The 258,337-nt window shown below is 41.1% G+C and overlaps 3 protein-coding genes across 6 annotated transcripts; 2 read left to right on the plus strand and 1 right to left on the minus strand.

Moving 5' to 3' along the window:
- The first annotated feature begins 5,703 nt into the window (after window positions 1-5,703).
- Window positions 5,704-215,433, plus strand: slc12a5a (solute carrier family 12 member 5a). 2 transcript variants are annotated; one of them, XM_015959254.3, is made up of 26 exons: window positions 5,704-5,979; window positions 152,681-152,781; window positions 153,280-153,417; window positions 175,232-175,378; window positions 189,249-189,303; window positions 190,667-190,797; window positions 195,047-195,294; window positions 198,738-198,949; window positions 202,238-202,405; window positions 203,160-203,258; window positions 204,577-204,634; window positions 204,724-204,898; window positions 204,989-205,107; window positions 205,346-205,444; window positions 205,527-205,646; window positions 206,999-207,103; window positions 207,377-207,545; window positions 210,327-210,522; window positions 210,905-211,074; window positions 211,239-211,370; window positions 211,825-211,932; window positions 212,267-212,392; window positions 213,829-214,004; window positions 214,119-214,133; window positions 214,304-214,437; window positions 215,333-215,433. In XM_015959254.3, exons 1-26 carry the CDS (start codon window positions 5,832-5,834, stop codon window positions 215,422-215,424), a joined length of 3,441 nt encoding a protein of 1,146 aa, XP_015814740.1. In that variant the 5' UTR covers window positions 5,704-5,831; the 3' UTR covers window positions 215,425-215,433. The 2 variants fall into 2 exon arrangements, with proteins under 2 accessions (XP_015814740.1, XP_070405462.1); XM_070549361.1 differs by lacking the exon at window positions 5,704-5,979 and adding an exon at window positions 91,189-91,408.
- Window positions 215,434-222,483: 7,050 nt separating this feature from the next.
- ncoa5 (nuclear receptor coactivator 5) lies at window positions 222,484-236,515 on the minus strand. Of its 3 annotated transcripts, XM_015959252.3 has the most exons (12): window positions 236,403-236,515; window positions 235,765-235,822; window positions 231,740-232,001; window positions 231,404-231,511; window positions 228,244-228,307; window positions 225,745-225,948; window positions 225,545-225,663; window positions 225,211-225,343; window positions 224,157-224,359; window positions 223,863-224,067; window positions 223,519-223,610; window positions 222,484-223,369 (listed from the first exon to the last, which is right to left on the minus strand). In XM_015959252.3, the coding sequence occupies exons 3-12, from the start codon at window positions 231,906-231,908 to the stop codon at window positions 222,807-222,809; spliced, it is 1,860 nt and encodes a 619-aa protein (XP_015814738.1). In that variant the 5' UTR covers window positions 231,909-232,001; window positions 235,765-235,822; window positions 236,403-236,515; the 3' UTR covers window positions 222,484-222,806. The 3 variants fall into 3 exon arrangements, with proteins under 3 accessions (XP_015814738.1, XP_054607756.1, XP_015814739.1); XM_054751781.2 differs by lacking the exon at window positions 231,740-232,001; XM_015959253.3 differs by lacking the exons at window positions 231,404-231,511; window positions 231,740-232,001.
- Window positions 236,516-237,466: 951 nt separating this feature from the next.
- nat8l2 (N-acetyltransferase 8-like 2) lies at window positions 237,467-240,980 on the plus strand. Its single transcript, XM_015959251.3, has 2 exons — window positions 237,467-237,554; window positions 239,493-240,980. The coding sequence occupies exon 2, from the start codon at window positions 239,504-239,506 to the stop codon at window positions 240,173-240,175; it is 672 nt and encodes a 223-aa protein (XP_015814737.3). The 5' UTR covers window positions 237,467-237,554; window positions 239,493-239,503; the 3' UTR covers window positions 240,176-240,980.
- The last annotated feature ends 17,357 nt before the right edge of the window (window positions 240,981-258,337 follow it).

The raw sequence follows: 258,337 nt of genomic DNA on the forward strand, positions 1-258,337 counted from the left end.
CAGAACGTTACCCTAGGACATTCATCCCATTGGCATTGAGTGTATGACTCCTCAGTTTAACTGGTACTGGCATTACCCTGGTACACAATAAAATCAATGCAACACTCGGTATGTATTCAACACTTGGGCAATTCCAGATTTACATGGTATGTCTGTGTCCCTGACAGTATGCTGCATAGTGCTAACCCAAGGCTTTTGTTATTTAACAAAACTGTTTATTTACATATATTGAACTGACTTAACTGTCGTTCACTTGGCTCTGTGAAGACAGAAAGATGTGTTCTCTCCTTCATCTGCAGATGGAAGCTAAACTAAGATTCTCATTAAAAGTCTGCAGGTGTGAAAGAGACAGATTCACTGGCTCATGTCAGACAGTCCGATGGACCAGATGAAACACAGATGTTCATCAGATGATGACGTCACTGTTTCAGATTTCAGGCTGTTCATCAGACAGATTCACTGACTTTATTTCAACTGACTTGAACTTTTCTCTCATCACAAGTTGCTGATTCTGGACTCTCTGAGACTGTGAAGTGGTGTCCTCAGCTCTGAAACCCAACCCGTCTCATCTGACAGAACTGGACTTGAGTGGCAACTATCCGTATGATTCTGGAGTGGTTCAGAGTTCTGGACTGGAGATCTTAGATCTTAGACTGAAAATGAAATCTTGATATTTTATTGTTTATATGTTTTAGATTTTGTGTTTGATTGTTTATATGATACATATGTTTTATAGTCTTAGTTTTTCTTTTTTTTTGGGGGGGGGGGGGGGGGGGGACAAGGAGTGACCAGCCTTTCTGGAGGGGTGGCCAGTGCCACTAGATATCTTTGGCCGTCTTCTTATCATTTGAGGGGGCAATGGAGGTGCTGATGACTAATTTAAAGGAAGCTGTGTCCTGGCCAATCACAAGCTTGCGTCTCTGTCACATTTAACGCACGTTTAGAAAAGTGGGCTCAACTCCGTCCATCCTTGCATGCCTGGATAGCCCTCACAACAACGGATAATGGTGTTGCATGTTTCCATACTGACGCAGATGGAAAAGCATAAATTAGGCTTAAGGCATTCCCAGGCCAGACAACAAACAAAGTTTCTCCAGCATGTCCTGGGTCAGTCTCCCGAGTCCCCGTCTCAAGTGTTCCAGTCTCCCGAGTCCCCGTCTCAAGTGTTCCAGTCTCCCGAGTCCCCGTCTCAAGTGTTCCAGTCTCCCGAGTCCCCATCTCAAGTGTTCCAGTCTCCCGAGGCCCCAGTGTACCAGTCTCCCGAGGCCCCAGTGTTCCAGTCTCCCGAGTCCCAAGTGTTCCAGTCTCAAGTGTCTCCCGAGTCCCCAGTGTTCCAGTCTCAAGTGTCTCCCGAGTCCCCAGTGTTCCAGTCTCAAGTGTCTCCCGAGTCCTTGTCTCCAGAGACCCTTCCTCGACCTCTGAAGTCTCTTCCTCCTCCTCCTCCTCCTCCTCCAAAGCCCCTGATCCCAAGATTTTCCTGTTCCCTCCTCCTGGTTTCCCGTTGCCGGCCCCCAAGATTTCCCTGGTCCCGCCTCCTGGTTTCCCATTGCCGGTCCCCAAGACCTCCCTGGTCCCGCCTCCTGTTCTCCGTCGCCAGCCCCTCAGAGTCTCCTGTCCCCTCCTCGCCGACCCTTGTGGGTTGTTTTTTGTTGTGGTCCCTCCTCTCCCGTCCTGTGGTTTCTCGTGTCTTATTTTAGTCTTATCTTTTGCTTGTGGTCTGGTTTGTCTGTCTGGTGAGCGTCTGGTATCCGCCCTTGGGGTGGGGGGTGGGGGTGGGGGGGTGTACTGTCATGTGTCACGTCTGCGTCTTCCCTCATGTGTTCTCCTTCCTCTAGGTTCCCATTTTGGGTCTCATAAGCGCCCTCATGTGTCCTTTGTCTGCATCTCATTTATGTGTCTTCTCTTGTAGCTCCAGCCTTTTTGTCCCCAGCTCGGTGTGTGTGTGTGTGTGCGTGTCCTTCCCCAGCTCGGTGTGTGTGTGTGTGTTTGTGTCCTTCCCAGTCAGGTCTGGTGTCCTGCTCTGCTCCTCTCCTCATTAGTGCTTTCACCTGTGCCAGTTCCCCACACACCTGCTCCTCGTCTCCTATCACTCCAGCCCCAGTGTATAAAGTCTCTCCTTGTCTCATTGTTCTTGTCGGCCCATTGTTGCTGTAAGTGTGACTTATTCTGTCAGTCCTGCTCGTTCCTTTAGTATTTTTGGATCTCCTGATCATCCCCTGTATTTTTGGACTTTGGCTACCTGCCCTTTTGGTTTTTATGTTCGTTTTGAGTTCTTCCTAAAATAAAAGGATTTTTCTTTTTCTACTCCTGCCTCGTGTCATCCTGGGTATCTGCATTTTGGGTCCGAACCGCCCTCCATAACGTGACAGACGTCACTTTCAGAAGTGAAAATAAAAGCTTTTTTTTTAAAGCAAGCAGCTTCTTTCTCTTATTGGAGCCACTATAGGATAACTCCATTTCATGCTACATGTTTTGATTATCGCTTTGAGTTTGTTATGAACGCTCCCGACTCTCTTCTTATTCTTATTGGTGGTCTTATGGCACTTGGCAATCAACAATTTGCTGCATTACCGCCACCAACAGGATTGGAGTGGAATGACTGTTTGTGCATCGCCGTCTAAATAACCCTCTTATGACCATAATTATAACAGGGCCACCTGGTGTTTTTTCTCATGGCTGTAAAATAGTAACAAAAAGTGTAAAGTGTGTGCAGCTTTTCTCTGTTTTTCAGGACAACCTCAGCTTTCAGTGTATGGTTTGTATTTAGAATTTATTTCTATTAAAGCCTTTAAAAAATCAGCTTAAAAGTGAAAAAAGCAAAAAAAAAAAAGGATTTTGAATTTTTTACATTTTATTACTGAACAGGAACTTCAAAATGACTTGGACAAACAATTTGGAATGAACAATTTAAACTTTGAATTGTAATGCATCTTTTCTAATAAAAAAAAGTGTGAACCTTGGTATCTTTTTTAGCAGTTTTAAGACCATTTATTTTTGTAAACTTTCAGATGTTATTATTTGATGTGGTAGACCTTGAAGCAGTTTCTTTCCAGCTGCAGGCAGAGCACACCTCACACCGCCATGGGGTGCTTCTCTTGTACACTGTGCACTGCTATACCAAAGTCTTGTTTTAGAAAAAAATAATTATTTATAGTAAAAAGATAAATAATGCTGGAATGAAGCTGAATCTTACAATTAACAAATAGTTGAGGGTTTTTCAAATAAAAAAATAAAAAAATAAAAAATAAACACTGAATAAACACTGATTGGAGATCTGTCCTTCGTGGTCACTGTCTTCAGATATAAGCCTTCTGGGACACCTAATAGATCGTGTTGATTTTCTTTGAGGCATTTCCATAATTTCATGCCACCTTTTTATGCTAATTATCTTCCCCCTTCCGTTGTCGGTACAGGATCTGCTCGGGTGCAGGATCGGCTCAGGGTCCTTCGACTGCCGATGACGTCAATGTAGTTGATTGACTGAACATGAAGCTTACGGAAGTTACGTTATCACGTTATGATTTTGATTGGTCAGAAAAAATTTGCAGTCGTAGTCTTAGCGGTTGTAGTCCTGTAGTCCAAAAATCAACCCTTTTTGGAGAAAATGTTAGAATTTCTAAAGGAAATGTAAAACATAAGCAAATGATAGACGGTGACCCTCAAAAGCTCTTGATGTTGATGAAATGGGGCAAAATAAAATATAAAAACTTTATTGAAAGACACCAAGCAATATTTTGAGTCAAAAAATGTATTTAGATAACAACTAAGGAAATATACAGACGAACTCGACATTAATACAAACAGATATGGCTTCACATTTAAGAACTGTTTTATTTTTTGTCAGTCCAATGTTGGTTTTATGCAGTTTCACATTCTTTACAAAACAAAGATAATATGGTGTTTTATTAACAAATTACAATTATAAAGAAGAAGAAGAAGAAGAAGAAGAAGAAGAAGAAGAAGAAGAAGAAGAAGAAGAAGAAAATATAATTTCTATAGCGCCTCTCAAGATAAAAATCACGAGGCGCTTCACAAAAACAAAAAAATGTTAAAATATAGAAAAGCATTTAGAAAATGTTTAAAAATATATTTAAAATGAGCAAAAATGGGCAATTGGGATTTAAAAGAAAAAATGTTAAGAAAGAGAGAGAGAGTGACTAGGAAAGAGGGAAATCAGTGGATCCTGAGGAAGGTGGAATAGGTGGGTAGAGAGGAATAAGGAGAGAGTGGTGAAGAAGGTCATACAAAAGCCAGCTTGAACAGGTGAGTCTTCAGCTGCTTTTTAAAGGAGCCCACTGAGTCCACTGATCTCAGGCTCAGGGGGAGAGAGTTCCAGAGTCTGGGGGCCACAAATGATCTGTCACCTTTGGTCTTTAGCCTGGTGCGCTGCACAACCAGTAGGCTTTGATCACTGGACCTCAGAGATCTGCTGGGGGTGTAGGGACTAAGAAGATCACCAATGTAAGATGATGCTTGTCCATGTAAGGCCCTATAGACCAGAACCAGGATCTTGAAATGAACCCTGAAGTTGACTGGCAGCCAGTGAAGCTGGAGGAGAAGCGGGGTGATGTGGGTGTGTTTGGAGGACTTGGTCAGAAGCCGAGCACAGGCGTTCTGAACCACCTGTAGACGGTTCAGGGAGGTTCTGCTCCGACACGTGAAAAGAGAGTTACAGTAGTCTAAGCGTGAGGAGATGAAGGTGTGGATAACAGTCACAAGTTCAGAGCGGGCCAGAATGGGACTCAGCTTAGCAATGTTCCTGAGATGGAAGAAGGAATAGCGAACAAGAGAACTGACATGAGAATCCAGGGTGAGAGCTGGGTCAAAGGTCACGCCAAGATTCCTGACAGAAGGTTTGGTGTGGGAAGCAAGCTGACCAAGATAGTCTCTGACTTTGGGAACCAACTTGGTTCTCAGTCTTATCTTCATTCAGCTGTAGAAAGCTCCCAGCCATCCAGGTTTTGATAGAGTCTAAGCAGGTGTGTAACAGCTGCAGCTTAGACATCTCATGAGGCTTAAAGGAGATGCACAGTTGGATGTCATCTGCATAAAGATGGTAGGAGATTCCTAAAGAAAACATTTAGGTGTTAACAAACAAGAATTTATTAACAAAACTGCTGATGTCTTTCCAAAACGTATGATACGTAATTTACTCTTATATCTTTTTGTATCTGTGCTCAGCTTCGCTGGTTCTTTGTTTTAATAAGCTTCTGTATGGGTATTTATTTTCTTGCAGGCATTTTGCAGTCATTTTGTCAACCATGGTTTATTCTTATTATCTTTTTATTTTACATCATATTGTGAAAATCTACAGCAGCTTCAGAGTAAAGGATGCTGCTGCTGGATGACTGACAGATGATCTTTAGCTTATCCCGCCGTTTCCAAGCAACCCTGACTCCTGAAACAAATCGGACTGCGATGCTCGAGTGTTTTCAAAAACAGTAATATTGTCACAAAGCCGGAAGTAGGCTCACCGCCTTCTTCGGCTTAAATATATACAATCATCACAAAATATAGAAAAGATATGTGTTTATAGCAGCACATCTTTAGGACGTAGGGTCGGCGTTAGGACCCAGGTGCGCAACAGCCTGCAGACACCGGTTGATGAGATGCTGCTCTCGGTATTACACATCCAATAAACCGACATATCAGCGGCTATTTGTCCGGGACAGCGTGGTCAGTGAACAACTTAGTCGGCTGTGCCAGCGGAGCTCTGCATGAACTGAGGAGAGGCCGGTTTTCTTTTCTTTTTGAATATTTTTTTTCAGCTGTTTGTCCGTCTGCGCCGTGAAAAGAAGACCCGCCGCTGATCCCCACCGGAGACGGCCACCATGAGCCAGAGGTTCACGGTCTCCAAAAGCGACGGCGAGCGGCGCCCCTCGGACATCCAGGGGGAAGTGAACCAGCTGTTCGAGGGTGACGAGGACCCCCCGAGCTGCAGCAGCGACGCCGCAGCCGGTTCCGAGGCGGTGCTGAAAGGTAGGGAGGGTTTCAGAGACACTCACGCGCTGGCTTCATTCATCCCATTGTTAGGCTCAGCATCCGTTATTGTACGATTGTCTCCCCTTTGCAGTGACACACCGTAGTCAGTGTGTGACTTGAATTACTAATCACCTCCGAGGGCACCGTCTGGTCAACAACACAGACACTAATGCAGCCTTTCTGTTATATCTGCATTGCCCTAAATGCTTAAAGAGGCATTTATAATTTTGACAAAAACATGGGTTTAGATACATTTGCACGAGACACATGTTGCCGTCACTCCTTAACCATGCAAGAATGTAAGTGTTATCTTTATTCCTGCAGAAGATCAACCACTTACATTTATTTCCTCAGTTGCTAATGCAAGAATATATGTGCACATTTCTATAGCAATAATTTACACACATGTATGAACAATAGTCCATGCTTGCAGTTTTAAAGGGACCATATCATGGAAAATCCACTTTTTGGAGCTTTTAGCATGTAATATTGTTGTTTCCTCATGGAAAATATGCCCAAATCCGTTTTTGGCTGCATGCACATTTTCCTGTTTCAGCTGCAGATTTTGAAATTAATTTAGAAATTCCTGACAAGGCCTAATGTATAAATTGGTCACTGCGTCTTCCTGCTCCCAACATCAGGCCCTGCTATTCCGCCAGAAGCTATTCTCTTGTCTGAAACCTGTCTCCCCTGGCCAGCCCAGGATATGTGGCTTATGTGTTGTAACAGACGGTACTCTAGTGGTAAATGTGTTGGGCTAGCATGCAGGTTTGCACAGGTTCACATCCCAGTCTGAGCAGTAACCTTTTTCTTCTTTTTTAGCTGTACTTGCCAGTATGATGTTTTAAATCCTTTATTGGTGAACTGTTTAAAATAAAATGACTTACCTATTATATTTTTTAAAATAAATGTTTTTTTTTGTGTTTATTTAGGCAGCGTAAGTCCATGTGAAGTGAGCAGAGTAAATGAACTAAAATGCTGCATGGAAATGGCCAAATTCAAAGATGTTATGAGACAAAATATTTTGCAGAAAATGATTAAAAAAATTTAACTCAAATATAAAAACATGAAATCTGCTTCAGCTGGCTAAAATAAATACTACAGACACTACCGGGATTCAAACCCACGTCTGCACATGGCTGATGCTTTTACCACTAGACCACCAAAGCCATTCCAATGACCGTTTGGCCCAAGACTATTGTAGGCATGTTTCGTTGGAGCGGGCATGTGCAGAGTTTCAATGAAGCTAAGCATTTTATTTCCAGGAATAAATTCATGCTGACAAATTGTTTTAAAAATTTAATATAAATGACATCTCAATAGCGCCAACGGTATTATTTTATCCTGTACTGTGCCCACCTTTGTTCTCAAAGGTTTAAAATAGCACAATATGGAACCTTTAGAGGTGATGTTGGTATTTCAGAGCTGTGGCTTGTCTTAGGTATATCCCAATATACATTCTTAACTTGTCTTGTAAATCATCATCCTTCCATGTATTATATGGCTCTGTCGTTCCCTTAGTTAGTAATTATTTATTTGATATAGCACAAAACAATCCCTAGATTCATTGCAAGGAGGAAATTTGATCAATGATGAATAAAAGACATCCAATTAAACCCTTGTATACTCATCTGCACAGCTTAGTTAAAGCAATTTCCTCCAGAGCCCCTCCGAGTAGTTCAAGCCTGGTCTGCTGGGAACCAGTGGCACAATCCTATCACCAACTCACCTTATTGAACTAATCAAGGTCCTGTCAGTCATTGTGTGAATCAAAAGCAGGCGGCGCGGAACAAATGGCCGCAGTAATTCCCTCTTGGTCCAGGAACGGAAGCCTTTACCATTAACTATGATTAGCATTTGAAAAAGTGCAGTTCTTCAGCTCCAGTTGAGTGCAAATAAAAATTTGAATCCGTCATATGAATGAATACATTTCATTAAACGGCTGACCTTCAAAGGCTGCTACATTAATGACATTTTTTTATTAATGAGTACAGCCCCATGAGGGTCCTGCTGCTTTGAATGGATATTTAAATTCACTGACAAGTTTGAAACGTTGCAGCTGTATAGTCTTTCAGTCGGACTCACAAGAATTAGTCAAAAGCTTTTAGCAGAGTTACTGAATCACTATAATATACGGTATTTAATAAAAATAACAGGGATGCTGGATTCTCAGAAGACAACGGCATAATATTTAATTCTTCTACAATAAAATGTACATATTTTAACATCGAGTTGAAATCAGCTGGAAATAAATATTCAAAGAGGTCGGAGGTGGTTTTTTAGGGGAAAACATTTGTATAGTACACAAAAACACATTTTCTGTATCACTTTTGTAGGCTTTTATTTTGTTAATGCGCTTTTTTAGTGTCTGCATGAATCAAAGGATTTTTATTAATTTTCAAGAAAGCTCCAAAGATCCACATGTTTCATAATCAGCCTCTATGGAGAGCCATTGTTAGTTTTTATTTTGTATTCAATGAAGTTAATTGTATTGTAGTGTAAAAGCATCGTTGTCATAGCAACATTACATTTCACAAGCTGGGAAAGAGATGTTGACATGTGTCAGGGATCTTCACTTCGAGGTTTTGTAGTTGTTTATCTCCTGAATGTTATGTCAGTATTTAATTTTTAATTCTTTGCATAATCGGTGAAACATTCAGAGAAAAAATGGGTTTATAAGCACTTCACTGTGTTTTTCCCAGTGCTATAGCTCTATTTTCATGTTCTTTATGAAAAAGAAGGGCAGCAATTTTAAAAAGGCGATTTGTAAACATGTTGTAATATCAGACGGTGTCCTGTTTCTTTCCTTAGGGCCCTTTTTTGTTGTTTTTGCAGAAGATTTTAATACTGCTTCTGAAAAATCCCATAAGCATTTTGCAGATTGATACTGTGACTGTGGAATTACAGAAATGGAATGTGTAGCCCGTTCTTTGCAATATTTTAAAAGAGGAGAGATATGCTGCAGAGGTAAACACATTTCAGATGGCTGCAGCTCAGAGCAGAAATGAACCTACCTGCGACATGTTTCCTGCTGCAGGGAGGAAGGCAAAGACACCCTGGCAGAAATTGCTTTGCATTCCAGTGCTTGCAGCAAAACAGCTGCCTTATTTCTTCTGGTCTCCACCTCACCTTGTGGTATTAAAGATTGACTGACTTTTGTTTTTAGTTATTTGACTGCCTATTTCTTTCCTCAGTGTCCTGCATACATCAAGAGCCTGTAGGTCACTTGCAACTAGTCTTAGAAAATAGCTGAAAAACAATTTTTCATAAAAAAGAATCAGGTATGTCATTTTTAAACTGAATCTGATTAAATAACTTAATCTCTATCATCTATCTATCTATCTATCTATCTATCTATCTATCTATCTATCTATCTATCTATCTATCTATCTATCTATCTATCTATCTATCTATCTATCTATCTATCTATCTATCTATCTATCTATCTATCTATCTATCTATCTATCTATCTATCTATCTATCTATCTATCTATCCATCCATCCATCCATCCATCCATCCATCCATCCATCCATCCATCCATCCATCCATCCATCCATCTATCTATCTATCTATCTATCTATCTATCTATCTATCTATCTATCTATCTATCTATCTATCTATCTATCTATCTATCTATCTATCATCTATCTATCTATCTATCTATCTATCTATCTATCTATCTATCTATCTATCTATCTATCTATCTATCTATCTATCTATCTATCTATCTATCTATCTATCTATCTATCTATCTATCTATCTATCTATCTATCTATCTATCTATCATCTATCTATCTATCATCTATCTATCTATCTGTCTCTGTCTGTCTGTCTGTCTGTCTGTCTGTCTGTCTGTCTGTCTGGCTAGATCTCACGCTGAAGAACTAACCCAAGTTCAAAAGTTGGCAGTCTTGCGATCTTTATTAAGAATTATTAGATTGGTGATCAGGAATGTTGGGGGTTCAGCACCACACCTAAGAATATGTAAGGGAAACACTGCTGGAGGAGTTTTGCTGTGTGGTGGAGTCAGTCCCATCCAGCTGAGACATTCTCTGCTGTTTCCTGGACACTAAACCAACAACAGCCTTCCCCGTCACAAGTCAAGATGGGTGAGTCCACGAGTGTTAAGTGACAGTGTGATGTAGATCTGTCAGGGTTTTCAAATCCTAGAGTTTCATCATCTATTTTCTATCAGAAGTTATTGCAAGAAACTATTTTCATGCTCAGCCTGCATGAAAAGTTCAGCGTGACCAATTAAAATCAGAAATATTCATAAAAAAGTGGTTTTTCAGTGTTCCACCCCTTTAATCCTATCTGTAACCAAGGCAAGGCGTCTTCATTTGTATAGCACATTCATACACAGAAGCAATTCAACGTGCTTTCCAGGACATAGAACAGCAAGAATAAAACATTTTAAAATCAAAGTGCCAACATAAAGCACCAGATTTTAAAATCAAATTTAAAATAAGCTAATAAAATTCGATATAAGAATAAGATTAAACAGCCACCACACATATTTCAGAAGCAACCTTTTCCAGCACTGCTTTCCATCAACTGTATTCACATTTTTCTGCATCTGAAGGTCAGGAAGCGAAGGTCTAATTGCAGCAGACACTGGGCTAGCACACACACATTACACACACCATCATCTACAGCCAGTTCTGTCATCGCTGTGTCTTTAAACTGTTCGACATAACAAATCCTCTAGACTTCATGCAATTCAAACTGCCTGTCCTTTTCTATTATGCTCCAAGTTTCAGAAGTGTAGACATTTTTTTTAACAGAATAGCTGCCCTCGGGGGTGGGATGGGGAGAGGGGTGGGGGTGGGGGTGGGGGGGGGGGGGGGTGAATGAAGGCTTCAAATTGAATATGTCTCTTCCAAGTGATCAGAAAATATGAAAATGTCAGTGTTTTGAAAACCGGCTTTCAATGGGGTTCTGCATTTGTCCAGTCAAATGTGTCTGTATTAGTCAGTCCTGTGGACCAGAAAACATGGCTGCGCTGGTCAATAAGAGCAAATTAGAACATCAACTTTCATTTGCTCTTAATGTCAGAGAGCTCTTTCTTGATGAATCTCCCTCAGAGATGCAGTGCTTTGTGGAGAACAGTGGCTTTGCAACGCTTTTAGTTGTTACCATGGTGATAAGTGCATTTTGACTACACTTGTCACACAAATGGACTTGCAGTGAGGTGAAAATACTTAAGACTGAGCAAGCATAATAAAACCAGTCCCTTCCATTATTTTTTATTTCTCAAAGAAGGATGAACAATAAACACACTATCAGCTAATTTAGCTCAACGTGTTCCTGTAATATACTGTAAAAGACTTTATCTTTATAAAGGATTATATAACAAAAATAAAAGAAAATATATAATGTAGCTACACAATTACAAACTGTGGCTTTTGTTGAAAATATTAATTTTCAAAAAATTGTTTTTGATTATTTAGAAAACCTGTCTGATGATGGATTTAATGTTTTTACTGCTATGTTTCAGATATTCTGTAGTTTTCTTGGTAATTTTAGCCAAAACTAATGGTTAACATTATTGAGTTTTATACATGATAAATCTCTCTGCACAGGTTTGAATCGATCCTTTCATTCAAACCGTTCATTTTGCTTAAAAGTGTCGTCATCACTTACCAGACATCGTTTGGTCTTGTCTCAGCAGTTGAACAATGTCAATACTCTTCTACTTTGGCCTGGACCAGTGATCCTGATTTTATCTATCCGTAGGGAGGCTTGAGCTCTGTAGGCTGATGTTTAGTTTCATCAGAAAGAAGTTTTTTTTTTTCTGGTTGTCCTTTTTGTCCTTGATCTTGTAGCTTTGTAAAGAATGCTTTCACGGTTAACCTTCTTCAATTGAAAGTAATTTTTATAACAAATGACATACTGTACTTGTCATTTTCAGTTGATTTTTAAGGACATCTTATAGTAGGGCTTTCAAATCTGGGTCGGCACGGTCTAGTCCTGGTAGGTTAATTGTGTTCACATCTGGGTAATCTGTGCGCTTTCCGTGCTCAGCTGACCATTTTTTTGAGACCTGTTTTCTGGATGTCTGCTTCATGCAGAGCTGACCCAACACAGCCACCACTGACTGATTGGCCAATGAAGTTCACGCCCATGTAGAGGGAGCCTCTGATTGGCAGGTAGCAACAGCCAGCAGCCACATGCTTGATTCATTATCAGTCTGGATACAGTGGCGTAATCATTTTCTCTGACTGCTGATCCGGCCTTCCACTCCAGCTTGTCATGTTTGGGTTAAGTTTCTTGACCCATGACATGCAGAATCACTCAGAGACAAAAGGTAAGTAAAAGTTATTTATTAAGATTTGGTGAGGATGGAGAAGAGGGTCGGAGATCGGGCGGGTCCAGTAGTGTTCTGTGGCAGAGATAATGGTGAGTAACTGTACAACAGGCAGTGAATGAACGAGGTGAGTGGAGGCTTACGGTTTCCAGTATGACAGGGGAGCTTAGAGAGGGAGGCAAGTCAGGTCTGGCTGAGCGAGATGATCCACAGGTGGAAGCGAGAGCTGGGAGCTGAGCACCAGGAGTCCAAGAGTTGAGTGGGCAGGTGAGCGTTGGAGAGCAGGCGGTCAGGGGAAGCGGCGTGGCTGGCAGACAGAGAGATCCAGAGGTTCCTTATTTTTTTGTGGTGAGCAGTCAGAGAGAGATCCAGAAGTTCCTTATGGTGAGCAGTCAGACGAACGAGGGTACCCAGTAAGAGCAATCATCCGGCGCTGTTGAATTGTCATGCCGCTCCTTAAATCCCCTGACCACTGATGAGGAGATCCGCAGCAGCTGCTCTCCGGGACACGTCCACCTGCAAACAGAAAAACTCAGGAGATGGAGGTTAGCTCAGCACAGACCATGACACAGCTGTTGCTGTCCGTGATGACAGACAGCTGTGAGGAGCACACAGCGGTCTCAGTGAGACTTCTCTGTGCGTCTCTACCCATTATAGTTCGACAGGCTCCATCATTGGTGGTTTTTAAATCTCGTTTAAAGACCCACTTTTACGACGTGACTTTTAGACCAGGACTTGTTTTCGTGTTTTATTGTGTTATTGTTTTATTATGTTCTTAGTATTCCTCATTTTTTTATTAGCTTTTATTGATTGGTATTTTTATCTTCTGTTTTTGTTGCTTTGTTTGGTCGTGTTTTGGTCCAGCCTGTGCAGCACTTTGGGCAGCTCCCATGCTGCGTTTTAAATGTGCTATATAAGTAAACTATGGTATGATATGGTCTTTTTCCCCGTTCATGACTTCGGAGACATCTGCTTCTCTGAGAAGGCTGTGTGAATAACACCTGGCTGTGCAAGGGTGGGGCAACGCTACCAAGACCAGACCAGACCAGACCAGACCGGACTAGATGTAAAAATGGTATAATGTGCTACTAGGGCTGGGCGATGTGGTCTAAAATCATTGTCACGGTATATTGAAGAGTTAATCTCAATAACAATAAATGGGCTACATGTTAGTGCAAAAACATAAGTGGTCCAGTAGGTGGGGCTGTGGCAGCATAGCTGCACCACAGCCAGTTTTATTGATAGTATTATTTCCCCAGATCTGTTCATTTGAGTTATTTTTTATTTCTACTTCAAAACTTGTAGAACTTTTAGTTGTTAAGATTGATTGAAAAAACAAGCACATCTGCACAAGTAGAAAAGTAAAATAACAAAAAAATTGTGCAAATGCAAAGTATTTAAGATACAATCTCATATATTGTAAATCTGTATAATGCAAATAGCTGCATCATGTGAGTACACTGGAGTCGTCAGGAAGTCAGGATGTGTTACCTTGACCGGGTGCTACAATCTTTGGGCACAGTTTACTTTTGTTTCATCACAAAACCCTTGCAGAATCCATAATGTTACCAAATGATTGATAAAGCATTTTTTGGAACAAGCTTCTACTGAACCAAATCTACTGTCATGGCTGCTCCCGCTTGTAGCCCGCTGATCACCGCTCACGACTGCTCTCCATTTACTTAGGAACAGCGCAGCCTGGGCAGCAAGCAGCACGGAGCAGAGAGCTACTACAGATGGGAAGCAGCTAACAGCCACTGCCTGCGAGTAGCAAGTGACTCAGAGCAACAAGCTACAAGAAGCTAGCCTGGGAAGCGATGCTAAACTGTATATGTGACATGCAGAGCAAAAGCAAGTTATACTCTAGATTTCTAAGCTAACAATAAGCCTGCGGTTGTTTCTCAATGTCAGGGTGTCTGACACATTTATACAGGAAATTTGCCCCGGAAGTAGCTGCTGCCGGCTCCTGATCTGCCATTCTTTTGAAAATACCACGCTGTATTCTGGGAAATGTTTGACTGACAACAAGGCGCATTCCGTGTATTCTTGGTCAGTTAGCTAAACAGCAGACTAATGGAGGACAGACGCCTCTGTAACATTGAAACATGTTCAGTTCAATTCAAGTTTATTTATATAGCGCCAAATCACGACAAGAGTCGTCTCAAGGCACTTCATATAACAAACATTCCAATTCAGGTCAATTCATTAAGCCAATCAGAAAAAAGTTTCCTATATAAGGAACCCAACAAATTGCATCAAGTCACTGACTAGTGTCAGTGACTTTACAGCAATCCTCATACTAAGCAAGCATGCAGCGACAGTGGAGAGGAAAACTCCCTTTTAACAGGAAGAAACCTCCAGAGGATCCTGGCTCAGTATAAGCAGCCATCCTCCACGACTCACTGGGGATCGAGAAGACAGAGCAGACACACACACACACACACACACACACACACACACACACACACACACACACACACACACACACACACACACACACACACACACACACACACACACACACACACACACACACACACACACACACAAAGTAATGTTTATGGTTACATTGTGATTTCTTAGTAAACATTCTTTTTGGCGAGAGATAAACTTTATTGTATTTATCCTAGTTAATATATAATTAAATGGGTAAACTTGTAGTAGCACATTCAATGTTAAAGAGAGTAAAGTGTTATCATCAGGAGAGGGATAATGTTTAAGTGGTTAGCAGCAGTGTGCTAGACGATGGCCCCCTCCATGAGGCCACCACAGCTCAGCAGAACGTCATTGTAGCTTCTTCTGGGGAGAAAAACATTTAGAGAAAAAAATAAAGTTAACAGCTGAAATAGCAGGAAATAATACAGTTAAAGAGCAGATTGTAGAAGAAAGCAGTAGAGTGTGAAAAGTGGTCAGTATGTCCTCCAGCAGTCTAAGCCTAGAGCAGCATAACTACAGAGATAACTCTGGATAACGTAGCCTTTTTTAGATGGAGGCATGTTGGAGGCAGGGCAAGGGTGAGTCGTCTTTACCGACTGTACACTCCACCTCCCTCTACTCCCCCATGTGTTGTTCAATTCCCTACAACGCATCTCGTCAACCGGAGTGGGACCAAGACATCCAGGCGAGGTTTTGTGACATTGAAAAACACCCCACTGCTTCCATTATTGAATCAACTTCCATTTCCTGGTTTTCTTAAAGGGACAGAAACTTCAGTAACTTACTCATGTCTTTTCATTTTTTAACAATGAATTAAATTCAAGCACAACTAGCTGTAAAGCTACAAGTAGCTCGATCTGGCCATCATAGCCTCTAACAACAGAGGACCAAGAAACAGAAGGATCTGATGGACTGAGATATAAACACTAGATATACTAGACTTGAGTGCTGAGTAGCAACAGCTGAGGTGACTATCTTTGCAACAAAATTGAGAAGATGAGCAACTAAAGGAAACTGAAGAAAAACAATAGTCAGAAAACAGGGAGATGGAAAACGAACAGTGAATGCACTGAATGCGCTACAGATCATCACCTGGAATACTCTCTGGAGAATAAAGCCAATCAAGCCCATTTGTGATTCTGCAAAGATACAGCATGTATTGGGATCAGATACATATTTAATACTCACAGCATATATGACGATTTTTCTCATGCTGCTCATGCTCATTCTGAATATCCTAGTCATTTCTTGTTGCTCCTGACATCTGCAGGATTACAATACAATCGGCCTGTCTGCACCTCTTCCACTAGGTGTTAAACAGGCTTTGTGTAGATGCCAATAGCTCCACGTGAAACACCTCTCAGCAGATTATTCTGTAATACAGAGATCTGAAGATACTGCTACTACTGTTGGATGCCGGGCCCTACTCTGTTAGAATAACCGTGCTACAGTAAATCTCCAGGTATGCATGTGTCGTCCCTTCAAATGTAAAAATGAGATTAAATTAACAACATTTTATAGTCAGGCAGGGATAGAGATGGCTGCATGTGGAGGCAATTCAACCACCCTCCTTTGGCTTTAATGCTATTTGAAGAAACCATACATTTCCTCCTCAGAGGAGCAATTGATTAATAATTTAGTTTGTCATTAAATGCCTAAGCTTCTGCAATATCACTTGCCCTGGTATTTCATTTCCTGTCTGTAGACTAATCAGCAATGCACTACAGATCAATAAACTCATACGCTATTATTACCGAGGATTCCTCAGAGGTCAGACTCTGAGGGGTCGTTCGGAGAAACGTGGTGCTATTTCCCAGACAGCAGAGGACAGCCAATTTACCACTTTAAAGTCTAGAGCTAGAACTGCTGCTGAATGATTTTGAGCTGCTTTTGCTAAACTGCTAAACACTTGACCACCTTAGGGGGTGGGGGATAGTTATTGAATTTTTTTTGTTCATTTGCATGCTCAAAATTGACCAAACAGTTGACCAAACATCTGTGCTCAAACTTGTGCACATGCATTTCCAGCAGGGGGCAGTCGTGGTGTTTTATTCAGAGCTTTTCTGCTCAGAGTCATGTGGAAGAAAAACATGATGTGAGTGAGGGCTCAGGAACACTGAATTACACAACCATCCTATGTTGTGTGTATGACGAAAGATGATCGTATGGGATGGGAGGGTGTTCTTGTTAGTTTGAGAGTGACAGGTGAGGAAGCGAATTGCAGAGAGAGACGATAAACCATGCTTAGCCCAAAAATCGTTGTGCTCTTATGTAACTGCATGGAGGGGGGGGGGGGGGTATAATTGATAGTAAGTGACAAAATCCTCCTCTCATGTAGGTAGGCTGCAGGCAGACCTCAGTAACATTAAGAAAGAACAAGGAGATGGATAGAAAACGGCAGCAGGAAGAGGTAGAGCATCACTTCACTCTGAAGATGCAACATCCATCACAGGCCCACGGATCCACTAGCTTTTTTCCCCTCAGAACTTTATCTACACTGCAATCTTACACGATTTGTGCCTTTTCTCACAGTCCCCTTATAAATCTTCCCTGCAGCAGGATTTTGTTCCATTTTTTTATATTAGTTAAGTTCATCTCAATGCATTTCCTGCTTTGTCACATGTAATGTTTATTAATCAACCAATTAAATCAATCAAAGATACTTTATTAATCCCAGAGGGAAATTAGAGTTTCAGTACACACAATTCAGAGATCAGACATACATGGGCAAGACACGTGACAAGAATTGGTGACTGTGGTCTTTTGCAACCCTGAGTCGCGCTACCTTAATAGAGATAAGAGGGTTACATGAGGATTGGTTCAGGTAAATTATATGTCTTTTTACATGTTACCCCAGTGATGCTTAGAAAAATCACAGAAAATGCAGTTTAACGATGTCCTGACACATTTGGTGGATTTAGTCTTTATTTTCTCCACCTCTCAGTAACTTTTCTGTTTTGTATATTTAAATTTTTACACAGACTCTGTCACTGTCAGCAAATCTGGATGTTGCAGCTGGTTTCATCACTTTGAATGAATTTGTTTTTACTTCTGTGGTGTTGGCCTTTGCTCAGCTTAGCTCCATCAGGATTCGAGAGCAGCCAAGTCTCTGATTAGTACTTAAGCAGCTGATTCCAGGCAGGGTGGGTCACACGTTATCGTGATGCAAACTTTGTTATTTCCAGAAAAATATGCATTTATGTCATCTACATTTGTATTTAAATGCTACATAACCTAGAGATGATGAATTTCCCATAGGTCAGTGTAAGAATATTTCTGACTGGTTGTTTGAAAAGCAGTCATATGATAGCCACTCCTACAGGAGCTACTCCATCCACTGTAGAAGGGGTGAGAGGAGGCCTTGAGATGCAGGTCATGGATCCCCATGGGGCTGAACTGGTATTCAGGAATTATACCAGACCTTCTGCTCCCCAACGATCGCTCCACACTGTGTGCTCTCGGAGTCTGCCTCTCTCAGCTGGGAAAAACTTTTAGACTGAAGTTGGACGAGATATTCTACTTTCAGGGTTTGAAAAGACTAACTGTAAAGGAAACGGTTGAGGATTTGTGAAGTAAACAAAATAATTTTTTTCATATTAAAACTTTTGCACTAGAAAATTAGATGCATTGCTTTTGAGAGCCAACAAGAAAACACCTTGCTCGCTTGACCCCTCCCAGTCAGAGCTAGCAGCTGTTATGCCCACATTTGTCTAGAAAACATCAATTTCAACCGTTTCACAATTCATGTGTAGGTGCTCGTTAGGTTTTTAAAGCTTCTAAGTGAACTTTCTATCCATGTTGCTTAGTAAAATATGAAGTCATTATTTTTTGTGAACAATTCAAAACAATTACTGTACGTGTTTTAATGATTACCTATTAATAACTCAATGATACTTGGGCTGTTAGGTTTTGGTTTCTGCCATTATTAGGTAAAATTCAGAGATAATTATTTTATTACATAAGCAAGACATTATTCCACAGTGTATGATGGCCTTTTATATATTCATATATTCAGCTCATTTGGTTTATTTTGCTTCAGGGACTTAAAACAAGCTAAAAAAAATAAAAGAAAAATTCCATTGTACTTTTAAAACTCAGTGTGCATGTTTGTCATATTTACATGCAGATGCTTCTATAAGGATGCACACAAGCTAAGTTTGATAAAACACGGGTAAATGGTGCAATATAACTTAGTGAAAAAATATATACTTTAGTTGAGTTCAAATGTATTTCACTAAACTGCAGTTATTCTGTGTTTCATCTTATAAAATTTAATTTTCTTGTAAAACTTTTCAGTGTAATTTCAGACAGATGTACCTTAAAATATGTTCAAGCAAAATAGTAATAGAAAATATAAAAAATGTTTTTATTGCATTCTTTATTTGTAAAATATTCTTATTCAAAATACAATCCCATTTAAAATTACTTTTAAGGCGTATTTCCAAAATATATTTTACTTTTACACTCAAATGGCATGAAATCATCTGATGTTGTTAAAATAATGACGATGGGAATGAAAACATACAAAAACTTTGAAACGATTGCTCAGATATTTGAAAATAGCTTTTTGAACAATCAATATCTTACCTGTTGTAGATGAGTCATTGATAAGATGAATGATTGTTTTGACCAAACTGATGAGCAGTGCCACTTCCAAAATTCATAACTGGGAAAAAATGCTCAAATCTCAAAAAGGTCAGATGATTCAGCAAGATATTATATTCTTCCATGATTTTTTTAGCAGAAATAAGTAAATCTGCAGCACTTCATATTTCTGCCAGAATAATCTTGTTATTTCTTATTGGTTGCAGATTTTAAATTTGACATATTTTATGTTTATGTTTATTCACTTAGCAGACGCTTTTATCCAAAGCGACTTACAAATAAATTTTTTATAAAAAGAAGAGAGAAAATGCACAAAGGTAGAAAAGGAAAAGAAAGTGATAAAATAATAGGTTTTGTTAAATGTTCTTCAGATAATGAATTAATTGACAAAGTTTTTGCAGGGTGTGACAAAAAATGTTTAAGGTCAAGTTCCTGAGGCTAAGCCCCCCCTCTCTCAATCCTAGTGACGTCCATGTAAACGAATTTGGTCTGCAGTAACTAGAATGTTGATTCTTATCAAAACCACTTCAGACACAATCATGTGTGTCTACCTCACCCTTTCTTTGGAGACCCTCTTCAGGGATCCGGAGGTCAGGGAGGTCAGATGACCTCTGGGCACAGAGGTTCAGTAGACTAACCGCAGCACCGACGCTCCAGTCCAGAGATGTCGCCAGGCACACAGGTTGGAACTAGTTTGCATCTAGAGCAGCTGTTTCTGAATAGCTGAAGGAACCGTTTTGCTGCCTCAGCTCATAGCTTGTCGAAAGCTTGTCAAGAGATGCGGTGTGAGCAGAGTTTCCCTCCGATGGCCAGTCAGAGTTAGCTCAACCAACAGAATGCTGAATCTTACAGAATGCTGGAATGCTGGGATGCAGGAATGCTGAATGACCCCGTAAGTGATTCTGTTTTAATATTCTCATATTATGATTTACTAGGCCAATCGGGACGTGCCATGCTAAGAGGTGTGAACAAGCACTCCTCTGAACATCACACATTCTTTCAGATACAGGATGCTCTGATTTGTGGGTAAGAAAATATCTATGCAGAAATTACTTTAGCTTTATCTTATGAACATTGTGTATGAGTGTAGATACTAGCCACGTTTACATGCGCATATTTAATCGGATTGAATGCCCATTCAGATTGAAAATTCTGCATGTAAACATGTCAATCAGAATATTCTGATCCGATTCGGCCCGATCGGATTGAAATTTCAATCCGATTGAGAGAGGTGGTTTATTCCGTTCTTCATTCCGATTGACGTGCATGTGCACAGCCATTCGGATTGTTGGGGTAAAACAATGCCCACTGCGCATGTGTGCAACAGCCAGCGGGCCTCTCCGCTGTCATTTGGACTGCCTGACTTCAAAAATGACAGCGTAATTAACGAGCAGCGGCTTTTAAATCCGACAACAAGCCGTCCCGTTTCAGTAATATTTAATTCAGAACTTGCATTTTGTGGAAGTAAAATAAAAATCTGATTATTGCACAAATCATTCGACAAAGATGTTCAAATCTTTACTGGAAATACGCAGGTTTATCGTGGGGGTTGCAGCGCACGGATCCCCGTTTCTGTCAGCTTTGAACACAGCAGCTTCTGCAGCAGGTGATGGAGACGCGCTTGTAAAGAAGACAGCATAATCTGGGTTTTACAGACCTGATTGGAGGCTGATGTTGGGTAGGAAAACGTCCTCGGTTAAACACTCTGGACGACAGTAAAGTCCGTGTTAGAAGCACGTAAACGCAGATGACCTGAGATGCGGTTCGTTAATGATGAACACAGGCTTCTAAACTTTCTGAACATCTTCTGTTATTTTGTTTGAACAGATTTTTCTCAACAGTTTCAGCTGATCGTCACATGTTATTAATAATAAGCCACAACAGAGCTCAGTAATAAAACATGAGGCTAACCCCCCCCCCCCACCCCCCCCACCCCCGCTCTGTGCCGCAGCGCAGCGCAACAGCTGTCAATTCAGACCCGCGGACCAGCTGATCAAGAGGCAGACATAACCCTCCCTTATTTTAATCAACAATAAAATGCAGCAAAGCATATATCTGCAGTTATTCACTGAAGAAAACGTAACTTCTATGAGCTAAATAAAAATATTAAATTGAATAAATGGATCAGGAAAGCAGGAAGAATAGTTATTTCTGTTTTTACATTTTTCTTTTCGTTTCATGGCGTTTGTTTACAATTTTTCTTTCGTGAAAGGCAACTCTGCGCATGCTCAACCTATTTAATCGGATTAAATGCTTGGTGCGTATGTACGCACGGCATGATCGGATCATTTCAGTTCGTGTCCATGTGAACAGAGATTCGGAAATTCCGATCAACCAAGATTTCAATCGGATTGAGGAAATTAGGCACATGAAAACGCAGCTAGTGATTCACTTGTTAAACTAAACATTACTGATCCTAACATCAAAATGTTTCATTGTAGTATCAAAATTCATTTCAACCTCATTAACTTAGGCACAAATTAATGAAAACATTTCCTTAGTATTCATATGACATTTAATATTCAACCATATTATTATTTAATGATTATTTAACTTATGAGTTGTAAGAGTTCCTTTTTCATGAGAGTGAGCAATCCTGCGGTGTTATCAAAAGAAGGCCTTGTTTGGGAACACAGGCTATCTTGTTCCTCCTGAAATGTCAACAAGGTTTGCAGAACCTTGTGGCTTGTTGGAAGGTAGAATGTGAAATCCACCTTAGAGGGTGGAATTAGGTCTGTAGATGACCGGTGGCATGTAGGTCAATCTGTAGGTGAAAACTGACCATTCCTGGACGTTACAGCTCCGTTGGGAGGTGAAGGCTAGGACAATAACTGCATAATTGAATTGTATAGCTAACTTATAGACAACTTATATAATAGAGTGAGACTGTTGGAAAAGACACAGTCATTGGTTTCTGCTGCAGCTGAAGCATAACCCCATTTAGTTTGCTGTATGCTTTTATTTGGCATATTGCCATAGCTAATTACCTCTGCACGGATTAGTTTTCTTTCCATTACCGATGTCTTTGTTGATCAGTGTTTTCATGCACTCCCCCCCATCAAAAACGACACTCCTCCAGGAGGGATCCTCGGGGACAGCCTCCAAGCAGGATTCCCATTTCCAAAAACAGCTTAGCGGAGCCGCAGTGAGTTCTCCAGGCAAACATTAACTCTCCTCAGGGGCTGAGCTGAGAAAATAAGATTCTGTGTTTTGGCTCATTAACAGCCCCAACATGTGATAAATTTAGAGTGATGCATTTTGAGTGACACTGAGAAAAGCTTGTTGTCACATTTATGAAGCTGTTACAGTCCATCGTCCAACAAATTTATTCTTTTTAGTAAAAATCGAAACAAAACAATTGCCTTCTCAGAGTAATTACAAAATAATTTAAATCATTATCATTTGTATTGATCATCTATCAGTATCAATATAATGTGACCTTTAAGTTGAATCCATTTGTTTAGACACCCCCTTTCCTTTATGAACTCCAAAATTGCGTGGAGAGTCGATTAAGTGGTGACAGCTTACTAATCCTCCCCTTTTCTTTCTTGTTTTCACCTCCCTTTTTCTTTTCTCTCTGACCTTCGACTCATTTGCCTGTCTAAGCTAAGTGCCTCTGGAGTTGCAGTAATGGCGAGTCTCAGACGGAGGCACTACATGATCCCCCTCCTTTTTCCTCCGCAGTTATTTGTTTTCTCATCATATGTCTTTTTTCACCAACCAGGTAATCTGCGGGCGTTACAACTCTACATGATCTGCTTTCATCGCCCGGCGGGTGACTAACGTCTATTTTCACATCTTTTTTTTTCTTTTGCAAAGAACTTGGGGCTACTGGGGTTACCTTTACTTGTTTGTCATTCAAAGTGATTCAAGCTACTAATTTGTCCTTTATTATTGTAGCTGATTGCATTGTGTGTTTAATTTGTGTGTCAGGCAGGTTAGGTCCCCCTCCTACAGTTAATGACGAAGAGAATGAAAAAAAAAGCTCCTTATATTTAGAATTTCTGCCACACATCTTTTTTCCCCCTTCGTTTTTACTCACACACATCTTCTACACCTGCTTGCCATTTTCTTTCCATTTTCCAGTCCTCCCTGTTGTCCTCTGCCCCACTTCTTGGATAAGTTCTTCAGTCGTTGCCCTTTCCTTGTATTTTTTTGACTCCTTCCTTTTCCTCTCTTCTATCTTTCTGTCTCTACTCACCCCCTCACGATCTCTCCCCTTGGTTTTGGTGCATTGCAGTGGCTCCTCCACCACATTGGAGATACAACAGCCTTGGCAAACGACGTTTCCCTTTCTCCCTCTCCCTCACATTTTTGTAGACACACACACACACACACACACACACACACACACACACACACACACACACACACACACACACACACACACACACACACACACACACACACACACACACACACACACACAATCTTTTTCTCTTAATTTAGCCCAATTTTCCGTCTCGTTCACTTCCTCATACTCTCTCAAGGTTTACTGAAAGTGAGAGACGGAGCTTTTAGTGTCGAGCAGCTACCTCAACCATTTCCATTTTAATGAGCTGCATTTCATTTTAAACAAAAGACTCAAATTCCTTGGCCCTCTTTCCAGCTAGAATCCCTTGCACATATACTGTACAAGCATACATGCATGCACCTGTGCGTGTGTGCACATGCACACAAACCCTTTCTCCAGCATTCAGAAGCATTCAGCCCTCAACTGCCTTTTTTGTTTTCATGATGGATTGCTCTTTGATTTCTGGGCAATGACGACACATCTTAGGGCTGCAAATAGAATTTTTTAAGACTTGCTACTCATGTCATGAAAGGGGCCTGGATGAAATGCCAGAAGGCTTTTGGAGGTAACTGGCGTGGTGTTTATCATCTGTCACAGTCATATGCATTTTCAAGCCAACATTTTTATTGTCACATATGCGACATAATATTCTCTTTAGTTTTATTAAAAACTTATGAAAATATCTATCTTTCTTTGCTTACGTGCAAAACTAGATAATGCATAATTTCAGGGAAAATGACAGTTTGCCATCTCATGTATTTTCACTAGTAATTAAATGTAACGTTAGCATATAGGTAATTATCCCCCATGCTGCCTTGATCTGTTTAGATTCGAGCCAAAAAATGCCTTCTCATGCTTTTCAGATCGGAGTGACATTTGCGTCCTTCTCCTTAATGCTTGCATCATCTTCTTACAGTCATCCAGGCTTGATGTGACACTGACGTTTCATTAATTTTTCCAAGAGAAACAAAAATTAGCTTTTGAATTTTTGTTGATTTTGTTGAAATATTTAATACATTTTAAGGGTACAGAAATAAGTGTAAAGCTTTTATTAGTTTTTGGCAGACATTAAGGGTGAGTCTGTCTTCAGGAAATGAGAAATTTTTACCCTTTTTATAATATTTAAAGGTGCTTTATGTTACAACAATCCTACTTGTTTAATTTGGCCTAATGTAGTCATTTTCTTATCATGTAAATTATATATACTGTGTAATTTTTATTATTTAAAACTTATTTGTCAAAGTTAACATGCACAATACAACCATTATGTTGGTTTTCATAGTAAAGTTCTTGCAAATTATGAATTTAAATATTTGTGGAATGATTTAATATTGTGCGTTATTCTGCACTGCAATGTTTTGTGCTAATGTTTCACATAAACCATTTTCTCAAAGAGGAACGTTTTTCCTCAGCTGGTGTAGTTGACAGGCTTGTTTGTTTCCACGTTTGCTCTTTCCTGTGGTTTACTTCTGTTATTTATATGCATTTCAGTTTCCTTCTTTGAAAGGTATTTCTCTGTTCTTTCAGTGCTTTTCACTTTGAATAGTAAAAATGCAGGATTCCTTTGACTTTCCACCCAATGCATCAGACCATAGGGCCTTACATGGACAAGCACCATCATACATCACATTTCTTTGAGTATTATCTGGTCGGTAACAAGATGGTGCCTGCGTTTGGCTTAGCCGCAGTCACCGGCCACTTTTTCAAACTTTTCTCCACTAACCTCCTCTTTTCCACCTTGCTCCTGTCTGCGATCCTCTTCGGTAGTGTCCCTGCTACCATCTCCTACGATCGCCAGACTCTTTTGTCCTTCCGTTCATTCACAATCGCCCAAAATGCACCGAGGACGTACCTCCCTCTTTGTTTGCCTGAGTGGCGCGCTGGTCCGGAGCCAAACAACGATTCCAACCAGGGCGCCTCCAGCGATGTTTATCCAGTCCAGGGAAAACATTGGAGGAAACGAGGTAAACGAGCAGGAATCCATGTGAGAATAAGACTTCTCTTAAAGCGTGGTTTGTCTAGTAAACATCGGCGTGATCTTCTACCTTCTTGTCCTTTGCTTGGCGACCTGAGCGCCACTTCCGCATTCCTGCCAGGCCGCGTTGCAGCGCGGTTTCTCCGTCCAAGTTTTTTAAGGTCGGTTTATCCTCATTTCTCAGTGGTTTCCCCTCCTGTTCCCTCCATAACTGGTTTTTATAAACACCGTGGATCTAACCCTGCTAATTTACGTCCAACTCCAGCTGTTTCTGTAGTTTCTCATTCCTCCACCTCACTCAGCATGACTCTATTAAATACCCGCTCTGTTAACAATAAGTCCTTCCTGCTCAATTATCTAATTCTCTCTAAAAACCTGGATTTTCTGTTTCTGACTGAAGTTTGGCAGCAAACATCTGATTATTCTGGTCTGATTGAACTCTGCCCGAGTGGTTATTCTTTTCTTAGCCAGCCCTGGGGTTCTGGCCGTGGTGGAGGCCTAGCTGTTGTTTTCAGAGACCATCTTCCATGTAGCTCTACAACCTTTGGTCACTTTGCTTCCTTTGAACTGCAGCTGATTAAAGTCGGGCGTAAGGACCCGTTCTACTGTGCTGTGGTCTATCGTCCACCTGGTCCAAACAGTTCTTTCCTTCAGGAGTTTAGTGACTTTCTATCCTCCACTGTGAAGCTGTCCAGACTGGTGATTGTTGGTGACTTTAACATCCACGTTGATGATCCCTCAGACCACTTTGCCATGAATTTTTCCAGCCTTATGAACACCTTTTGCTTTACCCAGCATGTTTCTGGCCCCACACACACCAGGGGGCACATTCTAGACCTTGTTTTTACCCTGGGTCTAAATGCTGACAGTGTTTGTCCTGAGGATGTTTATATTTCAGATCACCATTGCATTTTCTTTAAATTGTCAGTTTCTGCGTCCCCACCTCCTGCTCGCTGTCTGGTTAGTTCTCCTTTTCTTAATGAGAGCACAGCTAGCAATTTTTCCGCTGCTTTTGATCCTCCCTGTTCTTCTGATAACGACCCAGATTCCTTAACTTCTCAGTTTAACGATCACTGCCTCTCCATTCTGGACAATATCTGTCCTGTCAGAACCAGATCAGTTCCTGCAGTGAACCCTACTCCCTGGTTTAATGACAGCCTTTGCAGCCTGAAGCGCCAATGCAGAAAAATTGAGCACTTGTGGAAGAAAACCCTTCTCCACGTCCATCTGCTGCACCTAAAGGATCTTCTGACATCCTTTAACTCCGCAGTCAGAGACGCGAGGGTTGCCTATTTCTCCAGCCTGGTGTCCCAGAGCAAAGGGAACCCCAAGGTGCTGTTTAACACCATCAGCAGTATCGTCTCTCCTGCCTCTCCTACAGCCTCCATCCACTCTGTTGCAGACTGTGAGAACTTTCTGTCTTTCTTTGTGGACAAAGTCAATAAGGTTAGATCTAGCATCTCTCCTTCAGCCTTACGCCGGGGACACACCGGCCGCGAAGCGCCGAGAAGCGAATCGCTCACGAAATTCGGCCGCTGCTCGCCGCTCCTCAGTTCAGATCAGACGTGCCCCAGTCGAGGTGTGCCTCGGCTCAGCTGTAGTTTTTCTTTTAAACTCTTGGTGTCCTCCATTTCCTCTCTGCCTTTTCTCAGCTCTTTTCCTCTATGTTTGAGTGTTTGTACGTGTGTGTGTGTGTGTGTGTGTGAATCTATGGTATGAACCAGTTGTTTCTGCCAGCTGAATCTCTTGGAACCCGCTCCAATTCTGCAGCTGTATCCTAACAGTTTCTTCCAAAATGGGTACGTAAATAACCATGTTTTTCGGGGGTCGTACAGCTCCTTGTGTTTCTCAACTTCCATAATTCATCTAAAGTCATCCATCTTAACTGCTTGCCTCAGACTTTCTGCCTCTCTGTCCTGTTTGCTCCGGGAAAAAGACACCCAAAACCACACCCCCTTCACGTGGTCACACACGCACACAAGTTCGATGTGTGTGTGTGTGTGTGTGTGTGTGTGTTTGTGGTTTTTCTGCAGTGTCTGATTACGAACACATTTGACTATTGCGGAATTTTATTTTGAAATGCTTTATTTTGTTAAATTTACCGGCCTGCCTCTTATGTCTAGGTTTGACTTCCTGCCACAATTGACGCCATTTACCCGTGGCTCGCGAAAAAATAGAGCAGACGCCGAAATGATCGCTGCACGGCGTGGGCTGGAGCGCCGGCGCGAGGCGATTCGCAGTGCTTCGGCGGCCCATATGGTCTATAGAATAGCTTAACAAGGGCGCCGAATGAAGGCAGTCCCATTTTCGCGGCGCTTCGCGGTGCTTCCGCGGCCGGTGTGTCCTCTGCATTATTTCTGCCTTTCCCGGCTCCAACCCGATCTGTCATCCTAGATAGCTTAGCTTCTGTTTCTTTGCCTGAGTTAACCAAACTAGTTAACTCTATGAAGACCTCTGCATGCCCCCTCGACATCTTACCCTCATCTTTGTTTAAAAGTGCTTTTCAGTCCATCGGTCCCAGCTTGCTCTCTATAATTAATTGTTCTCTGGTCTCTGGTCAGGTCCCTGCTTACTGGTCCTGCTGGACCTGACTGCAGCCTTTGATACTGTTGATCATCACCTGCTACTGGAGAGGCTGAGAGACTGGGTAGACCTATCAGGAACTGCTCTGGAGTGGTTCTCCTCTTATCTTTCTGAGCGTTCCTTTTCTGTGACCGTCTCCAAGTTTAGGTCCTCCACCACCTCTCTTACCCATGGTGTCCCACAAGGTTCTGTGCTGGGGCCTCTGCTCTTCCTCATCTATCTGCTTCCTCTTCAGCACATCCTGAGCTCCTTCAAAGGAATCTCCTACCATCTTTACGCAGATGGTATCCAACTGTACATCTCCTTTAAGCCCCATGAGATGTCTAAGCTGCAGCTGTTACACACCTGCTTAGACTCTTATCAAAACCTGGATGGCTGGGAGCTTTCTTCAGCTGAATGAAGATAAGACTGAGATCCTCATCTGTGCCCCTGACAAGCTGGTTCCCAAAGTCAGAGACTCTCTTATAATAATAATAATAATAATAATAATAATAATAATAATAATAATAATAATAATAATAATGCATTACAATTATGAAGCACTTTTCAAGACCCCCAAAGATGCTTTCACACACTCTCACATTCACACACTGCTAGTGATGGTAAGCTACTTGTAGCCACAGCTGCTCTGGGGAGGTCTGACAGAGGCGAGGCTGCCATTTGGCGCCGTCGGCCCCTCTGACCACCACTAACACAGGCAAGTTGGGTGAAGTGTCTTGCCCAAGGACACAACAGCAGGATACCCCTGGCAGGAGCTGGAATCGAACCCATGAACCTCCGATCATGAGGCAACCCGCTCTACCACCTGAGCTACCTGGTCAGCTTGCTTCTCACCCCAAACCTTCCGTCAGGAATCTTGGCGTGACCTTTGACCCAGCTCTCACCCTGGATTCTCATGTCAGTCATCTTGTTCGCTCTTCCTTCTTCCATCTCAGGAACATTGCTAAGCTGAGTCCCATTCTGTCCCACTCTGAACTTGAGACAGTTATCCACAGCTTCATCTCCTCACGCTTATACTACTGTAACTCTCTTTTCACGTGTCTGATCAGAACCTCCCTTAACCGTCTACAGGTGGTTCAGAATGCCTGTGCTCGGCTTCTGACCAAGTCCTCCAAACACACCCACATCACCCCGCTTCTCCTCCAGCTTCATTTGCTGCCAGTCAACTTCAGGGTTCATTTCAAGATCCTGGTTCCGGTCTATAGGGCCATGCATGGACAAGCACCATCTTACATTGGTGATCTTCTAAGTCCCTACACCTCCAGCAGGTTCCTGAGGTCCAGTGATCAAAGCCTACTGGTTGTGCAGCGCACCAGGCTAAAGACCAAAGGTGACAGATCATTTGCTGCTGTGGCCCCCAGACTCTGGAACTCTCTCCCCCTGAGCCTGAGATCAGTGGACTCAGTGGTCTCCTTTAAAAAACACCTGAAAACTCATTTGTTCAGGCTGGCTTTTGTATGACCTTCATCACCCTCTCCTTGTTCTGCTCTCCCCACCTATTCCACCTTCCTCAGGATCCACTGCTTTCCCTCTTTCCTATTCACTCTCTCTCTTTCTTTACATTTGTAATCACAATTGCCTATTTTTTGCTCATTTTAAGTACATTTTTAATCATTTTCTGAATTCTTTTTATTTTTACATTTTTTGTTTTTGTGAAGTGCCTCGTGATTTTTATCTTGAGAGGCGCTATAGAAAAGATCTTTTCTTCTTCTTCTTCTTCTTCTTCTTCTTCTTCTTCTTCTTCTTCTTCTTCTTACGTTGGTGATCTTCTTGAGCCAATATGTGCAAAACTGATCCTGTACAGGGTTAATGAAATGTCACTCAGACCCCACTGCCCTGTGTGGCCAGAATGCCGCAATTGAAACTTCAGAGTTGTCGGCTGCCCTTGCTGGTGGAGGGAGTGGAGCTTACATGGTGGAGCTGGAATCTGGTTTCAGCACGTTTCCTGCATGAACACAGCTGATTTGTTCAATTTAGTGATGAATCACTCCTGTAGAAACTAATGAAAGCTGAGGAGACATTTCAGCGTTTGGATTAAGTTGTTAAAAAGATGAACACACAGTGAGGAGATAAGTTAAAATTTTGCTTTGATCATGGAGAACTAATAACAGACACTAGGGGGGTAAAAGCAGATGTAAACATCCAATTCTACCAATACACAAACAATAAATCCATCTTTAAGTTTTTTTAAAACACAGACAGGTTTTATTTACCTGCAACGTTTTGTTTTGCAGCCGCAAACGAAACTTTGCAGGTAAATAAAACCTTTCTGTGTTTTAAAAATAACTAAAAGATGGAATTAGAATTTCAACACAGCAAGAGCACACAAAAGATGTTTAAACAAACAATAAATAAATGTTAAACCTAAGTTTGACTTCCATCAGGCCACTGATTAGCTACAAGCGATAAAAGGATTTTATCTGTGACAGGTTTACATTTCCTCTAACAGAAGTCTGATCCTAATTATCTGACAGGACAACAGAAAGGGTTTTTCTGCTTGTTTCTTATTTTCTCTGGACAGTTGGCAGCACATTAGATTAGCCCACCCCAGCTTCAAAGGCACACAGGACTGGAAAAGGCAACCCCAGTGTGAAGCAGTCCTTGTTTTAATCTGAGCTATTTCAAGCTAATGCTCCCACTTGTGAAAACCCACCACCGACCCTGCGATTTAGAATTCCATGCATGTGTTACATAATGCTTTTGTCTTTCATGCTTGAACTCCTCTCCCGGCACAGGCATAGTTTATTAATGAGAGGGATTGCATGATTGGGGGTTGTGTGTGTGTGTGTGTGTGTGTGTGTGTGTGTGAGATGTATGAATCTGCCTCCTTAAGTATGTGTACAAGTAAGGGAAGGATTGTGAGATTTGTTTGTACTTGACATCAGATCTATACACCATAAGTCATTCACAGCAGCTGAAGGTCAGGGTTCGTCCTTCCTGAGCCTCGTCTGATGGCGTGCCACAGTTAGCACAGATTACAGCCTTGTACTCGATGACATATGTGACATCTTGTGGGTGATGAGTGACAGATTCACAATCTGCTCTGATGTCCATAAGAAGTTCTGATCACCATGTGGACAAAAATAACTCTTGGGATTTATTTGAACACTGTGAATATTTAATAAGTAATATATTTATAGATTCATAATAATAAATAAAGGATATTACAGTTTTTATAGGGGAGGGGTTGGATTGGGGGTAAACAACCTAACAGTTCCCAAGCGCAGCCACTGCTGCAGCTCACCGCTCCACACGCGGATGGGTCAAATGTGGAGAAATAATTTCACCAGTGTGTGATGATGACTAATGGCACTTAAACTTTTCATGGGCATCTATTCAAGGTTCCAGAGCAAAGAGTGATTTACTTGATCAAACAAATATTGTTGCATTCAGGCATTTTAAAGGGACACTAAGCAACTTTTTCAAAATTTTAAATAATTTCCTTAAACCAGGATGTGCTAAAGTGACCTTTTACAGGATTAAGGAAAGTTCATCCAGCCCCTATTGCCCCCTGTGCCCAGAATATTCCACTTGCAACTTCAGAGTGCCAGTTCGGTCTGTTGGATATACCTGGTGCTGCAGCAGGGGTCACCAACTCCGGTCATCAATGGCTACCAACCTGCACATGTTAGCTGTTTCTTTTCTCCTACACATCTGATTGAAATGAATGAGTAATTAACAGGTCTGTGCAGAGTTAAGGTGAAGTTTAAATTACTCCATTCAGGTGTGGTAGAGCAGGAAACACAGAAAACTAGCAGGGTGGTAGCCCTCGAGGACTGAAGTTGGTGACACCTGCACTGCAGTCTGCTTCCAGCATGTTCCCTGCATATTTAGCATTAGTGGTACTCACTCCTGGTCCTGAAGAGCCAGTATCCAGCATGTGTTAGTTTTGAATTGGCTTCAGCACACCTGATTTCAATCCGCAGGTGATTAACAAGCTTTATCAGGGCTTGATGAGCTGCTGAGCAGGTGAATAACTGAATTTGGTGTCTTGGATACAGGCTTTCCAGGACCAGGAGTGAGTTCCATTGTTTTAGATCATGAACACAGCTGATTTTTTTTTTATTTAGTGATGAACTGCACCTGTAGTCACTAATGAAGGCTGGGGAGACATTTCAGCTGTTAGATTAAAGTGATAGTTTTTACCGTTAATCTCTGGAAATATCCTGCATATGTTCAAAATGAATGGAATGGTGCCCAATTGTTGAAAAATATTGGTGACTTTGTAAAATATAACCATGAAAATCAGGTCTAGAATACATGGAAGTGGGTCTAAGTCTCTGGGGGACACCATATTAGATGCAATGTTTCCTTCTACATGAGCCTGTGAGGACAAAATTCACTTACTGGTTTGTAAAAAGCAGTTACAAAACTTATACCATTCATAAACTTTGTTGTTGTTTTACACATTTACCTCTTCACCCATTTCCAGTGATGAAAGGAAGACTGATGTTCTTGTCATTTCGCTGGGGTTCTAACAAAGCGCTCGTTTAAAAATTGCGCTTCCAGGGATTTTTGACCGTAATGGCTAGCCATTGTTAAGGTCTTACTTGAACACAAAAATACCTCTTGCTTCCAACGATTTAGATATGTGCTGCCCTCTATCGCCAGGGAAAATACACACTGTCACTTTCAGGTGTTAAAAAGACAAATGCACAGCAAAGCCAGTTTTGCTTTGGGTTCTACTAAACAGACACTAGGGGGAGCTGAAAGCAAGCCTAGTATCGCTTTAAGACAGTCTTTCATCATTTCTGTTACATTTCCAGCATTTTGTGCAAAGGTGGAGAGTGATAGCATGGCCGATCGTCTTTCTAATGTGAAAAAGGCTTGAAATAAAAACAATAATTTCAAACATTACGTATCTACAGGGCTGGGCCTGGCAACATGGAGGGGCCAAGCAGAAATGTATTGTTTCTTCTGGCTGGGCTGACTGCAAATGCCTCACGTTTTTTTTTTCTTCATAAACTTGATTGGTTGACGCTCCCCTGGCCACTTGATGCGTGATGAGTGATGTGCGGGGCGCCAACGTTGCGTCTCACCATCGTGTGGTGTCCCATAATTGAAATGTCAATTCCTTGATTGATTTAAAATCACCTAATCTCTTGGCATTCTGGTTCATTCTAGCATTTGCTTTCTGAAAAATACTAAATGGTAACACAAAACTACTTATGCACTGATGAAGACTGATTAGGATTAATTTAAATCTGTTCACCTGATGAGTTTGCAGTACAAATAATTGCAGTTGTCTTTAATGTTCATCATGGTCTGTTTAATACGGTGGCCCTGAAGTGCAAACCACAAAAACAAATCACTTAACGCAACAACAAATTGAAACACGCAACAACAAATCACTTAATGCAAAAACAAATCACAAAACGCACAACAAATTGAAAAGCGCAAAAACAAATTCATTAAATGCAACAAAAAATCACTAAGCGCAAAAACAAAACACTAAACGCACAACAAATTGAAAAGCACCACAGCAAATTCACTAAACACAAAAACAAATCACAAAACGCACAACAAATTGAAAAGCACAACAAAAACAAACCGGAAGAGGTAGGTACCAATGCTGCAACAACAGGCATCACTGATTGGATGATGGATCTGTTAGCCTTTTGAACCGGAAGTTGTTCTGCGTAACGCATTTTTACAAACATGAACATTACCAGTGATCCACACGTTGCGAATCCACGGGAAGGATGCTTGTAAGAATGCATTTTGAGGTCGATGATGTCACAGCGCAGCGACGAGTACTGTCCGAATTCCAAGAATACTCATTCTCGCGTCCTCAAACACGTCCTCACTCCAGCTGTGGATTTTCAACAGGAAGAGAAAATGGGGAGAGCAACGAAGTTTTAAACGTAAGTTTGTTAAAAACGAGCCGTAGAAACCTAAAAAGCTTAAAGCGGTTCAGTTTATAGACATTTTTCGTTTGTATATTTGTTTTTAAAATTACATTTTAGGCAGAAATCAGCCAGAACGAGTTTGTTTCGCAGGTCCCAGTTATTCCTGTGTGTGTGTGTGTGTGTGTGTGTGGGTGGGTGTATGTGTGTGTGTGTGTGTGTGTGTGTGTGGCGAATTAAACGTGTCATTTGTTTTAAGGACAACGGAGCAAAGAGGCGTTTTTATTAAGCTTAGAGGTGAAGAGTGAAGCTGTTTACACACACAACCACAGAAGTTCTTCTGTGAAAAGTTGCATTCAAGGATTTACACAGCTGACACGTTTTAATGAAGTAAAACGTGTTTGTGTGAAGAATAAAAGTTTTATCTTCTCTTGTGGATAAATGTAAAAATGTGTTTATTGCCTTTTTGTCACCTGTGATCTCTGATTTTCTCTGTTTAGGACTGCAGGTGTCCAGGGTCAGGAGAGGCTTTACCTGGTGGTCCTCCTGGTAGAGAGGCCTTCTACTGTCATCATGTTAATGTTATTTAGCTGTTTGATATTTGAACACGTTTATTAAAACAAATACTAATAACTCTTTCTGGTAATTGATTTTATCACCAGTTTTAATAGATGTTTTTGAACATGTTACATGAACAGAAAATGAAAAGATGGTAAGGAGACAAGATTATTTATAATACGTTACTTATTTACAGATCAAAACCAGTATGGACCAGTTAAGTACGGTTAAAGCAGGATTAACCTGAGTGACTCTTCCTGGATCATTTATTTAAACTGAGTGAGCAGTAAGTCTTTAACAGTGCAGCTGGATCTGCTGCAGGAGGATCCAGGCGTGGATGGAGGGCTGGAGCAGACCGTGGCTGGGCGTTTCTGGCCAGAGGAACATCATACAGGACGGTCTGCAGAGAGAGCTTTGGGATGCTTCCTCTCGCTGTCCACTCCATCGTCCATCTACAGGGACTGCTGGGCTGGCTCAGACGACGGCTGTTACGTCTCTGTGAATGACTTGCCTGTTAACAATAGTAGTGGTCTGCTGGTGCCTCCTTCAGGACAGAGCACCACTGACCTCCTCCACACACATCTTCCTCAGGCTCATCCTCCAGACCCATAACTTCACCAGCACAGAGGCAGATGTGCAGCACAGTGCATACTGACTTGTAATAGATTAAAAAAGAGTTTTTTTATTGAAAAATGTAAAACAAAACATATAACCTGCAGTACACTGGTTCTGTTCAGTTTAAAGAAAAGCAGCAGGGAAAACTACAGAGAATTTACATTTTTAAAATAAGTTCTAAGGTCCAGTTTACATTAGAAAACATCCTACTGCATTCAACATTTATAATGCATTTGGTTTATATTAATTACCTACATGTTAATACTCTGTAGAAATGTGTTGTGTATGTTTAACAAGTTCATTCTGTAGCTTAAAACATACATGAAACCATCTAAAGTTAACATGTAAGTCCTGAAAGCTTCTAGAATAAACAAAATTACTGTACCTGAAAACGTTTGTGAATAAACGCTGCTGATGGACATGAAGCTGCTGTAGCTCCTTAATATTCCTGCTCGATTTTCACTAGCTTTAGCATTTTTCCTTTGCGTGTAGCTGCCGCCGCGGCTGTGACGGGACCTACGGGCCACCGTAGAGGTGAAGGATAGACTGTCCGAATTCAGAGCCGCTGGACCCGGCCTTGCTAGACCGACGAGGACCCGTACTCATAAGCATCCTGCCTGTGGATTCGGACACACCCGCTGACTGCTCTTTCACATAACCACGTTCGGCAGAACAACTTCCGGTTCAAAAGGCCAACGGATCCATCATCCAATCAGTGATGCCTGTTTTTGCAGCATTGGTACCTACCTCTTCCGGTTTGTTTTCGCGCTTTTCAATTTGTGGTGCGTTTTGTGATTTGTTTTTGCATTAAGTGATTTGTTGTTGCGTGTTTCAATTTGTTATTGCGTTAAGTGATTTGTTTTTGTGGTTTGCACTTCAGGACCACTGTAGTTTAATTTGGAATTGTTGTTTTAATCCTAACTGAGAATAACATTTTTTATGGTCTTTTTTTGTACCATAAAAAAAGTTTTTTTTGCAAACTTTACACCAAACACACAATTATCTTCTCTGTGGTGCTTTGCAGAAGTTAGATGTAATGCACCCTGGAAGGTGTGCAGGTTTATTGGTTCCTTGACAACAGATAATTTCCAATTGTCAATAGAAATGTATGATTCTGTTAAAGGTGCAAACGCTTGATTATGTTGTCACCGTACTGATCCAGAGTTATTCATGTCCAGGTTGAGATGCATGAAAGAGCTGATGAGTTGCTACACCTCTATCCCACATCATCCACAGAAAGCAAACCATGTTGAGATTGTTACATTTTTTTATTCCACTAATGGATTATTTTCTTAAAAATAACACCAACAACAGCAATTCAAAACAGAATTGAAGTCACCCACAGGAAGATGGATTAGGTTAACACTGATCAATGCCGTGCTGGAGCTGAGCAGGTCCAAAAGCCATTTACTCTAACTTGTTGGTCAAAATAATACATGCCCCGTGTGCTTGTCGGTACTTTATGTCGAAGCCGTCATTCTCCATCTCTCTGTGTCTCTTAAGGTAGCCAGTCATGGTCAGAGTTGATTTAAATGAAATTGATTTTGTTTCCAGCAAAGTAGCTTTTATAATAAATTGACAATGTTCTGCAGCTGCCCGCACATCTCTTGTAAAATCCTGATGGGCTTTTTAAGCACAGATGTACACAGACACACACAAAAAAAACAAAAACAATCTGTGTTTAGCCTTGTTTTTTTAATGGAAGGACATCCTCACTTGCAATGCAAATATCTATTTGAAGCCTTTATAATAAATTTAACACTTCTACCATTAGGCCCAGATTGTCCAAGACCAATTGTGCAGCCAGTCTGTGTACACCTCTAATTAAATCGAGTCAGAGTAGGCTTACTCCCAGTCTGCTTTCTATTGATTCACACATGGAGCAAAGTGAATTTATTACTTTTTTCAGCCTTCAGAAAAGAGAACAACTTGCTCCTTCTTGTGGCCTTCATTACAGCGCACTAGGGGCAAGTTGACGCCACCGATATCAATACCTTGGGTTCTGCCACTGCAGATGTGTTGCTATTGATGGTTTCCCCTCTGATGCCTCAGCAACTTCAAGTAAAAAAAACAAACAAACAAAAAACAACAACCAAACTTGCTCTTTCTACTTGGCTATTTTGCTATGGGTTGGATGGAAAATCCCATAGCAGTGGTCAAACATGCTTTCTCACTCTTTGTTGGATTGAAGGCGAACATTCGTGTGTAGAAAGGCTCACACTTTTCTCCTCTCTGCTTTTCTTCACTGTTACTGAGGGAAGGAATCCAGCACCAACGTCACTCTGTGCTATTACTGGATGTGCCTAGGATACCGTGTAGTCAAGGAAACCACTTAAAATGGAGGTGTGCTTTTTTACTGTGCTTTATGGGAACTTATTGTTTATGTTTATGTTTATTCATTTTGCTGACCTGGGAACTTATTGATTTGTGTAAGGAATATAAATCTTATTATCTTTGATTTGTTTGGGCAAAATTGAGCTGGAAATTTAAATTTGAGCTTGATTATTCAACAGGAAAGAGAAAAGTTCCCAATCTCATGCCATCTACCAGTGCGATTTCTGGCTTTTCCTTGGCAGCAAATACGATGTGGGAGAAACTCAGAGTGATTCATCTCACTATCACGCTCGGTGATACAGCAGCAGTGCACAGAGTAGCTTCCACTCATCCCGTGTAGGATTCCAGCTTCAGCGTCACACCGAGAGGTACGCCTTCTAAATTTAATGCTTCACACCTTCCACCGACTTCTCCTTTGGCTCTCATTTCTCAACAAAAGAACTTTAATGAAATAATAATGTGCCCGGCTAATTAGTGAGTGTAAAAGCCTCTAAAAGTGCATCAGGACTCAGATCGTCATACCTCAGAATAATTTAGTATGTGCCTTTTCCCTTGTGGGTTCGTAAGAGGCTTACACGTCCACCAAACATTGATTTGATATTCTCAGCTGACACGTGCGTGCTGTGATGGTCATGCTTGTAATCCTGTTGGCTAAATATGCTTAGCTGTGAAAGCAGATTAAGACATGGCTGTGGTTTCTTGGCCAGATATTCCCAGTGGCCTGGGTGATCTAAGCAGGAGCTTTCAAACATCTGTCTGGTGGGGTTGGGTTTAAGTGTGACCTAAGGCTGCTGTTCAACAAACACCGTGCAGCTCACATGACACAAATTCATCATAAAAATAATAATAAATATTCTGTGCATCACTGGGTGTCTTAGTAATTTACAGTGCCTGCAAATGACATCAAACGTGAGTATAATTGTTCACATGTATCGTTTAGTGGAAATTAGCAGCAGCAGCTTGCGTCTTGGGATCTAATATGATTTAATGCAGCGGTGAAGCAAAAAAAATTGATTAAATTTGTCGAAAACCACTTTTTACATGTGTCACTTTCTGTTAATCAGACAGCGGCTGAAAGTGTCAGGTTTTATCTGGCCCTTGATCCTATTTCCTGTAATGTTTTGTAGCAGTAATCTGGTAAAAATGCATCACAGTACATTAAAAGTGGAAACTGCAGTTGTCATATTAACATACAAGCCGTAGCAATGGTTTTGTTTTCGCTCTCGAGGATTTGACCATTAACAAGTGGATGTTGGTGTGTGAGCAAAATGAACGAGGGTAAATTTATGCTCAAGTGTTTTAAAGCAGCTAATGCTTTTTCATGTGTCTGATTGGAGGCTTTATTTTTTTCCTTCCACTGGCTTTTAATTTAACACAACAGGAAGCTCCCATATCCTCTATGTAAACAACCCGGACCTTTGTTTGTCTTTCCCAGTTGTTGATTCATCATTCAGTTGTTGGCTCATGTAGTTCTTTCCTGTCTGCCTCATGTTTAGCAGTAATCATTTATTTAAACAGATTATTCTGAATCTGGGTATTAAAGGATCCACTTTTGATTGCCCTATATTTATGTCATATGATGGTATCTGCAAAATACGGTGAATTGCAGTTTTTAAAAAGTGTTGCAGCACAGAGGAAATGAATTCTTAGAATTGTAACAGATGAATGAAAAATCAATCATAAACACATTAAAAAGTGAAATATGCTTTCATCGACATCGCTGTTTGTCAGAGGAGAAAATGCACCATAACCACAACATGCTTGGTTTGGTAATCAGAATCATCAGTATAGGAAATGGTTTGCCATCTTTGTTTTTCAGTAACATCTGGGCCACTAGCAGAGGGCTGTGATTGGTCCACCAAACCAATAGAGTGCTATAATTGGACCGCTACGAGGCCTCACCATCTTATTAGCATCTCGCCCACCTGGCTGATATATGTTTCATCGTCCCATAAATTGGTCCACCCTAACCCTAACTCTACTGATGTCAGTCAACAGGGCAGTCCGCCATTGCATCAAGGAAGAACTACTTACAGCATTAAATAAACATAAAATAATACATTATTTTGTACATAAATGCGCTGTGATTGGCAAGCCAAAATTCTGGCTGGAGCTGCCAAGTTCCAATGAAGCATCTCTAGACTGTTAATAAATAATAAAGCCACTACTTCGTAGCCTAGAATCTAGACCATTATTTGCCAAAGCTAAATTAACACATTGGTGAAGGTTTTCCTCAATAATAATCTGCCCAAACCTAAACGATTAGCACGTGTTGTTGAGCATTTTGACTTTCATAGACGTGTGTGTGTGTGCGTGTGTGTGTGTGAGAACCCTTAGCTTTAACAGCCTGATAATGTCATTAATGCTACAAAAGCCATCTCTGAGCTTGTATTAATAGTTGGTAATGAATTCCATCACTGTTTTGTTTGGTCCACAGTTTGATGCACTCTTTGGCGTCGTGCCACAGCCGAAGCAGGGAAACCAGCCACCTGAAATGAATTAATGGAAATTATTCCACAGCCTTTGTCTCTGGAGTAAACACTGGAAAATGGAGGGACAGAAACCCAACACTTACTGAGGAAGCGTGTAGAAACAGATGTTGGTGTAACAAACGGAAATACGTTGTTTTCTCTGAGATGTTGTGAAGTAGCCGAGATACTGTTGAACCCATTTTAGAGCTATGCCCACAAAATATGAAGCTACAGCAAATGAATGAGGCAGTATAATACTTTAAATGACCCTAAAATAAGGTGTTTGTAATAGTAATAGAGGGAATTACATTATGTGTTTTCTAAACCCACAATTTGCCCATATTTCCTCTTCAAATCGCCTAATCTCTGAAACGTAGTTTGTCTTTTCGTGGTTTTGTCTCGGCTCTGATGTAAGGATTAATTCTTGCCGAGCGTGTTCTTGTCACGATGATGTATGACAACTGAGAGAACAATTAAATAAAAGTGCTTGAGCCAGCTCAACTTCTTGTAGTGCAGACTTGCAGTGTGATGTTGCCATAGAAACTTTGAGTTATGCATGTTGAGACATCCATCAGTGTTAATTCTTGAAAAGTTTCAAATGAATTTATCAGTTTTCAGTCTTTTTTTCCAGTAGACCACTGACTAAATCATCAGTATTTCATTATTGTTCACATGGATTTGATCAGTGTTGAATAATGACTTTTAGACGTGTAGAATGTGGAGAAGCTTTAATAGTTGTTGTTATGAATCTGAAGGAAAACATGCACTGAAACAAGATAATCGTCTAAATCATAATGAAACATGTCAATTTTCACCAGGTAGAGGAACGCTCGCCTCTGTCAGTGTGCCCCAGGGCAGCTGTGGCTACATCGTAGCTCATCACCATCAGTGTGTGAATGTGTTTGAATGGATGAATGTTACACTGTAGTGTAAAGTGCTTTGGAGTCCTTACTCTGAGAGGCGCTATACAAGTGTGGGCCATTTATCATTTAACGCTGCAGATAAGATATGACAAACAGCTTCCCCTGTCATCTTGTCACTCCTTGTATCACACAATTCCTTTGGCCGGCACTATAATCCACCAATGTACACAGCCAGGGGCCCGACTCACACAGACAAGGTGAGAGAGCAGCGAGCCTTGGGAAGGCAGCAGACGGCAGATGAGGAGCAGTGGACTGGAAGAGGGCAAAGCTCTGGCAGTGGGCACCGCAGCCTGGCACATGGATGGCCAGGCAGCCAAGTGGAAAAGGGGCAGCCTGCTGAATTTGGGGCCGAGCAGTGAAGTATAATTAATTGAATTGTACACCAGCAAAAAACGGGTTGGAAGCATTTGGTAAATTACATTAAGGATGGATTGGTTCCAGCGCCTGTGGAGCATGAATGTGACTGATGCAAATACATAAACATCACTTATGGCCACAATTGCTTGTACATACATAGTGAAGCTGATGCTTCTTTGGTCAATGATCCTCATACAAAATTCTGATTTATCAGAAACAATTTTGCAGAAGAGCAGCTGAACTCGGATTGCTCCCAAGACAAAAATAGGCTCACGGGCAGCTTTAGAGTTGTCAATAAAAATCCGATTACTCGCAAAGCTAACCCTGCAATTTTGGATTGAAAGTCAAATGTTTCATCATCCCATAAAATATGATCAGAGCCAGAAAAGAAATCACTATCTGGTAGAGGGAAAATAAAAACCCTCTGCTCGTGTTTACATTAAAGGGTTGCCGCCTAAACGTCCCACCAGTCAAAGCGCAGATGCAAAGTGTTGTTATTTACACATGTGACATGCACATTAAACTGTGAGTGAGACGAGAAGAGAGAGACTAGCAAACCCCACTACTTACCATATTGGGAAGGAGTGATGCTGCCATGGCAACCGGCATCCCTGGATCGGTATTTGGAGCAGCGAGTGGAATTACTGCAGAGGGTTTGATGTTCGGTACACGTCTGGGGTCAGTTAATATAGCAGAATCAAGCATTCTAGACGTTGCACTTGCAATCCCATGTTTAGGATACAGTGGCTGGCACTGGGGCCTCCAGAGATAAGAGATCTCATAGAGGGTCAGATTAACCCACAGTTTTGTTCATCATGACAGATGCTTGTGCTTCAGCAGACACTGCCGGATTGGCAGCGGAAACAGACCGTGTGCTTCAAATAATACCTTTTATTGGCTCTTTCTAAATCTGTGGTTTTTATTTTTAATCCAGCTACAGTTCTACTTTTGTAAAGTTGTAAAGTTCAAGTAATCTGTTGTGTTCTTTTTTCTTCTTGAGGAGAGATTATTCACTTTATATCAGATTCTTATCAATTTACATCTTATCGCGCAGACAGACATCAACCAGGAAATGACAAAATCCATGCCTTCCAACCTGATCAAAGGGTGTTTCTCAATGCCAAGGAACCTTGCCTTGATGTCTTGGCTCCGCCCCGGTTTCCTAGGAAATACGTCATCAGGAGCCACCAAGACGTGTTCCAATCGGTTCCAATGTTCATGTTCTACCGAGGCATGTGTTCTCCGTTAGCCGTTTAGCCAGCTGAGCAAGGTCCCATGGGGGGTGTCTTGTAGCCTAGCCTTGGTCAAAAATGACCCACAATACACCGCGGTATTTTCAAAAGGACAGCGGGTCAGAAGCCGGCAGCTACTTTGGGGACAAATTTCAAGTTTAAAAGTAAGTCAACTAATTAAAAATGTTTTTTTTTTTAGATCCAAAGAAGTTATCTATAGTTGGTTAGTTGCTTAGTAGTTGCAGCTTCGGTGGCTAGCAGGTAGTAACTCACTTATATTTTTTATTTAATAAACATATACACAATTTAAAAAGTAAAATACTTGTTATATATTTATATTGAAAATACTACGTATAAAATATAACGTTGTCTCCCGTGTCACGTGACGTTAAGTGCCCACCGTGGAAGCCGCGGTCACGTGATGCAAGTCTGTTCCATTTAACCCTTTTCTTTGACCAAGGAAGGACAGTGTCCCCATAAGTAAGGCGCCTGGCGTCGCAAGATATCGCCTCGCAAGGCCAGGCGCCTAGACATTGAGAAACACCCAAAGTTTGGTCTTTACCAAGTGCACCAAGTGCTCAAGAAAAAATACTTGATGGTGGTTTGATCATTGAAGGTGCAGTGTGTAAGAATATAGTGAGAAAAAAGCTCCAAAGTTGTTTAAAGTGGATGGAGTAACCAGATTTTACCACAGGATGTCATTTTTTACTTTATGTGTGCATGGTGCATCTTTAAAACAAACATGAAACTACAAAATAAATATATTAAGCTGTATTTTTAAGTGGTGCAGCGTGTATTCTGTAACTTTTGATTTTCTTCATACATGCAGCTTCAGTACTATTACCCACTCACTACCACCTACTACCCCATTGAGTCAGTGTCCTGCCCACAGCCAAAATCACACGGATTACATATCAGGCTTAATAAAGCAAATCATGGAAATCTAATAAATATTAGAACTAATTCAACTGAGCAGAAAATTAGAAAAATTAAATGTGGGTTATTGAACATTAGGTCTATTTATTTTCCAAGACTTAGTTAATGACTTGATTTGTGATAATCAGATTTCTTTGCTCTCTCTCACAGAATCCTGGCTGCAGCAACAGGACTAGGTTAGTTTAAACGAGTCGACTCCTTCTAATTATTTAAATCATCATATTGCTCGAAGTACAGGGCAAGGAGGAGGCATGTCAACCATTTTCCATTCAGACCTATTAATCAATCCCTTACCAATTAATAGTTACAGTTCTTTTGAACATCTTATTCTTAGTTTTCCTAATTCAGATTGCAAAACTGTAAAACCACTCTTGTTTGTAGTTTTATATCGTCCACCAGGCCCTTACTCTTGAGATTTTGGATCAGGTCTCAGATTTTTTTTTTGATTTGGTGCTAAATACTCATAAGGTCATTGTAGTGGGGGATTTTAACATTCTTGTGGACATTGAAAATGATAGCCTCAATGTAGCCTTTAGTAATATCTTGGACTCCATTGGTTTTACCCAAAGAATACATAGCTCCACCCACTCCTGCCATCATACATTAGACCTTGTGCTGACTTATGGCAGAGTGTGAGGAAATAACAATATTTCCACATAATCCAGTCCTCTTGGACCACTTTTTTTATAACCTTTGACTTTTTTATAACTCAGTTCTTGAGACATGAAAGTAAATTTCATTATAGTCGGTCTCTATCTGACAATGCAGTTGCATCTTTTAAATCAACTGTTCCATCTTTACTATCTTCAGCATCTCAGAGGAACATAGCAGAGGGCAATATTTTCATTTCTAGCCCTTCACAAATTGATGCTTTAGTTCATAATGTTACTTCTTCTTTACGTGTGGCATTAGATGATGTTGCCCCTTTAAAAAAGAAGGCAATTAGGCACATGAAGTTGGCTCCCTGGTTTAATTCTCATTTACGAACTTTAAAACAAAACTCTAGAAAATTGGAGAGAACATGGCGCTCTACACACCAGGAGGAGTCCTGTTTATCCTGGAAAAATAGTCTTGTGTTTTATAAAATAAGCTTCTATAAGCTAGAACTGCATAATTTTCATTGCTAATTGAGGAGAATAAGAATAATCCAAAATTTCTTTTCAGTACAGTTGCCAAACTTACCCAGAATCATAGCTCTGAACCATAGCCCTAAAAAGAAACGACTTTATGGGATTTTTCATGAGTAAAATTAATTCTATTAGAAACAAAATAATTAGCATCCTCCCAAATGCAATTTCTTCTTCCTCAGTAAGTGAGGCAGCATCAGAGGTAACTGTAGAACCTTGTCTGTGTTTGAACCCTTTTCAGAGTTATCAAAAATATTAGCTTCATCTAAATCTTCAACTTTCATTTTAGATCCAATCCCAACCAAATTATTTAAAGATGCATTTCCTTTGGTTACTGCCCCCATTCTAGTTATAATCAATCTATCCTTAGTAAATGGATATGTACCACAAGATTTTAAGGTTGCTGTAATCAAACCTTTACTGAAGAAGCCTTCTCTGGATCCAGATGACCCAATGAATTATAGACCAATATCTAACCTTCCATTTTTATCCAAAGTCCTTGAGAAAAAAGTGGCCATCCAAGTATGTGAGCATTTAAACACTAATGACCTGTTTGAGGAATTTCAGTCTGGTTTTAGAGAGTATCACAGCACTGAAACTGCGTTAGTGAGAGTTACAAATGATATTCTCATGGCCTCAGATAAGAATCTTGTGTCTGTTCTGTCTTGTTAGATCTCAGTGCTACCTTTGACACAGTTGATCACAATGTTTTTTTTTAGAAAGACTTGAACATGTTGTAGGGATCAAAAGAACAGCGTTAGGCTGGTTTAAATCCTACCTGTCTGACAGATTTCATTTTGTAAATGTACATGACAAATCTTCTTCATACTCCAGGGTTACTTGTGGAGTACCACAGGGTTCAGTGCTTGGACCAATTCTTTTTACTATATATATGCTTCCAATTGGTAAAATCATTAGACAGCATGGGATACATTTCCACTGTTATGCTGACGATACTCAGTTATATCTATCCATTAACCCTGATTAACCTAATCAGTTAGTTAGATTACAGGATTGTCTTGAAGACATAAAAAATTGGATGACTCAAAACTGAGACTGAAGTTCTCATCTTTGAACCTGAAATTCAGAAAAGGAAATTGCTTAGTCAATAACCTGACCTGAATGGCATTAAATTAATCTCTGAGAACAAAGTAAGGAACCTTGGTGTTATCTTTGACCAGGACATGTCATTCAAATCCCACGTTAAACAGGTTTGTAGGATTTCCTTTTCCACCTTCGAAATACTGCAAAGATTAGAAGAAGCCTTTCCAGAAGTGATGCTGAAAAACTAGTTAATGCATTTATTACATCAAGACTGGATTACTGTAATTTATTACTCGCAGGAAGTCCATAGAATGTAGTTAAAAGTCTTCAGCTTGTCCAGAATGCTGCAGCTAGAGTTCTGATGAGAATTAAAAAGAGAGATCATATCTCTCCTGTCTTAGCTTCCCTACATTGGCTGCCTGTTAAATTCAGAATAGATTTTAAGATCCTTCTTCTCACATATAAAGCTCTTAATAATCAAGCTCCATCATACATCAGTGACCTGATTGTTCTATATGTTCCTAACTGAGTACTTTATATTTTAAGATAATAAATAAAATAGTTCAATGGCATCCTGGTGCTGTCTTTGACATGATTAATACAGGTTTCACCTTGCAGAAGAATGCAATCACTTTAAGCACCTTGTTTATTTTTAGCTTCTGATTATAGTCCTGCACCACATTTTGGCTCAGATTTTAATCCCAGTTTGTATCCAAATGTTTATGTTGTGTACAAAGGGACTCTCACTGTCTTTTGATTTTTGTTTTGCAGACAATTTCCCAGAGGAAATAAAAGAGGATGACAAATTTAATGTTTTAACAACACACCTACTTGTGTTAAAGGGGCCATATCATGGAAAATAAACCTTTTAAATTATTTTGACCATGTGATATTCTTATTTCCTCCAGAGAAAAGTCCCCTAAATCTCACATTTTTTTCTTCTCTTTTAGCTTTTTCTTTTTACTTTCTTTGTTTATTTAGCCAGAGTGAGTCCATGTGAGGTGAGCAGAGTAAATCAACTAAAATGCTGCTTGGAAAAGATAAAATTCAGAGATTTTTTAGAGACAAAACATTTAGAAGAAAATAATCACTAAAACTAAATTATATTATGAAATCTGCTTCAGCTGGCTAAATAAATTGCTACACACACCGGGAGTCGAACTGGTGTCACACATGGCAACGAGATGAAAGTCAGATGTTTTAACCATAGATTACCAATCTCAGCACAGCAGTTGGCTTGCCTAAGAGGCTGTTACATGCATGTTTTATCTGAGCGGGACTGTTTCATTCCCAGGTATAAACTCAGGCTTGCAAAAATAACTCAAAATCAATAATAAATGGTATCTCAATAGTACCAACAAGAACATTTTATCATATATTGTCCCTGCCTTTGCTCTCAAAGGTTTAAAATAGCAATGCATGGTACTTTTAAAGTGCCACATTAAAGTCAAACATTTGGAGATGATTTCATCCAAATCATCCCTCCTACAGACCACTGCACTTTCATTAACATGCACGACTTTGCCAAAGTCTCTCCATCTCCACAGGGTTGAAAGGACAAACAGTGATGCGTTTTTTCAACCTAAGCAATTGTCAGTCAAACCACAGGCAACACAACTTGTTTACCTTTTCTGAGGGAGAAATTCGTCATTGCTTGCTTGTGTTATCACGAGACAGGGTGATTAGTTTAGAGCTGAGTGGCTTCAACATCTCCCCCATCATTTTTTGTAAACTGAACAGGGTAAACAAACTCATTCAGCAACATAATGCTTGTGGCAATCAATTTTCCTCAAGTAAAGCTCAAACAATGCATCAGTGCTGCTGCTGGCATTCAATAAGGAGCTTTCTATGAAACACACTCATTGTTATAGTTGACATGGCTTATGTTCGACAATTTAAATGTTTCTTTACATTTCTCATTAGTTGTAAGCAACAGGTTGAAAACTGTTGTTTAAAACATGTGGCTTGTGTGTTTGTTTGCTCCCATCAGGTTTAGCAAACTTAAAGTAAAACCTCTGATTGCTTACTTTCTGATTTTAGATGATCAGATGTATCTGAACACATCAGAGCTATGCAATTCTGGTCCTAGAGGGCCACTGTGTTTTAGCTGTTTCCCTGCTCCAACACACTGGTTGCAGTGATCAAATCACCTCACTGGCATGTCCTCAAGTTCTTCAGAAGCCTGCTAATCACCTGCTAAATCACACCAGGTGTGCAGGAAAACACATGCATGCAGATAGTGGCTCTCACCCCTTATTTCCACCCGACTTAAAAGTATCGCGAAACGGCCATGAAATGTACTACGCAGCAATTAGCTGCGGTTATGGTAGATGAGTTTCTTTCCTTTGGTAGCAAAGCGTAACGTTCTGGATGCACCCCAGAAGCAAAGAGATGCTATCATTATGGTTCAAGACTATTTTTTATGCGCTATGCATCCAAAACTCTGCAGTTTAGAGCTGGCCAGACAGGAAGACAAACACTAAATCAATGTAAAACATCTGGAAACTCAAAATAAAAGTCGGGTGAAATATGAAATGTCCTGTGAAACTTCTGTAACTGGTGTAAACAAAACCACAAAAAATAAAACACAGCCCTTTTTGGACACATGCTGTCTTTCTCCTTGATTATTATTGTGTGGACTTCTGAAATCACACGTGGTGTTGCAAATCTCCCGTGATTTTGTGACCTTACGGGATCAGCTGTGTGGAACGTTTTCACTCCCCAGTTGTGGACAATTTCCTCCAAGTTGGGAATGAAGCCGCAGGTAGAATGTCGCTATTGCAGGAGTGGGGAACCCTGGTCCATCGAAGGCCGCTATCCAGCATATTTTTGTTTCAACCCTGAATCATCACACCTGATTTCAATCAGCAGGTGATCAATGGGCTTCTGTAGAGCCTGATGAGCTGCTGAACAGGTGGGTCAACCACTGAATCAGCAAAGACGTGCAGGATACCGGTCCTCGAAGACCAGGCTTCCCCACTCCTGCACTATTGCGTTACACTGCTTTCACGGCCGGCGGAACGGGGGCCTCAAGGACCAGGACTGAATAGCCCTGGTTTGTGTCTGAGACATATCCTGAGAGATCCAAAGCAGTTTCCCCTCATGATGATTATTTGTTGTTGATACAGAGCTCACCGCATATCCCTGTCTCTCTGTGGGCATAGAAACCACACATTTCTACTCGTGCTTCTCTAAAACCCAAATGGTTTTGTAATGCACCCGTTCTGCGCTCTTACACAAACAAGGCACGTTCTGAATCTAAAAGCCTTAAGTATGGACTTTTAAAAAAATGCAAACAAAGATAAGAAAAGACAACATAATTTGTCATTGTGGGTACTAGATGGGTAATTAGGAAGCTAAATAATTGTAATTAATTATATTTTGATCTGAGCAAACTAGTGTTCCCCTCCCATCTATCTTCCAACCCCCTTTTCCTCCTCTGTGTATTATTCATCATAGAGAAGTCCTGCCCTGCTTCCCTGGGCTATTTTTACCCAGCATGGCCGTCACATTAACTGAGAGCCGCAATCCCCTGCTGCTCCCAACAACAAGCCTCCCTCCATCTGGATCATAAGTTAAATTAGTCTTTTTCCAGCGTCGCTCCCACTCCTGTTACCTTAGAGTAACGCTTGCTGGTGCAACAGCATGACTGACCTACCCGGCTGCACGTGTCCATCTCTGTCTGAGCAACGCGTTTCCTTCACTTACACTAAAACGCTTTGCAATATGGAGAAAAGTCCCATCTCACTATACATTTTCATGTAAGGTCATAATGATATACATCACAATGTCAATCGTTCATGCTCTCTGGTTCTTTTAAGGGACATTTGAAAAATTCAGAAGGTTATTTTTATTTAAAAAAATGAAGAAATATTGTCAAGAAAATGAACACTAGCGTGCATTGTGAAAAACTGGCGTGAAAATGTGGCAAAAATGCAGCACTGAGTTTATGGATCTCAGTCACAGGAAGACAAGACGTTTGTATTTGTAATTTAGTCTGCAAAATAATTCTCTTTTAATTGTGATGGTTTTGCAAACTTGAATCCATCATATTTATCACAGCACTCAGGTAGGTGTTTGACTCTTTGTTGCCAAGAGGCTATGTTTCCAGAATTTGGTAACGACTCATGAGGTGACTTGCTGGTTTGCATAACACCATCACGAGTATCAAGTTTCTTTTGATAGTTCGATTCTGGATTGCATTTGGATTTGAGTCAAATGTGCGGTGGTGAAAAAGAGGCAAAGATGTCAGCTTTTCTCTGAGACTGTCTGCACCATCCCTCACGCATCTACCTGTGATCTTAACAATGAGTGCAGCACACAAGAAAAACACACTGATCTCCATAATCTGTTCCATTCATTCTACTGAGAATCTAATAAATAATCAAACCTTGCACATCTTATCCAAAGTCAATGAGAATTGATCAGTGATTTATTGTACAAAGTGTTGAAGACCCACATCTTACATGAATTATTAGTTTCAGAAGTTTGATCTAATTTGTTTTCCACCATCTGAGAAGGGTGTAATAGATACATTTTGCGGGCTTGATGTAACAAAAGAGTCCTGATTATTTAATGAACGCACATCAACCCATAAATAACATCTTAAAGATACGGTGGCGCCAGCGAGGAGCTGCAGGCCATCACTTCACAAAAGCAGTGATGAGGTGCTTACTGTTTTCTTTTGAGGTTATGACCTGTCTTTTCTTTTCCAGCAGGACTTGAAGTTCAGTTTTTTAGTTTTAATGACTCTCCTTGCTTTGAAGAGAGTCATTAAAACTTTGTTTTTGCAAAGAGGAAATGCGGCGATAAACAACTTTTATGCAAACAAAATCCTGCAAACTCGGCTCATTTGTGCCACTGAAGCTACAGAAACAACGGAAAGCCGAACTAAGCTCTGCAGAAGAAAAAAATAGCAACTCACTCAAAGTGTAATTAGGAATGCTTGTTGTGTCTAGAAGACAGCAGACAGAGTGTTATAGACTGGAAATCATATTAAATGTGCAATTTAAAATAATTATATCGTGAAGCTATCACAAAACAGTTTGATGTATAAATGATGTTGGAAGGAAGTGTCATGTTGGGGTGTAGGTTTTTGACCCACGACATGTCGAATCACCATGGAGGCAAAGTAAAAAAGGATTTATTTTTGTTTGGCTGAAGTGCAGGTGAAAGTCTGCGGTCGGGAGGGTCCAATAGTGTTCTGAAGCAGAGACAAGACTGAGTAGTTGCAGTAAAATGAGAATAAAGCGAGGAGAGGAGGCTTACGGTTTCCTGAGCATTTGGGGAGCTTGAGAGGAGGGCGAGTCAGGTCTGGCTGAGTGAGATGGTTGTGAGGGGCAGAGATGATGGCTGGGAGCTGAGCACAGGAGTCCAAAGTATCCGAGCGGGGCAGGTGAGCGTTGGAGAGCAGGCGGTCAGGGTGAGCGGCGTGGCTGGCAGTCAGGGTGATCCCGGAAGTTTCTTTCTTGAAGAGGACTGCAGTCAAATGAACGAGAGGTACCTGGGGGGAGTCGGAGGAACAGGCCAGGTAAGTACGAGCCTAGCAGGGAACACAGAAGACAACAAACTAGAGACAGGCAGAGTACAGGCGAGATACTACCCAATACTGAGTAATCATCTGGCACTGGTGAGTTGTCACGCCACTCCTTAAATCCCCTGACCTCTGATGAGGAGATCCGCAGCATCTGCTCTCCGGAAAACGCCCACTTGCAAACAGAAAGACTCGGACCCAGACAGAGGTTAGCTCAGTACCGCCCATGACATGAAACAGATGTCCTTCTCAGCTGGCTGGGAGGGTGTCAGCTTTTCTCCTTTAAAATAAAAAAAAAACAAACAAAGAAGAAAGTGGGACGTAGTTCCTGTTTACACTCTGTAAGGTTGCTGAATATGCAGCAAGTTCACACAGCAGCACGGGCGGCAAAAAACTCCAGAGTTGTTTAAAGAAACAAAGCCGGTAAACAGGAGCGACCCAGAAGTTATTTATTGTACCCCTAAGAAGCCACGGTATCTTTTTGTTTTCCTCTAATCAGGTGACGAAGGTTAGAGACTAATGCTGAGCTGACACTGCTAACGGTGAATTAAAAGCAAGTAGTCGGCCCTGAAAATATCTCAAGTAAATTTTTCAATGACCAAAAACTGAATATTACAGTGAAATGTACGTGTGAAGTGAATAATGTTCAGAACTATGGTAAGTGGCCTGTATTTACGTAGTACCTTCTCATAGTTCTACAACCGCCAAAGGCGCTTCACAATAGAATCAGTCCTTTACTCATTCACACACAAACTCACATGCTGGCTGGGATGAATGAAGCCACAGCTTCTCTGGGGAGCACTGACAGAGGTGAGGCCTGCTGAAAACTGACGCCACAGGTGCTGGGGCTTTCTATCGGCGCTGGTGTAACTGCGAGCCGCCATCTTGAATGGGCCACCGTCGTCCCCCAGTGCATTCATTGGGCTACAAAAGTCAACAATAATCCCACATAATCTGTTGTCGATAGTATGCTGATTGTTGGAACTAGACTGCACAAAAACAGACATAGTTGCTCATTCAGCGATGCTTCTGATTAGGTTTTGGAGAGTGAGGGACCCATCCAATATGGTGGCAAAGTGTTTACACTCCAGCGCTCAATGTCGCCTCTACGTATTTCATTTTTGTTTCATCTCGTTCCCACTTCTTGTGGCGACTAGCTGTTTGTTTCATAAAAATAGCACATTCGTACTGATTTCAAAAGTAAACTTTTTTCTTCTAAAGTAGACTCACTTTTTATTCTGATCGCTGTTTGAATGTGAGACTAGGTTAGGGTTAGGGAAAGTAGTAAAGCGGCTCTCTTGCGATCGTTTTAGACCAGTGCCGCACTCTCATTTAGTAAACAGGAACCCAATATAGTGGTGTACTCGGAGTAAGAAAATAGCAGTGTTTATGATTTCATTACCTTAGAAACTCATAAATTAGAGAACAAAATTGTGTTCATGTAAACGTGTTTGATGTAATATGTAAGGGGAAAAGTTTCTTTCTGAACATATTTAGATTAAAAAAAGGCTCTTTCCAGTTAGCGTTTCCAAGCCTGTGTGCATTTTGAAGTTCCCACACTTCAAAATTTCTTCTTCCACCATTTAAATTAATTATGCCTATTTTGCCTGTTCCCATCAACTCTTGCTGCTGGCTCAAAACTGTATGGCTGTGCACCTTCAGTAATTAACAATACTGTATATTTATATTCAAAATCTGGAGCTTAGTGCTGCTACTGCAAATCCATTTTTGTCTGAGCAGTCAGAAACATTTTCCCTCAGCAACGTCACTTCTGGTTTCCAGCATGGATGAGCTATAAGAGCCTAGTTGGAAAGGTAAAAGCACCTTTTTTCAAATATCTTCCCTTTTTTTTAAATGAAAATATATCATTTAGACCTGTCACAATATAAGGGCTTCAAAATGTGTTCAACATGGAAGATGCCCTTAAAGGAAGATAAAGTTTGAGCTCCTGTTAAACAAAAATTATGAAAATTGCCAAAAACCAGAACTATAATGAGAGAGCTGACAAGTGATACTTCTTTTGCATCATCACGAATCACATTGTGTGTTTGCTGCCTAACTGGGGCAAGGACACATTATGTGAAGGCTAACCAGTAGAGGAGTGTGATGTTCAGTGTTCTGCTGGGAAACCTTGAGTACTGCTATTTATTAAATGTACTTTAATAAGGGCATTTACTGCTGGGAGAGTCATCAGCCTGTCCTCACAGTCAGTGGGTGAGATGTGGGACTCACCTTGACCTCGTGAGTCCATCATAGGGCCATTGTCCTATTGATGGACAACCGCATGTGCACACACACACATGCTCAGATGGACACACACACACACACACACACACACGCACTTAAATCTCAATCAATTTATAACCTTAGAACTAGATGCCGCTCATACCTTCAGCGCTTTTCTGAGCCGAACTGGCCATAGAGGTGATCATTAACTAATAGCTATATCATGCACATTTATGTGCTTTGTTTCCAACAAATTTAACATTTTTAACGTTGAATATTGATAAATCAGTAGACATGTTCTTAAAGGTTTTCTTCTGATTGCTTCTTTGTGATTCATAGGTTATTTTCTGCCTCTTTAGCAGGCTTTCTCCAAGCTTTCTGTATTGATGACATGAGTCATCATCATTAAATGCCGTTCAGAGAAACATGGTTAAATGACCTGGGCTATCTGAAACGCAAGATGCAAAGAGGATGATCATTCAGACCAGTCACAAATGTTCTCATGGGCTCTAAAAGCTGAGCTTCAGACGGCAGGTTATAGGGTCTTAGTTTCCTGAAATTTGGACATCGATAACAGCAAAGCGACTCTACCGCTGACTTGCAATGTTGATGTTTTATCTCCACAAATAACACAAGCTTGGAGGAGCTTCTGCCATGTGGTGAAGTTGCTAATGCTAACGTTTGGCTTAAACTACCCAAGAAGTTCTCTGTTGTTTCCCAGATAAAACAACAACAGTTTTCCTCATCGTGAGTCAAGATCGGTGAGTCCATGAAAGGTAATATTTTTCAACATTTGAAATTGGGAGAGCTCACTCGTCCGTCCATCCGTCCATCCATTTATCTGGGGTCAGGTCGTGGGGGCAGCAGCCTAAGCAGAGGGCCCAAACTTCCCCCTATCCAGCACTTGAGCCAGCTCCTCCACGGGAATCCTGAGGCATTCCCAGGTCAGCCGAAGTCCTTCCAGCGTGTCCTGGGTCTTCCTTTAGGTCTTCTCCTCGTTGGACATGCCTGGAAACGTCATCCTAACCAGATGCCAGAGTCATCTCAACTGGCTCCTCTTGATGTGGAGGAGCAGCGGGTCTACTTCGAGAGCCCAGACACCTTGTGGAGAAAACTATTTAGGGCTCACTTGTATCCAGGATCTCATTTTTTGTTTACCGCCCAAAGCTTGCGCCAGTAGTTGAGGGCCTAAACGTACATTGCCAGTCACCATCGGAAAGCCAATAATACTACAGATTATTAGTTTATACTGATCTTCCTGTTATGTTGCAACCACCAAAGTATTGGTGTGGATGCTGCAATTTTCCCTAAACCTAAAACAGACCTTAAATCCCCAACATCTTCTCTCATGAATGTAGGACAGCAGCTAAAGAGGGAAGTAGAAGGTTTAGCCCATTTTTCCTCTTGACTATCAACAAAAATGTGAATCCTCTGGATAATAAAAAGAAGGAACTCTAGGTCCTAATAAGGACAAAATGGTAAAAACAGGTTTTACCGAGATATCCCTGAAGGAGATTGAGCATTTCTCTACTTGACGTTTGGAGCAAACAGCCTGCAGACAGAGTGACAGGAGAGCAGCAGGAGGATGCAGACAGCTCAAAACACTGTTGTGGTTATATTTAAACATCAACATCACCACATCTTCCATCACATTTTGTTCACCTTTTCTCTGTTTAGTAAGTGGTAAACCTTCTGCTCATGTATAGATATGGCTTGCTGAAATTCAGGTCCTTAAAGATGCTTTCACATAAAAAACAATCCTGGGGCATGAAGTCATTCAATTTTCAGTGAGTTTCTTATTCCTCATCAAATAAACAGGACTTGTTCATGGCTGGTGGTTATGTTTCCATCTTACAAAACACTTAGGGAGACAATGAGGTGGTGCTTCTGTGCTGTGTCTCCAGCTTCTCCAACAGCTCTGTTTATTTCTCTATTTGAGTGCATTGCCCCTTAAGGCAGCCAAGTTAATATTTTATAAGATGTGACATCATCTCTGCATCCGTGAAAGCTCAGAACAATCTGTTGTAGATACATTTGTACCATTTCTGAGCCCCAAAAGACCATAAGGTGGTGTCGGCTCATTTTCAGACGGCCTCTCTGTGCAGTCCAGCTTTTAAGACTAATCAAAGTCTATTGTACACACAGACCTGATCAAAAGCTGTAATTACCAAATGGACTGTTTCAGCAGTCCTTCTGTCTTTTTTGATTAGGCGGTTTTTCCATAAAAAGCTTATTACGAGATCACAACTACTTCAGTTTTAATTGATTATGAATTGTAAATTATTTTGAATATATGCATGTTTACATAAAGGAGTAAGCGTGAGAACAAGCATTTAACATTCCCTTTGCTTGAACATATTTACAGTTATTTGTCACAAATGAATCTCCATCATGCATAAAATCAAATTTTTGTACAGATATTTCAACTCGACATTTATTTCTTTTATCCGTCTTGCCTTCCTGTGCATGCATTTGCTGCATCTGAAGAAAATAAATGTAGATGTATGTTGGAAAAAGAGAATGTTCAACAGAAATTCAACACAAATCAGAATCCAAATCACCTTTATTGTCATTGTTTTGCAACAAGATTTGAGCAGATACTTCTTTGACCGGTTCATCCGTTAAGGAAACACTTGATTGCTGAGGAAAGTCATACAGTAGCGTACAGAATCACAGATATTGGTTTTTCTATTGCCGATACCAATATTAAGAGGTCATGGTCTGTCGATAGCCGATTAGCGCTGCCGGTTTTTGGGGCAGATCATCATGGCTGATTAGGTGTTCCCACCTTACTTTCATGCTTAAAGGTAACTAAAAAGCTCAGTTGATGCACAACATTTGTGAAGCTGAATCAGTTTCTGAACACTGAATTTAACCAACTGTTAAATCTTAACGTTATGCACAGCTCAGTGTTAAAATCAGTCATCTAACTAAATATTCAAATCTGGTATTACAAAACATTTTTAGTTGAAATTGATTCTAGATCATTTGTTTTGCAAATGTTATTCAGGAATGTAAATATACATTTAAATTAAGTTCAGCTGCACCGGGATGCCCAGGGATGTGCCTGTCTTTAAATCGGCTTTACTAAGAAGGTATATTGCCGAAGTATAAAAATGATAAATATAAGACCAGTGTGTCCACACCTAGTGTCAATATCTATATAGTAATGTAATAATAGAGATTCTGAACAGTGCAAACAAGCAGGAATGAAAGTAGAAATCACAATATTACACAATATTGCATGGGTTGTTCATTATGAGATTAGCATTTACCAGTTTTATAGTCAAGGCAGAAAACGCACAGTATATCGGTCCCTATTCAGTAAAATCAGAAATGCAAAAGGGCAGTAATGAAAACGGAAGGAAAAATGATACAAACAGCTTATTTCACAATAGTTGAGTGGATTTTTCATTCTAAGGTTCAGCATTCAGTATATAAAAATATATAAATGCAGAGGTTATCATGTAATTTAATTTCAACCCAAACAACCCTTATTTTGTTTCAAATCATGCCAGTGAAAGACGAAATTACAGAAATTGAGTGTTTATAATTTTAGGCTTAATTGGTTTTCAAAATGGACTTTTTTTTGATGCAAAGAGAAATCAATGTTCCCTTGCCAAAAATAGAACATAACACAGAAAACAACAAAAGAAGCACAAACATTAAATTAACACTTTAATTTCTGAATGTTGTGTGAAAATGTTATTGGTAAAAAACATCATATAAGAACTAAGATTTTGAGTCTTCCCATTAATATTCATGATATGCAAATGAAAAACCTCAGATTGGCTAACAGCAACGCAACTCTTCTGCCTTTGTTCACTCTTCTTTCTTGGTTAAGAAAAGTCATCCATCCATCCTTTTTTCATCTGCTTATCTGGGGTCAGCACGCGGGGACAGCAGCCCTGACAGAGGGGCCCAGACTTCCCTCACCACTTGGGGCAGCTCCTCCAGGGGAATCCCAAAGCGTTACCTGGCCAGCTGGGAAACCTAGTCCCTCCAGTGTGTCTTGGGGCTTCATTCAGGTCTCCTCCCAGTTGGATATGCCGCTATCCAGGAGGCATCCTAACCAGATGCCTGAGCCACCTCAACTGGCTCCCCTCGATGTGGAGGAGCAGCGGTTCTACTCCGAGCCTCTCCTGGATGACTGAGCTTCTCACCGTATCTCTCAGGAAAAGCCCAGACACCCTGCAGAGAAAACACATTGTATACGTGATCTCCTTTCGGTCACTAAAGTTTGTGACCATAGGTGAGGGTTGAAATGTAGATTGACTGGTAAATCGAGCGCTTAGCCCTCCGGCTCAGCTCTCGCTTCATCACTACAAGACCCCGAGATACTTAAACTCCTTCACCTGAGACAGAAACTCGTTCCTGACCTGGAGAAGGCATTTTACCCTTTTCCAATTCAAGGTTAAGAAAATGCAACTGTGATTTGTTTTATCTATAAATAACACATCTGAACATGTTCTGTCATGTTGTGGTAATGCTAATGCTAATGATTAGTTTCTATTAGCTGAGATGTTGATGCAGGCTAATGCAGGCATTGGAGGTTGAAGACTATTCTAATGTTTAGCTTCTTTGTGAAACTCAGACTAACTGATCGTATTTCAAAAAGAACAAACATGTTTTTCAGGATAAGTACAGTTGTTATTGAAAAGGATCATCAGTCTGATGGGATGGAAAGGAAAAGTGTCAGCAAGTTTTTAATTACATCACAGTTTCTTATTTTCACAAATCACCCCCCAGTATCTGTTAGATGTTAACACAACAAGGTAAAGGCTCCCGGGGCTGACGTGTTTTTCCTTTTAACTCTTACTTCCTTACATCATATTTTTTATTTTACTGCTTCTTTCCTGCTAAAGTTATGGGACATTATCAATTCTTCAGCATCCTGTGTCCCCTCCCCTTTCCTCCTGTCTCACACTTCCTGTCTCCCTGATGTCCTTTCTACCTCCCTTAACACTTCACATCAGCTTAGCATCTTTTAAGTTGGCTCCACCACTTGTTCTGTCACATCAGCCTGTTGCCTCAAACCTCAAACCAAACTCCCCATGTCCACTGACTCAGCAGCTGGTTCTCGAGGTTGTACCAGTTTGTGTGTCAGGTGGGAACAGGTGATGCCGCGGGGCACAGGCCGACCTCACTGTGTCAGTTTCGCTACAGTTCATGCCACGTTTGTTTGAGATGCTGTCGCTCTCCTCGAGGCTCCTTTAAAGCTTGGGTGAACTGCATAGACTAACAGAGGGAACTTGCTGGAGGCAGAAAATTCCTTCACTGGGGTTTGGGCGATTTCTGAGACATGTTGTTTTTATATGTTCAGTTTTCCAGTCATTTATGTGACATGCTATTAAAGTTTTGTATACATAGCATATAGTATTGACTTACTTTCAAATGAACTGGTAAATGTGAATAAAAATACCAAACTGTATACATCAATAATACAATGAAAACCTGACACATACAGTACAAGTTTGGTTTGTGAAATTTCACAATGTTTAGTGCTACAAATTTCTCCTACAATGAACACTTAAAAACACTTAACTCTGGTTAAAGTGGCCAAGGATACCAATTGAACAGGATTAATGCTTTGTCTGCATTCACTCAATAGAAATATAGAACAGCCTAGCTAGAACTGCTGGTACCGTTTTTTTTAAACAAATCTGTGATTGATCTGACACCATGTTACTTGTGTGTTTATATCTAATTACCAAAGAGCTACCTATGCAAACCAAAGTAAATAAAAGTGTCATAGTGATAGCACAAGTAGCATCTTTAAATACATATGGTGTAAATCTAGCCTGGCAAGCCGTCTCGCATATGTGAATATACTCTGGTCACGACTCAGAGAGCTCAGTCGTGGGACAGAATCTACATTGTCTTTCAAACTGCACCATGTGCCTCTCTGACCACAATCAACATGGGCAAGTTGGGGCAAGTGTCTTGCCCAAGGACACAACAGCAGAATTCCCTTGCAATTCCCGGGCAACCTGCTCTACCTCCTGAGTTACTTCTGTCCCAGTAATGGAGGGGTGTCCAACACATCGCTCGCGAGCTACCAGTAGCTTCTGAACCACATGAAATTCACTCGCCTGGAAGCATAGTAATAGCCAGCGAGCCATCCCGTCTGACTTAAAAATGACCGCCTAATTAACAAGGGATGACTTTTATAATTAATGGCAAGCCGTCCCTGTTTTCTGTAATATCCAATAAAGTTTACTTTTTGTGGAAGTAAAATGCAATTTTTATTATTACACAAATCTTTTGGCGACATGTTCAGGTCTGCACTATTGTAAATACACAGATTCATTGCAGAGGCTACCCCAGCACAGATACTTGTTTCTGTCAACTCTGAGTGCAGCAGCTGGAGTTGTGTTGAATATGCGCTTCTATAGAAGACGGGGTGTCGTCGGTTATACCGACTTGGTTTTGGTTTAAGGAGTCTGATGATGAGTAGAAAAACATCCAAAATAATCTGGGCGACTGTAAAATCCTATCTGCATTAATAGCTTCTTAATGCAAATTAAATAGTGTTTGTTTATATTTAACACATGACAAACACAGGCTTCCAAACTAGTTTTCACAAATTTCCTTCAACTGCTTCAGCTGATTGTCCCATTTAGTAATAAAACACAATGTGACATATCTCTCTCTGTGTGTGTGTGTGTGTGTGTGTGTGTGTATTGCACAGTCATCTGACTTTATTTTAATATTGTCAATCAAAAATGCAGCAAAGCATCCCTTTACCTGCAATTATTCACTTGTGAAGCAAAACTTAACTTTCATGAGCAACACCTATAAAATGATTAAAAGAATCAGGGAAGCAGGAAAAGACATACCGATAGTCCTCTAATAATGGCCTGTATTCAATTAATGGCCGGGTATCACATTTTGGCCGGTGTCGGAGTCGGCGGAGGTGAATAATGGCCTTTTTTTTATTGTGGCCGGGTGGAATATGGTAACAAGCAAGTACCACGGGCGGGGGGGGGGGGGGGGGGGGGGGCTGTTGTGTCATCCGTCTCACTTTTGATTTGCCAGTGATAGACCGCGAGGGTAACTTTAACCATGGCAGGTGCTGAGACGAAGAGGAGGCAAAAATTTGATATCAAGTTCAAAGAGAATGTGCTGATTATGCTGCAGAACACTCTGGGGAACAGTAGGGGTTGTATGAACTAGTCACTAGTCGACTTCACCGCTCTATAGTGACTTTTTATGCCCGTCATCGACTAGTCGCTGTCACGTGATAATGACCGGCAAGATGCAGTCCACGGAAAAGATAGCAGCCTGCTGTCAGCAGGTGACAAGCTCCTGCGCGTCGGGAGGCAACGCGCTGTGCCAGAGCGTCAGTACTGACACCCGCCGTAAAACGGACATTTAACCAAATTGTGACGTTTACCTTCTTGCAATTTAACCTTCCCCTCACCCCCATCCTAACCTTAACCAGCTTGCGCATGCAAAGCTCTGATTGTTGACGCGCTCCAGACATCTGTGTCCTGAGCACGGCCACAGTAACATTATCAAATCAGGTGTTGCCACCTCAAAAACTAATTTAACACGCGATCGTTCATGTCGGCTCATTTCCTTTTATGTTTTCTGTCCTTTATTTGTGCCTGATGCGTTTCGCTGCTGTGGAGCGGGGCGCATCACCTTGTCCTCCGGTGACGCACCTCACCAGTGCGGCCGGTGCGCAGCGAGCACCCCGCTGTTTTTGTGGTCGGTAGATCTTTTAGAACTGCAGTTCAAAGGTAACTCATAAGGTGAATATATATGAACCCAGGTAGCAGTTTTTCTTTAGGATTGAGAGGAGATGCAGGAAGATAATAAACAGACAGGACAGAAAAATTGTCAAATAAAAACAAGTTAGTTTTTGTACCTGCTGGTTGCAACAAACAGACACCAGTGAAGGTAATCAGAAGTGAGGAACAGAAAATGAAATAATTATTTTAATGTTTAGAGCAGCAGGAACTCTGAGAGGTTGCAGGCATATCAGTGAGTTTGCGGCCGCTGCGCAGGAGGAGGGGGGAGAGGGCTGAAGCAGAAACTACCGTTGTTAAAAGAAATGTGTTTAACTTTGAAAATGTGGGCGCAATTTTAATTGTCAAAAACTCCAGCAAAAACTTTAAACTGGACAAAGATTGAATTGAATTTGAGGGTTTTATTTTATTTTTTACTACAACCCAAGCGAGACGAAGCGATTCAACTTTGAAGCGGTAAGGTGGCTGTTGCCTTTTCTAATACCGGTATTTAATAACGTTTAAAATGCAGTACAGGTATGTTTGCTATTGTTTTGTTACAATACAATATTTCCCTACTGTAATTTAGCCTTAATTTACCCTAGAGTGTGTAACTTCTAAAATAGTCTGGATGGAAACAAGGTTCCTCTGAATTTCTTCTGATTGAATGTGCGTGGATATGTCTTTATTTATCTCTGCTTTAGGCCAACCATCAGCAGTCGTCTGAAGATACTTTCTCCTCCAGCTGACTTCTACTTCGTGAAATAGGCGCATCTGAGAAACTAACAGAACAAAAACAATACACTGACGCATGTTGAGTTGTTTGCTTGACTACTGTAAATGCAGCCAGATATGTGTGATCTGCCACCTTACCCTCCTTTGTGCAGATAACAGGGGTGTTTTGATGTCAGTGACAGTGCTTTGTGATCAACAGTAGGATAAACCGAAGCAGTTTAGAACATCTTTATATCTTGAAACCCTGCTTGGCTACAGAAGACAGCTCATTAGTTGGCTCACCACAGGGGAGATTTAAGGAATCAACAGTGCAGTGCCAGTGAAATCCTTGGATTTATCTGCTGTGTTTGTTTTTTCCATGCTGTAGTGAATAGTGCTGCAGAAAAAAAAATGTTGGTTTACCTTTAGACCTTTAGAGGATCAATCTTTTGGACATCAGCTTTACAGTAAATTTGTGTTCACCTGTCTGTAGTGAACATACATTATTTGTCTCCAGCCTTTTCTTCTTATCAGTTGCGATTATAAGGCTTTCACGTCTGGGTTGGCACGGTCTGGCCCTGGTAGGTTAATTGTGTTGGAGAGTGTTTTCCATGCTCAACTGACAGCTTATTTTTTTACCTGCTCTCCAGCAGTCCACTTCATGCGAAGTGGACCAAACACACCCACCCATCAACTGATTGGCCGGCTGAAGTGATGAATTGGCCAGGTCTTGTATAAAAACAAATTTTTACTTTAACCTGTCACAAAGCACATACAGGTACATGTATGTGCTTTGCGACAGCACATACATGAACCTGTATGTGCTTTGTGACAGGTTAAAGTACATACAGGTACATGTAGTCTGTGGTGTGTTCTTGCTGTGTTTAGCTTCAAATTCCATCTTTCAGTTCTTTTTAAAACACAGAAAAGGTTTAATTACCTGCAACGTTTCGTTTGCAGCTGCAAACGAAATGTTGCAGGTAATTAAACCTTTTCTGTGTTTTAAACAGAACTGAAAGATGGAAGGTACATGTAATAGTCATGCTCTGTTGTTGCAACACCTTTCTGCATCTTAAGTGCTTTTTTTAACAGGTAATTCCTTCCTAAAATACAACTCTTTAACTTTTGGGATTTTTTAAATCTTTAAATCTTCACTCTAAATGACAAAGTCAGAAGAGTGGAACCAGAGAAAAATTACTCCTCTGTTCTGGATGTCCAATAACTCTCACAGGAATGGTTAAGACATACCAGAAACTAGAATGTGTGTGTGTGTGTGTGTGTGTGTGTGTGTGTGTGAGTTACACTGGAGCCGACAGAGAATTTAGAGCCTTTGGGCTTCGTGCACCAGTGGGCAGATAAGATTATAGCATTTAGATTCAGGAGCAGACGTTCTCTCACTTTATACTGCTGGATCTACAGCTGGGCTGTAAGAACTTGAGCGTCGCCATATCAACGACATGCTGCAGCTTCTTTTACCTTAATTTGTGGATGCACTTACTCAGACCCGCTGCACGACATATAATCCCTCACCGCCCATGAATCCAGCTGGGTTTTACACACACTGCTGCTTACTGTGTTGGAGCGAGAGCTGTATCGATTGTTCTTCAAATATGTTTGTGGTCTCAGAAAATGTAAGGGCAGTATGTGTACAGCTTTAGGCTGAAAATATTTGACTGATGATGGATGAGGGAACAAATTTTTATTCTGGATTAAATAAAAACCCTTGGATCTGAGCTACATCCATTTTCAGAAATCAGTTTAACATTTAAGCAGCTCACTTGTTCTAACAGTATAAACTTAGTAAAAACTTATTTTTCTCTTGTTGCAAACAGCTCAATCATTGTAGTTGCATTCGATGTTTTCTTTATTCTTTTTGATATTATTTTTATTTTGCATCCTATAATTTAAATGCATTGCAGAAATGTGAACCCCAACTGTGATTAATTATGCAGACTGTTATTAATCAAGGCACACACACACAGTGCCTTAATTTTTAATATAATGGTTTCAATCTGAAATCATCCACTGCCTTCATATAGTCATAATTCCATCAGGAACTAGCTGAGCTGTAATCTTATTATCTGTAGTTAACAGAGTTGGTGTTGGAGGGGCTTCAGAACTGATGGGGATCTTCACAGGGCAGATTACCTCTGCATTATCCACTCAGAACAAGACATTATCACCTATCACAGGATAGAGGCGTCAATTCATCCAATCAGATGACTCTTACACCGATGCGGACCACTCCCTTTGTCAGTAAATTACAGAGACGCTGAGACGAAGACGAGGTCTGTTGGCTTTGTATTATGCAGCAGCAGTGCTATGTGATTCCCATAAAACTCATAGCTAAATCAGCTCTTTGTTTTTTTAACACTAGACAAGTCAAATAAAACATTAAATAGGCCTTTGCAGCTTATCTCTTATGCTTTATTCAGTTACCAGTTTTATAGCTGCATGCAGTTATCCATAAACCTGTCTCATTGGGTTTCCAGCCATTTCTCTGGCTCATAATGAAGAGCTTACATTAGCTGATTGCTAATCATTTCATTGTGCATAATGCTCCTTAGGTGTCTGTGTGTGTAGTGGTTTGTAATAGTTATTATTATTATTATTATTATTATTATTATTATTATTATTATGGACTATGTCTCTCACCTGGCCAGGGAACACCTTAGGATTCCCCTAGAAGAGCTGGCCCAAGTGGCTGAGGAGAGGGAAGTCTGGGCCTCTCGACTTAGGCTGCTGCCCCTGCAACCCGACTCTAGATAGTGGAAGAAAATGGCTGGATGGATGGATGGAAATTATTAATACTATGATTGAGAACATATTTCTTGCTTTCATTCATTGTACATGGTTTTGGCTGCCTGCTGTTGCTTGTCTTTGCTTTCTTTAGCTTGTTCAAGAGGACTCACGTGAAAACGAGATGGCACATTTCATGAGGTTATTCCTCTTTAAATAATTGTTAAAATAAATAAATAGAATTGAAAAAAAAACTAACAAGTAATAAACTGTTTCTCAGTGAACTCGGGTTTAATTATTGTGAACTGATATATTTGTTTAAACGTCTGGCCGTGATCACTTTTCAAGCTAAATATAGTATTTAGCTTGCTTCCTACTTGAAACTGAAATAGCTCTGCATAGTTCTGAACTATTGCACTTTCTAGCTCATTTAACATTCAGTACACTGCAAAAAAGTCAAAAGATTTCATCTTGTTTTTAAGAGGCATGTGCGGTAGATTTTGTGGCTTTTAGCAACTAAATTAAACTTGGTTGCAGTTATGGTTGCAGACCCCACAGAACATTTCAGAAAATGGCTGAAACGAGTCAAGTTGTGGTTTTAAAGCTGGGACATGATGTACTTTCATAACAGCTTATTTTCCGCCTGTTTGTTGCCTTGACTGCACTAGAGTATTTTTGGAAGAAATGTCATCTTAGAGCAGACAAGACGATAGGTGCACTGTAAAACGGACAGAAATAGAAACAACGGTCAACGTGGCATGACATTTATATCTACTTGCCTAATGGTAATGAGTTGGCCTTTCATAGGGAACATACGGTCTGGTGAGGTATTAGACACTTAAGATATATGACATACAATAAAGCCGTAATATTTTCAACTCTAACCCAAACTCGTCAGAAAACCCCCTCAAACACTCTGTGAGGAGTTTGCAGCCCACTTCAGAAGGTAGGTAGACACCATCAGATGTAACATTTTATCCTTTCAACATAACATGGTTTTAGACACATCTGAGGAAATACTGGACAGTTTTGTTCTGGATGAAGCTGAGAGTCTTGATAAAGTTTTCTCCTCAGTGAGACCCACCACATGTGTCCTGGACCCTATTCCCACTAGATTTTTAAAACAATTTTATGATTCTTTTAGAGATGAGGTTTTAACTATGATAAATTGCTCCCTTCTTTCCTGCCGCTTTTAAACAGGCGGTGGTGAGGCTCCTGCTGAAGAAGAGCAATTTAGATTTTAATGACTTAAACAATTATCGACCGGTATCCAACTTACCATTTTTAAGCAAAATTTTAGAAAAGCTTGTTTGAATTCAACTTAAGGATTTTATCAACACCCATAATGTCTTAGAAAAATATCTGTCTGGTTTTAGGGTGAACCACAGCACCGAGATGGCCCTTCTGAAGTATTTAAATTATTTTAGAGTAAATTATGATAAACGGAAGGTGACTGTGTTGGTTCTACTGGATCTAAGTGCTGTCTTTGACACAGTAGACCACACTATTCTTTTAACTCGTTTGAAACAGCCGTTTGAGAGGGTTAAGCTGGCCTCTCTGGTGCTGTTCACCGATGCTTCACTTCCTACCTCACAGACAGGACTTTTATGGTGAGTCTGGATACCTGTTCCTCTAGGGGTTCGTGGGATTACATGTGGTGTGCCCCAGGGTTCAATTTTAGGCCCACTGCATTTTAACCTTTATATGCTCCCTCTTGGTAGTGTCATCAGGGGACACGGGGTGCATTTCCACAGCTACGCTGATGATACACAGTTGTACATCTCTGTGTCTCCTGATGACTCTCGGTCAATGGATGCACTTTTTAACTGCATTTTAGACATAAAATCCTGGATGGCAGGAAACTTTCTCCAGCTCAGTCAGGACAAAACTGAAGTTTTAGTTATCAGTCCTGAGGCCAAGAGAGAGAAACTTTTACCAAAATTACAATCACTGTCTCTTAATCCACCTTCACAAGTGAAGAACCTGGGTGTCATCTTTGACTCTGAGCTGACTTTTATCCATCATATTAAAAATATCACTAAAAATGTTTTTATCATCTAAAGAACATCGCCAGAGACCGCCCCATTCTCTCTCGGGCCAATACGGAGACGCTGATGCATGCTTTTATCACCAGTAGGATAGACTACTGCAATGCCCTGCTTGCTGGTCTTCCTAAAAAGAGAATTTCAGGTCTACAACTATTACAAAACTCAGCAGCATGTGCAGACCAGTAGGCTTGAGCACATCACTCCAGTTTTAGAATCACTGCATTGGCTCCCCGTATGTTCCAGGATCGACTTTAAAATACTTTTAACGGTTTTTAAGTGTCTTAATGGTCTTGGGCCTTCTTATCTTTCAGAACTGCTTTTACTGTATAAACCCACATGGTCTCTGCACTCCTCTGGCAGCCATCTCCTTGTCATCCCTAAAGTCAGGACACATATTCACGGCGAAGCGTCCTTCCAGTACCACGGTCCTTGCCTCTGGAACGATGGGGCATGTGCATGTGTGTGTGCGCGCCAGTGGATGAGTGAAGGGGTTTTTATTGTCAGACTGCTTTTAAATTCTGGGGATGGGAGGGAATGTGTGTATGCGGGGCCTTTTTAATTTGTTAAGCACTTTGAGTTACATTCATTGTATGATTAAGTGCTATATAAATAAAGTTTGATTTGATGACAGAAGTAAACTCAAGGTGTAGAGATTACAACTTTAAAACATGTTCAATAAAGAATTGTTTATCTCTAAAGAGAGAACAGATAAATTGTAACACCTATAGTGTCATGTTCGCTCACTTTATTATGGGGAATGAAATCTCACTAGGTCTGGTTTTCATGTCTTGTGGCCTCTCAAGAGAAATAGTGCGTTGCAACAGTCGGATATCACACCTAGCCACCAGATTTGTAACATTGCATTTACAAAATGAGATTTTATGAGTTTTGATTTAATTTTCCTCACAAGATTTATATATTTTTTAATTTCTGTTGCACCTGTCTGTTTGGTAATAAGTAGCAGATTTAAACATGTAACATACCAATAACCAAAATCATATTCTATTGTTCCAGCATACAGAGAAGCAGTGTTTTCGTCAACAATGACTAAATGATTTTGTTCACACTATTTTTCTCATAATGAAACCGAGACGCTGATGAGCTTAAAATAGCTCTTTGGCCACTCAATTTTGACAAGATGTGTGGGAGTATTTGTTGCCGAGACGAGACTGGACTGGACGAAAATTATGCACAAAATTTAAATAGCTGCTTGCCTTACAAAAGCTAAAAAGAAACAGTGCTGAGGCTGGCATCGCAGGTCTCCAGTTGTGGCTGAAGTGTCTCAGGGAAGATACCCGAGGGGACAAAATCTCCTTTATCCCTAAAGTAACTGATGTTGGTATGAAACTCCCTCCAGTAGGTCAGAATACACATGTGATCTATACATTAGACTAATACTCTATTTAAAATGACGGTGTGTGTTTTTCCTGTTGATAGAGGGCAGTAGATACCTAAATCGTTGCAAGAAAGCTGTATTTTTGTGTTGAAGAAAGACCTTACCAACGGATGCCCATTGGGGTCAAAGAGCTCCGGGGAGTGCAAACTTCAGCAAAATGACAAGCACATCAGACTCCTTTTCATCACTGACAGAGAGTGAAGAGGTAAATGTGTAAAACAACAACATTTGCTCAAGGGCTCCCGTAGAAGGAAACATAGCGTCTAATATGGCATCGCCCAGAGACTTAGACCCGCTCCCATGTAAATTAGACCTGCTTTTTATGGTAAAATGTTACGAAGCCGCTAATATTTTTCAACAACTGGGCATCATTTAATACATTTTCAACAACATTCTGAATGATGTTTACAGAAAACTACACATTGTCACTTTAATCTTTTGTAAAATAAAAAACCTAAATCTTTGTCGTCTAAAACTAAAATGCATTTTCATCACTTAAGTCCTCTGTCACCGTCTCCAGCTTGCTAAATAAACAAGCTGGAGATGGTGACACTAGCCTGGCCTGCCAGACTCCTCCTCTGTTTAAATCTGCACAGAGAAAGGGTCTGGGAGCTCTCCTATTCAAATAACCCCACCCCCTGAGAATTCTAGCCGAGCCAATCAGCGCTGAGTAGCTTATGTCACACACAACACAACGCTGAGTTTGTCATAAACATGGCGACTGAATCAGAGTTTGCTGCGACTCATTCCTCTGCTCTAAATGGCTTGGACATGTCTTTAAAACCACAACAAGTAGAAGTGCTAAAAGCCTTTCTTCTAAAGAAAGATGTTTGCGCCGTAGCTAGATGCCATTTTTGACTACAGCTAAAAAACTAGAGCGTTGCGTGGTACAGTCGGCATTTTCATCTTTTTTCTGATTGGTTATTTTTGAGCTGCCGAGTCCCACCCCTCATGTGCCTCTCTGCCTGTGAGTTACCAGACTCTTTCTCTGTGCAGAATTAAACAGAGGACGATTCTGGCAGGCCAGGCTATGGCCACACACCCTGATCCCTGTTCAGGCTGATATTAGTTGAGAAGCTTCGAAATCTGGGAGGGGCCCAGAGTAAAGCTGCTGCTCCTCAAGCAAACTGGTTTTTAACTTGATAGATGTTCTATTCTAATTTCTCTGCCTGTGACACCAAAAAAGGGACTTTTTTAAACAGCTTGTTTCAAAAACACAATTCCTAAAACCAAACACTGATGGGAAAGAGATGGACGAATTAATTTCCCGTTTAGAGAGCTTATAGAGGCAGTACAGACCCAGTGAGTTTTGCATAATATGTCCCACTTTAATTACTGCAGCACACTAAAAAACAAAACATAATCAGTGGGAGTTTATTGATAACATCGGCTGACTCGTAGTTATTTTTTTTCCTGTGTCGGTTATTGGTTTTAGTGTTTCCTAATGTGGAATAACTGTTTTATGTAATCTTGTGTGATACACGTTCTTGAAAATGGGCAAAATGCATATAATATGTGTCACCAAAATGGTGACTGTAGGGGAGAGTGGAGATCTACTGATCCGATTTGTCCGGTTTTCAACAACTCTGGCCTAGGACAAAAAGCAGAGCAGTATTAACAAAGTCTTAATTCTTAAAGCCTACTGACCAGGGGTGTATCAACATGAGAATGACATTTTATTGCATGTGTTTATGGATTTTTGCAACCACATGTAAAATTAGAAGCAACCACCTTTAAAGGCTATGAAGCCCACACATCCATAAGCCTACAATGACCCTTTAAAACCTTTCTATTTTGGTACTGCAGGCTGAGCGTTGTTACGTAACAGATCTAAATTCCCACATAACTCATGTTGTACATATATATATATATATATATATATATATATATATATATATATATATATATACACAGTTCATCAAAACATGTTTCCAGATGATTTAATTTTCTTTATTTTTTATGCTTTGCAAACGTGAAGCCAATCAGCAGCTAAAGCCTTACCACATTTCATTTGGACCAATTTACCAAACACAGTTTCCAGCTCCTGGCTGAACACGATCCTCATCATGTTTCTGTGAAGACTAAACTAAACATTGATTTGTGTTGCGCTGGATAAAACGCCCCCTTATCTTCTCAGTCTCAGTCTCCTCTCTGACTTAAACAGATGTTCTTTGCTCTAAAGCAGCTTACTGTACAAAAGCAGCTCCGTGCAAAAAGAGAATCTTGTCAAAGAGAGAGAAGCTTTGGTGTTTTTGACATGATGCACCACCATCTTGATATGAGATTTTTTTTAATCAAAATACTGTCGTGATTATGTAAAACTAAATGATCACATAAACAGGTATTAAATGTTTAAAAATGAGTCAAATATCATTCAAAATTTTTTATTTGACCTCATATTTTTGGCTAATTTGCCAGTTTTGCATACTTTATCAATTGATTGTCTCGGATTGTATTCCATTTTGGACCACCTCGATATTTTTAGGAAGGATGCATGGAAATGAGCTTCTCTTTTTTCTGTTCTCATTCAGGCCAGTGTTCCCCACTCTTCCTCTTCATCTGCTCTCACTTTGTTTTTGTTTCTCTCTTTTGGTTCATCTCTTTTCTTTGGAGAAAATAAAACTAGGTCATATCTTCCATCCTCCCGCTGCTCCTCCTCCTCCGTGGCATAAGTGGAGTAGATCATGAAAAAGAGGGTGCTGGTGAATGTATAGGAATATGGCAATGAAGCTAAAGTGCTCCACATACACATGCAGCACTTGTAAAAATTTCAACACTTAGACTAAAAGCTCTTACAATGTGTTCCTGTGCTCTCAGAGCTTCCTTTTCTCTGAGGGTGCATCTTGCTGCTGCATTTCATCTTGTTGTGTCTTTATCTGACACTTCATAGGTTCTGTAGCAAAGACTTTCCCCACCAAACCTCAGTAGATGTCACACTCTCTCCTGCCTCTCTCACACGCACACCAAGGGCTAACGTTGGGCACAATATCTTCCATATAATGGTGTATTCTGGTAGTTCCAAGAAATTTAAATGAATGTCTGAATGAATTAATGAATGACTACCGAATTCATTTTTGGCCCCAGTGAAAGAAACATACTACACTACAATTAGCCACTGCTATTGTGGGCGAGTTCCCTTCCACGGCAACAAAGTGTAACGTTTTGGAGGCATTCCAGAAGCGAAGAGATGCTATCGTTACATTTCCAGTCTCTTAATTTTTTTTTGCGCCACGGTTCCAAAACACGTCAAACTCTGCAATTTAGATGGAGCAACACAGGAAGTCAAGCACGAAAGCAGTGTAAAACATCCAGAAACTTTTAAAATAAAAGTCACGTTCAGGTAAATGTGCTTAGTTTCCTGTTAAAGCCTCTGTAGCTGAGGTAAACTGAACAAAAAATAAGCTACAGACCTTTTTGGATACATGCATCCATCTTTCTTCTTGCTTGTAACTTACTTAATCTTAACCCTCTGGAGGCAGGTGTTGCAGATTTGCAACGTTAAAACCTACCTACCTGGTTACTCCACGTACGCATTTCATCAGCATTTTTTTTAGCTCAGAAGCACCTCTGAAGGACTTAGTTGTTTGTCCTTTTATCAAAACTTATTTTGAGCCTGAGAGGGTTACGCTTAAATCATGCATGATGTTGCAATTCTTTTGTGATTTTTTGACTTAGTGGGACCAGCCTCTTTCGCCTGTTTCTCATCTGAAACGGTCCGGGATTATTGATTACTGACAGGTGTAACGGACACTGAGGAGGGAGGCAATGGGAGGAAGGGTAAATAAAGATAAACAGAATTAGATTAGAAAGACTCTAACAATAACTAAAGACAAGGAAATGATTATAAACTAGATTAGACACACAGAACAAGTAAACAACTCAGGAATACACTAACAGATATCAATAAAATCACTAACAAAGGCAAAAACTGCAACACAACATTACTGAAACTAAAAGGCTGGGAGAGAAAAACATAAATTAAATAAGACTAACGTTAAGGGACAGGAACATAAGAGGAGAGGGACAACACACGTAAGAGACTGGGAGACATAGGACACAGGACATAGTATTTAATCTTATAAAGGCATTCATCATGTCATTTTATTATGTATATTTAGTGTTTTTGATGTGATGCTCAGCACTTTAGGCTGCTTGTTAAGGTTTGGAGAAAGTTCTATATAAATATACAGTAACACTGTAAAATAAGGGTCTATTTATTCACATTACATAGTGCATTATTAAGCATTAATACACTTAAATAAAGCATTAGCAACTGCTTAATATTAATGGTAATATTAAGTAATGCATTACTAAGCACACACACACCCTCAGGCCCTTTCTCCTAACCTTAAGGACACCAGTTAATAATTTTGGGAACATTAATAAAGGGATACTTTGTTAATTAATGCCTAACAATGCACTAAGTACTGTTAATAAAGGGACTGTTGTGTTAGCAATCATTTTTGATGTAATTTGAATGAAAAATGACCTCAAAGGCCAGCAAAGAAAACAGATGCACCATTTTGGCATCTTTTATAAGTATCGCTTTTATTTAGCAGCTAAATGTAAAACAAATAGGAATATATCAATAATTTTATTATAAATCATAACTATAATTAAATATAATCGACAACAGTAATAGCTTTTTAATTGAATTTAGTTTTCTTTAGATAAGACTCGTTAAAAGCAGCTTTTCTTGTGAGGATTGTGTTGTAGTGAATATTTTCCTGTTGCACCTCGAGTGACTTTGTGTGCAGATGATGTGGAACAGAACAATTCGAAAAGCAGGAGAGAAGCAAAAGCGTGCATAATCTCACAAACTCTACAGACATTTTCATGCTTGATTCATTCAGTAGAAGGGTCTGTTTATGAATACCACAATGATAGGAACGCTTTCCCCGATGGATTTTTGCATCCGGTGAATTTGCTTTTTTTTGATCAACATATCAGAAATGATGTGAAACAAGACGTCAAAACTGGTTTCTGTTTCTGTTGCTAATTACATCATTCAGTTAACTTTGCATGATTATTTGATCTGGTTTTATATTTAGAGCTAGTTGTGAAGTAAATCAGGTAATGTAAACCCCCTTTTCTCTCCAAATGTGAATAATTCTTCAAAATGAACTCAAACATCAGATATCATCTTAAAAACTCACTAAATATAAATTTGTGGCAATAAAGATGAAAACCTGGTCATGCTGAAACATTGAAAAATTTAGATTATGGTGCATTCTCCTTCCCCTGTCCAAACGGAGGTGAAGAGCGCTGCTTATCGCGGCTGCATGCACTGATGTGAGGAGAGTCCCCAACCCTACCTCCCCGCCTAGTGGACACTTATGTTGTGTAATGTCTGAAGTCTGTTGCATTTCTGTCTGAGGTGTTTTTTGCATAGCAAAGCTGCCCTTCCTCTGGAGGGTAACTCTGAAGTGCCTTTTTTTTCTCCACCTGACTCAATCCTTATATAAACCCTCTGATCTCTATTAAGGTAGCACGACTCGTGTTGCCAATGACCACAGTCACCTATTCTTGTCATGTGTCTATGCCTATGTATGTATGTATGTATGTCGGATCTCAGAATTGTGTGTACTGAAACTCTAATTTCCCTCTGGGATTAATAAAGTATTTTTGAATTTGAATTTATATCAGCAAATCAACTTAAAGCCCAGTAGGTTTGTCAGCGGCAGTAGCCCATGTGTCATTGTGGCGAGCACGCACGGCTGCGGGGAAGAGAGACCCAGACATCATATAATGGTGATCAATATCTACAAAATAGATGGACTGTAGCACTAACAGCTACTTGAAGGGTCACACCACAGAAAGCGCCACACACCACACTGCTCTTGTTCAAAGTGCTTCATGTAAAAATAGAATTCAATTCAATTTTATTTATATAGCGCCAAATCACGACAAGAGTCGTCTCAAGGCACTTCACATAACAAACATTCCAATCCAGGTCAGTTCATCAAGCCAATCAGAAAAAAATGTTTCCTACATAAGGAACCCAGCAAATTGCGTCAAATCACTGACTAGTGTCAGTGATTTTACAGCAATCCTTATACTAAGCAAGCATTTAGCGACAGTGGAGAGGAAAACTCCCTTTTAACAGGAAGAAACTTCCAGAGGATCCTGGCTCAGTAACACACACACACACACACACACACACACACACACACACACACACACACACACACACACACACACACACACACACACACACACACACACACACACACAACAAGCAATGTGTCTATGGTTACATTGTGATTTCTTAGTAAATATTCTATTTGGCGAGAGATAAACTTTATTGTATTTATCCTAGTGAATCTATAATTAAACGGGTAAACTAGCAGTAGCACATCCAACGTCAAGGAAAGCAAAAAGTTATTATCAGGAGAGGGAGAATGTTTAAGTGGTTAGCAGCAGTGTGCTAGACGATGGCCCCCCTCCATGAGGCCACCACAGCTCAGCAGAACATCATTGTAGCTTCTTCTGGGGAGAAAAACATTTAGAGAAAAAATAAAGTTAACAGCTGAAATTGCAGAAAATAAAACAGTTAAAGAGCAGATTGTAGAAGAAAGTAGTAGAGTGTGAAAAGTGGTCAGTGTATCCTCCAGCAGTCTAAGCCTATAGCAGCATAACTACTGAGATAACTCTGAATAACCTAGCCTTTTTAGATGGAGGCATGTTGGAGGCAGGGCAAGGGAGAGCCGTCTTTACCGACTGTACACTCCACCTCCCTCTAATCTCCCACTTGTCCAGATCTAGGCTAACATCAGATTTTAACCATAGGCCCTATCAAATAAAAATGTTTTAAGCCTAGTCTTAAAAGTAGACAAGGTGTCTGCCTCACGGACTAAAGCTGGGAGTTGGTTCCACAGGAGAGGAGCCTGATAACTAAAAGATCTGCCTCCCATCCTAATTTTAGATATTCTGGGAACCACCAGTAAACCTGTAGTCTGAGAGCGAAGTGCTCGGTTAGGAACGTATGGAACAATCAGATCACTGATGTATGATGGAGCTTGATTATTAAGAGCTTTATATGTGAGAAGAAGGATCTTAAAATCTATTCTGAATTTAACAGGTAGCCAATGTAGGGAAGCTAAGACAGGAGAGACATGATCTCTCTTTTTAATTCTCATCAGAACTCTAGCTGCAGCATTTTGGACAAGCTGAAGACTTTTAACTACATTCTGTGGACATCCTGAGAGTAATGACTTACAGTAATCCAGTTATTACATTACATCAGTGATGCAATAAATGCATGAACTAGTTTTTCAGCATCACTCCTGGAAAGGATGTTTCTAATCTTAGCAATATTCCAAAGGTGGAAAACGGAAATCCTACAAACCTGATTAACTTGGGATTTGAATGACATGTCCTGGTCAAAGACCAAGTTTCCTTACTTTGTTCTCGGAGATTAATTTAATGCCATTCAGGTCAGGTGATTGACTAAGCAATTTCCTTTTCTGGATTTCTGGTCCAAAGATGAGAACTTCCGTCTTGTCTTGATTTGAAAGCAAAAAGTTTAGAGTGATCCAATTTTTTATGTCCTCAAGACAAGCCTGTAATCTACCTAACCGATTAGGTTCATCGGGGTTAATGGATAAATATAACTGAGAATCGTCAGTATAACAGTGGTATTTTTTTCCCATGCTGTCTAATGATTTTACCAATTGGGAGCATATATATAGTAAAAAGAATTTGTCCAAGCACTGAACCCTGTGGTACTCCACAAGTAACCCTGGAGTATGAAGAAGATTTGTCATGAACATTTACAAAAATGAAATCTATCAGACAGGTAGGATTTCAACCAGCCTAGTGCTGTTCCTTTGATCCCTACCACATGTTCAAGTCTTTCTAAAAGAACATTGTGATCTATTGTGTCAAAGGCAGCACTGAGATCTAACAAGACTAGAACAGACACAAGATTCTTATCTGAGGCCATGAGAATATCATTTGTAACTCTCACTAATGCAGTTTCAGTGCTGTGATACTCTCTAAAACCAGACTGAAATTACTCAAACAGATCATTAGTGTTTAAATGCTCACACACTTGGATGGCCACTATTTTCTCCAGGACTTTGGATGAAAATGGAAGGTTAGATATTGGTCTATAGAAGCAACTAAAATATCACAAAAGCCTAAAATGAAACAATTAAACATTAACAGGGATGGATAAAGGGAGTATTGTTATAGAGAAACAACAATCTGAATTTGGGCAGCGAGTTTCGTCAGATAAACACGCTTAAGTGAAACAAAAACACAGCTGTGCTGTGTGGAAAGTTGCCGGACCGCTTTGATCTCCTCATTCATCCTGCAGAGGCTACGAGAATCATCCTCACATCTTGATGCTTGCCTTATAATCAAAGCCTTGTCGGATGCAGCGGCTCATCCCTCAGGACTGCCCCGGCTATTCTCAGATTAATTACATGACAGGCCCTCTGAGAGGCAACAGCCTCTGCTAACCCTGCAGGTTTCAACACAAGCAAATCTCCGACACCTCAGATATGCAGGCACTGCTGCGAACAACACATTATGAGGTTAAATTGTTTAGAAACATCCCATCAACTAGACCTTAGCTTCCGTTCAATAAGCCCAATCAATTCTTGTTCTTTTTCATGTGAAATAATCTGTCGGATTCTGGAGGAGCTGTGTGGCTTTTAGCCAAGTTGTTGTACAGAGGAATAGGCCCTCCACTTTACTGTTGGTGAGGAGGTAGTGGGAGTATGGAAAGCCATTTCACGTGTGTTTTCAGGAGAAATACGTCTGGTGAAGCTATCTTTGTGAGGGTTTTGGTTTGTAGTTGTCGGGGTCGCTATCAGGTCCTTGTAAAGCAGAAGCTGCATCTGCATTCGTGACACTTTCCCAGTGTGGATCAAAATTTCTCTGCCTTTTGTGTCTGAACCTGTGTAGTATTCATGACGTGGAGCTCAAGGTGTAATGAGTAGGACAGATTTGAGTCACATCACTGCTTCTTTATTATGTTTTTGCAGATAATGTTGATGATGTTATATTCAAGCCACATGAAGAGGTGCCATAAACCGGACCCCGTCCAGCCGTTTGCAATTGACCGTCTGTGGATCTGCAGCAGAGAGAGCAGAATGCATGTGTGAGGGGGTTTTTCATGGGGACATAACAAAATAACACTGTCAAAAGCTCCAAAATGTAGATTTTGCATGATATAGTCATTTTAAGTGTGTTGGTGTCTCATTTGCCAGTGATGGTTGGGTGGATTGATGGCGGTTTTTTGTTTCCAGTAATGAGGGAGATGTACTAAATAAGGAGCTGAGCCAAAAGGCAACTTATAATGGATGAATGAATGGCTAATTTAGATGCAGAGTTATGATATAATCTAGATACTGTTTTATACATGCATGCAATAGAAGTAGATTTTGTTCATTTGTGCTTTTACACTTGGCAATATTAGTTATTCGAGCAAATCTGGTCAACTTAAGATAAAAAAAATTAACACATCACAAATCTAATCAGTTTTCCATCATTCCACTGCAATAACACTTCCATCAGACCCACTTTAAAGCAGAATTTTTTACCTTTTTACCGATTTATTCAAAAAATGTCTGACAGAAAAACACATTGCATTACTGATTACAATACTGCTTCAATGAAATTATTCCAGTCAGCTTCCATTGAACATGAGACCTTTTTTCTTAACTTAATAATTTAATAATTAAGGCAAAATATATTCAGAAAATGTGAAATACCACTCAAATAACATAAGGAAATCTCCACCTCCGGCTGTAACACTTTTTAAATGATTTTGGGACCGAGAACCTTTGATATATTTGACATTAACACTGGCTGTTACACCCCTCTATGGGCTCAGCTAGGAAGGTGAGGGGAATAAACATAAGATGGACCAGTCTAACAAAAAGTGACCCTCGTTGGGGAGAAAAAGGCTTGACCAAGCAAAACCAAACTCAAAGTGTCCTTGTAATTTCAAAGGTTTTATTACAACAACAACAAAAAAAAGAACCAAAAGAAGGGCCAAAAAACCCTTACCTAGAACTTAACTAAGTTATCCTTAATTAACTGAAAATGTCCAGAGGACCAACCACTCTAAATCCTAAATAAAATCTCCTTTATTTAAAAAGGGAATGAAACTCAAAAGGGGAAAAATCCCACCCTTAAATTAAATAAGGTTTGTCTAAAAGACAAAACCAAATGCTGAATTAACTTAAGTTTACCCAAACAACGAAAATAGCTCAGGAAACTGAGACTTCAAAAAGGGGAAAAACCCCCACCTGGTAATTTACCCACAAGGTGGTCTTGTAGACACACCAAAACCAAAAACTACTGCTTAACTGCGAATATCCCAAACACAAAAGGTTCTAAAGCTGCTTCTTCACAAGAAGCAAACCACAACCTGGTATTAACCACAAAATTTCTGGTAACCGCCAACGGGGAGAGAACACACGTTGCCTCTGCAACTCCAAACATTTCTCTCCCCTGATGAGCTCCACCTGGCCGCTTTTAAAGGGCCGGCTGATGAGATGAGAAGCCCCAGCTGCCTGTGCCTGCCGCTCCGGCGCTGTCCATGGTCCTGAATGAAGGACAGCATCCCAAGGCGTAGCTGTCCGTGGTGCTGCGCTGCTGCACAGGGAACGGCGCGCAGCACAACTCTGGGCTTCAAAACGGCGGCGGCCGTAACACTGGCTGAACCTAATGTGGTACAGATTTTGACAGATAAAGAATTCCTCTCTGTTGCACCACCTGAGTTTTAATCCGAGTTTGTTTTTGTCAATAATTACATTTTCTGAAGCTGTGGAAACTCAAAGGACAAAAAAGAGGTGTGGTGTAATTGAAATATTTGTAATAATTTTTTCCTCTGGTGCAACATTTTAAAAGGCCGCCTTTACACTACTCTTGAGAGTTACCGCTATGAGTGGTCTTTGTCTCCTTTGTTTGGCCACCACTTGAAGTTAAAGCCTTTGTCCACGTGTGTTGGTTTTTTGGCTGCCAGTAGCTGCTGTAAAATACTGCATGCCTTTGTCAACATCTGGAGGAGCTCAGACAGGCAATAATGATGTGGCAGGAAGCCAACAAACCACAAGAGGAGATGAGGTGTTGTCAGTGATACTGCAGGTTGGAGCTAGTTGTCCTTGCTTTATCTCATCCATACGATATAATTGGAGCAGCCTGAGCAGCATACCGTTGTTCAGTGAGCAAATGTGTTGATGGGTCTGGAACCAAACTGAAAGGAACTGATCTGGGAGGCGATTTTGTTGAAGATGATTCTGAGAAAATTGCAGTGCCCACGTTTCACCCCAAAAAGCATTAACTGCGTTACACAACCATTTTATCCCACTTATGTGTTTGGAAAGCCATCAGTGAGTTATCTGGCTCAGGCGGAGGAACTCTACGGAGCACACGGGCTCAGCAGACTCTTCTTGAGAAAAGACACCAAAGCATGTTAACTGTCCACAATCACTGTGACTGGTACGACGGAGAAAATCAGAAGAGGTTTTCACACAATTCCCTGGAAAATACAATTTTCAGTTTTTGCACGAACCAAACAATGAAGATAATTTTCCCGGTGATCTTCAGAGGAGAAGATTAGCACCAATCCGGAGTAACCGTCCATAGGTTGTGGGTTTGCATGCAGATATTTGAATAGTTTAAATGCTCCCAGCTCAGCACAGGCTGCAGGGGCGGCATTAGGCCCGGCTACTTGGGCTCAAGCCCCGAATCTTTAATGAAAAGACCCGGATCTCAAACGTGGAAGTAACATGCAGTACCAAAATCCAACAGAGAGGGAGCAGCAGTAGTTTGTATACAGCCTGCCTGAGCCTCCACCACTGAAGAAGAAGCCCTTCAGCAGCCGGCTTCTTCTGCAGTGCCTGGTTTTTCTACACTGCCTGAAACGCATGAGTGAAGATAGACATAATGATGTTTTTTAGACCAAAAGTACCACGACAGAACCCCAGCTTTGATGAGACTGGTGTTGACTGAGGTTTGTGAGTCTTACCCCCAAATTCCACTACCTCCGCTCCGACACGAACGCCGGAGCAAAATCGGCCCCGTTGTAGTCAATCAGAGCTATTCCACTACTGCGGCCGTGCTCCGGCAGTGCGGCGCCGTGCGCTGCCCTCTGTTCCGGCGTCCGGCAAAAATAGAATCGATCCTATTTTTGCCGGACGCCGGAGCACCTCCGCAGTAAATGGACAGAAATCACAACCGCCCAACAGGAAAAGGAGCAAGCACAACTTCCGTTTTTCACAATAAATCGATAAACAAAAGGCGTTTTTTGTTTCATATGCACAGGTTTAACAACTTTTAACAACTATCAATGGTGGCTGAAGTTTAAATGCACAAAAGTAAGCCATAAATACAGTTTCCACTATCAAAGTAGTCACACTTTGTTGATCCAAACACTGCTGATCTCTCAACACAAATGATGGGCAGATTGAACAGTTCATGCCGATGCTTCTCCCACACAACGGGTGTTTGGATCTAACTTCCACGTTTATTGCTCGGACTGTATCGCAAGATCTCGAAAATCCTGCGCATGCTTGTTTGCCCACCTCAGGTCTCCGCACCGGAGTGGAGCCGTTGTAGAGCGGGTACCAGTAAAAATTGAGTTCGGAAGCGAGCGGCTGCGGAAGGCGGGGGCGGACCGGAGCGGAGCGGAGCGGAGGTAGTGGAATTTGGGGGTTATTTGAAAATATTTGTTGTGCTGCTGGTTTGCCTAAAGTTAGTTTACTATCAGGTAAAGTGGTTGGAGAAGGAAAGGGAATATTTACTATCACCTCACACTAAACACTAACAGGAACAATACTCTGCCCTGAATATGCTTAATATGTAGCTTCAGATTAAAAATTATGTGGTACAAGACAAATATATATGATGTTGACTAGTGCGTGTCACGTGTGTGTGTGTCTGTGTGTGTGTGTGTGTGTGTGTGTGTGTGTGTGTGTGTGTGTGTGTGTGTGTGTGTGTGTGTGTGTGTGTGTGTGTGTGTGTGTGTGTGTGTTAAGCCCCGGATCTTCTTCAGTCCTTAATCCGCCCCTGACAGGCTGTATATAAAAGATAGATGAAAACACTGCTGTTGGGAGGAACTGGAGCAGCTCATTTGCAGCTTGTAAAATGAGGTGTTTTTTTTAGAAGTCTGATAAAATCAAGTTAATTCTCACTTGATTGTTACCTGTGTGAAAATCCCTATAATGTGTTTAGAGTCTGGACGGCTAGGTTCAAGTTTAATAGAATTAAACTGATTTATATACATTTTGTCCAAAATTTTAAGGAAATGGTCTTTAAACCATTTTTGATTTTGTAACACTGAATGAACAGAAACCACGTGGGCAAACAAATAACCCATTGGTTTAAATACAAAAGTAAAATTTGGCAATTAATTTGGTGGAAGGTTCCTTAAGCTTTAATTTGTATATTTTAGAGATTGTATCATGTCATTTTCACTCCATATAAATTGGCACAAGGCCCCATCTTTCCTTTTCCGTTCATTTCCTCTCTTTTAATCCTTTTAATGATGCAGTCTTTGAAGGTCAGCGAGCCCTCTGCCGGAACATAATTGAGTTTTCTTTGACCTTTATTTTTATCATTAAAAGTATTGTGAGAGTTTATCCGATTTATTGGTAAGCCCATGAGCAGAACTAACCTTGTTTTCTTTAGTGGTTTAGCACAGCTTCTCCAGTCCAGATCCTCCTCAGAACCCTGCTTAAAGATGGTGATGTTTAAATGATCCTGTTAACAAATGATTCAAAAATGTTAATTGAACCTTTTAGTCCAAAATGATATAGTCTTTGTAGTGATACAATGCTACTGTTGCTCCTTAGGAAGACATGACAGGAACAGAAATTCACAGGTGCACCAGTTACAAGAACGATTTCAGCAAAATGTGACTCATTGACGCTCTGACATTAAAAAAATGTTACCTGTTTAGTTTTAGGCCTCTTCATCACACACTGCTACAGTTATGTAAAACATTAGCAGTGAAATTTTCCTTTTCTTGTTTTGTTGCATGCAGACCATACCTTCCTTATTATCCATGGTCCAAAATGTTTCTTTAAACACTTTGCAAATGGCCTGTTTTTGTATTGCCCCCCCCCCCCCCCCCCCCCCAAAAAAAAGAAGCATGTCACAACAAAATCAGTCATCCATCTATTCACACACACACACACACACACACACACACACACACACACACACACACACACACACACACACACACACACAATCACACGCTGGTGATGATGAGCTGCGATGTAGCCACAGCTGCCCTAGGTCGCACTGATAGGAGCAAGACTGCTGAGCATAGTAGGCCAGATGGGTTGCCCAAGGACACAGCAGCAGCACCAGGAGCCGGTGTTGAGTCGATATGTGTTTCCCCCTCAAGATCTATCGGAGATGACCCACTCACAAAAATAACCCTTACCCTAACCATAACTACCCTGTCACCAAAAATGTATGTTTTGCATAATTAAACTTTTAGACAGTATTATGTGTAGCACCATTTTAATGTTTGTTTCAGGGTTAGGGTTAGGACACACATTTTTAGCGTGTGGATGGTTCAAAGTCGCAGCTGGGTGCAAAAGAACCAGGTCTCGAGGGGGGAACACATATCAACGTTACACTGGGATTGAACCTACAATCTTCTGATTACTGGACAACCCGCTCTACCTCCTGAGTTACTGCTGCTCCTACTTGAAGGAAGACTTTATGCTAATCCAATAACAGGACCCTGTTATTAGACAAGATACTGATAAGCTGTCAGCAAGCTGTGCCGCTTAGGAAATAAGAGGACTGTTAGATGCTTGAGTGAGTCCGCTGTATGTGCACAGAATAATAAAGTTAGTTTCACTTGCAATAATTAGGCATTGAGACTTCTCAAAGGGGTGAAGATGAGACAGAACTCTAAAGTTTGTTTGATTTGATTTGCTTTGTGGCCAAACTGAGCACCTCTCAGATAGTTTGTTTATTATTGCTTTAAAGCAACAACAGATAGTTTATTAAACTTTAAGCTAAAGCTTTAATGTTGATCTCAGTGATTGTTGGGTTAGAAACTTGACCAGTTTTACATTTGAAACACGCACAATTCTGCTGACCAAAGACAACACTAGATAGTTTTGTGGAGCAGGTAGGTTCCCTAGGGGGCCTACTCTGCGTTTTCCGTTTGCTGATCGTCAATTAATAGCACAAGAATAAGAAAAAGAAGTTTGCTTTTTCTGTTGGCATCATGTCAGAGCCTGGAAGTAAATGTAAGAGAGTAATATTTTTGGATATGTGGCGTACCCAAAGGTCAAGTATTTCCATCAAAATGACCAGAAATTAACTTTTTAAATTGCAGACACAAACATCTCATCTATCTGGCCTCCAAACAAGAAAGCACTGCACAAGGCCTTGTTACCGGATAAAGGAACCATAATAATTCCTAGCTGCCTTATCTTGGCTGGAACCCTGCGGAAGACGAGACTTTCTGGACTTTCACTCTGAATAAAGTTCATCTTCCTTGAATCATTAAAGACTTTTTAAAACTTGATAATTGCACAAATGTGATTTAATCATCTCATGTTTAAATCCAAAGTGTATGATTAATGTGTGCATTAATCAATCAGTGTTAAAATAAATATTTTTTCTGCAATGATTCATTTCAGATCTTAAACTACACCAGATTAGTGTCTGTTGATTTAATGTTAATCTATGCAACACATTATAATAAGATTATTATTAATGTTTAACATTCACGTCACATAAATGTGTAAAAATATTTTTCACTTCACACTAGTTAACCTCTCCGAGGATCTGAGTTAGAGCCCTGCACTGAAGCCCTAGGCCCTTGGGTCAGCCCGGCCCGGCGGCCCGAGGGCCGGGCTTCGGGCCAACGACTGTGCAATTACCTCGGACACGGGCCGGGCGCCTTTATTTTTAATCGAAATCATTAAAAAAATTGAAACACTTAAATGCAGCAGCAAAGCCCTGCTCGGGACTGTTTTCTTCATCCCGCTCCTGCCCGCTCCCGCTGAATTTCTGACCATTACCGCCTGCAACCGCAACGTGTTACACTCCCGCCCGCAACCGCAAAACTCGGAGAAATTATTACCTCACAATAAAAGAGATGTATTGAGTTTGCATCCTCAACATGTCATTTTATAGGTTATCCGCTTTCACCGCAGCGCTGCGCTCCGTTTCAATCAGGCTGTACAGCAGGATTTCCCCTCGTAGCGATATTTTTTCTCACTCTGATTGCTTCATGCTATAGATCGTTGGAAAGCTGCTTTTATGTACTTTTAGGAACCGTTGGAATTATTTGAATCTGATCAGCCTTTCAAAAGTTATAAAACGGAGCATTTTGGATGACAAACTCGGCACATCTCTGAATCTGTGTTGTGATTCGTTGCGCTCAAGACAGGGAATCCCGTTGGCTACCGTAATGTATTGTATATGCACGGAAAGCCCCATTTTTAATCTTTTCATTACTTTTGGAATTTTAATGATATCTTGAACTAGAGCAGGGGTCGGCAACCCGCAGCTCTTCCATCCATCTGATGCGGCTCTCTGTGCTTGTAAAATAATGAATGGATATTTAAATAAAATGCTTTATATTTTACTGCATTAATTTTATATCTGTAAGTCAATTCTATGTGAAGATTGTCTGCGTAAACCTGAACAGGTCCAACCCAGTCTTACTTTGAGACCGTGTTGGGTCACGCTTGTGCGTAATCATATGCGCTTATGAGCTGAAGAGGATGTGAGATTCTGGGTTTCTCCTCAGACGGCTCCTGGATGTGTCGCACATTGGAGACAGGAACAAGCGCTATTCAGCCAAAGTTTCATAATCAGGGAACATTTTCTAAGTGACAAGTCTCTCTGAGTGACAGGGTTTGGAAAACACTCGCTTCAGTGGGAGGAAGCTTCCCGCATGCGCTTCTGCGACGCTCGGATCCTGCACGTCTTTTAACACATTGGTCAGGATTGACGCACTTTGTTTTCATTTAGTTGGTTAAAAAAAAAGTCGGGCTCGGGCCGGGCCGGGCCAGAGAATCCTGAAAACCTTTTCGGGCCGGGTCGGGCTGGGGCTCCACCCCCTCGGTCCGGGCCGGACACGGGCTCAGATTTTAGGCCCGTGCAGGGCTCTGATCTGAGTGGAGGCCTGATTTCTGAGGTATTTTGGTAACGCCTTTTTAATGTGTCAAATTCTGATTTGTCAAATTTGTAAACAACATTTGATAAGTACAGGAAACACTGACTGGTCTAGCCGGTGTTCGCTGTTCACTTGATAAGGCCAATCGGGTGAACAAGCATTTTGAAACCATCCTCACTTTTGACCTCAAGGTCACAGTCACTCCCGGCGAGCCCATTTTAGAAGACACACCATGCCAGCAAGTCAGTGTAATACTGCCACCACAACATGTCTTATGAAAGAGCAGTGGTGGCATAGTGTTGCAGAAATGTTGCGGCATTTGCCACACCAAGAGAGCAATATTGCCAATAGCTGGACTTGTGAATGCATATTACGCCTAGGCGCAACAGAGGGAGGTGTCACGATCGCGTGGGGAATTACTGTCGAGCTCCGGCTGGCAACTATGTCAAAAATGAAAGTAAACATGGGCATAAAGTTTCTCTTTTGTTAAGAGAACCAGCTTATCATCTCAGCTGGAGCGATGCAGAGCTCTAGGAGCTTCTCTCTTTTTGAGATGGAGGTCAGATCACCAGAGGCTGCACAGGGACTGTGGAGGACAGACACCTTTAGGAGCAGCTTGTGAAAAAACTGAAGGAGCGCGGCTTCGATTGCAATAAAAAGCAAGTTATGTTCAAGCTAATTGAAAGTCTGCAGTAGTGCAGAGACCACCCCCCTACCCCCTTTATACCGCCTTTGCGTAATCTTTGGTAAAAAGAACACGATTGCACCACATTACGGCCATAGTCTGATCAAACAAAGTAAAAAGCAATTGAAATAATAATAAATATGATCCAAAAACGAGTTAAAAGTCCAACAAGAAAGGTTTATGACTGATCGGTAAGTGTAACGTGATCATGCTGCATATGCGCACACCATCCCCTTTCCTAATATTTGGAAGGATGAAGTGCAGGCTGGGTGTTTTGCTAACCCACAGGGAATTTTGATGACAAAGGTTCATAAGAAATGTTGCTAGGTTGTTAGCTAGGTGCTTTTGAGGGAGAAAAGATCTGAAATGTTGTCAGAAATGGCGAGAAAGTTGCTAAGTTGGTAACGGTGACTGGGAGGTGCGCTCGATTTGCAACTTGGAGCAGCGTGGAAGTAAACCGTGAGGGAGGAGCAGATAATCGGCTCATTTTGTTTTTATAAATCGATCAAAACCCAGTACGTTAATGTGATTAAAATTTGATTAATCAATGACCACTAGTTGGAACCTAACTTTGTTAACCTTAAACTTAAATCCCAGTGGTAGAAAACCAGTCTTAAACGTGCATTTGTCAAATGTTTTATCATTTTTGGCAAACCAACTGGAGCCAAGAAGATGTTTTGTAGCCCATTCATCATTTTTCTTTAAATGCTTTGTCCTGTGCTTGGTCATGGGGGAGTTGGTGCCAATTTCCTGAGTCATTGGGTGAAAGGCAGGGGACAACCTGTACAAATAGAAGTCCATCAGAGGGGAAACCAAAGTGACAAACAGCCACTGACACACACCTTATCACACGCAAAGCCAATATGGAATATTTTGGTGTGTGGGAGAACCTATAAATGCAAAGGGAGCATTTTCAAACTTTATGCAGAATGTCCTTGCTGCGAGTTTAACCCGGTGCCACGAGTTCTACCCACGGGATCACTTCTCAACCCAGTGTTTTATGGTGATTGAAATTGTGGAAATTGCTTTTTTGAACTTCAGGTTAGTGGTCAAACTGTACTAAACACTTGACTTTTGACAACTGATTCTATGAATTCAAACAGATTTATTATGTCACAACAGAGTTTTATTTTTAAAGCCAGATTTACCAAACAAGATGTAGCAATACTCGACCATGTTGAACAAAGATTTACTCTGATTTACAGCTGGCTCGTTGCCCACCTTGTGTCCGTCTTAATCAAAAAGCATTGCTGTGATTTGGCAACGTGTTGGTTAACGCCAGCTTGTTTGGGGCAAAAGAAATTTTCTGTTTAGTCAGCCAACCTTTAAAGAAAATCAGACACTGAGCATAAACTGTGTTTGTACAGTTGATGCTTGTTGTCCAGGCTGACATTGAGACCTACACAGAAATCAGCGCAGCTGCAGCAGTGGTACTGCATACCGAAAGCCTTTAAAATGTTTATGAATTAATGAGGACTTATGAATTTCAATTTATAAATGTTGTTTTCCCTGGTGAGGTTTTCTGGGCACGTCAAACCAGGAGGAGGCTCAAAGAAAAACCCAGGACACACTGGATGGGCTATGTTTCTCATCTGGCTAGGGAACGCTTTGGGATTCCCCCGGATGAGCTTGCTCAAGTGGCTGGGGGGAGGGAAGTCTGGGCCTCCCTGCTTAGGCTGCTGCCCCTGCAACCAGAATCTGGATAAGTGGAGGAAATGGATGGTTGGCCAAGACCAACTTCACTCGGTTCTTTACTACTGTAGGGTTAATGAACTACATATCTAGGAATGAAAGGCTGTTGCTATCAGCTTATATTTTAATTCCTAAGAAGATCAAACAAATTGACGAATGAAATTTACATGCATATATATATATGTTTTTTTAAAGATTTAATTTAATAGCAAAAGTTATTTGTTAATTCAGAAGATCTAAAGATCTTTGCTTGTTCAGTGTTCAATATACACCCACTCCGTGTTTAGTCAAGTTTAAAAAGGTTAAGAAATGTATTACTAAACAATTTAAACATGACAATTTAAAAGACAATTTATAAAAGACAATTTATAAAGACGTTGGTATTAAAAACAACACTGTGTTTGGATGAATCTAAGGTGAAGTGTGTTTTGTTTGCGGGTGAATGCATGTATCAGAACGTGTATCCTAAAGAGAGGATGCGTTCTGGGTGGTGAAGGAATTTGGTTTTGTCAATAAGCTAAGTTGTTCTTATTAAAGAGCATTCAGACGCAATCTGTGTTCTACCTCACCATCAGGAGACCCTCGTCGTGGATCCGGAGGTCAGAGGAGGATGTTGAACAGCCTCAAGGTACTGGGTCCAGTAGGGAAGACCGATGGTACTGACTTCTCCGGTCCTAGAGATGCCGCATGCACATAGGTGGAATTGGTTTGCATCTGCAGATTCTTTGTAGCATCAGCTTGTTCTGCAGGTGTCGTTTTGTTGTGTCGGAGCAACTCTGCCAGCGTGACAGAAATCGCTTTGTTGGTTAAAGAGAGTGTGGGCGGCCGTCCCAACTTCTCTAGAACTCACTCGCAAAATGACGAGAGTTCTGTTTTAAAAGATGGCTACTATAATTTCTAACGAATCAGGTTTTGACATGTAGAAGGAAGATTTAACAAACCCTCAGAAACACGCCTCCTGAAGATAGAAAGTTCTGGTGTTATGGGAAAAGATCATGTGAGTGCAGTTCCCTTATCTTAGTTATTGTGACGTGTGTGAGCTGACTAAGTGTCATAGTTAAACATTACTGATTATCATAAATAATTATTAACCAAAGAATAATAATTCATTTCAGTAATTAAACACAGTTATAATGAACCTTGATGATTAGCAGTAAAGATAGTTTTTTTAAATGATTATTTTAAATCTTGAAATGTCCTCTTCTTGCTGGATGGACTAGCAGTCAGATAAGCAGGCAGCTGCATAGATTAAAGGAGTGGTAGCAGACTTTAAGTCTCCTGTGAAGGACTATATTGCAGATTGGAGTCGTAGCCAGGGTAAGGTGACCCAGGCTGTGTATCTGACCTGTGAGTCTTAAAACCAGGCCATTACGTGACGTTACACTACATTTGCAGTGGTTTCTAGTCTAAATGAATGCCTTATGAGGTGATCTCTGTGGTTAAATAAATCGCTGGCGCTCCTGTCTCAGCAGCTAGAAGTGAGCGAGAGGAGAGGTGAACTTCAGACAGCAGGATATGAAATGACCTTAACAACTGCACACATATTTTAATCAAACTAAAATGGTGCCTAGTCAAATTTGCATGGATCAAAGAAGAGGAGAGTGCACATGAAGCTAAATTTAATTTCTAGTCTGTAGGGATGTTAGAAAATATCGATATGGCAATACATCGTGTTTTTTCCAGCGATATTATATCGATATTCAAAAGCCGTGTATCGAAAACATCGATATGGCAATATATCGTGTTTTTTCCAGCGATATATTGATATTCAAAAGCCGTGTATCAAATTTTTGGAAGAAATTACCTGCAAACATTTGTGTATTGTGTATGTGGGGCGACGGTGGCACAGGAGTTAAGTGCTCGCCTCGCAATCGGAAGGTCGCAGGTTCGAGACCCGCTCAGTCTGTCGCTGTCGTTGTGTCCTTGGGCAAGACACTTAACCCACATTGCCTGCTGGTGGTGGTCGGAGGGACCGGTGGCGCCAGTGCTCGGCAGCCTCGCCTCCGTCAGTGCGCCCCAGGGCAGCTGTGGCTACATTGTAGCTCATCCCCACCAGTGTGTGGATGTGTGTGTGAATGGGTGAATGACTGATTGTGTTGTAAAGCGCCTTGGGGGGTTCCAGGACTCTAGAAGGCGCTATATCAAATACAGGCCATTTACCATTTACCATTTATTTTATTTTCTTTTGGTACAATTCAAACGCCGACCACTAGTTGGCAGCAGTGTGCGATGGGTTTTGTTTTCATCATTGAAATGTAAATCCCTCTGTTACGGTTCAGATACCTCATGTTAAACATGTTAAGTATCAGTTTGGAATGTTTATTGAAATTTCCTTCAATTAAATTCAGTCTAAAAATCGCTAATATCATCGAAATGTATTGCAATATATTGTGACGTATGGCATCGTCTACCCTGTATTGTGATACATATCGTATCACCAGAATTTCACCAATACACATCCCTACTAATCTGTAAATCAAAATAACTCCATGAATGTTCTACTTCCAGTGTAGAAATGTAGCTCAAAGCTGGAAGGAATTGGCTCTTTATCGAGCTAATTGTGCCTTGACGAAACCAGTTTAGGCTGAGACTTTGGGAATGGATTTGCTCTCATGAGCCAATTCCACAGTCCTAATCCCACGTGTCTTTGTTGCTATCTGTGCATCAACGCTTCCATGACTAAAAGTAAGATTAATTGCTTTCATATCCCTGGCACGGAATCACAACTACTGGCATGCACGCCGAAGATCACACACGTGCAACGTCTTCACACTGCACACATTGTTGCTCGTGGTACACCGTGTACCAAATCCTACTGAGTCTGGATAGATCAAATTGAGGCTGTTCTTACTGTGGTTCACCAACGGCTTACCACACACACACACGTCCTCTCAGCTGGAGAGTGTCTTCATGGTGTAAAGGTGGATGGATTAAGATAAAGAAGTGTGTGAGACCAAATGCTGAGGCTAAGTGTCCGTGTGTGAGAGAGAGCTCATTGCTCTGCTCTCTCTTAATCATAACTGCATGCATCCATGATATGACCTGTTTACACTAAGAAGAAACAGAAGGTCTGTTTGCATTTGACATTAAAGTGGCGAGCAAGCGTGGTTGCTTATTACGGAGATGTAAAGCAAAGCTGAGGCATGAAGCTCCTCTTTAGACAGAACACATCAGAGCGATGAGGCTACCGCATGCTCGCTTTTCAAACCTCGTTCCTTTTTCTTCTCTGTCTGACAGGGAAAATGAAAATAGAGAGGCAGCAAGGGAAAGCAGAAAAGGGTATAGAGAAAATTGCATGACTGCTTGAATATGCAATCAGTTCAGCAGCTATGAAACTGAGCAGCCGCGTCTGAGCAGAGGAGAGTGAGTGTTTTTAGAGTGGATGTGAGCTTTGGAGTGAGAGACAGGCAAAAAAGGGACATAGAAAAGAAAATTAGGAAAAAGAGAGAGCAAGTGTGCAGCTATGAGGCGTTCCGTCATCCACCAAACTCCTGCAGCTTCTCTTTTTCCCTCCTCCTCCTCCTCTTCCTCCCCCTCTTGCTGAAGAGAGAGAGCAACTGAGAGAGTCACGCTTGCAAGCCGGAGAAGAGACGTCAAGAGGAGGATCTACGTAGGGGGGGAAAAAATCCCACTCTCTCTTCTGCTGCCTCTCTCCATTGCATCCTACAGGCAGCAAGGAGCAAAGTGGAGTGAGGAGGATCCGGCTAGCTTTTTTTTTTCTTTCTGAGCTCTTTCCTGCAATTTCTGTGGCTGCATCACAGTGCGCGGAACGCAGGGAGAGCAGCCGAGCTCTCGATCTGTGACATCGCTCCGCAACAGAAGAAGAGTACCGTAGAGAAGCCAGGATGCTTAACAACCTGACCGACACAGAGGAGGGGGACGGGGGCGCGCAGAGCCAGGGTGAGTGATGGGATGTGTCATGTGGTCACTTGAACAAATCAGAAGAAATGCATAAATAGGACTGTTCACATGGTGATGCATGACATGCAGGGAGAGTGGTGCTCAGCCGACGCAACAGCATGGAGGGAGAGTAAATACATGTAGCACACACACACACACACACACACACACACACACACACACACACACACACACACACACACACACACACCAGCGCTTCGCAGTCCGGATATGTGGTGTGTGTGTGTGTGTGTGTGTGTGTGTGTGTGTGTGTGTGTGTGTGTGTGTGTGTGTGTGTGTGTGCGTGTGTGTTCAACTGTACAGTGGTTGGTCTGCTTGCCTCCACTGCTGCTGCTCCTACTGCAAGGCTGTTGTGACAGGAATAGTAATGTGCTCACTTCATACGATGGATTGTGAGCATGAGAGCTTTGTCCAGTATGTGCACAACAATCTCACTAACACACACACACATGCACATTCATGCAGAAAAAAAATGTGCTGGACATTAAATTGCCCGGCCATCCAATCAACTGTTCGTTCTTCATGGTGACTAATATTCCCACTACATATGGCAATCTTTGGACAGACTGTATGGGCATTTACACATGAACACACACACACACACACACACACACACACACACACACACACACACACACACACACAAAACAGCCACTCACAAATACTGATACCAAATGACCACTGCTGCTACTCCCATCGTCCCCAGCTGTCAAAATCAGCCCTTCAACCAATCCCCTTCACTCCAGCCACTCCTCTGTCTCTGCAGGCTTTCAGGACAGAACCTGTTGGCTGCTGGTTTGTGTTGAGAGCTGTGTCATGCTGTCACATCTTCTCAGGTTTTGGTTAGCATTAACATTGGAAGTGCCTGCATAGTACAGATTTGCATCGAATCACAAATGTAGTGTAGCTGGTAACGCGTGGTAGTTTCTATGTTGTTTCCTCATTCTGATCAAAAATAAGATGTGTCAGAGCAGAAAGCTCCACCTTTAACATATCACGTATGTCTCTTACCTGCTCTCCAAACTCGTCTTAGCTTCATTCCCATTTCTTCATCTGTCCTGCTCTTAATTATGCACAAACCTTCAAGTTGTTGTCAGGCCTAAGCTCCAAGGAATGCACAGAAACAGGTTGCAGATGACTGAACAGTCACTATGCTGCTTTCTCTACCTGTGAGGGATTAATGATAAAAATAGACCAGTGGTGGGAACATACATATTTAACTTAATGCAGGCATCTATTCCTTTCTTTCTTTCTTTCTTTCTTTCTTTCTTTCTTTCTTTCTTTCTTTTTTAAACAAGAATTTAAATAATTTGCTAATAACTATGGACGGTAATGGGTTGTTTCAGAGGGGATTCTTGCTGGGTTACTGTGAAGCCACCACATCACTCTGAGGTTGGTTGAGCATTGTTGTTTATTTGCCTCTTGCTCTCAGAAATTATTGAATTTTCTATCACTGCAGGGATCCAGGTGTGTGCTTGATGGTATTTTGAAGATGACACAAGTTTGTATTTTGCACATGCTAACGTAATGAGAAGTGCGAGTGTGCTTATATGATTCTAGCTCATCACCTCTGTGGCTATAAATAGATGTCAGAAAGTCTAGTTCGTCAGCTTGTCCCTTTGAATTGTATTCTGGTCCAGTGCATTGGCATAACCCATGTGTGAGTGTGCAGTAAGCCATGTTGGGACCTTTGAAAGGCTAAATGAGTGTCCCACGCCGCCTCTTTTCAACACGTCTCTCAATCTCAGTTACCTCCCTGTCAGTCTCTCCCTGTTCCTCTCTTTTTGTCACACTGCAGCAGCAGCATATCTCAGAATAGGACCTCGTTCACACACGCATGCACACACACACCAGCCTTTGTCCCTCTCATCTGAATCACAGCACTGCTAAGCTAGCTGTGCAACAACCTGAATAACTCCCTTTAGTCATCAGCACTATGCAGGGCAGCTCCAGTGAGTAGGAATGTCAGATGTTGTCGCTGTCCGCCGTCCCGTGGTGCTGAAAGCTGCTCCCCACCCCCACCCCCTCACACACACACACACACACACACACACACACACACACACACACACACACACACACACACACACACACACACACACACACACACACACACACACGTAGGGCTGCTGAGTGCTGTCCAAGGTGCTGATTTACAGCCTTCACTACACGACCGGATTACTGCCTGGGAGAGATATGTGCTGCATCAAATGGAGGTGTTTCTGCTTGCACGAGTGTTTTTTTTTCCCTTCAGTGTGCTTTCTAAACATGCAAAGATAAAAACAATTATTTAGCTTAGTTAAAAAAGGCCATAAAGACAGTAAAAGAAATGTCTATTTAATCATCACCATTTTTATATATTTATATAGCGTCACATTCTGATGAAGGCAGGCTTTTCTCCTTCAAGCTGAAGAAGTAAAATACAGTCAAGATATGAATAAAATGGGAGATTTATTGGTTTAATGTCAGAGTTGTCCTTATTTTTTGGAGGGTAAGGCAGGGAGCTGCTTCTCTTTGATTTATGGAGCATTGCAGAAAAGATGAATAGAGATGAGAGAGAGAGTTGTTTTCTCTATGGCAGGTGTTGAGTAAGGGATGATGTGTTTAGTCATGTTGGAATGTTTAAGCTAACACTAGAGAAGTCTTCTAACTCAGTTTGTTCTAATTGCAATAAACATTTGCTCAGACTTTCTGTGTTTTTAGTGTATTTTCACAGATGCTGTCATTGTCCTAATCCACCGAGTGTCTGTAACAAGTCATTTCCTGCTCCTTAACATTTGTCAAATCCTGCAGTTCTTTTATTTATAAATCCAAGTTGCTCATTAAGTTGTCATTTGGTTTGTTTGCAGTCGTTCTAATGAGGAACACTTTTTTTTATTCATATTTACTCAAAATATTCTTTTTAGTTCTGCCCAGACAAGATAAACAACTCAACCGGGAAATATTATATTTATATTTATTTATTATAAGTAATGTCAGAAATATTACTTTTTTTTTTAGAAATAATTAATTATGGTGCTAAAAAGTTAACTTTTAAAAATCTGCATATAACTGATCAACTTTTCATTTCAGAGTTTGGATTGAAAATAAATGTCAAAACAAAGTTTTGCCGCAGGTGAGTTTTGAATATAATTGCCTATTGGAATGACATTAGCGGGTGCCTTATAGCACTGTTAATGAGCGGCTCTCTAAGAGCTCTGGTATTGCTGAGATCTCAATATGAATCTTACCTTTTAGTCTTCTCAAGCAGTTAGAATGAAGAGTTCGAATACTGAATTCAAATTCTGTGGCTGATTATGGGAAATAATTCAGTCAAGTTTATTTCATAAGTGTTGGGGATTCAAGGTAATATCAGGTGTGGACTCACTTTGTCTAATTCAGTTTAATTCATTCAGATTTTTTTCACTTATTATATGCAATATTAGTGAGGAAGGCTTTTAAAACTTATAATAGTGACCTAAAACAAGCATGCATTCATTGCCATCTACTTATCCGATGTCGAGTTGTGGGGGCAGCAGCTCCTCATGGGGAATCCCAAGGCGTTCCCTGGCCAGCTGTCCCTCCAGTGTGTCTGAGGTCTTCCGTTATGGTCTCCCACTAATTGGAAGTGCCCAGAAAACCTCACCAGGGAGGGGTCCAGGATGCATCCTAATCAGATGTCCGAGCCACCTCAACTCTCTCCTCTTGATGCGGAGGAGCAGCGGCTCTACTCCGAGCCACTCCCGGATGACCGAGCTTCTCTCCTTATCTAAACAGATTACTAAACAGATTTTTAAATATCTCAATTAAACCATAAATGTAATTTCTGACAGTCTTGTTGTTTTAATTACTGATCATTTATCAGATCAGCAAAACTTCTAGTTGAAGCCACTTTTAAACTCTTGGTAAGAAAACAATTTCATCTTCGTCATAGCAGATGTTCCTGATTTAGGATGCATGAAATTAGATTTAGATAAGTTATTTTACAAACAATCCATCACATTTGTTAATAATAAAGACAGTCATTAACTCCATCAATCCTCACGTCTCTTCTCCGCTTCCCGTTCATACGTTTAAACCAGACTGTGAGTTGGGTGGTAATGATGTTTTAGTTATGGCTGACTGCATAATACTGCAAAAATGCTCCCCAGGGCCCTCTCCTATGGAAGCAGTTGTTGTGCACGCTCAACGTCATTATTCTCTGTCTGCACACTCTGCTACTTGTCTACTGTAAATGGAAAAAGTGAGGGAGCAGAAATGTTGTGCAACTGCTGGCTAATACAGGCACTTGTTAGATGGGGAAGTAGCTCTCTGACTGCAAACACAAAAAACATGTTTTCATTGGCTCAGTGTTTAAGTGGATCATCACCACTCAAGTAGATGTACATGACATCCTGTTAGCCTGCATGATGAAGTTGCATAGTTTACATTTGTTACTTTAATGTCCTGTCAGACACGTAGCAACATAAAGCTGAAAGTTTTACGTATTTGGATCAAACGTTTTTCCTCATCTTTTCAACACTACATTTACTAAATCATTTGAATCCGAGACAGAGCCGTTCCCTGTCAGTTCACTGAGTGCCGTGGTGAAAAAAGCACTCCTGAAGTTCAAAGAAACATCATAATTATGTATTGCTTAATTGAATTAAATAAAGGTGGGTATTAATGAAGAATAGATACAATGGCTTCCATAACAACAAATGGGTTTTCTTGTTAAATTGGAGTATAGTAACAATCAGTGGTGGGTGTCCAGCTTTAATGAATGAGTATGCATTAATGAGTTTGTCGATTTAAAAAGCATGACAGTATAATTAGCAGTAAGGGGCTCTAGTTCTTTAAAGCTTCCTGTTGACTCATATTATTAAAGTAAAAGAGGCTGAAAAAAAAACACAAACTGGTGACAAACCCACATAAAGGGGTCAAATGTGTGAAACCTCGTTCCTTTGTTTAGAAGAGTCGACATAATAATGTAAAATGAAAAAATGAAATACACAAATACAGAGTTACATACGCTGCCCAAATCCCTGCTTCCTTATAAATGAGAGGAAAAAATCGGTCTTCGAGGATTTATTTTATTTATTTATTTTTTTGGGTGAAAAATGTGAAACGGATGAATGGGTTCAGCTCAGCAATAGATGGGTGGTTTTATAGAGGGGAAGAAGAGGTCAGCTAACACGATAGAAGGAAATTAATCAGGCTGAAAGACATTCAACCAACCTGAACAAAGCACCCCCCCAGCCCCTCATCTTATCGTTCATCACTTTGTTAAAAAAAATTATAAAAGTATTGTTCACTTGTATTTTATTGTCATGTCTACAACTGTCTCACACTTAAAAATAAATTACATTTTTTTAGAGATGCATTGTGAGTAAAAAAGACTCAAAATTAAAAGTTATTGGTTGGTAAAAGGACAAGTAAATGTAAATAAATAACACAACAGCAGTGCGTAATTATTAAAGGAATATGTTAGGGTGATAACAAAATTAAAGTTTTGATGAGTAGTTTTGAGTTAGAATAAGCTATATAATACATTTGCTGTAAATTATATATCTTCAAGAGTAGCTAACCATTTTTATTAAGTCCTACTTAATAAATCATCTAATCCCAATACATCGAGTTTTAACCACTGTAAGCTGGGTGTTAGACCTATGTTTATTAACCCATCTGCAGGGCTAATTTTAAATGGGTTTAAAGTGATAATTGAAAGAGTGTTCTGTAGTAATTATAAATAATTTGTATATGTCAATGACATCCATGTTATCTTCTTTTCAAAGACATAGGCATCTGTAATTTAGGACTGATGAGCTAACGGCTAGTATGAAAGCAGCCAAACCCAAAGTGCTATGGTTGTGACCAAAAGTGTCAGAAAATTCATTCTGAAGGATGTCAGTTTTTCATTAAATGCTTTTTTCATGAGAATAATTCAAGCTTAGCGGCAATTGAGCCCTAGATGCTCCAGAAATGTTTTGCTGCTTTTGTGATTTTTAAACTGGTTAAAAAGCAAGCAAGAAAAAAACTATTCTGAATGTAAATGTGACGGAAATGTTGATACAAAAGGGTTGTTTGACTTTTAATACACTTTATTCAGGGCTGCACTCAGACTAGCCATTAGCTTATCAGAACTGAGGGTTGTGAAATCTATTCCTTCAAACAGAGGCCGTTCTACAAGTAAACGAAAGGGTAAGGAAGTAAATATTTATGACTTGAACACAAAAAGACACTTTAGAATGGCTGAAAAGTCTTTTAAAATGAAATAAAAATGAAGATCTAACTTTTTTATGGAAATGGGCTTTTATATAACACATAAACCCTCTGTGATTTTAGCTATGTAAACTAATATTAGCATCATATGGTAAATTCAGAGGTACTGACTTGTTTAATCCTGAGGCTAAATCAAGAATATTATCAGTTGGTTCTCAGTTGCTGTTATCATTTTAATTAGATTAATATTCTTTTCTTCCTTTTGTTAAACAGAATTTTTGCATCAAAATGGAACAATTGTCTTTAGCTTTCGTACAGTCAGAGGTCTGCTTTCAGGTCACGGTTTTACTTTTTCTTTCAGTCATACACTTACACACTTAGGGAAGCAGGCAGTAATGCACGTTTGAGTGGGGCTTTTCATCATTGCTGAGCTTTTTATAGAGCTTGACCGTCACTTTTTCCTCTCTCCAGTTTAAGTAAAGTTTTCTAGCAAGGCTGCCTAACCCAGTTAAAACCTACCTACCTGGTTACTCCACATACGTGTTTCATGAGCATTTTTTAACTCTTAAGTACCCCTGAAGGACTTAGTTGTTCGTCCTTTTATCAAATCTTATTTAGAGCCTGATGCACCTGTGTCATTTTACAGCATTAAAACATAGATTTTCAAGAATTTGCATTGGTTTGAGCAGTCTGGATGATTTGTAAGAGGAATGTTTTTCATGTTTAGTAGATGACTCATCCGAAAGAACCGGATTGGTTCAGGTGCGCCGGGAACTCAATGTGCACAAAGACGATAAAGTAAACCAGAAATTGCACACACTTCACTGTTGCTTCCCTGCTTCTTGTTATTGAAAAGACCCAAGTGCTTCATGAGTCTCAATTTACCTCATATCTACAGTATGTGAACCGGCTGGTGTTAGGCGATGGCACCCTAATGAAAAGCCCGGTATTGATTTGCTCTCACTCTCCTTACTATTTGTGAGCTTTTAGCTGGTTTGTGAGAGTGACTGGCCTCATAAGCATAACACGCTCTTGGCCTTGTAGCACATCAGCAGTTTTAAAGAAAGTCTCATGTCAACAGAAGCAAAATAAAGCTAAATAAACACTACATGTCTGCAATTGTGTCTGTGGTCTGTCATGGTCACAGTCTGGCTTCATTCCATCCTATCAAGCTGTTGTCACTTGGCTGAAAAGGGAAATATAACCAACTAGGTAAGGTGGATCACCATGGTTACAGTCTGGGTACCTGGATACGTTCCATTCATTTGCTAAACATGCAGCCTTTACACTAAGGTTAACCATGACTGATGCAGCAGCTGATGCATTTGACTGCTGTGGATGAGGGAAACGTTTCTGTGGATCGTTTTTATTTGATAGAGAACGCACACGATTCCAGTCAGATTTCACTGGTGGACAAATCATCTGCAATAAATTAGAGAGAATCACATTTCATTTTCTTTTTAAGCTAGGTTGATATCTACGTGGCGCTTTAGACTCCTTTATTTATTTATTTATTTTGTGTTCTGGCTCTTAGGAATGACATCATATTTAATTTGCCTTGAAATTCATTTTTAAACAACTCATATCGTTAATCTCTTCTGCATTGTTGAGTCTGTACTCTTCACATGTTCCAGGCCCTGAAAATGTGCATACATTCTGGAGAACTTTCCTCTTCTTGGATAATAAAATCTGGTAGTGTTTAAATAATCCAGCAACAGGGAAAAGCTCAGCATCACGTATGTGCTAAAAGTGACGGGTAGGGCGGCAGACGTCCTGTTTTAGCTGTGGGCCTGCGTGTGTGTGGGAAGATTCACTGTTGTGAAACGGCATTGTGGGACTGCTGCACCTTTAAAGTAGCAAGTAGCCTAATTGGTGGGAATGAGTGGGCAGAGGGGCTGCGAGGCAACTGTGAGGTCAGCTTTGGAGGTTTCTGATGAAATCCAGCCGTGCAGAGGAGGACTTGAGGGGGTACGAAGGAGAACACCTTCTCTCAACCTGCTTCACAGAAAGCGGATGTTGTTTTTGAACCAGCAGCGCTGATGACACCTCTGAACATGTAGCTCATTTGATGGTTTACTGATGCATTGAAGTGAAAAATTTATGTTTATGTTTATTTATTTGGCAGACGCTTTTATCCAAAGCGACTTACAATTTATAACCTGTAGGGCATGTTGTGATCTGTGGGGGAAACCGGAGTACCCGGAGGAAACCCACGCATGCATGGGGAGAACACACAACTCCACGCAGAAAGGCCGCAGCCGAGTTTCGAACCTGCGGCCTTCGTGCTGCGAGGCAACAGTGCTAACCACTGCGCCACCATGCAACTAAGAAACACTCATGAACAACAACAAAAAAGTTTTTATGTGGTTATTTGACATTTTCATAATAAATGTTAATTGAATGTAGATGGGGGGGCATCATCCAGATCCACGAGAGACGACAAAGACCATTTTATTTTTATTTTTCAAAGCTGTTGTGGTGAATCTACAGAACGAGCTAAGTTTTGAACACAAACACGGAACACCCAACCCTCCCCTTGGCTATCTTCCCTGAGTCGCTTCTGCCAGAACCAGAAACCCACATTAACAGAGGAAAACACCAGTTTTCTAGGTCCAAGCGTTTTTTTTTTTTTTTTTTTTTTTTTGTTCATCACTTCAAATGGTGTTTTTCTTTTTGGGTCTCTGGTAGTTTGTCCTAAAGGTGATGTGGTAGCAGCTGGGTATTTCTCCTTCTCTGATATTACTGAGTGGAGAACCTCTCACACCAGTGGTGTTCTGTTGCTAAACATGCTAGTGTGTAATGAATGAAGCACACAGGGAAGTGTGGAAGTGTGGCAGTTTAGCGAGACCGACAACCGGATGGCCCAATAATTGCTTCCGGTCTGAAACATGATTTAGCGGAGGTTTTTAGACAACTGTGAGAGAACCTCTTTATTAATTTTCTTGAATTTAATTTCTATCCCCACAATAGATTTATGGCTATTGTTGACTTTTTTGCTGGGTTACCATCTTTTACGATTCCAGTATTTTACTTGTCATCCAGTGTGTTTCACCATCAAATTAGTATAATAGGTTGTCTCTCCTTATCAAACTTCAAAAGTCTATTACATGATTATGAGACTTCACTTTTCTATTTATCTGTATTTATTCATTTATTGTGGTTTAGGAATAGATGGCACGTAAAGAAGCGTCTTCCAACATTGCTGCTCAACAAAACAGGGAAAATTGTTGCCCTTTAGAGTGGAACTCTGGAATTGCATTTATCAATAAAATAGCTATTATTTCAGAGGGCATTTAAATAAAAATACCTGCTGTGCCTGAATGCCTCCTTACCTTGTGGTAATATTTCTATTTCCTCTTCTCACTGAGACAGTATAAAAATAAAATGGCACTCCAGCTACTGACAGTGCTGTCCATTAAAACCAAAACAAGGAAATAAAAAAGCTGCAAATTCACTAAGAGCAGGCCGTTTTTGGCATTCCTCATGCAGAAGGAGGCTTAATGTTCTACTAAAACAGGTTTTGTGTGTTTATTTAGATCAAAACGTGCTTAAAGCTTTACTTTAGCTGAATCTTGAAAATTATGTGCAACTGATTTCTCACTCAAAGTGTGTCATTGATTAGTGAGTTGAAGCCACGTTTGAGCTTGCTGGTAGCCATCTTCAATCAGTGTTACTCTAAAAGTATTCAGTTGTATATTTGCTTTTTGTCAGTGGAGGGGAGGTAATAATCAAAGTAAATGATACCTAATGTTTATTCAAAGGCACATTATAACTGTTTCTCAATAATCTCAATAATTTGGTCATAATTTTACCTTCAACCAAAAAATCATCTTTCCCTGCAATCTAATCTATACTTTATTGTAGGGCATAACACATGTCTATCAAATGTTAAACACTGTTTAAAGTCCTATAATAATTACAAAGACAATCTCCCCTTTCCTCTTCTCAATTTATCATGACCTAAAGTTGAACTGACAGATTATATAAGGGCGTTGCTGGATTAGGGCCATTATGACCAGGACACAAAGAGCAACACTGTAATTTGAACATTCCCAATGGCGGGGCAATCAGTGGAGTTGTTTGCAGAAAATAGTCATTCATTGTGGAAAGAGGACACTTTTCTCCCTTTTGCCAGAACAAAGTGCAGACGGCTAATTTTATGAACTACACGAGCACACAACACAAGCAGATTATATAGTATCAACTAAATGGTCCAATTTGGTTAACGGTCGGTGCCCTGATGCTTTCTTTTATATTTATTTATTTTTTGACAACATCTTAACAGCTGTGCTGTGTTTCCACTAACTCCTTCTTTCATGTCTTGGAGTCATTTGATGGTAGTGACCTTGTTTGGGATCAAACAGATGTGACAGAGATACACAGAGACGTGGAGCTGTCGACAGGTCGTGATTGGTGCTCCTGCCACTGTTGGCTGTCCTCACACACACTCGTTATATCTTATCAAAGGATTAGTGCATATGTAAAGCAGCCTAGATGTGGCTTCATCTAATTCTGGTACCAAATCAATCATTCTTCGCTTGTTACACATAAAGTCTCTTATCATATAGATGTTATGTCAATATAAAGCTTTTATTGTATGTCGATAGGAACTGTAGTTTCGCCTTTGGCTCAGCCCCTCAGTGTTACGACACCCACTCTGCCTCCCTCTTTCTCCCTTTTTGTCTTTTACAACAGCTTAGTTGACATGTCTGGCGAGAGACTGCTGCTGATATGCGTGTATGAATAGTATTTTCCATTTGCCACAGCCCACAGAGCCTATCAGCATCCTCAGCAAATAGAAATAAGGCATCTATCAGTCGGACCCTTCTGCAGGCAGCAGAAAGCTACGCAACTTGCCCCGCATCTCATCTCAGTCCTCAATAGGAGGCCATTTAGCTATTTTCAAAAAGGAAATGGAGCAACTTAACTGGAGAGCTGTGAGGCAGGAGGCTGTCTGAGTTGCCGGGTAAATACTGAGAGTTTCTTGAAACACATTTAGGTTTTTAGGCACTTGGGATTGTTGATTAGTTTTTTTTATGGGAGATAGTTTTGGTTGCTTTAAAACATTTTATAAAATTAATTCACATAATTGTATGACCTTAGAAAATTAATATTTTAACATTTTTGCAGTATCAACAATAAATATATTAGGTTTTATTTACAATTTTTTTTTCAGTTTCTCTCGGGTTGTTAATTCTATTTAATAGGGGCATAATAATACTTGCATAAAATCCCTCTCACATTATGCAAATTCAGCAGTTTAATTCTTGAAAGTTTCAGCACCTTCCAGAATGAGTTGCTTCAGGACTCTGTCACTTAAAGAAAACAATCTACTCAAGCCATGCCCACCCTTCTCCTGCTCAGGCTGCTACAAGCTGAGAAGCTTCAATATCCAGGAGAGGCTCCCAGCTGAACCGCTGCTCTTCCAGCTGCAGCTCTCTTGAACATAAGAGCTGCTTCTATCCTACTTTCCCTGTTTGTGATGTCATGAATGGGTTATTTTGCTCATTTTACACAAATATTCCTAAAAAAACACTAATAATAAATGGATGGATACATTTTTTTCATGTTTGGAGTGCTTGTAAAAGCACTGTATGCTGTTTTCATAGGATAGAAATTGTGAGTTTTGCATAATATGTCATCTTTAATTTTATATTAAAGGAGCAATAAGAATTTTACAGTGAAATAACGACCAAACAGTTCAACAATCATGTTGGAAAGGTTATACTGAAACAGTCTCAGCCGACTGCGGGGTTGCCAGTTTATCTCCTTTCAAAATGGTCGGAGAGAGAAATAGCCCCTGTTTAGAGTCTTGAACCAGCATGCTTGCCGAGTCTGCAGTGAGCTAACACAGCAGCACTGGCATTTGTAATTCAACACTGTCTAGCAAAAAGCTATGGAATTGTTTAAAGAACCAAAGCCAGTAAACAAGAGCGACCCAGAAGTTATTTCTTATACCCCTAAGAAGCCATGGCATCCTTTTACGTTTGCTCTATCGGGTAAAAAACGCTAAATGCTGACATTGAGCTAACGTTGAGCTAACAACGCTAATGGTAAATTAAAAGCCAATTGTCAGCTCTAAAAAGATCTTGTTTTTTTTCAATTAACAACAACTTGATATTACAGTGAAATGTATGTGTGAAGTGAATAACGAGTCAGTCGTGACGTTTTACTTCCTTTAATGAGTCATTCAGAACTATAACATCAAGCTACCAGCAAGATGGCAAACTTTTCTAATGCATACTACCGTAATAAGTGTAGTAAGTGCTCACTTACCTAAAACATCCATAAGTGCTAACATCAGATTTGACAGTGTATTTATCTTCTTATCAACTTACTGTGTATGACTTGTCTTTCAATGTCACCTTGATTCTTCTTACGCTGATCCATACCTGGTGTGGCAAGGTGGAGAAATGAGGGCTCGGGCGGGATTCGATCCCCAGACTCCCGGGTGAGAGTCATGCGCATTAACCAGTCAGCCAAAGGGAAATCCCCTTGGCCAAGTAGTCAGGGCGCATGATCAATAGGGGCACTGTGACAGGACGCTCACACTGCCACACTGGCAACAGCCATGAAATCTCACAGAACAGGAGTGAAAAAGTGACCATTTCTTTATAAACATGGAATGCGGTACACTTATTTGACCACAAGATGTCAGTCCGAATGCAATCTTACATATTGCACCTTTAATATTATCCATACGTTGTTTCAACATCTACTTTAATGTGGTTGATGTTGCACCAATAGCCCTTTTTTGCCCCCAAATTTTTATTTGTAGTGAAATCACAAAGACTACAATTATTTAAATAGTTTTAGTGCCTCACTAAACATTGCCACTGTTCAGGCTCTGCCATACATTTTATTTATGGGTGCTGTCTCTTTAAGAGAATCAGGAAGTTGAGCATTCAGGCCACACCATGCAGCGATCGCAGCAGTGTGAAGCAGCCTGCAGAGAGTGAGGTGTTGTGTTAACAGCCGTGGGTTTTCAGTTCAGAAAGGGCATTCCTTGTTCGTATTATGATAACATGATGTTTATATGAATAATTAGTTATACAAATGGAAAAACTGAGTTCATCCAGGACGTAAGGAACTATTTACAAGTATTATTTAAAGGGCATCCTTAAATTGTTTGTGGCTGCAATGAAGCGTGATTATGATTTTTTTTCTGGCTTATGTGCGTTTTTACTTATTGATGGAAATGCAATGCATTTGTTGTTACAGTTTCACACCTGCCATATAAAGTACAAGGTCCAAACCACCCAGGCATCTGAGACTTCTTGTGTGGAGGTGTTAAACTAAACTGATAGTGGAAAAGGTTTCCACGAGGCCGTAAAAGTGAAAATGGAGGACTTCTCAACAAACTACTGACTCCCAGGCTGCGTGAATGCTGTTTTCAGAACAGCACATCAGACGCAGCGTTAGCAAGTCAGCGTAAGGCACAGTACACCAACACGAACCATGGATAAATCGGAGTTTGAAGTTAGATCTACAACGTCGCGGTCAAGCAGAGCTTCCGTTACAAGTCTATCATTAGCAGCTGCTCAAGCACGTGCTAAAGCAGAAGCCGCCCAGGCCAGAGCGGCCTTTGCAAAGAAGGAAATAGAAGTCAAATTGGAAAAATCCAGACTAGAAGCAACACTGCATGCACTACACATAGAAGGTGAAGCACAAGCTGCAGCTGCTGAAGCAGCAGTAATGGAGGCTGCATCTGCAAGTTTGGAAACTATATAGGAGCCCCCAATAAATCTCGGCCAAATACAAAGTGCTTCTGAGCATACGGCTGAATATGTTGCAAAGCACAGTAATCCCTGCGATGAAGAACCAACTAAAATGAATGAGAAGGACATTAAAAAAGGAAAAAACGCACGAAAAGCAATCTGATGGGTCAGTTATGGAAAGATGAAACGTGTGCACGGATCTAAAAGAATACCTGCCCCAGCGGGCCCCAGAAATCATTGATTCAAAACCAAAACTAGGGATGCACCGATCAGGTTTTTTGCTGCCGATCACCGATACCGATATCAAAGAATGCTGATCACCGATACCGATCACCGATACCGATCACGTGGATTGGCCAGAAATTTTCTACAACATTATAATGAGTGCTACAAACTACATAATCTGGGAATAAAGGAAATGTAACCTAATCTAAAATGGTCTGTATTAGGGTTGTCACGGTGTGAAAATTTAACCTCACGGTTATTGTGACCAAAATTACCACGGTTTTCGGTATTATCGCGGTATTTTTTTTAAACGTGCTACATTTTCACACAATTAAATAAACCCTGTATGTCAGGAAATATTGTCCTCAGTTTGTGTCTAAATTTAGCCTAAAATGTGTTGTTTTGTAATTATGTTGTTTATTTGTTTACATTTTTCCCCTTTAGTCTTTAAAATACCAATATTTGCCCATAACTTCTTATTTTATGTCTGTTTGATGTCATCATTTTAAAAATATTAGATCAGATGATACTCAATACTCAAGTAGCCTTCTAATCAGATACTTTTTTACCCTTACTTGAGTAATAAACCCTATATCAGGAAAATATTGTCCTCGGTTTGTGTCCTTCCAGTGAGCTTTGCAGATGTGGGAAAATGTCATCAGGCAGTAATCATTGTTAAATTCATAATTATTCTCGGAGAGAGACCAACTCTTATCTGCCCCTGGGAGCCCCGTAATGCATAGCGTCATTTCAACATGGCGGTGTCCGCGACACGGTTTATATGCAGGTGACGGCGCTGCGGCTGCTTTATATAGCGACTCGTTGCGTTCTCCCTCAACCCAAATCCTCGGATCACGCATTTTAGCTAAAACGCTAACGTTAGCTTGCCTTGCATTGACTGCAGAGTTGTGGGTGATGGTCACGCAGATGTGTCATGAGATCTGAAGCGCTGCTGCCTTTCACAGACACTTTTTCTGCTCGTGCTGCAAACAGGATAGCCGTCCGTCCGTCTTCTACAAACTCCCTCGGCATTCTTCAAATATCTAAAATATGCCCGTAATTCCGACTTTGAGGGATAATAAATGCCCTCCTGAGTGCTGCCGTCTCCTCCTTTGACCATTATTTCAGCTTTAGCTTCAAGAAAGTTTTGTTGTAAACAAAGCGTGCATGTGCCGCCGGCAACTTCAGCCGATGATACGGTGGCTGGTAAGGGTCATCACGCCTACACCGCAGCCACGGTAAACCCACCAAGATAATATAGTTTTTTAAAAAACAAGACGGTTATTATTATTGTCAACTTTTTATTTTTTTACCGGGGTTTCCCGCTACACTGGTTACCGTGACAACCCTACCTGATCGGTTTGCTTTGATCTATTTTGAAAATTCCGATCAAAACCGATAGGGGCGCTATCGGCCGATTACGATCAAATGCCGATCCATCGGTGCATCCCTAACCAAAACGGCATGAACTTAAGAAGCAGGACAACCAGTCATTCACACCAAATGCTCAGGAAAATAGGGCTCACAATTATTACCGCCATAAAACACCCTCTACTGGTCGCTCTCAGTATTGGCCAACTGCTCAGCACTACAGCAGTGACGGTAATGAACTAGCTAAATATTTAGTAAGGAGGCAGTTGTTGGTGCCTGAGCTTGATAAGTTTGACGACAAACCAGAAAACTATTTATCCTGGAAATCATCATTCATTAGTGCTACTGAGCACCTCGATCTAAAAGTTAGAGAAGAAACTGACCTCCTGATAAAATTGCTGGGCCAAGAATCAGCAAGACATGCACGACGCATTAAAGCAGTAAACATAAGCAAGTCAGCCATTGCCCTAAAGCTCATTTGGGAATGGCTAGAAGAGATATATGGTTCACCAGAAGCCATAGAGGGCGCTCTTTTTGCCAAGCTTGACCAGTTCCCCAAAATTGGGCCAAAGGATAATATTAAACTGTGGGAACTCAGTGATCTATTGTTGGAAATGAATTCAGCAAAGGAGGAAGGATATCTAAGTGGACTGTCTTATCTTGACACAGCTCGAGGCATTGGTCCAATTGTGGAAAAGCTGCCGTATGGACTACAAGACAGATGGATGATGGAAGGTTCACGTTACAAACAGGAAAATGAAGTGGGATTTCCTCCATTTACAGTTTTTATACAGTTTATTCAAACACAAGCAAAGGTGCGTAATGACCCAAGCTTCAATATCCAGTCACTATCCATCGGCGGGAAGAAGAAAGACAGGCTTGTCGAGAACCAGAGTAATAATCGCAGAACAGTCTCAGTGCACAAAACAAACATAACATCTTCACCCGCGAGTGAACCAGACAAATGGTGTCCTGTGCATAACAAACCACATGCACTACAGCAATGCAGAGGCTTTAAAGAGAAAACACTTCATGAAAAAAGAGACTATTGAAACAACACAATGCGTGCTACAAGTGCTGTGCATCTAACAAACACGTGGCTCGTAATTGTGAAGCGGCAGTTAAATGTTCTGAATGTGAATCTGAAAAGCACCCCACTGTTATACACTCAGATGCACCTTACTGGCCTACCCAGTCCATAGCTCCAGCAGATTATGGCGGGGAGGGAGAAGATGGGCAAGAGCAAAGAGTGGTTACAAGTTGCACTGAGGTATGTGAGGAGGGTTTTACTGGGAAGTCATGGTCCAAAATATGCCTAGTAAATGTCTACCCAGCTAACGACCGCAGCAAGAGCAAAAGATTGTATGCCATGTTGGACGACCAGAGTAACTTGTCATTAGCCTGCTCAGAGTTTTTTGACATGTTCAAAGTTAACAGTTCTCCGGTGCCATATACCCTCCAAACCTCTGCTGGCGTGGGGCTCACAGCTGTTCGTAGAGCACTGGGTTATGTCATAGAGCCGGTAGATGGTGCTCCTGTAATACCACTGCCAATGTTGATCAAGTGCAACATGATACCAAACAAGAGAGAGGAGATTCCCACTCCAGCAGCAGTAGTGCAAGGTCATCCTCACCTTGAACGCACTGCACATAAAATGCCGCCAATAGACAACAGTGCTCAGATACTGCTACTACTTGGAAGGGACATTCTACAAGTTCATAAAGTTCACAGTCAAATCAATGGTCCACACAATGCATCGTACGCGCAGATTGGATCTAGGCTGGGTGATAGTTGGAGATGTGTGCTTGGGCAGCACTCATAAGCCCTCAAGGGTAACCAGTCTTACAACTCACGTTCTTACAAATGGGAGACCCACCCATTTTACTCCTTGTGTGAACCACCTTAATGTCAAGACATAGTTGAGCCTTCCAGTTCGACCGCCAGCTCCAAGTAACACAAATGTAAAACAATGGTGCCAGTACAGGCTTGGGAGATGATGTTTTCTGCCAGACAAAAAATGACAACAAGCTTGCCAAAAAATGACAACAAGCTTGCACCCTCAATGGAGGATTTGTCGTTCCTCAAAATCACGGATGATGAGTTCACACAAGACAAAAACAAGAGCTGGGTGGCCCCACCACCATTTCGTCGGCCAAACAACCGACAGTATGCATCAGTCGCCTCAAATTGCTGCAACACATGCAGTCCCACTTCATAGACTTTATGCAGAAGATGTTGGACAATGGACATGCTGAGGTTGCACCTCCAGTACAGGAGAACAAAGAGTACTGGTGTCTACCATTTTTCGGGGTCTACCATCCACAGAAACCATCACAGATAAGGGTGGTGTTCGACTCCAGCGCACGGTTCGAAGGCATGTTGCTAAACGATGTGTTGCTTTTGGGACCTAACCTGAACAACAGTCTGTTGGGTGTATTAGTGAGATTTAGAAAGCACCAAGTTGCAATAACTGCAGGCATCCAGCAGATGTTTTATTGCTTTTTGGTACGAGAGGACTGTAGGGATGTTTTAAGATTTGTGTGGCACGAAGACAACAATCCAAAGAATCAAATAGTGGACTTCCGAATGCGCGTCCATGACTTCGGCAATAGCCCCTCCCCTGCAGTAGCCACCTTTGGACTAAGGAGGGCAGCACAATAAGGTGAGGAGAAGTATGGAGAGGATGTGCGTCAGTTTGTGGATAGAGACTTTTACGCGGACGACACCTTAAAGTCTGTTCCCACTGAAGAGAATGCCATTGATCTACTATAAAGAACACAAGACATGCTTGCCAAATCAAACCTTAGGCTTCTCAAGATGGCTTCCAACAAAGTTAAAGTGATGAATGCTTTTCCAGTAAAAGACCGAGCCAAAGATCTCCAGGATCTCGACCTGTTCGAGGACGACCTTCCCGATCAGCGGAGCCTTGGTGTTAAGTGGAATATTATGTCAGACGAATTCACCCTTCATATTCCCCAAACAGATAAACCTTACACACGCAAAGGGGTCCTGTCAACAGTAAATGGTGTATTTGACTCGCTTGGTTTCTTGTCCCCAGTTATCGTCCAAGGACGTCTCCTCTTGAGGGAACTTTCACCATACGCGACAGAATGGGATTCAGCCCTGCCTGAAAGCATGAGAGGGAAATGGACAGAATGGCAGCAGTCCCTACAATGCCTCAGTGATCTACAGATCCCATCTTCCTCTCTCAAGCTAAAATTGTTGAGTTGTGCATCTTTTCAGATGCATCAATGAAAGCAATATGTGCTGTTGCCTATCTCAAAGTTACCGCTGCTGATGACGCCGTAGAAGTTGGCTTTGTTCTAGGAAAAGCGCGGCTCGCTCCCCAGCCGGAGCTTACAGTTCCCAGGCTTGAACTCTGTGCAGCAGTAATGGCTGTGGAAATGGCAGATGTGATAAGTGAGGAGATTGACCATCAGATCGACAAAATCAGCTTCCACACAGATAGCAAAGTAGTTTTGGGCTATATCAGCAACCAGTCAAGACGCTTCTACATTTATGTAAGCAACCGTGTCAGATGCATCAGAGAGTCAACAACACCAGCGCAATGGCATTTCGTTCCAACGGATAAAAACCCTGCCGACCATGGCTCACAATCTGTTCAAGCCTCAGAGTTACAAAACACAACATGGCTTACAGGGCCAGCCTTCCTGAAGTGCTCTTCAGACATCCAGCCACAACCACATGAGTATGAGCTTATGGGTCCAGATGGCGATGCAGAGGTACATCCACAGGTAGAAACGTTCTACACATGTAGCTCAAAAAACTGTGCTGGACACAAAAAACTGGAAACGGTTTTCCTCGTGGAAATCCTTGATCAGAACTGTCACAAACCTGATTCACACAGCAGACTGCTTCTCCCTCCAAAAAACAAAGAAAGACTGTACTGGATGGCATATGTGCAGCACAGCCATCACCAGCCAACTGATGGGAAAAGCTGAAAACACAATTATCAAAAATGTTCAGCAAGAAACATACGCAGAGGAAATCAAGTGCATTGGTACAAAACAAAATCGTCCCAAACACAGCTCGCTCATCAAACTAAACCCTTTCATTGGGAATGACGGGCTACTGAGAGTCGGTGGTTGCATCACACGCTCAGGGTTGGAGACTAAGGAAACTAACCCTATCATCCTACCAGGTACCCGCCACATAACCACCCTCCTTGTGAGACACCAGCATGAAAAGGTCAGCCACCAGGGGAGACATTTTACCAAAGGGGCGGTCAGAGAAAGTGGCCTGTGTATTGCTGGCGCAAACAGGTGCATTGCTAAAGTCATAAACAAGTGTGTCACCTGCAAAAACCTAAGAGGAAGGTTTGAAGAGCAGTTAGTGAGCGACTTACCGTCAGAACGACTCCAGGTGGAGCCTCCCTTCTCTCATGTGGGAATGGATGTTTTTGGCCCATGGGATGTATTTACAAGACGTACAAGAGCGGGACAGGCCAACAGTAAACTATGGACAGTACTCTTTACATGCTAGAGCACAAGAGCTGTCCATATTGAAGTTGTGGAGGAGATGAGCTCATCAAGTTTTATCAATGCACTGCGGCACTTCTTTGCACTGAGAGGCCCTGCAAAACAACTGTGTTCCGACTGCGGCACTAATTTTATTGGTGCTCACAAAGAGATCACAGCATCATCACCACTCATGGATGAGGTTCAACAATATTTAAAGGAGCAAAGGTATTCAACCCACCCCATTCATCCCTTATGGGGGTGTATGGGAACGCATGATCGAAATAGCAAGGCGCATTCTGGACAGCATGTTGCTGCAAGCTGGTAGTGTCCAGCTCACCCTTGAAATTCTCACTACCTTTCTAGCAGAAGCAACAGCCATAGTAAATGCCCGCCCACTAATACCAGTCTCAACTGACCCAGAGCATCCTCTTATTTTATGGCCTGCTATGCTCCTCACACAAAAAACTCATGCGGCTCCTCCAATATGCGACAACATCAGCCAAAAGGAGATGCCAAAGAGCCACTGGAAGTACGTTCAGCTCCTGGCTGACAACTTCTGGAACAGGTGGAGGAAGGAGTATCTCAGCAGCCTCCAATCCCGTCAAAAATGGCACCACAAAAGAACTGACATCAAAGAAGGGGATGTGGTTCTACTTAAGGAAAAACAAACAAGAAGAAACGAGTGGCCTATGGGTGTCATCGTCATGACAGTTCCAAGTGAAGATGGAATAACAAGGAAAGCTGAGGTTAAAGTTGCTGACCAAGAGACTGTTAAGACCTATTATAGACCCTTATCTGAAATGGTTTTCCTGTTATCAGGTGATGTTTGTTTACTGTGGTATCTATAGGATGCCAGTCGGGGACTGTTCTGGCTCTGCCATATGTTTTATTTATGGGTGCTGTCTCTTTAAGAGAATCAGGAAGTTGAGCATTCAGGCCACACCATGCAGCGATCGCGGCAGTGTGAAGCAGCCTGCAGAGAGCGAGGTGTTGTGTTAACAGCCGTGGGTTTTCAGTTCAGAAAGGGCATTCCTTGTAAGTATTACGATAACATGATGTTTATATGAATAATTAGTTATACAAATGGAAAAACAGAGTTCATCCAGGACGTAAGGAACTATTTACAAGTATTATTTAAAGGGCATCCTTAAATTGTTTGTGGCTGCAATGAAGCGTGATTATGATTTATTTTCTGGCTTATGTGCGTTTTTACTTATTGATGGAAATGCAATGCATTTGTTGTTACAGTTTCACACCTGCCATATAAAGTACAAGGTCCAAACCACCCAGGCATCTGAGACTTCTTGTGTGGAGGTATTTAACTAAACGGATGGTGGAAAAGGTTTCCACGAGGCCGTAAAAGCCACCAAACATATTTTTTATCCAAAAACAATGCTTTAAATCAAAAAGAAAATATCTAAATAGATTTTAATCCGTTTGCTCATTTTAGCAACAGAGTAACGGGTATTGTAGCACACCCCTCTTACATTAGTATCATCACACTGGCTGAATAATTGAGAATAAGTGATGCATTTATAGCAATCACACAGAAATACTTAAACACATTTGTTCATTAGCATGGCAATATACAAAATTACAGCAGCATTATTCACAGCAACAGGAAATTATGCAGCGCTATTTATAGTAACACAAGGCAGCTAGCTGCCTTATGCTAACAGGTGCTAGTAATGCTATGTTACGCCACAGCAGATAACCTAAATACAGTTAGTAGAAGAAGGCTAGAGGTAATCGACACATCTTTTGCATCATTCACTTCATGAACACACCTCATTATGATCATGTTTAGAGTGTCATATCTGAAACACTCCAGGTAGAAGCGGTTTTTACAATGCACTGGTCTCGGTTCTTAGAGATAAAACGTGATGGTAAAATGATCTCTCTGCTTTCATCAACACAATCTAATCATCATGATCTATTACTATCATATCTCCCACTCCAACTAACCACAAGTGTCACAGAAACCTAACAAGTTAGCATTTCCATTAGAACCAAATCCATCCATCCATCCATTTTCTGAACCCGCTTGTCTACGCAGGGTTCCCGGGGTGGGGGGCTGTTGCCTATCTCCAGCGGTCAACGGGCAATCAGGCGGGGCACACCCTGGACAGAGAGCCAGTCCATTGCAGGGTAACTCAGAGACACACAGGACAAACAATCATGCACACACACACACACACACACACACACACACACACACACACACACACACACACACACACACACACACACACACACACACACACACACACTTAGAACCAAATACATTAAAGCTAATTATGTTTAAAAACTGAAGCGGAATACCTTAAAATGTGTTGAACTGAAGAGTAGCAGAGCTGATAACATTTCCACGCAACAGGAGGAAGTATAACAGATGTTATACAATTTACCTAAAGTGCAAAAGCTAAATGAGACACACAAGGGAACATTAAGGGATCTCATTTAGATTTTGCTAAATGTGCAGCAAGGACAGGAGGCAGTGCACCTTTTTAATCCGTGCTGATAAAACTCGGCTACCCCTCTTGGTATTTTAGTGTTTTACTGAGGAGAATCCTTCTTTACTTTCGATTAAAGCAACATTGCAGAACGTATGTCTCCCCCCTCTGGCTGTGAGTGTAATTACACAAATTGCAGTTACATAACCACGATGCATCACTTTGTCATGTTAGGATTCAAATGAACTGTCTTTTAATGGTTTTATTTAACTGATTTAATTTTAAAAGGCTTCCTCTTTTCTTACATGATTGAATATCTTTGAAAACTCAAACATTTCAGTTTCAGCTGATGGGTTTTTGTGTCAAAGATCTCATGGTTTAAGAGCTTAGAGTTGAACGTGCAGGTTTCTGACGAGTGAATTGTTTCAGATCATAAAAGATCAGAATGATACTTCCTGAGAACAGTGACTGTTACACAACAACAAGAACAAGAAAAGGAGCCTTTTACATGTTGAATAATACATCTTTAGTTTTCTACTGGGGGACATAAAAGTCCCCAGCTTCTTAAAATAGAACATCTAGCATGAGCACAAGCAGAACATTTTCCAATGAATTATTCTCTGCATGCTTTAAACATAAAGCCCCCAGTAGCCGCCTTTCTTATTAATGTACGTTTCATTTTTCAATAGCTGTCAAGTCTTGGCTCTAAGACCTCCATCCATTACCACTTCATTCTCCCCATCCTTTTCTTGGGAAGGGATTTCTGCATGTGTGCACCTGTCTGAAGACTCTGTGCTTTCCGTGACCTCCCTCCAGTAATCCCTGGACCTCTTCTCACACACTGCTGATCCCTTCTCATTTACTATGTAATGCCTTCTTCCTTTCCTACTCTGTCATCCTCATCCAGGATGGCTAGATTGTTAAACCCAACACATCCTAATCCCCCCTCATCATCCTCATCTGCCTCCCAGATGCAAACTGCTACTTTTTTTTAACTTAGTGCAGTCATGACCTTGGCTCAGATGCGTTTTATCACAGCTGGGCTGAGCTTCAAGAACGCAGCGCTACTCAGTCAGCAAAGAGGAACATTTGAATCACTTATTACTTATTATTGTGCTGCTCCTCACACTCGTTATCTCTTGACCCAGGCAGTGTGGACTCCTTTTGCAAAAAATCCCTGCTGGCTGTCACACAACCTGTTAATGTCATTAGAGCTGGTGGTGCAATGGGTTGGGGTGGGTGGGTGGGGGGGGGGGGGGGGGGGGGGGGGCTTTGAAAGCTGCAGAAAAAAGACACAAGAAAGACTCAGAAAGGGTGTGATGAGGAGGGGGGTGCCTTCACTGCTTAGCTACATCAAAGGATTCCTGAGCAGATGTGTCTAAACAAGATGGCCGCCAGGTTCGCTTACTCAATTACCTCAGTAATATGAGCAGGTTAGTGTGTATGCGTGCTGTGCATGGGGGAAACGTCCTCTGCTACAGGCACTTGTTTTTCTCCTGTCTTAGAATATTTTCCTTTGGTGGGTCAAACTGGACCGAAGTGGAGTGGTTTAACCCTTCAGACCAACTGAGAAATGGAGTTTAATAAAGCATGCCTATTGCTTTGTTTTGTCGTCATGGCTGCTGTCATCCTGTGTTTTCTGGGAAAGAAACATGGGGGAACAGCAGTCTGTGTTCTGTATGTTCTCGGCCCAAAGGCCTGACACGCTTAATGGTACATGAGGGGCCAAACGACGTCTGACTGAATGGCTCCATCAAACTCATATATGGTATTTTATCACACCCTGTTGTTGCTGTCAGGCTGACCTGACGGTCCGTTAAGTGTTAAACTAATGCTTGTTCGTTAAGAACCCCAACATTGCTGCAGCCTTGCTGCCTGCGTGGCTGTTCCTCTTTTAAATCATGAATTTAGACACAGATGGCATCAAACAAAATGTTACGCAAACATCTCTGCAGCCTCTGGGGTTGCTAAATATAAATATTCATCTTTGAGTATGCCCTGGAATCACTCAGGTCTCATTTACTGAAAACAAACTTTTATTAGCTGTGGTAATAATGTTTTCTACTATAGCCCATGTCAGTGTAGAATTAGTGTCATTGCTGTCAGCGGGGACATATTGTTGCAGTGAGCGTATTCGACCAGCAGCTCCACTGCTGCTGTAGCAACGAGCAGTCCTCCCTACCTACATTATTCAGCATCTGAGGCAGTCGCCTCCAGAAACGAAAGAGGCAGCAGCGTCTTGCATGCAAATGTTTTTGCATGTGATCCAAGCAGAGATGGATCACATGGTCTGGTTTTGGCAAGAAGACTACCACTGCAGCGGGAATAAAGGTCTACTCCAAAAACACACACACACAGACACACACACATGTGCACAAGTTTAGGAGAAATGACACAGTCAGACGGACAGTATACTTGACGGGTTCTCCAAAAGCATACGGAAGACGCTCTCATGGTCAAACAGCAGCTCCGAAGTAGTGAAAGGAAAAAGAAGCAGCACACAACCCCAGCCTTTATGCATGACTAGTTGCTATAGCAACATGACTTCGCATTCCTTTTCAGCTGCCGTTTTTGATCAATCCTCACTCTTGCATCTCCCTCAGCAACCTTCCTTTGTCCTAAAATACCTTGCCACTGCGGCTGACTTACTCTCCTTCTTTTAGAGAGGGCTGCTGCTCTAATATTGGCAAATCAGGCTCCCTGGTGGCAATGAATGTCTAGCTTTCAATGCAGCGCTCCTCATCCTCATACGTAGGTACCCGGCATCGGAGTGCCACAGCTCTATCCGTATGGAGCAAGGCATCTCTACTCTTGCAATTTCAATTACACCCCAAGATAATGATTGATCCATCAGACCTTCCCCTGTTTCAGTCCAGCTCTTCATCATCTGTTCATCCTTTGTGATAAGTCCTTCTTTTTTTTTTTAAACACAAGGATGATTTTATTTTTTTTTTGCACGATAAAATTTGCAGATGCCAGGAAATGACTTGATGCAAAGGAGCTCGTTTTAATTTGGCAAGTGAAAGCAGAAATCTCTGTGCGGGGTCCTGTGTAATGTGCACATAGATGGATAGTGACAGTCAGTTCTGCATGAGGAAACTGGGCATGCAGGGCATGAAGCCTGAGCTGGAAGCACTGAGGCATGAAAACTCTGCTCTCATGTAAGGAAACACTTTCTATTTAAAACTTGCTGATAGGTATTGCATAAAACATAAACTGTTTAAAAATGATTCCTTACAGGAACCCAGTTATTGTTAACCCAGACTAAATTTTTGAAGGATTTTACATTGGCACACTTCTCTTTTGCACACACACACGCAAACAGACGCAGATGCAGATTTAGTTACTCATAGAGAGGGTCTTACAGCACTAATAGGTAGCAAAAACAATAAAGGTTGGAATAAGTGGGCAATAGCATAAGCGATAAAAGCACAAGGTGGAAAAGCAAAAGGCTTTGCTTCTCAAATGAAAGTTCATTGCATGACAAGGTGGCACTAATGTCCTAGCTCAGTAGTGTAACAACTGGAGAAGGTTGCAAAAATCCTGCAACAGAGAAAATGACGGATGTGACGGGCAACCGTCACAAGGGAGTCGTTTTTGTTGACATGTGGTTTCAAACAGCTCTGCACACATGCATGAGCACAGAAACCAAAAAACGTCTGACTGCTGGGGTTTCCTCTAAAACATTGAAAAGTTCACACACACGCACACACACACACACACACACACAGAGAGAGAGAGAGAGGTGAAACTGTGGACTGAGCAGATACAGACCATCTCTGAAATAAAAAGTAACCGTATGATATCACCTGTGCTAGTTACACAACCGCTGGTTTCCCCAGAATGATTTGGTGCAGGAACTCGAGTGTTTGGTTGGATAGAAAACAGAGAGGGGAATTTGTTCATTTTTAGGCTGATGTTTTTGTGAGGTGTGTCATACTGTTTAACCCTACAGAGATTATTTTACAGTCAAATGAACGTTTCCCACCTCACATCAGCATATGTATCGCTATAAAGACAGGGGTTGCAGAGGAAAATCTACATCAGTTCTGGTGATGACAAAACACGCCCACATATGAACACATTCAGCCATCATCAGTTTTATTTTTTCTTTATTTAATATTAAGATTAAGCAGTTATTTGCTTTTGTCATTTTCAGTTGATGAAAGTGTTCATGCTCTCTACTCCAGAACTGGTTCTGGGATTCACGGATAAAGGAAAAGTGCTTTGTTCCACTTTTTACTCAGTGTCTAAGTGAAAAACATGCACTTTAGCCAAAGTGTCTGAACAGGTTTGTTTCATTCAGATTGAAAACCAAAAGGGTCTAACAGATTGCCATTTTCAGGATAATATGCAAACCTAAACAAAACAATCTAATTTCAGGAAATGACTTACCTGATTAGAAAACTAAGGGGTGTAATGAGCCACGAATTTCATAATGACAACATCTTGGTGATGGAAAAGTTTCGCTGTCAGGAATACAAATTTAAGCCAAATGGATGTTAAGCCTACTTCACATTGGAGGCATCAGCGGCGCGGAACGGCAGCAGAACACCGCTTCTTTAAATAGAATCCATTAAAGTCCACAAGGTTGATCCAAACCGGCCACAGACAGGAATTTTCCGGCGTGCCCCCACAGCGACACGCTGCACCACTAAAGATAAGATTGCGTTTTGTTTTTGCCAAGAGCCTCTTCTAGGACACATCCATTTCCACAATTAACATAGGGTTAGACAGGAAATCGCACAGGGTTTCAGTGTAAAATGTCTGCAAATTTTCAAAATAAAATACTATTGTAGAAATGTGATTTCATGTCTATGTAAATTACGTCGCTACATGTAACATGTGGGCATATTTATTCCATCTTTTGAGAAGTGCAACTTTGTGTTTTCATGGCTTTAATGGCAGTGAAGAGATTTGACATCAAACAGTAATATCAAACATGATTTCCTTCTTCTTCCATAGATGGCATAAAAAACTTTGACCTTTGAAGTCTCGAGGGATTTTTTGATCTCGTATGTCTGGGGAGGAGGACGGCAGAGAAGCCGCTCCATCTCTCCCGGTGTGGACTGGTGCGGTGCAAAGCTCATGAGTAAGCCGCTGCTGTTCCGTGCCACGGATGCCTCCAGTGTGATGGAGGCGTTAGTCAGTATCTCTTGGTGCGTGGTGATTTTTCTGTAAGCAGCGCTGATCATGGGAGCCTCTCAGCCACCTACGTCACTGTGCCAACTCTCAACCTTGCCAGTCGGAAGCAGCAGCAGCCGCCGCAGCAGCAACGCTAAGTAGGTCACGTTGCAGTCACACAAGCTTCACAGCAAGAGAACAAGAAAAGACTTAGACAAGGATGGAAGGAGCAAAAATCCAAAAGAAAGGAGAGAAAAAACAGGAAAGTAAATAGGAAAAGTTCAAAGGAGAAAAGGATGTGCAAAAGAAGACAAAAGAGGTGAGAGAAGAAAAACTGGAAGAGCAATAAGATCAGGCCAGAGGAAAGATGGCTGCTACCCGAAAAAGAGACGGAGGAGGTGATTTAGAGAGGAGTTTTGAAAATGCAACAATCATTGAAGATTGCAGCACTGAGTAGTGTTCAGATGGAGCCAAGATGGAGAATAGTGTCTATAAAAGTAGATGGTGAGACAGATGAAAGGAAATATCTAGAATGTAAACCCAATCTGCACCGACACACACACAGACAGCAGCTTTTTTACTCGCTCTTTATTTGTTCAGCCTTTGAATGGTTTTCGTGTGCTTTGAAAACACAAAAACACAATTTTCTGTGCTGCTTTTTTCTAGTGTTGCACTCCATTCAATCTACACAAGAAGGAATTTTAATTAACACTCAAACATATGTGAGATATTTACCAGAAAGCATTATCATGAGGTGTAACATGTTGAGCTTTAATCATACTTTAAGTATTTTAATAGTTTATCACGTTTGTGTTTTATGCCTGTGAAGATTTCCTGTGCTGGTGTCTCATAAATAAAGCTTTTGTACAAGGATTACCCTGATTTCCTTTGCCAGCTCGTTCTTACTCGGCTTCCTGTCATCTGTACCCATTATTTCCCAAGCAACGCTCGCATCTTTACAGCCACAATGACATCCCTCAAAATATTCAACGAGGATGATCCAAGCAGGTGCATTAAACAAAGCTAAATATGCAGCCAGGATTTATATAGATTTCTAGGAAGGGTTTTGGGGGAAATAGGACCTGTAAAGGGATGGTTTGGTGATTTAGCAGAATTTAAGGTGTAAGTTTGATCTGTATCATGCGTTGTTTAAAGGTGTTTGATGAATTAGCTTAACTCACCTCTCGGGTTCTTTTTTCACACGTTCCTATGTGCGTGCAGGAGCTGGGGTGTGTGTGCGTGTGGGGGGTCTTGTTCTGTGTAAAACGAAGCAGTACAAGTGATAATGCTGCAGGATTTCATTATTTTATCCTTCTCAGCAGCAGCACTGCAGGTGCTCTCCATGTCCAACATGTGCGTAAGCCAGGTCCTTAGTCAACTTAAAGTTGCGCACATTTTTCTGCTAAGTTTTCCTTCATAAATCCCAACGTTTGCGTGGAAAGTTGCTTACGCAGTTTTCCGACCCCGTTTTGTGCGTAAGCAAGCTTCATAAATGAGGCCCCAGGAAAGTAAGGTCTCATAGCTGGAGATGATCTAGACAATAAAGGAGCTTTCTTTGGACGTTAAACAATAACATTTATTTCTAAAGACAACTTCAGCATCCGTCTAAAGTTGAGACAAGTTTTCAAAGAATATAAAAAGAAAATAAAGATGTTACCTCTTCTCTTCAGAGTGCCATTTGTCACTCCTCTGTTCTGCTTGAACCTTTTTGAACATTAAGCTGCTGTCACAGACAGACGTGCTGCTGATCAAATTCATTTTTTCGCTTTCAAGCAAACGTATTGTTCGTAAACACCAAATGCTATGCTGTCTGAATAAATCTAGTTAACGTAGAAAACCGATCTGAACTGTTTAATTGTCTGAATTGCTGGGAGAGTGCATCACATGACACCAACAACCTAGTGTCAAAACATGAAAAAGTTTTAGGGCAGAATGAATGAACAATGCTCTGCTAGTGTAAATATGTCAACACTGATAATGAATGATGCCATTCCTTCTCTATAGACAAGCTTTGACTCGTCAAGGGCACCGAGACCGATCAAATGTTGTGAGGATCGATTGTCAGACTGCTAGCTGTTGGACATCAGACCAGCACAGACACTGTAGCGGTGACCTTATACTGTAGCGCGGCTACACAGGTGTGAGGTCTGATAAGAGATGGGACATTTGACTCAGCTGGAAGATGAAGCTCCTTCAGATCTGTGAAGATAATCTTGCATCGTTCCTCTCTTTACTCTCGTCTTTCATTGTGTCCACTCAGAGTGTCCATACAGTGTACATGTGATCAGTTTCACACAGGCCAGACATTTCAGGCACACACACACACATACACACACACACACACACACACACACACACACACACACACACACACACACACACACACACACACACACACACACAACCTGTTAACAGAGCACACTGAGACAAATTAACACCCTCATTAGGTTATTAATACCTGTGGTCGTGTCATTAGCCTCTAATGTCAGTGTCAACGCCCTCTAATAAAATCACTTATATTAGAGCTGCATCTCACCTCCTTCGACTCCCTGAACTGTTTACCATGCAGAGGGTGTGCAGTCCTCCTGCCTTCCTACTCATCCAGCAGCAAGGAAGGCTAAGAAAAGAGCAATGAGGGCTGAAAGCAACAGAAGTACAGATACAGAAAAATAAAAACTATTTGCAGAGCTAGTTTAAACTTTTAGAGGTGGCTTAAAGTGTCTGGATTTTATTTTAATTTCTTGAACATCCTTGTTAAAAGGATCAAAAGCTAATTCTGCCCTGCATCTGCAGCTGTCGCACATTCAAATCACACAGTTTCATTCCTTTTGCACGAAATTCCAGAATCGTGCTCTTTGAGAGGATCAAGAATGTCATGGCAACAGCTTCTGCATCCTCCTCGTTTCCCTCCTCTGTCTTCAGGCTTCTGGTTAAACTCTGGCCCTGAGCCTGCTGATTAACCACCAGAGAGAGCAGATGACACATCCGTGAAACACCTTTATTCTCTCAAGATTCTTATTTCCTTCGACCTTCTAATACCAGTAACAAGGTTGTCAAATTCTTATTTATTCCTTTAGTGTCAAAATTATTCAGAGAAATTAAATGATTGATTTTCCTCCTTATAGAATATGTTATTTTAGTATTTCAGCTGTTTCTCGTAGCACCTTTGTTGTAGTTTTTTGTTCATTTAAGTAGTGTTCTTGTTACATATTTACATTTTTCTTGCAGCAGGGTTGGGGATGACTCACTCACCGGTGACAGAGCTCATGGTATGCTATCCAGTGCAGCTTTACACTGTAAGGATTAACTGAAATATCAGCTTAAGGGTTCTGTCTGTCCAGAGTTCAGAGGTCAAACAGCACATTGCCTGTTAAATACATGTCCTTCTTCTGCATTTTCTAAGCTCTGTTGGATGATTGATGGACACCTCCAGGTTTTTGTGGACAGCTGAACATCTGCATTCTTCCTGGTGTTTAGGACTTGTTGTACTCTTCGGGCTTGTAAGATTTTCAGCAGCTTTTCATGTCAAACATCATGCTTTCGCCTGATTTAGTAGCCGCTTTTCCCCAGCAACTGAGAATTGACCGTGATGTGCATCTCCTTTAGTTGCAAAGGAATAAGTTTGAACTTGTTTTTCAAGCGAGTGATAAGACAAAGCTCTGTGTGTACCAGTATTCCCTAGACTGAGTGTCAAAAGTTGTCATCCACTCAGACAATGTGCTGCTATCTCCTAGGGTGAAATTGGATTTTTTTATCTTTAAAATGGCCTCTCTTTTTTCTTGCATTGTTTTACGTCTCTGGGGTGCTCTCTAATCCAGTGATCTGTGGTTTGATCACACATGTCGAAAGTGCGTTTAGGCACCAAGCCTCACGATCACTTCTAAACCTTTACTGGTGAAAGATTTCCACTCTGTGTGATAAATGAAAAGCCCTGTTAGGCTGAGTGTGTCAATGTGGTTTGTAGCATAAGGGTTTTTCAGTGGTCAACAAAACTGGGAAGGCACTAAATGTGGTTCATTCATTTTTTATTGACGTGGAAGAACTTTAATGGTTAGCTGTTTGTTCAAAAGCACTTTATTTTCTCGCTCCTTCTTGTTTAATCTGACAGGCTCAAACTGGAGGACGGGCAGAGGGTACTGGCTTCTCAGAATTTTTTTATTGTCATTACGCAGCCCTGGTGGTTTCTGTTTTATGTGTATAAACTGTGTTTGTTCTCGTAGTGTGACTTTCCTAAACAGTTGCAGACAGAAAACTGTCAGCAGGAGCAAACTGGTGCAATTATCGCCGTTTGGTGATTGATTACACAGAGAGCCGAGTCTGGTTAGAGTCCTCGGCACCTCACGTCCTTTTGCAGCACATGTTGTCAAGAGCAACAGAAATGCATTCAGCATTAACTTGGAACTGCACTTTAGTGGGTGATACATCATCATCCCTCTCAAATGCAAACACTTGCGAAGCCAACACCTTGCATAAATCATCTACAGCGACAGGGTTCACGTATATGCATTTGTGTGGGTGTGTGTGTGTGTGTGTGTATTTCAGATTCCTCTGCTGTTATCCTCTTTCAGGAAGTGACCTCTATTTACCTGTCATACTTTGTTACCTCCCCCAGGACACACGGTTGCTGCAGTGCAGTGCAGCTTTAAGTTACAGCTGTTCGCTCCTGCAGCCCAGAACCAGAGGAGCTCCTTCAACACTGGAATGAAGACGATGTTGGAATAAAACTGGTTGGAATTACTGTCACAGGGAAGCAGACAGAGAAGCACAATGCAGCTTTTAAATGTGCAGTGTCATTGCTGAAGCATCTCTCAATGCGCTGTCACTGAGTGAAACCGCTCAGCATCCCCGCTCTACAACACGCAGCCAGTCACATTTTGTCGATGTGCAACGCATCCAGTGGAAGGGAACAGAGTTGGTCTCGGATGATGAATCGGCCTTCGGTAGAGGAAAAAACCTCCGTGCGGAACAGATTTTGCCAAACAGCTTTGAGGTTCAGCTGCACCCTGCCCAGCCTTTGATCTGTGCACGCGTCTAGCCTCGTGGCCCAGGGTAATTAGCATTTCACCGGCATCCATCTTCAAAGGCAGCAGGGAGAAGCAAGGAGCATCACATGCATGCTTATATCAAAGGGGCTATTGTCCTCAGCTGTGAGGTCTAATGTCACAGTTTAAAAAGCTGCTGCAGTTAAGTGTTCACTGTGTTCAGGTCATGAAACGGGACCCTCAAAACCAGAGAGAACAATGGGACTAGGGATGGTACAATGATGCATGTGGGTGTATTAATTGTATTATATATGCTGAACTCATGAGTCATCTGCTTCAGTTTTCATCTCCTGTGAGAAAGCCTCTGGACAAAGCAAATAATCTGGTAATATACAAAAATTGTCTCCAGATTTTTGTTCCATATATTCATTATGTGCCACATCATCTATTCAATTTTCATTTAAAAGTTCTAGTATTGTGTTAGCTCCATTTAATGATGGTCTTTGCATTGATTTAGGCCATTTTTATAATTTAGAAAACATATTTTACAATGAAACTCAATTCAAAAACCCCCTTCTTGTAATGTCTTCTTTTTAACACATTTTAGAAAAAAAGAGTTTATCTAATTCAAGTTTTCAGACCTTTGCAATTTGTTTATGACATTTAATGAAGTTTCACTTGAAGAGATTCTTAGCAAGAATGCATACGGTTGCTGAAGTGAAATATATTAATATGTTTGAAACAATGTGGCTATTATACAGTAAAAAGCACTTGTTCATAAGTTCCAACATCAGGATTTTATAGCCATTTTTAACCTTCAAATTGAGAATATGGGTTTTATTTCCATTAAAGGAATGGAACACTAATAAACTATTTTTATTATTATTGTTTCTGATTATAATGGTCAGTCTGAGTTTTTCATGCAGGCTGAACATGAAAATAGTCTCCTACACCTATCTCCTGCATTAGCTTCTGATAGAAAATAGATGGTGAAACTCTAGGATTTGTAAAGCTTGACAGATCTACGTCAGTCTGTAACAGTCTGTAACAGGGCAGCAGTAGCTCAACAGGTTGAGAGGGTTGTCCAGTAATCGGAAGGTTGCAGGTTCGATCCTGGCTCCGGACAGAGAATTCTGCTGCTGTGTCCTTGGGCAAGACATTTAACCCACCTTGCCTCATGGTGGTGGTCGGAGGGTCCGGTGGCGCCTGTGCTCGGCAGCCTCGCCTCTGTCAGTGTGCCCCAGGGCAGCTGTGGCTACATCATAGCTCATCACCATCAGTGTGTGAATGTGAGTGTGAATGGATGAATGATAAACTGTAGTGTAAAGCGCTTTGGAGTCCTTACTCAGAGAGGCGCTATACAAGTGCGGGTCATTTATCATTATCATTTAACATTCATGGACTCACCTATCTTGACTCGTGACAGAGAAGGCTGTTGTTGGTTTAGCATCCAGGAAACATCAGAGAACGTCTCAGCTAGGAAAAGCTAACCTTTAGCATTAGCAACTCCACCACAAAGCTGAACTCTTTCAGGGTTGTGTTATTTTTGGAAGTAAAACATCAACGTTACAAAGCAATCAGAGTGTTGCGTTGTTGTTATACAATCAGAGGCGAGATGTCCAAATGTCAGGAAATAAGAGTCCAAATCCTGTCCTCTGGAGTTACTTTCTTCTCCAGCTGATTTGTACTTCCTGATTCAGCTGGGGTTTTTTACCCTTGAGTATGACTAACAAGGCATTAATTTCAGCCAAGAGGCCTGAGGTAACTCTGGAGGAGCTGCAGGGATCCACAGCTCAAGTTGAGAATCTGTCCACAGGACAAGTCATCCATCTGGCTTTTAGGGAAAAGTGGCAAGGAGAAAGCCATTGTTGAAAGGAAGCAATAAGAAGTCCCGTTTGTGAGTGCCATGTCTGGCAGAAACCTTCAACTGCACATCAGCAGAACATGCTATCCCTACTATTAAGCATGGTGGTGGCAGCATTGTGCTGTGGGGATGCTTTTCTTCACTGGGAAGCTGGTCAGAGTTGGTTGGAACAGTGCTAGATGGGCAGTCCTGTTAGGAAATAACCTGTTAGAATGGTGTAGGTCTGAGCATATTCGAGTGTTGAATGGCCCAGCCAATGTCCAGAACTAAATCCTAATGAGAATCTTTGGCAAGACTTTAAAATTGCATCTCACAGATGCTCCCCATCCAGTCTCAATGAACTGGGACTATTTTGTAATAAAAATGGACAACAGTTGTAATTTACAGATGTGCAAAACTGGTAACGCTGCAGGCAGACACATCGTAAAAGACTTGCAGCTGTAATTCCAGCTAAAGGTTGAACACCACATATTGTTTTCCTTCTGTTTCACAGTTACGCTCCAACTTGCATGTGTCAATATCACAGAAAATCTCAATAAACCGGATTTACATTTAAGGTTGTAACGTGAAAACCAGTGGAATCGTTCAAGGGGTACGAATGCTGTGTATGTCTCTTACATTCCCCACCTTAATGATATGTTATTTTTCCTGCCTCGAGGTCACATAGCTGTCGAAATTGAAAAACGTAATTGTAAAAATATTTTCTTTCATAAGTTTTTTGTGTCGTTCAACATTTTGGCAAAACAAAAAATAAAGGACTCTGGAACGTGCTTAGATCATAGCTAAAATAGTTGAAAGTTGCATCCTGTTTTTCATGCTTTCTGATGTAAACACATGAACGAGCTGTTACTGTCACGCACACACACACACACACACACACACACACACACACACACACACACACACACACACACACACACACACATGCACGCACACACACACACACACACACACACACACACATGCACGCACGCACGCACACACACACATACATACAAACTGTCATGTCTTCCTGCCTGTGTGGCTTGCATTTGCTGACAGTGATCTGAATTCATGTTTTATTCAGCGGGAGTGTCTTCCCTCCCATCAATCAGTCAGCCTAAAAAGATTTGGTGCAGATCGCCAGGAATGTACATGCCATTAGTCACCACCTAACTTCATCTGAATGCAGACTCAAACTCAAGGACACTCACACACACTCTGTTTAAGGAAACAGGGTTTAATAATCAGTATTCACAATACAAGCACAGACATGTGCCCACACACAGCACCATGCTCAGTATTCGTAAGGCACGCAGGGTGGGGTGGAATGGAAAAGCGATCTGTAACTATGACAATCCACAGACACGCTAATTCATCACACAATTGCAGTGCTTTACGAAAGAAGATTGGAACAGAACAGGAAAAGGACAAAATTATCACGCTGTGTGGATTTCTGTAGAGTTTCAAAAACACTGAGCACTGATGTTTGTACTGGAAACATAGATCTGATCCCAGAACTCCCTGCATTTATTTCTCTGCGTTTATCCATGATCAGGTTAAGATAACAAACCCAGCTGGGTCAACCCAGACTCAACCCAGCTCGTCCTGGGGGATCTACAGTATAGGTATTTTCCATCCAGAGTGGATATGTAATCCCTCCAGCAGTTCTGGGTCTGTCCCAGTATCTCCTCCTGGTGGGATGTGCTAGGAAACCTCCAGATGGAAGCAACCAGTAGGTTGACTCATTCTGATGAGAAGTAGCTCTTTTAGATGACAACCAGTGCAAACCAATGGAGGAAGCCACTCCCCCATCAGCCAGCAGACCTCCATTGCATCCAGCATGGACTTCTCTACTTGCAGGTGGTGCACCAATATGGAAGTGGCTTCCTGCCCCCAGAAACAAAGTCACCATCTATCACCTTGTTTTTCATCCACACTACATTTAATTTTGTTCTAGTTTTAGACAACTTGCTCCGTCCTAATAATATCTGATGAATTTCGTTTGAAATCAAGCAGACACTTTCTATTTATAGGAGTCTTTATTTACCCATCTGGTTGTAAAAACAGGTGTTCAGTACATAGTTAATGGCTTTGACCTTTCATGTTTTGTTATTGATTAAAGAAGAGCACTGTGCATCGCTGTGCAAAAAATAACAACAATCCTGAGCCCACTAAAAAGCCTCTGACCAGTGAGCTACAAACAGGAGTGTCCAAAATGGCGGCCTAGTTAACTACCTCTTGTTAGGAGTGCATTATATTTCACTAAGGGAGGCTCACAGGTGGCTATGGCTGGAAGCAGGCACAAGTGGTTTGTCAAATGCTCGACAATACACACAACCAGGGAGAACAGAGGGAGATTAGCAGCCCGCTGACTGGTTCACTCTGAATGGGTCTGCAGCAGCGGGGGCAGGGGGAACATCAATCACATCGGTGGGCAAGAGGCACCGGCTTTGATCATTTTATGTGATCCTCTAGTTGTGGTCCTTTTTTCACACACAGGTGGGAATATACAGCTGCGGCTGATTTGGTAACATGTGTCTGTTATTATAGCAAGCAATCAGATTTTTCCTATGTTTCTATTTGGTAAATAAAAAGGTATTAATCAACTTCTCAGAAAATTCAACAAATCATCAGAAAATGTTTGTTTCTTAGACCTTTAAATCAGCTTCTTAAGTGTTTTATACAAGGTCATGTAGGTCAGAAATTGAGGAGGGAAACATAGACATTCTCCAGCTCCTGTATTAATCCAGAAAGGATAAGCTATTTCTCTAGAGAGCTCTGTGAGAGCTCGTATCCATGCAGGATCTTCTTCTTCGGTCCAAAACTCATGACTGAGAAGCAGAATGTAGATGGACCAGGAAATCAAATGTTGTCTTTAAAGGGAAACTTGGCAGTTTTTGCTTGCTTTTAGTAACCCTTAGTGACCGTTTAGTAGAACCAAAAGCAAAACCAATCTCCTCGCTGTGCGTTTGTCTTTTTAACACCTGAGTCTAACAGCTGAAATGTCTCCCAGCCTTCCTAGTGTCTACAAGAGTGATTCATCACTGAATTAAACAAACCAGCTGTGTTCATGATCTAAAACATGCAGGAAACATGCTTGAACCAGACTGCAGCGCCAGGTATGTCAGTTCTGACAGAGCAGACTTGCAACTCTGAAGTTGCAAGTGGAATATTCTGGTCACGGGGCGATAAGGGCTGTGTGGCCGTTCATTAACATGTAAAGGATCATTTTGGCAGATACTGGCTCATGAAAATGATTTAAAAATATGAAAAAGTTGTAAAGTATCCCTTCAAGCCTAGCTCCCCTTTTTACCACAAAATACTAACATATTGATTGGTGGATTTCTCCATTCAACCACCACTTGCAAACAAGACTCAAAGACCCCTAAACAATTGCACTTGAAGCAGAAAGTCACCCTTTTTCTGGTTAAGAATTCATATACTGTGTACACATAACTTCAAATTTCCCTCACAGATTCTCTTCTTGGACGGATTTCATTTTTAGAACAAACACTGGACAGCTTTAGACTAGTAAACTGTCTAAAGATTATTTCTGGGGTTGAAGCATCCAGATGGAGTATCAGGATTACTGTTATCATAAAATAACAGATATCCAGTCTTAGACATGTTTACTGCCTCCTGGTGGACAATCTATAGGCGGCAAGTGCCAAATGTATTTGTCTAATATTGCTACTTTGTTTAATAATTACATTATAAAATACAACTGATATAGTTGTTTTATTAACATTTAGAAAAAAAATGTTTTTAAAAACATCTAAACTATTTTTTATTTCAGGCTTTAAGGGGTTAAAGGGGCAATATGTAAGAATGACGTAAGAATGACATCCTGTGGTTAAACGTGGGTACTGCAGAACATCTTTCTAAGCAAAACATGACTTATCACTGCTGTTTCGTGGCTGTTGCCAGTTATGGATCTCAGCGGCAGAATATTCTAGATAACAAGTAAAGATGAATCATACACAGTTAGCTGATAAGTAGATAAATACATTTTAATATCTAGTGATAGCACTCTTTGGTGTTTTACAGTAGTGAGCATTACTACATTTATTACTGTAATATGCCTTTTATATTAAAACGTATCAAAAAGAAATAAACCTCCTTATTTGTTTGTTTTTAATTGTTTTCATTTGCAGAATAAGTAGCTGCTAAAACTTTGGTGCAGTGTGTATGAAATTGTTCCCCCTCCTATTGAGATTGGTAAGATTAAACAATGGGGGATGGAGAGGGCGAATGGCAGTGAGGATGTTCAAACTCGTATAACAGAGGAAGAGAGGGCCGACTTTGTGTGTGCCGTCCCCCGCTGAGCTGCTGAAACACCTCGCAGCTCTGTATCTCAAAGATTGCATCTTTTATTCACTGTAGATGTAGTTTGGGCCAAAGCGACTGGTGCATTGTGTCTGAGAGGGTTGGATCTTGATAGCGGCACATGTCTGCTCTGAATGGATTCCCTTTGTTGATTTCGTCCTCAATTTCTATCTCTCCACTGGTTTTCTCCAGCGCTCATATCCCATGCTGCATCCCTCCCTCTGTTGCACACATTTTTCTTCCACCAGCACAATAGCATTGCAGTTAACCTTCCTCTGTTATCTCTATCCCACTGTATTTTCCTATATATCTCTGCTTGTCCTGTTGAGTCTTATGTCTGGGTCAAGAAATACTGTAATAAAAAAGGCAGAGCTTGTCTGCCAGCGAATAAAAGAAGAGGAAAGGTGAGGCAGCTGGAGAGCCTCACTTCCTAGCTTTTCAGTAAGAAGTATGACTGTGCAGCATTGGAGCAGCAACAGTGTGCATGCTGCATATTTTAAAACACTCCACCTCTCTTGATCGCCTGTACGTGCAGCAGCAGGTGTCCGGGGGGGTTTCCTCGACCACGGATGAAGGTTTGTACCTGTTCAGCAGTGTGGACCTCCCCTGGGTCAGAGACGGGAGACAAGAGACAGATAAGATGGATGGATGTGGTGATATAACGGTGTCGGCAGAAGGTCATTCAATGAAAAAGTTATGACCAATAGCGTACTCTGCCCAAATGCTGCATTCGGTCTGGAAATTGTGAGTTCTCTTTCAGAGAAGTCCAGAAATGTCAGAAACATAACCCACCTGAAGTGTCTCTGTTCTGTTCTCATTGAAGAGACTCTACTGGCAGGTAGAAGCTGAGATAAAACATCAAATATATAAATGACTGATGTTTGGGACTGGATGTCTAATGGAACAGATTTTTCTTATACATTTCAGACCAGATAATTGTGTTTCTTTTGTCCAGTTTTATAGCAACAATAAATAAGTGTTTTGCTTCTCAGAAGCGTCCTATTTCCCGATATTTAAACATCTATACTCGGATGGGATAACAGCAACATGACTCTACCACTGACTCAGTTTTCTCTGATGATTTCCCCTGGTGGTGGTCAGAGGGACTGGTGGTGCCAGTGTTCTGCAGGCCCTGCCTCTGTCAGCGCGACCCAGGGCAGCTATGGCTACATGGTAGCTCATCCCCACCAGCGTGTGAATGGGTGAATGACTGATTGTGTTGTGAGGTGCCTTGGGGGTTTGTAGAACCCTAAGAAGGCGCTAAACAAGTACAGGCCATTTACCAGCTACAAATAACACAAGCCTGGAGGATCTTCTGCCGTATGGTTGAGTTGCTAATGCTAACATTTAGTTGACGTAGATTTGTCAGACTTTTCAAATCCTAGCATTTCAACATCAATTTTCTATCAGAAGCTAATGAAGGAGACTATTTTCATGCTCAGTCTGCATGAAAAACTTATACTCAGTGTCCCACACCTTTAAGTGCAGTTTCTGGTCAACAGAGAGCAACAAAGTGCTGACCAATGTGAATTTGCTCGTGTTTGTGGCTCGAGAACCACTGAAACCAGTTTGAAAGCAATAGTTTAAATTGTTAAAAATATATATATATATCTTAAGTGTTGCTTAATTATTTTTTTAATCATAAATTCTTCAGCATCGGGACCTTCTCCTGAGGAGATTCGGTGAGAAGATTTTCCCTGAAACCTGATTAAAAGGGTAAAACAAATCCAAGATGCATATTTTCAGTGGGTATTTGCAAATGTGCAATGTGAGATTTTGCTTGCAAGTCAAAGAGAAAGAAGGTCAAGGCTGTATTTGTTTCTAACTAATGCTGTTTTAGGCTTATACCAACACAACCAGAAAAACACAAACACACAAAGGTCCAGGATGTGTGAGTGAAGGGTACAATCAAAGGCAAACAAATTATTTTGTGTTTTAGTCTATTTGCCCACAGGGAAATAGTCTATATCTTTACACACACATGGGCACACACAGACAGAGCTGCTGTATCGGTTCTAGTCATCAGCAGTTTCTTCCAGGCAGAGTAGAAGTAAGATACAAGAGGTGAAGAAGAGAAGATGGAGACGTAAAGGTGATCATTTCTCACAGCTTCTTTCCTTCCCTCTGCCTAAAGGGCCTGTCATTAAGCCTCTTCTTTTTGTTTTACAGATTCCCCCAAAATTGTTCTGTCTTGTTCAAAAGAGACAGTGCAGATGAGCTAAAATGTTGTTGGCTTCTGGGTTTGTTCCTTCTACTGTACATTTCCTAACTAGTACATCTCTGTTGGCAGGGCCTTTTTGTTGGAGCTTCTGCAAAAGATCTGCAGCTAAAACTGTTTTTTAGGTTTGTGTGAATTAATATTTTATAAAATCCAGATGACAAGAATCCATGAGAATTTAATAACCCATATTTTACATTGATATGAGGAATTCAAAGTGTGCTACTTTTGCACTCACCTCTGGGGTTGTCGGACCTGGGTTTGTATGTTTGCAAGGTGCCACTTTTGCTTTCCGTCTCCCCAAGTCTTTCCCAGGGCACAGCTGTAAAAAGCATAGCTCTTAAAGCTTTCATCTCTGTCTAAATCCAAACCTGTGTTCCATTATTTATTTATCTACCACAGACTAGAAATACCCACCAAGATCCAACCGTCCTCAACGAGATTAGCCTCAGACTTTCTGTGGGTCGCTGGGCAGAGCGGTCACACACACATACAAGAAAATGAGCACATTTATGTTGCGGTTCACACACACACACACACACACACACACACACACACACACACACACACACACACACACACACACACACACACACACACACACACACACACACACCCCCCCCAATTCACATAGTGTGTACATTATCTGTAAATGAGTGAGACTGCACAGCTGTCCCAGTAATGCACCTGTACCGAGGCATCTGATAAATCCCTGGATGCTGTAATCTTATCTGCTGGAACCAGACAGTAGAAAACAGTTCCAGCCTTTTTGTGTGTGGCGCTGTCTGCGTGTCTTTCCTCCTCTTGTATGAGTTGTCCTCTCTCCAACTGCTGCGGTCTGCAGTCTTTCCTCCATTACTCCTTCCACTGAAGTTGATAGGCTATAAACTCTCCCGATTATACATGATCTCCGACGCCCTGCTTGCTTCATGTTTGTGTTTTGTTTAAAATTTCAGAAACCTTCTGCTGCGGCAAAATTGACACAAGCTCATGCAAGAAATTATGATTGAACTCCAAATGTACAAATAACCAGAAGAATTTAGGGGAGTTTTACATTAAAATTGTTGCTGCTGATGTTTCTCTTTTCCCCTCTTGCTGGGCGTTGACTTTAAAGATTGTGATGTGCGTCACTGATGCCGTCTCAGTTTGTGTTACATAATAAGTATCTCTGCCTTTTTTGACAAGGTGGTAAGATTTTACAGCTGCAACAATCCTGACTGTTGCCTCTGAATTGTTAGATTTTTATTGAAAAAATAAGAGCTTTGAAGGCCAGATGTGGCAGATGGACCATCTGGGGTTGTGTCAACTTTTACGATTAGAATTGCCCAAAGACGTCTGCTGGTTGCCTCATGTGCATGATTCACCATCAAGCTTTCAGTCATCCATGGCAACATAGTCCTAAAAATTATGCTTCTTTTTTTTTAAGTTCATCAAAAGTCACAGTGAATGCCAGTTAATCACAGGTCTGACACGGAGACAAATAATACAAACAACTGTGCAACCTCACACTCTAATCTACACTAATTAGTCTGAAATGCACATTTCAGGACTGCAGGAGGCTGAAGTAAAACCCACACTGTAAAAGGAAGCGTGATCTGAACTATAAACAAACACATCACATGTAAGTCTTAAAACATTCTCTCTGCTTCGTGTGAGGCTTAAGAGTGACAGAAAATACTAAGTAATCATTTTATTTGTGATAAAGTTTTAAATATTAGTGGGTTCCTATTTCAGACACAGTTACTAATAGTCTAGTAATCTTTACAAAATATTTTGCTCCACAGATCAGTCTAGCCACGCTCCTTTGTAACCAAATCAGGTTAAGTTTGGGCCAGGCCAATCACTGCACTTTATGTTTGTAGAGACATGAGTGGGCTCAGCACCAAAGCTGCGATGGAGCAAAACAATAAAGATGGCCGCTGCTCTGGAACGATGCACCTTTAAAACAGCTTCGGCATCAGTTTTGAACAACTGAGACTTTTTATAAGACACACAATGCCGGCAAGTCAGCGTAATATTACCGCTACAGTGCGCTGTGCCAGCATGGGGAAGCACAAATTTTGCGGCATTCGTTCCACCTTGCTTGGTAGTAATATTGCGGATATTGTCTGTCGATTGTGCCTTGGCGCAACAGAGGGAGGTGTCATGATCACATGGGGAGTTAGTGCTGAGCTCCGGCCGGCTACTATGTTGAAAATGAACTTAAACACTTGTCGTGAGTTTCACTTTTGTAAACAGAGCCAGCTGAGATGATAATGTAGAGCAATGCAGCGCTCTCGGAGCATCTCTCCATTAGAGCTGGAGGTCATATCGCCAGACTACACGGGGACTGTGGGGGACAGTCACCTTTAGCAGTGTCTTGTTAAAAAAATAGCATAATGAGCGTGGCTTCGATCAAAATAAAAAGCAAGTGATGTCCAAGATAAACGGACGCAGCACAGAGACTGCCCCCATACCCACCTCATGCTGCCATCACATAATGTTTTGTAAGGACACGATTGCACCACATTACCGCCACGGTCCGACCACTCATAAATTACTTAAAGCTCCCTGGTGCCGCCATGGCGTTGCAGCAAATTGATGACATAGTTTTGTAAAAACGGCTATAGAGACATGAGCATGCACAGGTACTTCATTTGTTTATTTAGCCCACATTACTCTACTATTTTCCATTACAAAGGATGTTGTTCTTTTGTGATTAAAAAAATTAGATAATTTTTCATGATTGCCTAAAAAGATTAAATGTAAAAAATAAGTTTGCATTTTATATGACAGTTATATTTTTATATAACTTTAGGGGGGAAACCATAATTATGATTTATTTTTACTGTTTTTGTCCATTAAATTGATTATACATGGAAGGTTTATGAGTGTTTTTATATGTTTTCTGTATCAATTTGCATTTACTAGAGCTAAAACAATGCAGCTGTTATAGTTTGAAATGAAAACAGACCAGAACTCACTTGATTCACTCATAAGCTTTTCTTAGCTTACAACAAATTATTGTTGCATGAGCATCAAAGTAAAAACTATTTTAAATAACAACAGTTGTAGTCCGTCTGTATGATTACACACAGTCTAGTTCAGCTCTGTGACTACATCCAGTGTTTAGCTTGAATGTTCATCCCCATTTCATTAGCCATTGTGTTGCTGTTTTATAACGACTGCTGTCAAAATGTCAAGTGAAAGTGCATCAGGGTTGGCTAGAAAGGGCTTGTTCTGTCCAGTCCAGCATGTTGACTTTATTATTTCTCATTGAAAGGAGATCATTTTTCAGATGGGATCTGAGAGGTGAGATTAAGGGCACAAAATATAGAATTGGTAAAGAGAAGGTGTCTGGGTGTGGAAGTGAATGGACCACAGGGGATGTGATATCACAGCTGAAGGGTGAAGCTCAGACTGAAATAAATGAGGCAAGATGCTGAGAGAGGTGAGGAGAAAAGGACGTGCCCTCTCACAGTTGTCTGCTGGGTTTTTGGATGAAATACTTCCTCTCTGACTTGAAAGTAAAGGTGGGGAAAGTTGTTGGCTTAGCCTGGGGAGTGGCAGGGTGGATTGGGCAGTAAAGACGCCGAGGTGTTAATTTGCACCTCTTTTCACACCTCTTGCAATCAGACAAGCAGGAAGCTGCAGACGTGGTGAGATGATAGCCCTGTCACCCCCATCGGTCCTACAGATCACATTAGCTGTTTTTCCACTAGAGGAGCTCCAAATATCTGGGAGGGAGAAAAGTGGCCGGCTTGGTCTTCCCAACAAAACAAATTTGGCTCTTTCTGGACTTTGCTGTCACGGCAGTTTTGGCAGTGAGTGATGTCAAATGGCATGTACAGACATCATGTGGACTTTTTTCTATTATTGGTTGTCAGTTAGTTCCTAAAATGGCCAAGAAAGTGTTTTTTCAGGCCGGCCTGGAGAAATGGAAACACAAATGAAGGTCAGCTAAAATGACTCTGAAGTTCTGATAGTGGAAATGGGCCTCAGCATCCTAAAGGGTTTCCTGCTTGTGATTGGATCCCCAACTCTCTACCTCTGTTTTCTCCTTTTTTCTTATTCTGACTTGGCCAATATTCCTCTGTCATCCTGCCACAGTCTGCTGATCCCTAAACGACATCCTTGTCCAAAAAGGTGCCAAATGTAATAAAAGCTTCTGGCTCCGTATCGAGGCCTGGCTGTAGAAAACACCAAAGGAAATGATGTTTCTAGGTAAAATTGGTTTTCTGGCATGTGATAAGTTGGGGTGAATTTTTATTCCACTACGTCTAGCAAATATGTCAGACATCCATGATATCGTGTCTCTCATCCCACCACCTGCCATTTTCTCCCTGCTCTCCTCTGCCTCCCACCACAGCATCTCTCTCCTGGAAATATTGTTCTTAAAAAAGCAAAAGATAGCAGGCGTGAGACACCTTTGCTCTTCAATCAAAGTGTATAATCCTCCCTACACTCTCCAACTCTACCCTTTTCCCTCCCCGCTCCTCTCACTCCCTTTTCTACACCTACGCAATTCTTTCTTTTTTCATCTATTTCCTTCATCCCTGCAGCTTTGTGGTTCACCAATTGCAGCCTGCAATAGGCAGCCAGCTGAAGTCACTCCCACAGGCAGTCTCATGCATGCAGGAGGACGCGTGCAGTTTTCTCCTGGAGCCAGGACTCGACCTGAGCATCCGATAGTCAGGCTCTATAGGGGATTGGGGTTGCTGGATTTACTTGACTACCCATAAGCTACAGCTCACACGAGGCAGCCAGCTGCCTGCTTGACCCTTTATTTTTTCTAACGTTGGCATCTTAAAGATGCAGTTTACTGATTATAATTGGTCACTCTGAGTTTGTCATGCAGGCTGAATATGAAAATAGTCTCCTACACCTATCTCCTGCATCAGCTTCTGACAGATGTAGCAATTAAAACATACTAATTATGACCAATAAGATGTGATGATTCTATATAAATATGAAATAATAATCTGATAGATCTTTGAATGTTTAATCAGAAGATTCTAGTGTTCTTTGCTTCTTTAGGGACCATAAACACCCTTTGTATTAATTCAGACAGAGTCAGCATATAGTTTATAAACTAATTTAATTATTTTTCCTAAACTAACAGTTTATACATGACAAGATATGAATAATGAGATGTGGTGTGGTGAATGTGAGGTGTTGTGATGGAAGCTAGATGTTGTAGCAACCGTTCTTTGTATCTGAGAGAAATTATGAAATCTGGGTGTAAAATAATTTGTGGTTTGTTATAAACTAGAGTTAGTTATTGATAAAAACTTCATCAGACACCAGTATGCAGGCTTACCATACCCTTGTATGAGTTTCTCCCGGTGGTCCGGAGGGTTGCCAGAGTGGTGAGGTCACCGTACATCGAAACCACAATACTCAGAGATTAGTAGCTTCCTCTGAGTTCAGCTTCCCCGGCCATGAGATGCAACCCGGGGTCTGCAGGTTAGGTGTCCAAGGTGGATGTCTGAGAGTTGAAGTAGCTCTGAAAAGAGCTGTTGTGTCTGTAATCACTTGCAGCGTTGCAGAAAGGTTTTTGACTTAAGGTCAAAGGAGATGGTTTCAAAAATGCTACTTTCCCAAATTGGCCGGTTCGAGAGTCGGCGAGAAACTGAATTAATCGGGAAGTAAATCTTGTTTTATTAAACTACTTTGTTATGATTTCTGGCCAAGTTTGGCCAATCAGAATTTGACACGTTTCTGAGTATTTACCAACATCCCTCAGAAAGCCACGCCTTCTTGCAGATACAAAGATGTTTTTAACACTGTGAATGAGAATGTTCAAACTCTTATGTGATGTGTATAAGTGTAGAAAATGATTGACTTGTTAAATCAAACACATACTTTGTGATATAAATGGATCATTGTAAGAACAATACTCATTTTAAATTCATTGATTTAAGCACATGTTATTCAGACATTTGATTTAAACACCTTGCTCATTCATCACATATGATTATTTAACTTATAACTATAAATCCATGGAGTCTTCACTTATTCAGGGTGAAGAATGTTGACGTCTGGCTTTCACAGAGAATACAGGAACCTTGGGAGAGAATGTTTATTTGAATGTTTTGTCTTCATGGAATGTCAACATGTGCTGAGCAGGACCTTCTGGAGTTAGAAGGCCAAATAGAAAGTGGATTTATGCTGTAGATGAAAGGTTAAAATTGACACTTTTGGACATTACACAGAAAATAGATGGTGAAACGCTAGGATTAGAAAAACCTGACAGATCTATATCACACTGTCACTTAACATTCACTCACCCATTTTGACGAGTGACAGTGAAAGCCTTTGTTTCTTTAGCGTCCAGGGACAGAAAACAACAGAGGATACATCGACTAGCAGAAGCTAACCAATAGCATTAGCATTTGTGGAGATAAAACATCAGTGTTGCAGAGCTACTGGAGTGAACCACTGCAGGGCCACATCCCTAAAGCCCAACCACTGCTCCAAGCGGGAAAGCAGGATTTCATGATCCACAGTATCAAACGCAGATGTTAAATCTAAAAGTACAAGGACAACACAGTCACCAGATATTGCTTTAGTGCATCAGCCTTTTATTATAAAATGACTTTCAGTAAGAACATTTTTTATCTGTGCATTCATATTCAAACAGAAGGAGCCTTTATTTGTCAAATATGAAGAGATTTTGAACATCCTGTCGTAATGTGAGGACAATGGCAGATTAGGTTCTGTCAGGACCGATAAGAGTTTAACAAAATGTAGTAAGGATTATTTACAATAATTAAAATTCTAAATCTGCTTTTTTCCTGCCACCGTGTTCTGACTGAGTCTTCCTCTGTCATGGCAGTACTTTGGTCTCAGAGATTAACAAGTAAAGCAGGGAAGGCTGGCTTAGTTTTATTTGAGTGTCAATCTCATCCTGCACACTGTCACCTTCCATGCCAGATGGAGATGGTGTTTTTGAGGCTACATTACAAGAGCAGACCATTTAACAAGAATTAGTCTTGACGTGCACAGCTAATACAGGAAAAAGGGGGGTAGAAGCGACAGATTGAACCAGATCCAACTGTTCATCTTCAGAGACATGAATCAGTGACACGCACAGCGGGGCCGTCAGCATGCTAAGACCTCCTATATGTTTTCATATACGTGAACAGCACTTCTTCTGCTCTCAGCCAATAGGCTGCCATCAGCTCAAAAGCCAATCAGGAGTGAGGATCTCTGCTGGAGATGTTGAGGAGCTAGAGAGAAGGGACTGTGTCAAAGTCATGCCCTGTGAGGCAACGCCACATTTAAATTCAGACTGTGCCGAGGCACCAGCCTGAGCAGAGCAGCTCATGGGTTCTGTCCTGCAGCGAGGCAGCAAAACCGACCCGTTTCATGTCCTCGCAAAAAAATGTGTGTGGTGCAACCTGTGTAACCATACTAGTGTATCAGAAAGGAGAAAGGCATTAGACAAAGGGAAGGGAAGAGTGTTGGAGGAGAGAGGGGCAGTTTTGTCTCTGATGTGTTGAAACAATAATCAGCAAAAGGAGAGTGGAGCATATCAGTTTATGACTGTTTGTGTGGGAAGATGTGGTCGTGCAATCATACACTGCTGCTCTCTGTTTTCCTTTGTTCATAACAATTGTGTTCCTGAGAGAGTAAACCGGGGATTCCACTGGGCTGTGACTCTAGGAGAGGCGGAGACGTGGAATTGTCAGAAAACTTGGAAATCATACTTAAAAAGTGACAATGTGTAGTTTTTACTTTTAGTCTCTGGAAATATGCATTGGAATGTTGTTGTAAACTAATTAAAAGATACACAGTTGTTGAAAAATATTGGTGGTTTCATAACATATAACCATAGAAATCAGGTCTAAAATACACAGGAGCGGGTCTAAGTCTCTGGGCGACGCCATATTGGATGTCATGCTTCCTTCTACAGAAGCCCATGAGGACAGAATGCATTTACTGATTTGTAACAAATGGTAACAAAACGTTCAGCATTAATAAACGTTGTTCTTTTACACATTTATCTTTTCACTCTTTGCAAGTGACTAAGGGAATCTGATGTTCTTGGTATTTTTGCTGAAGGTTGTGCTACCAAGGATTTTACCAATAGCCATCTGATGGTAAGGTCTTACTTCAACACAAAAATAATGCTTGCAGTGATTTAGGTACCTACTGCCCCCTATTGCTAAGGAAAATACACACTGTCATTTTAAGGATTACACTGATTTGTGCATGCACATTAGCATAAGTGTTAACTAAAAATGTAGCAAAATTTCAGCAAATGTCACACAACTTTTCTCATTGCAACTTAGTCAAAATAACTCAATACATTTATCCTGATTTAGTTTGCTATTTTTACTCATAGTGTCAGATTACATTTTTTGTTATCAGTCAAAACTTTCACACGTTTACCAAAAAGCTTCCAATTGCAAAATAAAATATGAGGGTATTTTTCACAATTAGCTTAAAAAAATATCAAATGATCAATGTTGTGACCTGCACTTGTATAGCAACTTTCAGAGTCAGAGGACTCCAAAGCGCTTTACACTACAATGTATCATTCGTCCACTCACACACAGTGAGCCATCACGGTGGTGATGAGCTACAATGTAGCTACAGCTGCCCTGGGGCGCACTGACGGAGGCGAGGCTGCTGAGCACTGGCGCCACCAGTCACTAACCCTAACCATGACCAACAGGCAAGGTGGGTTAAGTGTCTTGGTGCTAAAAATAATTAAAATTCCATCTAAGATTTTAAGTTTAGACAAAGAGTCAAATTTTCTAAATAAACGTGGTAGGAAGGTAACTTGTTATACCATTATGTTATACCATAATGTTGTACCATCTATTCATCGTTTTGAAGAGCTGAATGAAACAGCAGTAGCTCAGAAGGTAGAGCGGGTTGTCTAGTAATCAGAAGGTTGTAGGTTTGATCCTGCTGTTGTGTCCTTGGGCAAAAGATTTAACCCATCTTACCTGTTGGTGGTGGTCAGAGGGACTGGTGAAGCCAGCGTTCAGTAGTCTCGCTTCTGTCTTTGGGCCCCAGGACAGCTGTGGCTACATTGTAGCTCATCATCACCATGTGGATGACAGTGTTGTGAAGCGCTTTGGTGGGTTGAAGAGCCCTAAGAAGGCCTATACAAATAAAGGTCAGTTACCATTTGAACGAGACACAGTTTAGCTAATAAATAACTAAAAAAGGCTAAATGTAGCTGTAAACATATTATTGTACATCTCATAATTGTCATGCCACATATGGGGAAACATTTTAGGCAAGTTTTACATAATTTCATGGTAGAAATTTTCTCCTGCTCATTTTTCAAACATATTTAAAATTTTTACCACATGAGTGTGATGGCACGTAACTCCCACGAGGAAATAGAATAGCTTTGTAAGTCTTTTCAAAACGTTTTGTGAATGGAGTCTGTATTCCATCACCAACGTTTGCAGCTCAGTGAGATACTAGCTTAAAATCCCTCGTTAGGATGTTGTTTATCTGTGCTGCTGTTTGCTTTTGCATGTTATAAATAGATGTGTGGGTGCAAGGTGGACAGAAGTTGTTAAAAATGACTAAAAACAGCAAATATGGGATTTGCTAAATTTATTACAACGTCTCTATTATAAGTTTTATACTTGAGTGATAAAATAGATAGAATGTGCATCTGTTGGGGCAGCGGTAGCTCAGGAGGTAAAGTGGGTTGTCCATCAATCAGAGGGTTGATGGATCGAATCTGGCTGCCGGCAGACAATGCAGAGGTGGCCTCACCTCTGTCAGTGCACCACGGGGCAGCTGTGGCTATGTTGTGGCTCATCACCACCAGGGTGTGAATGTGTGTGTGAATGAGTGATTGTGTTGTAAACCACCTTCAGGGGTTCTAGGACTCAGGTGGTGTTAGGTTATTAAATGTGTGGTAATATTTAATCTCCATAACCCTGGAACCTGAAATAAACACTCATGAGAACAAGGAAGACATTTTACCCTGAGAACCCAAAATAATGGAGAGTTAACGCAGAGGAAAACCTCCTCCGAGGCTAACCCCACGTAACTCCCAATGTGCTCCCAGTTCGTCAGAGGCTTTTTTCACAAAGGATGGAGGAGAAGGCGGGCCTTCTCAGGTTACAGAGGTACAGTTTTCAGTTGGAAACCCACAATCAACATCCTTGCTCAACCTTTCATGAACAGCCACATTTGGCAAACACAGAGATTCATGAAGTGTTAATAACACAAAATGGGCAGCTTTTAGGCCTCAAAAAGGTACAATTATAAAAATACCCAACAAGTGGTATATCAAATACAGGCCATTTGTCATAGAAAATGTATCATAAAAAAAAAAAAATAATATATATATATATATATATATATATATATATATATATATATATATATATATATATATATATATACATATATCAGCAATGCAAACTAAAAGACTGACTTGTATCTAAAAGCATCAAAACCCATAAATATAAAAATTGAATGCCATTCACTTTTAGTTTCTCATTCAGGATTGTACGCTGGTGTGTGTGAGTCTGCGTTCAATTCTGTCAATCCCAAATCGACCGGTATTTATCTGGAGTGACCTTAATCCTTTACCTGATGCCGACCAGCATCCCTCCTGCTCTGTGGGAAGCAGAAAGCTCCAGCTCTGATTATTAGACATGACTTAATTCACCGCTGTCAGGAGGAGACGTTTAAATCAGCGAGTGAACTTCTGACCTGCTTGGACTTAGCTGTGTATGGGTAACAGTGGAATCACAACCAGAAAATCCAACTCAGTCTTTGTTTCAGTCGTTTGTTTGTCTCTCCGTAATCCCTGCTCTGTCACCAGGCTCAACATGGTGTAAACTCACTGTTTATTTTCCACCATGAGTCAGACAAAAAATGTTCAGTTCTTCCATACAGTGAGGAAATTTTAGATGCTTTTGTATTTTGGTAGCACGGGGTTATTTTATGACAACACATTTAAACCCCTGACTGACATTTCTGGTCACCTCAACGCCTCAGTTATTTGGGTCTGAGCCAAGAACGTGCACCGTCACATCTATGCACGCTTGTTCGCTCCCTAGCACCAAACCAACAGTTGGTCCCTGAGCGTCTGTTGAGTCAGCACCTCAAGAATCAACCTCCAGCTCTTTGGCTTTTCCTCTTGAAGTCTGTCCTCAGAGACAAAGAGCAGGACGACAGCATGACACAGTCCAGGCAGACAGGCAGCTGTGACTGTCGCCACCTCTCAAGAAGGATCAATAAAACAAAGTCAAATAGTTCCCACCAGATAGCCATCCATGCCCTCTGCTATAAACAGGATTTAGTTGTTTTTTTTTAAAAGTGAAGTGAGAGACGTGAAGCAAGCCTTCACTGAAACTGTGCTCGACTCTGGAGGTGTCTCCAGGTGTGTTTTTATTAAGACACTATAAAAGCTGGAGGGTACATTCCTCCCAAACAGACACTAATGAGACAGGCCTCATATAATTTCAATTACCGGAGCCCGTTTAGTTGATGGTGCACCAATAGTGTGATCAAAGACGCTCAGGCCCAAATGCATTTGGACTCAGACAGTTCTCATTAGTGGTTTATCCAGACTTTGTCAGTTTGATGTTGTAATTAGACAATGTAATTTAAAGAAGTTGTCAACTTATTTAATCAACACATTTGCATCGGGGGGGGGGGGGGATTTCCTATTTTACTGAAAATAATTATTATTACACCAGTAGAAGAGATAGAAGTTCAAAATACGCACCCAAAACAATTTCTCCGCTCCTCTATGAGCACGGCACATGGCGGACTGTTTATTTCCTGGTTCTCGGGAAGGGACTTGCATAACATTACTGTAATGTGTTGTATACCAATGGAAAGTACCGTCTCATCTTTCAGAATATGTCGATTGCTCAAACTGTCAAAGAGTTGCGGTAAAGTATGAAAGCCATTTTGTTTTGCCATCAACACAACCGCAGTAAAAGGGTTAAGTACAGCAGCTTTGGGGGCCCCTAGTGGTTTGGGGACCCTATGCAACAGCATAGGTTGCACATAGGAAGAAACGGCCATGTCTGGGGTGACGTCAGGGTGATCACCTCAAAATCAGGCTATTGAGGAGACGTTGGGTCGATCACTGCAATATCATGATTCTCACCACCACATTACATTTTGATGAAACGTGTGGGTGTGCATAAGCATAATGAACACACTGAAAAGCTCAGCTAGAGGAGGAGGTGAAAGAACAAAATGAAACAGACGTTCTTCCTGCTAAAATGCAGGTTGACCACCTTCAGCAGAAACTCGATCATGAAATCCAGAATCATTCTGACACCAAGGAGAAGAATGATGAACTGATTAAGGAACTGAAAGCAGACCCAGATAAACTCCAGAAAAAGAAGCGTCACAAGTGGTTATTTAACCCTTACATCCTCGCTGTGCAATGTTTTATAGATGCACTTCATCCCCAACATGAGTCCTGCCCTGAACACGTCACACAATTTTTTTTTTTATTAGAGGTCTGCTTGCAGACCACTTATTCTTCACCGGAGGATTTGCTTTTAGCATCACCATTCTTTAAACTGAACTGAAGTTAAACTTTATCAAGATAAAGCAAACTTGGTCAAAACGTTTTAGATAAATATTTGACTAAGCTTTGGTAATTGCTATAAGGGCCTAATGTTGCCAGTTAGGGTTAAGGACTTAGGCTAAGAAAGCTTTATGATTCTGTTCATTGATTTGGGTTTAGCTACGTTAGCTCGCAGCCTCCTATAACCCGTCTGTATTGTAGACAGCTTTAAAACCAGTTAGCTTCATGATTTTACAACTCAATCAAAGCATAGGTGTACGACAGAATTTTTAGAGGTTTAGGCGCCTAATAAATTATGTTTACCGACTGAAAAGCTACCAGACAAGTGTGACAGAATGCCCCGGCCAAGGTAGCGCAGCTAGCTACTTTGGCTTTTGCTGAAATTATATTAGCTGGAGAGTTTACAGAGTTTATTCAGTGCAAAACACTAAAATATTGTGTTTTGCTTTGACAAAAGTATAACTATCGTTCACGGGGACCCAACAGAGATCAGAAGGAAGATATGAGCGATAATTTTAATACTTATGTGTAATAGTTAAAAATGTGTCTCATTTAGAGAGCTAGGATCTTCCAACCTGGTAAAGAGCAGGAAGGTTGAGAGGCCAGTTGTGACAGCAGGACAGGTTAAGCTCTAATAGCTGGAACCATAAACAAACTAAACAAAAAAACTAGAAAACTCTTGAAGAATTTTTTTAAAAGGGACCTGCCTGCTGGCACAAGATAGATCCTTATGCAGTCGAAGCAAAAACTGATCTGAGAACTGTCATTTTTCCAAAAAGAAGGAATCCATCATTCTTTTGATGGTGGGCTTTCAATCATTAGATGGTAGGGAGAAATGGGCCATGTAGAGATAAACGATGAGCTGGTGTAGTTGTCTTTTTGTTTTCATCCCATAACTGAGCATTTTCGTGTAGCCACATGTCCCTCTGATTCTTTAATGAGATACTTAGCCAATTTTTCACATTTTAAAATACTTTTCTTGAGCCAGTATGTGCTGAAATGACCTTTTACAGGGTAATTGAAATGTCACTCAGCCCCCCACCACTCTCTGTATCCAAAATGCCGCATTTGCAACTTCAGAGTGCTGGTCCAGACTCTTAGATTTAGATAAAAATTGAGCTTACATACCTGGTACTGCAGTTTGGTTCCAGTACGTTTACTGCATGTTTTAGATCATGAACACATCTGATTTGTTGAATTTAGTGATGAACTGCTCCTGTAAACACTAATGAAGGCTGAGGAGACATTTCAGCTGTTGGGTGTTAAAAAAAACGAATGCACAGCGAGGAGATAAGTTTTCCATTCGGTTCTACTAAACAGACACTTGGTGGGTGCTAAAAGAGAGCTAAAACTGCCAAGTCTCCCTTTAAGAAGCATTTTGCTTAAACTCTTCATGAGATTTTGAAATATATAAAGCACGATCAGTAACTGGAGCTGTCAGCCTGCATCGTGCAATTTATGTTAAAAATTGCGCTTATGATCACAGGATTTCACCAACTTGCAAAACAACAAGAATTCTGTTCCAGTTAGTTTTTATTTTTCAGTTCATTCCTCAAAAAAATAATATTTATTTCCAATTTACCATCTGTAATTAATTCATAACGTTGGTGAGCATAATTAAAAACCCCAGTTTTTCTGGGACCACACGCTGTGATCCATGCAAGGGAACTCTCAACGTAAATTACCGTGGAGGCCCTAACATTACCATAAAACACTGCCATGTCTGCTGCCAGTCCTTTACAGTTATTTCACCGTGGATTTAAAGTGACTGGAGCATTTAGTCTCCGTAGCTCGGTTTATCTGACAAGGTATAATTTAAGGCTGTTCATGTCTGCGGTGATTTGCTGCGGACCGTGTTTGTGTTTTTGGCCAAACCTGAGAATGTCAGCATCAGTTAATACTTTAATAATATTTTATGAGTTAAAAAAGATTAATTAATGTAAATATGAAATCTCACACACACACACACACACACACACACACACACACACACACACACACACACACACACACACACACTTCATTTTAATTTAATCCAGACACAGGTTGCTTTAATACCAAGTTTTAATATCACAGCTTTTATAAATTGTCATTTATGAATTGTCTTTTAAATTGTCATCTTTAAATTGTTAGTAATAAATTCTTAACTTTTTAAGCCTGACTCTTCTTTGAAATAAAGCACAGAGTGGTGTATATTTGGTCACTGAACGAGCAAAGATCTCTTTAAATATTCTGAATTAATAAATAAACTTTTGCTATTAATTTAAATCTCTTAAATTAAATGTTAATCTTTTGACTAAATATAGACCCATAAATGCATCATAAACCCAGAGGTACTGAACGTTTTTTTTATGAAATGGATTGTAACGATGGGTAGTTTACATCCTATGAACCATAAAATGTGAGATTCCATGGAAATATGAAATATCGATCTGATGGATCCTTGAATATTTTAACCAGAAGATCAGAACTTTTATTGCAGGGATTACGTGACACTTCGTATTAACCCCAAGGAAAGAAAGAGTCAGGTTTAAAATAGTTAAGAAATTTATTTCTACACAATTTAAACAAGACTAACTTTAAACACTTGGCGGACTGATGGAACTAAGGTGGAGTGAGGCGTGAGATGATGGTGTATGTGTGGAATGTTGCTATCAGAACCAGCGGATCCGGAGAAGCATTCAGTTCTGATTGGGAGTGAATGTTTCGCTCAAAACTTTAGTTGGAGATTTATAACACACATGAAACGCCATCTGTTGGTCTACGTACCCCAGGGGAAGCCTCCGTTTAGATCCAGAATGTCGAGGTCCTCTTGGACCCTACTTGGAACCGAAGCCGGTAGAAAAGCAGCGGTGCCGACCAAACTAGTCTTGGAATGCTTCCAGGTCACGACAGGTTATCACTGGCGTCAGCGAGACCCTGAAGGGGTCGTGAGGGTCAGCTTTTATTCTGAAGGAACCGTTGCGGTCAGGTGTAACTTGCAACAGATTTTATCCAGCTTGTCGAGGTTCTTTTGGCTGAAGAGGAAGTCCGGATGGCCTGTCGGAGACTTCTCTAGAACGCTTTGAACTAAAGAAAAGGTGGCGTGGAATAGTTTTTATAATTGTCATATTTTGGTTTACTGGCGAATCAGAATTTGACATGCAAAAGAGGGTTTATACAAACACCACAGAAAACCACGCCTCGTGTCAGAAATGAAGGTTCTGATTGGATCAGACAAAAGGAAATATGTCGTGTGACTTTAGCATTGCGTATCATCAGTGTCTAGTGCAAATGTCCAGGATTATAATTACTTGTAAAATACTACTGATCACAGGATTATAATATCAAGTAATAACATTGTCATTTCACAGATTGATTGAACATTGGGCTCACATTATTATTGGTAATTACCAAGTTGTTTGATTATGTATTTATCAAGAGAGAGTTCTTCGTCTTCGTCTTGAGCTGTAACAGAGGTGAAGCAGTTCAGATGAGCAGAGTGCATGAAAGACCTTGGCCAATATCTCATGTAGATTAGGCCTGTGTCAGAGACTTTATGTCTCTGCTCGAGCAGACGCAGCAGATCATGGCCTTCAGGTCAAAAACAGGACATTCATGACGCTACAGGATGAAGATAAATGCAGCAGCTAGGTAGTCTGGACAGTTAGGTGCACTTTATGGATTCTTCTGTATAATTCTTCATTTGCATTCCTGGGTGTGATGAGAGAATGATGGTATTTGTCTCAGGAAAAGCTGAAAGTGACTAAATAATGCACACTCTCTGAAAAACCTTCTCCAGGAGTGTTTATTTTAACCTGCAGGTCAAAGTGAGCTGAACCTTAAATGCTGCAGAAGCTTTTCCATTTTACATCCAGGGATGTGTGTGGCTCTACTCGCCCTCTGCGGGTTCCCACTTCAGATCTTCTTCTCTGCCTGAGCCTTTGTCTCTCTGTGTTTCTCCTCTCTCACATCCACCTTTTTGTTTCCCTCCATCTTCTCATCTGCATCCTCTCCTTCCTGTCTTCTGTCTCTTTGTAATAAGGAGTTTTTCTTCTCTTTTGTGTCTTCAAGAAACTTCCAGCATGTTGCCGCCTTCGCTCCGTGCCCCCCTTTTGAGTGGCCCTGTTGCTCCGTCTCTTTAGAACAGCGTGCCATCTGTTAGCGGTGTCCAACATGGCTGCGACACCGTGCCTTTAAATAACTTGATCTCAGCAGCGTTCAGTCCAAGACAAGCCTGGGAGCCAGAGGGAGAGCAATCTGCCGTCTCCCTCGAGAGATGCTCGAAGGTGCAAATGAGACAGTTTACTCTGCACCGAGACCTTTGTTGGTCCTGGTGGCCAGTGCTTCTGAATTCAATCATTTCTAATACTAGTGCAAGTTTCTCATCATAGGGGGTGTGTTTTTCCTAGACCCAGTCAAAGTTTTGACTGATATTAGGGATGCATTTGTCTTTGACACAGTCAGACCAATAGCCTACTTCCTGGTCCTAATTCAGCTTATTCTTCAGTCTGACTAACAGCAGTCCCACTAGTTTGACCAAACCAAACATGTGTCATCAAAGTCATACCTCTGCTTTAAGGAAATTTAAATGTCTAGAAAAGAAAACTGAAATGATGGAATCAAAGAAACAACTAAACATAAAGAGCAAGTTCACTGAGAACCCGTTTCTTATATTTTTATTTTATTATTATTTTCTGAATATGATGCGCGCTAAATGATAAAATAGTATTCTACCCCTATTTCCTGCATTGACCACTGATAGAAAATATGGGGGAATTCTCTACAAATGAAAGTCATTGCATGTGTCATTTAAAATTAGTATTCATGGACTCACCATCTTGGTTTGCAACGAGGAACCATGTGTTGATTCAACATCCAGAAAACAGCAGAGAACTACTAGTAGAAGCTCACCGTTAGCATTAGCAACTCCACAACATGGCAGAACTCCTTCAGACTTGTGGTTAAGAAAAAACATCATCATTGCAGAGCAAACAGAGTCAGTGATAGAGTTGTGCTGCTGTTACCCAATCAGAGGCAAGATTTCCGATTATCAGGAAATAAGTCTCCAAAACCTGCTATCTTCTACTCACCTGGCTTCTAGCTCCTGAAACATGAGTGCCACAGCTTTTTACCCATAGAGGTCAACACACAAGGCATTCATTTACACTAGAGACCACTGCAGATGTATTGAAAAAGTGAATGAACTTGGTCTTTAAATGTGCATTTTACAGTAGTGCTGTCAAACTGTGACATCATAGTTTTGTGTCTGAGATCAACAAGCTTGTCGATGACCCCAGAGAATGAAAATCAACAGACCTGCCCAGAGCCAGATGCTGCCTTTTCGGCACTTCCTGTTTGAAGAAATTGTTTGTTTTTGAGTTCTGCCCTCAGCCTGAGCCCAGGAAGTTGTAGACAGATGCTTCTAGATTGAGCCATGGTGCCTTAAGCAAGCTGTCACCTAAATAACATCCCACTGCTGTCTGTTCTCAGCTGTTAGGGTGAACAAGCTGGAGAGCCTTACTTATGATGCCTCGATGCTGAGCCAGTTCAGACTTGGGATGGAGTTTTGTCAGCATAGAAAGAGACAGACTGAGATATTTCCCTCTGTGTTTTTCCCATGCACATATGGATTCTGTAGCGTTGTGCACATTGTTGATCCACTCTGCATTGGGTATTATTCTGCTTGTCTACATTTGTGACAGTAAGCATTTACAAAGATGACAAGCATCCTCTCCTCACCGGGCTGACTTCCTATACCTGTTTATATTCATATATTTTTAGGATCCTTTGGAGTGCACATAAACCCAGCTGCTTTCCAACGAAAGTTGAAACAATATAGTTGTAGCATTTTGGTCAAATCTGACAAACATAGTGATGCATGATCTCACGCTACATCACAGTACTGATTGTGAATAACTCTGTCACATACAGTACTACCCCAAACTATTCTAGTACAATATCTGTTAAAATGTTTTAGTTTTAGTCTTTTGTGTGTTGATTAAGACTAACAGACTGCAACTGCCATCCTAACCATGTTGACTCCATCAAACTGGTGCCAAGGCTGTAAAGCAACAAACCGGATAGACAATTTTCTTCATCTGTGTTGGTAGGGATGACTCTTCGCTGTTACCAGACAAAATCCTAGCTCAATATTTGTAGAACTGACTGTGTTTAAGTCTTTTTTGTGCATTCAAAGGGCAAATGGTTGTCGTGGCCATCTTGATTTGGATTTACTCCACTCTTACTAACACTCTGGCACTTTTATTTAAATGAATTTGGCAGTTCATGAAACAGACATACCGTGAATCCTCTAATATTGGCCTGTATTCAATTAACTGCCGGGTATCACATTTTGGCCGGTGTCGGAGTCGGTAGAGGTGAATAATGGCCGGTTTTTTATTGTTGCCGGGTGGAATGTGGTAACAAGCAAGTACGGGGGGCGGTTGTGTCATCCGTCTCACTTTTGATTTGCCAGTGATAGACCGCGAGGGTAACTTTAACCGTGCGGAGATGAAGCGGAGGCGAAAATTTGATATCAAGTTCAAACAGAACGTGTTGATTATGCTGCAGAACACTCTGGGGAGCAGTAGGGTTTGTATGAACTAGTCACTAGTCGACTTCACTGCTCTATAGTGACTTTTTATGCCTGTCATCGACTAGTCGCTGTCACGTGATAATGACCGGCAAGATGCAGTCCACGGAAAAGTCAGCAGCCTGCTGTGCTGTCAGCAGGTGACAAGCTCCTGCGCGTCGGGAGGCAACGCGCTGTGCCAGAGCGTCGGTACTGACACCCGCCGTAAAACAGACATTTAACCAAATTGTGACCTTTACCCTCTTGCAATTTAACCTTCCCCTCACCCCCATCCTAACCTTAACCAGCTTGTGCATGCAAAGCTCTGATTGTTGATGCGCTCCACACATCTGCGTCCTGAACACGGCCACAGTAACATTATCAAATCAGGTGTCGCCACCTCAAAAACTTATTTAACACGCGATCGTTCATGTCGGCTCATTTCCTTTTATGTTTTCTGTCTTTTATTCTTTTATTTGTGCCTGATGCTTTTCGCTGCTGTGGAGCGGGGCGCATCACCTGTTTTGTCCTCGGTGACGCACCGATCACTGATGCGGCCGCCAAGCAGCGAGCACTCTGCTGTTTTTGCAGTCGGTAGATCTTTTAGAACTGCAGTTCATAGGTAACTCATAAGGTGAATATATATGAAGCCAGGTAGCAGTTTTTCTTTAGGATTGAGAGGAGATGCAGGAAGATAATAAACAGACAGGACAGAAAAATCGTCAAATAAAAACAAGTTAGTTTTTGTACCTGGTGGTTGCAACAAACAGACACCATTGAAGGTAATCAGAAGTGAGGAACAGAAAATGAAATTATTTTAATGTTTAGAGCAGCAGGAACTCTGAGAGGCTGCAGGTGCATCAGTGAGTTTGCGGCCGCTGCGCAGGGGGAGGGGGGAGATGGCTGAAGCAGAAACTACCGTTGTTAAAAGAAATGTGTTTAACTTTAAAAATGTGGGCGCAATTTTAATTGTCGGAAACTCCAGGGAACCATTAGTTCATTTTGCTCAAGTAGAAATTGAGGCCTGCCTCTAATTCTGGCCCTCCTTCCAATAAAGGCCTGAAGCTTGATGAGTTTGAGTAAAATACAGGCCCGGGCCTGTATTAGAGGATTTACGGTAGATGCAAGCACTTTCAGGCGAGAGATGTCTGCTTGCAAAGTGTTATTTCCACTCAACTCTCTCACAGATGTGTTCTTTTCATTCAAACTATTTTATGTTAAATCTAAAAGTTTTGTTTGTGTGTCTTCCAGGCGACAGTAACCCCAAGGAGAGCAGCCCCTTCATCAACAGCAGTGATGCCGCTGCAGAAAAGAGCCAACAATACGATGGAAAGAACATGGCCTTGTTTGAGGTACAGTCTAAAACACACGCGTGCACACACACACACACACACACACACACACACACACACACACACACACACACACACACACACACAAAACCAAATAAATGAGGTATACTCTTTTTCATGAGTGAATCTGGTGATTGAATAAGGGCCCTGACATCGATTAATGAGGGTAATTATGGTGTGAAGGGCATGCAGGGACCGGGACTTTTTGCAAACAGATCTCATTCTGTTGCAGGAAAAAATAACTTTAACAAAACAATTTGCCTCAGCTTTGCACAAACATATTTACATAGTATGCTCTGTGGGATTTCTAGATTGAAAGAGAAAAACATTTTGTTGTGTGGACACTTTTGTTTTTGTTCTTGTTCATTGGTGTCAAGAGTTTGAGGTAACAGTATGAAAAAATCTCTTTCAGTACATCAGATGATCTAAGGAACCTTTGTGAGTTCAAATGGCAGGTTGGGGAAGTTCTTAATGATGCGTCTGTCGGCATCTCTGCAGGAGGAGATGGACACCAGTCCCATGGTCTCGTCTCTTCTCAGCAGCCTGGCCAACTACTCCAATCTGCCTCAAGGTAGCAAGGAACACGAGGAGGCAGAGAACAATGAGGCTGAGTCAGCACGCAAGAAACCAGTCAAGGTATTTAAAATCCTTTTCCTTATACGTATTTTACTAGTTTCTGACCAGTGCAGGTTGGAAGCTGCCACTGTGAAAGTGCATTTTCAAGGGCAGAACGTCAACTTGTTTCCTAATAGACCCTTCTGAGAGCCGTTTTAACCTTACGGGTCTGATTATCAGATATCTGCTAAAACAGGAAGTGTTTTCAGCGAATGCAGTAAAAATAATTTAAAGTCTAGGAAAAACTCATTTCCAGACTCTCATGTAATTCTCATCAACACTAAGATGTTCATCAGTTTATTAAGAAAAATGAACCTATTTAAAGCCAGCCTTTTGTTTCTCACCATCAGCTCTGCAGCTTATCAAAGGAGTGTAATGTTTCTGCAGTGCAGTAGTGATGAATCATGGACGAATGATAGTATGAGCTGCTAAACAGATAAGAGAATTGTTCTGATGTTTAAAGTTGTCTTCAATTGAAGGCCAGCCATTTGTTATGAGACATTATTTTCTCCTTAAACAAATCTACTGCATCAATCTACCTCTCTGCTGAGTCTGAAGCCGCGTTCGTCACGACTTCTGCAGGATTCACTTTTAGAGCGGTAATGCTATTGGGAGAACCTGCTCTGCTAGAAAGGATTGTTCATTTATTCTTGTTGCTTCATGGACGGTCATTAAGCTTTGCCAAGTATAGGTTTGCATATTACATAAGTTAAGATAATGAAACCAGAAAGCTAGGTTTCTTTGCGTTGTGTGAAAACATTGATTGGAGCTCCAGTTAAAACTGATCCAGCTGAGAACTTGTCAGTCATTTTCAGTTGATATTAAAAAATTCCAGCTACTGGGTTTGCTTCCTAAAGGCCACTCGCTAATGAGTTCCTTGCACATCATCCCTGGGTATTTTCCGCTCTCAGCTGTTGACGCCAACAGGAAGGGGTTCAACACTTGATAAACATTGAGTGAACATTTTTCTGTCTTAGAGGACATTATGATTCTGAATATTTGTAAATGTAATTTATGCAGAAACAATAAGCCGTGTAAATGCAAATAAAGATGGATGGTAAATCTGAGTGACAGGCCATACCTCCAGAAGTTTGTGACTTCAGAGGCAGCTCGTGGGATGTGAGACACACTACAGGTATTAAGATCCACAGCAGTGACAGGTTGACAGCTTTTCTTTGACCTTTGATGCATCTGTCTTACCAGGTGTCTAATCAGTCTGATGTTCTTCTTCACTTTCTGCTTTTGTTCCTTTTTTGTATCTGTCACTTTTCCACTCCTCTCTGTACTTTTTGTCCTGAGTCACAGGCACTCTGCATTTATTTTTTACGTTTTTTGTATAGTAAATCACAGATGATGATCCAGGTGGTCTGTCTACAGTATCAGATTCTGTCCCCAGATTAATCCAGCAGAAACACAGTCTCAGGTGACAGAAGAGGAAGGACATGTAGGCATTACTGGCTTCTACAATATTTATGAATTGTTCAAAAGAACGATTTGCTCAGATTTTCTTGCTCATAAAAATATATTTCATTCAGTGGCAGTCGGATCCAGGATTTTCTGATTATGAGGCCAACAAGCGGTGGCAATATTTATAGAGGGGTCAATTATTAGTCCAATGTCCTTTCACAAGATTTAACACTGGAAATTCCTGTTTTGCTTTTTAGTGCCACTACTGTTTGGATTTGCAATTGCACCCACCTATAATCTGATCACCATTTTCAGAGAGCCAATCAGATTTCAGAAGGGGGCAACGCTCCTATGGCCCCGCCCCTACAACCACCAATGAATTTACACGTTCCTCTAAAGATTTCAGCCTCATCAGTAAAGAATTTGCTTATCATTAATGAAGATTGCAAAAAAAATAAATAAAAATAAGAGAGTAAAATATCTGAAGCATTCAGGAGAATGTAAATAGGTAAAAAGTGTTTAATATTCCATGGCTAATCGAATAAAAACACGTCTACTAGTTTCAGCTACACTGGCCTTCGTCAGAAGCACTTAATACACGTTGATATATTTTTACCTGATTAATGAAGATTGTCAAAATAAAATATGCTGTAAAACAGTATTTTCAAAATAGTATTTAGCTGGCAGTATGATTTTTTATTGGAAACCACAGGTTTGATTAGTTAGCACAACATTTTCTGAACTTTGCCATTTCACCTACTGATGTGTGTGTAGCCTATGTGTGTGTTGAGTGTGCATGTTGTAGTTGAAGGAAAGAAACAATGTATACCATCTGTAACTTACCAGAATAAAAATACTCTGGAAGGTGATGTTTGGTCGACTTACAGCTGCGATCCAAGCGAGCCAACGAGACTTTATGTTTGATTCTTGGTCTCCATGGTTATGCTTCCAAGCAGGAAACTGTTGAAAAAGTTGCCCTGCCGATCACGTGTTGCTCCCCACAACACACCAACGATTTACCATGATTGTATAATCTAACCGATCAAATGAGTAATAGGTTAAATGAAGCCTCAAGAACGACACTGAGTGTGCTGTTGTCAGTAGTAACGAGCAACAAGTAAGGAGTCGTAGGCCGCCAACATGGCGGCCGTGTCGCTGATGGAGACACAATCATGAGCCCTATAGAACAGTTATTTCTTTATCAATTTGATGCCTAAATTAGGACAAATTAAAATTAATTTTGAATGCAGTATGACACTAATTGCACTTGTGAGCTTTTTTAACTTGATATAAACATATTCACTTTCCTCACATCTTCTGAACCAGACATCTTTTACAACTATTTTGCTGGCAAATCATTTTGATTTTATATGCAAACGTTCCTATGTATTTTAAAATGTCGGCCTACAGCTCGCATAAACTCATTACTTTCAAAAGCATCAGCAGCACCTTTCTTTCCAGGGGTAATTTGCAGTTAGATGATCCACAGAGGACTGTGAGCGCTAACAGCACTTTCCTGCCCTGTAAATTGTTCTCATGAAAATAGATGGAGAACCATTTACTGTTATGTGCCTGGAGCCACTGTTAGTAAAAATAAATATATTTTAGATGAGGAAATCTTCATGTGGTGTTCAAAGCACTTTTTGTGATCTATGTGTAGAAATGATGCAGTTTGGACCTTTGGTGGACATACAAGATGTGAATCCACATATTCTGACTGCATCTCTCTGAATGTAAAGTGCTCTTGTCCCTCTCTCCTTAGCTCAGGTATCGCTGTGAATAGGTCTAATCTCCGCCTGTCACTCCGACCCACTCTGTACATTAATTAGACTGCATGCTGCACCAAGCTGCTGCTTCTCCCATCAGCAACCCATTCCACAGGCAATCTCTCCATCGCCACAAGAGGCTTTTCATTAACGCAGCCAGAGGCGTTTTATCACTCACACAGCGACCCCTCTCTTTCTCCCCCATCACCCTACCCTCCTTCTCTCCATCTAACTCTCCTCACCCCTCCTCATTCTCCATCGCCTTCATCATTGCAGCCATGAGTGAGCGAGGGAGGAAGGTGTAGACGGAGGCAGCAGCATTTCTTTGGCGCAGTGTGAAAGCTCAAGATTAGAGAAATGGTTGGTGTGGGACATGAGGCAGCAGGCTGGAGGTCACAGAGGTCATGATGGAAACTAGTCACAGCTGATCCCCCGGCAATTTCTCAAGCAAACCCGTTTAGAAGTTGGAATTTAAAATAGATTTCTACAATGTATTAAAACAAAGAGAAGAGTTTTGTTTAGTTTGAGTTCAAGATGCAGTTGAACTTTTTCAGGAAATGGACCGTTCTGTCGTGGTTGTACTTGAATGCAAATTAATTCTAATAATTGTATGATGAAATCCCTAGAAGTACTAGTTATTTGTGATTCAAGACACGTACTAGTGCAGGGGCTATTTCTATGATGTCACTAAATTCAGACACCAGAACAGTTGTGATGCTGCTGTTTTCTCATATATATAAAAAGACCGAAAGAAAGTCGTTAAAAACTTAAAACCTTGATTGAGAACAAGGCAAAAATTAAGACACTTTTCAGGGTTTATTTGTTTTACACGTCATATGTAAGCATGAAGTAGAATGACCTCCTGTGGTCAAATATGGGTAATGCAGGCCTTTTTTCTAAGCAAAAAGTTACTTTCTCACTGCCGTTCCATGGGTTTCATGGCTGTTGCTGGTTATGGATCAGTGCTAGAAGATTCTAGATAACAAGCGAAGATGAGTCATACACGGTAAGTTAATAAGTAGATAAATGCATGGTCATTTCTGGTGCTAGCACTCTTGGGTGTTTTACTGTAGGGAGCACTTACTACACTTAATATGGTAATGTATCTCTGGAAGACAAATATAGTGTTGGAGGAAGTGGGTTTGGGTGGGGTTAGGGTTAAATACAATTGGTCACATACAGGCGTCGTCGTCGTCGTCTTCCTCCGCTTATCCAGGTCCGGGTCGCGGGGGAAGCATCCCAACTAGGGAGCTCCAGACCGTCCTTTCCCCGGCCTTCTCCACAAGCTCCTCCGGCAGGACCCCAAGGCGTTCCCGGACCAGATTGGAGACGTAACCTCTCCAACGTGTCCTGGGTCGACCCGGGGGCCTCCTGCCGGCAGGACATTCCCGAAAACCCTCCCCGGGGAGGTGTCCAGGAGGCATCCTGACCAGATGCCCAAACCACCTCAACTGGCTCCTTTCGATCAGGAGGAGCAGCGGTTCTACTCCGAGTCCCTCCCGAAGGTCCGAGCTCCTCACCCTATCTCTAAGGCTGAGCCCGGCCACCCTACGGAGGAAACTCATTTCGGCCGCTTGTATCCGCAATCTCATTCTTTCGGTCATTACCCAAAGCTCATGACCATAGGTGAGGATTGGGACGTAGATCGACCGGTAAATCGAGAGCCTGGCTTTCTGGCTCAGCTCCCTCTTCACAGATCGGCTCAGCGTCCGCATCACTGCAGATGCCGAACCAATCAGCCTGTCGATCTCCCGATCCCTCCTACCCTCACTCGTGAACAAGACCCCAAGATACTTAAACTCCTCCACTTGAGGTAGGACCTCTCCCCCGACCCGAAGTTGGCAAGCCACCCTTTTCCGGTCGAGAACCATGGTCTCAGATTTGGAGGTGCTGGTCCTCATCCCAGCCGCTTCACACTCGGCCGCGATCCTACCAAGCAAGAGCTGAAGGTCAGAGCTGGATGAAGCTAGGAGGACCACATCATCCGCAAAAAGCAGAGACGAGATTCTCCTGCCACCAAACTCGACACACTCCACACCACGGCTGCGTCTAGAAATTCTGTCCATAAAGGTAATGTACAGAACCGGTGACAAAGGGCAGCCTTGGCAGAGTCCAACCCTTACCGGGAACAGGTCCGACTTACTACCGGCTATGCGGACCAAACTCACGCTCCTCTGGTAAAGGAACTGAATGGCCCTTAACAGAAACCCACCAACCCCATACTCCTGGAGCATCCCCCACAGGGTGCCCCTGGGGACACGGTCATAAGCCTTCTCCAAATCCACAAAACACATGTGGATTGGTTGGGCAAACTCCCATGCCCCCTCAATCACCCTTGCAACGGTATAGAGCTGGTCCACAGTTCCATGGCCAGGACGAAAACCACATTGCTCCTCCTCAATCTGTGATTCAACTATCGATCGGACCCTCCTCTCCAGTACCTTGGAGTAGACCTTTCCAGGGAGGCTGACGAGTGTGATCCCCCTATAGTTGGAACACACCCTCAGGTCACCCTTCTTAAAGATGGGGACCACCACCCCGGTCTGCCACTCCACAGGAACTGCCCCCGATGACCACGCAATGTTGCAGAGACGTGTGAACCATGACAGCCCTACAACATCCATAGCCTTGAGATACCCAGGAAGAACCTCATCTGCCCCCGGGTCTCCGCCGCTGTGTAGTTGTTTGACTACCTCAGCAACTTCTGTCCCCGAGATTGGACAGTCCATCCCCAAGTCTCCCGGCTCTGGTTCCTCCTCGGAATCCGCAGAGCTGGGATTGAGGAGCTCCTCAAAGTATTCCTTCCACCATCTGACTATAGCCTCAGTTGACGTCAGCAGCTCCCCATCCCCACTGTAAACAGTGTGAGCAAATTGCTGCCTACCTCTCCTGAGGCACAGGACAGTTTGCCAGAACCTCTTTGGAGCCGATTGATAGTCTTTCTCCATGGCCTCACCAAACTCCTCCCACGCCTGAGATTTTGCCTTGGCAACTGCCACTGCTGCACCCCGCTTGGCTATACGGTACCTGTCTGTTGCCTCCGGAGACCCACAGACCAGCCACGCCCTGTAGGCCTCTTTCTTCAGCCTGACGGCTCCCCGAACCTCTGGTGTCCACCAGCGGGTATGGGGGTTGCCACCACAACTGGCACCGGCCACCTTGCGACCACAGCTAGCAACAGCCACCTCAACAATCGCAGAGTGGAACAAGGCCCACTCGGAGTCAATGCCTCCCACTGCTCTCGGGACGCAGTCAAAGCTCTGCCGGAGGTGGGAGTTGAAGACCATCTTAACAGGTTCTTCTGCCAGGCATTCCCAGCAGACCCTCACTATGCGTTTGGGTCTGCCAGGTCTACGCGGCATCTTCCCCTGCCATCTGATCCAACTCACCACCAGGTGGTGATCAGTTGACAGCTCTGCTCCTCTCTTCACTCGGGTGTCCAAAACATACGGCCGCAGGTCAGATGATATGACTACAAAGTCTATCATCGACCTGCGGCCTAGGCTGCCCTGGTACCAAGTGTACCGATGGGCATCCTTATGTTCGAACATGGTGTTCGTTATGGCCAAACTGCAGCTTGCACAGAAGTCCAATAACGAAACACCACTCGAGTTCAGATCAGGCAGGCCATTCCTCCCAATCACACCCCTCCAGGTCAAGCTGTCATTACCCACGTGAGCATTGAAGTCCCCCAGCAGGACAATGGAGTCCCCTGATGGAGTACTATCTAGCACTCGTCCCAGGGACTCCAAAAAGGGTGGGTACTCTGAACTGATATTTGGCCCATAAGCACAAACAACAGTCAGGACCCATTCCCCGACCCGAAGGCGCAGGGAAACTACCGTCTCGCCCCCCGGGGTAAACCCCAACACACAGGCAGAGAGTCTTGGGGCTAACAAAAAGCCAACCCCAGCCCTCCGCCTCTCACCCGGAGCAACTCCAGCAAAGGAGAGTGTCCAACTCCTCTCAAGGTCTTGGGTTCCAGAGCCAATGCTATGTGTCGAGTTGAGTCCGACTATATCTTTCCGGTACCGCTCAACCTCTGCCACAAGCTCCTGCTCCTTCCCCGCCAGCGAGGTGACGTTCCATGTCCCAAAAAACAGTTTTCTTGTCTGGGGATCGGACCGCCAAGGCTCCCTCCTTGGTCTGCCACCCGATCCACATTGCACCGGACCCTTCATGTTCCTCCTGCGGGTGGTGGGTTTACAGTTGGATGAGCCCATGTATCCGGTTTGGGCTGGGCCCAGCCGGGCCCCATGGGCGAAAGCCCGGCTACCAGGCGCTCGCTCACGGGCCCCAACCCCAGATCTGGCTCCAGGGTGGGACCCTGGTAACCCTCCGGGCCGGGTACTCCAACTCTTTGACTTTACCTCTATGAAAGATCATGTGAACGTTTTCACCCTTCACCTAAGACCAATTTGTCATGGGAGACCCTACCAGGGGCACAAAGTGCCCCAGACAACATAGCTCCTAGGATCATTAGGGCACTCAAACTCCTCTACCACGATAAGGTGACAGTTCAAGGAGGAGCACATACAGGCTACATGTGAAAATACTGTTCTGCCCCTATTTCCTGTGTTAGTCACAGAAACCAATTAAATACACTGTAAATTAACATTCATGGACTCATCCACATTGGCTCACAACAAGGAAGACTGTTGATTTTTGCAGCAAGGAGAGAGCAGAGTGTATCTTATTTATTAGAAGCTAACTGTTAGCATAAGCAACTCCACAACAGGGCAGAACTCCCTGAGGCTTGTGTTATCTGTGGCGATAAAACATCAGCGTTGCAGAACAGGAGACAATGGAAGAGTTGCATTGTCGTTACAGAGGTGAGATGTCCAAATATCATGAATATTAATGAGTAAGACTCCAGATTTGTGACCCACTACAATGGCTAACTTCTATTTCCTGAAACAGGTGCACAGGAGCACAACTCACATTGCATTCATTTATACTAGAGATCACTGCAAATGTATTGAAAAAACAAGCAAACAAAAGCCTCAATGAAAAATAATTAACAGCGGGCTATTTTTCATTTAATAACATGATGCAGCCGCACACATAAATCACAACCTAGTGAAGGTAATAATCCCTTTCAATAACCGGCTGCTTCAACAAATCCAATAAAAACTGTGCAGTAGGATTTGCTTTTTTTTTCTTCCCCCGTGTCCTGTCTGGCGACAAGCCTTACAGATTTACTCTCAGGTGGAGCACCAAAGCTTCTGCTGTTGATATCACACCTGATACTTAAAACTTTATTGTTATTGTTTTTTTAATGCTTTGTAATTCCAACCAGACACGGAGACAGAGGTGAAAGAGAAAGGAACAAACAAGAGGAAGTATGTGTGCGTGTGTGTGTGTGTGTGTGTGTGTGTGTGTGTGTGTGTGTGTGTGTGTGTGTGTGTGTGTGTGTGTGTGTGTGTGTGTGGGTGTGTGTGTGTGGGTGGGTGGGTGGCTGGGTGTTCCACAACGATGAACAGGGGTCTGCTTCTAGACCTGCAGAAAAGGGACACACGACAATACAACAGGAGCAAGCTATCACTGCGTCAACCTGATGAGGAAATATAAAATCAACATTGTTTTACTGAACAATCACAATAATAAATCACAGTGCATTAAGTGCCCACCACAGCCTTAAGACTTGTATTGAACGTGCCCAAGTCCATACTTATGAGAGCACCATGGGAGCACATGTGTGCGTACACGCACTTGTATATGTAAGGTTTCTCCATAGGATCGTCCAATAGAGTGTGAGGGGCCACAGATCTGCCCCCCAAAGATGTGCAGGAGACGGAGGGAGCTCAAAGTCCCAGAGATCCAGGATCTGCCCCAGAGCGCAGGGACCGCAGGGATACTGCAACCAGAAAAGCCCCTGCCCCCTTTGAGAGGTGCAGAGGATTGCCCCGGGGGGCCACAGCCTGCAGAGCCCCGGGAGATATCAGCAGCAAGCACACATGGCCCGCCCGCAGCCTCCCACCCCCAGCCGGCCGAGCATGGATTCCAGCGACCTGGGACCCAGGTGCGACCAGCCCCGCCGTGGACCCAGCAGAGCCCAGGGACCCAGACCCCACCAGGCAGCCACCGGGATTTATCAGGCAGATGCCAAAAATCTTAAGCCCACTGACCCAGGAGCCACGAACACTCAGGCAGACCAACGCACCACACTCCACACCAGGTGTGGCAGGGGGAGGGGAGGCAAAGATGTATAGCATCAAAAGAAGTCCCAGGAGAAGGGAGGAGTCAAAGGCCCCACCTGACATATACAGTCATACACAAACACAGTCACACACTCCTTCCCTCATGCTCACACATGCACATACAATTTAAGACTTACAAAAATGCATGCCAGACACCCACTCACACTCCCAATACACACCCTATTCCCTCTGGTCCCGGTACTGCTGCACAAAGGGTACAACTATCACCGGTTCCCAGAATTCGACCCTTTCTGCTGGGGTGCTGATGAGCAGGCTCCCCCGCCCAACGCTGAGCAAAGCAATCCACCACCCCAGACCCCAACCAGACGGCCAGATCCATCAGGATTTGCTTTATAATGTCCAGAAGACCAGAAATGAAATGCATACAGAGTGTGTCCTTCAATAGTTTCATTCAAGATATGTTTCAGTTGAGTACTCCATGAACATTTGTCCATACGCTCTCTGTCTCAGCCTTTTACAGCCTAATGTTCCCTCACATAAATGTTGTTTCTTTCTGGGTGTTTTATGATCCCGTTCTCTGTTTCGCCCTTAACCTCTCCCCCCTCACATCCTGCACCTCTCATTAGACCGATGTACCAGATCGGTATTCCCATCAGCAGCCCTCTCAAGGATGAATCCCGGTTATTGTCAATTTGTGTTATTTATTACTGCAACCCTAAATAGGAATTTCACAGCTCTGTGTTATTCACTTACCTCAAAGTCAGAGGTAACAGGCTCAGCAGAAGTTCTACGCTCTACTCATTTTCTATTAGCCGTTTTGATCGTTCATTTTTCTTTGGTTTAGCTTTGATTGGTAGTTTAGTTATTTTATTGTTGCAAAGAGAAATAACAAATATATTTCACTTTATAATAGCTAAAACAATGTGTCACCTTTGGAATATTACCAGCTTTTAACCAAGAGTTTGTGCTAAAAAATGATTAATTTATTAGTGTTTCTTAGTGCATTATTAAGCAATAAAAAACAGTTAAATAAAGTATTAACAACTGCTTAACTATATTATGTAATGTAATACTTAGCAGACCCCTCCGTTCTGCAGAACATGTGGATTAGTGGATAAGGAATCATTTAGTTTTGGATCTGATAGAACAGCCACAATGAATTATCACAGCAGACGGTAGTTACCACATGAGGCTTTTAGACTTTTAATCTAGAATATTCTAACGCGAGTAGATTTATTTATTCTTTACCTTTATGGAGCTGGCGAGTATTCAGTTCCTCAGAGGCTAAACCATTCATTGTTTTACAGATAACTGCTGGCTTTTACACACACACACACACACACACACACACACACACACACACACACACACACACACACACACACACATACACTCACCAACCTGACCACAGATTGACTGGTTCACCCACAGCCGGTCATGGAGGCCGGTGCTTGGCGGCCTCTCTTTTTGCTGTCTGTTTAATAATTCAGCACACCTGAGCAGAAACACATTTGCCCTATCAGCTCTTGTTTGGCCAATGGAGCGTGGAGATGGCGATACAAGCTCTCAATCCGCCTCCCCCTCACTCATTAGCCCACTCCCTCCCCTCATCCGACCACTTTCGCTCCACTTCACGCCTCCGTCTCTACCAGAAATTGAAGAAAGTGCGGGTCCTTCTCTTGAGAAACAACACAACATCTATGTTGCATATAAAGCATGACTTTGATGTATCATGAAGTTGATGAATTAATCATCAAATGCACTGATTGTGCTGGTCTGCAACCAAAAGTAAACATCAGAAGATCTAACTCATGATAAATTCAATAATGTGATCCCACACTAACATTAGCTCTGTCAGCAGACTTTTTAAAGCAACATGCTCATCTCCAACATAAAACTAATACAAATTGGAGTGATTCATTCATGACACTTGGAAAAAGTCTTTTAGTGAGTCATTCTTAGAGGCATTGAGTTTTTCGCCAAGACAGGTTGGCAGATTTCACTTTTGTTTTTGATTCTATTCTTCTTGAAACTCTAAAGAATGGATCCCAATCAGGGGAGAATGTTGGGATTATTTATACTTTCTGTAGAAATACAGAAGAATGTGTAATTTTGTTCTAATAAGAAATACATGTTGTATATATATAAATTAATCACCATAACTCCTGAGACCTTGTGTCCTCATTTGATGACTCTACAACCTTAAAGGTTGAATAAGGACATTTTAATATAAAGATATTTTTTTAATAATACCTCCACAGGGTGTTTAGATGTGTGCAGAATGAAGGTACAGTATTTTTAAAGCTAATTTAAAAATAAAAAATAATCAAATATTTATTTTGACAAGCACGACACACCAAACCCCTCAATACCGTTGCGAGTTGCCAAACAGTCCACTTGGCACAGCAAGGCTGGCACTGTGGAAAACGGTGGACTCAGCAACTCAAGCTGCTGCTTCTGAGTCCAGAAGATGCCGTTAACTTTCTCAGATGAAGAACTACCACAAAAGCTATAAAACCAGAGGGAGTTTAGGTAAAGCCTACTACAGATGGACCCAAATAAAAATGTTCACGTATCAGCAGAGAACCTGGTATCCCGACAGCTGGGAACCTTGTGCTATTGTTGCAACTACAACCTCCACTCACTAGATGTCGCTTTGGTGTTCGGGTTCCAGATTCTACCTTAAACAAAAAGTGATTTGACTATGAAAATTAAAAAAATTGTATTCTAATCTGACACATTTCTTCTTAATTCTGAAGTTTTGGTAAAATTGGAATAAAATGTATAAACTGTAGTTATCTACAAGATAAATAATAATGTGATTAACTGAAAAAAACAATTTAATGAATATTTTTTTAAATCAGTCACTTTGAGATTTTCGTGCAGGCTAAAGATGACAATAGTCTCCTACACCTACCACCCACCTCCTTATTTGTGGTGATAAAACATCCACGTTGCAAGTCAGTGGTAGAGTTGCGTTGCTGTTATCCAGTCTGGAGCGAGATGTCCAAATATCAGAAAATTAGACAACAAATCCTGCCGTCTGAAGCTCATCTGTGATGTGGGAAACTTTTAAGGTCAGAGGTATGGTGCACTGGTGTATTTTTTCCCCAGAGAACAACTTACAAGGCATTCATTCCTGCTAGAGACCACTGCAAATGTACTGATTAGACGAGTAATCAACACATTTTTGTCCAGAACTAAATACAGTCTTTCAATATTTGTAGACCTTTAGTAGAATTAGTTGCCAAAATAAAGCAAAAGCTCTAAAAAGACAAATAATTGATTATTTATAACTTAGATAAATAATTGTAGACACTATGGCTTTTAGTACATGAAGTTTTTTTTTAAATCATGTTGTCTGTGTTATGAGAATAGCTTAAAGTTAGCTGATAGTTTTTTTTCCTCATCATTTATTTAACAATAATACATTTTCAATGTTTAAACCACTAATTGCTCAAAGTAACGGTTGCATACTTGTTGATGAGGTACAGCCAACCATAAAACGTAGACAAATTTCAAATGCACATAAACATTTTTAACCCGGAGAAAAACTACAGGTGAAGCTCAAAAAATTAGAATTTGAAGCAAAAGTCTATTTATTTCATGTGACACTAATAAATGAGATTGATTCATTATATGCAAATCAAACAGTTTCAAGCCTTTATTTGTTATGACTGCTATTTAAACTTGGACTTTTCTTTGAGTCAAGAACTCATAGAGGTGCTTAAGTCCTTTCCTTAGAAAAAAAATTTATTTTCTTCTTCTTTGATGGTATATGGCGAGGATTAGGGTTAAAAAGACAACCGTAGATTACGCCCCACGACTGAGATCGATCTGGGTTGTGGCTAAACTGTATATTCTCATATATAGGATAGCTTGCCCTGCTAATCGTTTTCTGTTAAGTTGATGGAATATTTTTTTACAATACTGTGGCATGAGAACGAGTTCAGAAATAAAACTATAAACCAGGATGTTGTCACTGAAATTAAAATCTGAAATGTTCATAATTTTCCTGAACCTCTAGCAAAATGATGCCAATTATTTATTTCTCTAAAAGAAGTATTTTAGATATATTCCATATTTTATTTGAATAGATTTTACATTTTAAAGCAAAGGGTTCACAAATAATTCTGTTGGATTGTGAGTCACCACCTTTGGAAAGAGCTGGAGTGGCGTCTGCCATCCAGTCGAGCTATTGCTACGTGTTCAGGCAGCAGGCACCAGAGTTTGAAATAGGTGTCCACAGCAAATGTATTAACTTTATATTGTTGTTGGTAAAGCGCACCTGAGCCGTGCATTCGGCGGGCTGACTGGATGTCCCAGGGGGTCATTGGGCAGCTGTTCCTTCCTAGTTCAGTGGTGCCACTCTGGCCTACCTGTAGCTCTGCAGCAGTTTGTGTTCCTTTTGCTCTCGGTGGCTCAATCTCAAGGGGAATCATCACACTGCTAGCTCTTGGCCCATTAAACACACTCCCAGTCTGTGTGTGTGTGTGTGTGTGTGTGTGTGTGTGTGTGTGTGTGTGTGTGTGTGTGTGTGTGTGTGTGTGTGTGTGTGTGTGTGTGTGTGTGTGTGTGTGTGTGTGTGTGTGTGTGTGTGTGTGTGTGTGTGTGTGTGTGTGTGTGTGTGTGCGCGCGCGACCATATGAACGCAGATGCTGGTCGGGTCTGCCTTCCCTGTCCACAAACAAGCTAATGATACACAAATTGAAGGAAAATAGAAAAGGGACTTTCAATAAGCATCCAGCTTTTTTGCTCCCCACTGGGTCAATAATTCAGTGCATACACAGACGTTCCATCTGTTTCAGGCTATTTCTCAATATCAAGTCATTACATGAATCCATTAGCTTAACAGATTTTTGTATTTGGGCCTCTGTTTCCCAAATCCACAGAGGTGTTTTATCACATTCAGGATCTCCAATTCAGTATAAGCCCTCTTAGTCTTTTTTATCTGCACATCTCATGTAACAAGCAGGATTTCTAAGCAGACAAACAGTTTTTCAAAGCTGGTCTATTGTTGGATCTGGATTGTAATTCATCACTCAGCTTCCACAAGCACTCACACTGCAGCTCAGTGCAGAAGGTCTGCTCATTTGTTCTTTGCTGTTGTGTTGCAAAACAAGTGGTGAAAGTGACATTTAGTAGATGAGGGTTGTTGTCTACATCAGCTGTGAGACACTGGGTACATGACACAGAACAAAAATACCAGCACAACCTCATTTTTGTTTTCAGATCTGGACTTGTTTCATGTCTTTTGTTCAAACCACCAGTCCAGAAGGTCAGCATCATGCGTATCTTTATGTTACGGGTCCGGTCTAGGGGGGCAGACCCGCATCAGAAGAAATGTCCCGAATAACAGGAGAAATGAGGAGACGGCAGGCAGTTAACTGGGTTTGATGCAGCCTTGCTTCCTTGTATTTTATTTACAAAAATTATATTCAAAACAGCATCTCTTCATTTACATTTCTTTTGTCTTTTTCATAACCAAACTGGACTATATTTAATAACATTCCATCATTTTACTATGACCTTGAAGGTCTCATCAAATTCAGCTGGTCGAATAAAATATGTACTGTCTTTGACTAACACACATATTACCAGAAAATAGTACTTTTATCTCTATGGTCACTTGTAGCTCTCTACATGGTAAACAAGCTTATTTTATTACTTGAGGTTCAATTGAAATAGCATTTCGATTTACTGTTGCTTGGCCTGCTTTTCAATCCTCTTTCTACATATTTTATTCCAAAACAGAACCTTAAATATCCAAAAATAACAATATAAATCTCATTATATACTGTTACAAAAAAAAAAACGTTTTTTTTTTCAATTAAACAAAGACGTTTACAATTACAATAGTGTCTGAGCTGCTACACTCTTTAAGTTCAAATTCGGGTTTAACTTTGTCTTTTAACAGTCAGAACATAAGTGAAGGTGGAGCACCGCCATTACAGAAACTCGTGTCTGCCTTTAGACGACGAGTACAGCTTAACCAGCCTCTTAACGTGGTCTACTGTTACGAAAAACCCACTCAAAAATTGGCTATACAACGCCAGAACAATATACAGTCATGTGACGTGTAATTTTATGTATATTTTACAGATTATTACCTGAATAACGGGAGAAATGAGGAGACAGCAGGCAGTTAACTGGGTTTGACGCAGCCTTGCTTCCTTGTATGAGAGCTGCAACGTGTTAACAAGAAGGGTGCCTCCACCTGGCGAAGCCACAACTGCTCATTACACCGCCCCCTGGTGGCACACTCCACAACCATATGCACTTGGAAATTAACCAGAGAAATGATTCATTCCTGCCAGAACTCTCATGCTCCCCTAACTCAAATGCAGCAACCAAGATATCGGCAAACTTCCATTACAAAAGTGAGAAAACAAATGTGACTGCATACCTTGTGCGCGTCACATTTACTTCTCCAAAATCCCATCCATCTGTTTTCATCTGCCTACTCGGGATCAGACGCAAGAGCAGCAACCTAAGCAGAGGCCCAGACTTCCCTCTCCCCAGCCACTTGGGCCAGCTCCTCCGGAGGAATCCGAAGGGGTTCCCTGGTCAGCCGAAAAACATAGTCCCTCCAACGTGTCCTTGGCCTCCTCCTTGTTGGAGGTATCCAGAAAACGTCACCAGGGAAGCATCCAGGAGGCATCCTAACCAGATGCCCGAGCCACCTCAGCTGGCTCTTCTCGATGTGGAGCCACTAAATCCCACCAACAAAACAATCTACATCTTCTTTTAGATGTATTACTCTGTAGTAATCTACAGTTTCTAAATGCACACAGGTTTTCCTTTAATAGCCAACCTGTTAAGACTGGCCTCAACCTGCTTACTGCAGCAGCAGCAGTTTCAGATGAAACAGCAAAGTGCTGACCACAGGGGTACCTGTCTGCCTGCAACACCTGACTGCTATTGTATGGTACACACCAAATCCCTAAAGGACCTGCCAACGAAAACTCAGTGTTTTAATTACAGCTGGTGGGACATACAGGACAAAATTGGAGACGGAAAAAGCTTTGTGGGTAGTCTTTGGTTCTCTCTAGCTCTAGTTTGCAAACAAAAATATGTCTAATTAATATGACAGTTTGTGGCCTTTTTTACAATAATAATAACATTTTCTTTGTAAATCTTCATGCACATTAATGTGTTGTTACCTGCTTTTGTGGCATTAAAGAAGAAATCCAGAGGTTTTTTTTCCAGGGGGCACCATTTAGAGTTCCTCTCCCTACCTCTGTGATTACAGCCGGAAACCTCTTGTTGGTGAACGCGCAGCTCTAGCCAGCCAACAAACCAAACATGTTTTACAGCTATTATTCTCATGTTATGCTGTTTATTCATATAAATATATTTTAAAGACGTTCTTGTTCATAATAAATGTCACCAGCTCTGCATCAGTCCAGGTCAGGGGTTCTCAGTCCTGGACGGCTGGTATCCAGCATGTTTTTTTGTTCTTCTGCTCTAACATGTATGCATCTTGAAGAGGATAAAATCTGGATTGCTGCTTAAATGAATAAATTGTGAGTCCCAAATATGAATGTTTCTAGTGAAGGAAATAGACGTACATGCGTAAACCCCTTTTGTACGTTCTTGCTGTGTTTGTCTTCTAATTCCATATTTGGTTCTTTTTTAAAACACAGATAAGGTTTCTCTCTACCTTGTTGATGGTTTCGTTTGCGGCTGCAAACATCATCAGAGCTGACGCTGATGGTGGAGTCACTTCCTACTCTGTTTATCCGCGGGCAGCAGAGGACGTTGTCGCCCTCTGCCGCCCCCAACAGAAATACAAAAGATGGATAAAGGAAGCTATAAAGATAAGGATACATGGCTGTGGGACCATGAACAGAGACAATGGAGTTTACTCATTGGATCGCGCATGGGACTGCATCTTTAGAGAGGGGAGAGCGGGCAGCAGAGGGCGACAACATCCTCTGCTGCCTGCGGATAAACGGAGTAGGAAGTGACGCCACCGTCAGCTCCGAAGATGTTTGCAGCCTCAAACGAAACCATCAGCAAGGTAAAGAGAAACCATATCAGTGTTTTAAAAAAGAACCAAATGTGGGACGTGTAAACCCACTCGCATGAGGAGAACATGCATAGAAAGACTGCAGCTGGGTGTTCCTGGGTGAATCTGCAACTTTCTTGCTGTACGGCAACATAGTGTTAGATTCATAACATTACATTCACTAACAATGTTAAATTTGGAAATGTTCCGCTTAAAGCAAACATAGACGCAACTTTCCAGATGGGAACCTGTTCAGACCTCATGGACTACAAAAACAACATCATTAAGGCCGTTGACAGCAGATGATGAAAAGTCTTCTCTGTCACCAACTGAAGGCAGCAGCCAGAGTGAGTCACAGTCTGATTTACATACCATAGACGAAGAGCAGAGTATGTAAATCATTGTCATATAGTGAGGGATGTGGTGGAGATGAGCAGGGTTTGTTCTCAGCTGCTGCCTTGAACAGACTGTGGAGGCCAAGATGTGGATCTTTGATTAAAGCACAGCAAGGCTGATGGCTCAAAGATGCCCCGCTGTGAGAATTTTGTTGCAGAGGATGTGGTGGGCCAATCGGACCATTTTCAACCTGGTGGAAGACGGAGCTAAACACACACTCGAGTACAAAAACTGTACCAGTGATGAGGAAAAACCACAGGTGTAACGTCAGATAATGCAATGTTTAGATTCAAATGTTAGCCAAGTAAAATTTTATGACTTTGAAGAACAATTATCCAGAATCAAAATATACTTTTTAATTATAAACTTAATGGCAACCTTTTCAGAAGTATTTTTTAACCAACTTATTACTTTAATCTAAAAATGCACATGTCACCCTCTTGTTGAAGTGATTCTGTTTTTATAAACTCTTCATTCAGTCCAGCCATGTCTCTTTAATGGGGAGGCTGGAAAACACTGCTCTCAGTGCTGCCGTGATTTTCTTTCACTGGTCTGCTCTAGAAACTAGCTTGTCAAGCCATCCTAAAGATGCAAATATATAGTCTGGCAATGACTTATCGACTAGAGCTCAGGCATGGCGCAGAATCTACAGTTGTCTTTCAAACTCTATGCAGTTGGACAGTGCTAGGACCAATCAGAACAAGTGATGCATTCATAGCGCAGGGCTATAAAAGCTTTTTTTCTACATCACTTTGCCTAACTTCCTGAATCATGCATGCTTCAATTTAAATGAAAAATAATTATGAGTTTTGACTATGACTGTCGGGAACTTTGAGATTTGTTAGCTTTTAAAAGTCCGTAAATAATATGACTACAAATCAGATGTCGCATATATGACATCACTGGAGATTCTCACTTACTTACCACATGGCCAGATTGTTTGTTTTGGTTTTCTACACGTTTAATGTTCCTTCTGTCATCCAGGAAGAAGGATTCGAAGTTTGCAAAACTCACAGCCATTTCCTTCTCTTTGTCGATGATGTTAATATAGTGAGACACATTTGTAGTCCTATATGTCTTCTCACACAAAAATTGAAATTACTTTTGCCGCCGTTTCACAATAAGCACCTTCTTGGCCTCAAAATCTGTCTTTAAAGTCCACAGACATCATATGTGAAACCCATGGCACATAACAAACGGGATTAGAAAATAACATTTTTAGGCTCATTGACTAGCATTTATTTTTTCTTATTTCTGCAGACCCATGGTGTGAAAGTAAATGAGTGTGACTTGAGCCTAGTTCATAGTTCTCAGAGTAAAGCACACTTTTCTAATGATCTGTCCAAAGCAAGGGTGACTGCAAGCCTGTGATTGGTCAGGATGTGGCTTCCCCTAACTTCCACCATTCCCACTCAAAAAAATTCAACCAGAGCCAAAGACAGCGGCAGATACAGAGCAGATTGAAGAATGTGGCAGCAGTAGCTCAGGAGGTAGAGCGGGTTCTCCAGTAATTGGAATGTTGCAGGTTCGACCCCAGCTCCCGCCAGAGAATGCTGCTGTTGTGTCCTTGGGCAAGATACTTGACCCGTCTTGCCTGCTGGCGATGGTCGGAAGGACCGGTGGTGCCAGTGTGTGGCAGGCCTCGCCTCTGTCAGTGTGCCCCAGGGCAGCTGTGGCTACATTGCTCATCATCACCAGTGTGTGAGAATTACTGTGTGCCAATTCAGAAGTGTGAAAGGAAAACGTCTCCATCAGCACTTGTGCATGTGAGCATAAAGTTGCTAACGGAGAAGGATGAATTAGGCTTTAGGCTCCTTATGCCATTAAAAAGTAGAAGAAGTTAGTGCCGGTGCTTCATCCACGAGCATCACACACACATATTGCATCACTTCACCAGGGGGGCACAAACCAATAAGGCTTAAAAAAAACTTCTGTGAGCCCCTCGTGATCTTAAAGAAGTACTGCTGGTGAGCCACAGCCATCTATGTTGTTCTGCTTGTTCACAGCTGTGGCATTAATGTAACAAAAAATCTCAGCTGTAATGGTGTTGAGCACGTCCAGCGTGTCTACACAGAGCACTGTGATTGGACTGGCATTCACTTAGCCAAGCCAAGCCAATAGTAGACCTACTTAGGTTACAATAGAGCTCTATCTAGACCAACCTGCATAGACAATTATTTTGCTCCTGCTACGCTTGGTCTATTTGCTAGATATTTGGTGGTGAGCGTCCTGACATCCTCCGTACCAGTCTGGTAGGAAACTGCTGTGATGCTGATGTTAAGGAACCAAAGAACATTTGACAGATCCCACCCACTCAGGCACAAGATTGAGAAGCCTCAGAGTCTGAATAAGGCTGAGGAGCAGCTTTTTTGCTGAGGCCGTAGAGTTCATGACCTCTAATTTGTCCTCTGCAGTTAGCAATGACAGTTTAATTCTAGATGTCATTGTGTAACATACGGTCTATTACATACATTCATTCTGTTCTACATGCTGGATGACAATGAATCTAAATCTGAATCAAAAGTTTAAATTTGTCAAATTTCATGCAAAATTCAAAGAAAACATCCACTGAAGACCAGTTTGTCCAACAGGTGCTGATTACCTTTAACTGGAACAGTGGATGCGATCTCAGTCCGTGGGATTCTGTTTTCCAGGGTGACATGGATGTGATGGAATTCATTGGTCTAGACTGAAAACAGGTTTTGGATATTTGCCAAGTTAAAATGTTCTTTTTTTAATGCTAAAAATAGGTTTAATCATTTGAAAGTGTGTAATCATTATTTAAATATATCTAAATAGCTCTAAATTCATTCCCCCTCCTAGTGAAAACACTCCTTAATTTAAAGAACAAAACTGGGTCAATCTGAAAATAAAACACTCGACTGAGATGAGTAAAATCTAAGCTTTTGGAATTTGCTCATGTGACGTTTTACTTTGAAATGGGAGCTTATTTGGAGCAATCCCTCCTGACCACCACCATTACAGACATGAGTCATGACTCATAGCTAATTTACCTTCAGTCTGTCTCGGCTGTCTTTATTTGAGCACAGGGAGTCAGCAGGGAGGGTGTGTTGATGTGTTTTCCTATGATGGTGTGCTCTCACTTGGTAAAGTGGGTCATGGTTGGAGGTTTGCATAATTACCCATCTTTGACCAAGCTGTCCTTGAGCAGGAGATGAAAATTGCACTTTAGGAGGTCGACGTATTTGTCCTTCAGATTTAAATCACAGCAAGGCAGTGGTGCAGACACACACGCAGCAAGGCACAGTACTAAAATATATAGAACAAGAATACACTTTCACATCAATAACAACGCTTATTCATCAAGAGAAAATGTGACAAAATACGTCCGTGTTAGTAACTGCCTTTAACAGAATGGCCTTGAAACAGATTGTGGTGCTGTGCACCTCTGTGTTTATTCACTGATCCACAGCAAAGACAATAGTGCATAAAATACAACCAGAACAAATCCATCACCAAAAAAATAAATAAAACAACAACCAGGGAAAGAAATACAATAATTTGTTCCTCAGAACAGCTTGGTCCCAAGACTCAAACTTTTTTCCCAGAGTTAGACTGCAATAACCTATTTTGCTGAACAATGTTTTGTGGGTTTGAGTTATTTGCAACATGTGTTATTTTCCAAATTGTGCATTTTGAAAGAGATCATCTGTGAAGCGCTGTGAGTGAATGTCAGTTTCATTTAATAGTAGTTGTCCCATTTGTGTTTTGTTTTAATTTAATTGTTAGGGTTATTATTAACCGTGTAAAAATATAAGACAGTCAAACAGAAGCAGATCCTCACATCACCTCTCAGCATGCACAGCTGGTATATCGCTTTCACTGGGTCGCACAACCGCCAAACTGTAGCAGGAATCATTCGGTCAGTGCTGCATATCTGGTGAGTCGGCCTTGTGGCGGTCTGGCAAGTGACCCTAAACTAAGCATTTACATTCTGCAGAGTGACACTTGTCTGAAAATCTGAAAAAAAGATGTAAAGGAGAAACTTTTTCAAATGAGAGTGAATAATAAACACAAATCATTTAATGTTTGACTTTTTGTTTTTTACTCCTCCTCCCCTCGTCCCCATCCAGGCGCCCCAGCTCGGCACACTGATGGGCGTGTACATGCCATGCATCCAGAACATCTTCGGCGTGATCCTTTTCCTCAGGATGACCTGGCTGGTGGGAATCGGAGGCGTCATTGGGACCTTCATCATCGTTTTCATGTGCTGCTCCACAGTGAGTCTTTCATCTCCTTTTATTTTAGCCCTCATTTGTCCCAACACTCAGAATTTCACACACTCCCATAAAAAGTGAGTGAATGATTGAAGATATTATTGCAAGTTAGGCTGCAAATGTGCACTGGTAATACGCTGTGTAGAAAATGCTCTCCAGAGAGCAATAAAGGCTCTGAAGCTGCTTCAGCAGAATAAACTGCCAAACTATTGACAGTCTGGATATAACTACAGTTATCACTTTTTATTAATCTTTCCGGATTAGGTTGCTGTTGCAAAATGAATCAACAGAATTTTAGTTTATGGGTATAATGTAATATCTTGTTTATTCCAATATCTAAGTTGCTTAATTTGAACTGGCATTGCCTTTTTTGTGTGTTTGTTCTTATCAAACTTTGGTCTTTAGTTGTTTTTTGTGGTTATTCAGGCATTCAAAATGACATTAGCATGACTGTAGGAAACTCCTTAGGCAAAGTTTTTCACTATTCTGAAATAAGTCGATAGCATTTGTAAAAAAAAAAAACACACCAGCAAAAATAATAAATGTTGGCATTAAAATATAGTTAAAATGTTCAAGTCTGATGATATTAAAGTAGCCATATGTAAGACTTTCACAGTGAAATTATCACTAAACAGTGTGATGTCTCAATCATGTTGGAAGAAAGGTTATATTGAAACAGGTTTCCTTCTTAGCTGGCTGGGGGCTTGTTAGTTTTTCTCCTTTCAACAAGCTAAAGAGGGACATAGTCTTTGTTTACAATCTGTGACTCTGTGAGGTTGCCGAGTTTATGCCGGAAAGCGCTGCTGCACATGCATTTAATTCAACACCAGCCAGCAAATTTTGGAAATAACCTAAAGGAGCGACCCGGAAGTTATTTATTTTTCTATTTCTTCTTCTTCTTCTTCTTCTTCTTCTTCTTCTTCTTCTTCTTCTTCTTCTTCTTCTTCTTCTTCTTTTGTTTATCTCTAATATCAGTAAAAGAAGGCAAGAGGCTAACATTAAGCTAACAATGCTAACAGTGAATTAGAAGCAAATAGTCAGCTCTAAAATTATCTCTAGCTACTTTTTCATGTACCAAAAACTCAATATTATGTTAACATTATTTATCAACTTCTCAGCTTACTGTGTATGACTCATCTACACTCTTCATCTGGAATCTTCTGGTGCTGAGCCGTAACTGCCATGAAACTCACAGAAAGGTAGTAAGAAAAGTCACTTGTGTGGTTTGAAAATAGGCTGCAGTACCCCAGTTTGACCAAAGGATGCCATTCTTACTTCAATCAATCAATCAATCAATCAATCAATCAATCAATCAATCAAAGCTTTATTTATAAAGCGCCTTCCGCAACCCTGTCAGGAAGTCCAAGACGCTGAACATGGTACAGTAGAAGTACAAATACAGTGAATAAATCAAAAATAAAAGCAATTAAAAATTAAAAGCAATTCAAATTACAAAATACAAATTACAAAAAAAGGTGAAACATTCTAGTACAGGACAGATGGGTAACACAAGGGATAGAGTGAACCAATGAAAATTGTGAAAGAAATTCAACGTAAAAGAGGGCCGAATCAAACATGTTCAGGAAACGCCAAGCGGAGAAGGTGTGTTTTTAGGCAACTCTTAAAGACTGGCAGAGATGGGGACAGCCTAACTGAGGGTGGCAACTGGTTCCAGAGTGACGGTGCTAGGACTTTTAAATATAATTAATGCAGATGATGTGCAGTACAGAGAATTTATAGCTATTCAAAAATTGTAAAGATTTTTTGTTCCAGAGAAAGAAAAACACCCCATGCCAAACATTCATTCTGTAATAGGAAAGAAATGGATTCTGACACACAGTGATGTTCTCTTGTTCACATCATCGTCAGTGTCACGGTGGGGTGGGCTTGTGTCACAGAGACTTTGGACTCTGTCGTAGTCGTGAGACTCGAATCACAAATGACACCATCCAACCAGACCAAGTGTGCCGCTGTCAGTTATGTGAGAGGCTGTTTCAACATGCTTGTGTTTAACTTGTTTATACAAACTGTTGCCAGAAAACAGTCTTACCTTTTCTTTAAGAGACTAATACAAGACAGTTTATTTACTTACCCTATTATTCTCAAAAAGATCGATACTAATGTTTCTTCTAAAGGTTTTAGTGAGAAAAACAATGGAAAAACATGATTTAGCCTTAATGGACTCACCGATCTTGACTTGCGACGGGAAGGCTGTTGTTGTTTTAATGTCAGGGAATCAGCAGCGGATGTCTAGTAGATGCTAACTATTAGCATTAGCAACACCACCACACGGCAGAAGCTCCTCCGGGCTTGTGTTATCTGTGGAGATAAAAAATCCACATTGTAAGTCAGTGGTAGAGCTACATTGCTGTTACCCAATCAGAGGGGAGATGTCCAAATATCAGGAACCTGTCGTCTGAAGCTCAGCTGTGATGTGGGAAACTTTTAGGTCAGAGAAATGGTGCACCAGTATACTCACCACGCCCCACCCCGAGTAACCCAGTCCTTTAAGAATTTTTACTGCAAAAAATAATCAGAATGCAATGATTAAATTTGACCATGCATTTTTTTTCTCGTAGATGTGTCTCATATGTTGTTGAATTCAGTTGAGAATAGATTTTGTGAAATGGTCTGATCTCGTTTTATACTAAAAATTGTGGAAAAGGCAACAACAACAAAAAGATTAAAGCTGATCCTAACTTACTTTTCCCCGGAAAACCAGCACACACACACACACACACACACACACACACACATACAAACACAATTATTTTAATGTCCGCCCGTGTACAAATTCATGGATATTTAAAGCCTCAAAAAATAGCCTCTTCAGTCTTTCTGTCACTCTCTCTCTCTGCTACAGACACACACACACACACACACACACACATACACACACAAACTCCTCTTATCAGTCAAACCAAGCTCATAGCAGAGCCCTGAGGCAATAAGCCTGAGCGTGAACAGTGCATGAGCAACCCCCACCTCTCTTCTCCTGAGCTTCTTACATAACCACCAGACCTCCAGAGGTTGCCAGCAACACAATGAGTGGCTGCATGTAAGTGTGTGTGTGTGTGTGTGTGTGTGTGTGTGTGTGTGTGTGTGTGTGTGTGTGTGTGTGTGTGTGTGTGCGTGCGTGCGTGTGTGCGTGCGTGCGTGTGTGTGTGCCTGTGCTCATATTTGTGTGTGTAGATGTCTGCAATGATTCCCACCTGAGTGAAAGCCACAGGACGTGTTACAGAATCATGTAAGCTGTTGATAAAGCATGGGACTCCATGTTTTATTAACTGATAGGACATTTTATTTGATGCCCAATCATAGCTGCACAAATAAGTTGATTTCAAACTTTTGATGAAGCCCTGTAGGACATTCAGGAAATCTTTATTGCACTTGTGATTTAAGCCATTTGCTCTGACATTATACACACCACCAGCCATTTAAACTAGTCTGCAGACCTCATTCTCCAAACCCGTCCCTTCCGACGTCTGCTGTATGTGGTATATTTATTGCATATAATGAGTGTTAGCATGTCAGGAAGATGAAGTGAGGTTTAATATTCCTGATGGAAATCCAACAGTTGTTTGGCCGTCCTCATTACTCACAGGTCTTGAATCCAAATGCGGTGAGGTGGTTGTCTGCCCTCAGTCGTGACTCATTTAAATGTTAAGGTTGCTTTTCTCTCTTTCATTTTTTACTCCCATCTTTTGTTTCCTCATTCTGATCTCATTATGCTCTTCCCTTCCCTTTCATTTACACCCCCCCCCTTTTTTTCATTTTTCCACTAACTATTCATCTCGATCCTGTTCTGATTCATCCACCCAATTTTAAAAGTTTTTTTTTTATACAACAGTCCCATTTACAGACTCTTTGCATCCCTGATGTCAGTCCAAAGGTAATAATTCTCTGCTTCTCCTTCATCTGACACTTTCGCCTTCCTCGGCACACAATCCACAGGGGTTTTAGTGATGAACAGCATTCTGAAAATAGCCCTCTAATGTCCTACTGAATGTGAATTGATAAATTTATACTTGACAAAACTATAATATATTTTTTGTAATAAAACCTGCTAACAAAACAAAGTCTATGGTTTTTTTCTGGAAACTACATTCTTTCAAAATGTAGTCGAGTCAATGAGACGCATCTTGTTGGTAGCTTTAGGACAAAACAGACCAAACGAAAAAACCAGCAGAAGTCTCAAATTCCCTAAAACTGGCTCATCTGTGATCTGGTTACCCATGACTCATGCTCTGTCCCCATTCAGACTGTCCCTTTTCATGATATGTAAGCTGCTGTACCTCATGTGGATGAGACAGATGGTGAGGCAGCATAATCTGACGTTGTCTGCTGGCGCTCTCAGAGGCCAGAGGGCCTGCAGGTTCAAGTGGAAGCAGTGACTTCAGGTTTCTTGGAGAGAGATCGCATTAGCAAACTGGAGTATGACCTATACTCCATCACACAGACTAGAAAAATAACAATTTTAGGTTTCCCACGAAGACTAAAAGTGGGACATTAAAACAGGTCACATGCTTTGGGTCAATGAGGAGGGGAAAAACATGCTTCTATGGTCCTGGGTGCTGCAGCAGAACTCTGCTGGTTTTTACACCACCAATAGGATCACACATGAGGTCATAATGTAATGTAAATGAAGTGTTTGAATGAGATTCTGAATAATTAAAGAGAAATTAGGAGACTAAGTTGGAGACGATAATTGTCTAAAGAAGAAAGTCTATTGAACAGAATTTACTTAACAAATGGCCACATTTTATAGCGCCCTCTAGGGTTTTACAACCCCCCAAGGTGCTTTACAACTAACCAGTCACTCATCAATTCACACACACGTTCACACACTGATTTTTGTGCTGATAAGATACAATGTAGCAACAGCATCACTGGGGTGCACTGACAGAAGCGAGGCTGCGGTACAATGGTGCCACCAGTCCCTCCGACCACCACCAGCAGGTAAAGCATGAGAGGTGTCTTGCCCAAGGACACAAATACTGTATGCCCTGCAACCCTCTGGTTACAGGGCATACACTTAAATATTATAGCCAGTCTTTATTTTTTTTCAACAGCACCGTCTAGTGGCTGACAGATGTATTGCCATGGTTTCCACTTCCGTATTTATGACCAAAAGAAATGCTTCTCTTTGTTTTACCAATCCTCTAGCCCATAAAACAGAGCTAAAACACATCTATTATGCTCATGTTATGTTGTGTTTTAATACATTTATATTTTAAAGACTCGTCCATAAGAAAGGTCGTCAACTCTGCAACAGCAGAGTTAAACTCTCGAGCACGCTCTGTGATTGACATATGTTTGTAGGTGGTAGACTAACGCCATTGGCTAGTGCTGACCGGCGCTCAGTTTATATTGTATGGAGCTCTACGAGACAGGGGGCAGGTTTAGCAAAAAAATCAATAAAAAAAAAGATCACAGTAAAAGAAAATCACCTTTACAGATTTCCATAAAGTGCTACATCATTCCTGAAAGGGGAAAACTCTGACTCTCAGCTTCCACCATTGCCATACAGATGCCTCTTTGATGCAGATACATTTCTTTTGTTTCGACTTGTACAGATTTCTGACATGTGAAGTGCTTGTCACTGATAATCCTGGCAGATGTATCATTAAAACTCCCAGTCATTTTCAAAGCAGCAGGTCCTTGATTTCACACAGAGGTCGACAAAAGCAGGAGTCTCATTTTCAGCCAAACACTGCTGGGACTGCCAGCTGAAGTTGCAACTGTCACCACAGAGTTTATCAGTTTAGTGTCTGTCCATGGAGCTAATTAGCGTTAGCGCCAGCACATGAACAGCTTGTAAAAATGTTGGAAATATGCATTCATAAGTACGTTGATTGCCATATTGTTTAAAAATGTCCGCTGACGCTTTAAATTTTAGAAGAGATGCAATTTGTCTGATTAGCTTTTGGAATCTGTAAAGTAAGTTTGCGTGCGGTGAACATGTTGATGTAATTCAAAAGCAGAGATGCATGAATTAGATCACAGTTAGATTAGTTTTTATCATTAAAGCAGCAGTAAGAATGATTTACAGGTCTCAAACATTACCAGGGTCAGAAACTGGAGTGTCTATAAGAACCAGTGCTGTGGGCCGAGTACATCCTCAGCAGAACACCTCACCCTGCAACGCAACAAAAATCAGCTAAAGCCTAATTTATGCTTCTGCATCATACGGAGACACGCAACGCCATTGCCCGACAGACACAGAGCAGATTGAAGAATACCTCATAGAAAAACTCTAAATATACGAACGTTTTTTTCACCAGTGACTGGATAAATAAAAAAATATGTAGCAAGCTTTTATTTGTGGACAGAAATGATGAGAAACGTGGGTTTAGAGGTGGCCAGCAGTGAGGAGGGGGAGGAGAATGAGGGACACATTTGTCCATGTTAAAAAGTATCTGAAATACAGAAAACTCAATAGAAACACAATAGTAAATGCTCTATCTTGGACCGAATACATGACAAGATACCCCAGAACAGAGCTTCGCCCTCTGTTGGCCTGGCAGGGAATTGCTTTGCAACACTCCCCAAGAGTGAGTCAGAGAGCGAAACATCTCTGTCGGTGCGTGTGCGTCTCTCCCTTGTGGAGCTGACACAGAAGCATAAACTAGGCTTTAGAGTTGCTTTAAACAACAACGTTAAGCATTAACTTGGTGGCTGATCAGTAAAGGCCATACTCCAAAAACCAAAATATCCAGGTATCAAATGCTTCTGTATGGAGGAGATATGGTAAAGCTTCATCTCAGTTCCCCAATTATTCTTGTGTTAAGATTATTCAGTATTTGTCTATATAAAAATCTTTGTATATGAATTCTTGTTTAACAAAAAGGAAATGTTCCGATGTTGTTGGTGTTCATTTAAAGACCAATGAAACAGCAACTAAAAGTTTTTAGAGTCAAATAAAAGTTTGGTGATTTGGAAAGAGGCCAACCCACAGAAACAGGCAGGTATGCAAGAGATGACTTGACTTTAATGTTTGTCACAATTAAAGGTGCAATTTGTGAGAATGATACCCTGTGGTCAAATGTGGTTACTGCAGTCCTTTTTTTAAGCATAGATAGTACTCTCTCACTCCCGTTCCATGACTTTCACGGCTGTTTCCAGTTACAAATCGGCACTGGAAGATTCTAGATCAGTCATTCCCAAAGGCGGGGTCCCGACCCACAGTGGGGTCATAAAACATGTTTTATGGGTCGCCAAATACATTTCTGAACAACGCTATGTTTTTTTTGAACCAAGACTCATACATGCAGTTCAGCATTCAGCCACAAGAGGGAGCGCGTCACTTGTTTACTGTGGTTACCGATGTATTCATAGAACAAGTCTATATTGAAACTTCGTTGCCACTTGCCACGGAGGAGAAATAGATGCTTGGTTAATGAAAAAGAAAGACACGGACAAAAACCAAACTATATCACATGAACGCCGGACTACAGAGACTAAAGAACAATGCAAAATAAAAACTGCAATGCTATTCAAAAAGCATCGTCAAAACGGGATGTCAAGGATAGTGAACGAAGCCAAAACAAAGATGAATGCCCAGAAATTCCATCTGCCAACAGCCAACAATATGAGGAGAGCGGGAAACACAGAGTGGGAGAACCAGGAGAAGAACCAGCAGCTAAGAAAAAAATAATCCAGGTCGAGGCCATATAAAGATTTTTTCTTAAACTATGGATTTGTCAAATTTTCTAAACCAAATCAAGAGGATCAACCTATATGTGTAATATGCCATGAAAAGTTTGCAAATGAGAGTTTCAAGCCAGCCAAATTAAAGTGACATTTGGAAACGCTCCACGCTGATTTGGTAAATAAACCACCGGACTTCTTTCAAAGAAAAACGCAGGAGATTAAATCATCTGCTGATCCTCTTCGCAGAAATGTTACATTAAATGATTAAGCTCAGCTTGCATCCAACATGGTTTCTTACCGTGTGGCCACCGAGAAAAAGCCTCACACCATTGCACAACAACTCATCTTGCCTGCTGTAGTAGACATGGTTAGTGCAGTTATTGACGAAAAGGCTGCAGAGAAATTAAAATGCATTCAATTCAATTCAATTTTATTTATATGGCGCCAAATCACGACAAGAGTCGTCTCAAGGCACATCACATACTAAACATTCCAATTCAGGTCAGTTCATTAAGCCAATCAGAAATAATGTTTCCTATATAAAATGCATTCCACTGAGTGACAACACAGTTTCCAGAAGGATTATTGATATTTCAAGCAACCTTGAGGAGCAGCTTATTTCAAGACTGAGGACGGCAGGGGACTTTTCCATCTAGCTGGATGAAAGCACAGATGTTTCCGACTGTGCAACGTTATTGGTCTATGTGAGACATGTCTGGGAAAAAGAGTTTGTAGAGGACTTGTTATGCTGTTTGAATATTCCAACCAGGACTACAGGTGAGCAGATATTTAGCACGTTGAGCGACTACGTGGTTACAAAGTCCGGCCTGGACTGGAACTGCTGTAAAGGCATAACAACTGACGGAGCTGCGAACATGACGGGCAAAAGCAACGGAATTGTAAAAAAAAATTAAAGACGCAGCCGGCGAGGACATAGTGTGGAACCACTGTTTTATTCATCGACGCACGCGTTGGCATGCAAAGGAAGGCCTGCTGATCTCGACAAAACGCTAAAAGATATGTGAACTTAATTAGGAGCAGTTCCCTGAACTGTCAGCTTTTTGATCAGCTGTGCTGCGACATGGGGGCGGAGCACACGCACCTACTGTTTCATACAGAGGTGCGCTGGCTTTCCAAAGGACGAGTTCTGACCAGAGTATATGAACTGAGAAATGAAATCCATGCGTTCCTCCTGGAGAAGAAGTCCACTCTTGCTGATCTGTTTACTGATGAGTGGGTTTTTACATTGTCTTATCTGGCAGATATATTTTCATTGCTGAATGAGCTGAAACTGCAGGGAGAGCATGATGACGTTTTCCACGACTGTAAACGTGTTCTCACTTTTCAGAAGTCTCTAAAATTGTGGTTTGCATGCCTCAAAGGACCAAAACCATGTCATTACATGTTTCCAAATGTGTTAAAACACATAGAAGAAAATGATTTCACTGACACACAAGTAAAACATCTTACTGAACTCATTGTAACACACATTGCAGCTCTTAATAATAGTTTTGACCGCTATTTTCCAAAAGAGAGATTTGATAAGTTGAATGGCAACAGGTGGATTCAAAATCCCTTCGCTCATGAAAATCCAGAGTCTCTGCTTGAGTTAGGATTGACTCCTGGAGAAGAAACAGAGATGTTGCAAATGAGCAGTGATCCTTTGCTAAAGAAAAGACATGAATGCATGCAGTTGTCCTCATTTTGGATAAGCATCTCATCTGAATACCCTGCCTTAAGTAAGGCCAGCTTTCAGCTTCTCATTCCCTTCACATCAACATACAGATGTGAAGTAGGGTTCTCACTTCTAACAAAAATAAAGACAAAATTCAGAAGTAGACTGAATGCAGCACCAGATATGAGAGTTGCATTACGCTCTTGTAAACCAGCCTGGAATGCAATACTGAAAAACAAGCAAGCCCATCCATCACATTAGCAATAGCAAGGCAAAAAAATAAATAAATAAAACATTTTGGTAAAAGCCATATTTATGACTTTCATCACTAAGCATATGTGAAAAATATTTTCTATGCTTGAAACAATTTTCGGATATTTGCCTGTTCTGAATGTTTTATCTAAAAGTTTTGTGCAATACTCTGTTTAATGTCCGAAGATAAAAACATTATCCTTACTCTGAAAATGTTTTGTTTTTCAGATTGTCTCTAAATACATAAAAAATGTAAATAATGTTTCAAATATGGTTTTTCATTTTTATATTCAAATTTGAGACATTTTTAAGTTAAAAAAAGAAGAAATGCAAAGGGCTGCATTTACAATGAGTAATTATTTTTTTCAATGGGGTCACGATGTTTTGTCTTTTTCAAAATGTGGGTCATCTGAAAAAAAGATTGGGAACCACTGTTCTAGATGACAACCAAAGAGTCATGCACAGTAAGTTGATTAGTAGATACATTGGCATATGTGGTGTTAGCACTCTTGGGTGTTTTACAGTAGGTAAAGTAGGTACAGTACTACACTTTTTATGGTAGTTTATCTCTGGCATTACAAGAAGTATGCGTGTTTGTCTTCTTGCTATTAGCTTGCTGTCATAGTTCTGACTGACTCATTAAAGTAAGTAAAATGCCACAATTGACTCATTATTCACTTCACACACACATTTCACTGTAATATTGAATTGTTGGTGACTGAAAATGCAGCTTGAAACTATCAACCCCCCAACCATCGGAGAAGGAAATCTGTTTCAATGTAACCTTCAACAAGACTGAGACACAAGACTGTTTTGTGATTATTTCACAGTAGAGTTCTGATAAAATGCAGCTTTAAAACACAGTTTCCATTGTGGAATGAATTAATCCAATTAAACTATAGTTTTTGGGTAACTCAAATATGTTCATAGCTGGCGTTTCTCTACAGTAACTCCGTGATTAGGTATGCAGCTGGCTACCTCTGCGTGGCTTCGGCCCACATGAGATAAAACACTTAAACAATTACTGTCTTATCTGCTGTGGTGGGGCATGAGCGTGTGGCCTCATTATGACCAGATTAGAGAGAGAATTAGTGATTCACTCACTCTTCAGTTCTTATTGTCAGCCCATCGGGCCCTCAGGTAACTCTAACCACATTACTGTCTTCACTGAGAAACATCTGATGATACTCAAACATTGAGTCCTGTGTGTTTTATCTGTTAGCTGTAATGTAAGCTAGTTGATCACTACAGGGTTCTGGGTTAGTTGTAACAACAAGAGTCTGGGTCAGTTGTAACAACCAAAAAAATGTTACAACTTACCCCAACTTAAAATTTTCTTTTATTTTTATGTTTTATTTGAATTTCAGCATGCCCAGAAATTGGAAAAGGAAGAATGACCGATGGGTGCCTCTCTGCATTCTGGAGAAAGCATCCAATGATGTTAAACTTCAGGGAAAGTGTATCAGATCAGTGGCTAAAATGTTTGGTATTTGACACGTCACACTTTACAGATTTTGTCGAGCCAGGAACAAATTAGAAGAGCAAGGATCAAGACAGCTTCCATGAGTAGGATACTACAGTAGATAAAAGGCCCTCAGTGATGATCAGAAGAAAATGCTGACGAGGGCTGCTGACGCTTATTATGAACATTGTCCACTAATGATATGTGAGGATAAAGGTAGCATTTTATATTGGCAGCAATATAAGATTGATCTAGTTTGGAATACTGTATTTTTTTGTGTGGTTTTAATTTACAGGTCAGAGAACTTGCATATCAACTTGCTGTGAAATATGAGTGCAAACACCCAAAATCATGGAATGAATCTTCCAAAGCTGGAGCAAATTGGTTTTCAGCCTTTATGAATTGGAATCCAGCTTTGTCTTTAAGGAGTGCAGAGGCCACAAATCTTGCACGGCCCACCAGCTTTAACAAACACAATGTAGAAATATTTTTTTAAAACTTGATGATGTGTTAATGAGAAACAGTTTAACTCTAAATGACATTTGGAACGCTGATGAAACCGGCTTGACTACTGTGCAAACCCCTGGCAGAGTGATTGTAAAACATGGCACTAAGCAGGTTGGAGCAATGGCATCAGCAGAAACAGGGTCACTGGTCTCCGTTGTATGTGCAGTCAATGCTATTGGCAACACAATTCTGCCAATTTTAGGCACTTAAAGAGCAAGTCACCCCCTACCAGAATCTTACTCAACTCCCACTTCCTGTTTGAAAAATGCAACAAATGCTGTTGCCTAACAGACCGAGAGGGTGGAGCCGCTAACAAATACACACACTCACGACATTGTGATATCATAATGTACCATCTAACATCATAGTGTACCTCTTAGCCAATAGCGATGGCAGAATTTCAATTCAAATGCAGAACTGAGTTTTTACCTGACGACGGTGCAACACTGACAGTTTTAGGCAGAATATATAAATATTAACTAAGATGCAAGTGCCGAATTATTGACTACACGTGTCTGCAGCACGATCAGACACTCATTGATATAGTTTATCAGGAAAAAAAATGTTGATTTGAAGTGACTTGCTCTTTAATGTAAAGACCCCCCCCCCCCATCCATGATTGCAGATGCAATAAAAACCAGAGTGAATTTCTTTAAGAAGCCTAAAATCCAATTTCCAAACAGAGTTTAAAACTACTGACCCTACTACTGTCAGAGCTTTTGACAGATCAAAACTGTCTCATTTCTTATAAAGAAATTAAATATCTGACCATTTTACGTCATTAGCAAAGCAACAAGCATTAGACGAGGAGTTTTGACAAATTATTTTTGATTTATAGTGAATGCAAGTTCTTTTTTTTTGGGCAAAAACTGGTTGACAAACTGATTCTCATTGAATCTAACTATCTGATTGGATAACACATTTTTAGACCAAATGTCAAAGAGCATTTTGTTGTGATGTTTGACAGCGTAGAGCTCTGAAATCCAAGTCTTTGTTCATATCACCTTTATTAGAACAGTAAAAATACCACAAAAGAGCTGTTTTAGGAAAGGACACTAAAGTCTTTCAGCTTCATCTCACATCTCCTCCTCTGTCTGTGCTGTTCTCTTTCATGAGGAGACGACGTAAAAAGACACTCAGAAAGTGAACAATGGTGTTTGAAAGAATAATGAAATCTTAATGCCGTCTTTGTACTGTCAAAAACCCCACGTCCCTCTCTGTGGCAGCTTCTCACACAGCTTTTCGCTCAGCTTCTTTTATTTTTCCGGCCTGTTCTTCGATTTACTGCACTCGTCTCTCCCTCTCGTCTTCTGCAGGGCGGTGAGAGCCGCCTGACTGTGTTACAGGCAGCTCCACTCAAGCATGCCCTTACATTTCTCGTGGTGTTTTCCTTGCACTCAGTACCAGACTCACATTTGGAGTTGTGATTAGTTGTCTGTGCGTGCTCTGACATCTGTTGACAGGCCCTGTTGTGTAATTATTTATCCAATCAACAAGCAGGAAGCTTTAGCTTTCAGCATGTCTGTAAATTGTCATTGTTCCCACATGAACTCTGCACCGCAGAAAAGACGATTTACCTCTATAATCCCCCTACAAAAGTAAACACAATTTTTATTCAAGTCATTGCTGACAGGTTAATAACACTATCTGAACAGGGATTTTTTTTTATTCACATTATTTATTTCAATTGCATCTACATTGCCTAGCTGGGTTGTTTGTGGATTGTATCAAATGCATTTGCAAGACTTTGCATGTCACGTCTTTGGTGTCTTAGATGCATTCTGTCAATCTCAGCGTCTTGTTTAGGATTCTGGTTTTGACATTTACAGCTCTACATGGGCAAGCACTGGTCATATTTCAGAACCTTTACATCCATTTATAGTCCAACAAATCCCTGAGGTTGTGTTTTAAGATCCTGGTGGCGTTGCATCACCCTGATTTGAGCACTAATGTAGAGAAAACTTTAGAAAGAGTAACCCTCAGACTTTGGAACTCTCCCCCACTGATCTTGAGATCTGCAGATGTGATGATTTATTTCAAAACACCACTAATATCTCAACTTTTCAAACTTGTTTTTGGTGAAGTTTCTGTGAGGCTCTTTTGCATTTAGCTCCAAGCACTGCTGCACTCATTTTCTAACGTAGAAACTTTTATCAAATCTATTGATGGAAAACACTTTGCTTAGTCATGCTGGACATAAAAAAAAACAAGTAATTATTTAAAAATAGAAAAAAAATACATCAACAATCCACGCCCCTTACATGAAGAATATGCAGAATCTGATAACAAAGATGTGATTTTTCTTCTTCTCCCTCTCTGTATAGACCATGCTGACTGCCATCTCGATGAGTGCCATCGCTACCAATGGAGTGGTGCCAGGTGGGTGAGCAGACACTGGTACCACACAGTCATCACAGTTTGATGTTGCTCGCTTCTAAATTTTTCTGTTTGCAGATTGCTTTTGGCACAAAACCCCGCGCAGCTTGATTTAACCAGAAACATTAAGAATTTCAGTCTAGGCAGTTTGTGCACTTCAACTTTGTTGTTGTGCATTATTTACTCAAAATAAATCATCAGCCAAATGCCCGTCATTACAGTCTGAAACTGCACATATGCATTCATATGGAGACTTTAACGTGCACAGGGCGCAGCAACATTTTGATGCGTGTTACAGAGTAATGATGGTCTGTGTCTTAACTGTTGCTGCGCTTGGGTCAGAGGAAATTACAGGCTTGCGGCAGAGCACGAATCTCTATGCCAATTATAACTGTCTGCAGTTGTAGCTGGTAGCTGCGGCAAAGGGGCTGATTAAGGTCTATTTATTTAGGTTTAATTAATTAATTTACACACGGTTTCCACACAAATACAAAAGGACTGTGCTCAGATTAAACAATAAGAAGATGCTGCTAACAGAACAAACTGTGCAGGGCTAAGGCAGTAGGAAACAGTGGTAAAATTACAGTCATTTTCTAGATTGTATAATTAGTCAAATGTTATTAATGAAAGTTGTTAACGAAAATAGAAGTTTTTTTATCCATGCATCATAGGTGCAGAGTTTCAAACTAATTATCTGTCTTGATTTGTCATTTAACTTCATCTGTTGCACAGAAATACAGTTTTAAAGGGGACCTACAATTACTTTTATTTATAAAGTTATGATAGATTTACGGTTGACACACAACATGTTTATGAAGTTCTGTGAACTAAATTCCTCGCACATGAAGTCATGTCAGTACTTTTATTATTGACATTTTCAGTACCCTCCAGAACGAGCCGTTTCGGGGCTCTGTCACTTTAAGAAAACAATCTGGAGCTGGCCATGCCCACCCATCCCCAAAATGACTGCCATTAGCTGAGAAGCTCCGACATTCAGGAAGAGCTCAGTGAGAGGTGGTTTCTGTTCTAATTTTCCCATTTGTGACATCACAAACAGGGACTTGTTTAAATGGCTTGTTTTGGACACATAATTCCTAAAACCAAAAACTGAGATAATGGATAGATGGATTTTCCACCTGTGTCGAGTGTTTACAGAGGCAATAAAGACCCACAGGGAAGCACAAAATCATGCAGAAAGTGTGTTTTGTATAAAATATCTATCCTTTTTAAATGTCTAAAAGAGCTGATTTTTCAAATAACTTCATGAATACCAAAACATGTGACTTACGCTCAACATAAAAGTTAATATAAATAACTTTTAGGAAGTTATAAATGAAGAAGTTGTTCATCTGGTGTTTGCATGCAGCCGGAGGCTCCTACTACATGATATCCCGCTCACTGGGCCCTGAGTTTGGAGGAGCCGTGGGGATTTGTTTCTACCTGGGAACCACCTATGCTGGAGCCATGTACATCTTAGGAGCCATCGAGCTCCTCCTGGTAAGAGACTGTCTTTCCTTTCCTCTTGTTTTGTCTCTTCCATCATCAGAGCAACATCTTTAGGTGTGTTTCTACTGTCAGAACTTCAGGGTAAATTTAAAGGAACTTCCCAGGTTGTGTGTGTCTCCACTTGACCAGGCCGGCCGAACGGCTGTTTTCAAGAACTTTCTGAGTACCTGAACTGGGGTAGGTACTTGGAAAGAGAGAGTTGAACTTTTGGTTAACTCACGCTGATTGGTTGTAACTCAGTAGGAAAGTGCATCAGCAGCCCTTGTTCTAAACAACGTCAAATCTCTGACACCAGAAAATATGGTGTAATTGCCCCACAAGGCCTTAATGTATGGAGCTTTGTTGTCTCACAGAGTGCTGTAGAAACTGAGCTTCTTCTGGTAATTGAAAGCCACATTTCATTACGCACCTGCTTGTGTTCTTAATGGATTAAATGATGTTGGACTTTGACAGAATTCAACTTTTGATGTTATTAATGTTACTGTGGATGCTTTGTGGCTCTGATCAGTGACATTAGTCGCGATATGCTGACGACTGTGCAAAAACAGACATTTCTGAGTCGCCCGGTGGACTGGTGCTGCCTATTGTAGCTGCTGTAGTGGCTGACCGCCATCTTGGATCGATCTCCACTCACCTCCAGTGCATTGAGGAAGGTGATTACCCAACTAAAAACACATTTCATTATGCTAACCCTAACCCTAAATTAAAATATAAAATCCCATCATGTAGGCTAGAAAAGATGCTCACCCTGCGTTGACTCTAGTTGGGTTCGAGTGAAAAACCCATCCAATATGGCTATGGTGCTGTTACGCTCTCCAGTGCCCAGTGGGGTGTCTACGTATTCACGTCTATGTGTGGAAAGTCCTGAAAGGGCTGCATTTGAATGGAGACACTAAAGCCTGATTTATGCTTCTCCGTCTGCGTCAGTGCGGAGCACACGCAACGCCATTATCCGTCCTTGCGTAGGGATCCGGCAGGCACGCAAGTACGTACGGAGTCGAGCCCACTTTTTTAAGCATCCGTCGAACGAGACGGATTACGCAAGCTTGTGATTGGTCAGGACGCTGCTGTTGTTTACAGCGCCGCCATTGCAAAGAGAGCCGAGGATAACTAGCGGCAGACACGGAGAAGCTTGAAGAATACCTCGCAAAAAAACTCTAAAAATATGAACGTTTCATCCTCCCGTGACTGGAGGAGTGAAAAGATGCGCAGCAAGCGTTTTATTTGTGGACGGAAATGACAGGAAACGTGGGATTAGAGGTGGGGAGCATGAAGCGGTGGGAGAATGAGAGACAAATATGTCCCTGTTAAAAGTCTCTTATATACACAAAAAACAATATAAACACACTATCTTGGACTGGATACACGGCAGGATACCACAGAACAGCGCTACGCCCTCTGTTGTCCTGCCGGGCAATTGCATTGCAACACTCTCCAGGAGACGGAGAAGTAAAAGAGCAAAATGCTTCCGTCAATCCGTGCGTGTCTGTCCCTTGCGGAGCTGACGGAGAAGCATAAACCAGGCTTTTGAGCTCGCTCAGTTCACACTCCCAAAATTTACCCTGAAGTTCTGACAATGGAAACATGCCCATTATCCGCTCAACCTTTTATTGTAGCAATTACCTTTTTATGCAGCTGGATCCCAGAAAGAAGATGGAGGTGCCCCAATAATCCCCTAAATGAAAATAGATTTATTAACCATAAAATACTGAGGGACCATGTTCCTTTAAAAATATTAAACTTGGTGTCATTTTTACCAAATAAATTTCACAGAAAAAGCAAAGGAGCACAAAATAGGTCATTTTATTTAAATCAGTTTTTAGAAATTCTAATTTAATATTTGTGTCGCTGACATCGGTCTTGTTTTCCAACTCAACAATGGAAACCGGAACACATTGAGGTATTTCAGATGCAGTGTTGCCATAGCAACCCGGATTGCTTGTTAATCTCATACATGTTTGTCACAATTTTTGTTGCTCAGCAGCAGGAAGATGATCCGCTCGTTTTTAATCCTAGCCACAAATCTCTGAGTGGCTCCGATTTTCTTATTAGGAAGAAAAAAAAACTGCCCATGAACAAAACAGATCCGAGACCAGCGTGGCCACACAACAACCTTCTGCAGGCTGAATGGCAGAGTCTGAATTTCATGATATTAACTGAAACTCTAGCGTTACATTATATGAAAACTCTTGTCCTGTTTCTTTTTATTCTCGCTGCTCTTTGAAGCTATTTTAGTCTCAAATTTGGAGCCTAATGAAAAAATAATTCTGTGATGTTTCCGTCTGGCCTTTCTCTCCCTTCCTGGTCCTCTTTCTATTCTTTTGCTTTTCATCTAATATATCTTCCATATCAATCCTGCATGGAATATTGAGTAAATACACAGTATAATGACAAATCAAGATGCTGATGAGGTAACATGACCATTTAATGACACAACTCTCAGCAATTTTGTCCAATTTTACTGGGTGTTTTATTTTCGTTCCTTTTTTTCTTCTGGTTGCTTCCAGTGTGCAGAGTTTGATCCCAACTGGAGGTTAGCTCTGTCTTCTGGGTCAAAGCTGGCTTAGCTTCCATTGTAAAATGACAATCCCGGCAGAATTGCGAGAAACGGATCTGCAAAGGCCTGATTTGAATATGTTTCATCCTTCCACCCAGGCCAAGAACACAAACTGAAGCAGCTATTTTAGGAAGCATGAACAGTTCACAGTGAGGCAGGAGATTTGTTTGCCTGGTGATACGCTGTTAATAGCATCAGAACAGCTTCTCCAGCCAAATGTCTGAACTCAGCCACGACTCCTTGCTCCTTCTTATCACTTGTCTAATAGCTTTTTATGGTAATTTAACTGTGTGTGGTGGAAATCGAGTACCGGTTTAAAAAAGAAGGCAGAAATTCCCACACTTATGTAATAGTCTTGCTATGAATCATCTAGAGCGGATGACAGACGCTGATGGGCTAATTATGGGTGCACTGTTTTATATATCATGATGGGCCTATCTTTAAATAAGTAATAGTAGAAGTGTTTTAATTGTAGCTCATTTAAAATGTTAATAGGATGCTCCAATTCTTTAATTAGGATAAATTATAGTAGCCGGGATAATTCTTTCATCTTTACAGATTAACTATTTCTGTTTATTCATTTAGGGGGACTTATTTTTAAACCTAGGATAATATTTTATATGTTGAACAGTGAGTAAGATGACCAGGACTCTAATCTTAAATATGTCAGTTTTAATCCTCAAATGGATGGACTTCAGCAACTACCTCCAGCATGAACTATAATAAGATTTCTATGTGAAATCTTTTCCCTTGTTGTCCATCCACTCAATTTATTTCCGCTTATCCAGGGCCGGGTCACAGGGGCAGCAGCCTAAAGCCAGGCGTACACTGTGTGATTTTTTAAAATCGTTTTAAGTTGATTTCCCTCTTGTGTGAGAATCTTTGAGGTCAGGGTGAGTTTTGCATCATGTAGTATACAGGGGGTAACGAGAGGCGATTAAAACCTCACGACCATCTCCCGATCAGAAATTGTGCAGTTGCACGAAAATCAAGGACAACTGACATCAGTAACAACGCAAGTCTCTGAGTCTTCTGGATTTTCGCACTTGAAGGTTTGACATGTTGTGTAAAACCTACTATTTTGAGCATATTTTTAGGTCGAACATGTTGCTACCAGACATGCAGAGTGAGCAGTTAGGTTGCATCCGAGATCTGGGACGTACAGTGAGAGATGGAGCTGAATGCTACTAGTGAAAAGGTCGCACAGTATACTCGCGGCCTACTCAGAGAAGCCCAGATTTCCCTCACCCCAGCGTCTAGGGCCAGCTCCTTTGGGGAAATCCTAATGTGCTCTCAGGCTAGCCGAGAAACCCTCCCCCCAGTCCTAAACAGATGCCTGAGCCACCTCAACTGGCTCCTCTTGATGTGGAGGAGCAGCGGAACTCCTCCGAGTCCTTCCCAGATGACAGAGCTTCTCTCAATCCACCCATTTAGGCCGCTTGTATCCGCAATCATTCTTTTGATTACCCAACGCTCATGACCGTATATCAGGGTTAGAACATAGATTGGTGACCTGCAAATTAAAAGCTTTGCCTTTTTGCCCAGCTCTCTTTTCACCATGATAGTTTTTCCCAAGATTCATGAACAAGACTTTGAGGTGTTTAAAGGCCTCCACTTGGGGCATGATCTCATCCCTGACTGTAAAGGTAAATTATCCTGACTATGATTTAATCCTCTACTTAGATCTACATAGTGCCCAAAGCTGCCATCTTTCCACTCGAGGGTCTGGAGGGTCCTGAGGCGGAGGCTGCCCTGCTTAACAACATGCGTGTGTATGGGACCATCCTGCTGACCTCTATGTCCACCGTCGTCTTTGTTGGTGTGAAGTACGTCAACAAGCTGGCCCTGGTTTTCCTGGCTTGTGTCATCCTCTCCATCCTGGCCGTGTATGCTGGAGTCATCAAGACAGCCGTCGAACCACCAGTCTTCCCGTAAGTGGTTGCTGCTCAGGCAGCCGATTCCTCAAACATGAGCATAACTAAAACGTTCGGAGCATTCATAGTGCACATGACTGTACAGCTTATAAGGAACAGCTAGCACATGAACACAAGTGACACCGGGAAGGCCTTTATTTATGGGGCTCACTAAACTTGTAAGGTATTGTTTAAATTGCAAATCTTTATGTTTTTGGCATGTCATCCAGAAAAAGAATCATTTAAGTAAAGTGAGCATTCAGACGTGTATTTTGGCCCCATGCCATTAAGTGATTTATAAAATGGTTGAAGTGCTTTAAAATCAATTATGTAGTTTAATGGTAACCATTGTAGAGATTTAAAAACAGGAGCGATGTGTTCGATTCCCTCGTGTTACACCCTACCCCGGCTAGGAGGTCCAGGAAGGAGGAACACAGATAATATAGGACTACCAGAATAAAGGAAGGGGAGGGCATGGCCATTCCTTAGCAAACTTATTTATTTAACAGAAAGAGTCCCTCAACAAAGGAGGTTGGTGCATAAGACACTATAATGCAACATAGCTGAAGATTTAAGGAATATAACTAAAGGAGGTTGTTATAAAACACAACATATCTAGTGGCGGATGAAAAGTGAAGTGATCACATAATGATCACTACAATAAAGTGAAGATCAGCAAGCTGTACCAACACTAACACTCTTAAATAAAACCAACAGCAAGCCATAAGATCTCACAGTTTACCACAAATAAGTCTAAAAGTATCCCAGTCCCAAAAGTCCCACCAAGTCTCTTAAGGCAACATTATCTAGCAGCAGTGGAGGACAACAGACTAAATCTGAGTCCCCCTCAACAGGTGACAAACACCTGTTTTTAAAGACTGGATCATCACAGCCTAATAGGTTCCACTTGGGATTCTGGCAGGAAGTTTCTTGCTAGAGGGCCGCTCTCCATGGTGCTGAACCTCCAGTTGGGGGATCTGGTAGGTAGCCTCTGCTGGGGGGCGCTCTCCATGGTGCTGAACCTTCAGCAACAGGGAACCATCCTGAAATGGCCCAGTAGGCCACTGGACTTCTGGGGACCGCAACTCACAGGGCTCGTGACACCTTGGTTCTTGTTAAGACGCTAGCAGCAGCATTCTAGATTTAAGGAATTTAAATAAAGGAGGTTGTTATAAAACACAACATATCTGGCGGATGAAAAGTGAAGTGATCACATAATGATCACTACAATAAAGTGAAGATCAGCAAGCTGTGCCAACACTAACAGACTTAAATAAAACCAACAGCAAGCCATAGGATCTCACAGTTTACCACAAATAAGTCTAAAAATATCCCAGTCCCAAAAGTCCCACCAAGTCTCTTAAGGCAACATTATCCAGCAGCAGTGGAGGACAACAGACTAAATCTGAGTCCCCCTCAACAGGTGACAAACACCTGTTTTTAAAGACTGGATCATCACAGCCTAATAGGTTCTAGCTGGGATTCTGGCAGGAAGCTTCTTGCTAGAGGGTCTCTCTCCATGGTGCTGAATTTTGAGTTGGGAATCTGGTAGGTAGCCTCTGCTGGGCGACCGCTCTCCATGGTGCTGAACCCCCCAGTTGGGGATCTGGTAGCCTGGCCTGCCAGACTCGTTCTCTGTTTTATTCCGCACAGAGAATGAGTCTGGTAACTCACAGGCAGAGAGGCACTTGAGGGGTGGGACTAGGCAGCTAAAAAATGACCAATCAGAAAAAAGATGGAAATCCCAACTGGACCGCACAATGCGGTAGATTTCTACTTGTAGTGAAAAAATAACAGCGTCTGGCAACGGCGCAAACATCTTTTACTTTTTTAGAAAAAATGCTTTTAGCTCTTCTACTTGTGGTTTTAAAGACATTTGAGTCATTTAGAACAGAGGAAAGAGTCGCAGCAAACTCCGCCGCTGTCTTTGTTGTTTATGAGAAACTGAGCGCCGACGTGTGTGACGTCCGCGACGCTGTAGTTTTTTTTAGCTGTAGTAAAAATGGAGTTTGGCGACAGCGCAAACATCGTTGTTGAGAAGAAATGATTTTAGCGCTTCTACTTGTTGTGGTTTTACAGACATGTTCAAGTCATTTAGAACAAAGGAAAGAGCTGCAGCGAACTCCACTTCAGTCACCATGTTTATGACAAACACGGGGTGGGGTTATTTGAATAGGAGACTTCCCAGACTCTTTCTCTGTGCAGAATTAAACAGAGGAGGAGTCTGGCAGGTCAGGCTAGGGATCTGGTAGGTAGCCTCTGCTGGGGACCGCTCTCCATGGTGCTGAACCTTTAGCAGCAGGAAACCATTCTGATATGGCTCAGTGAGCCGCTGGACTTCTAATGTGTGGACTGCAACTCACAGGGCTTGTAACAAATTGGTTCTTGTTAAGACTCTAGCAGCAGGATTCTAGATTTAAGGAATTAAAAATATATATGACAAAAAATAAATAAATGCAAAAGACTCTAGCAGCATCATTCTGAATAAGTTGCTTCATAGCCTTTTTGGAAAGATCAGTTAGAAGACCACTGCAATAGTCCAGCCTGCTGGAGATGAACGTGTGAATGAGTTTATCTAGGTCCTGTCTGGACATGAGACCTCTGAGTCGTGCTAATTGATGAAGATGATAAAACGCTTATCTAGTTATAGCCTTAATGTGACCAGTGAAGCTCAGGTCTGAATCAATTATGTCACCACTTAAAGTTCTCACATCAGTTGCTGGGCCTCACTCTTGTGCCAGTAGAATTCTGAAATATAAAATCAGAAAGTGTCAGAGATCTGAGAGTGCTATGAAGGTTTCGGCAACCAAAATTGTGATTAAATAAAGACAAAAAATCAGGCTTTCTGGAAGTGAGACTGGTGTAAACTGCATTTATTCAATTACGCATAAAATTAAGATATATCATTAACAATTTAAAGCATAATTGAATAACTGTGTGACTAATTGTTTTGAAAACATGGGCATAATTGTTACAGTTATGATTTTGACATGATTATTGATGGTCACAAAGCAGTGAATGCAACTGAAAAACTGCATATTTTCTACAAATATTCACCAACAGTTGCAACTGAAATAAATATTGGTTTTAATATTATTTTAATATATTTTTATGTTTTTCATCATTAGTTTTATCATAATGCATTTTATGCTGAGTCATAAGCATGGAAATAATTAAGGATCAGCAGTTAAATCAGCCTAGATAGATTATCTAAATCTAATCCAGAGTTATTTGACCTGAGAGACTCACTACATCAAGCAAGATTTGCCTTTCTGAAGAGCTAGTTCTTTTTTTAATGAATCAAATTTTAAAAATTTGGACCAATGCTTGATTTTTAATTCTGTTTTTACTTATCTAAATAATTTCAGTAACTGTTGTTGCACCATAAATGCTGAGGTTTATCATACAATATGAGGAAGTTGATACACCGCTTTAACATTGAATTTTTGCTTTTACCTCAGTGTGTGTGTCTTGGGAAACCGAACCTTGGTGTGGAAGAACTTCGATGTTTGTGCCAAAACCATAGAGACCGCCAATGCGACGGTCACCACCCAGCTGTGGCGCATGTTCTGTGACTCACCTTTCCTCAACGCAACCTGTGACAAATACTTTATGTCTAACAACGTGACTCAGATCCAGGGCATTCCTGGGATCACCAGCGGAATCTTGGCAGGTTGGTCCAATTGCTTTGGATCTCTTAATGTGTTCTTCTTCAGGAAGTGAACAGGTTTTGGTTGGCTAAGCGTTTTGTTGTCTTTACAGAATTTAGTGTTCAACACTTCTATTACAGAAGGTCCACAGGCAGTTTGACCCTACTTCACTCTGATATTTAACAATAAAACCCTGAGAAACTAATTAACATTTGGACAAACCCAAAGATTAATATGGGGTCCTTTGAATTTTTTCCATTTTGGAAGCATTTGTGACTTTCAGTTTTAAGTCTTTGAGTCAGAGCAGATCTAATGTGACCTTTTAAAGGGATACTAAGCAGTTTTGCTTTTAGCAACCCCAGTAGGGCTGAATGATTAAGATTGAATTGCAATTTTACTAGGATAAATTGGACAGTCGATTCCATTCACGATTTTCTTAAAATGAGGGTTCAACACATTATTCACAATATAGTTATATAAATCACGCCATAAAACATTAAAAGCTATTCATTTTCTCATATTGTTATCTTGTTAAATGTTTTTTTTCTTGTGTAGCAACTTGTGATTTTTATCTAAGGCGGATTTGAAAAAAGAACCATCTGATTACTGGACAGACAGACTCCCTCCTGAGCTACTGCTGATGCATGAACTATTAGTGCAGAATAACTTAGTCCAGGTTTGAAGAGTCTCAGTATTGTCAATTTATAATTAGAACAGAGTAAAGATGCTCAGGGAGTGCAAATATTTGTTAGAATTGCCCTTTCTGACTCTGAAACTAAAAGAGTTTTAACCAACTTCAGCTTCATCTTGTATACATTTTTTATTTTTTTCAATTGCTTTTTGTAATAAATTAATCTCTTGTTCTAGGTGTAAATAAATACATAATCACATCAACAAGCAACCTGGCTTGATCCATAACCAGGAACAGTGCACATAACTCTAACAACTGAATTGGCTCCAGTATCAAATGTTGATTTGCACAAACAAGATGTTTGAAGTCACAGAGGCTGCAGTTCTGTTGTGTGAGCAGAAGCGAGCTTGTATTGAGCGTGCGTATTTTAGCTGCTTGAGCAGGAAACGCATTTCAACAACAGAACAGACCAGAATACTGGCGTAACACCGGTGATCAAAGGTGCGGTCCCTCTCCTGTTAAAGCGAGAGAAACACGAAGGGCATGTGTTTTCGTCGGACAATATTAAAACACATTGGTAATGTCTGACATGTTTTCACAAACAGCGGTTTTTTTAAAGAAGAGAAGTTGTGCTTTCACATCCAGTTTGTGTTATGATAAGCCTTGTTCTGCTGCTGGAGAATCAGCCTTTCTCTCTCTCTCTCTGTCTCTCGCTCTCTCTGTCACTCATCCACAGTGTTGAGAGACAAACAGAACATTCGCAGCAGCGACAGACGGTCACATTTACTATCAGCTGTAGTTGCAGAGCTATGTAAGGGGAAAAAATGGGAAAATAATGTGCCGCTCTGTCAGCTGGACTCAGCTCTATACCGGTATTCCCCCTCCCTCCTCCAGCAGTCTGCTGCCGCTGTAACACAGGCAGAAAACCCTGGATGTCTAAAATAGTTGACAACAGATCCTGGGTCAGTCAGGAATGCTTCAAAAAACCGCAGCTTTGACAATCATGTGATTGTGTTGTTCGAAATTGCAATTTCAGTTCAAAAACAATAGATTGTTCATCCCTAACCCCTATTGTCAATTATGAATTCACTGTGGTTAAACTGAAAATGAAACGTATCTCCTCACTGTGCGTTAGTCTTTATAACACCTTAATCTTACAGCTGAATTGTCTCCTCAGCCTTCATTAGTTTCTAGAGAAGTGATTCATCACTAACTCAAACAAATCAGCTGTGTTCATGATCTAAAACATGCAGGAAACGTACTGGAAGCGGACTCCAGCTCCACCATGTCAGCTCCATCCCACTCCACAGCTTCCTCCACCAGCAGGGAGCAGCCCGCCAACTCTGAAGTTCCAAGACATTTCATTAACCTTGTTAAAGCTCATGTTAGCACATACTGGCTCAAGACAATTATTTAAAAATATGAAAATTTTGCATCTTAATCAAACTGCTGAAAAGCCTTCATTACTTTTTACAGGAGTGGTTACTCTCTAAATTAAACAAATTAGCTGTGGTCATGATCTAAAACATGCAGGAATCATGCTGGAAGAAAACTCCAGTATGTAAACTCCTTTTTACTAAGTCCAACAGGGACCAGAATGGCACTCTGAAGTTGCAAGAGCAATATTTTGGCAACAGAAGGCAGTAAGTTCTGAGTGACATTTCTTTAACCCTGTAAAAGGTCGTTTTAGCACATACTGGCTCAAGAAATTGATTGAAAAATATGAAAAAGTGCATAGTATCATTAGTATGCCTTAACTCAGAGATCAATAACAACTCTAAATGTTACAGCCAATACCTTTTAAAACTGAGTAGATCATTAAACATTGTATCATTTTATTGATGGACAAAAAATGTTTACATTAAATTTTATAGACGCACAACATTTTATGAAGATGGTTTTACAGTAAAACCATCATTTGATTTGTGTGCAAATCTTGCACATTGAATTGCCTCTGTGTATAAAATGTGCTATATAAATAAAGCTGCCTTGTCTTTGCCACAAGAAGCAGAAACCTTCTTAGTGCAAGAAGACAACACACATACCCTAAATGTGTCAGTAGTTTTCAGACTTTCCAACAAAATAGTCAGAGCCTCTATGGGATCTATTTTTAGCTGATGACCGTTATTGGGAATTCATTTAAACATTAATTAGTCATATAATTTATTTCTTAAAGTACCAAACTGTCTTCTTTCCTAAATAGTGTAGAATGTTCCTTAGGGAGACACAGGTTCCTCTCTCCATTCCATTCAGTCCGTTTGCTCCTGTGAAACGACTCACTGGGGCTGCATCAGGCTTTGTTTAAACCTGCGAGGCTGAACGTCAAACCACATGGGTTTGACCCTCCCACCTGTAAATAAAGACTATTATTGGACAGAGCTGCTTCTCAAGAGTACAGCCAGACAATGTCCTCAAGTGTTGTCACTGACCAATCACAAACAGAGGAGTGATCAAATGTCCAGTTTTTGTATTTGGAGTAAGATTTGTTTGCGCTGCATGAGTGTGTGGAAAAAAATAACAAATGCGTAAAGCATGGAGACATGAGCAGGTCAAGTATGTTAGAATTATATTAAAATGAACCACACAGAAGTTTGAACATGGCTCAGTAATACAAATGTAAATTGTACCTAGCTGATTCAATGTCATTATTCTCTACAATTTATTGTCATTGTCAACCCAGACAACCTCTTTGGCAACTATTATGAGAAGGGGGACCTGATTGCCAGAGGTTCTATGGAGTCAGTGGAAGACCATGACGACCCTCTGACCAGTGCTAACCGCTACGTGTTAGCTGACATCACCAGCTTCTTCACATTGCTGGTTGGCATCTACTTCCCATCAGTGACAGGTGAATATTGTTATTTTTATAATTGTTTTCACCAGTTTGTCATATTCTAATGAAGAATCTTACTGTCATATATATATATCTATCTATATCTATCTATCTATCTCTCTCTCTCTCTCTCTCTCTCTCTCTCTATATATATATATATATATATATATATATATATATATATATATATATATATATATATATATATATATATATATTGACTTAGTTGAATACAGACATCTCATTAAAAAGCAGGTGCAAAGTACATTCTTTTCTGGTCTTTTAGGGGCTTTTTCGGCAAGTTTAGTTCGTGGGCTCTTATTCGCTTTTTTCGTTGGATCTTTTTTTTTTGTTTGTTTTTTTAAACTGTGAAGGGTGTTGTAGCTTCTCCATGATTCTCAGTGTCCTTGCTGTCTTGTAAACAAATCAAGAATGCCTTTCAGTCTAGGACGTATGCAAACGTGCGCGCTTGTGAATGACATTTGTACATAAGCAGATGTCTAATGTCTAACAGATGCTGAGTGACAGTCAGGTAAAATTGCATAGGGCTCTATGGGATGGGGGCAAGCTTGGCAAAAAATGTGTATTCCTGTATCACAGAATAGGGAAGATTGTCACTTTAACAAATTGCTGAAAGAATGTACATAATTCCTGAAAAGGGCAAAAACTCCAGATTGTAGCTTTAACTTGTGCACGTACTTGAATCGGCTGAACAGAGACTGTGTTTCTTTGTGAAGAAATCTTAAATCTGTTTTTCACTTCCCATCAGGAATCATGGCGGGATCCAACCGCTCTGGAGACCTGCGTGATGCTCAAAAGTCCATCCCTATTGGAACCATTGCAGCCATCACCACCACCTCCTTAGTCTGTATCCTCTCACTAATGCTGCCTAGGGATATCTGGGCACCACTGGATGCACAGATCTGTAAATAAGACAATTAAAATAAATAGACTGAATTTAGAGTCATTTAATCTCATATCAACAACTATGATCAGATCAATGACTTTGTTCTTTTTTTACACAGCTTAATAAAAAATAAGTTTTTTACCTTACATGTTTCGACTAGTAACTATCCATCATCAGAGTTAGCCGGTGTTGGTGGTGTCACGGCTAACTCTGATGATGGCTAGAGTTACTAGTCAAAACATGTAAGGTAAAAAAAATGATGGTGAAAATCTAGGATTTGAAAAGCCTGAAAGATGAACATCACACTGCCACTAAACATTCATGGACTCACCGATATTGACTCACAACGAGAAAGGCTGTTGCTGTTTGAGCATCCAGGAAACAGCTGGGAGCATCTCAGCTAGTAGAAGCTAACTATTAGCAATTACCAGAAGTCCTCCAAGCTTGTGTTATTTATGGAGATAAAACATCAACAGAGTCAGTGATGGTCATGTTGCTTTTAGCCAGTCAGAGATGTCCAAATATCAGGAAACAAGACTCCAGATCCTGTCATCTGAAACTCAGCTCTGATCTGGCTCCCTTCTAGTTCCTGAAACAGGTGCACCAGAGCTTTTCCGCCTGATTACAACTTACAAGGCATTCATTCCTACTAGAGACCACTGCAAATGTATCGACTAAACAAGTGTTCCACACCTTTAAAAGTCAGCTTTTGAAAATTGGACAGCCATTACTGTGATGACTGTTTTAGTTTGGTTTCAAAATTGGTCTCTTTTTAGAATTGGGTTCATCCCAGTATTTCCCAATTAGTTGATTTTATCCATTATGATTTAAAATTTTCTTGTTGCATTTTTTATATATTGATTGCTTTTATCCATCCCTTTAAAGTTTACTATACTGAAGTAGCAAAAGAATAAGCCTCTGTGTTTCTCTAAATAATCAGCTTGTAGTCTACACAAATGTGATTAGGACTTCTAATCACATCATCTGGCTGCCTATGCAAGAGTAAGTTAATAAACCTGAAGGATATTTGATCTAATTGCACTGATCCCTGATATATATCGTCCTAAACAATATTGATTTGTGTCCTTTTCCCAGCAAATATTCATAACCTAATTATAAGAGAATTAAATGCATCTTTCGAAGGAACGGGTTTAACTTTTCTAACTGACTCCTTTTAGTAATTAAATCACATTTTAACTTGGAAAATTTTCTGTCCACCGTCTGAAGAGACAAATCAACTGGCTTAACGTAATTACGCTCCTGATGCTTAATTTCTCAGACATGTCCAGTGTGATTCTGTTTGGTGCCTGCATTGAGGGGGTGGTCCTCAGGGACAAGTAAGTCAACCCGTGCTGTTCTGAGACAATTTGAGAAAAACAAATGCTTGTACATTTATTTAAATGATTCCAGCGCTGTTTTATTTTAGGTTTGGAGAGGGAGTTCATGGGAATTTGGTGATTGGAACGTTGGCTTGGCCATCGCCGTGGGTGATCGTGATTGGTTCTTTCTTCTCTACATGTGGGGCGGGGCTCCAGAGCCTGACAGGCGCTCCCCGTCTCCTGCAGGCCATCGCCAAGGACGGCATCGTGCCCGCCCTTCGAGTCAGTGTCTGTTAAATGGCCTGGATGCACTTCACGTTTTGATCCCAGAACAGCACTTGTGGTGACACACTTTCTGTGTTGGTCCTCCAGATCTTTGGCCATGGAAAGGCCAATGGAGAGCCAACATGGTCTCTCCTACTGACAGCCTGCATCTGTGAAACCGGCATCCTCATAGCCTCCCTGGATTCTGTGGCTCCCATCCTCTCCATGTGAGAACTAGAAAATCAAATACTTTTTTTTGTGCGGGAGCTCTGAGCAGACAATCCCCTGATATGTTCTTAATTAAAAATTTCCAAATATATTAGCTCAGTTTCTTTTCTCACCCCCACACAGGGACAGATCACTTTTCTGTAAAGTAACACTTTGAATTGAATTTTGATTAATAACATTATGTCACATCACGTAACAGGAGCTGTGGGGTTAATTGTGTGATTGTGTATCCTGCAGGTTCTTCCTGATGTGCTACATGTTTGTGAATCTGGCCTGTGCTGTGCAGACGCTGCTGAGGACTCCTAACTGGAGACCACGTTTCAAGTTCTATCACTGGTCAGTTCCTCAGCAAGAAAGTCAGAATCCTAAATATTCTGTGTTGCTTTCTGTGTGGTTAACTTTTCACACCGCTCCATAGGACTTTGTCCTTCCTGGGGATGAGCTTGTGCCTCACTCTTATGTTCCTCTGCTCCTGGTACTACGCCATTGTTGCTATGGTGATTGCCGGCTCCATCTACAAGTACATCGAGTTTGCAGGGTGAGTGCAGCGCAACGCAGGGCTGCATTTGTGTCGCGTGTCATTACCTAACTAAAATGGCATGTCTCCATACCTACACAACCTTTGCTGTTAGGTCTTTTTTGGAGAAAAATTGCATGTTTTGGTTTTAGATCCACTAGAAGAGGCTTTTATTAGTTCCTTTCATTTAAAAGTGTGAATTTATTGTTCAAATGAGTCATGATTTTCCCTCAAACTACAGTTGTTGACTAATTACAATATACTTGAAATATTGATGCCTTGAAGTAAAAAAGAAAAAACACTATTTCAAATACTCATTTTGCCTTATATTGTGGAGATAAAACATCAACATTGCAAAGGAAACAAAGTCAGTGGTAGAGCCGCGCTGTTGTTAGCCAATCAGAGGCGAGATGTTCAAATATCAGGAAATCTCTCTGGCTGAATTCTCCATGCTGAAACTGGCGCAAATGAGCTTCTTTCCCCAAAGTTTGACTTACAAGGCATTCGTTACTGCTAGAGATGTGACTGCAAATGTCTTAAAAACATGAGTTAAGTTCATCCTTAACAAAAAAAAAAAAGATGTCATACCACCCTCTCAAGGACTTTTCCACCCCTAATACTGATTTTCATGCCTCAAAAGTCAAATTAGTAAATAACCTGTGCTTATAATAAAGTTCAGTGTACCTGCAGGTTTAGGGGAGCCAAATTTAAGACTTTTTAAGACCTTTTTTAAGGCCACTTTGACCAAATTTAAGCAATTTTTTAAAATTAAATTTAAGCTATAATTTCCAGCTATTGCCTGGAACTGGTACTAACCACGTCACGAACGTGGGATTAGCCATCCAGTTACCATTAAACTTGCACTTCCCCATGGCGCAAGCTCCCACTAGCTTAACCAGCTAATGTGCTCATCTAAAAATAGCCCCCTTTCACAACCAACTGAATGTGTACGGTTCCGCTTATGCCAACATCATACACAAAAAATGCTGAACCCCAACTAGAAATGCACAAAGGTTTTATAGAAATAAAAGAATCTTGTTTATTGGGTCTTTGGTTTAAGACCTTTGGAAACTGTATTTAAGGATTATTAGTCATTTTTAAGGATTTTTAAGGCCTTAAATTTGGAAAAGCAAATTTAAAACTTTTTAAGACTTTTCAAGGACCCGCAGATACCCTGAAAGTTGTACAGTTAAACAGAAGGCTGTTAAGTGTTTTCATTCTGATCTTTTTTTTAGTTAAGGGAACCATTTTCAGTGGGTTGACAATATTGTAAAGCCTGTGTGTGTGTGTGTGTGTGTGTGTGTGTGTGTGTGTGTGTGTGTGTGTGTGTGTGTGCGTGCGTGCGTGCGTGCGTGCGTGTGTGTGTGTCACAGTGCGGAGAAAGAATGGGGTGATGGGATACGAGGTTTGTCTCTGAGTGCGGCGCGTTACGCTCTCATGCGGCTGGAGGAAGGTCCTCCACACACCAAGAACTGGAGGTACGACACTCACACTAACACACCCTGTTATTGATGTGTTTTTTTTTCATGTTTCTAATTAACATGTAAATTAACAACATGTCTGTGCATGTTCAGTCATGGCTGTCAAACAACAATAAGTGTTTGTGAATCCATATTAACACATGAATCATTCATGCTCTGCCTTGCTTTCTCAAGGAGGACCTAAACCTGTCAGAGATCACTTCCTTTTAACTTTTCTTTATTTTCTTCTTTGTTTCACTTCTTCTGCTCTCTGTGCCTCCCTCCTTTCAGGCCACAGCTGCTGGTGCTGGTTAGCACAGATGCAGAGCAGAATGTGGAGCAGCCTCGTCTTCTGTCTCTGACCAACCAGCTGAAGGCTGGAAAAGGTCTCACCATAGTTGGAACGGCTCTGGAGGGCACCTATCTGGCAAACCATGAACAGGCCCAGCGTGCAGAGCAGGCAGGGAGCTCTTCTCACACTCATAACAGTCTTGACTAAAGGTCGACCGATGTTGGTTTTTCTATTGCCAATGCCGATGCCAATATGTATAGGTCATGGTCAGCTGAGGGCCGATTTGTGCTGTCAACATTTTGGGCCAAATTTCAGCTTTTAAATCCTAATTTTGTGCACTGCTCAGTGTTAAAATCAGACATCTACCTAAAGGCAATCATACACATCAGTAAAGTGACCAGGTATTAAATAAACAAAACTGGTAAAGAAAAATAAATTTTTATTGGAAAAAAAATTTGAAAATTTACTAAAGCCGATGTTATTCAGGAACGTTAAAATACACATAAATTAAATTCTGCAGCAGCACTGGGCAGCCCGGGGATATGCCTGACTTTAAATCGGCTTTACTAAGACGGTATAATGGCCAATGCCAATATATATATATATATATATATATATATATATATATATATATATATATATATATATATATATATATATATATATGTGTGTAAATGATGGGTAGTTTACATCTTACTTATGAACCATAAAATGTGAGATTTCATAGAAATATGAAATATCAATCTGATGGATCTTTGAATATTTTAACCAGAAGATCAGAACTTTTTATTGCAGGGATGAAGTGACACTTCGTATTAACTCCAAGGAAAGAGAGAGTGTCAGGTTTAAAATAGTTAAGAAATTTATTTCTACACAATTTAAACAAGACTAACTTTAACACTATGTGTACTGATGGACTAAGGTGGAGTGAGACGTGAGATGAATGATGGTGTGTGTGAGTGGAATGTTATTATCAGAACCAGTGAATCCGGAGAAGCATTTAGTTCTGATTGGGAGTGAATGTTTTGCTCTAAACTTTAGTAGGAGATTTATAACACACATGAAACGCCATCTGTTGGTCTACGTACCCCAGGGGAAGCCTCAGATTAGATCCAGAATGTTGAGGTCCTCTTGGACCCTCCTTGGAACCGAAGCCGGTAGAAAAGCAACTGTGCCGACCAAACTAGTCTTGGAATGCTTCCAGGTCACGACAGGTTCATTGGCGTCAGTGAGACCCTGAAGGGGTCGTGAGGTTCCGCTTTTATTCTGAAGGAACCATTGCGGTCAGGTGTAACTTGCAACAGATTTTATCCAGCTTTTCGAGGTTCTTTTGGCTGAAGAGGAGGTCCGGATGGCCTTGTCATGGTCCGTGTCTGCGTCTCACCTTATGTGTCTCCTGGTGTTCCCCATTTGCCCTCTAGGTTTCCCTCCTCAGACTTCCCTCTCCCAGGTCCTGTGCTCTCTTGGCCCCCTCTTAGCCATGCCCCTGTAGTTTTTCTCTGTAGTGTTTTCCTTAAGTGTCAGCTTCCCCTTAGAATATTAGTTATGGTTCATGCCTTCTGGTCTTTTGTTTTTCTCTAGGGTTATTTTCCTTTGTTACAGCCTTTCAGTATTTAGTGTTTTTCCCACCAGTGTTTTCTTCCTCCTCCCTGAGTTAGTAATTGTGTTCACCTGGTCCCTCTCCCCACACACCTGCAATTCATCTCCCTCTCATCTTCCCAGTCTATTTAAGCCCTGTCTTGTCTCTGTGAGGTTGTAGGTCCATTGTATTTCTGTCAGCGTTTGTTCGTGCTCTTAGTGAGGTTTTTGTCTCAAGGTTTTTGGTGCTCTAAGAGAGCTTTGGGTGTCCTGTGCTCCAGGACTTTTGGACTTTTGGCTTGCTGCCTTGGATTAATTTTTGTTCTTTCATCCTGTAAATGAAAGGAATTTTACTTTGAATCAACTTGTGCCTCCTGTCGTCTGGGTAATCTGCATTTTGGGTCCTAAACATCTCCTCAATGTGACAGGCCTGTCCAAGACTTCTCTAGAACGCTTTGAACTAAAGAAAAGGTGGCATGGAATAGTTTTTATAATTGTCATATTTTGGTTTACTGGCGAATCAGAATTTGACATGCAAAAGAGGGTTTATACAAACACCACAGATAACCATGCCTCGTGTCAGAAATTAAGGTTCTGATTGGATCAGACAAAAGGAAATGTGCTGTGTGAATTTAGCATTGTGTGTCCTCAGTGTCTAGTGCAAATGTCCAGGATTATAATTACTTGTAAAATACTACTGATCACAGGATTATAATATCAAGTAATAACATTGTCATTTCACAGATTGATTGAACATTGGGCTCACATTATTATTGGTAATATCCAAGTTGTTTGATTATGTATTTATCAAAAGAAAGTTCTTTGTCTTCATCTTGAGCTGTAACAGAGGTGAAGCAGTTCAGATGAGCAGAGTGCATGAAAGACCTTGGCCACTATCTCATGTAGATTAGGCCTGTGTCAGAAACTTTATGTCTCTGCTCAAGCGGATGCAGCAGATCATGGCCTTTAGGTCAAAAACAGGACATTCATGACGCTGCATATATATATATATATATATATATATATATATATATATATATATATATATAAAACATGGCAAATACTGGCCCCATATATCAGTCTACCAATATATCTGTCTACCCTGACTCTGACAAGTGAATTTATCAAAATACTCAAATAATTGTCCAGTTTTTGATGATCATAAGTAAATTTTACTTAGTCCACGATAATCAGAATTAGGCCATATTTATTCAGTGGGTGGCCACTTTAGTTTAGATATTTTATTATCCTATGGTCTTCCAACAGTCAAGTCATTCTAATAAATTAAAGCAAACTTTTGTTTATTTTCATTGTTATTTGAATTTAGTAATTTTTTAAACTTTTATAAATCATTTTGGTTGTGTTTTCCAGGCACTACGTAAACTGATGGAGACTGAGAAAGTAAAGGGCTTCTGTCAGGTGACCGTGTCCTCAAACCTCCGTGACGCCACATCCCACTTGCTCCAGGCCAGTGGGCTGGGAGGCCTGAAGCATAACGCTGTACTGGTCTCATGGCCGCGTAACTGGAAGCAAGGAGACGACCACCAGACCTGGAGGAACTTCATTGGTGTGTTTGCTGGGAAAGAAAAGTAGAAATACTTTGATTCATTTTCAACTAAACTGCTTAGCAGGTGTTAACACGTTTGAGGTGAAAACAGCAGGGTTTGCACATCTGCAGAGTTTTTAAAAGCATAGCCTGCTGTTGAATCTCTCTGTCGAGGAAAAAAAATCCTCAAAATCCTACATTCCATTTTGAACAGATTATATGCTAAAAAAAAATCCACCAGAAGCAAACAAATAAAAAACTTTTTGAAAAGGACTTGAAAGTGGCAAATGCACGGCTGAGTAAGATCTTAGATCAACAAACTCTATTGTGGAAGGAGGTTTTTGGTGTTGAACAATTAAATAACAGCCTCTTTCTGTTTGTTTGTTTGTTTGTTTGTTTGCAGAGTTGGTCAGAGAGACCACCACAGCTCGCCTCGCTCTGCTTGTGCCAAAGAACATCTCAGCCTACCCGTCTAATGGCGAGCGCTTCACCGAGGGTCACATCGATGTGTGGTGGATCGTCCATGATGGAGGCATGCTGATGCTTCTGCCCTTCCTTCTCCGCCAGCACAAGGTATCGGGGATTGCCACAAAAATAAATAAATAAATAAAATAAAATAAAATATTTTTAGCACCCAAAAACATTAAAGTAAAACTCATTATAAGTTAGAATATTATGATTTTGTCAATTAACCCACATGGACTTGTCAGGTTTCTAGTGACAAAATCTTTTTGTAGGTCTGGAGGAAGTGCAAGATGCGCATCTTCACAGTGGCCCAGATGGACGACAACAGCATCCAGATGAAAAAAGACCTGACCACGTTCCTGTATCATCTCCGTATCGATGCAATGGTGGAAGTTGTAGAAATGGTGGGTTTTCCTGAAAGATGACTCACAGCTGCATGATTAAAATTAGATTCATACCCTGTTTGAGTGCATTCATAAACACTTTAATGTCAGAATCACTCAGCTGAGGAAATAATTAGAGTATGCAGCAATGCCTCAGGCTTGGACAGTTGCTTTGGTAAACACAACTTGCAATTTTTTTTTACACACAGGAAGGAAAATTAGTCCTGTGTGCTTCTCAATTGAAGCATAATAAATTACCTAAGGGACACCATGAACTACAGTGTGTTAAAGCATCAGAATGATTCATACAGGGCTTGTGAGATGATCCAACAGTGCCTAAAACATCTTTAAATTTAGGGCTGCTGACAAATACTCTAATGTGCCAAAGCCTACAATTGGATGTTTTGCAGCAGAGGATTAGTAATGAGCACAAAATGTCTCATATCTTACTTGAGTGCCATGTCTTCCCCTTTAGCATGACAGTGACATCTCAGCCTACACCTACGAGAAGACTCTGGTGATGGAACAACGGTCGCAGATGCTGAAGCAGATCAATCTGACCAAGAACGAAAGAGAACGAGAGGTTTGTTGAAGTGTGTTCATGTTGGAATTTTTGTTTTCTGATGTGATCAAAGACACAAGAACAAACTTGATATGACCTGACATTCTGGCTTGGCTTTGCTTGATCTGGTGTAGCATGACACACGACCCCCTCTGGATAAAAAGCATATCTACGGTTAAATCAGAGCAGTAGGTCACCATATTTATCGTCTTTGACAACAGCTAGTACAACATGTGCTTTGGTCTGGTGTGCAACAGAAATAATAATACAGCAATGCACCTGTTAAATGTCCTAAAAATAAATAAATAAATAACAAATGGATATTTCTACATTCCTCTCATCTTTACCATCACAGATCCAGAGCATCACTGATTCATCCCGTGGATCTATCCGCCGTAAGAACCCGGCCGCTGTGACCACCCAGCTGAGTGTGACCGAGGACCCGCCTGCAGCCGGCAAAGAGGAGAAGCCTGAAGAGGAGGTAGAGTTCACCAAGAGGGCTCAGCTAACACTGCTGGTGGTGTAAAGATTAGTTTCTGGTGGCACAAAGAGAGCCGTTGGACTAAAGTGGGTCTTTACAAAGCAAGTTCACTGAGAAGCTGTTTTTAAACCCAACCCTAACCCTTTTTAAACACAATCAATCACTCTGAGTTTCACATGCAGGCTGAACGTTAAAATATTCTTCTACCCCCATTTCCTGCATTAGCTGCTGAAATAAAATAGACAGGGAAATGCTCGTATCAGAAAAAGCTATACAGATCTACATCACACTGTAAATTAGCATTCATGGACTCACCCATCTTGGCTCTGGACCAGGGAAGGTTGTGTTTATTTAGCATCCGGGAGAGAGTAGAGCATGTCTTGGCTAGTAAAAGCTAGAAGAAGAAGAAGAAGGAGAAGGAGAAGGAGAAGAAGAAGGAGGAGGAGAAGAAGGAGGAGGAGAAGAAGGAGAAGAAGGAGAAGATCATTTCTATAATGCCTCTCAAGATAAAAATCACGAGGCGCTTCACAAAAACAAAAAATGTAAAATATAAAAAGAATTTAGAAAATGATTAAAAATATGTTTAAAATTAGCAAAAATAGACTATTGTGATTAAAGAATGTAAAGAAAGAGAGAGTGAATAGGAAAGAGGGAAATCAGTGGATGCTGAGGAAGGTGGAATAGGTGGGGGAGAAGAATAAGGAGAGAGTGGTGAAGAGGGTCATACAAAAGCCAGCCTGAACAGGTGAGTTTTCTGCTGTTTTTTAAAGGAGACCACTGAGTCCACTGATCTCAGGCTCAGGGGGACAGAGTTCCAGAGTCTGGAGACCTCAGCTAGCCATTAGCATTAGTAACTTAGAACATGGCAGACCTTCAGGCTTGTGTTATTTCTGGAGATTAAACTTCAATGTTGCAGAGCGAATGGAGGCAGTGGAAGAGTCATGCTGCTGTTAGCCAATCAGAGGTGAGATGTCCAAAAATCATGAATACTAATGAGACAGACTCCAAATCCCACCATTTTCTGCCCGCTGCTGCTACAGCTAACTTCTACTTCCTGAAACAGGAGCACAAGTGCTTTTTATCTACAGGGAACAACTCACAACATACCTTTCTACTAGACTACTGCAGTTGTTTGACAAAATGATTGAATGAGAGCTTAAACTGAGCTGTGATATGGTTTTACATTTTGAAATTCAGTTTTAATGTTGTTTTTATTTTCTAAAGGGATGCACATTCAAACAAAGTTGTTTATTTACAAATTACAACTTTCTTTCCTCCCCTCTCTCAAACACTGTGGCTCTCTGTGACTCTTACCTGCATTTCCACGTCAACTGTGGCTCTTTCTTGTTAACATACATGTAAATCCACATTCGTCCTCTTCTCCTCTCGTCTCATAGTCAAAGTCGGCCTCTTCCCCTGTGCCCCCCCCTACTCAGGTCCAACTCATCCACGACAACACCACCCCAGCCACCCCACTGACCCCAGGAGAAGAGGCTCAGAGCCCTGGAGAGCAGATCCAGAGGACCTGGACTGAGAAGTGTGACGGCGAGCCAGCAAAGCCTCTTGGAGCTGTCACACCAGAGGACATCAAAGATATCTTCAACATGAAGCCGTGAGTGCCTCACAACACAAAAGTTTCCTCCAACTAATGCTGCCAAGACACAAGCGATTTAGATTTTGTTTTTTTCTCTGAAAATGACACATTTCTCTTATTATTTTGCTGCAGTGAGTGGGAAAACCTGTAAGTACTGAAGTCCTCATTAACTTCATTTATTCCATTTCTTCATCCGTGCTGATCTAGTCAGGCACGTTGAAAAAAAAATGCATAAATGAGCATCTGTCTTCTTAATCAGACCTGAACCATTTAGTTTTGCTCTCAAAAATGTCAACTGCTGTTTTGTCCTCACTCAGGAACCAGTCCAACGTGCGGCGCATGCACACAGCACTCCGGCTGAATGAAGTCATTCTTAAAAAGTCCTCAGAGGCCAAACTAGTCCTACTCAACATGCCAGGCGCTCCCAGAAACCGGACAGGTGATGAGAACTGTATCCTTCATCCGGACAGAAGTAGGTTTACTGAGAGGACTCTCTAATGTGTAAGTCGCTGCGTCACCTTCCTTTCCCAGCACAGGTAATCAGCTTCGACACCAGTGTCACTTGGATTTGGATCTGGCCCGCTGTTTCAGTCGCAGGACTTATCCTGTTTAGGCGACACACAAATCCCCTCAAATATTTATAAAAAGAATCCTACAGACTACACGAAATGATTGTTGTCTTTATATATATATTTTTTTTACTGAGTGTGAAAATGAGAAATAATTTAACCTTTTAAAAGTAAATCTTTATGCTTAACTCATAACCACGTGCAAAGGATTCAATGATTTTCACAGCAGCTCTCTTTGCAGAGTTCTCTAATTCAACTACAAAGAGGTAAATATCAGGGGAAAGCTATAAAACATTTCTATTGCTCTGAGTGAACCCAAAAGCCCAGTGGTACTATTGATTGTGGGGAAGAAACAAAGAATAATGACACCAGCAGGACTATCCCAAGAGTGGCTGTCAAATACTTCTTTGCTCCATTGTAGACATTCTTTCAATGAGTTTCATTCAAATTCCTCAAGTGTTTCATGAAATGTACTAACAGCTCTCAGACTGTGTTTCAGGAATGACTCTTGGCTACTATCACACAAAGTTGTAGCTCAATATCTATGAAAGAGTTTTTGCTCATTTTGCTAGTTTACTAGAGTTGATCAGGTCATCTTCAGACATGTTATTTAGTAGTAGGTGTACTACTAATGATAACTTTCCATGGGTTTAATTCAAATTTAAGCCAACAAACAATTTAGCACATACACAGATGGGCAAAAACATTATGACCCTTTTTTTATTGTATCATATGCTCTGATTTCTTCCTGCAGTTTCTTTAACTTTTCCCTCACAGACATGGAGTTCCTCGAGGTTCTCACTGAAGGTCTCAACCGGGTCCTCCTGGTCCGCGGAGGAGGCCGTGAGGTTATCACCATTTATTCCTGAAAGAGCAGCCCCCTCCTCCCAGATCGACACCCACCCCACCCACCCCCATCCCCCACCCCATGGTCCTCTTCCTGTGTCAGTTGTATTCTCCCCTCTTCATCAATGCTGCTTCATTATCAGGTCATGTATATTTCTGGGAAGCATTCCTCTCACACCCAACAAACAGCCCAGCTCAGCTTCAGTGGCTCTCCCTCCGCAGCAGAAAAGCCAAACCAAGCCCTTCTCTGTAGTTCAATAGCCTTTCTCGTTCTAATTTTCCTTTTCAGTTTCTCTGGAATCTGCCGTAGTAACGTGGTCAGGAGGAGGTCTGTTAATGAGCGCGCAGGTTCTTCGCTGAGGTGTGAGAGCACATGCATGTGTGTGTCAATGTTTTACTCAGCAGTGGGTTTTTTTTTCTAAACACAAATGTGACCGATGCAGCTTTCACTGGATTTGTTTGAGAGCCAGCTGAAATGAGCTCAGCGTAGGACCGTCACGTTTAGTCCCCTCGTGGTGGTCGGACCGTTCCCGCCGCCTGTTCCCTCTGCTGTGAATTATCGTTTGTGACAAAAGACTCTGCAGCCCACAGTCGAGACCTTTGGAAGGAGGAGAGGATGGATATGAACTGTGAACTTCACACGGATGTGAGACTGAAACTTGGGTGTAACCTGCAGAGTTGTCTCTAAGCAGATCGCTGCAGCATGACATTCTCAACAACTGTGTGTGTGTTTTTGCTCCACTTGTTCTGTTACTGCCAACCCCCATCCCACTTCACCCCCTCCACACACACTCCTTTCTGCTCATTTCTTAGTGGCTGGTTGTTTCTGAGGCCAAAGTTAGTGCCAAAAAAGAAGAGACGAGGCTTGATTATCGAGATTGACATGAAATTAAACTGTGAATAGTTTCATAGCAGAACGCTGCGGTGACAGCGGAGTGGGGAGTCGGTACAACTTCCCCCCTCTCCTGAGGAGACTATCGTTGCCAGCACCTCTTGACCCTCATGTGTGTGACTCACTGTAAATAATGTACAAGCTCTGGCGCGTTGTTGGTATGAGTGTAGTATTTTTGTGAGAAACTAAACAGCTTGTTAGTGGCGACAAATGGGTCCTTCGCTCATAAATCCAAACTCAAACGCTGTTTTTACAAAAAAAAATATTTATTTAAACTATTTATTGGCTCCTGTCACTACGGTAATGATCAACGTAACAACGGCAAAGGAAAGCACCATGCACTCTTCATCACTGTGCGACAAGTGAGTTTGATGATTTCATCAAATTGATTTTAAAGAGAAAAAAAAGGCTAAATGTTATTTTTTCATCCAGAGAACAAATAGTTATTCATGTTTATACACAGAAGTTATACATATTAATAACATCCAGTATTTATGTCCTTTTGATTGTCACTCAAAGCTATAAATATATCTCTATCATAGTTTTGCCAAATTCTCATCCATTAAATGTGCCATATCAAAGTATTTTTCAAAGAGAAACGGTGAAGAAAATTTTATTAATTCTAGTAAGAAGGAGAACAAAGTTACCTGGTGTGAAACTAGAAAAGTGAAGACATTGAAAGTCACCCTGTAGATAAATAAAGACTGCATGTTCACCATTTTATGAACCACCAGGCTGCCAAGGCATCTGCTCAAACCTTGGCGAGACGTTGAACATCCATCAGTTACTTGTTTATAGGGACCTATCGAGGAGAAACAAGAGGACAACGGCTTCTGTAGCTACGAAAACTCACTTTGTCCACAAGAATGAACTCTATGCAGTAGATCCTCCAGTCAGGTTTTATACATAAATAAGAAACACTTAGAGATTGGTGATGATTTGAGCCTCACACATGTCCCTGACTGAATTGTGGAGATATCATCTTTAAGTTTGAGGGAAAAAAGTGCATTTTGGAAGGAACGTGCAATAGTTGAAATCCGGACTCACATGTTTGTTATTTATTTTTTTACACATATATTTTGTATATGTAGATTTCGTATGTCTGATACAATCCAGAACCATCTCACTCTGACCAATGACAGCTGTCACTTTACTTTAATTATTCCTGTTTCTTTACTTGAAGAAACAAATTTTGGTCATTTGCACTTGTAGTAGAAGTATAAATATAAATAAATTCATATATAAATATATATACATAGTATATACAGTATAGACAAGGAAATATTAGTTTCTAGATCTATTTAAAACCGTATTTAATGTTTTCAGTGTTGCTTGAATGATCATTTGTTGTGAATGCTGCTAGTATCTATAGATTTATTTGTACTGTACATAGAGATGACTGCATTACAATGAAAGATGAAGTGAAAAAGGGTATAGACTAATACATATCAGTGGTGGCGGTGGTTACCTAACAAGACAAGGCTGTATACATTTGGCTTGCTGTGTCTGGACAGGGTTAACTTTCTGTTTTATTCAAAGAAAAATATATTAACTAAATACCTTGATGCAATATTACAACTGCGGGCAAATCACTCACTCTTTTCCCCTTTCTTTTACAATGCTCTCCTCATTCTTCCCGTTTTTTATCCCGCAATTAGAGAAGGAACTTTAAGGAAACATGATTTGAATTTATGTGGGCACCAACGTATTTAAATATGGGCGTTTCTATTTGGAAAATGTTGCTGCTTGGAAAAACTACCTTTGACATATGTGGCACTTAGCAAGAAGCAACTGACAGTTTTCAGAGTTTTTGCTGTGCCAAATGATTTTGTTTACTTTTTACCATGCTGGTCAGGAAGGAGCTGCCCGCTCGCAGCGTGTTTTGCAAAGCATAGTCATTTTAGAACTGCACAGCTCACAAGAATTAAAGGAACACCTTTTTTACTGGGCCTGGCATGAAATCAGTTAAACCTGTCTGATAATTTCCTGGTTGATTAAGCAGACGAGGGCATTGTTAATCACTTTCAGCTGTATTGGTGTTCATGGACTTAACGACAGGTGCACTAAAGTGGCAACAATTACAAAACCCTCAAAACAGGACTGGTTTAACATGTAGAGGTCTTTTCAAGTTTCTCCCTCTTGATCTTTTTCGGCTGGTTTTCCACTCGTGCTAGTTTTGGCTCTCTACCGGCAGTATGAGGTGATTCCTTAACCCTATAGAAGTTGCACAGGTTGTCCAACTTCTCCAGGATGGCATATCCACACGTGCAGCAGCAAGAAGGTTTAATGTGTCTCCCAGCACAATCTCCAGAACATGGAGATTTCAGGAGACTGGTGGTTATTCTCGGAGAGCTGGACAGGGCCGTAGAAGGTCCACAACCCATCAGCAGGACCGATACTTGCTCCTTTGTGCAAGGCGGAACAGGCTGAGCACTGCCCGTGCCCTACAGGATGACCTCCAGAGGGCCACTGGTGTGAATGTCTCTACCCAAACAATCAGCAACAGACTTCATGAAGATGGCCTGAGGGCCAAACGTCCTGTAGAATTGAAACAATTGAATGGCCTTCACGATCCCCTGACTTAAACCCAATAGAACATCTGTGGGACATTATGTTTCGGTCCATTGGGCGGCACCAGGTTGCTCCTTAGACTGTACAAGAGCTCAGGGATGCCCTCACACAGATCTGGGAGGAAATGCCACAAGACACCATCCGTTGTCTCAATAGGAGCATGCCCCGACGTTGTCTAGCATGCACACAAGCTCGTGGGGGCCACACAAGATACTGAAAAGCAATTTGAGTTGCAGAAATTAAGTTATTTAAATAATGGACTAGCCTGCCACATCTTCATTTCACTCCGATTTTAGGGTGTCTACACAATTGAGCCCTCTGTAGGCTGCATCCTTTTGTTCCTAAGACGTTGCCCTGTCGTTATATCCAACTTCATATTGAGAGCTGATGCATCTAATGTTTTTCTTTAATGTGTTCCTTTAATTTTGTGAGCAGTGTATCTACAGCATCGCCTGCATCATCTGAGCCTTTTAAATTCATTCAAAAGAAAAGATGTTTGATATTTATTGGAGACGTTTGTTGGAAATGTATTTCTTTATTGAATTATAAATGTTTTATAATTGCTGTTTGCATGGTACTATGTGGCAATATTTGTTTTAGTGGTTTCTATAGTGATAACTTACATGTGCAAGTTGCAGCGTGGTGGTGGGGGTGGGGGGCTGGCCAGTCGTTCTCAAAGAGTTAGATGTTTGAGGAGTTTGGCCACGTGGTCGGCGGCGTGGCCAAACCCTAACAAGTCTTTTGCAAAAAAAAATATATGAGAAAACATTTGAGTTCATTTTACTTGTTATATTGAAAACATTCTCAAGTAGTTTTATGTCATGTTATAGATTTTGTTTGTGAATAGATGAGCCTTAGGAAGGGTCATTTCACTTTTGTACATATTTATATATAAATATATCACTTAAGTCAGAAACACTGTAACATACTGGTGTTGTCCTTTGTTGTACACTGTTCTATCACTGTGGACAAAGTTATGGAGTTTTGTACCATCTTTTTTTGTCTAATCAGTTATGTTTCATTTTAAAGGACGTGTCAGTAGTCACTAGGTGAGTTTCCATCCTTTTTCCCCAGATGTGTTGAACCATAAACATCTTAAATGTTAAGATGCCATCTTAATGCCCAAATGTGGCTGAGGGAGCAAAGCACCTCCTGCTCAGTGATCTCCATCTACAGTGGGTGCTCCCACAGTGACCCCTGGTGGCTAAAGGGTGTATGAAAGTTAAATGCGACTCCTCCTGCTTTTACAAATCATTTTAACATCCAGACTTGCTGATTGGGATATGATTCTCTTAGACATTTTAGCACGCATTACCTTCTTGTTTTATTTTACCCAATTTATTTAGAAGGAAATATGTAATCGTTAACTTCATTGTGCTCATCACAGGTGTCCTCCCAGAATTCACCCCACCTCTTCATCACATCTGCCCCAACCCCCTGATCTCCCACAAAAATCCACAAAAATCCCTGCCACAAAAATCCACCCCAGCTCTGTGTTTTAAATGTGACTGCAGTGTAATTCTGACAAATAATCAAATAATATAAAACTTGCGCTTCCAATTCTGGTACAGGCTCTGCTTGAACACAAAGGGGGCAGTCAGCTCAGAAATCAGCACATCCCGTTCCTCCCCCTCCCTTCCCTTGAACTGATCCATGATTTATATCAGATCAGATTTGTCACCCGTGCAGCTGTAGCATGAAGAAAAAAAACTGCCGGTGATGATCCCTCAGTCTCCATCCTTATCTTAAGGGCTCTGAACACATCTGTAACCGGGTTGAGGAGGCTGTCCTGGGCTAACAAATCTTATCTCTGATTATTGCAGAGAAGTCACACAGTCTGCAGCTCTGATTTGGACCACTCAGTGGATCTTAAATGTTCCTGATGTAGGAATGAAAAAGGATAAACATGCTTTCATTTCAAACTGTCAGTCTCTCTGGAAGTTCAATGAGAGAAAACTCAATTGCCCGTCGACGCTGTCCAAGCAGAGCCCTACTCCAACTTATGTTGTGTTACTCAGTGCATGCATGCAAAACTACCCTGAACAAAGGTGTGCTGAAAACATATTGGGTGTTTGTGATATACAAGTATTCTGTTTCTATCAGTCAGAAACTTTTATTTCCAGTATATTTATTTTCCTTTTTCATTAGGACTGGCCTGTTGTTGTATTCAAGGTTACTATAGAAGATTCTATTTTTGAATGGTAGATCTATCAACGGTCCTCTTATTGTGTTGGGTTATCTTCAAACAATTATCAAAGTTTATATTTCAGTTCAGTCTGAAATCGTGTGGTCCAGTGAATTAGATAGACAAGGAAAAAAAACTGTTTAGTTTCCTCTAAAAATGTGTAGCAATGAATGAAAACTTTATGTTGGTAAAGATTCCCAATGAATCTTAGATGTGCCAAAAAAAAACTATCATACAGAATTAGTTTCTTTGACCTGAAGATTAAGCTCTTTCAGGTCTGATATCTTAAACTTGAGTGGTGAACCTTTACAGGAAGGGACTTTATGTCGTGGAGTAGCACCCAAACTGGAAAAGGAACAGATACTTGAGTAAATATCTTTGAAACATTTAACTTCTGGCCCTTTTCCTCTGTTGCGTGAAGCGAAGTTAGCAAACAAGAGATTAATCTTCAACATGTGTCTCGAGATTTTCTTTTAACACTTGTATCTAAATTGATAAGCAGCATTTTGCTCCAGAGGATCCTTGTCTGTCCCAAATTGATTTAAATTCACTGGTTTTGTTGAGAATATTTTGTATGACCGCTTTAAAGAGGTATGTGAACATGATCAATATAAACCCGTGTTAAATTTCACTAATATAAAAATGTTGGTTTCCCCTTAAAGTGTTCATGACTTTTCCCAGTCCTATGGTAAAGCTGTAGTGTTTTTCTTTCAGTTCTGTGGGAGTGCGGGTGTGTACACGTGCACTTGTAACTGCTGGGGCAACACATTCTCACCCAAAACGTCAAAATATGACACGTGTGACCAAGCGTCAATATATGACGTTTCGGGACGCCCCAGCGTGTCAGGAGACGACGATCAGGGACACGCAGATGACACACCGTACCAGAGCATCGATATCCGACGCCGGTGGTGAGACGGACTTCAGAATGACTTAACCTTCCCCTCACCCCAATCCTAACCTTCAGTTCACAGTTACTGACCTTAAGGTTAGGATGAGGGTGAGGGGAAGGTTAAATAGTCGAATAATGTCCGTGTGACCACGGGCGTCAAACACCGACGCCAGCGGAGCCACGTGTTCCTGATCGTCGTCTCCTGACGCGCTGGGGTATCCCGAATCGTCATATATTGACGCTTTGGGTGTGAGAATGTGTTGGCTGGGGGCGGGGTGGTTATGGGCAAGGGTGGGAAGGGGCTACGTGTAAATAAATCAAATACTGTTAGTGTGGAGGTAATTTTTTTTTCCTGTGTCAGTGTAAGTTAAATATTTTAAAATTTAAAAAAGGACATGTATTCTTCTCTATTGTGATTCATGGTACATTAAAAAGAGGAAAAAAGTAGTTTTATCCTACGATTCAAATGCTTATCTCTATGGCTTCTGGCGATCCCCGTTCCATTTTATAGATTTGTCAGCACAAAATGCAATAAACCAATGTCATTTTACTACAGCACGTGTGTGTTGAGTTTTTAATCATGTTTAACAATGGCAATAAAAACACAAATTAAACTGCGCAAACCCATTAAACATTCAACAGATACTGGTTGAAAAAGCAGATTACAGAATCGAATAAAGGTATTAATAAAAAGAATAAAAGCCAAATAGTCAGACTACTTATTGGTCTAAGTTCATTTTAACAACATTAAAGAAAAAAATAAGAACTATTACAAAAACGTCCCTACAGTCTATTGATACAAAGCTGCTCAATCCAATCACACAGACCATCAGGAAAGCTGGACTGCAGATTTCCCTACAGCTCACTAGTACTGACGAGGATACATGGACATGGGAGGGGCCTGGCCCATACTGGGTGCTGCTCTTAGGGGTGGCTGCTGAGGGACACTGGAGCCCACCAGGTTATTGAGGGATGGCCCACTTTGAATCAGAGTATCAAGAGCTTTCTGGACACTTGGGTTGTCAAAGTTGATACCTGAAGCAGGGGGTCTCTGACCAGCTGGAGCCACAGGCATGCGACCTGGAGGGGCGCCGTAGCTCTGGGCTGTAGCTGGAGAAGCACTGAGCATAGCTGGGCGGGAGGGGTTCTGGCCAGGAGTCGAACCAAGAGAACTGTAGGAGTGTGACTGGGGAGAAGAGGAAGCAGCTCCTGGTAATGAACCAGAGCCGCTGTTAAACAGACTGAGGATTTTAGCCTGCAGCTCCTGTTGGTTAGCTGAGGAACTTGGAACAGCTGAAGGGTGACTTGGTTGCAGAGGGGCATGAGCAGACGGAGGAGCGGGTCCTGCTGCTGATGAAGCATCTTGATGTAGGACGTGGGCTTGAGGATCACGATGCACTCCTGCAGGAGGTAGGGCATGGACTCCAGCTGTAAAGACAAACATTCAGTCACAATTTGCTGCAATTAAAGAGTTTATAATGATATGGAAGGACAATAAAAACATAGATATCAGTCACTCGGATGTAATGAATGTAATGTTCACATGATAAAAGGTGAATTTGTACTTTGATATTTACCTGCAGTAGGATCTGCTGGGGTTCGTACAAGGCGAGCGCGTTTGTCTTTCAGGTATGCAATGAGACTGTCCAGTTCCTCTGGAGTTAAAAACCTACAACACAACACACACAAAATGTAACACAACAAGGTGGCATTACACTTCTTCTGAAAAGGAACTGTAATGCAATTTCAAGAGATGCTCAATATTGGCTATTTTACCAATATCCAATAAATATAGTCTAACTCTTAATTTCCAATACAGATATATGCAGACATTAACAGAGCGATCATATTGGACATTCCAGTGAATTTCAATTGACAACACACACATTCCTCAAAAGTCTGAGGCCATTAAATCTGATACCTGTTTTCAGCCAGCAGAGTGATGCCAGTGAGAACCGACACGGGATGGCTCTCTCTGTCCGGTTCCCGAAGTAAAACGTCATCTGCCATTTTGGCAGCCTTCCTGGCAATCTCCTCTCGTTCTTTTTCACGGTTTTCCACTTTAAAGGTGTCAAAGTTGTGGGCAACCAGCATCATGGCATCCTGCATCGGCATGTTTCGATGCTCTAAGGCAATAATGACCAACACAAACGTGAACAAGATAAGAACAAAACAAAAGCAGAGGCTGCCCTTTTTATATGCAATCCTGAATTACCTTGAGGGGTTCCAAACAGGATGTTAACAGTGCAAGAGCGGTGCACCTGGTGCTGCTGGGTAATGATGATGGCAAAGGGAGTACGGGCTCGGCCTACATCCTCAAGTGCCTGGGTAAGAGACACTTCTGTGTTGAGGAAGATCAGATCGACAACCATTCCCAAATCACGGACTTTCCGCCCGACCGTCTCCGCATACTCCCTACTGTTGTTTTTGAAGTACACATACAGGTACACACACACACACACACACACACACACACACACACACACACACACACACACACACACACGAGCGGTATGAAATAAAAACGTTCCAGGTTTTGGTAGAGTGTCTCGTAACAGTTGTAGTCAGTAAATTAGCACTTCCTGTAAAAGACATAGGGTGGTGCTCAATGCCAAGGAACCTTGCCTTGATGTCTTGGCCCCGCCCCAGTTGCCTAGGAAATACGTCATCAGGAGCCGCCAAGACGTGTTCCAGTCGGTTTCAATGTTCATGTTCTACCAAGGCCTGTGTTCTCCGTTTGTTAGCCGTTTAGCTAGCTGAGCAAGGATACATGGGAGGTGTCTTGAAGCCTAGCCTTGGTCAAAAATTACCCACAATACGCCGCGGTATTTTCAAAAAAATGGTGGATCAGAAGCCGGCAGCTACTTCTGGGACAATTTGAAAGTTTAAAAGTAAGTCAGCCAATTTAAAATGTTTTTTTTTTTTTTTTTTTTTTAGATCCAAAGAAGTTATCTATGGTTGGTTAGTTGCTTAGTAGTTGCAGCTTCGGTGGCTAGCGGGAAGTAACTCACTTATATTTTTTATTTAATAAACATGTACACAATTTAAAAAGTCAAAGTTTGTTATATATTGATATTGAAACTAATACATATAAAATATAACATTACGTGACCGCCGTGGAAGCTGCGGTCACGTAATGCTAGTCTGTTCCTTTTAACCGTTTTCTTGGACCAAGAAAGGACAGTGTCCTTTCAAGCAAGGCGCCTGGCCTTGCAAGACATCGCCTCGCAAGGCACCTAGACATTGAGAAACACCCACAGTGAACTTACTTCTGCGCCTTGTTGACGACGATCACAGAGCAGTCAACGGGACGATCAGCGTCATAGCGCCGCTGGAGTTCTTCAAAGTACTGTCGGTACAGCTCATTACGCCGGCGCTCTTCTGGTCGAACTCGATCCTCTGCTGTTAAATGTGTTTAAGATTAATGGATTAAGCTAACTATTCATTTTGAAAATGCTAAATTTGACTAATCAGTATTTTATTTATATATTAAAAAAAAGATGTTTCAAGAGAAATTTAAAAAGTTGTTTTCTTGAGAATACAAAAAAGTTCAAGAAAGCACTCAAGACCAACTGATGCTACACTATTGGAATAGTTACCAACCTGCCTCACGGCGTCCATTCCAGGGATCTAGGAATGGATCCCTGTAGGGATCTTCCTTCCTCCTGTAGTAGTCCTCTGCACCGCTGCCAGCGCGGAAGTACCGGTCATATTCCTCCCGGCTGCGTTTCAAGAATAAACGCTCAGTCAACAATGCAACTGCGGGATGTACAACTTTCAGCTGTTAGTCTGAATGTAATCACCTATATGCAGCAGGCTCTCGTGGGTCACCTCTGGCATCCTTGTCTCGGCTGTCTGAGCGGTAGCGAAAATCAGGGTCCCGAGAGTGGGTTCCTGGTCGGGGATCTCTACCAGCATCCCTTGCATCACGGTCTCGAGGCTCACGACCGTCGCGCCCATAAACAGGTGAGCGTGAGCGAGGACGGGATTCTTTGCTGTACGGGGCCCTGAGAATATGATTAGTCATTAGTCCACGAAGTAGCTACCAAGACAATAACGCTGTGACTAAATCAGAATAGCTGGCCTAGTTGCTGACATTTTACTGCAAGTCAGCCTGTAACTTTTAGTTGTAACTGATTTGCACTGCAAAATATATTTTGTTGGTATGGAAATTCTAATTTAATAACAATAAAAAAGGACTTAAAATGTTTCCAGTGATCTGACAAATGTCACTGTCAAACATTTCAGGTTAAAATTTTCAGAGCTCAAGCAATGTTTCTGTTACTGCTAAATAAAAGTAGCACAGCCACCAGGGCAGCTTTTTGTTGAAAATCAAGACTGGTTCATTACCCACAACATCTACTTATTTAGTTTTGTGTAAAAACTGCAAATGTTCAACAAAAATCGAGTTTTTTTTTTAATTTATTATGGAAGAAAAGTGACATGGTCAAACGACGTTTATATACTTTAAGGTCTATAACAGTTGACCACTTCGGCAATGTCGGCCAATCTTTAGGACAAAAACATTCAGTCTCACCTTCTACTGAAACAACCTTGTTCAGCTGATTTCAGGAAAAACTATGTGCTCCAACTTTTATATACCTTTTTCATAACAGGATAAGTATATCAAGTCCAATCCTTTCACTTCTGTTGCATCTGCATTTTTCTAAAATGAGATCATGACTACACTTAAGCAACAGACTATTTAGCTGGATTAAGTGCAAACTTTACTGCAAAGAAATGAAACACTTTGCCATAAAGAGTTTTGTGAGCTTTAGTTTTTCTCACTGAAGAAAATATATGAACAGTGACATGTTTAGGAAGTTACCTGTGAGATAGATAAAGCGCTGCCGCAAACACACCAGGAATAGATTTTCCATTTGTAAAACAATGAAACAAATTCACACCAATGTCATATTGTTCACGCGCGCAAAAAGACGGAGCTTTGTGTATTGTTATGTAGATAGGTGATGGTCGAGTTATTTAAAAATAACATTTTTGCATAAATGCACAAAGCAAAAACCAGGCTAAGCCCTGAGAAATGTTTATTATTGGTAAAAAAATAATAATAATCATACACTGGGTTCTTTAAATTCTACATGGCCTTGCTGCCATGGAACCCACTTGCTTTGCTTTAGAGAAGCTGTGTTACTGATGGTAACAAAAATAACTTTTGTTAAACGAAATCACAATATAAGACAGAAATCTGTTTACTGAAAATTATGTTAGGATTTGGGCTGAACGATTGTAGAAAGTAATGTAATTGCGATTTATTTTTGTCAATATTGCCATTTAATTCATGATTATTTGCTCAAGGGGCTTTTCTCATATTTTCAACTAATGGAGGCCAAAAAATCTATGTAACTGAATATAAAGACATTTATGTATCTACAGATTTATCTACATATATCAACAAGTTTAATTGTCTACATATACATAAACACTCTCAAGTAAAGACAAAATTTTGTATTTGAAGGTGCAACGCTTTGCAGCCAGGAGCACATGCCTTGATGGAGCATAGATATTAGCATCAACTGTGAAAATTTATTTGCAGGAAAGAAGTGTGTCCCATTTAGTGAAGTATTTTGTGTTTCGAGTTTTTGACGTCTTATCCATGCAGAGCTTCTGTAGTTCTGCTACATCCATAGTTGCTAGCCAAAACTCTGTGGAGTTAAAGTCTCTTACGGTTTTCTAGCTTTACTAAAATATTCCTCTGTGCTTATTTGATTGATGACAGTTTTTACTTTTTATTGGACTCCAAATGTAATCATTTGGCATGTTCCTAATTTGTAATTTATAAGAATGTAATCAGCAATATTAGCATTAGCATCCCTATGGGTTTTTCCATTCCTAGTCAAATTGCAGCCTTTGCGATTAGAAAATCTGTTTTTGTCACATCGCAAATTAACTGCATATGCAATTAATCGTTCAGCCCTATTTAGGATATGATAAAAACTATAAGCAGCAACATGCCTAAATCACCCGCATGAAGAAATGTTGATTATAAATCACAAAATGTTGCAGAATAATCCAAGAGGTCAAGAATCTTTGAAACAAAGACACTTTAAATTACACAAATGCAACTCTTCTTTATTTCGAAACATCAAAAAGCGTAAAGTTTTGTATGAAATGCTGGCCATTCCATTAACCATTACAAACCCGTCCAAAAGTGGTGTAGCATCCTTCAAGTGGAATTTAACCCTTGGAGAAAATTACAGTTGAAATAAATTAAATACGCTTTTTTGTTTTACCGACACCTGGAGGTGATGGTAGTTCGTCACACTCATTTCGCGTTACTTTACCTTCGTGGAGGACTCGGCTGGGATTGAGGTTTAGCTTGACGTCGTTCCACTGCCATATTTACATCTGAAAATAAATCAATCCAAACGTTGAACACAACAGTGATATGTAGATCAGCTCATGTTGTTTACGCAAAATGAGAGGCCTTGTCACTTTCACGATCCAAATGAAATGGAACGCCACGATCAAAAATTGAAAAGGAAAAAAACAAATTGAAGCTGGCAAAAGATCCAAAACAGTGAGTTGCCAAATTCCGTAAAAATTTTCACCGAAACTTGCAAACCACCAACAGTTTGCTGTGGTCATCAGATGTGGGTCAAACGAGAAAAAAAAAAAGTGCAAAAATAAGGTTTGAGCAATATTTAAAAAAACGATTTTTTAGTTTAATAAATTTAATTCCTTTTTTAAATTCTACTGTCATGTTGTGTTGGCTGAAAATTAAATGTTGTATGCTGGTCTGGGCTCTTATATTTAAAATGTAGTAGTGTCACCAAATTGGTATTCAAAAAAGGTGGAATTTGTGCATTTGTGAACAAATAACCAATAAGACCAAATGCAACATGGTTTCAAAGAGTCACGGATGTGTTCTTTACACGACCCTAGCTAGAATCATGAAATCATAGTGTTTATTTAGCCAACCATCCATTTTCATCCGCTTATCTGGAGTCGGGTCGCGGGTGCAGTAGCCTAATGGGCTTGACACACGGGAGGCGATTTTGCCTCTCCTCCATTCATTTTTAATGAGACAAGCGCGACAAAGCGATAATCGCGGGTTTCCCTCCTACAAAGCGAAATGCGAAAAATGTGTGTGTGAAATTATGCGCTCGTGCACGTGTCGTGCACAGGCGACCCAGCGACGCAATCCCAGAAAGTTTTAATATTTTCAACCTTTCATCGCTGTCGCTCGGACGAGGACCAATCAACGGAGGTTTCATTCACTGACCAATGAGCGGGCAGGACGCTCACCTCCGAGCAAACATGAAGGAGAAGTTGATTATTATTATTGTTTTATATAGTAAAATCAGAAGTAAGCTTTCACATAACTCTAGCAGCACCTTGTGAAACATCATATCTACCACTTTATTAACTCTGAACCGCTTAAATAACCTTAATTCCCTCCAACCTGACACAGCCAAGCCAAACAACGGAAGTTTCGATTTCGCCATGGAACAGAACGCGTAGACGGCTTTGCCGCTGGCCGCGGATCGCCTCCCGTGTGTCAGGTAATAAAAGCGACAGTGACAAATTTCGCTGATTACGGTCGTTTGTCGCCTCCCGTGTGTCGAGCCCAAGAGGCGAGAGGCCCAGACTTCCTTCTCCCCAGCTACTTGGGCCAGCTCCTCCAGGGGAATCCCAAGGCATTCCCTGGCCAGGTGAGAGACATAGTCCCTCCACGTGTCCTGGGTCTACCTTTAGGTCTCCTCCCGGTTGGACGTGCCCGGAAAACCTCACCAGGGAGGCGTCCAGGAGGCACCCTTACTAGATGGCCGAGCCACCTCAACTGGCTCCTCTCGATGTGAAGGAGCAGCTGGTCTACTCCGAGCCCCTCCCGAATGACCGAACTTCTCACCCAATCTCTAAGGGAGAGCCCAGCCACTCTTTGGAGAAAACTCATTTTGGCCGCTTGTATCTGCGATCTCGTTCTTTCGGTCACTACCCAAAGCTCATGAACCATAGGTGAGGGTAGGAACGTAGATCGACCTTGTTTGACAAGACCTTGTTTATTTAGCCTTGTTTGACAAAATACGGTTTGCAGTGTGCCTCAATGTGATCATATCCTGGTCACGGAACACTGGACCATCTCTTCACCTCAGCGTTTAGTGTACATTGAGGTGGCTTATGAACCTATCCCTAGCCATATCCTATGAGCAGTACTTTGGAAGTATGGCATTTGGGGCCCTCTACAGAGCATCTTGTACAGCTAGAGCAAGATGTTGGTTTGTATTGATCTTTTCAGTACATGCTGATTTCTGACAAGGTTGAGTTTTGTCACGCTTTATATTCAAAACTGCTCGTGCTGACAGAATTTCAACATACAGTGGAGGCAGAAGGTCTAAGCTCTGGAGACTTTGGATGACATCACTCTGCAGACTAAGTAGTCCATTTGGGGCTTATTGGGCAGTGGAATCCAGGACAGATGTGCAGCCAGTATGAAGATCAGAACCTTCAAGGCCATGGTTCTAGACTAAAAGTAAAGGTGAACTGGCTTTTTTATTTGGAGAATGAGTCATTGCCTCAAATGAGAAGGTTCAGGTGTCTTTCTTAAGTGGAGGAACTGAGTGGGCCACTAAAAGGTAGATCAGGTCATCGACAAAGGAACCAATTTTAATCAAGAAATTTTCAACTTGTTCCATTTAAGACTGTGTCAATTCTAACAGATGTCAAGTACAACATTTTTATGTTGAGATGTTGCATTTGGTCCTAACGTTTACCAGAGTTATGGGCTCCACACACGGGAGGCGACATCGCCATGCGATAATCGCGGGTCTCCCTTCTACCAAGCGAAACACGGAAAACGTGCGTGTGAAATTTTGCGCTCGTGCACGTGTCATGCACAGGCGACCCAGCGACACGATCCCAGAAAGTTGAAACATTTTCAACTTTTCATCACTGTCGCTCGGACGAGGACCAATCAACGGAGGTTTAATTCACTGAACAATGAGCGGACAGGATGCTCCATACATCCCCGAGCAAACATGAAGGAGAAGTTGATTATTATTATGTTTCATGTAGTAAAATCACAAGTAAGATTTCACATAACTCTAGCAGCACCTTGTGAAACATCATATCTACCACTTTTTTAACTCTGAACCGCTTAAATAACCTTAATTCCCTCCAACCTGACACAGCCAAACAAAACAACGGAAGTTTCGATTTCGCCATGGAACAGTACGCGTAGACGGCTTTGCCGCTACCGGGGATCGCCTCCCGTGTGGCAGGTAATAAAAGCGACGGCGACAAATTGCGCTGATCACGGTCGTTTGTCGCCTCCTATGTGTCGAGCCCATTACTAGAATATTGACTTCATTTTCTTTGATGTATGCAAGTCAAGCTCAAAATGACGATGCTTAGAATTTATTTAATGTGTTTGATTTTGTTTTCTCACCGCTGGAAGTAACAAATCCTCACATACCACACAGTCACTTTTTGGATATGGCTTACCTATTTTGTAACCTTTATATATTCGACCCTTTTGACCAGCCTTTGCAGCTTCAGCTTCCTCAATGCGCTCAAATTGTACAAATCCATATCCTCGAAACAAGGAAACGCCTAGAAGAGGAATATTTTAAGTAACAAGAACTTGTTTGGATATCTACTCAAATTACCACCTAAAGAATGTCCCTGAGGAACGTTCATGCATTTCATTTAATGAAATACAAAATTATCTAAAGGTTAAAAATCTAAAAATTTCCAAAAGCTGTGGAAAACAGCAGCAACCTCCACCGAAACAAATCTTCATGAACCAACATTGGTGACTCATCGCTCGTGTTTACTAACCGATTACTTTCCCGTATGGGCTGAACATTTCTTCCAAATCCTTGTTTGCCATGTCAGAAGTTGGTAAATTCCCAACAAAAATTCTTCGCTCCAAATCTCTTGGATCGTTACTGCTGCACCTGCGAGTATATCGCGCTGGTGATGGGCTGCGGCTTCTTCTGTGAGACATGACTAGATCCAACGGTTTATTGGTTTCTTTCTTCGTTATGCTCAAACAGATTTTGGCTGTTCGCAAACAAGTGTCTTTAGAGCGTCCTCAGTCCTGAAACATGTCAGTGAGCAAAAGAAGAGATGAAATTCCTTCAAAAATAGAATTTACAGGATGAAATGTTGCAGATCAAAATCACATCAATGCAAAGCAAATTAAAATGCTGGGTTGAAAAGAAAGTTTTTTTTTATTTGTTTTGAACATCACGCTTTCACAATGTCTATTATTTTATCTTAGATACACTTTTGAGGGTTTTATTAAAATGGTTTGACGTTTGTCTTAAAATTTAAGTGAAAGCAACAAGACCTAAAGATCCGCAAATGACAAATGCCAAGACCAATGTAAATCAACATTTCGACTTTCATTCCGTGACGCAGTGATCTTTGAAGCTTTCGTTCATTAACCCCCCCCCCCCCCCCCCCCAATAAATCTGACGTGGTCTTTAGTACCAAAAAATACATTGTGAGCAAATTTCTGTGGAAAAACAAAAGCTTGCGCTCCTGTATGGACATTTGTTGTTGCCGTGTGACTGCCAAAAATAGACAAGACTTGGAGTACTGCTCATTAAGTCATGACGTGCAAACGTCTCACTTGTAACAGCAACAGCTCCTCAATTTTTGCTCCTTCTTCGTTCTTGGGTAAAAATACAGCAATGCGTTGTGTCCAAAAACAGCACAAGCATAACTTGTTTCACAGTTGTGTGTAGTTGTTAATGGTTAGCTTGTACTAGCCGAGAAATGCTGTGCTCTCTTCTGGCCAAAAAATGAACAAGACCTTTTGCAGAGTCCAGGAATGAAAATTTTCCCAGTGAAGTAGAAGAGTCTATTGTCCCACTTATTTCCTTTCTGCAGCTAATGTAGGGGACGGGGCTGAAGAAATGGTCATGCTTCTGCATGCATGTAAAATTTACCGAACATATTAAAAAAAAAGAAGTATTGAACGGTTTCTCAATGAGTAAGCCCTTTAAAATCGTCCTCAAAATGAGCAACTGACGACTGCTGAAAATTTTCATCTTTTTTCCTCCGTTGACAAAGATTCACGTGATCACCACAACTGACAAATTTTAGAACGGATTGCAAAAACAATTGACTGTTCCGATAAATCCCCTTCATTCACCCAAGAAAATCAAATGTGGGTAATGTCTACAAAGTAGGGGTTAAATGGGTCCATTCACATTAAAAGTACTTAGTTGTCATTTTACTTCCATGAGATGTAAATGTCAGGAAATAGCGCAACACATTTTAGAACCAAAGTTTCACTTTGATGTAGTAAAATAATCAATTAACTAACTTGTACTAATTGCAAAACACAGTGTTCATGGTGAGAAAAAGCTCTCCAATCCTCAAACCAAATGTTTGAGAGAAATCAAGAAAACTTTAGAACACCATAGGGCTGCTCAATTAATCGAATTTTAATCCCAATTACGGTCTGAGTTTTGAACGATTATAAAAACATGATGATTATTTGCTCCTCCCACTTGCACTGCTGTGAGTTGCAAATCAAGCGTTCCTCCCACAGTGTTGCCTAAAGCTTTTCAGACCCACTTCTTGACTTTTTAACTTCTAAAAGTACCCAGCAAACAACCTAGAAACAATTCTGGTAACCTTCAGCTACTTTCTGAATAATAGTCTACATTTCTGCAGGTTAGCAAAACACACAGCCTGTTTTTCCAGACCGTCCTTCCGGACATTTTAGGAAAGGGATGTCATATTGTGTCGGTCGCAAAAGAAAAGGCTAACAGAGCCAGCCTGTAAAAAAAAATTGTTTAGAAATAGATAAAGTTCCTCACACTGAAATAATAATTTATATCTCTGAGCGACACGTTGCCACACTCCTACAGCACTGCTGGAGAGAATTAAATTATGCAAATTTGTGAACTTCACTAAAATATTGATGTTTGTATGTTTTCATTTATTTTATATTATAAATGCACTGTATAATTCTTCCTGTCATCGTTTGCAACATATTGGTTGCAGTGTAGTCTCTAAATAAAGTAAAAATTTTCCAGTGCAGAGTGGAGACAACCCATAGAAGCACTGATTTGATCTCATTTCAGAGAAAAATAGAACAGGTTAGATGCACCTAATAAATAAAATTACTAACAAACTCGGGAATCTTTCTTTGCTTCACTGTTCTGGTGCTGAGAATATCACTCATGCGGATCAAAGGAGATCCACAGACGAATGCACCTCTTATTTATTATTTGGAGACTACATTTACTGCAGCTGGCAGAGGCAGATATTTTTTCTATTGATACACGGAATTTACAGAATCATTTTAAATTTTAATAGGGGAAGACTGCAGGAGGGAGCGGTAAAATACAGGGGGTCCCCAGCAAAAACAATAAACTTTACGAGTCTGATAAAACCTGCTGGTTTTCCATCAGGCAGTCACGGGGCAGCTCCAACGACCCAGTGGCTGTGCTGGGTCAATGTTATCGAGCTCAGTCCGGCTCGGCTGTGAACGAGCCGAGGCGACGTCGTGCTCTGCTTAAGAAGAAGTGTTATTTTCCCGCTTCAGAAGAAGCGTCCAACGTGTTTTTACGCTTTCTCAGAGACATGTCACGTCGCTAAGTTGTTAGCGCCGTGCGCTAACACGTCAATAGTGCAGCGTAGCCTGCTGGAGGTTGTAAGGGTTCAGATGAAAACACCCGACCTCTCACGCTGCTCACACATCGATCTTAAGTTGTCGCTGTTGAGCTCACGCCGTAATACAGTATTAGATGCGGTTAAAGTCAGACATGAAAAAATAAATAAATTTTACATGAATAAGTGATGCTTAACCTGGTGGGGGGAGGAGAACCTGGCATAATAAGCACTGGAGGAAACCCTGTCAAGATCGTCAACACTTGTTTATCTTAATGCTACTGAAACATGTAAACCAAAAAGCATTATATCCACTGCTACCTTTCTAATTTTAAACTCAGTAACTTATGCTGTAACTTCACCTAGCCCTGCCTGCTCCTTGCTGCCCACCGGCTGTGATCACAAGCGACGACATAGTAGTTCCCGCTGCTTCTTTGGGAAACAGTGCAAAAAAAAAAAAAACTTGGGATCTTGTAGGCGTGGCGGTGGGATTTCAGCCGTGGCGGGCCGCCACGGGCTACGCCTATGTAAGGGAAACCCTGGGTTGAGTATTTGGGTCTCCCTTAAATGAGTTAAACCTCAGCCTAAACTCTTTGGATCATAAACTACATGCAAGTGCATTAGCCTTTTTATACTAGGAATCAGGATTTGTTTTTGTGATCATCTTGTTTCTTTCTTTTTCTTGTTTATTTTTGTCCTGATTGTGCCCTGTGCAATTTTATGACAGAATAAAAACCAACATTAATTTAAACATTGTCTTAAATAATCGAGATCTCAATTTCAATCAAAATAATCGTGATCATAATTTTTGCCATAATCGAGCAGCCCTAGAACACCATACCTCACAAGTTTATTAAGTTAGTGAAAATGTATTCAGCCGATGAAAATTTTTTACTCGTTTGTTGGACTCACTTCAATTGAAACGCAAAGAATAGACATTTGTTTAAAAGATCCTCTTCTCTTGAAACGGCAGAGTCCACTCCAGCGCAGGCGAGTTTGTCAAAATGAAGCGAGAAGTTTAAGATCAACAAGATCACAAATTCTTGTTGCTCAAACTCAGGAAATATTTTATTCCGAAGGTATGTAAAACGCAATTAGAAATGCTTTTAAAATAAATTGTTGGATATTTTCAGTCAAAACATCCATACAGCACAACTAAAAGAATATTCCAAAAAATAACATTAAGTTAATTATTTATGTATGTATTTATAGGGTACAGACCCTAACCATACCTTAACTTGAAGGCAGATGATCTGTATTCAGTGCCCGATGGTTTAATGGTCCAAATGCCTATCAGCAGAAAGAGAAAGAAAAGGGGGGAACAAAACTTAAATGTGGGCAAGAAGAGAAAACTAACGTTAACTTTGCTTATTTCTGGATATTTCTATAAACTCTGTAAATTATATCAATCTGTGTATGAACTCGAGTTCTAAATTTAATTAATCTACATCTTATAAAATTACGACACAGAAGTAATTCAAACAATTTTCATCAACCCACTGAAACCAGGAGATAGGGCCGGTTAATGGCCTCCGTTCATGTCCGTGGTAGTGTGTGTAGCAAATGGCGTTTCACGTGCGCCATGAACAGAGATAAGACAAATAACTACATTTACATTTTAATCGATACCACGGAACAACATAACAACATCCCATTTGCTGCTTCTTGCAGATTCATCCACGTTTGTGTTTATATTTACGAAAATGCGCCTTAACCTCGTGTAGCCTAGCATTAGCCTGCTAGCTAGTTACTTACACGGATACAAGGAGGTTAAAACCAAACAACTTTAATATTAAAATTGCTGTACCAGCTATATGAATCGCTAAGACCATTATTTACTTTATAATCGACTGTACAGCTCTCCACTTACCTTCGACGAGCAAATAATTTATATTTCGATTTGCTGTATTGACGCCAAAATGGCTAGCCGTCTTCCCCGACTACGCCGTCTATTCTGTGTATTGCGCATGCGCGAGTGTGCCGCGCTTGTAATCTCCAACGAACTACAAATAACAGGCTTGCTGATTTGGGTAGCTTTTTCTGTAGATTCCTTCAAAATTAAATATACCGCTTAGAAAATTCCAATTTTTAACGGCATAGTTAGTCTAAGGGGCAGAACGTCATAACTTATACAAACTACTCAACAACTAAAACTTAATAAATCTATGTATTTATCTGTGTTTAACAAAGCAGCTTTATTTATATAACGCATTTCAGCCACAGAGGCAATTGCTTAGCGAGGATAGCAAGAACATTAAAATAAACGTGTCAGAAAATGCAATTTAAAAGATTAAAGGGTAAGCAAATATAATGCAGAATGTTCAGCATAAGAACAGTCATTCAAAAGCTGATGAAAACATGAAGGTTTTCAATTTTGATTAGTTACTAGAGTTGTGGCACATTTGAGCTCACGAGGAAGCTGATTACATCTGTGTGTATAGTAGCAAGAAACAAGTTCACCCTGTTTTGTTCTGTCCTGAGGCTCTACCAGCTGACTACTTCATAATGTCAGAGCTGGTATACCTGATGGAGATCCAACATGCATTCTGGTCCCATTCCACAGAGTAATTTATAAAATACTTTGAAATCAATTGGTGGCGTTAACCCCCATTCCAACCCTTATTGCTGAGTGTCAAGCAAGAAAGCATCAAGTCTTTTACTCGGCCGGGATTTAAACCCCAATCTCCCAATCCCAAGGCACTCATACCACTAGACCACTGAGCTGAAACATCCTTGCATCTTGGTGACCAGCAATATCAATTTTACAATACCAATCACCCAACAGAGTGAAGGCGTACCACTGCACCTTTGCAGAGATACACTTTGAGGAACTGGTTAGAAGCCACTCACCCAATACCATGACAATGGCTGTGCTCTGGTGCAACTTAAAATAAAAAGGTTCATCTACATGAACTTTGACTTTAACAGTTTATATTTAACTTTTACTATGGATGATATACTTCTTGGGCATGTTCGTATCAGTAGAGCTGCTATCTTTCGTCGGTTGGACTTCTGCTCCTCGGTAAGGACCCAGAGGATCAGCAGTAATATCAACTCTTTTAAAACATCTTGTCTTGCTGTTTTTGTAATAATGTGTGCAATTTATGTTTTGGGAATGTAAAATTTGCTCATGTGCACTCATGTGCCAGCTAATTTAATGTATGCTTCTTCTTCTTCTTCTTCAACTTACTTGTGTTTTTATTTTCTTCTTTTGGAATTTTGAGATTTAAAGTTTATTCTAGGTGACAGCCAATTAAAGTGTGTGTGTTTACAAACTGATCAAACAGCACTGGCCAGAGACTAGAAGATATATTAAAGTCAGATATAGTTTTAGTTTTTATTGAAGGTTTCTTGCATAGAGTAGAAAAATGGGTTTAACTTGTATAAAAGGTTGGGCAACTGAAAAGAAAATGTAATATAGTTAGAAGTTGTTGTGAGTTCTAGCAAATTTAATCTATTTGACCTCCATCCGTTTGTGTCTCCTCTAGACCAGCTGTGTGATTCCTTTCCTTGCTCGAATGATTGTTCTGATTGTAGAATTTCATAAAAGATACCTGTTGTGTGATATCATGTTATTCAGCAAACACATTATTAAATATATTCATGAAGAAATTTTGTACCCAGTCAAGCTAACACTGATGCATGAAAGACTTCTAAAAGTTTATAAAATGAACCACGAGTATTACAATCAAAAAACATAACAGGTTAGACAATTCATGTCAAACTTTATACAACGGTTCTAAAAAACAAAAAAAGTCTTGTGAAATTGCATAAACACGCAAAAGTGTGCATTTCAAGAAGATGATAAAAGTGGACACATAGTTGTAATAAATTGTTACAAAAGTGACAATAAGACATAAATACAATACAAAGATAATAATATGTTTGTGAAAATAACATTACATTTAAAAGTTAGTACTAAATGCAGGCTGTTGTGATCTGGAATGGGAGGTAGAACCAGGCTGCTGCAGTCTGCAGACCTGAACGACCTGACTGGTTTGTAAGTTGTTAACATTTAATATAATAGTTAATATTTAAAAGACATCATGTGAGAAGTAAATCACTCAGAGATTGTGTGTGATAATAGAAGATCGTATGCTAAACCAACTCAGAAGTATTAAAAAGGTTCAACTACTAAAGTTATTTCCATATTAAAGTTTCCATATCATGCTATTTTAAACTTTTAAGAGCAATAGGCATATTTATGATAAATTATCATTATGTCATTTATCTTACACCTGGAAATAAAACACTTCATTTCAGTGAAACTTTGCCTACGTCTGCTCTGAAAAACCACCACAACAGCGTCTTAGGCGAGCCAGTTTCTGTGTTGGCTATGGTGGTCCAGTGGTGAAGGCATCTGTCTATCTGTCTGTCTGTTATCACCTAAGCCACATAGCCTGTGCTGGCCAGAGGAGACGGATGTCAAACCAGAGACTAGCTTCAGGGAGAGGAGCAGGGCCCGATTACTAGATTAGTTTCCACTGATATTTTACAGGATTTTAAAACTCTAAATTTGCAGCTGAAACAGGAAAATCCAAATGTTTTTTTTTCTTTATCTTGAGGAAATAACAATTACACATGATAAAAAGCTCTAATTCTTCAACTCATTATTTGTGCAGTGTTGTCTAATTAGAGATGGAGAATAATAAATTGCTCACATTCACAGTTTTAGGAAATTCTTGCATTTTTTACCTTTTAAAATTGAAGACATTTATCCAAGTCTTTCCATATTTCCAGCTAAAATGGCTAACTTTTCTGTTTCTGTCCTGTTTTTTTTAGATGTGAACAGTTTCATGCTTCTTAAACACAAACAAACAAATTAACTCTGAATGAGAGAAGCAGTAATGTGATCTGATGACATCATCATTCCTAAAGATCAGGGATAAAAGTCATGGAATCCTGGACAAAAAATGTTTTTCAAATAGTTGATTCACACCTTTTTACCTTCTCTCTGTAGTCTTTCTGATCATGAAGCTGATGATCCGTCGGTATCGTCCCTCAGACAAAGACACTGTCCTGAGGCTGTTCAGCGTCTGCATCCGGGAGCACATTGGCCCTTGTTTCCAGAATGCCATGTCCAGTCCTCTCTACATCTCCATCACTCTGTCTCTGTGTCTTGCTGGCTATCTCTTCAGCTCTTTGATGGTGACTGTGCTGTTACCAGCAGCCTGGGCTGGACTTATCTACTACTGCTGTCATGTGTCTTTTGCCAGCTATGTTTCTGAGAGACTTCGAACGGACATGCAGGACATCGTGGGACACTACCTGAGCCGCCCGGATGACTGCTTCTGGGTGGCTGAGGCTGAGGTTGATGGAAAGGTGCAGGTGGTTGGAATGGTGGCTGTGGTCTGCAGGCAGAGTGGCGATGAAAAGTACGGGGAATTGTTCAGGATGATTATATCACAACAGTGTAGACGGATGGGGCTAGGCTACAGGATGACCCAGGTTGTGATTGATTTCTGTAAAGAGCGAGGGTTCACCAAGGTGGTGCTGGAGACCACCGATACCCAGATGGCTGCTGTGGCTTTGTACAAAAAACTGGGGTTCATACATGTCCTCTCACACAGAGAGGCACACACTTCCTTCTGGGTTATTTTGTTGTCCCGGATGACTATTGTCAAAATGGAAAAGCTGTTGTAAACATTTCTTTTTGTGCTGGTTCTACAACCAGACAACTATTTCATAGAAGCAATTATTACATTTATTATTGCGATTTGTAAAAATGTAAATGAATAAAAATTCTGTTGTGATCAAACACTATAGCGCCATTGACAGAATGTTAACTCATTGTCATGGTCTGTGTCTGTGTCTCACCTCATGTGTCTCCTTCTGTCCTCATTCGTCTCTAGGTGCTCCTTTTGTGTCTTCTAGCGCCCTCATGTGTCGTGTCTGCGTCTTCCTCATGTGTCTCCTGGTGTTCCCCATTTGCCCTCTAGGTTTCCCCCCTCGGACTTCCCTCTCCCAGGTCCTGTGCTCTCTTGGCCCCCTCTTAGCCACGCCCCTGTAGTTTCTTTCTGTAGTGTTTTCCTTTAGTGTCAGCTTCCCCTTAGAATATTAGTTATGGTTCACGCCTTCTGGTCTTTTGTTTTTCTCTAGGGTCATTTTCCTTTGTTACAGCCTTTCATTATTTAGTGTGTGTTTTCCCACCAGTGTTTTTCTTCCTCCTCCCTGAGTTAGTAATTGTGTTCACCTGGTCCCTCTCCCCACACACCTGCAATTCATCTCCCTCTCATCTTCGCAGTATATTTAAGCCCTGTCTTGTCTCGGTGTTGTTGACGGTCCATTGTAATGTTGTCAGCGTGTGTTGGTGCTCTTAGTGAGCTTTTTGTCTCAAGGTTTTTGGTGCTCTAAGAAAGCTTTGGGTGTCCTGTTCTCCAGGACTTTTGGCCCGCTGCCATTTTGGATTTATTTTTGTTCTTCCTAAATAAAAGGATTTTGACTTTTACCAACTTCTGCCTCGAGTCATCCTGGGTAATCTGCATATTTGGGTCCTAAACATCACCTGCAACGTGACACTCATTTAGAGAGCCCAGTAATTTGAAAGTTTTTGTTGAAATTACTAATCTATGAAATCACTCATAAATATATTTTCTATGATCTAGAAAATGTATTTAAAAGGTAAAACTTTAATAGTGTTTCTCATTTGTGATGTGTTGTAGTTATCTGACAGTCTTCATGTTTAGCTTATTATTTTGCATGCTAAATGGTATTTATCTTATTAAATTACTCTACTAAACAATTGTACGTGCACAAAGATTAAAATGACCTTTTAAGCTTCATTTTTTTTATTTCATCTGAATTATTTTTTCCTTCAAAGTTTCCCTGCAGCCAAGAAGGACATTACTGAGGCACAAAGACTTTAACTGTGGGTTTATTTTTTCCTGGTCAAATTAGCTTTATGGGATTTTAATAAATTATCACTTCAAAAAAAGTTGTATTTGTCTTTTGTTTATGGAGTTTTTATTCTAGTGGGATGTCAGGTAAAGCAGTTAAAATTTAAGATTTGAGTTTGATAATTTTTCAATAATCCACCAAACAAGCTTAGAGTTTTTAATAAAACATTTTGTTTGTCCTAAATCTGACACAAACAATTCAAGGCTGCCAACTCTCACGCACTGAGCATGAGACACACGCATATGACCCTCTTCACACGCTCTCACGCCACACCTCCAATCTCTATGGCAAGCCAGAACTGCCACAATACACCACTTTCCCAGCCCGTCTAGTTAAGAGATGGCGAAAAAAATGCCATTTGATGTGTCAATGTCAAGACGTCGTAAAATTTGGCGAAAACTCTCCCAGAATGCCGTATTTGATGCCAGCCAGAGCCGTTCTTAACGATCCCGTAGAACTCCGGAAAAAACGACTGTTACAACCAGGTGTCTAGGGGGCCTGGGGTAACACGGAGGACGCGTGACACAAAGGAAAATTAACAAAAGTTTTATTTACTTTTCTCTTAATTCAGAAAAGATGACTATTAATATTGTTGTTAACCACCATGGATCTAAATCCCCTTTTACCAAAACAGGTTCAAACAGTAACATGTAACATAACTCTAAAGAGCACAATATCGAAGTTCTAAGTGGGAGACAACAGACCAGAGGAAAGGCAGCTCTGCACTATTGTCCCCATTGGTGAGGAGCTCCAGCTGGTCCTTTAAACAATTTGCTGCTGATGAAAACCCAGCTCAGCTGGTGCAGGGAGGAGCAAGGGTGAGCCAACAGGCCATAGTCTGCAGGCAGGCTCCTCAGATGCAACATAAAAATGCACAGAAAAATGAAACCACAACACAAAAAGGCTCCAGCCGTAACAACGACATTTTTTTCCGAACATTGAACGCCGTTTCTTACGTCACCATCATCCCACGCCCTGTGTGGGTGGCGTAAAAAACTGTGTTTTTTACGGACAATGAACCCTGCTTTTTTCGCCGCTCTGTGACATAAAACGTCGTTTTTAACGCCACTTTGTGACAGTTTTCACGCGTTTCAAATTCAACTTTACTCTCATTTATGCAGAGCCCTCCCCATGGGTTTCTCATCCATTTAATTTAAACTCCAGTGACCCAGTGAAAGAAGAGGAGGTTGAGGCAGCACTAATTCATCACAGATTCGCCGGGCTGTCGAGGTTGCTGCAGACTACTGTTTTCTAATACAACTCTGCTCTGTTTAAACTAATTTCACTGTATAGATAAAGCCTTGAAATGTTATCAACAATGTGTCAACATTATTTTTCTATCCACCTGTAAAAGGCAGAAACGCAGTTTCAGTCATACCTGATGATTACTTAAAGGTTTGGCCACTAGATGGTGCCACGTATCCGTCTGTCCTCCTGTCGTGGCTCGTGAGTCCAGCTGGAACATCAGTGCTCTTTCTGTCCAAAACTCCCTTCTTAAGCTCATCCACTTTGAGTATTTACTAATGTTTAATTTTTTAATTTTTTATTTTTTTTTACTGTTGTTATATTTGTCTTACAGGAGCCCCTGAAGATGTTCTGTCTTGTTTCTCCATCATCACTCTCCAGATCCTCAGACCAGCCACTCCAGAACCTTCCCAGATCCAGGATCAGAGCACTTTAAAAGTTTGAAACATGTCTGCTTGTTGAGTTGTTCTCCCATAGAAGCCTTAAACTAGAATTTGCTAATGAGCTTTCTTGGCTAAAATATGCTCTTGAATGTTTTATTTTCATAAATATTTCAAGAAAAACGTTTTTCATTGCTGCTTCACCAAGACATGACTCTGAAAATGTCCTCATGATCCTGAAACGCTGGTTAAAACAAATTACTTTTAACCTCTTATAAAACAAGCGTGTCTGTTGATGATTATGCCCACTACAATACTGAAGCACCTGCATACTTGCTGCCGATTTGCTAACTTTCTGTAATATTTTGAAAATAATGTTGAAAACAATGAACTGCTGTAACAAATTTCAAATGTTCTAGATGAGCACTTGTTTCTATTCAACTAATCATTATTTCTGTGATTAGTCAGCTTTTTTCTTTTCAATAAACACTTGAAAAATTACAATTATCTTTCTGAAAAAAATGTTTATTAGTGTTGCACATGTATAATAATTTGCACTGGTTTTGACAGTTATGGTAGTTTTAATCTATAATAATAAAATACAGTGAAAAGATATTTACAATTGATTACTTCAAGTTCCTACTATTTACATGTTATGCATCGAGTGTCATGAACTGAACTAGGAAGACCCGTGAAGATGCCAAACACAGTAAAAATATATTTAAATAAAAGTCTTTATTTGAAGCAGAGTTAGCAGAGATCAGGCAAGGTGAATTGCTGGAGAATTTACTGGCACGAAGTTTTCAATAATCTGGCACTGAATGACTGGATGGCTGGTTCTTTTGTAGCAGGGGAAACAGGTGTGAGTGATGAGCTGAGGAGTCAGAAGCAGGTGAAGTGGATGAAGCTGATTGTGGTAGTCAGGGAAACAGGGCTTGGCTGGGGCTTGCTGATGAGACCAGGTGTGCTGCATGAAGGCAGAGGAGGGTGAAGGACTGGGAGTCATGACATTGATCCTGCAAATGGCTGTTTACTAAGGCATACAAAGTCAGTGCCTGTACACAGGTAGTTTGCTTGTAAATGTATATATTTCTGTTCTATATGATCCTGTATTCTTCATTAATACTACTTACAAATCCACAAGTCTGTAGAATTGCCTTGTTTATTTGAGCAGGTATTGGATAATCCTTTTAGTTAAACTCCTGATTAACAGTAAAAAACTATAAAACTAGCTGCAAGGCATCTTCCATCTGCTTACACCTAACAAAAAAACCTTTTCTTCAGCAGGAGGCACTTTCTTCTTCAAAATATGTTACTTATAAAATGGTGAAGGTATATAACATATAATGTAAAAAATATATAGCAATAGGTAAAATTATATTAAGTGTAGGGCTGCACAATACAGCCACAGCTGCCCTTGGGGACACAGACAGACCGTTTCCTCTTATTGTATCCCAGTCACTATTGTAGTTGTTTCACTCATATGAGGACTCCAGAAATGATATTAGGCCAGTGATTAGTTCCATACCATGATGCCCGCTGGGGTCACTTAGTGGAGTAAACTGTGCTACAACTTGCTCCATGACATGATCCCCCACAGTATTTTCAATGTTTGGCACAGTGATTCTCTCTGGCCAGTCAACAAGCAATGCCAAGTCATCTGTCCCATGTCTTAAGGTTGGTTTATGCTTGACGCGTCCGCAAGGTCCGCATGGGAAAGTTGCGTCATTTTAACAACCACGCCCCTCCACCGCGCCTCCGCACGGCCCAAACTTTCCGCACTGCGCACCTAGGAAATTTTCTAACCACGCGGACGGTCGGACGCGGAAAAACATGGCGGACTGGCAAGAACTAGTATGGCAGAGGTTCGTAAATACAGACATTTGTATGAATCAGCTCTCAGAGATCACCGTGATCAACATGTTGTTAATAATTCTTGGAGAGAAATAGCTCGCACTGTCGGAAAAGACGAGGACGCTGTTAAAAATGTTGGAATGCCATGTTGTAAACAACAGTAATTTTTACTTCTACTACGCTTTAGTGTTGGATGCATGCCGTAAAGCTCCGTGCTGCCCCGTTCAGTTAGGGAGAATATTGGCTCACCGCAGAGACAGGCCTCATGAACCAAAGAACGCTGCAAGTTGTGACGCGTGTTCCATCCGCGAGCCGCATCACCAAGCAGAAAGTAATGCGTCAAGCATAAACCAAGCTTTATGCAGAGTCTCATCCTGGAGGCGTTGTCCTTTATCCACCAGCAGATGTACATATCTAGATGTTAAACTGCATCTGAAACGTGTGAAATAATTAAAGATGTGGTTGACTGACAAAACATTTATTTAATGTTTTTTCTTTTTATAATCAATCACTGTGAGTTGTTCATGCAGGCTGAATAAGAAAAGTCTTCTACCCCAATCTCCTGCATTTGCTTCTGACAGAAAATAGTCTGTAAATCTCTATGATTTGAAAATCCTGTCAGATCTACATCATACTGTTACTGAACATTCATGGACACACCCATCTTGACTCACGAGGGGGAGGCTGTTGTTTACCATCCAGGAATCAGCAGAGAACATCTCAGCTAACCATTAGTATCACCACATGGCAGAATTTCCTCCAGGCAGGGGCATGTCCAGGGAGTGGCCTGGGGTAGCACATGCCACCCTATGCCATCTAATAGGCCACCCCAGGTGCCACCACACTAATTTACCTTTAAATAGGCTTTTCATTGTCCACAAAAGGCTTAGGGGTAAAACAAAAAAAAGCATAACCATTGGTGCCACCCATGCACAAAGTTGTGCCTCACCTGGGCCACCCCATTTTAAAAGATCTAGACACGCCACTGCCTCCAGGCTTGTCTGACACTCAGCTGTGTTGTGGGCAAATTTCAGGTCCAAGAAATGGTGCACCGGTATATTATTTCCCAATAGAGACCACTGCAATTGTATTGAATAAACAAGTTAAACACTCCTTTAGTAATTCAAGAAAAAAAGCTGCATGTGAGGAAAAAAAACTGTCAAAGAAATATTCAAAGTAACATTATAATGAGTAACATTGATCTGGTCTATTGACTGTGTAGACTACTTACTTCCATGTAAGGCAAAAGTTGTCTGTAGTTGCTGAGTTTAGCTAATGTATATATTTATCTTGTATCTGAATGATGAACTTACCTTGATTATAATTGTTCACAGTCAGAACATAAAAGAAGTAAAGAAATAAATATTAAACTAGATAAATTGCATTTCTGGCAGAAATGCTGTTTGAATGCTGGATAGCTTAAACTGTTAGCTGAATCAGCTTAACAGTTGAACTGAAGATGAAAATAAGCAAAACTGTCAAAATGAGCAGAATGTGTTGAAAGATGTAGAAGCAAAAATCCTTAACAAGCAAATGAAGCACAAAAAGTAAGTGAAGAATGGAGAAAAATATTCCTAAATAGCAAAAAACTGAAATCTGTGAACATTGTATAAAAATCTGGACAGCTAAAATGTCTAAACACTTGTTATTTCAGTTGGACAACTTTAACAGTTTAATCTTTACATTTAGCTGAACTGTGAAATTTGCAGCTTATGCTAAATTTGGTAACTGATTGCTGAAGTTGTTGAATAGCTGAAGTAAGCTGAATTTAAGCTAAACTGGCAAATGAGCTGAATGTGATGAAAGATGTGAAAGCAAAAAGCACCAAGAAGCAAATAAAGCACAAAAAGTAAGTGAAGAATCAAGAAAACTAATCCTAAACAGCAGAAAACTGAAATCTGTGAACAATGTTTAAAAAACTGGACAGCTAAAATGTCTAAACACCTGTTATTTCAGTAGGACTAGTTTAACAGTTAAATTTTTACATTTATCTGAACTGTGAAATTAGCGTCATATGCTGAATTCAGAAACGGATTGCTGAAGCTGCTGAATAGCTGAAGTGAAGCTGAATCTAATCTAAACTGTCAAAATGAGCTGAATGTATTTAAAGATTTAGACGCAACAATCACCAGCAAGTGTAATAAAGCTCAGAATATAGGCGAAGAATGGACAAAAAAATGCTAAACAGCAGAAAACTTTAATCATTGAACATTGAATAAAAACTTGAAATTTGAAATGTTAAACAGCTGGCATTTGAACGAGAATAGTTTAATGGGTACACTTTAACAATTGGCTATCAAAAAGATTTTTGAACCAGTAATAGCTGAAAGTCTTGTGAGTTTGTTGAAACTTGAATGAAGTCTCTAGGTTAAAGTTAACCTATAAGAGTAAGAGTTCAAAAAAGTGATAGGATTTAGCTGAAAATTGAGCAATCCCATTCATTTCAATGGGACCAAAAAATCACAGAAAAAGCTGCATATCTCAAAAAGTATAAAATATTTTAATACCAAAAGTCATTACTGGCATAAGCTGAACGAGCTGAACGTTTTGATACCAAAATTGTGTAAATAGTTGAAGAATTGTGGAAGTAGTTAAATGCCAAAAAACATACGGCAGCAGAATAATAAACTACTAACTAATAACTATAAAGAGAAACAAGATCACTATAGTGTGAATGCTTTACAGCATTCAAAAAATTATCTTCCAAGTTGTGACTCTTTCATCTACCACTGGATGGAGCCAAGTGGTAGATGTAAACTGGAAACAGACTTTTATGTTTATAGAAACTCAGCTTTCTGAATGTACTAAGCAACACACACATGCACATGCACAATGTGTGTGTGTGTGTGTGTGGAGGTGGTGGTGGGGGGGGGGGCGGGGGGGGGGGGCGGGGAGAGAGACCAGTTAGGCTTGTAATGAATGTCTAGTTTGCAACGAAGATTTTATGTTGTTGACTTTCTTTGTAGGCTCTATAAATGTGTTTCATTAAACAATCAGCACTACTTCCTCTTTTCTTTTCTGTTTATAATAGAGATGGAACATATTACCTCCTGGGACCTGTTTCATGTTTTTATCCAGAAATGTTTTGATGAAACCACCAGATTAATACATGCCACTTGTTTTGAGTTCATCTCTACACATTTCAGGTGAATGACACTTGGTCATTCTCCAAAGCAAAGAGGAAGATTGAGAAAACAGAGTTGAAAGTAACTCCTGCTTGTGTTATAACACTTTGTGGTGTTGTCGTGTGTTTTATCGGGGCCATCAAAGGCTTCGAGTTCAACATCTGTCAGAGTACAAGCATGATAGCAGAAGAAAATCTGTGTCACTCTTTAAAGAGGCTGTGGAGGACAAGGCTCTGTTGTGGGAGTCAACAAACAACATGTGAACAACCAGAGTGGAAAACATGTTTAACTGCAATGAAAAGCAATACTAGTGACAAAATGTTGTGGAGGCGTTAAAGAATAATGAGGATATTATGACTTCTAAAGCCTGGAAAAGCAAATTAGCTGTATTGTCATCATCAGGAAAGTAGCATCACAAACTCAAAGTCCTCTTCAAAATCTAAATAAATCTTTCTTTAATCGCTGATTTTATGAATACTATAATAAAAGCCCAGCCCGAACCGGATACATGGGCTCATCCAACTGTGGACCCACCACCCGCAGGAGGAACATGAAAGGTCCGGTGCAGTGTGGATCGGGTGGCAGACCGAGGTGGGAGCCTTGGCGGTCCGATCCCCGGACAAGGAAACTGGTTTTTGGGACATGGAACGTCACCTCGCTGGCAGGGAAGGAGCAGGAGCTTGTGGCAGAGGTTGAGCGATACCGGCTAGAGAGAGTCGGACTCACCTCGACACATAGCATTGGCTCTGGAACCCAAGTCCTTGAGAGGGGTTGGACACTCTCCTTTGCTGGAGTTGCTCGGGTGAGAAGCGGACAGCTGGGGTTAGCTTTTTGTTAGCCCCAAGACTCTCTGCCTGTGTGTTGGGGTTCACCCCGGGGGACAAGAGGGTAGCTTCCCTGCGCCTTCGGGTCGGGCAACGGGTCCTGACTGTTGTTTGTGCTTATGGGCCAAATATCAGTTCAGAGTACCCACCCTTTTTGGAGTTCCTGGGACGAGTACTAGATAGTGCTCCATCAGGGGACTCCATTGTCCTGCTGGGGGACTTCAATGCTCACGTGGGCAATGACAGCTTGACCTGGAGGGGTGTGATTGGGAGGAACGGCCCGCCTGATCTGAACTCGAGTGGTGTTTCGTTATTGGACTTCTGTGCAAGCCGCAGTTTGGCCATAACGAACACCATGTTCGAACATAAGGATGCCCATCGGTACACTTGGTACCAGGGCAGCCTAGGTCGCAGGTCGATGATAGACTTTGTAGTCGTATCATCTGACCTGCGGCCATAATTTTTGGATACCCGAGTGAAGGGGGGGGGGGGGGGGGGGGGCTGCTGACGTTAACTGGGGCTATAGTCAGACGGTGGAAGGAATACTTTGAGGAGCTCCTCAATCCCACCTACGCACATTCCGAGGAGGAACCAGAGTCGGGAGGCCTGGGGATGGACTGTCCAATCTCGGGGGCAGAAGTTGCTGAGGTAGTCAAACAACTACACAGCGGCAGAGCACCGGAGGCGGATGAGATTCGTCCTGGGTATCTCAAAGCTATGGATGTTGTAGGGCTGTCATGGTTGACACGTCTCTGCAACATTGCGTGGTCATCGGGGGCAGTTCCTGTGGAGTGGCAGACCGGGGTGGTGATCCCCATCTTTAAGAAGGGTGACCTGAGGCCTGACCAAGGCCTGCTCGCTGTCCCTCGTTCTAAGTGTCGTACTCGCGGGGACCGGGCTTTCTCAGTCATAGCACCGTCACTCTGGAACCAGTTGCCACCCTCAGTTAGGCTGTCCTCATCTCTGCCAGTCTTTAAGAGTCACCTAAAACACACCTCCTCCACTTGGCGTTCCCAGAACGTGCTTGAATTTGGCCCTTTTTTTACGTTGATTTCATTTCCCTGTTTTCATTGGTCTCTTTATCCCTTATTTTACCCATTTGTCTTCTACTAGAATGTTTTACCTTATTTTTTTGTAATATTTGAATTGCTTTTATTTTCGATTTATTCATCATATTTAACTTTTCTCATGTACCGTGTTCAGCGCCTTGGGCTTCCCAACAGGGTCGCGAAAGGCGCTTTATAAATAAAGCTTTGATTGATTGATTGACTGATTGATTGATTGATTGATTGACTTAGGGTGTGATCCAGCTATAGGGGGATCACACTCCTCAGCCTCCCTGGAAAGGTCTACTACAAGGTACTGGAGAGGAGGGTCCGATCGATAGTTGAATCTCAGATTGAGGAGGAGCAATGTGGTTTTCGTCCTGGCCGTGGAACTGTGGACCAGCTCTATACCGTTGCAAGGGTGATGGAGGGGGCATGGGAGTTTGCCCAACCATTCCACATGTGTTTTGTGGATTTGGAGAAGGCATTGACCGTGTCCCCAGGGGCACCCTGTGGGGGACGCTCCAGGAGTATGGGGTGGGTGGCTTTCTGTTAAGGGCTATTCAGTCCCTTTACCAGAGGAGCGTGAGTTTTGTCCGCATAGCCGGTAGTAAGTCGGACCTGTTCCCAGTGAGGGTTGGACTCCGCCAGGGCTGCCCTTTGTCACCGGTTCTGTTCATTACCTTTATGGATAGAGTTTCTAGGCGCAGCCGTGGTGTGGAGTGTGTCGAGTTTGGTGGCAGGAGAATCTCGTCTCTGCTTTTTGCGGATGATGTGTTCCTCCTAGCTTCATCCAGCTTTGACCTTCAGCTCTTGCTGGGAAGGTTCATGGCCGAGTGTGAAGCGGCTGGGATGAGGATCAGCACCTCCAAATCTGAGACCATGGTTCTCGACCGGAAAAGGGTGGCTTGCCAACTCTGGGTCAGGAGAGAGGTCCTACCTCAAGTGGAGGAGTTTAAGTATCTCGGGGTCTTGTTCATGAGTGAGGGTAGGAGGGATCGGGAAATCGACAGGCGGATTGGTTCGGCATCTGCAGTGATGCGGACGCTGAGCCGATCTGTCGTGGTGAAGAGGGAGCTGAGCCAGAAAGCCAGGCTCTTGATTTACCGGTCGATCTACGTCCCAATCCTCACCTATGGTCATGAGCTTTGGGTAATGACCGAAAGAACAAGATTGCGGATACAAGCGGCCAAAATGAGTTTCCTCCGTAGGGTGGCCGGGCTCAGCCTTAGAGAAAGGGTGAGGAGCTCGGACATTGGAGAGGGACTCGGAGTAGAACCGCTGCTCCTCCGGATCAAAAGGAGCCAGTTGAGGTGGTTTGGGCATCTGGTCAGGATGCCTCCTGGACGCTTCCCTGGGGATGTGTTTCGGTCATGTCCTGCCGGCAGGAGGCTCCCAGGTCAACCCAGGACACGTTGGAGAGGTTACATCTCCAATCTGGTCCGGGAACTTCTTGGGGTCCTGCCAGAGGAGCTGGTGGAGTTGGCCGGGGAGAGGACGGTCTGGAGCTCCCTAGTTGGGATGCTGCCCCCGTGACCCGGACCCGGATAAGTGGAGGAAGACGACGACAACGATAATAAAAGTTCTGTAATTTTGCAAATGAATTTCTGTACACATTCTGTAGAGTTGCTGGAAAAATCCTGGAGCACTGAGGATGGATTTTGTTCATGCTTGTATGTAACATTCTGACTTTGATCACTGCTTCGACATTGCTCTGTTCTCATATCACTTGTGATTGTGGATGGTTATGTAAGCATGTATGTATGAAAAATCTTTATAACCTTTGAAATGTAATAGTTTGATTCTGTGACTAGCCAAGAAACTGTCTTGCTTGTTTTCTTTAGGGTGCATAATCTGGCAAGAACTTGATCTGTAAAGGGAATAAAAAGAATTGTAGGTTCTGTTAGGAATAAATTTGAATCAAATAATTAACTGCAGTAATCTAGTTTAAAACAAAAGGGGACTTTTATTTTCCTCAGAATGTAACTTTTATAGTGACACGTTTATGTTCTTTATCATACTTACATACTTACATACGATTTATAAATGAAAAAATTAAAAGTATATCAAGATTTATTTAGACAAAAGTAAGAACTTGACAAACTAAGTTGCGACATGATTGTCTCTGCTGTGTTTAACAAAAACTGTTGTTTATATTTTCCTTAATTTAGAAACAGAAAAACAAACATTGTTTAGGCACCATCTTGAGACAGAATCAGTTAAATTTATTTGATGTATCTGATTCCAATTTTAATTCCACTGCCAATAAAGTTATTCCCGTTAAATCCTCACAGGAGACAAACAGCCATTCACCCACTCACAGACACCCAGGTTCAATCTGGTGATGTGAATTTACTTAGCATGCATGTTTTGGAATGTTTGAGGATACTGAAGTACCTGAAAAAAACCTACAAGTGTGTGGGAGAACATGCAAAATCTGTGCAGAAAGTCCTCAGCTGGAATTCCAACCAGCAACCTTCTTACTACCAGAAAGCAGTGCTTCAAACACTACCATGCATCTCAGAGACCATTGAGTCCAGATATATTTGTATCTTTTACAGACAGGTTCACATATCAAATTCAGTAAGAAACATTATGTTACCTCAAGCAACACTTTGTTGTTTGAATGCCGTTAAGCTAACTACTTTTGTAATTTTTAAGCTATTTCACCAAATTTTGTATCATAACATTCAGCTCACTCAGCTCTTGCACAGAATGGCTTTTGGTATTAAGATGTTTAAAACTTTTTGAGATATTCAGCTTTTTCTGAGAAATTTGGGCCCTTAGGAATACATGTAAAATCCTTAAAATTCTTCACTTTTTCACAAAATCCTTTCAGCTATTTGAACTTAAACTACTCTTTGCATACTTTAACCTAGAGACTTAATTCAAAGTTTAAAGCAGTCAGTAAACGTTCATCTATTACCATATGACTTGGCTTCATGAAATCTTTTACCTTACAATTTAAGTTTTAGGTACAATCTGGGATCTTTCAGAAAAAATCACAATTCTTATGGGAAAGTATAGGAGGGCTGACCCTTCCTTGCTCCATTTCAGGTCAGGTCCTGAGAGAACTATAGGTTGGATTCAAACGAGAAGCATTCTGGCTAAAACCTGACGGATATGCCTACATTTTGAGCCATAATGCATGATTGTACTGAAACAATTGTGGTAGTAGGGTTCATTTGTTTGACAATGTTCAGGTTTAAAAATTGTTTCTCCCCACTCTATCGTCATGTGACCTAAAGCAGAGTTGAACAGTTTTTACAGAGGAAAATCCCTGAAACAAATTTCTGCTACGACCACATCTGTTAGAGTACACTCATGAATGCATCAAAAAGAGTAGATTTTTTTGTCAGCTTTTTAGAGAAGGTTGTCGTTTTAGCTGTAGGCATTACGTTCTTGTGGTACAAGCCTTAAAGAGAGGAGAGCACCATAAAAAAAGTAGACTTGCTGCTCCAGTTGCTGTTGGACAGTGGAAACTAACTCATCATATCTCCTGCAAGATTCAAGGTAGACAGACAAAATTCACACAGATCACCATCCAAGCCATCTGCCACGAGTAGATTTTACTTCTTTCAAATGGACCAAACAATGACTCCTGTTTGAACCTTACACTTTGGGGCTTAAGCTGTAATTTTTACAGTCCCCACAGCATTTCAGTGGCCTGCCTACTAATTCGTCTATGTCCAAACATGCAATTAAAAGTTTTCATTTTTTGTGGTTCTTTATCATACACAGAGCAAACAGAGCCTGTTTTTGCCTCACAGTTGCTCCGACAAAGGACAGAAAAGGTAAAAACAAGCTCTATTTGCTCCGTGTATGATGAACCACAAAAATAAAATCAGATAGAAATCACAGGACAAACATAACAAAGATGCGTCAAACAATCTTTCCATCTGTCCATATGTCCAACCACGTGTCAACCAGTCCGTCCGTCCGTCCGTCCGTCCGTCCATCCATCCATCCATCCATCCATCCATCCATCCATCCATTCAAACGTGTTCATCAGTCTGTCCATCCATCCATCTGTCCAACCCCGTGTCTTTTAAACACACATCCATCAGTCTTCCATCTCTTCATCTGTCTAACCACACGACTTACAGTCCATCCATCCATCCATCCATCTCCATCCATCCATCCATCCATCCATCCATCCATCCATCCATCCATCCATCCATTCATCCATTCAAACGTGTTCATCAGTCTGTCCATCCATCCATCTGTCCAACCCCGTGTCTTTTAAACACGCATCCATCAGTCTTCCATCTCTTCATCTGTCTAACCACACGACTTACAGTCCATCCATCCATCCATCCATCTCCATCCATCCATCCATCCATCCATCCATCCATCCATCCATCCATCCATCCATCCATCCATCCATCCATCCATCCATTCATCCAAACACACACCTATCTATCTGTCCATCCACTCATCTTCCAGTCTGTCCATCCTTACAAGTGCACATCCATCAGGCTGTCCATCCGTCCATCTTTCCAACCATGCTTCTACCTGTCTATCCATCCGTGACGAGCCTGAGGTGGGGGAGGTTGGACCCAAGGTGCAGGGAACCCAAAACCACATGGAGAGTTGCAGAGTACAACAAATAAATAAACCTTTATTCCAGAGACTGGGAGGTGAAATAACAAAAGAAGGATGGGAGTCCAAGTCTTCTTTGACTGGTCTATCATGTTGCCTATTAAAACAAGACACCCATGTTCTGTTCAGAAATTATAGAAGCTCAGGTAATTAAAACATTTAATTAATTGTAAATGCCTCTCAGGTAACACAAAACTAACAAATATATGTCCCCTACCACTCTTGATGGGATTTCTAGTAAAACCACTTAATGTTGTTTGTTTCTTTACAATCTGTAGCTCAGCACCATTATGGGGAGTGGTTTGGATCAATGTGCACATTGTCCATGCACAACACATTCTCACTCCCAGCGCGTCAAAAACAAACACTTGGTCAGCCACCCTCCACGTCAGACCCCTGACGCCAAAAGAGCCCTTTTTCATTACTTATGTGCGAAAAGGAGTTTTTCCCTTTTGTAACTGCAGATCCCAATGCAGCGTAAGACTGACGTGATGAGATATCCGCTGATGCGGCACCGAACCAGCTCATTTAACCGCACCTAAACCTTAACGTTTCACTATTTATAACCTTCCCCTCACCCTCACCCTCATCCTAACCTTAACCCTCTTGCTACCTAAAACGTTACTCTCACTGTGATCAAGAGTCTGTTTCCCATGCATTCTGTGAATTTTCGTATTTGCCGCCCAAGGGGAACGTTAGAACATACCATCTGGCGAGGGGGAGGTTACAAATACCCTCTACTTTTAACCTCCACTGTGGTAGTTGAAACCTCCCCCTCGCGTTGGCTCGGTCCAAACTCGACCAATGACGATTCGGCTCCCGCCGTTCACTTCATAGAGCCGGCTTTTACAGCGATCGACACATCACTAACGTGTTAGCTAGCAAGAAGGTTAAGGTTAGGATAGGGGTGAGGGGAAGGTTAAATAAGAGGATAAGGTTAAGGTGAGGCACAATGAGCTTGTCTGGTGCCCTGGCTGCAGGCATCCCATCACGTCAGTGTAACGCTACATTGGATCTGCAGTCAAATAAGGGAAAAACCCTTTTTCGCACATAAGTAACGAAAAAGGGCACTTTTGGCATCAAGGGTCTGAGGTGGAGGGTGGCTGACCAAGCGTTTGTTTTATACGCGCTGGGAGTGAGAATGTGTTGCCATGCATCAAGTCCTTTTACGTTCATTGACTTTGGTCTTTCCTTTTTTCTCAGCTCAGATTATTTGGGAAAGTAATATAAGTGTCTTACTTTAAAAGAACTTTTTCCTTTTCTACAACTAGCTACACCTTGTCTGGATGCCAATTGAGAATAAATTGATATTACTACTGAGATAACATGGTCTTGAATTGTTGATGATAATCAGCTGATTACAATCTAATCTTAAAGTTTATTCAACACTCAGCCATTTTCTTTTTATCCTGCTCAGTTTGATAAACCTCTCCAAGTAGTTTATAGTAAGTCTATGTGGATGCATACCTTCAAGTGTTAAAATTGAAGTTGAGTTTTCTTTAAATTATTGTGCGATCAGCATATGGATGTATTTTGGCTGGGCTTAATCTCTGTCCTAACTCACATATAAAAAGAAGGGAAACATGTAGAGGTGCTTGTTGTTGTTGTTGTTGTTGTTTTTTATTGATATCTGATACACCAATATTGTCCGACTCTTTATTTGCGATAATGATATCAACCAATATGCGGGGTCCCCCCTCGTAAAAGAAGAAAAGCTAAAATATTTTAAATTGCTAAGATCACATATCTCTTATTTCTTGAGAAAAAGAGATATCTCCTATCATGCATGCTTAAATTTAAAATATGTTCTGTGCAAATTGACAACTATGTCAATTTAAGTAAGTAATACAACAAGTGCCATGTTTATTTTGTCTCCAACAGCAGCTGAATCTCACTTGCCCTAAGCATGGTGCTAAGATGTGTGCATTACTCAGTAATGTACTTTTTCTTCTTCTGTATATTACAGCTATGGTCATAAAACATTTACAAATATCTTAAGATAAGGAAAAAAGCATTGGGTGAAGATTCTTGTTTTGTTTCAGTCATTATTTAGCTGTTTAGCTACATGTAGCTACTTGCTGTGAGGACAGCGTACATTCACTACACAGTGCAAATTTCTGCTTCACCAGTTGTACCAAATAAACTAAAATACCTCAAAAACTTTACCTCAGATCTGTCATATTTTGATATTTTGAGAGCAAGGAGATGTAGCTGAAGTTTGATACACACACACACACACACACACACACACACACACACACACACACACACACACACACACACACACACACACATATATATATAGTGTATACATATATTGTGTATGGTATGTAAATGTTAAGTCATTAAAAGACTGAAAACCAATCATTTTTATATAACATTTTTTTGCTGATATTGGCCAATATTAATGGTAGACTTTGACTCAGTCAGAGCTGTCTGCACCCAACAGACCACACCAGAATGAACAAATGAGCCAACAACAAAGTGAAAAGGGGATTTTAGCAGATAGGAATTAATTCTGAAGGACCTCAGCCTCCTCAGGAGGTGGGGATGACTTTGGTCCTTCTTTTACAGAGCATCTGTGTTGCGGGACCCATTTAGTTTATTGTTGAGGTGAACACCCAGGTACTTAAAAGGAATCCACAACCTCAGTGTCTGCACCCTGGATGTTTACTGGTGAGTGAGGGGGAGTGTTTCTCAGGGAGTCAATCATCATTTCCTTTGTTTTACTGGCTTTTACGCGAAGGTGATTAAGTGCACACAAGTCCACAAAGTCCACGATGGCACACAGCCAACAATGGCCGACTCATCTGACAACTTCTGGAGGAGACAGCTGTGTTGTAGGTTAAGTTCGAGGTGTATAAGGGGAAGAATAAGGGTGACAACACCGTACCTTGCAGAGCTCCAGTACTGCACACAACCACCTCAGACACTCAGTTATGCAGCCTCACATACTGTGGCCTGTTGGTGAGGTAGTTGGTGGTCTATGCAGTCAAATGTCTATCCACTCCTGCACCCTGCATCTTCTGCTGCAGTAAAGACGGCTGGATGGTGCTGAAGGCACTTGAGCAGTCAGAAAAACATGACTCTCACAGTGCTTTTTGCATCATGAGTGCAAATGGGTAGAGCACGAAAACATATATACTGTACGTGTACAGGGTGATAGAGATTAGTTTATGTCAAGGCTATGTTATGACTTAATTTGATGTCTTATTAAGGTTTATTAAGGTTCTGATGTGTTTTATATTAAAGTCTTATATTATGGTTTCTTACGGATAAGGTAGAAGGGGTGGGATTTAATAAAAATCTACTTCAACCCACTGGCAACCTAAAATATTCCAGAAGAGACAAAGATGTGTTTTTTTACGTTGTCCTTCTTGATTTCTTCTTAATATTGCTATCTCTATTATTTTATGATGGAGACTAAACTACATTTATTTTGTGTGAAGATGCGACCAGTCAACACTGCCTTTAAGTTAAAATCTTTTCCACAGAGGTCATGAATTATACAATGTGTTTTTTCTTTGATGTTTTGGAGGTGACAATTGATGAAGACATTTTTTTTACTTATTGTGCAATAATCAATAAGATAAAACATTTCTGCATGTCTCAAAACAACAAGCTGCCTGTGACTCGAGTGTCATCGTTAGTTGTTCTTTTTGCAGTTCAAGATGAGAAACAAAAAGGTTTTATTTCCATCTCGCCTCATAAATTCAAAATTGGATTGTAAATCTGAGTGAATCTAAAAGTGAGCAGTTTCTCAGCCTCAAAGTAAGTAAGTAAGTAAACGTTTATTTATAGAGCGCCTTTCGCAGATATAAATCACAAAGCG

Source organism: Nothobranchius furzeri, chromosome 3 (genome assembly GCF_043380555.1).
Source record: "Nothobranchius furzeri strain GRZ-AD chromosome 3, NfurGRZ-RIMD1, whole genome shotgun sequence".
In the NCBI taxonomy this organism is placed as follows: Eukaryota; Metazoa; Chordata; class Actinopteri; order Cyprinodontiformes; family Nothobranchiidae; genus Nothobranchius; species Nothobranchius furzeri.

Bases quoted from the DNA above. Each gene is read 5' to 3' on its own strand.
- slc12a5a (XM_015959254.3), top strand. From the start codon at position 5,832: ATGAGCCAGAGGTTCACGGTCTCCAAAAGCGACGGCGAGCGGCGCCCC. The intron at 203,259-204,576 runs GTATCCTCTCAC...TTAATTTCTCAG, and splicing joins CACCACCACCTCCTTAGTCT to ACATGTCCAGTGTGATTCTG. The intron at 207,104-207,376 runs GTACGACACTCA...CCCTCCTTTCAG, and splicing joins CCACACACCAAGAACTGGAG to GCCACAGCTGCTGGTGCTGG.
- ncoa5 (XM_015959252.3), bottom strand. From the start codon at position 231,908: ATGTCTCACAGAAGAAGCCGCAGCCCATCACCAGCGCGATATACTCGC. The intron at 225,664-225,744 runs GTGATTACATTC...CTTGAAACGCAG, and splicing joins CGAGAGCCTGCTGCATATAG to CCGGGAGGAATATGACCGGT. The intron at 223,611-223,862 runs GTATCAGATTTA...GTTGTGTTGTAG, and splicing joins ACTCTGCTGGCTGAAAACAG to GTTTTTAACTCCAGAGGAAC.
- nat8l2 (XM_015959251.3), top strand. From the start codon at position 239,504: ATGAAGCTGATGATCCGTCGGTATCGTCCCTCAGACAAAGACACTGTC.